Source organism: Onthophagus taurus, chromosome 7, assembly GCF_036711975.1.
Source record: "Onthophagus taurus isolate NC chromosome 7, IU_Otau_3.0, whole genome shotgun sequence".
Taxonomy (NCBI): Eukaryota; Metazoa; Arthropoda; class Insecta; order Coleoptera; family Scarabaeidae; genus Onthophagus; species Onthophagus taurus.
The window spans coordinates 35,883,818-36,135,952 of NC_091972.1; the positions used below are offsets into that span (position 1 = coordinate 35,883,818).

At 33.5% G+C, this 252,135-nt stretch overlaps 6 protein-coding genes, 2 long non-coding RNA genes and 1 pseudogene across 12 annotated transcripts; 3 read left to right on the forward strand and 6 right to left on the reverse strand.

The window, feature by feature from the left end:
- Nucleotides 1-637: 637 nt before the first annotated feature.
- On the reverse strand, nt 638-1,163 carry LOC111423365 (protein obstructor-E-like). The gene is made up of 3 exons (XM_023056608.2): nt 1,054-1,163; nt 958-1,005; nt 638-884 (listed from the first exon to the last, which is right to left on the reverse strand). Exons 1-3 carry the CDS (start codon nt 1,067-1,069, stop codon nt 703-705), a joined length of 246 nt encoding a protein of 81 aa, XP_022912376.2. The 5' UTR covers nt 1,070-1,163; the 3' UTR covers nt 638-702.
- A 3,690-nt stretch (nt 1,164-4,853) lies between these two features.
- LOC111423954 (Heterogeneous nuclear ribonucleoprotein K) lies at nt 4,854-112,255 on the reverse strand. 4 transcript variants are annotated; one of them, XM_071197873.1, is made up of 13 exons: nt 112,152-112,206; nt 83,038-83,096; nt 80,588-80,669; nt 48,082-48,178; nt 42,209-42,265; nt 41,603-41,646; nt 40,791-40,863; nt 28,644-28,754; nt 20,106-20,234; nt 16,108-16,349; nt 15,769-16,048; nt 12,230-12,399; nt 4,854-6,149 (listed from the first exon to the last, which is right to left on the reverse strand). In XM_071197873.1, exons 4-13 carry the CDS (start codon nt 48,169-48,171, stop codon nt 6,116-6,118), a joined length of 1,230 nt encoding a protein of 409 aa, XP_071053974.1. In that variant the 5' UTR covers nt 48,172-48,178; nt 80,588-80,669; nt 83,038-83,096; nt 112,152-112,206; the 3' UTR covers nt 4,854-6,115. The 4 variants fall into 4 exon arrangements, with proteins under 4 accessions (XP_071053974.1, XP_022913109.1, XP_022913123.1 ...); XM_023057341.2 differs by lacking the exon at nt 83,038-83,096 and having other exon boundaries at nt 112,152-112,255; XM_023057355.2 differs by lacking the exons at nt 80,588-80,669; nt 83,038-83,096; nt 112,152-112,206 and adding an exon at nt 72,013-72,298.
- Nucleotides 66,970-69,376, reverse strand: LOC139430492 (uncharacterized; annotated as a pseudogene).
- LOC111423998 (uncharacterized) lies at nt 80,665-81,163 on the forward strand. 2 transcript variants are annotated; one of them, XR_002707561.2, is made up of 2 exons: nt 80,665-80,783; nt 80,826-81,163. It is a non-coding gene; the product is annotated as an uncharacterized lncRNA (long non-coding RNA). The 2 variants fall into 2 exon arrangements; XR_002707562.2 differs by having other exon boundaries at nt 80,665-80,759.
- Nucleotides 94,966-95,491, forward strand: LOC111423985 (uncharacterized). Its single transcript, XR_002707558.2, has 2 exons — nt 94,966-95,286; nt 95,346-95,491. It is a non-coding gene; the product is annotated as an uncharacterized lncRNA (long non-coding RNA).
- A 4-nt stretch (nt 112,256-112,259) lies between the features above and the next one.
- Nucleotides 112,260-112,993, forward strand: LOC111423991 (uncharacterized). Its single transcript, XM_071197875.1, has 3 exons — nt 112,260-112,451; nt 112,504-112,625; nt 112,704-112,993. The coding sequence occupies exons 1-3, from the start codon at nt 112,382-112,384 to the stop codon at nt 112,947-112,949; spliced, it is 438 nt and encodes a 145-aa protein (XP_071053976.1). The 5' UTR covers nt 112,260-112,381; the 3' UTR covers nt 112,950-112,993.
- On the reverse strand, nt 112,927-133,264 carry LOC111423973 (uncharacterized). Its single transcript, XM_023057367.2, has 3 exons — nt 132,916-133,264; nt 132,433-132,630; nt 112,927-113,185 (listed from the first exon to the last, which is right to left on the reverse strand). Exons 1-3 carry the CDS (start codon nt 133,023-133,025, stop codon nt 112,996-112,998), a joined length of 498 nt encoding a protein of 165 aa, XP_022913135.2. The 5' UTR covers nt 133,026-133,264; the 3' UTR covers nt 112,927-112,995.
- A 9,970-nt stretch (nt 133,265-143,234) lies between these two features.
- Nucleotides 143,235-153,054, reverse strand: LOC111428633 (uncharacterized). The gene is made up of 6 exons (XM_023064265.2): nt 152,945-153,054; nt 152,830-152,893; nt 152,689-152,753; nt 152,371-152,634; nt 144,417-144,600; nt 143,235-144,363 (listed from the first exon to the last, which is right to left on the reverse strand). Exons 1-6 carry the CDS (start codon nt 152,986-152,988, stop codon nt 143,341-143,343), a joined length of 1,644 nt encoding a protein of 547 aa, XP_022920033.2. The 5' UTR covers nt 152,989-153,054; the 3' UTR covers nt 143,235-143,340.
- Nucleotides 153,055-204,993: 51,939 nt separating this feature from the next.
- On the reverse strand, nt 204,994-206,852 carry LOC111428476 (potassium/sodium hyperpolarization-activated cyclic nucleotide-gated channel 2-like). Its single transcript, XM_023064047.2, has one exon. The coding sequence runs from the start codon at nt 206,845-206,847 to the stop codon at nt 205,078-205,080; it is 1,770 nt and encodes a 589-aa protein (XP_022919815.2). The 5' UTR covers nt 206,848-206,852; the 3' UTR covers nt 204,994-205,077.
- Between the last annotated feature and the right edge of the window lie 45,283 nt (nt 206,853-252,135).

The following is a 252,135-nucleotide window of genomic DNA, read 5'->3' on the forward strand; positions in this document are numbered from 1 at the left end:
ATAAAATTATAACCGTTAATATTTCGCTTTATATTTTAATTTTATTTTCTTTTTTTTTCTATATTTTTATATTTTTGTATGTTGCTTCTTAAGTGAAATACACTGTATAAATAAAAACATAGAAATGTCAATTCTTCCAATGACGTCACAGCAAGGCCTTTGCGGGGGGATACGTTCATAACAGCAGCGTTCATATGGAGTTGAATAACTTTATACAGTATGTTTACTTAACGGACCATGAACACCACCAAGCAATTCTTTACAACCTCAAGGTTACACTTCATTTAATAATTTTACTTTTGTCTTTTCATATTCTCGTTACTATAAATAAAATAATAAACGTCTATTGACGTGTTAATATTATTTTATAGGTTAGCCATTTTTCATTTTTGACGTTTAAACGTCACTTTTAATTACTTTGTGTGGTCATTCTTTGTACTTTTAAATTAAAATTAATTTTTGTAATAATTAATATTATTTAATAATAATTTTGGTCGATTTATTATTATAATAGTACAATTTAATATTTTATTAGTATTTATTGAAATTTAATTCAAGCTTGCGCCATCTATCGACATTAATTTGTAAGAATAATTGGCGCTAAAAATTTAAAATTATTAATTAACTTTATAATTCATTTTCGAAGTAACACTTTTATTTGTTACAAATGTATTTTATTTTTTAGATAAAAATTACAAGCTTTTAGCATTTAACATTTTCAGCTAGGTCGCAATAACCGTAATCAGCGTGGAAAAGTAATCCATCAGGGCAATTAGTTAATTGCATTACACCTGCACTACAATTATAATACGTTGTGCAATCGTCGAAATTAGGATAAAATATGCTGGTGACATCTTTTCCACAATCATTAACTGGAGTTCCATCTAAAATTAAAAATAATTGATGATTAAATTGATTTTCAACCAACAATTTTGTATAAAATTATTTTTTACTTACTAATGATCACAATAATAAATGATATAGCGATTAATAAGATTGCCTTATCTGCAATTAATAAAATTAAGCGGTTATTATTTTTTTTATAACACTTACTTTTGTAGGAATTCATCTTTTAATATTAAATTATCAACCTTGACTTTCTAATAAACAACTTGTAATCTCTGCTAGTGTTTGAAGAGATGTGACAAAATTCTCAACTGTATACGATTTAAATTTACATGTATTTATTGCTTGCGCATGCGATTTTTCTAAGAAATGATTGTTTATTTAAAAGATAATCAGATAAATTATTTATTTATCTCCAGGAAAAGGTCACAACAAAATATTCGTATTACATTTTTATATTGGATTTGCGATATAAATAAATAATCATACATTTTCACTTTTTGGGATGCACGTTTTAATTATATACAGTAATATTGTCTATTGCATTTTTTATGTCTACATTTTATTTGCCCTTATAAAACATGTTTGAATTAGCTACGAAAATACAATCTACAATTGTTAAGAAAATGAAAGGAATATTATTAAGTAACTACGCCGTTTAAAGTTCCAAAGTAAAATCTATCAAAAATGTTTCAATGTCAAGCAGTGTGTCAATATGATACCAATTAGATCGCCTTAGTCGTAAGCTATTTGGACAAAATTATGTGAAATCGTCTTTCAACATTGCCTAGTTTCGATATAAAGCTACAAAGTTGATAGATGATTCACAAGAAGAACTACGATTTGCCAATCGCAACAGTCGTCATCAATCGATCAAGCGTCCCATTAACAGAGGAGGAAACTGAAGTACTCGCCAAAGGTTCAAATTATGCAGTCGCTCTGAAGAGGGATCCCAAAGAAGAAGTTATATGTGAAGTGGAAGCGGCTATTCGAATACCTGCAGTGAAAGCAGAAGAAATTCGTCAAGACATAATGAGAGTGCTAAAAACAGCAAAGCAAAGAAGATGAAAGAACTGGTAAAATCCACTGGAATTCCAGCAGAATAACAGAAAAGCTTATTCGTACAGGCCCTAGTATCCCCAAAGATATATGGAAACTAGCAAAACACCTAGCCAAGATTCTGCCTCCTTTTACAGGTAAAACAGAGTCATATGTCAGAGAGTCCACACATTTTGTAGAATTAATCAGGAATATGAAGCTAGACCCTCAGGATATCATAATAAGTTTCGACGTGGAATCTCTATTCATCAGAGTATCAGTCAAAGATGCCGTGGATGGTCTTCGCCAGAAATTCATCCCAGAGGGTTTTCCAAAGTATGTCCCAGGACTAGTGGAGTACTATCTATCGTCGACATATTGTAGCTGGAAGGGAGAGTTCTACGAAGCGTTAAAGAAAATTCCATGGCAACAGAAGCTGCAAAACAGTTGCAATTCCTGGATGTATTGGTCACTAGGAAGACAGATGGGGGCATGGAACTGGGATTATATCGATAAAAGACACATACGAATAGGTACCTGCAGGTTTCATCCCACCACCACCCACAACAGAAGAGGAAAGGAGAAAGATTCCTAGAAGTTGTACTGCAGAAGAACGGCTGTACGATGAGAGATATCCAACGAGCCACCAAACCAGGCAAATAAAAAGAAATAACCCAACCCAACCCCATTAATCGGCTATCGTGCAGTTGTAGGAAATATTACGTTGGCCAAATTGGACGTAACATCGAATGTCGCATCAAGGATCACGAAAGGGATGTCTGACTAAGAAAAGTCCAACAGTCTGCAGTCGCAGAGCATTGCCACGGAGGAGGACACACCATAGAGTTTGACAAAAGCAAAATGATAGCGAGAAACGGACATTACTTCCAAAGATTGACGAGAGAGGTGATAGAGATTCATCAACATGGGACTAACTTGAATAGAGAAGACGGTTAAGCGGGTTAGGAACTCGACCGCACATGGAAGATGCTACTGAACTCAACGAAACCTTCTCCACCCGGATTTGACAAAAACAACTTAGTTGAGAATTAAACACTAATTAGTTATTAATTATCTTTTCATGTATTCATGTACTTGTCCCTGAAAAAGGTTGCAAGATGGCATCCGAAAGTCCAAAAATTTTTTCAAAAAGATCCGAAAGTTTCTACGTCTGGTGTTAGTTTTAGTTTAATTAAAGTTCAATTCAGCCAAAGGTCAGAAGCGTCTAGCATGCTATTGACTAGTTTGAAAAAGAAGATCAAATCAGACACAACTTGACGTTTCCGCAAGAACAAAAAGTTAAAAACTTTACAGCGTTTCCAATCGCAATAGGGAAGATAATCGATAGACAGCGTACATTCCACACTATGGATCTATAGAGGAACATAATATTAACAAAAGCCATATAAAGGGATTTAATGCTGATAAAATTGGTAGTTTCTACTTATTTTGATAACCAACCACATGTTCTGCAGGGTCTTTTTAACATGAATTCGGTATGAAGGTGATATCTCAATTTGGCATCAATTATAATATGACAATAGGCGGTCAAGGTCCTCCTAAAGCCTTAGGAAGACAAGACTTGAGCCGATTCTTGTAAATATTTTATTATCATCCGCATAGAGCAGGAATTTGGAGAATTTAATACAAATAATACAAACAATAATGTTATTCTGTGTCCAAACGCGCGCTTACTTTGAGAAACCTTCAAGAGCTAAATTGGCAATTGTAGCCTCCAGGTTCATCATGGTGAGTATTAACAGGATAAAAAAGAATAAATCCACGATGATTTTTTTTATTATTTTTCTAATTTCGGTACAACAATGTTTCGCTTTTTCTAAAAGCGTCTTCAGGTACGATAATTATTACTAGTTGACGTGTTTTACAAAATCTTCTTTTTGTAACACGCCTTCAGCTTTTACAGTTTATTACGCCTGCCTTCAGCATTTCAAAAAACATTTGTTAACCTATCACCCGACGTTGGAGTTTTTAACCTGATATGGTAAACCCACACCGTTTTCAAAAATTTCACTTAATTCTTTAATCCATAATTTTATCTTTAATCATCGGTCCGTCGTAGTTTTCGTAAGAGAAATTTTTCCACATGATCATTTTTTCACGTGTTCACCATTCTTAGTTTTTAACGGTAAGATCTTTTTATAATTTTTAATTTTATATCACCAAAAAAACCCGTCAACTAGTAATAATTATCTTCCGTATTATTCTAGTCGTACCTGAAGACGCTTTCAGAAAAAACGAAACATTGTTGTACCGAAATTAGAAAAATAATAAAAAAATCATCGTGGATTTATTCTTTTTTATCCTTCAAGAGCTAGACGAATTGTTGTGTGAATGCGTTCTTATCTGCACAGACACTCTACGAAGATTTTAAAGTGGACAGCTTCACGCATTTATGTCAAAATTAAATCGATTTAAATTCCAATAATGTTTTCTATTTTTTTAATCTCTATCATGTTCAATAATGGCGCTGACCAACAACTAATTCTTTATCTCGAAATTTTTTCTAAATAAGGAAAGACTGTAAATACGTGTTGTTTTAATGAATATGGCATCTTTTAATATTTCTCTTCTAATTTTTAACCTATCTTTTTTCTTCTAAAGCACACTTTATCTCTCACATCCTAGTTAATGGAAAACAAACACTTTCCAACAACTTTTAAATTTAAAACTTGATAACAGTCAATGTTTTATGCTCTTCTCCACTCATGTTACTCTCAACTGTTCCATCACTTTTACCTTGGTAAGGATTATACTACTCCTAAGGAGTGGTAAGCGTTTTATTTTGTATAAAATGTATTGTATAGAAATAAGATATTAAAGTTGCAATATTTTGGAAATAGATTGAAACAATGTTTTGAGTTGATTGAGAAGAAAATATATAGAAAGGGATAATACTAAATTAAATTTTTTAGGAAAAGTAAGACCAACAGCAAAAATTAAAAAACAAATTCCGGACATTATTTATTGAAGGATTTCTAATTATGGTATAATTATACAATATTCGTACCAGTGTAGACACAATCAAAAACTAAAACTAGAAAAATATTTGGTTGGTTTTTTTTCTGTACGGTTACTACAATGAGCTTATAATAATAAGATGGGTTAGTTAATAACAATAATCATAATAATAATTGATACATTACATACAGGATGAGGCGCAACACAAGTTATTACTTTTTTGCATTCAATGGAACGAGAGAACTACATCATATCAGTAGTAATAGTAGTAGTAGTACATAAGTAGTAGACAATTTTCTTTTATGATTTTTTTAATCCGATAATATTCCGTGTTTTAGTTGTTTTTATTTCATTTTTTTTGTATTTGTTTTTAATAAAAAGAGAGATTTGTACTGCGTTGTTCCCTGACGATGTGTACAATTATAATAGAAATGTTAGAATATCAATATACAGAGGGGAGGGGTGTCTTGCCACGAGAGAAAAATATTGTACACTTTTCTTTTAAATTAAAACTTTTGAGTGTAATAGAAACTTAGAGATGTTAATTTTCCTGTCATTTTTTGATTAGTACTGTACAAATGGATTTTTTTAATCTTAAAAAGTTAAATGCTGTTAATTATTGCTAACGAAACGATTGGTCACTATAGGGATAATCTTAAGGAAACATTATGAAAAAAACGTAAAGAAAACAAAATGTTACTAAAAACTATTTAAAAATAATAAAAAAAAAAACTAAAATTATTCAGTACCATTTGTATAAGTATTGTAAAATAAGATGAATCGTAATTTTTTTTTTTTGTTGAATGAACTTATTGATTTATTGTCCTGATTTTCTTTTTCATTATTTTATAAGAAAAACACAAAGTAAATTTTATGATTACATGGTATTAAAAATTAAAACTTAAGAATATTCTTCCTTTTTTTAATCTTAATATGTCCCAAAAACACATTTCCTTCTTTTATTTTGGGGATTCATTTTGGATATTTTTTTTTCTCGTTTTTTTATTCTTTTGGAATGTATCATTACACATACTTATTATTATTAATAGTATATATTCATAAAATATTTTTGAAAACACCTATAAACTATACGTTATAAAATAATTCGATTTCTTCCACAAAATTTTTTTTTCCTTTTACAAATTTTTACAGGTTGTGATATATAATAAGATACTTGTTGTTGGTGTTAGTTTTTTTTTTTAATTTCTTTTAATCTTCAATTAAACTTTTGTTGTTAAAATATTACTGGTCCTTAATAACTGTTGCGTTCTGCATTATTATGAACACTGAAACACATAAAAAATAAAATTAGAAATTCAAAATCAATTTAAATCATATAAATTAATATAATTATTTATTACAAAATATATGTTTTACGTTTTATGTTAAGCATTAACCCATTTGCATCATTCAGATGGATAAATTATAATTCGCGGATGATCAGAGAAAAAAACAGACATTCTCTTTCTACTAGACAAAGGTAATGATAACGTGGTCATAGACAGGACAGAATACGACGATAAGATGACAAGCCTTTTGGAACCAGCCACTTACAAAAAAATCAAGAAGATAAAATCTACAGCAAAACAACAGAGCAGTTTGTTTGTACAGGCCTTAATACCACCAAGAACTTATGGATTACCTAAAACTAATAAACCAGATATTGTCAATGCCATAAATTCTCCAACCTACCAGTTGACGAGAGATATGTCAAAGATTCTACGCATTTTGTGGAATCAATCAAAACTATAAAATTGGATCCTCAGGATATCATGGTAATTTTCGGATTGAAACCTCCAATTATCAGAGAACTAGGGAGTCAAGGAAAGATAAAATTTACCAGCCCAAATGACAACCTCAAATACTCGTGATGCACCCTGCTAGACCGTGTGACTGCCGATATAAGCAGTAAGGATTATAAGAATGTAGAAGACAAAAGATAAGCACAACATTAAAGATCCTACTAGATAATCCTAGTTAAACTCATATGGCATTGCTCAGAACTAAATATATTTCCAGAGTAATTCTCTCAATCGCATCTCCAGAGAGGACACTTATGAGTGTCAAGACTATAAAAATATGTACCCTATCTACGAAATGAATAAATTGAACACTGATATAATGGGTATAAGCGAAAAGAGATGGCCTGAAGGAGGACGCATTGATAAAGAAGAGCACATCATGTTTTACTTAGGATCATCAGATAGAAAATTAGAATATGGAGTTGGAGTGATTATAACGACAAAGATTGTGTGACTAATTGCTTGCTTCCAAGTGCTTCTTTGAGAAGTCTGGACTGTAAAGTTCATGGTCAAGTATTTTCCAGTATTTTCATTTCCACCAATTTCTGCAGGGTTGCTGCTGCTGTGTGGGATCTGGCGTTATCGTGGAGCAACAACACCTCGCGGATGGAACAATCTTAGCTTTTGCGTCAATACTGAAGCTTAATTTGATCCAAGAGATCGCAGTAATAGGTTGCATTAAGTAAGTAAGAAATCTACCAGTAGGACACCTCTCCAGTCCCAAAAATTCGTAGCCATCACTTTCCCCGCAAACAATCGAGTTTTGGCTGTCACAGATTTTTTTTTATATTATGTATAGCACAATTATTGTATAACACCTAGTAAATACATACTAAATAGTTACTTATTTTTAACACCAAATTAAACTAAATGATGTTTTTCAGCTTTTCCCAGTGTTCCAATCTGTTTTAGCCACAATATGATAAATATTATATTTTTACCGTTTTAACACCAAAACACAACAACGCGCACATTGCGATACGCGGAACACACGTTTACGGGTATTATTGTTTTTGTTATAAATCCGCACTATTGCTCGCGTTTGAATCGACTAGGGCACTAGGTCACCAAGTTGAACTGCTTCATCCTCTGAAGGCGACGCAGGAAATCCTCGTTGTCAAGAAGCTGGATGGCCTCGATGTTGGGATGATCGTGCATTCTATTCTCATGTTTAGATGCGAATGATGCAATTTCTGATGACACCGATGCTACTTTCAAGTCGCGATGGAGGTCGGTGTTTCTTATATACCAGAGTGCATTCACTATGCACCTTAGTACTTTATTCTGGAATCTTTGAATCAGACTTGCATTTGACGTGCGCTTTCCATTTGAGTTTGGCATCCAGCGTCATATCAAGATATTTTGCGGTGTCGGCGTAAGAGACAGCATTAGTGATGTAACGGATATTCGCAGCCGCATCCGCAACTGCGGATGATCCGCATTGTTTTGAGAATCCGCATCCGCATATATTTTAACTGAGCTCCGTTACAATAAATAATTACTAATTACCAATTAATAATTTACTAATTACTATTAATTACAGTAGAAATATTATTTTCATGAAAATTTTAGTACGTAAATTTTTTCAAAAACTCCTCATCCGTTAAATCTGCATCCGCAAAATTAGAATTAGAAAATCCGATTCCGCATCCACATCCGCTAAACTCACATCCGTAACATCACTAAACAGCATTGTCATTTATGTGTACTGGGACAGAGATTACTTTCTTATAAGTAAAGTTTATGTATGTCGATTTATGTGTATTTAGTTTTATTAGCCATCGCTTTGTCCAGTTTTCTATTGAATTTAAGGCCAATTGTAACTTATTTGCTCAACTACTTCATTTTCTGTAACAGCCAAGATCGCTGTGTCATCTGCGAATGTAGCTGTTAAAGTTTATGGTACCTGAGGAAGGTCGAATGTCTAGAGTAAGTACAGGGTGTCCAAATTTCGATGGGTTTGCAGGGTATCTTAGTTGTTATGAAAGATAGAAAGTTGCGGCTTTCACGAACCTGAGCTACTTTTTTTATGAAACTTACAATGGCGCAAACCAAATTTGTATAGCCCTCTTCATTTTTGATATACAGGGAGTGTTTCAAAATTTACGATTTTCAGATACCTCCTGTATCTCGTCTACTCGGAATTTTTCACATAGAATCCAATGGTGCACGTAGAATATTTCTAGTTATCACGGTTTTTGAGTTATAAACAGTAAAGTATTTTAGAAGCTGAGTATTCAGTATTTGAGTTGTGTTTATAACTCAAAAACCGTAATGACCAGAAAAATTCTACGTGCACCATTGGATTCCACGTGAAAAAATCTATTAGAACCCGTTTTTACTTTTGTACTAAGTTTCCGGATAGCCGAGATACAGGAGGTGTCTGAAAATCGTAAATTTCAAACACCCCTATATGTCAAAAACGAAGAGGGCTATGGAAATTTGGTTTGCGCCATTGTAAGTTTCACAAAAAAGTAGCTAAAGTTCGCAAAACCCGCAACTTTCTATCTTTCATAATAACTGAGATATCCTGCAAACCCATCGAAATTTGGACACCTGTACAGTATTGGGCCAAGCACACTTCTTTGAGGAACTCCGGCTCGTATTTCATGTAGTGGTGAATAAGTGTTTTCGTATTTTACTCTAAAATATACATTGATGGTAGTATTTGGTCTAGTTTGTAATCTAAACCATCTAACCAGACTTTGTCGAAAGCTTGTGCAACCAGAAAATCCAGAAATAGGGCGGAGCAGACTTTATTTTCTTCCATTGCTATTTCGATAGTATTCGTCATTCTATGCACTTGGTCTATTGTTGCATGTTTATTCCGAAACCCAAATTGATGTGTTGGTATCAGGGCTTTTTCTTCTATGACATGTTTTAGTCTTTTTAATAGTAAATTTTCAGACAGTTTTGATAGTAAGGGTAATAATGAAATTGGCCTATATGATGTAACATCTGTAGGGGATTTACCAGGTTTTGGTATCATTATTATTGCAGCAACTTTCCATATGCTTGGGAAGTATTTCTGTTTAAAAGCAGCATTAATTATGTGTAATAGTTTTGTAATCGCCCGTTTTGGTAGATGTTTTGGCCTACGGTTTTCTTTTTATATTTAGATTTTGTATGTCATAACACAGTTCTTTCATTCTTGCACATGGTATATTACTCTGCTGATCACTTTAAATTACGCTAGAGACACTATTTAGCATAGTTGTTGGACTGTCTGATGTAAAAGTTTCTTTCAGATATTCAGCAAAAAAATTAACTTTTTCTTGATTGCTCTTAGCCCAATTTCCATTATTATTTCGAATTGAAAGTATGTGCGTTTTTGGAGCTTTCTTGTTGCCTTCCACAGAGAATAATCAGTACTGGCATCGTCAATAAGGCCTTTTAAATAATTTTGAATATTATTATCTTTGTGGCTATCTGTTAATGCTTTTAATTCGGCTGTTATTTTATTTAATTTAGTTTTATCACTAGGAATTCTATTGGTTTTCCATTTCATTCTTGCTTTTCGTTTTTCTGCAATTTTATCTCTAATGAATTTAGGATAAATTGTGATTTAGGTTTTGATGTTAAAATTGGTGTTGAGGCCCAGGCTGCGTTTTATATGTCTTTTAAGAACTTTTCGACTTCTTTGTTTATTTTCATAAGAGCATTAAGATGAATTTTATTATGTAACGTTTGTTGAAATAGATTCCAATTAGTGAGTTTATTAGTTAGTGATAAAAAGGATTCTTTGTTACATACTTTGTTATTTAGAGTAATTATTATTAGTGAGTGATCTGAGTCCAGCCCTAACTCTTCTTCTATGTTTACGAAGTTAAGCGATATATTTTTCGTAATAAAAAAATCAAGCCGGTCCGGAATTTTACTTCTATCTGTTGGCCAGTAAGTTGGCTTCCCAGTGGAGAGCACCTCACAATTTAGGGCTTCTATTGCATGGTTCAGTTCTCTTCGTTTTGTATTTGTCAAGCGAGAACCCCAAGACATATGTTTTGTATTAAAGTTTCCTCCAAGTATAAATTTGTTGTCAAGATGTAGTAGAATTTCCTGATAATCTTCTCTTTTGAGATTATGTCTCGATGGTATGCAGTTTGAACTTTTACTACTGTAGTTTGGTGTTGTCTCGTCACAGATGACAATTTTATACAAAGAAGCTTTCATTTCTTCTTCAAAACGAGTTCGAAGCAATTGAGAAATGCGAACTCGTGTGGCTTTTTGATCATCATTCAGCACCCTTGGCCCCAACAGGCTGAGATTTGATGTACTGCTTTCTAATAATTGATTGAACACTTCCATAAATACACCAAGCTCTTCCGAAATTTTAAGCGTCGATCGATCCAGGTCGATAAGAAAACAATAACTTCTTAATACCATTTTTCGATATTTTAATTTCTTACTGAAGAGTACGTTGAATACTACTCAATACGTCTCTTAGCTTATCGTTTTTATAGAAATATACAGAATGGTTCAGATTTTAAATGAGGAACCTTTACTAGGATATATAGTACTTGTTAAAATAACACAAGTTTTTTTATATAAACATAAGGTCACAACTCATTTGTTTTCGAGCTATGAGCGACCAAAGTTGAGCAAAAAATTTACATTTTATTTTTTATCCCAGCTATAAGTAAACCGTAGTATTTGAAAAATTGTATGTACAGTGTGCTAATTTAGTATCGTATCCGACGTCATCATTGCAAGTATGCAACCAATATCACAGTATTTATTTTTTAACACAAAATTTGCGTATTGCAATACCAATACTGTGATATTGGCTGCATACTTGCAATGATGACGTCGGGTACAATAATTAATTAACACACTGTACTCCTTTTTACTACTGGTTAATACCTTATTTTCAAGCATACTTGAAGCTTCCCTAGCGCTCTCTAAGAAGATGACATTCACAACCTCTTTGTGTGTTGTTGTTTTTTAATAGTTTTCGCGTAAAAAAATAAAATATGCTACAATGTGCGACAAAGCGCTGCTATTATTATTTTAGAATTAAGAAACTTAATTTTAGTTTTATACAGTTATTATTCTGCGTCAAGTTGTATATTTTGAACACTTCGACTTATTGAAAGCGTATGTATATGTTGTAGCTGCGCGGATATTGTACGCTTCGATGATAAAAGCTAGGAAAAATGCGCGCATATTTGAGCTTATGATGCAAATGGGTTAAAATAATGCTATAAAATTTTAAGTTACCCATAAAAAAAGGAAATATGAAGAATCAAATTCCAGTAATATGATGATTGTCGACCGTTCCATGGGATGATTAGTGATTTTTTGTTACCAAAATGCAGAACAACAAAATCACTAGTCTTCCACGTGGTTAAGTCGAAATTGTTAGTACGCCAATCCTCCCTCTTGCACGGGATTTATTTTTGTATACAAAAATAATATTTTTAATGTTTGTTAGCTAAAGAAAAAGCGGATGAAAAGCTCATGAAAATGTAATAAAAATGAATTTTGATAATAATATTGCAGTGAATAGCATAGCAGCAATAAATTGTGATAAACATGAAAAATGTTTTAATAAAATTTTATTTTACCTCTGTTGTAGGAGATATTGAGCCATTTGTATTTGATTGGGCATCCCGGTGATCGTTATTATACGCTCGTTTGAGCCCTGAAGAGGTTCATCAATGGTGATACCTGCACCGGAATCTTGTCTAATTTTGCGAATTCTTCCACCACCCTTACCAATTATTGCACCAGCAAGCTTAAATAAAAATGAATTGTAATTAATATATTTGTTAAACATTTCCTAAAGTATTAATAAAAAGGGGTTTTTGTGTTTACAAATTGATAAGGAAACTTAATCCTTTGATTTCCCAAGAATTATTTTGCCAGATGAAATTAAACACCGAATTCAATAATTTCAAGCCAGACATCTTCAATCGCGTTTCTTATAGCAATATTATTAATTGCTGAATGAAACGTGTTCTGAAACACTATCTACACCATTCTAAGATATTGAAGGTAATTACAACGGATTAATTCGGCCTCAATCTTTTTGACAGGTATGAGAAAGTTTTTGAATGGTACAATATTTATTATGGCTACGTTGTATGACAAACTGTTAACCTGTTTGTTACAAACCGCAACACGTGATGCTCGTGGCAGAAAACGAAAGTTACCCTGAAACATATTTCTCATAAACCAGGTCTCAATCTTCAAGTATTCGAGACCTTAAAATTAGCATATGAAGACCTAAGTAGCGATGATATTCTCACTTATTAATTTCCAAATCGAACATCCCGAGATCATCTCCATCGGCATTTACAACAAGGAAATTATATCAATTATGCAAATATTGAACGTTAGGGGGATGAATATCGCAAAAATGGCGAAAACAAGAGGATGAGAATCTGGAAAATGGTAAATACAAAGATCATCTTTTTATTTCACTTACAATATGGAATTATTCTAATATTATCAATTATCTTAACTAATGATGGTAATCGTCATCATTGGAAGATATAGATTCAAAAATATGGGTATACATTAAAATGCTTCCAGGTTATTCCGGTTATTTAGGAATTTTTAAGTGTTTTCAGAGATTTCCAAAATCTGCTCTAAAGATATAAGGATTTACAAAGATTGCCAGAAAATAACAAAGAATCACGAACAGTTCGATTTCCGCAAATCTCGCATGATCATAACTCCATGGTTATTATAGTTTAAAAATGCTTAAAAAAGAATGGTATCATAGATAATTAATCAATTAATCAAGAAATTTACGGAGATGGACTGAAAATCTTCTTGGAAATGTAGGATTCCAATAAATATTAAAGAACTTCCAGAGAATATCCCAGGATATTCGAGGATTTCAAAAGATTTATGAGATTTATTTGAGATATCGGAATGATCAAAGATTTTCAAAAGATTTCCAATAATTTCTAGAAAATTTTCAATAAATTATCATAAAATTTCAGAGGATTAAAAAAATTTTTAAAGATCTCTATAAATTGTATTTTGAAACAGACATTTCTATAAAAGGTTTCATGAATTTATTCGTGACATATTAAGATCTTCGAAGTATACCCAACAACTTTTTAGAAATTTGAAGTTTCAAAGAATTTTTAAGAATTTTGAAATATTTACAATTATGTCCGATATTCCTAAGAATGTTTCTGAGACATATTTAAGATGCAATAAGTTTTTCTGGGATTTCAGAGGATTTCCAAGAAAATGTTCAGTGCATCTCCGTAATTTTCTTGATGAGGTATTGTCAAAAATTTCTAGAATGTTGGGAGTAGCTTTCTAAGAACATCCAGGGAATACCTAAAAATTCTCAATGATTTTTTGAAGTTTCTAAAGATTTCTGAGACATGTCTAGGATTCAACAGATTTTTGAAGAATTTCGGATGATTTCCAAGTATCTTCAGATGATTTTGAGTCCATAAATTTCACAAAGATTTTGAAAAATTTCAAAATATTCTAAAAAGCTTCTAAGGATTTCTTAAATTTTACAAAGATTTCTGAAATTTATTTTGAATCCAGCAGAATCTTTAGAAGATTTCCAAGATACTAGAAGACTTCCAGCACATCTCCATAACTTTCCTGATGATTTAAAAAACTTTCAGGCATCTCTATACTAGCTAGGGTTGAATGATTTCTGACACATGTCTAGGATTCAATAGGTTTTTGAAGAATTTCGGATGATTTCCAAGAATCTTCAGATGATTTTGTGTACTAGTCCATAAATTTCACAAAGATTTTGAAAAATTTTTTAGATTTCTAAGATGATTTTGGGATTTATTTTGGATGCATCTAGAATTCCAAAGATTTCCGAAAAAACTTCTAAGGATTTCTTAAATTTTACAAAGATTTCTGAAATTTATTTTGAATCCAGCAGAATCTTTAGAAGATTTCCAAGATACTAGAAGATTTTCAGCACATCTCCATAACTTTACTGAAGATTTAAAAAACTTCTTCAGATGATTTTGAGTACTAGTCCATAAATTTCACAAAGATTTTGAAAAATTTTTTAGATTTCTAAGAGGATTTTGAGATTTATTTTGGATGCATCTAGAAATCCAAAGATTTCCGAAAAAATTTAAAAATATTCTATAAAACCTTCTAAGAATTTCTTAAATTTTACAAAGATTTCTGAGATTTATTTGGAATCCAGCAGAATCTTTAGAAAATTTCCAAGATACTAGAAGATTTTCAGCACATCTCCATAACTTTCCTGAAATTTAAAAAACTTCAGGTATCTCTATACTAGCTAGGGTTATAGGAATTTGTTATAGCGAGGGTTGAATGATTCAAAATTTTCAAAGTATAAACACTAATTTTTTGTAGACTCAAAGAAGACGATTTGAAAAATATTTAAGGATTATCGCGGATTGTGTCAGAAATATTCCTGGATACTCGAATATTCAATATTTTGAAAGATTATGGAGGTATCTTCAATTAATTTTAGAAGGTTCCCAGCAGTTTCCTGAAAATTTGACAATTATTGAAGAGCGTTTCTTGAATTTTCAAGTAATTCCAAAGATTACCTTGCTTGATAAATCGCATGTATATTTAAAAAAAATCAAATATGTCAAAGATTTCTAAAAGGATTTCTGGGATTCATTTATATGCATCAAGAGTATTTCCAAGAAAGATGAAAGACTTTCTATGAATTTCCAAGCAGTTCCTTTTCCTAGACTTTTTTGACTAGTTTCTCATAAATTTTTAATAATTTTTTGGCAGTTTTTAACAATTTTCAAGAATTTCGCAGATCTCTTGAGATTTCTAAGAGTACTTTTCATTTTAAAAAATTAAAATTAAATTTTTGTATATTAAATTAAAACGTAAGAGTGAATAATTCCAGGAAATTAAAAAAAATATTTTATTTTTTTTCAATAGTATTAGAAAAATAATTAAGTAAGAGCACATATTCTATGAAGTAAGAGATCTTTTGATGTTAGAATTCCTAAATATCAAAAGAGGGTTTCCTTTGAAATTTTACGGAATACACTTAAATTTATTAACTAATAGATAGAGATAAAATTAAACTTATATTAGTAAAACTTGGACTAATATAAAAATTTTAATAATTTCATTCAATTTGTTTAAATGATTTAAAATGACTTACATCTTTAGGTATCGTAACTTGAGTAGATGATCTTCCATTAGGAGACATTCCGTTACCAGAAGTATTAACTGGATGACTCATATTTCCCGACATTATATTCGGCGGGGCGCTATTCATCATTCCGTTACCCTGATTGCCTCCGCCATTTATCGGACTTCCCCAACCGTTATTCCTTTGGTGCGGAGGTGCATAACCGGAACCATTCATTCGCGGGGGCCCATTTCCATAGTTACCACTTCTTGATTGTGGTGGATCACCACTCATACTTCTATCATGATAACTATAACAAAAAAAAATAAAACATCAAAATATTAACAAAAAATTTCAGTATAATCTTACCTTCCTCCACCTCCTCCTCCTCCACCACCCATGGGACCACCACGACCTGAAGGAGGTCCTGAACGGCCGTTATTAAAGCGTCCGCCATCTCTATCATTTCTTGGACCTCTGTTACCACCAGGTCCACCACCTCCACCTCTTCTATCTTGGTTTGAACCACCACCATAACCACCATATTCATCAGCATAGAAATCATCGTAATGGTGAGGATCGTATGGAGATACAGGTCCCTTTATCGGATTCTAAAATAATTTTTTTTGTTAAATCAATGTTTAAAAATTGAATTTTTAATGTTAATATAACCAAGCTAAATTAAAGATTATAATATGAAACAACAAATTCCGAAATACAAACAACAACAGATATTCTAACCGCAAAACGCTTTGGAACTTTGTAATGAACATCGAAACAGTTGATTCAAACAGTCGAGATTACATCATTGTCGAGAGTTAATGGGATTAAGAGAGAAAGCATCAGGTAAATTACCAGTCGAATAACAAACAATCGGATAAATGCAATGCATCATTTAAGTGCTAATAGATGGTAATAAATACCCGTCGGTGTTCCATTAGAGACGAATGGAAAATTAATATGTGCAAAAGTAAATTAAAAGTTTTTTTTTTGGGGAAATCTCCAAAAGTAATTTTAGAACAGTTCTAATTATTTTTTAATGATTTTAAGGCGACGTGTATGGGTGCTGACAGAAATTCAACAATATGACTTAGAATATGTGTAAAAATGCACAATTAGATTTCAAATTGGCTCAAGTAGGGCTGATTTAGTGTAATCGTACGTGCGAAGCATTAAGAGTGACGGAGATGTTATCTTCTAGGAATGCATAGATACTAATACATAGTTCAACAAGAGTATGTGAAATATAGTATTGCAACAAATCATCAATAGGTGGAGTAGCAAGATAAATCTCAAGGGAAGGTAATGCAACAAGCTTCGGAACTACATTTGTCACAAAAAAACAAATATATGGAGAAAATGAAAAATGTAAATCGATAAAAGCAAGTAGGTTAAATAGAACTGTATATAAAGAGCCGAATGAGGATATATTAAGAAGGTTTGTATATATATATATTAATGAAGAAATAATATTCAAATAACCGAATTATTCTCAATTCATGCTATAGAGAAATGGCATATCGGAAGTTCTCTTACTTACTGAGGAATGGATGGATGAAGTGGTCACTCGAAAACTTGTTATAGGGGTAACATCTACATACTGCACAGCAATGCTGTAGTGTTGACGTCGCTCTTTGACATGCTAGTTAAATAAATTCAATACTCGAGAGAGGGGAGGAATACAAAAGAGTGCTAATTGCCAAGTGGAAAAAAAGATTGGAGAAATATACAAGATAGAAAAAGACGTTTATGCTAACTGGATAGGAAAAGATAACAAAATTATGGGGTGAACTGAGCCACTTTACACTACTCACTTCACAAAATACTCAAAGTAGGCTCTCATCAATGCTGGTTTCATGAAAGTGTTGCATCTCCAGAACATTCTATTCTTAATGTCAAAAATTCTAAAAAATAAGGGACATACCACAGAAAATGTGACAAGAACTAATTTTCTGCACCAAAAATATTTCAGAACTTTTAAAAAGCTTTTCTATCGAGATATAGAGGAATTTTGGCATTTAATAGCAGATCCGGAACCGATTATAGATGAGTTGGGAGTGGGGGTCTTTATCCTTTCCTCTATCTTAGTTGAAAATATGTAATAATCTTAGTGCAAAAACTTTTTCTCTTATGAACTATACACATGACAAGCAGTAGGGACAGGAATATATTTTTTCCTCTCCTGTGCCCAAAAGTAGCATGTCATAGATGCCATCCGCATTATTCCCTATACATATAATAAGAAAAAAAGGTTTTTAGGTTTTTGAGAGGTATAGAATACTCCAAGCTTTAATAGACGTAAAAGGTATCCCTAGGGATTTCTAAAGATATCCTAATAATTGTTAAAATTCCTTTGTTAAAAGGAATTTATAAGAATTTTAAGAGATAATCATAAAACTTAAATTGAATGGCAATTAGTGCTTAACCTGACGTTAATTGAGTTAATTGATTAACTGCTCTTCTATAAAGCTCTATTAATATCGCATTAACTGTAGACGAAATAGTGGTCTTTAATATAACATTACTGTCATCAAATCCTGATTGCTTGCTAATCCAAAGTAACGATGACTTCAATATGTCAAATAGTGACCTTACGATCCAGCATTTTTGTTAAATTAAATGGTTTGTATAAACTGTGTACATAAGTAAATGATAAATTTGTCCAGGGTATCACACTTTTTGTTGAATTCTGTGTATTTTTCATAGTGTGTGCCTATGTCGACATTCAACTGTCTGCGAAATATTATAGCATATTATAAAGTATAGCAATAGCCTAAAGTAATTCAACAACAAAATAACTCAACCCCAAAGTAATCCAACTCGAAAGTAACTCAAACACAAAGTAAACAAAGCTCAATGAAAGGCAATCAGATCCAAAACAACGCAATCCTAAATCAACTCAACCCAACTTTTATTATAATTCAAAGTTGATATGAGATTAGGTGCTTTAAACTACCAATCTAAGCACAAACAAAGCTAACCTAACTTCAATACAACCCAATCTAATAACAAAACATGTTATAACCCAGTCCTAAAACCAATACACCTTAATATAAGTTAGCTAATGTAAGTTAATCAAACCATAAAGTAATTCAACTGCTAAGCATGCTAATGCAATTCTAGAATCTTGTATCCGTAAATTAAACCAACCCAACAATAACATGACTCAATCCAGTGTGATTCAAATTTGACACAAATCTAATTCAACTCCTACCCAACATAACCTAACTCCAAAGCATATCAATCCAAGACATATGGGTTCTTATATTCTTAGTCTAACATTATTTGCGTTGTTCTATATAAGTTCTAAGTGTTTTTAAGAACACTAATGCATGTCTGGTATGATTTCAGTGGTGTCTGATAATGCATGTCTGGTTTATTAAATGTTTCAAATGGCTACTTGGATTTTTGCTGACTCATATTCGTTTCGCCCTTTTTTCTGTTCTCTCTCTTGTTATGTTATATGTGTTATATTACACATTTACTTATTAGTTACCACGGTAATGGTCTCTTTCAATAGAAATTTGCATCATCTATCTCCTAGTTACTTGTTTAGATAATTACATTCCGATATTTGTATTTTTTGAGCGACATTCCTCACACCTTTAATGTGACTACACTTTATTTTTTTCCAATTTCCACTATTATCCTTGTTCTTTAATGTTCTATTAAGCTGCCTGTTATTGATATGATCTTTCTGTTCGGATTCGTCGTCTAAGACTGGCATAGCTTGGTAATTATTAAGTTTGTACTTTAAATACGTTAATAATTTTCGTATATTTACCCATATTAATCGTATTAAGCGCACTAACCACTATAAGTTTATGAATTTATGGGAAAGGCATGAAGACTGCCAGCTGTTCAATTAATTTTTAAAATATGATTCAGTAGTAAGTTAACACAGCTAAGGTAAAGAAGCACCTCTACAAAATGAGATTTCTTAAAGGACTTAAGCTTTAAGTATTTCGGTGATGAGTACATCTCTGGAATATTGCTACAGTGGTTGATGTAATTTAATGCAGACACTTTCTGCATTAAAACTCTTTTTTTTTTCAATAAACTCATGTCACAAATGATTTGTATTCATAACCCAACCCGATTGATTTTCCTTCTAATGGAATTAAAAGATTCGAATAATTCTAATAATTCCAGAAAATCGTAATGATTAAAAAAAATTATTTATTTTAATCTTTCGAATTTTAAATTAAAAATCCTGATCCGCTCACACCACTTCACTAAATTGCTCTCATATAGAGAAAATGTCCAATAAATATAAAAAGTTAATGACGCCAAAAAAACAGTTATAAAAAAATAAAAACGTCAATAAAAAAATTGAATAAAAAAAAAAAGATTAAGTGATTACTTACGGTTTTAATCAAAGTGATAATTTCACGAATGGTTTCAACGCATTTCGTCGGTTCCCCGATGATTTGAATGATTCTATCGGTGCTTTGAGGTGCCCAATTGGAAAAGATTTTGATCCTGGCGCCGGTTTTCTAGAACGGAAACATTACAATGTAACACTTTGATTTTAACGACTCGCGAAGATAATAAAAAAATATATATAACGAGAAATAGGTCAGAGGTTATAAAGTTGATAGCGAAGTCGTTCCGTTGAAAATCGCCCAATAGATTTAGATTTATTAATAGATCGGAAATAAAATAAATTTTATTATTTCATAAATTTAATAAAAATTACTTCGAATTATTTCAATTTTTATAATTAAACTAACCTTTATAGATTAATTAAATTTCATTATTCAAATTGGAAAATAATTTGATAAATTGCAATTTTTTGGAAAATAAATAATATTTTTTAAGCACTAAACACATTGTCGCGTAACGGAACGTAACAAAACGTTGAGAATAGGAAACGTAGTGTGTATCGCGTCGAGGACAGTTTTGGAACAACTACGGTGGCGGTTCGTGGAAAAGCTACATATCGATTGGGGTGCTATTTGAGGAGCACGCGATATAGGGGGCGCTTGCGTCCAACACCTGTCCCATTGTAACCCGGGCCCCGCGTCACCTGCGTTGGTCGTTGCCCGAAGAATACAACAAACTGGAGCCGCCTTTTTCGACGTATGTGCGTGGTCACATGTTGTGGCCCTTTGCGTGCGTGTCTAAAGGGCTTCCTCTTGTTGCGTAATAACAACGTCCACCACGATCTCTCTCTTACTCGCACATAATTTCATTCTTTTCAGTTTTATTTCGATTTTTTTAATACTTTTTATTTTGATAATAAAGGGGTATAGTCGATTCATTCGTTACAACAGTTTTAACTCGGTTTATATGTATATTACGAGTGGTGTAACAACGTTTTCTTTTTCAGCTGGGGTGATATTTTTAAAATGTTAAATTAGTAAACGAGGTAACGAACTTTCCAGATGACTTTTTTTTTTAAGTCGAGTTGAACCCGTCACGGAATTGTACCGGTTTTCTGTACATTTTTGAATAAGATAAATTGGTTTGTGTACTCATGGCATATTTTACCTTATGATTGATTACGTTTAAAATTTTAATTGTTAGCGCATGCAGCTTTAATAATATCGTTATACGCTTAATAAGATTTAATGATAGAATTAATTAATGGATAATTAAAAAGCAGGAAAATTAATGGAACGATTTGAATTGGAGATGAGATTTCAAAACCGATTAGAATTAGAGGTTTATGATGTTGTTTTTGGTTAATTGGTGTCTAATAAACATAGAAATATTTATTATTATTTATGAAGTTGAATTTGGAAAGTGCCAAATTAGATTTTATAAAGGTGGGTTCGATAATATCAACGTCAAGGAATCTTTTAAAACAATTTTTTTGAGAACTAATTTTATATACTGAAAGATCTCATCGTATATTCTGTTACAAGCAATGTTTGGTTTTGTTTCATCTTTTTAGAAGTTATATACATTATATCAGACTGGTTTGGAATGTTAGTATTTTTGTGGATTATGTCTGACATTAATCTGCAGTCTCTAGATAGCTACAGGAAATGATCCCGTCATACTACAACTTATCTGTCTACTATATGTACTTTGCTATATACTGGAGTGATATTATTGCACGTCTAAAAGACTATTAGCAAAAATCATTCACATTGTTGCACACTATATCTGATAATATCCTTAATCCCTAGTATGTTTGCTACTAGATTATGTATTATTAGTATTGTTATGGACAATGTCTGACACTATCCTCTCATTTTGGATGTCTTTTGGTGGTAGCTGATTAGCTTGTATCATTGATATTATTCCATTATATATTTATTATCAAGTCTTTTGAAGTGGTAAGAAACAAAGAGATACAACAACCAACATTTTTGATGCATAAAACATTTTCTAGTGCATTTTTTAAGCGCCAAGAAGCATTTCGTTTTTTACCAATTAACTTTACAAAAAGTCCTAATTCTAATGATCCTAATGTAATAAACAACCACATTCTAGTACAACACCCATTACTTTTTGCAAGCAATTAGAAAAGATTCTTTCAATCTTTTCCTGTATGGAGATTTCATGTTAGACTTCAAGTACTACTTCCAAAGCTACAAATTTTATTTAAGGTTACAAAAAGTCTTCTTTCCTTCCATTTAAAACACTATTTTTTAACATCTAAGAACATTTTCCTTAATTTTCTCAAACTTATGAACCCATTTACATTAATTTAATAAATTTGTGAAGCGTAAACAGTTTTCTTTCACTTTAGAAATAAGTTTTGATATTAATAGTCGATTATTTAATTGTTTAAGACATTTTAAATGGGTTAAAAATCTTTTGATTGATATTTCATGTTCTTTATGGTTAATTTACTGTTATTGACTGAATTCGGAAGAAAGTATTGACTCTCTTTTAGTTGAAAAACAAGTTTTGAAATTTAAAATCAGTTTTTGTATTTATTTACAACACGTTCTTTATTGTTAATTTAATAATTTCTTTACTAAATTCGGAAGAAAGTATTGAGTTTAAAACAAAATGACATATGAGATTAGAAAAACAGTTCTCTGTCCATTTGGAAACAAGTTTTGATATTAAAAGGCAATTTTTATATATTTACAACATTTTAGATAATCTTAAAAAGATTTTATTTAAGAGTTTAAAGCAAAAATGAAATTTGATGTTAAAAAAGTCTCGTTTCCTGCCATTTTAAACACTTAATTTGCGACTCATATGACGGTTCTCGCACATAATATTCTCCTACTCTATGAAACTGCACCTTTGTTAACAATCGACAATGCGTTCTGACATGTGTTTGATAAAATACGACCTGTGTAATTAGTGGAAGTTATGAACATGAACAAGTGTGTTAAAATATATAAACGAGGTCTCTCCTTTCAGTCGGAGGATGAACTGTTCGAAAGCAGCTCTTCAAATCAATATATTCTGAAGGCTCAAAACGTTTTAAAATGCGCGAGCTACTTACTAACTAACACGTCGATTAAAGTCTAAATGTAGTAACATCTTCTGTTCAGGATGCTATAGAAACTGTAATCTAAAGATATCGTATTCCAGATGAAACTGAGAGTGAAAATTCAGAAGAAAATATATTTTGGTCACCAGTTATAGGAAGTTTTTGCTACAAATGCTGTTCGAAACATACTTTGAAAAAAGCTCCCAAGATTATTTTAAAATACTTTTTATTATTATTTTGTTGTAAGCGATGTTTTTTTTTTGAATAAGTTGATAACAACTCAATATTCTGTTTCTACATCAATGTAAATGAAACAAATCGATTTTCTCAAAAGAAAATGAGATAAACATCTTTGTCAAACTTTTGCTTCCATAGATGGAAAGAAGTGAGTTCAAACGAAATAAGCCATTTTTTGGCCTTTGATTACGGATCGGTTTAGCAAAATTTCCAAAAATAGCAGATTATTGGAATCGTTTTGAATTAATTGTAGGCATAATTAATTTTGCCAGTAATGAAGATGCCATTGTCGATGATCGTTTGGCTAAATTAGATTCTTTGCTGACATTTTTAACTGATAGTTTTAAAGAGGCATTTATTTTAGAACGTGACTTTGTATAGATAAAACCGTGGTTTCTTCTAGGATTTAAATTCGGACTAATATTATCCAATATTTGTTAGGTTATACACTTGATTTGAAATAGAACCTCTCTTACAATTAGATGAAAGTAAGATTTTATTGATGGTCGGGACGAAGAAATTGAGAAACCTAATCTTAATTGATACTTTAATGAAAGCAAATCATTCAAAAAAACACCATATTCTTCCAAATTGAAAATGGAATCAAATGGTATATAAAACACGTCTTCGAATTATTGTTAGCAACCGCAGTTGTCAATGCATATAATCTTTACAAGAAGGGTGCCAAGGATAAATTATCTATATCAGCATTTAAGAATCAGCTTTTGTGGTAGATTTACTAGTTGTACAGAAAATCCTACAATTAATGAAACGGACGAAATACAAGCAAAAGATTTTTGAAGTTGTGTCATTTGCTACGAACAAAGAAGCAAGAACTGAAGTAGGAAAACTGCACAGAGGAACACATCGAAAAAAATAAAGTGTAAGAATATAGAAGGTGGAGGAACATAGATATTAATGATTTTTTTTTAATATTTAAAAGTATATTTGTTTAAGAAGAATTTTTGCACACCTATGCATTTTTTTGTGATAGATAATTAAACTTTTAAGCGTAAATACAAATACAGAAAAAAATGATCCGATTTTTTTAGACGGCAATATGAATTTGAAAACATTGTAAAAAAGAACTATTATATTTTTTTTAACCTGAATGATTTCAGCATGCTTACAGAACAAGAATGTTGATGAATAGTTTCCAAATGAGTGAACTTGGACGTTGCGATAACGCAACATTGGGTTCTAGTAACTACCAGCAGGTATATATGAATTGCATCCCTAAATTTGTCTGAAAATGTTTTTGTGACTGCAAACAAATGGTTAGGTGGGTATTCAGAGTCGTTTATTAATTAAATAAAAATTACTAATATTAAAAAAAAATTACTAAATTACTAATATTTTTATGTTATGGTTGTTGTGACTCCTGTTGGCAGACTACGACAAGACATTGAAGACGCCAGGTAAGATCTTGGCGAAACGTCTGCCCCTTTCCAAAGGAAACCAACAGGAAGAACTGATGAAATCTCGGATCGACCACAAGAACAAATACTTCTCCATCCGTGAAGCACTACGCATTACCATTTTATCTTATTTTATATACATATTTTATTTTATTAGAAAGTATGTATGTACATTCGACGAACCGCGTTTCATTTCATTCATTCTCAAATTACGACAAAATTAGGAATATTATGGTGAGTAATAAATAAAGCATTTAAAAACATATTTTATTAATCAGGTAAAGAGAACAAAAAGATTGTTTACGCAAATTTAATTTCTGACACTTTTTTGTTGTTTTTAAAGTAATCCTTAAAAAGAGGTTCACTATGTACCTACAATATTATAATTTTTGCTTTACTCTGCAACTCTGAATGCCACCTATAATCTCAGTTCTTATTTACATTCTATGTGTTTGCATCACTCAGGAATATTTTATGACGGCATGTATAATTTTGTAATGCTGTAAATATATATGCGTGAGGATATATTTGCGATTTGAGAGTAAGGTCAAATATCAATATGATCCAAAACGACCTTTATGTCTGAAAGAATACACCAGACGTCGTGGTTCCACAATTTCTGTAACTCCGAACTGGATAATGTGAGACACATAATTCAAAGAAACAATGAAAACTAGAAACGACGCTGCAGGGTACATGTCAAAGCACGACAGTATTTATTTATATCAAATGTAAAATTCCTTTACATTCACAGTGTTTTAAAGATAGTTCCAATGTTGCGTTAACGCAACGTTCAAAACATCTACCAAAATGTAATATATAATTGAAAAAATTGTAAAAAATACAATTTCTTCAATTATGTCTGTCACCTAATGAGTTAAGAGACAAAGGGTAAAGTGGCTGAGGTACAATATATAGAAAGAAACGCAAAACACTGGTAACAGCAATAATTAAGTAGAAACCAGGGAGAAGAAATGCAAGAGAAAGATCTAAAATAGGATGACAGGAATAAGGGAGTGGAACAAAAGAGTGCAAGATAATAATAAAGATGAAGATAGTACTATCGTAAGAATGGACTTATCCATCCAAATAATTAAGATTAATTAATAAAGAAGAAACCCCAAGGGGTGTAATGCCAATATCATACATAAAATGTTTTTAACACATTCCGTAATTTCTTCTTTATTTTAAATCAATGTTTTAGAAGTATTCTGAAACAAAGTTTTTAGTTAAATACAAGATTTTCCTTGCATTTCTTGATATTTATCAGAAATTCAAGCAGTTTCTCTCCTTTTTTTCCCAAAAATATATCTAAATACATTTACAGTACTTGTGAAAGATTCTGTGAAAGTTAAAAACAAAACTTTCTTCGATTTTTTATCAAATGACATAAGAAAAAAATTTTGATCTATATATTTTTAAAAACATCGGTATCCGAAGCATGATACAGAAAAACTTTTACAACAAAAGTTGTAGCAAATGTAGAAATTTATTTGTATTCCTTCATTTTAAATCAATGTTTTAGAAGAATCCTGAAACAAAGTTTTTAGTTAAACACAAGATTTTCTTTGCATTTCTTGATATTTATCAAAAATTCAAGCAGTTTCTCTCCTTTTTTCCCAAAAATATTTGTAAATACATTTACAGTACTTGTGGAAGATTCTAAGTTAAAAACAAAACTTTCTTCGATTTTTTATCATATGACGTTAGAAAAAAATCTTGATCTATCTATTTTTAAAAAAATCGGTGTCCGGAGCATGATACAGAAAAACTTTTACTACAAAAGTTGTAGCAAATTGTACCCTTAACACAATGCCCTGTAACATTTTTGCTCCCAGATGCATCAATGTAGAGAATTTTTCAAAAATATGAATATTAGAAGAGTGTTAAAAAAAATCGGTATCCGGAGCATGATACAGAAAAACTTTTACTACAAAAGTTGTAGCAAATTGTACCCTTAATACAATGCCCTGTAACATTTTTGCTCCCAGATGCATCAATGTAGAGAATTTTTCAAAAATATGAAAATTAGAAGAGTGTTAAAAAAATCGATATCCGGAGCATGATACAGAAAAACTTTTACAACAAAAGTTGTAGCAAATTGTACCCTTAACACAATGCCATGTAACATTATTGCTCCCAGATGCATCAAAGTAGAGAATTTTTCAAAAATATGAAAATTGGAAGTGTGTTAAAAAAAATAGGTATCCGGAGCATGATACAGAAAAGCTTTTACTACAAAAGTTGTAGCAAATTGTACCCTTAATACAATGCCCTGTAACATTTTTGCTGCCAGATGCATCAATGTAGCGAATTTTTCAAAAATATGAAGATTGGAAGTGTGTTAAAAAAATCGGTATCCGGAGAATGATCCAGAAAAACTTTTACAACAAAAGTTGTAGCAAATTATACCCTTAACACAATGCTCTGTAACATTTTTGCTCTCAGATGCATAAATATAGAGCATCTTTCAAAAATATGAAAATTAGAAGAGTGTTAAACACTTACAATGTTTTTAACAACACGGTTCGTAATTACTCTGATTTTTTTGGGGTAGGTTTTGTTAATTTTACAAATTTTTATTAAAAAAAGCAGTTTTGTTAAGATTGGAAACAAGTTCTCATCGATTTTTCTTTCCTTTTCAATATTTAACATTGTTGTGAAAAAAAATTTTATACACTTTTGAATTCCTTTTATCTCGAAAAAAAACCTTTTTGTTTCGAATACGAACTTTGAGATTTAATACAAATTTTAGTGGTGTTCCTTTCAATTTAAGCTTACTATCATAACTTTCGTTGTTTTTTCTTTGCGTTGGTGATTTCACCAAAATGGAAAATTGACGACCATCGAACATTTCGCGTCTAGACTCAACCAACAGCATGCGTCACCCCCTTTGTGTCCGTTTTTGCCGTCAACCCGACTCCAATTTAAAACTAGCATGACAAACCGGCGTTTTATTTTCGTTTTAGTCCCCGTCGGTTTTTCATTGTTTCCCCCCATCTCTCGCTCCTTTCATTGTTTCCCCCCTTTCGACTCTCTCTATACCATAATCTAACTAAGGGGGAAAATCTTTTTTTCATTAAGCAAAAAAATCTCGACGAAGTATTAAAACAGTTCAGTCACGATCGCGATTCAACGACATTATAAAAAATGGAATAATGCATTACAATATTGTAATATGCTTACATGGACGTAGTGGTTATGTGGTGATGAAGCGGAGCTAAGTTTTAATTAATACGCGTGGGCTGTAAGTAAAGTTGGGATGTGCGGTTTATTCCAGAACAAATAATTCGGTATCCCCGTTTGTTTGTCGGGTTGGGGACCGTGGGGATATGAAATTTGAACTGTTCATCCCGTTGGCTTCGGCGAAGACACGTTCTTGGAAAAGCACAAATCTGTTTCGTTTCATTTTTCGGATCAAAAGGATATCGTCGAACGGATGTTTATGCGATTAATGAAAATACTTAAAAGGAATACATTAAAAACTGTTTGTAAATGTTTTAAAATTACCGAGAAAAAAATAACATGAAAGATATAAAAATTATCTTAAATATAAAGGGAATTTAGGGTTAGATTAAATACTAATTAAAACTGAGTTGGATCGACGAAACGGAAACAAAATAGGGTTCTATAAAAGAATAAGCTGTTCTTTAACAAGAGTTATACTTTTTAATTAACTTGACTTTACGCGACGACGACTGTCCATCTTTATTCTTCGCCCACCTGTCCCTCTTTATTAATACTTCACAAAGCACGTCTCTTGGAGACTTGGACGCAGACGTAATTAAATTTACCAAAAATGTTTTTCACGAAAAAAGAAACAATAAAAAATGAAACTTCCTTACATCTCTAATTTCCTTGATTTTATTTCCCCCTTTTCCAATGACGCAACCTGCTTGACTTTGATGGATCATCATTCGCAAGTCCAGTTCTCCACCAGACATCTTACTCCCGTTCTGCAAAAAAAAATAAGAGTATTAAATTCAAGGCCATAGCATCGAACAGAAAACAAATACTCTTCTAAAACTGAAATAAATGTCGGGATATAAAATAATAAAAAGAAGGGAGAAAAATAAAAGGAGAAAAATAGAAGGAAATAAGAAATTGTTTTGTTACCCCGCATCAAGATGTAACGTAAGATATGATAAAAAAAAGGAAGTTGTGGGGTTTGTGCGATTGTCGGCTTAGTTACGTCACAGTCTATTTATAAACTCCTTTTTCCTCGGTTATGTTCAGAGTTTCTGTCAGTCGCGAGCTTTCTTCCTCTGCTCTTCTGGGTACTGGCAAAATGCGCGATCGATCAAGAATTCGCTATTTGTGTAACCCGAATTCTAGGACGTTGGAACTTCCTCGGCGCGAGACCCTCATTTTCCCCATCTCTATGAACGTTGGGGGCTCCTGTTCGGCCCCCCTTAGTAACGAGGCGTATCCCTTACCGCCCCGTTTCGGGACGAAATATCGAATTAGGGTGTAATTTTGGAACGGGACCACCCATCGCCGTGAATTGACCCATAAAATAGGGTTGAAATGGAATATTTCGTAAATTATCGTTTTTTATTTCTCAAAATATCTACGGTTTATATCGTGGTAAATGATGTTTAAAAATAACTACGAAGCTGTAAAATTACCCCAAAAAGTTTGAAAGAGGCACCACGAAAATCGAATAAGTGAAATACGATATCAACCAAGTATTATATTGCATTTGAATTTCTAAGATTTCTATAATCATATTGTTTAGAATGGCTTCGGGTTGCCAAAATCTAAACACTCCAATGATTTTTATCTATAAACTCTAATAAAACTCTAATTACTCAAATGCTCAACGAGAAATAATCTGCTCTAGGATCACTCGCCATCTAATAACTACAATAACTAATGTTACAAAACCTTTACGAATGTAATACGAAAGTGGATGTTTTGAAAAATGACCTAAATATAAAACTTTTGACAGTAAAATCGAGATTAAGTTACATGTACATTAAGCGTACTTGCTCCATGCATCTTATAGATTGATAAATGCGTTTTAGAGAATTGTAGATTACGTTTTTAGACTTTGTATTACGATGTGGATAATGGATTGGAGTAGTTGAAACATTAAGATAAACATGCGAATGTTGGCACATGAAACTGTATTTCGATAGGAATATAAAGTTTTACTTTAAATTAACTACTAGCCACTACTTTATTATAGGTTAGTCGATGGATATTTTCAGTGTTATTACTAACAGATTTATCTTGAAATAATAGTTGTATTTTTTACATATTCTGCAGAAGTAAGAATTGATAATTTAATAACTTTTGAGTATTGTCGCTGAGCAATATAAAACAAAAAGGTGTAATTACGCTAATTACTTAATTTGCATATTGCTCAGAGTCTCGGAATAATAATTAAATCATCCTAGAAACCGTAATATAATCTACTGTCTCTGCCATCTCTTGATAGGTGGCGACATTGATTGCATTTCAATATTACACAAGATGGTGATTTGATCACAAAATTACAGCTTATATTCCCGGTGATTTACCAAGTTTTATACGGTTGCCGTATGTGGCGATATTTCTTTTAGTTAAGTTAGTTCATTATAGTTATACATTATAGTTGTGGAAAGAAAAAATCTGCCTTTTTGATAAACACTGGTTAAAAATCCTAGTTATAGGAACTGATAGAGTTTTTAAGTATTGTCACCGTAGTCATTGGATTTAACGGAAGTATCTTGGAAGCAATTAAAAAACTTATATCAAAATGAAGTAAAAAGTTCTTCATTCTTTCAATTCATTCTTTTACCCAATGAAAGTTCTGAATCGATTAAAAATAGTGTTTTAGATAATGTAACAACAGCAACGTAACATTGCCAAAGCAGCTGCATTCAGAGCTGATGACATATCCGCAGTGTTTAGCAAAAACTTACAGAAATAATACTTAAGAGAATTAAAGCTTACTGTAATTATTACGTAATTAACTTAGAGAGAAGCACTTTGAAGATAAACAGTTGGAACAAATCTTTACATCATCTTCTTTTGTTGTAAAGATAAAATTAAAAACAGAAATTATGATCCGGGTAAACGAAGTGGATCAATCAATTCATCGATTGAAATGTTCAAAGCGTTCGAATTCTCAAAGGAAGACTATATTGTACAATAAAATTGCAATTGTTATTGGTTCTGGCAAAAATTTTCAGACAACTGTTTACCCACAGCTGCGTGCGCGGTTACTACTCTCAATGCCCTTTATTCCATCACAATAAACCTATCAAAATGGAAAAGTATCAGATCGAGGAAACGAAAATACTAGTTTCTACCTTTCTCTGGGTAGAATAAACTATAGTGCGTTGAATCTGCAATAGGTTAAACAATAAAGTTGTTTGTGATACATTCTCCTATTCGCAAACTAATATATAGCTACATAAAAATAAGTTCCTCTATCAATTATTTACTGATTATTTATAATACATGCGGGATGCAAATAGGGAGAATATTCCCAATAAAGTTACTAAGAACGTTCCAGAAATGCTGTTAGGATGGGTTCCAGTGCAAAAGTTAATGTCTGTCAATAAAATGTTGAAAGATGTCTCTAAAATTAGTGTTTCTTCTCCAGAAAAGGTCGCATAATTATATAGAAGGGGAGAAATTATTATATAAGGGGTTGATTTGATGGACTAGATGATCGACCAGTGAAAACAAATTCTTCGACGTTTATCGAAGAAAGACAGGTCTCATCTTGAACAAGACAGCGATTCTAAAATATATATTTACATCTTCCAGTAGAAGATGCAACAAGAATAATTTGCAAAAAGCGTGCGGAAAATAAAATTCAAAACGTGCAATCAAAAATGTGGTTCTCTATGCTCTAACTTATCTTTGTAATGTATTATTCATTAAAATATTTTGTTTGATATATGTATAGAACGAAAATAATAAACTAAAAAAATCGTCGCTAAGAAAAAAATAACTGAAATCAGAAAACTGTAAACTGTAAATGGCTGTACGTTACTCAGTATATTGAAAGTTTTGGTAACCCAGCTAGATTCCTTAAACTTCAATAGAATGCAGAAACAGATGGCAACTGATTATGTCCCATGTTTAGACTTTAAACCTTCGGTATAGACTTTACCGAAGAGAAAGTTTACTTACATGTTGAAGAATGTCAAATCCATGGAAATGAAAAAAGAAGCAGAGAGGATCAAAAACAACAAATGATGCAAGATTTTAAGAATGAGAGAGATCCAATAAGCAAATTCGGCAAAAGTAATTGCAATCTATCTCTCAATATAGAGAGATATCATGGATCTTTCACGGTGCAGGCTATAAATCTTTGGAATAGTTTACCCATGGAAATACGCAACACTCGTAGTTTTCTGACATTTAAGGTCTGCTTAAGGGATTATCTATTATCATTACAATTATCGGAATCTAACTATTGATATCGCCTGCTTCTCTCCTCTTTTTCTTTCTCTTCTTCTCTATCAACTGTACTCGTTGTGTTGTTTTTCCTCTTTGCTCTTTTTCTTCTTTTTGCTTAAATGTTGAATTATTTATATAGCCATATTGTTTTTTTTTTACATACGTTGCTGGTTGGGTCTTTTGGAAGACATCGCCTTTGGCGATAAACTGACCTTTTGTCAACATGCATTACTTATTCATTTATGTATACATATATATTATTTTTCTCTTGTATTAACTATGTGGCAATAAACTTATTATTATTATTATCAATATAGCATAAAAGAGACTATCACACGAAGACCTACAAGTTTTTTGAACATCCTTTAATCTTGCGTTCTTCCCCCCAGAAGTGAATGTGGTTTTGCGTTTACCAGTACAAAGGAGAACAGCGGTGCGACTGAATGAACTCTAATGATAAGAGATCCTCTATTAACCCAAGTCTTATTATTGCAACAATGTACTTCAAATTTCTCAAAGCCAAGGAAATGTGAAAAGACTAGAAGAAACTGGATGTCTATAACCTTACTTATATTTTCATATGAAAGGAACAAAGAAGTTTCTTTATCTGTTCTAAAACTGAAAGAAAACTTATAGCAACAGAACTAAAAGTTCAGTCTCTGGCAATCCGAATTACTTGGAACTTCCATGTCTTTAATAGTAGCAATGATCTTAGGTAGCTCAGTTGTGACAAAAAGATGTTTCAGAAACAAAAACGAACTCTTAATCATGAATTACTAAACCTCGTGATGTTTAACTAAACTGCTTAATCAAGGTTGTGTTCTTCGTTATGGCTGCAGTCTGTTTTATATAATTAAAAAAAATTAGGATTATTTAAAACTCGCTATAAATAACTGCAAAGTGGTTATCATTATGAGAAAATTTTTAGAATTTTGTGTAGATTGTTAATTCACAATTCATTATCTAAAATCCGATAAATGGTGGTGTGTATTATCTTTTGACTGATCAATATTGGTTGACAATTAATCTAAGTTCATATTCTTCGTTTTTGATGACTCAATTTCTTCAGAAAAATTTAATGAAACAGCTTAAAACATTACGGTTTTAGTATATCTGAGTGAATATCTGTTTGTCTGAATGTGTCCGAGTGAGTCTGGATGTATAGCAGATGTATGGATGTATGGCATTGGATGTATCTTTTCCCTGATCAAAATGCGAAAATGCTAGGCTCTTTACAAAACAGTAATGAGTCTAAATTTGTTCTGACAGCTTACAAGATTGCACATCTTCGAAAGTTCGTCTTCATTTCGAACTTTTAGATTTAACACTATTATTGTATAATGTATGTAATTTATATTTGAAAAGCTGACTAGATTATATCAGGAAGCTTTGATTACATAAGCTTCAATATAAGTACGAAGGCTTTCATGGCCGGTGTTAATTAAACTAAAAGTAGAACTAATAGTAGTTGAGGTTTCGGATGCCATGTTGCAACCTTCTTCAGAAACAAGTTCGAAAAGGACTTCGAAGTACACTTCGAACTTGTTTCTGAAGAAGGCTGCAACATGGCAGCTGAAACGTTAAACACTTTTTCAAAAGACGCACAGCTTAACCCGAAAGTTTCTAGGTCTAGTGTTAGTGCTACTATTAACTCTAGTTTTAATTTAATACATACATCAATGTTACTAATATTAAGTTAGTTCAAATTTTGGTGACTTTAGGACGGTTTTTGATACCAACTTAAAAAATATAAACCAAGTAAACACCAAAGAGCATATAGTATGCAGATAGAAATGTAAATTATGCGTATTGCGTTGTACACCTACATATATTTGAAAAAATTATTCCGTCACAACAAAACTTCGTCTTCCTTTGTTTACTATATACATTTGTTTACACATATTTACTAACTTTGCAACTGTATGTGGTGAAATACGAAGTAATAATTAATAAAATTCCGAGAATGTCTTGTTATAATTAACAATACCCGCATACATTAGTATACAAAAAATAAAAGCAATAAAATTGGACTTGAAATTACTTATTAAATTGCCCATTTTGAATCAATTTTATTTTCATTGCCAAAAAGCGCACAAGACCTACATTTTGCAGCAAATAGTAAGAAAATAGCTGCACTTAGTATAATAAGCATATACAGTAGAGTGCGCCATAAATCATAATGTATTCTAGGATAATTACTAGTTTTAATAAATATATACAGAAGATAATTTAAGTGGAAGCTTATAATTTAATTTCAAGATAATTTTTGTAAGTAGCAGAACAAAACAATAATTCTTTACTTTTTTTAATATTTTCGGTATTATATTAAACTGTTTTTGTAATTAATTTTTGTGTGATGGGATTATTTTCACAAACAAGAAATGGATAAAAATAACGTTATTTTCGACGAACGCGCTTATTCGATTATTATTCAAAATTTTATTTAAATATTAATTTCATAGTCATTTGTATTTCTAAAATGGGGAAAATTTCAAAAGCATTTTGCTTTACAATAAAAGCATTATACCCATTATTTTAAATAAACAAATTTTCTACGTTTAAATTTGTATATCACATTTTGATGTTATTCTATATTCAGTTTCAGTAAACAACCTGCATTCGTTTCAAATTAAATAAAATTATTCGTAATACACGGCCAAAACATTATTAAACTTGATAAAAAAAGCATCCAATTCCGTAAAATACGTTTTGATTTATACAACTCTATTAGGTAATTTAAAAAGAGACCTTCCCCATGCAATCAACTTTAACTACTGACAGATACACGTACATTGCAAAATAGCGTTACCGCAAGAAACAACGGCTTCGCGAAAGAATAGAAGCTACACGAAAAAGTAAAGAAAAGAAAAGAAAGTCGACGTAGCGCTTCTGTTTTAAAAAGAAGTACGAATGCACATTTTGCGTCTATCACATCACCGTCGCCGTCGCACTTTCCGTTTGTCTCATTCGTTTTATCGTAGGAAACGTTTTCCCTATGCGGTGCAAGTTTGGGTAAGACTACTGGCGAACTGAATGCAAATCTCTATTCATCCATCTATCTTAAGCAGCACAGTGTGGTTGTCACACGACATACGTCTCTAAAGAATATAAAGACAAGAAGAACTGTCTAACGCGAAACTAAAAAAATAAGAAAATATTAGAATTGAAAAAAAAAAAAATTGTTGGTTCTTCTACTTTTAACTCTAAAGAATGCAAAGAAGACTTTTTTTGCTGATGGCAAAGGAACAGGAAACCGGTCGTCCGACGTCCGGTCTGGCGTCTTTCGACGGAAATTGCGCTGTCCGACTTTCGATGTGTTGTCGTGGTTTTGGGACGAAGAGGAACGCCGAGAGTGGAAGGAATTGGCCGGGTACCGTAGTAAGTAAACCTTCCGGTTTCCTGGGAACGTTGACTCTATTGGAAAATTGAAAATAAAATCGGAGGCGAGAAGGTCGACAAAACTCGTCCTCGTAATGGAATTCGTAAAGATGCAATAAAACCTAATGCATAAACAAAAAGCTTGAATCTATTGTTCGTTCGAATTTAAGTAAAAAAAAATCTTCAACACAAAAAAAAATAGAATTAATTTAAATTTAAAGTGTGAATTTAAAAAATACTTCGATAAAGATGTTTCGAGTAAATTGAATTTTATTTGTAAAACGACTAGTTTAGCGGATCTTGTTTGTGTGAACCGTTGATGGTTTAGTCAAGGAGTTTACATTGACGAGTAGAATTACCCGTTAAATAAATAACGCACAATACGCCAGGTTAAATAAAAATAACTTTCATCGCAGTTTACGGTTGGAAAATACAATGAAATAAATTTAATTAATTTGCAAATCGAGGTATCGTGCAATTATTGGTTATCATATTTTCATTAATCCATTAATATCATTAAATAAAGTATTCAATACGCCCAATATTTCATTACAAGATTATCAAAAAATTAACTAATTTAGTATCGTATTAAAATAATTTATAATTTATTTTCGAAACTATATAATCAAATAAAATAAAATGAATTACTAAACAAATTTGTATAAAAGTAAATTGTGTTTAAATAAACGAAAGAATATTCTAAAATTTACAAATGAATGGGCGTTTGTTTGAGAGTATATTGAACTAAAGTGTGATTTAAATGAAATTAAAACCGTTAGACAATAGAACTTGAGAACAACACAATAGAACTTTAGATGAAACCACAAAAACAGATTGTTGAAACTATTCTGAAGCTTTGTGGGGATTCCTATTAAAGATAAAGTTTTAATCAAGAACAGACTGATTGTTTTATACTGTAAGACAAATCCAGTAATTTTATTGTTTTGAGTATTTCAAAGCGATATAATGCCGATTTTGCCACACTCGAAATTTGATATCCTCTCCTGGTAATGGCACATTGCGTCAAAACCGGTAGAAATAAATTGCAGAACAATTTATTTGAGATTCGCTGCTGTTTCATAAGATTTTGAAGTGATTCTAGTAATATTTAAGTTTGTCGTTTATTTTTCGCCAAGCAAAAATGTTGTGGTTTCGACGAAATTTGTGGTACAGTGACCATATACAGGGTGTCTCAGCGAGACCGGTCATTAGACGTTTCTGGGGTTCTGGCGAAAATAAAAATTTGAGAATTCAGACTGAAGTATTATCAGTTACGATCTCTTCGTCTAAAATATTTAGATCACCATTATTGGTCAGTTTAACACATGATTAATTCGTAAATGCAAAAAATTTGCTTCTATTCCTCTAAATTTACCTTTTGTCATCGGAGATAAATGTGGATAATTTTCATTAAACATTCTGCAAGTTCTACTAAGAACTTTGTCGCACTTTTCGTGCACAAAAAATAAATTATGGATTTCTTCATTTGTATAAACATTATTTACGTTATTAATATCCATTTTAACTGGTTTTAGACTCACAAGCATCAAACAACCTAAATTAGACTTTGACGTTTATCAGTTAAGTCATTAAACATTTGTTTTCCATGGCACACTAGGTTAATATCCATATGATATGTGAGCATTTTTTAAAAAACCCTAATTATTTCTCAAACTATTAATGTTAGGCATAGGACATATGGAATATAAAAGATGTACAATGAGACGCCGAAGACGACTAAGTAATAAAATATGGGGGGTGCCATTTAAAAAAGTGAAGTTATGGTGTTTCCAAATTTCGAAAAGTTAACGTATGATAGTAAAGTGACCAAACGATCTAGACAGCCGTTCTCGGCACCAAAACATACTCCATTATGTTGTTTAAGCATGTTCTGAATCCTAAATTGATATCTGAAAAATTGAGTGTTCTATGATTTTTTGAACAAATGTCCGCTGGAGCAAATTTTTCTAGAAAAATTCGAATAACTCGAGAATTGCTGGTTCAAATTGCAAAAAGTAAAGTTATTTATAAACCTTCAAAACAGACAAATCCAAATATGTAAAAATATACAGGGTGTTCCATTTAAAAAAATAAAGTAGTATAACCGGAAGTGCTAGAAATCTGAAAATATTTTAGATGAAGAGAACGTAATTGATAATACTTAAGTCTGCATTCTCAAATTTTTTGTTTGGCTAGAACCCCAGAAACGTCTAATGACCGGTCTCGCTGAGACACCCTGCATATATAAACTTAATATGTTAGGTTGGTTCGGATAAATTAGAAAATTAATTGGGTTAATATCCAACTAGTTTTGAATAAGTAATAATGACAAAGCACATTAATAACATTACAACACTTTGCACAACTTATATCGATTCACTGTTAATAATTACAGCGGTTGGTTCGATTTGTGAAATGTTTTAGACATTGGCGGGAGTATCTGTCAGTATTCAAATACATGATCGGATATTTCTTTCTTCTGATGTTTGGTAAGATGCCTACTTTTGAAAAAATTAAAATTATCTTTACACGCAAAACCGAAGAATGTTGGAAATAATGAAATAGTAGAACTTGATTAATACCTATATCAGCAAATATGGAAATATAATTTGTTGCTTTGGAAAAGCAGATTTCCTCGATTAGGTTTTTCTGGAATTCTTGCAAACTTCAAATTGAATAGAATACCAGATCAGTTTGATTTTAAACTTGCTATTTCCCATACTAGTGAAAAACAGAACAAATTTCAAGTTGAGCAGAATTTCCGATTAATTTAGTTTAAGTTGCATCGTATTTCTCTACATCTATAGCAGCAAATTTGGAGATAACATGCTTTTGTCATTTCCTATTTCTATTACAAACCAGTTTTCCTTGATCAGGTTTTTCTGGAATTTTTATAATTTTCATGTTGAACTGAATTCCAGATCAATTTAAGAATACTTTCCAAAATCGAAGCGGGCAACGAAGAGATCTAATTGGAATGATGGATGTTCTGCCTTATGTAAATCTCTGAAAACAGGTTTTAGCTGGAGTTTTTGCAAATTCCGGCTTGAGCAGAAGTTCTGATTAATTTAGTTTGAGTTCATCATGTTCCTCTACATTTATACCACCAAATACGAATATAAAATGATGTTTGTCGTTTTCTATTTATATGGAAAATCTTTAAAAAAGTTGAAAACCTTGCCTTGTTCAGGCTTTTCTGGACTTTTGCAATGTTTAGATTGGGCAGAATGTATTAATTTGGATTTAAACTGCATCATAATACCTATCATATGTAAAACACCTTTGGTAATTTAATAATTAATAATTTCGTGTTTTTATATGAAGGGGAGAACCTGAAATACACGCGTCTGAAAAGAACAACCTTTTCTTCAAAGACTCTTTTCTTAAACAATTAAATGATTTTGAGATAGGCTGAGCGATTGGTTACATTTTGGGAACAACCTAAACGTTTTCTTAATCTCATAGAGCAGCGATCGAGATTAATGGAGGTTTGTGGTTCTTGCGGATTCAAAATGAGAAAAGCCGAAACGGATTATAATCCTATATAGCCCTATAAAATATAGTACCTATAATATAGTCGCTTTCAGTAGGGAGAAAAACTTTGTAATGATAGATCGAATTGACGTCAAAGCCATACGCTGTACAATAACTATTTTTGTGATAAACCAGTGTTGCCAAAAATTAAGCAGAACTAAACCTTTTTATATATTTACTATGAATAATAAATAGTGGTACGAAAAATAATTAATCTACCAGTACACGCGTGGATTACAATTGTAATTCATGAGTAATATTTAGTTTGCCGCTGGGCTATAGTTAATATCACCTAAACCCGAATCTAATTAACTTATTGCAGTATCCTGCAACTAGGATAGTGACATTGGCTAAGCCTAGAACAAAGGATCTATGACCTCGTTAAGCCGAGGTCACTTCCAGATGAAACGCAGGAATATGTTGACTAGTCCATATATTAATTGCAAAGCCTCTCCCGCAAACAACCTCGGCTAATACTAGAATAGAGAGTCTATGAGTTTACCGGATTAATGATTGGGGATCACAACTTATCTTATGTTAGTGCAAAAAATCTACACCTTTACTTTATTAAGCCGAGCTTGCGGCCGAGGTGTTACGAATAATCCCATATCCACCGAAAACTGATAAAACACTTTGCAATCTCAGGCGCAAGTGACCTTGGTTAAGCTTAGAAAAGAGTCTATGACTTCGTTTAATTAAGACAAGGCAGCTTGTAGTGGACGTACTACAATAATATCTTGATCAGTTTGGGGTTGATTTATTAATTCTAGAGCCTCGCCTACAAGCGACCTTAACTTCACCGAATTCATCTCAGATTACTTGCGGTTGAAGTGCTACACTAAGTTGATCAACTTGGGTTGCTACATTGGTTGTAGAGCCTCGGTCGCAAGCACCCTCGGTTTAAGTTAGACCAGAGTGTCTAAAGTTTGCCTCATTAAGCCGAGGTATGACGTCTGAATTGGGTAATATTGCTAATGTTGCAATATAATAGTTGAGATTTCGGCTTATTTTAGAGCAGAGACTTCATTAAGCCGAGCTTGCGGCCGAGGCGTTGCTATTAATCTCATATCAACCCAAAATTGATCAACACGTTGCACGATCGCAAGCGACATTAGCTTAATGAGGCGAAGTCACAGAACTTCTATTGTTTTATCTATTGTTATTCTAATTTGGAATAAATTTCCATTTATAAATTTAAATATCGTTTTAAATATTAATTTTTTTTGATGTCATCGTACAAATATCTAAGCCTAGAAAATTTTCAATTCCTTCCCTGAAAATCCATTACCCTACATCGAATGAGTGACGTGCGCTCTCGGTAGCTATTCAATTCCATCTTAGATGCGAATGGGGATTTGTCAAGGCCCCGGGGTAGCCTTAAAGGGGGATGACTACGTATAATAACCGGGGATATTCCCGGGATAACACAAAGTCGGCAGCCAACTGGCAAACAATTTGAGGAATGTTCTTGGATGGTAGCTTCGGCATCTGGACCTTATCCTTCTTGTTAGCTTCCGCAATAACCTTGGGAATAAATAACCCCTCGCAAAACGAATCGGTTTGATAAACGACAATTTTTTTATGGATAAAAGAGGTGTTTAAGAGGATCACGTAATAAATTAATGTAATAAATTAATGGGATAAAAATAAACAAAATCAATTCGTGTGATATAACTTACCTCTTCCAAATTCGGTACGACATCATGGACGATGCTACAAATGGTCTCTAAATCGGAAGAGAGCGTCAACATCCTGAAAATTATTCAAAAAGTAGATTAGGTAATGTTCGGAATTCATGAATTGAAAATAAGGAGAATTAGGCTGGGAGCGCCTCGCCTAGTCTACTGTTATTGGCCGGGGTGGACGGGGTCGGAGATTAATCGCCATCCTATATGCCGTTTATTTGGGCGATGAATCTGACAAAGCGAAGGTGTCATTTTCGCCAATGGAGTTATAGTATAGTCCTCAACCTATATAGAAAACTAGCGAGGCATGATTCGATCGTACTCACGCCTAATTCAAGGAGTTTTATTAATTACATGTTTTTATTATTATTTTTTGTGTATCGGCTTTAGGTTGCACCGCTTGTTACGTTTGCTTATTTGTGATGTTAGTGGCATTTCCGGTGTGAATTCGCAAATAGAAGTTGAAGATAACATCTTATGATTTAACAACAAATATTTACGTTAATAATTATTGAGATACAGCGGGAGTTAAGGGATGATCGGGTAAAATGCGGTTTGTTAAATTAGAGAGTGTTTTAAATTAAAATTGCTTTTGCAGTGCAACCAGGGCCGGGTTTACAAAAAAAGTAGTGTGGGTAGAAGATACAGGCAAATATAAAGAGTAGTAAAAACAAAAAAATTGTATTAAAAAAATATTTTTTGTTTTTCTTTTTAAAAAAATGTTTGGGTGTGATTTGGAAAATAAAGTACTTTTATAAAAAATTATTATTAATTAAAACGTATTATATAGATTTGTGTGTTTTTACCGTTCAGGGCCAGGGCAATCAGGGACAGTAATCGAGGCTTTGTACTGTTGGGCATTCCGGACAACAATTCGCCGATTGGTTGGTTGGCAGTTGGTAGATGTTGTGGGTGGGCCGGGCCAAGGGGTTGACATACCGAATCAAAACAAAAAGAAAAACAAAAACTCAGCTTGAGTCAGAACTTTTTCCTCTTCAATTTTATATTTTCGAACAATCTTCAATCTATATTCTCTAACACCGATCAAATTGTACACTGCTTTTATACAAACAAAAAGTTTAATTGAATTGTAAGGCAAAAAAATATAAAATTATTAACCATAAAAACGAAAACCTTTCAATGACGATTTAAATTTAAAATGTACACACTGTATTATGAGAAAAGCAGACTGTTATTACTTGGTTACTGTGTTACAAGGACCTGATGTGTGTCATAGCAAAAAAATAACGATTAAACGCGCACTAAATTGAATTAAAAAATAAACCATTTAAGATGAAGTGTCTCGTTCTAGAACTATAGATATTAGTTCGGGAAGTTGAGACCGATTTGTTTGATTTTTTTGTTGGCAACCCATACACCACGAATCAATTTCCTTGCCAATTAATACTGACCTGGCTTCTTAACTTCGTGATGTTTTGACCACCTTTTCCAATTATGGAACCTGCAACCTAAAACAAAATATCTATTAGTAAGATGTTTAATTTTATGTGGTTAACCGCTGTAACAATATCAATCCACGTAGGTGTAAATAAATGTATCGGAAGCTGAATATCAAGTAACAATTGAGTAATCAATACGTATGTAGGTGTAATTTAATAATTTCAAACCGTTTCCTAATTTAACACAAGATATTGTAAATAATTTCACTTCCAATTAAAATTAACTAACGTGACCTAGATTTAACATAAATACACGATTTTATATTCGTTTGGTAAAGAAATTTAATATTTTCTTTAATATATTCGTGTGAGTAGAAGTCATCAAAGCGCACACGCCACATATTCATTAATAATTCAATGACGTTAGTCGCATAAACATTTAGCAAAAATATTCTAAATGTTTACTGCTGCGCATATTAAAAATATTATTCATAACGGAATACTTTATTAAAAAAAAAACAATTTAATTAATCCAACTTTATCTTTTCCGTTTGGCATGTTATAGTGTCATAACATAAACTCGGGGTTGCATTAGCAAAAGATATTTTTGTAGATCCGGTGAGTGACGAGCGAAAGGTTCGTTTTGTTGCATAAAGTCACGCAAAGTGATCGGAAAAACCACAAAAACAGAAAAACAAATTCAAAAAAGAAAACTATAAAAAGGAAAATATTTTTACACATATTGATGTGTTAATATTAAAAGTTTTAGTACAAGATTAATTAATATTTGATTTAATCTCCGACCGGTTTCCCAATTAATACTTCATCATCAGGATGTGTGTATTTGACATGTTAACTATTAACTTTTCGCTAACACTCAGATGTGTTTGGCTTTATTATTAGAAATACTATCACAAAGTGAGAAGCAATGTAGAATACTATATTGTATTTCTTGGAATTCGAACACTAATTACTAAGAGGAAAGTGATATTAGTCATTACTATTTCAACGATACGACCTTAAATGAGGCGAAAGCATTTCAACGACTTGTTAGATGATTCTATGCGAAGATTCCAATTTGCGAGTATACAGTACAAGCTAAGCAACTTTTCAACGCTTCGGAAAGCAATTAACAGTAACTTGAAGCCACTGCACTCGTTTGAGTACACGATAAAGTCTTCAAAATTTTTCTGAAATTTTCAGTTATTCTCGCATCTTCTTCGCAGATCCTGATAAGAAGTTCGACGCAGTCATGTCTGGTTATCTCAGATGTCAAGATTTGATAGATATAATGTAGACTTTACGAGAGGACTTAATATAGGCATGTTAAAGATTTATATTACATTTGATATAGGCATAATGAATCTATCAAGTTATGAAGTGCACTCGCAATATTGTTAAAACTTGATGCAGTTTTAATAAGGATTTTCAAATTTGACTCCATACTGACTTGATTTGACAGAAACATAACGAGGATTTTAATAAACTTGACTTTTTACAGGGTTATCCTAACGCAGAGTTGATGTATGTATATTAGAGATTTAATGCAGGCTTCAAAACCTTTAATTAATGTTAATACGGATTATATAGAGATTTTCTGAAACCTTGAAGGAGTTTAAATGCTAGATGCAGAACCTATTGGGATATAATAGAGTCTTGATGTAAACTTGACTTTGTAGGGACTTATCCTGATTTAGAATTTACGACGATGTGATGCAGGCATAATAAAGATATAAAGTGAAGTGATGGGTGTTTATGATTTGATACAGATTTCAAAGACTATAAATTATAAGAAGATATTATGGAATTTTGAAGGAGTTTTTAAGAGTGCATCAGTTAGATGCAGCAATTCTATAGATATGATTATTAAGAGGGAATTACGAATCTGTGGACAGACTACTGGCGTCAGATCCTATACGCCAGGCAATGACGGGTTGGAGAAATTACCGATCACCCATCGCTGCTCTTATCTTCGGCCCAATAAATCCTTCCCCCTCCGCTCCAAAACCGTCCTTTAGGACATTTCTTCGGAGTAACCTATTTCTTTGCTGTGTATCTTGGACCATATCCAGGGTAACCCGAGGGGGACACTTCGTCCCAACGAGAATCACCTTTCCTGTTTTAGGCATAACTTCTGGTACTACATCGTCAAAGTGTATATATAAGTCAAAGTCTATATTGAAACGAGAATCGAAGGGGGTTGTTTATCCCAGTGAGAAACTTCCTCCATCTTCGCACATCAGAATATGAATGGAGATGTCTCAAAACGTGCAGAGTTGAGCAATGATGATCAGTGTTGTTAAATACCCGGGTATTTATTTCCAAGGGTAAATTTCCTGGATATATAACCGGGGGTATTTACCCAAGATGGGTATTTAGAGGTATTTATAAAATTTAATTTAAATTGAGTTGATGGCAGTTTTGCAAGCACTTCAAGAATGCTGAGTCGATTATCGATATATCAAACTTATTTATAATATCTACAACAAAGCTACAATGACTGTAAAATTGCATGAAAGTTCTGAAAAGAGTAGGAAGTAGTAAAGTACTGATTGTGAGTAAAACAAAGCGATACACTGTTGAACACAAATTGTTCATCACAGTCTTGGAGAGTGCATTTAAACAACTGGATTGGACCCAAAAAGGCATAAACATTGATGGCAAATGCTTTAGTAATTTGCGCTACGCGATCGATATGGTTCTTATTTCGGATAGCCTTGGAGAGATTAAACTAATGCTGAACGATTTAAAGGAGTTGTGTGCAAGAGTCGGGCTAAATATCAACGAGGAGAAATCAAAATTTATGACAAATCTTGTTCCCAGGTCTAACATCAACATTGGGGATAATGAGATTGAGAGGGTTGACAGCTATGTATATCTTGCAAAGATAGATGGAGAGGTGGATCCTCGGTGTAACTCTGAGGGACTACATACGAAATGAAGACCTATGAACAAGAACTGACGTAAATGATGTGGTCAACATTGTAGCAAAGCTAAAGTGGAACTTGGCGGGTCATGTCGCGCGAATGAACAAAGTTTTTTGGTCAAAAGAATGACCAACAATTGGATTCAGGCAGCACAGAATAGAATCGAATGGAACAGAATAGGGGAGGTCTAAGTCCAACAATGGATGCAGAGAGTTGCCTGATGATAATAATCATAATAACTTGATCTAATTTAAATTACGACAGATTCGTCTGATGATAATACGTCTTTGATTGTTGACAATTCCTCGTCTTCAACGTCCATTTCATCAACTACCTCTTCATTTTTTTTTTGAATCTGATATATTTTTACTGGTATCACTTTTATACGCCCTATTTGGGTATTTACCCTGCACCGGGGTACCCGTATAAATACCCATTTTAGAAATACCTACCCGCCGGGTATTTACCGAGCGCCCATCACTGATGATGATAGAGATGCAAAGTATAGGCTCTTGATTAATATGTGATGTCTTAATGAAATCTCAAGTAAATAGAAACACATTGAAGAACTTATTTAGATAGTCTATATAATGACTTGATACTGAATTGCTTCGATGAGGACTTGGTACAGATTTTGTGCAAGCATGATAGAGACTCAAAGTCAGAATGGAGATTTGAGACAGACTGTAAAAACTTGACAGATTTAAAAAATTTGATGCACTTTTAATAAAAACTTTATGTAGGTTTTACGAAATTTTGAATAATCTCAACCACCATCTTCAGCTCATATCGATCACATTAATTCTACACTGACCAAGCTTTTCAAATTAGTAATTAAATGAAGCTCGTGTGGAAAAATCATTATTATCACTAGATTTGTTGTAGAAAATGGATTCATCACTTTGTTTCTTAACGTCTCATTTTTTATTATCTGAACATTATCAAGAACATCTCTTAATATCAGTTATTACCAATTTCATTTTTGAGATTAACTAATTTTCCACCAATGTTACTCAGAGTAAACGAATAGATCACTCTCTGAAGACTCTGCACACTCGAATAACGATTATAAAAAGATGATAAAAGCAGTGCAAAGTTATGTTGAATCGAACAAGAAAAAAAAGGTGACTTAGCATTGATTCTGGAAGAAAAATGTGTCGTTGGCAAGTTCTTCCTGTAAGGATCTTTGTCTTTTTTCAAAATGAATGTCTCTGAATCTTGATACAACTGACTGAAAGTTGAAGATTTTGGGTCAAACCCAAATAGGTGGAAAACATGTAATAATAGCTAGTGCAACTATAAGTATTGTTAATTGTGCGCGGTTAGTTGGATTCATGCGCTGTTTCAATTGTGCTTTGGCTTTGTTTGCAGCACCTTTGAGACCTAAACAGAATCCTACATTTTTACTTTCGTCCTGAAGCTTAATCGTTGGATCTCTCTTAAATGTTCCTTTCATCACTTTAAAAAATTAAGAAACTTTCAGCGTATACCAGCAATATCTTGAAGTCTGCTTATTTAAGTGTATCTAAAATCTCATCAACACAGTCTAATGAGCAGTATGTTTTAAACTGTTACATGCTAAAATGGGATTCTTGTTATAAGTATAGATACGTTTCGTACTTGGGTCTTAGCAATTCCTATGGCATTAACACAAATCCTATAGATATATTAAGCAGTCTTGACAAAAGACTAGATTCTGCTTAACTTAATAGAAACAAGATGAAAACTTGATGTAGACTTTATACAGAGTTGTCTCGATACAGACTTAAGGCAGGCTTATGGCCATATTCGTATCGACATGCATGGTAATTATATCAACGGAAGTGGCAAATGGCATTAGATACAAGAGCCATACTATCGTTGGTATAAAGAACTACGATGTCAGGTTGTCCCATGCCTCTCTTTTCACGAGAAAAAATTTATACTCATAAAAGAATAGTTACTTAAGAATAAATAAGTAAATCCTAAGCTCCTCTTCGTTCTGCCAGATGACGTATATTGATATGACTTGTCAAAGATAATTGTTTAGCTTCCCAGTGTCTTATTTTTCTGCTGATTTATTATTTCTGGTATTTTGACTGCATTTTAGTAAGTATAACTGGACTAGTTCGTTATTTTTATAAATTACAATACTGCCAAACGCTGTCTATTTCTACAAATTTGTAGTGCATGATATCTATTTCCTACAAATTGCGGCGCTGCATGAGATCTCTTAATAAGATACCACAAGTAGCATAGTCAGTCTTAAGTTATTGCCCGGTCTCTGTCCGTTTTCTATTGAAGATATTTTGCCACGCCTCTAGCATGTACGTTGGTTTTAAATTTTATTATACTTATTTATGTGATACAATACTTAACACAATTAGATATAGTGTATGTAAAAGTTTTTGACATAAGTAGTGATCAAGCATTTCTTGAAATAACTTGAGCTAACGAAAAGTATACGCAACTTGTTGAAAAATTTTAATAATTTTTTACAATTAATAAACAAAAATTAATTTTTAAAAAAATACACAAAAACATTCCATTCTAAAATAAGAATTAGGTTTAAAATCGTTGATTCATAATTCTTAGGAGTTAAAACAATTTATCAAATAAAAAAAAAGAAATGTGATTTAAATGAAGCACAATTCAAGGACAAACGCTTAAAAGACTCTAAATATAATTTGAGTTCATAAAGTTCTCGTACTTGAGTGATTAATGGTCTTGGAGTTTACGAATCGTAACCGCCGCCCGCAGGTGAATCATCGTGTTTCTGTGCACGATAAAACATAATGCGAATATTCCTTGTGTGCATTCAAAGAGAGAAAACTCGGTTGAGCTTGTTTGTAAGATTGCGAAAAGTGAGTTTCACTTTTCTTTCCATTTTAAAGAAAAGCGGACGACGCACAAAGAGATTCTTTTGTATATTCTTGTACAAGATAAAAATAAGTTTAAAAGAAAAAGTTTAGTACTTACTTTACTTGGAATTAACAAACGCAACTCCTCATCTCCACGTCGTGTCCTTTTTTGTGGAGCCCCCATGTCAAGATCAGCTTCCCGTTTCATGTTTTATCTTTAAAAAAATAAATAGAAAAAATTAGTAATTGTATATATTCTTTATTAATTAATTGTATCCATGACACAAATTCTCAACCACAGATAAAAGAAAATATGTGATGATGACACCATCTTATGTTTGATTCAATAAATACATTCAAGGATGTTAATTACCGTTTCTAAATTGATAACTTTAATGTTGTTGGTGTGAAGTAAAAGGTAATTTTAAAAATGAGATACCAGTAAAATACATCGAATTTCATTCAACGATCTTCAGATCTGATCTAAATGTTTGAAAAGCGTTTATATCACGTAAATGGTTTCAATTGAGATTGTCTAGACAGATAATATCTTTTAAAGTTCTATTCAAAACAAGAAGTATAATTTAAAGGTGATTTCGTTAAACGAACGAAAACCTGTTTGTTTCATTCGCGGGTTATTGTAAATTGGTAGTGAGTTATTTGATATCGTAAAGTAAATATTTTTTCTTTAATGGTTGATATTTTCACTTAATATTGAACATTCTGGCGATTGGTTATTTTTAAAATTCATTTTGTTTGAAAAAGTTCGAACCTTTTTAGCATGAGAGATTCGTACAAACATAAACTAAACACAGATTTTTAGAGTACATTATTTTTTATACATTGCTTTTAATATTTTAAAATCAACATATGAAAACATAAAACCATTTTGCAGAAAAATATCCATTAGTTTCAGAGTCAATGCGATAGTATCAATGCATTTAATACTTGTTTGCTAAAGTTAAGTTGATGTCTAAAATATTACGAAAACCTCTATGACAGGAACCCATTAAGCGAAACCAGTGATAATGGATTTGTTTTCTTGCAAATTCTCCTAGATTTTAAATCAGGTTTCGACAAGATCTTACTAATGTCCCTACTATCTCACTCAATATAACTTGATAGAATCTGCTATAAACCTATGTGAAGGCTATAATATTAACTTGCCTATGGATAAATGAATATGGATTGATAAGTGTAAGCGGCATACCCTAAAGTTGCACTAATTCTTTGACTAGATAACTTCTGAATTGTACTGACTGGACTTTTAGGGGAGTGATAAATCCAGATCAATAAAGTTGAGTTGAGAAGTAAAATTTGTTTACCAAGGTTTGCCATAAAACTGCTGCTTGCCATGAAGTTGGGTAATTTCAGTAAGAAAGCTGGGTTGGGCAGTAGAACCTGGCAAACCATAATTTGCATCAATTGTTGGTGTAGGTAATTACACTGGAATGTTCGTGTCATTGATTGATTGAGAAATTCAGTTTAATGAATGAAACTCTTTAGATCCATGAGCAACCACTTCACAGACCTAAGGGCCTTTCTTTTTCGAAGACAACAATGATTTCTATAGACTAATCTGCAGCAGACAAAAGTAATTATTGGAAAATTGCACTACACGCAGCTTTTTTCGAAGGATTTCCCTCACATTCAGTTAGCCTCTAATTTCTCTGACGTTATTAACAGCCTTGCTAAATCAATACCTTTTATATCTTGCGTGTACTTTTCTAGTTTTTTATATAAAAAAAAAAATAAATCGATGTCTATTAGGATTAACTGACGTGACATGTTTGCCTGGTAAACATGCAAGATTGATTAATGAGTACAGTTCGTAACACCTCGAAACTACAAGTAAGTAGTAGTAATTTTAATAAACTACAATAACACTATGGATGCGAATAGACCCTGATGATATATTGGTGGGGTTCTCAATCTGGAACGCCTGACTGGTGATTATCTTGCTTATGACGTCAGACTTTGTGCAGTACATTGATTCATTATTTTTATATTACAGAAACTAATGAAGTTACATCATTGCTTGAAATATTCTAGTGTTTTTAAAGCAATTACATGCTTCAAATGCTTATACATTTCTTAGACCTGAGATATCTACTACACCCTTGTTTGTACAGATTTAAATAACAAATTTCAAGAGATAAATAACCAGCGCCAGCGGTCAAAAATGATGTTGTTAGAGATCTCAAAGAAAACGAGACTTCATTGTTGTGGAAGACTGATTTTATCAAGATATAGGTCCAAGCAGGTACAAGTACTTGTCAGAATTGGTTTGTAATAATACCCTTTTAGCACATGTGAGACGATTAGAATTTAAGATAAATAAGAATTTTATTCCAATGACAACGTGTTGACATAACACAAAAATGTAGTATTGCATGAGGCATAACGAAATTTGATGAATGGATTTTTTGTAACAGAAATTTGTCTTTTAAATCGTGCCATGATTTTTTTTGAAAAACTACTAACCAGTCAACATGGTCCAGGTCAAATAATAACGACTCTTTAATTCACCTTTTGCGTGAGAGGTATAATGGCAGGAAAAATGAAATGCTGAGACGGAAAAAGCATTAAACTTGGTTTCCGGAAGAGGCATTGCAAGACGATGCATTAAATTGCAACAGAAATATTTCTTCTTTTCGATACGTATTAAGTTTCAACATTTCTAATCAATTGAGAGTTCATTGCCTTTTGATGCATGCAAGCGCTATCCCAATCCAAATCATTTGTGGGTATATACTTATCTCATAAACCTTAATGTTTTGCGCTTATAAGCTGCAACTAGTTCTTTTAGTTGTTTGTTTAGTTCTTTAAGTTGTTGATCAACTTTTGTACTTCTCTATCCATAGATCATGAGGTGTGAATTTAATTTTCCCATCGATTCTCTTAACATAGTATTTACCATGTCAAGAGCAGCCAGTAAAATAAACTGTTCTTTTGGTGTAAGGTTGTTACTGTTTGGCATTTTGTACTCAACCTTAAAAGATGTTAGTGAGGCTTCATTACTAAATAATCTTTTGATTTTTGTGTATATTTTTCATCATCCTACTGAAGATTTATGAAATGTTTTAAGTGTTTTAGCTATGTTAGAGCGATCAGGTGTAAACTACCTCTTATTATATTTTAAATTAAATTAATTATACAAAAGATTGATCTGGTCACTTTAATGGTAATGTTTATGGCCCAAAACTTCTTTTTGCGTTCAGTTTAAGTTAAGTTAATAAACGTAATGTTGGTTGACTGGACAAAAAGCGTGATTCGGGTTGGATATTTTTCCAATAATCCTTAATATGTATATACTCCTCGAATGACATCGTTAAGATTAGCACTACAAACAGCAATTTCACCCTATTACTGTCCAACCTATGAAATTTGCCTAAAGATGTTTTAAGTTTCGTACGTTATCAAGCTGATAAAAAACAATATGGTTCGCATGTTATACAGTTCTAATAGATGAAACGTACTGATAAATCGTTCGAGTGCACATTATACAGTAATCGCCACAAAGTATTGATCCAATTATTGCTTGATCAATAACTCCAATCTCCATTGACATCTTTATTAACCTTTCATTGTCCTGTATATGGGATGTGTCGTAATTCCTGTGCTCCATAGATCGATTCTAATAAAATATACTCAGCTTTCGTTATGGGTTAATCCTTTAACGCATAAACTCTACTATGAAAGCACATTTCTAATCCATAGGTTTGACATGTTAGTTAGGATAATATTAGACTACTTGACAAACCGTATTAAAAATGTTTGAAAAGTGATTAAAATTATGTCAAGAGCCATAAAACTCCTTGTATTTTTCTTGTATCTTTTGCTCAGATTTTTACTCATCTTATTTGGATTCTTTCAGAATACCTGGATTTATTCAACAAAAAAGCTATTGATTAGATGAATTTCTGACGGTGCTAGTCCAAATATGCACAGAATATTCAGCACAACTGCCAAAAATTCTATATTATCAATGGTTTCATGCATAGTATTTAATATTTGAAGTGTTTGCCCTAAATCTTGATTGGCATTCATATAATAAATTACTATGTCTATCCAGAAGTGTTACTATTAATTACTCAAAAAGCGTAAGCTTTTCTTCATCCACGATATTCTGGAAACTTATTTGCCATTCCTTTTCATACTTTGGATTAAATTAGTCGTTAACCCCAAATTGCGATTGAAGGTATAGATAGAGATGATAAATGTGCGATTAATTGTATGCATATCCCTCAGTCAGGCTATATCCTTACGTTTGCTATCGTTGAATTCTTTTCATAAGCTTTTTTTCATCTTTTACATTCTTTAGAAATAAAGTTCAAAATTTCCAACATGTTTTCTGAGTGGGCACCAGTTTATTCAGACTTCAGTGTATAGCCGCCTCAGAGATGTATTTAGAAAACATATTTGGGACTCGTCAAAGTGTTAAGTCTTGCTCTCTGTCCAATGGGGCTACAGCCCAAATTGAGCGTTGTGCTCCTTTATCTTCTGCCTTCAACACTGCCCATCAAGAGCTATTCTCTTTCAGGTTAACTATCATTTTAATATTGTTTCTTGGGCATTTGTCATAAGACATAAAATTCCTCCTTCTTTTCTATCTCATGTTCTTCTAAAAATATTATCTCTCAATTACCAGTTCAAAATCTAAGATTTAACCCTTTCGCCTATCATTTGTACCCCCGCAAATTGACATTGCTCTCTGAAAATAGTAGTCTCTTTTATGTTTATGTCTTACGTTTCCATTCTAAATTATTTCATCTTCACTGTCTTGACGTAAACAGCTCGTAAATTAGTGTAAATAGCACATATCTTTTCATAAATTGCTGCTTACGTCACGACATCTTCTTCGTTAGCAGCTTTTAACTGTTGTAAATCATTTAGTGGTTGTTATAACCCGTATCAACTCTTTCTATGTTGGTACTTTCCAATTCAATGCTTCTTATGTACATAATGTTCAAATATCAGCAAATAAACTGCAAGCACAAATCTAAATAATTTTTATTTGAGCTAACCTCTTGAAGTAAAACACAAATTGGTGAGTTACCAATACATGTAGTGACGCAACATGTGTTGTAAACTTGTGATGTCGAGGACATTTTCTACATTATACATTGCTACAACCAAATTTTCATTCAATACGTAATGTTAAACCATTTGAGACTAAAAACTTTCGGCTTGCGACAATCTTTAGCAACTTTTTAGGTCACTCCCACTATTTAATCTCAACAGCTTTAATAAGCTAAATAAAAAATAGCCTGACATAACTTTACTGTAAAAAGAAAACTTTTGTTTTTTAAAAATTGGAAATTTCTGTTATTGTAAAATCATTGCACTATTTACTAACAATACATGTTTTTCGATTTAGTATTGCGATGTGGTTTCGAGATACTCCAAGGATATGAATCGTACTCGATTTATATTTATTTGAGTTTGGAGTTTTTGTTATCTATCCCATTCGGTCTAATCTACAAAATTTAAAAATACAAGGAATTTTATGGCTAACTCAACTTCAATAAAAGAAAATATAAAAACAAAAATTTGAATTTTAATTGAATCTATTAATTATTATTAAATTTAGCATGAAAAGTTATTTTAGTTCAAAAACGTTCGAATTTTAACGGAGAAGAGATATATCATTAATAAATTTTAGACTACATCATCCTTTATATACCAGTTTTCAAATTGAGCGAATCGTATAAATCATCACCTGAAAATATAAACGTTTATGAAAATTTATCACAAGTAAAAATAAAAAATTAAAATGTTCAAGCCATTCTTGTGCCAATAACAATTTGTGAAACGACGGTGACGAATTATTTCAAATGTCCTGTAATCATGTAAAGACGTAAAGTAACCATTTCTTTCTCTCACTTAATCACCTCACCTTGTTTTACGCCAAGTTTTATTTTATTTTAATGTTAATTTAAAACGATAACTCATATTCAAATCAACGTTTACGATTTAAAAGAGATTTATCTCAGATAATTCCGAAATTTAAATATAAACATGACTGCGGTCATAATTTTATAGCAACAAATTTTTAAATGTAAAGTTACGAGTTGCGATTACGAGTTTAAATCCGAAATAGAATGTTAAATAGCCAGCGAAAATAAACTATCTTTAAAGTTAATTGTCGAGCGGTATATGTATTCAGGTATTTTGTGTGACGACAGTTGTTGGCAAAATAATTTAAATTTTTTTTATAACGGTTCAAACATTTTTTGTTTGCCCAGGTGTTTTGTAAAAGGCTTTCAAACCGAAACTCGAGCGAAGTGATAATTTAAATATTCAAATTTTCACACCATAGACAACTACCGAAAACCTATTTCCCTTTAATTAGTCGAATTCTCGGCCAAATTCGTTGCTTATTTCCGCCTATGTGTGACGCAATATATTTTCGTCGGGACAGATGTAATTTATATCTTATTACACTGGGGATATATACTACGAGTTAGTTTCGGAAGAACCAGAATTACACGATGGTATCGTTTTTTTTCTTTTCGAGTGTTACACTCGGGAGATTTGTAGAATAGTTTGTAGAACTGTTTGAATTTATTGTTTGCCAACTTGTTTTTAATTATAAATAGAATCGAGATCATCGTAAAGTGGAATTATATGATTATAGAAGTAGTAAAGTTTCAAAATATCTTTTATTTTATTAATATTTCAATATTGTGTATTGAAATGACGTTAATGAGTATAAAGGTAATCCTTTACTTGCAATTAACTTTCGTATTTTTATATAAAATGAAAAATGGAAATCGCTTTTACATTTAAGCTATATTTGGATGATGAATCGCTAACTTTGCCGGAGTAATTTGCCTTCGTAAATGAGGAAAACCAGGGTGCCTTTAATATTCTCTTCTCCCTCGATATTAAGGCTTAATTGATGTTCGTATATGGGTCTGACGTAACATAAAATTGTTAGTTAATGAAGTTCTATCAAAATCTTTAAACGATTAATAAAAAATATATATTTAAATATATAGGAAAGTGTCCGCTAAAGAAGTCAGCAACACCTTGTTTTCTTTGGTTCAATTCCACCTGCATTTCTGAAATGTTGTTTATATGGGATCCCGATCTTTCGATTTAATCAAAAAAAAAAAGTAGATATGATATTAATCATTGAGCCTCGGATGCAAGCGACTTCGGAAACATAACAAATTTAACAACATTTCACAATAAAAATTCGTTGTGGCTTTCTTCAGATATAAAATTTTCTGGTAATATCGATATAAAAAAAAATCAGCATCAGCAGAGGAAGAATATTGTCACGAAAGGCCACTAGTTTCCTTCCTTAGTTCTAGCGAACGAACCAAAATAAGGAAAACGGAACAGCTTCGATCTGATTTTTCTGTTGAAGAATTTACTTATGCTGCACAAATGCAACTTCGGTCGGAAGGTAAATTAGATGCAGCAAATGTAATGAAGCAAATCGTTTTTTCTATCCCAACTCGCGCATCAAGATTTACGAAATCTTTGGGTAACATAAAAGTATGTCCTAGTGGACATCCTTTTTGGAGATCCTATCGCTGTTTGTAGAAGCTAAGTTAACAAAATTTCAGTACAATGTCATGAGAAATACAGCAAAAAGTCATAATTCAAATCTTTATCCAAATTATGAATCTATTACACTTGCAAAAAAAAGCAACCTCACAATTGAAGACAAAACAGTACCTCTCCAAAACTTATTGGAGCACACTAGTTTAAGATTGTTTGAATCTTTAAACTAGTTTTCAATGGACTGTTACCTGAAAACCGTAACAATCTTCATTTCGATAACAAAATGGGGGTTTGATGGCAGTTCTGAGATGAGCCGATATAAACAGAAATTTTCTGATGCCTATTCAGTTAATAAATGGAGATCCTTCCTCAAAACAAAGTAAAGTCATTTGGCAAAATCCGAGACCTTCCTCCGCCAGATTTCGAAGACAAGAAAGAAGAAAATCAAGTTAGTAATTTGCATCAATCGACACCTCGAAGGCTTTGATAACATTGATGAAGTGGTAAAGACAAAAGTTATAGATGAATCTAGATATTAGTTCGGTTTGTCGTCGTTATATGCTTGGATCCGCTTCTTTGAATGTTTACTTCACCTTTCATACAAATTAAATATTCAACAGTGGCAAGCAGGGGCAAAGAAAACCTAGAAAAAGTTGCAAGGAATAAGAAGCGAATCCAAGAATTATTTCATAAAGAACTGGGGCTTTTAGTGGACAGGCTAAAACCAGGATTTGGCCGCACAAACTCTTTTTTGAAACCTCTGCCACATCATCAAAAATTACTGGAATTGGCGGTTACCATTTAAAAATCGATTTGTTTCAAAACTACTGTATTGATATCGCTGAAAAATTTGTGAAGTTGTACTCTTGGTATTACATGCCAACTACTGTACATAAAATTTTAATTCATATAATATAATGAAACATTTCTTTGTACCTATTGGGCAACTTGGCGAAGAAGCCTAAGAATCGAGGAATAAGGACATCAAAAGGTATAAAGAATTTGATGCAAGAAAATATTACAGAAAAAAAAATATGGAAAATGTGTTCCACAATCTACTGATCTCATCTGATCTACTCATCACTAACAACATGAGAAAACTTAGTGCAAAAAAATTACAAAATCAAGTTTTACAGTTTTTCGATGAACCTTTAGTATACATACATCTGACAATGAGGAGGATGAACCTTTGTGTTTGGTTTCTATAATATTGTTTACAATGTTTATAATTAAATATTTGTTTATATTAATGTATATGTGTTCTTATTTAATGATTTGTTGTTTATTGTCTGCTAATTGTTCCTTAAAAGACAAAAAAGAATGGAATGCTCTAATAAACAGACACTACAATTTTGGAGTAATCAGACAAAAATATCATTTTTTCCAAGATTTTTAACTAATTCGCTCTGTGTGCCGCCTGGAAGAGGAATAACTCCGATCTTTGTTGTATTACTATTGACAACAAAGGCCAACCCCGGTTATAAGATCGTTTTCACGTCCCAGATGGAACTTCAGGAAAGCTAACTGGCCCGCTTTTTGTAATCATTTTGTCAAATGCTTAGGTTGGATCTTGCCAAAGAGCGTAAACTACGGGAGATTGACGGGGGCATATAGTGGCTACAGCAAAGGTAGAAATTCCTAGAGAGTGCAAAGAGAGTATGTTCCTGAATGGAAGCCCTGAATGATATGAAAAGGGGAAAAGCCTTTGGCTTGGATGGCATTCATGCTGAGTTTCTGAAGTACAGTGACAGATTTGCTAGACAGTGGCTTGCAAACTTTTTCTCGGACATCCTTCAGACGGGAAATGTTCCCCATCAACAAAAGAGAGCAAAAGTCGGCGCCATGTTTGAACCAAGGGAAAGCTAAGGATACACCAAAAAAACTAGCGCCCTTTTAAGCATGGTCTACAAACTGTGGAACAAGCAGGATTCCAACAAAATCGCAGGTATACAGACCAAGTACTCGCACTGACTCACTATGTGGAAAAAAGCTTTCAAAAGCAGCTAAAAACATCTACCGTTTTCATTCATGCGAGCTCTCGCATGCAAAAAGATGACTGATGTTATCAATTCCATGCTATCTAGCAAATGCTTCCAAGTCATCATGATTGACAAGACTAGTACCTAAATGAAACTGAACAATGGCCTTCCACAAGAGTCGGTGGTAGTTCCCCTGCTCTTCAGCACATAGCAGACAAGCCCGAAACCACATGAAAGAAGTTCGGATACGCAGACGACTGGACACTTGCAAGAAACCATAAAGATTTGGAGACTATTGAGCGAAAACGAATTACCTGGCCACCCTGTAGAAATATTTCCACTACTGGAGATTGCAGCCTAATGCTACCAAGACGCTAAGCTTTAAAGAACACATTCCACGTTCTAACTACAAAAGTTAGAACCTGAAATGACATCCTACAAAAGCTGAGCGGCACCATATGGACCTCCTCAGCGTGCACACTTAGATCGACAACATTGGATCTGGTGTGCCTCGTCGCGGAATACTGTGCCTGGCTTTGCAACATCAATAACCCGCACACTAATCGTGTTGATGTGCAACTCAGCAAAGCTAAGCGCTAAGCGTACTATACCAGCCACAATCAAGGCCTCGCCCACTTACTGGTTGCCTGCACTGAGCCGTATAACTAAGATTAACGCCTATCCTGTGCTTCAGTCCCAAGTTAGGATTGAAAGCAGAGACACTTAATAAGTAGGCATTTCACTCAAGATAAAAACTGACCTAAAAGCTATTAAATAAGACTTGACGCCATGCGATGTTTTTCTTTGGGGATTTCTTGAAAATGAGTTGTATAAGCACATACCATTTCAGATCTCGACCATCTGCAATGCTAAAAAAGAATCCAGGAAATGAATAACGAAAACATATATATTTTTGTATGAAGAATTTTAATATGTAAAAAAATCATCGCATTCTATTTAAAATAACTATTTTGTGATCTATTTCCTGTGGACCGAAATTGGCTGAAAATATCTTAGATCTTTTATGGAATAAATATCTCTTAGTTGCAATGGAACCAAAAAAAAACATGGTGTTGCTGACTTTTTGACGGATACTGTATATAGTAAAGTCTCGATTACCGTGAAAAATAAGTTTACTTTGTTAATTTCGCGGTAAGATAATCATCCATGAGTAATTCTAAATATAATTGCTTTATCGTTAAGGTTTTTTTTTCTTTGAATTCAAGGTAATCAGAGATTGTACTACTAAGTAATCGTGGTTGAATGCATCTTATTACTCATCGCGTATTAAATGCCTTTCTAAATTTAAATCCCATAAAAAGGGTAATAAAATAATTCTTTTTTTGAGAATGTTTTGTTAAAATCGAAAAAAGGAACTAAATAGAAAGTGTAGAAATTAACTTATAGTTTATTCTTTAACACGTTTTCTCTATTAACACGAATTAGAAAGAACCTCTTGTATAAACGAACATGTACGAGATAATAACAATTAATTTTCAACGGTTCTATACCAAAAACAACGTTACATGTATATAGAAAGTTTCGAATAAAATAATATGAACTTGCGTTACACAATTATCGGTTTCTAGGCCGAATACATCCACGTTTAATTGCAGTGTAACGATTTCGAAACCAGCACACAACACCAGCGGTTTTCGCGTTGCTTTTGGAATTCCCTGCTTTATTGGGAGTCAAGGTTAGTGACTTTTTACGATGTGCGTACGAATTGGATAACCTTGGCGTATACAGGTGCTTTTTATGATTTACAACAACTCGTCCTATTTTTTATTTTGTCCTTATAGGTGAATATAGTAAAATATATGCAATATCAAATCAATTATAGAATAGGATATTCGCTTAGGAAAAATATGCTTTTAAAAAGAGAACCTTTTAGTATTTATTGCTTTATCGATGGGCGTAGGAAGAGACGGTCACATTTCCGACATGCAATATCGACATTACCGATTAATAAAGTATTCAGGAACCTGGAAACCTATAAAGCACGGTTTGCCAATAGTCAACAAAACAAAAGGGGTTAGAGAGGACGACAAAACGAAGCGGATATTGATTTTCGATTAGTATTAATTTTTTATTGAAATGGTAATTTGTTACTATACGTTGAGCATATTACGTAAGCGAGCCAATTTCATTAATTTATTTGAAATGAATTCCACTAATCCTAATTTTGCGATCGTTAAAGTTGTTAAAAGTCTAATTTGAATATTCATTAATTCACCTCGATTCCAAATTCCAACTGGGATATAACAACAACGTAGAATTAAAAAGAAATGTATTTATGACAATTAAGATTTTTTTTTGAGTCAATTTTAAATAATTAAACGCAATTTATTGTTGAGTAAATTATAAATGTTCTTTTTGTTATGTGATGATTGACTAATTAGATTAACTTGAAAACAAGGCGAATAGATATAAAAATAGGTCCACTTTGCGATGCCAAATTGTTCTATTGTTGCATGTTCGATGAGTGTCTTAGAAAAATTGGATTAATTCATCATCAAAGACAAAGACAAAAGGTAAATATAAATATTTGCAAAGAAATGCTTATCTTTTAAACACTCAATAATTGAATGGATCAAAACATAAAGTTTCACTAATATAACTAATTCTTTGCCAAGGATTTAATCATCTTATGGAACCCGAGTCTTTGAACAATCTAAATGTTAATGCTGTCAAAAAATGTTGGTATTCATTTTGTTTTCTTTGCAGATGTTCAGGATCGTTTTGGATGTTTTTTGGTTGTTCTTTGTTATTCCAGAATCGTTTGATACCGCTGGAGTTGACTTTGTAAGACCTAACATAGGTTGTGCGAATGTCGTTTATCATATACGCAATACAACGACTTTCAGATATTTATAACTTTGCTGACAATATAAGCAAACAGAAAAAATGTCAGCTGCACACTCATTTATAATTTTTGTGCTTACGTAAATCTTAGTTTGAGCAGAAATAACATTACATATTTATGAACTTCTTCCACAATTTCATAAACCAGTTTATGTAGAAATTAAAAATGGAAATTCACATCGGTTATAATTAGGAGATTGGCCATGGTGTGAGGGGTAATAAAAATGGAAGCGTTACCAGCACGTAGAAAAGAAACAGTAGGAAGGCAGTAGATGGCAGAATTACTCCAAGAATTAGAGAAAATAGAAAGGGACTGTTTTGCTGTATGTGTTAATGAGGGTATGATGAACTTAAAACAACATTATCAGTAAAGAGGGAAATCGAAATTATTGGAAGACTAATGTTTCCAGTAATATTTTCGATACTTTATCATTAACTCCATAAAACAAAGTTGGTTTTCGTTTTTGTGTTCATTAACGTAGTGACTTTTGGAATTCAACGTTACCAAACATGTAGAGGGTATGAGAAAAGTCCTTGCAGTTACGATCAGATATTCACAACTTGCATCATTGAATTTTCTATCTAAATGACTTCCCCAAGAGATAAGGACCGATATTCCGATTCGCTACAACCAATGCATACACATATTGAGAAAATTGTTGTAGACTAGGTCATGTTGGCAAAAATCTTTTTTCCCGATTTTCTGTAGGTCACAATCACTGCATCCAATTTCAACTTTTCACCATTGTACAAGCTTTCAATAAGCAGAACTTTTAGATTCATATCATAGCGATTTATTGCTTTAGGTACGCATTTTAGGAAGGTTCTATGTTGTCAAAAGAAATTCTCTCAGGGAGTGTAAATCAATGCTTCTGTTCTACACTTTCAGCAATTCGGAAACATTAACTGAAAAAGTGTTGCATGGTACAATAATTGCTGACTAAATTTCCTTTTTGGAATGATCTCACTTAATCACCAATAATGCAATGGATTATTCTGATTAGACTATTTTCAAAAACAAAACCTGCGCTATTCGTTAAATATGTTTAAACACAGGCAACGAATTCAACCTAGACTACCTGCAGTCCACGATGACGGAGCAACTTTAATTGCAATTTAAATGAAACGCAATAAACATTCAAAATTTGTTTAATTAGTTTGTTTTGTCTTGAAAGATATTGGCGAAGCTGTGCATTCGAGCCAATTGAGCCTAACACCGCATTTGCCAACTTTTACTACAGCCAAGAGCTCGGAGAATTTCTTTACTGTGGGTGAAGTTTTAAGGTCGAGTCCTAACCTCTCTAACAATTAAGAGATGAAAAAACTAAATCCGCGTACAATTCCTTAATTAAGTCAATCTTAAACAGATCCATACAATCTATTAATTGTTTATTTCACAATTATAGTTTTTGTGGAAAAAGGTAAGAATGTACCTACATAGCAGCAAGAAATTAGAACATTGAAGAAGTGGCTGCCAAGTATAAACCATGAAAAAAATAAAAAGAATTTGCTTTAACAGTTAAGTATAATATGTTTTTAAAATGTAGCATAAACAGAATGAACCAAGTGCGCAACTTCAGGAGCTGAAATTCTAAGAGAAACAGACTGCAATATTAAGAAGTGCATAAGATTTCTAAAGCTGTCGATACGGATTTGATATAGATTTTGGGTCAATGTGTAAATAACGGTTTACATGACCAGATCCCCCTAGAACATAATCTTTATAATATTCAATATGAAATTGATAAAAATTCATGAGGAAATTCAAGGACTTAAGTGGAGTACCTTCATCTGCTGATAGTTCTTCGCCCAACATGGCCGCAGCCCAAAAGAAATGTAGGCAGCATAACATCGATTATTAGAAATTCGGTTACAATCCATTCCAGTTCGATTAAAGTACTTTAATATACTGTAAGAAAAACTTCAGAAAATCATAGTGGTAGGCAGTGTGATCGCTTCCATGTCAAAACGGATGCGATGGAATTGCTAACTTATTAGAATATATTACCGACTAGATAAGCTGACGTTATTCTATGATGATAAAATGTTTTTTTATTGATAACTGCTTGTTTCAGATACAACAAGGCATCAATGATCGAAGTTTTGCATGCTCAAAATTCACTCAAATATGAGTGTCAGGTTGTATAAATCAATATTAAACAATAGAAGATGCAATATATTTACTGTAGAATTACAACGGTGCACACATTTCACATGGAGAGATTGATGAGTGAGATTGCAAGAAAAACTGGTCGAAATCAGTTTTCAGTACGTCAGTACGTCAGGGTATCAGTACGTCTGTTTTCAAAGGGATATATTTGCTGTGGAAATGTATTGACAATAATGAATATTAGGCTTTTGTGTAGAAAACATCTCGCAAAAAACTGGTGGATAAAAAAAGGAATTTCTCCGAATCAATAAATGGTAAATGAAAGTGAAAACCAATACGAAGGACAAAAAAGGATTGTGTTAGAGGTGGGCGTGCAAAATACAACATGCAGGCTGAAAGGGAAATTGTAAAAAGATAAAAAGAAGTAGTCTCTCCCTCGTCAATTGGTAAATTAAATTTAAATACAAAAATTAATGAAATTTTATTATTGAACAGCATGGGAGAAAGAGCATATCACAAAATTTCATGATTATGGATACAGATGGGTTAATAAGAAAAAGAAATCTCAAATTTTCGTAATAATCAAAACATTTTAACATAATTTCAGGATGGCGCAATTTATATGTGTTTTCATGTTATTTTTTTTGTTATTCATCATGATTTTATAAAAAAAAACAAAGCTGTCATAAACTTTACAAAAAAAAACACATAAATGTTAAAGTATCTCGGGAAGTTTAATATAGCAATATTAGTGTTTGCCTCTTCGTCTTGTTTTATAAACAATTTAAAATATTTTTCAACTTAACACGACTTATAATCTCATGGATGATTCAAAAATCACAGCTAACTAGATGCTTAGAATCCACAAAAAAATCCTCTCACCATTATTTATTGAGTATCCTCGAGACCGATAAAAAAACTATGTAAAAGATATTATTGACTCAACACTCTAAAAAAACAACAAACAATGTTTTTAAAGCCATTCAAGGATATAAACGATGATTTAAGACCTAATTAAATATTCACTCATTTTCTAATTTGTAAAAGGAAGAGAACAAAGTGAACGTCCTTGAAGAATGCATTGGAATTTCATTTGGTAAAACTCGCGTAGGAATCAACAGCATACAATTAATACAATTCGCATACCGTCCTAACAAAACCCAATCGACAACACAACCGACGTCCTTGTCCTTGTAAACTAGATATTATGCGATTTGTTGCGTAACGAAAGAGCCTCACGTTTCCTAAGTGAGAAACCTGCCCCGTTTATTACGAACAAAGCGCAACACAACAGCACAACTAGTGGCTGTATTAATTAATTAAGTCAAGATGTTGAGTAGTAACAGTAAGCACGTTTATTCTAATGTAATGATACTCGACTACACGATTTGACTTAATTAAAATTTATAAATCTAGAACAACTAATAAATAGATTAATCCAGCGTCGTGTTTCTGCATGTATTTACTGGTTAACCTTGTTTTAGTTATTGCGAAATGTAGTGATGAACATGTAACTCTCTTCATTACGCTGTAAAGGAGAAGCTGTGGTGCAGCTGCGAGCAAAGAGAAATAAAGAGCCTATAATCGCGTGTGAGATTAACATATGGCTTGTGCACTCTGAAACGCACACAAAACATACCGAAAGCATGTCGTAACTTAATACCCCATTGTATTTTATCGCGTCGACGCATTCAATAATAATAAATTTATTGCGTGGGTATTGTCTAATAAAAAAAAATAAATATCGAAGGAAATCGATTGTATGCTAATTTTAAAATTAACCTTTTTTATTTATTTCCCTTATTTTGCCACGATCCTAAAATTAGAGAGATTTTTTTTGAAATCAACGACTCGAGATTTTTCTCGGTTGGGTAAACAGGAACTCACGGTGGAATACAAATCAAAATGCTGGATCGCGTCCAAATATTTAAACTACTTAATGCAAGCGATGCATCTTTTTCTATCTTCGACCAACTTCTAGGTATTTGTCACCGGTTGGCAAGTTTGCAATAAATCCGTTGGTTGACTTTGAAGGAATGTTAATTAATTAATTTGGTTTTAAGTAGTTTTCTAAGATAAAGATGAATCAGCACACGAAAAAGTTTTTGAACGAACGAAATAGTAATTGTTTGAGGATTCATAATTATTAGTAACTTCCTATAATAAGTTAATAAAACGATTAATTGGGAAAATAATCTTGTTTAATAAGATTTTCTATGTTAAAAACAAAGCTTTTGACAAACACGAGCTTTCTATAAACAGAATCATCAATTTAAGAGAGGCCCTCTCGTAACACGTGCTTGCTAATCTCAATAGAGATTTAGAAGGAATGTTTAGTCTGGAATCGTAGATAACACTTAGAAAGTGCGAGGGGGTTATTAGGCTACGTGCACTTGAATCAAGATTAGGAAAGTGGAATTCGATGGAGCTCGGTTACATTTTGTTAGCTCCATCAAGGAATTATTGATTGAAGTAAAATATGCGATTTACTGTATAAACTTGTATTTGCAATTCAAATTTGACTTGACATCACAAAATTGGCGTTGGAAACGTCGTTATGTCCAAGTGATATCCGGTGAGCAGCAATAAGAGCTTAAGTTTTATTTAAAATAAAAATATATTGATAATGTTGCTTTAATAATACATTTTATGTTGTTGGTTTAAGTAAATCTTTAAGGTATCAATTAAAGCCAGATGTTTAGGACCTCAAAACCTCATTAATATGGGATAATTATAATTAAATGGAATGAATTGAAAATTGTGTGTAATGTACGTTTTTTCTACGCATCATTATAATTTTTATCTAGTATATATGATTATTTAGTCATGGAAATTACAGTTAATTTAGATATGCATTAAAAATAACTTTCATTAATTTAATTTAAAAAAATGCGTGTTAATAAGCGTGAAGTAACTAAGAAAATGATTTTGTAATATGATGGATCATTAAACATCCTATTAATAAGAATTTTTTTATTACGTAATGTGATATTTAACTGCATAAGGTGCTCCTAGGTAAATGTCCTACTAGAACTTTAAATGCCGACTACACATAGGGAAATTAAAGTAACGTTCAATGCGTTAAGTATTTTGAATTTATTGCAGATCGAAATATTTCTCTTTAAAAACTCACTTTGCCCAAGGAAACATATTGCGACAACTATTACTTCTTCGGATTGGATTTCTACGAATAAATATTAAAATAAATTACATATATTAAAAATAAAGAAACCGTTAAGTAAATTCAAAGCGTTGACTCCGTTTTAGTAAAGTGGATTAAAGCTAAAAGAAATTTAAATATAACTGTGAGGGGCCCAAATTTAAAAGCTAAAGTGACACATCAAAGAAGTCGAAGAAGACAGCTTGTTATATCCGATCTTCACCTACTTATTTAGCTACTATGCAAAGTATTAATAACAATCATAATGTATATTAAATATTGGTAATAAGATTTTCATCAAAATCTATTCATAACCGGTATGATATTTTCCAGAATACTATATGTAAGGTGAACTCCCTTCGTTTTCCTTCGAAGTCTAATGAAAGGGTTGTTATTATACACAAGCCGTATACTTAATGCCTTGGATCAAGCCATGACATCACAAAACAGACACTAAATACATCTTTTGTCTCTAAACCATTATGAGCGGTATAGTAAGTCTTTTAAATAACATGGTCGCTTCATATGTGACGTCAAAAAGTTGTTAATATCTTTAAAAAATGTTAATATTGGAAATCATGTTATAAGTTGCAGATACAAATAACTTCTTACTCTACAATATAACATACAACATATACTCCTATAAGCTAACCTGAACAGGAAGTAGAATCTAGTAGCGAAAATAGGACGAAAAACTAGAAATCCGCAGTTAAGTGGTTAGCTAGTTCAGAAAATGAAGCCGAGGTCGCAAACGACCCATCTACAATCCATTAAGATCAGCAAAAATATAGCTCAGTTGCTTTAACATGCAATATGTCGGAAATGTCACGATCACCAAGGTTCCTTGCGGCCGCGGATCGACTACCATTATGTATTATAACAATTTATCTTTGAAAGAATGATTGAAAGAATGAATCTCTATTTCCATCCTGTATTATCTTTAAAGATACCATTAGCGTGCCTCAAATACGAGCGTGCTAGCCAGCTGTAATCTATTCTGATGAGCAAAGATACATACAAAATATACTGATGCAATGAGTATTATATACCAATACCAATACTGTGATATTGGTTGCATACTTACAATGATGACGTCAGGTACGATAATTATATAACACACTGTATATCTTGCTTGCTTAGCATACGATAGCAACTTTTATAACAAGGTTGAGAACTTTTGCATAACCAATTTTGAGATACTGAATGTCTCAGATACTGATGCTATCATTATCAGCAGAAGTATATTTCAGCATCCTTAGTATGCAGCAGCTATTTTTACGAAATAAAACAATGTTTTATCGGTTATTTTTAACCAGTTGAGGTTGCGTGCGGCTTTACTTCAAACGTGTATTATCTTTAAGGGTATTAATTGTAGTGCCTCGATCCTAAACGACCTTGGGACAGGCTATTACGATTAGCAAAAATATATATCAGATGCCTTCGCACAAATTAATTAATTTCAATATAATCGCCGTCAATGTTAAGGCACTTATCCCAGCGAGGCACAAACTTCTGTATACCTTCTTCGTAAAAGGTGCGATCCAAATTTTTCTTACTTCATCTTGAAGTTATTCGTCATCATCAAAAATTTTTACCTGACAAATGAACTTGTAACAGCCCAAACTAATGAAAATCAGGAAGAGCCAGGTCTGGGCTGATATACAAGAACTTTCTAAGTGTCATGCAACAAGCTGATTCCTTTCGTCAACCTTCCTCTTCGTTCCTATCGAATGAATTTGTGTAGTTTTTCGAGAGTTTGGCAATAATTATCGCTTTTGATTGTCGATTTCAAACTTGGAGTATGTTTCGATTAGAAGTTACATTGTGCAGCTGTCACTACACACGATGTACTGAACCTAAAGCAAGGACAATACTACTAATGTACTACGCAGTACATATGCACGTATAAAATGCGTGCAAGTTTCAACTTGATCGGAACGACGTAGGAGGTGTACCGCGCGAATTTACCTTTAGAACCGGATATCCCCCGTATAACAAGGTTGCAATGTTTTACCTTAGCCAATTAAGAGAATTATTTTATAGGGCTTTGGACAAAACAAGATAATTAGTAGAACCTAATAGAAACGATATAAGGAAAAAACAAATCGAACAAGCCTCCCTTATTTAAGAAATCAGGCCAAAGGGAAAACCATTATGAAAATAAAAATAGGTTTATTCATAAAACAATTGCTAATTGGTTGGAAACTCGTTTTATAGTCGCTCATGTCAAATAATGAGTGCATTTCAATTGATTTATTTGCATTATTTGATATATGCGAATGGAATTTCGAGTTTGAAATCAGTTGGTTTGAGAAGGTTGTGCGAACAAATCTGTAAAGAATTTTTATTTATATTTAATAAGTTGTAAAGACATCACACGCACGATAATAATTACGTCTGTAATAGAGCGTAAAACTATAGTTATTAACACACCTTCATCTTACATAAACACAATTCTCAATGTTTTTCATAAACAGGAATCCATCTTTAACCCCCCTATTCTCCTTGCTTAAATGGTATAAAAATTACCTTAAATATCACTGGTAGATTATATAAACTATTATCGTTATCTCTCAAGAATTTGATCACTTTAACAAAAGGTTTGCTTTTTTATGTATTATTATAAAATGAAAGGTTTACTAGCCGGCGTATTATCTAGATTATTTTGTGTTCAAATAGAAATTAAAGTGCTGTTTCAATAGTCCTTAATCCTATCCTGGAAGCTAACTTTTTTGAAAATCAATGTTCCTGAATCTGCTGTTTGATTAATATTAACAAATAGAACAAACTTAATCTCTCTGGAAATTCAAGAACATAACAAAAAACTAGAACATTCTCTCCATTGTAGATCTTTTACGTCGGCTCAATTTAAGCTAATTCACAACAACACCGCTGATTATCGTTTAGCGTTGCTGAGTCAGTATCGTACATTGAGTTGGACGTAAAGTTTTCCATTGAATAAGTTTATTTTTTCTGTTTAATATTGTTGCGTTTGTATAAATTTACATTCAATTAATATTAAAATATTAACATATACATATGTCTAGTAACTACCATCACGAAACAAGTGCAAATAAATAAACCTTAATAAATAAATATAAACCTTCTATATAACTGTAATTAGAAGTAAAATTTTTCGAAAAAAACATTTTTCCTTGGCTCAATATAATTAGGTATTAAATCCAAAGTACAGATGCTGCTGCGGGGTCTGCTTTTCAGAATTTCGCGGTTCTGAAGAACAAGGCAACTATTTTCCTCATTTAAACTTTATCGATGATAAGCCTGGGCTTTATTGAAACAAGTTAAACATTTATTTCTCGCAAGAAAACGTTTCGCTCCAAGTTTTAACGTTGTGAAAGATTACTCTTTTGTTTCGGGCCAATATTGAACCGATTATTAGTGTATTACACAAATACTATATACTACAAAAGGTTTAAATAAAAACATATTGCCTTTTTTGGAAATGGAACAAAAAAGCTTGAGCTGTTTGAAATAAATTACTATCTAAGGAATTTCTTCTCTTTTGGGCAATGCTCCAGGGCATCCTACAAATTTTGTTGAAATAAAAGCACCACTGGATGTCAAGGTTTTTTATAATTCTAAATACCAATTCTATAATTGTATTTTTATCACTATGCATAGATATAGGGTTCTTAAATGTTAATAGGTTTGTGGCATACCTGTTGATATGGCTGGTTACAATTTACTGTAAGGTAAACAAAATTGTCGATAACCTCCTGTACCGTTCTTGTGTTGGGAATAATACGACTATTAAACACATCTTGTGTATTTGTCCTAATTAGCACGATCGCAGAATGAATAGCCGAGCATGGGTGGAATCATGGGAACATTTCTAAAAGGTATCCATTTGATTATCTTAGTTTTAGGTAAGATTTTAGGCTGACTGATTTATGCAGATACTCATGAAGACATCCTTGCTATTTTGGAAGATGCATCGTTTAGTACAATAATTGCAACTTATTTCTTCGAAGAAGCAAATTCCCAGATAACATGAAAATGATAAAGGTGATAAAGAGAAACTTGTTTTCTTGATAAAGACACTGTTCAGAAATTTTCATTTAAAAGTGGTTTGCCATTATCGGAATTAAAAGAAAACCTTACTGGTTAATAGATTAACAGTCTAGTATCAAAGAATTAATGTGAAATGATGAAATATCACTTTCTTAAATGATGATGATTTGATAAAGTTAATTGTTTTTAAGATATATGTTTTGATGTAAAAAGTTTTATTACTTCTTTATGGCTTCATGAAAGTGTTATTAAAATAGATGCACGAAGAAAAACTGGATAGATTCAATCAGTTAGTTGTTAACTCCACGGATAAGCTCGAGTATGTAGTTATCTATGTAAGTTTTAAAGTTTAAAAATATTTTGGGATGAAGATACGACTCGACCAGATTTGGGTTGAACATGGAAGGTATTGATCAATAACGCATTTATTTATACTTATAACTTTCTATCGTTGCGGATAAGAGTTATTCGTAGAACCCAACAATCTTGAGATGTCAACGAACAATTAGGGTGGACGAATGAGGTAACCACCAGCGTTAAGAGACCGTGGAGGATACTGCAATGCGTTGAGAACTGCGTTTTTGATGTGGTTTTAACGACACTGATTTCACTCTTAAGGGGCTTTCACTAATTGGTTTAATTTAACCGTGATGATGTCGTCAAAGGTGTAGTAGAGGTTAAGAGCTTTCTCACCCCTCGTATCCTTTTCTGTTAAAGGTTAAGTAAGATTCTAAAGTTTACGTATTCAGCTGTGCTCAGATTCAGCTACATAGATTAATTTATCCGAGTATTTGCAAAAAGATAAGGTATCTAAACTTTTTAGCCTTATTTTCAGTCCTTAAAGGAAAGGACCGGAATTAAAAAAACAAAAAAAAAAAAGATCATTTGAACTAACGGATGTTATGTGGACGTAATGTACTTTTATATTCTCTCATTGCCTCCATTCGTAACAGATTACGTATTACATTATCACTTCGCATGGTGTATATACAGCGCTGTTTGAAAAGATCCAAGAGAAAACTGATAACTTATTTTATCAATGCAAAATTTAATTTTTCTACCGCCAACATTAACATTACATTTCAATGCCTACGAAATTCCATACGAGCTAAAAAACGTTAAAAACTGAAATAACCCATTATGTTGAAACCCCTCATCCCTTATTTCCCACGGTATCACAGCTGTCAGGTAATAATGGTCACAATTATATTTTATAGGAATGCTTTAATGCCTTGACACCTAAATAAGTATTTATTACAAAACTGATCAAAGATTTAAATTTTAATTCAGTTTTTGAACTGGTTTGTTAGTCATTTTAACCGAGATTTAACCAGAAATGATTGGAATTTTTATTGAATTCGCTGCAGTAGTGCAAGTGAAATTCAATAAAACCATTCGAATAGGAAAGCGTGTAGTGGTAATTACGTAGCAGCTAATAAAAAAGTGTATTTGATTAAAAATTCTCACTTTAAACCTGCTCGTAAAAGAAAATATTTCAATAAAACATATTCACGTCAGGTTTTCATATTTAATATTATCAATTTAGTAATTTTACATTAAAATTGATTAAATTGGCAAATTTGAGTTAAATCGAAATTTCAAGGATTTTAGATTGTTTTATTTAAATTCCTGGAACGAATTTATTCGTTTCTTTTTTTAACTAAAATAATATTCATGTTAACGGAATTGATTTAAATTCGATTTAACATGATATAATGAAATGTATGAAAATTGCATAAAAGAAGCACCAAATCAAACTACGTCGTATGTAATAGGAAATGAACGTCTCGTTTTTCTATTTACTTAAGACATTCACTTCTGGATGTTTACATAAAATGTTGTATCAAAAGTAGTTTGATTAAATATAAAATCGATTCAATTTCTGGATTAATCCAACCCGAAGTTTAATTACACCGAAACGTGCACCGTTAGTTGGGGTAAACATGTTAATATAACGTACGCATTTGAACCAGAATCGAATGACCAAAGCAATTACGGCCGTCGAGTACACTATTAGGTTGGCCGCAGAATGTATAATGAGCTGACCTCGGTCTCTAAACGCATTACGCTACACCACGACAAGCTCCAAGAAGGTTATTGAAGAGGTATGTGCAGGAGAAGAAAAGGTGGACGGGATAAACCTGCAAGTCTGGTTAGGTTTCTATCGAAACAGTGCCCACACGTACTTCTTGCAACCGCGGACATTGCCACTACGCCATTAGAACCAACATTTCATGTATTAAAAAAATATTGTTTACAACTATGTTTATACATAGTTACAAAACTTGTTTATACACCATTTACCAAAAAAGATAAGATTAGAGATAATAAATATTTATTTTTTTTTGTGAACCGATAACGATACGGTGTAATATTTATACTCACATTTTAGTGATGGTATACAACAAAATAGATAAAAAGCACCAAATAAAAACGAAAACGTTTAAAATAAACCCACTTTAAAAATCACCAGAAAAAAACTACGGCTTTAGGCGTTGACGAACAATGATCTCTTTTTTTTGTGCGTACAAGGACGACAAAAAGATGAAAAGGAGTACGAGACTGCGAAAACGATTTCGTTATAATAAACGAGCGCGTGTTACGAACAACGAACGTCTACACTACAAGACCAACGGAGCACGAATAACGTTAAGCTGCGTTGTTCGTTTGTGCTCTGCTGGTAGTCGTAGTCGTAGTGGTTGAGTGTAGTTCATTGCGTTGTGCGCGCTCTGTCTACTGCACACGATATCATCATATCGTCCCGTCGACAGAAAATTCTTACTTTGGTGTTAAAAAGAAAGAAATGAAAACTGAGAAGTGAGAAGGAATATTTTTATGGAAGAAGTATCGTAAACTTTAACGAACCTTAATAAGTTTATACTTTATGAGCACTCCAATTTAAAAATTGAAAAAAATAGGTCATTATGAAAGAAAGAAAAAAATTGTTTTACTTTTTTATTTCTAAAAATAGAAATATTAATAACAATAAGATTTAAAGTTAAATTAGCTAATTGGAAATCTTTTCATTCATAGATGGCAAATCAAAAGTTTTCTCGGAGTAACGATTCTGGGCGTTTGAGGGATGAAGAGCTAAACCACACAGGCGACTATAATGGTAATCAATTGTTGCAAATTTTTAAGGAATGGAACAATTCTGAAGAAAAATTTGTAGTAGATTCGTAATGTAATCAAATGGCTTAAATACTTCGGAGATGATCACTTCAATCGAGCTCTAATTCCGAAAAGACGCAATTGAATTCTGCAACCTCTGGAGCAACTAATAAAAGCTGTATAGTGAAAAAGTTGCTAGTGTTAGTAAAATAAATCCAACAGTAAACTGTACAATCGAAGAGTACAGAAACTTGAATTCTAGTTCTGGAACTATGTAGATAACAAGTTAAGGAAGCTGTGTTGAAGGAGTTTAATTGCTTCACCATCAAAACATTTGTGTGAACAAACAAAGCTTGATTCTTGCGATGAGTAGTCAATTTTGATCTTTGGACTCATCTTGAACCGTTAGCTTATGGATGAGGTCAGATAAACAGAAAAGTGGCAGCAAGCTCTGGCACGCTGCCGCAAAAAGCTTTGCTGAGAATTCTTTTATTGTGTAGGACGAAGTACAATAAATATATAAACTAGGTCAAAAGAAATTAGGAGCATTCGCCACATCAAAGGCTAGACTCTGACTCAGCTCTAAATGACTTTCCAAATTGCTATTTTTAAACTCTATCTGTATTATTATTATTATTCAGAGAATCAACATACACTACATAATTTCGTATATATTTGTAAATATTTGGAAAGAAACCTTTGGGTGTTATCTATCAATGTTTTATGTCGCAGCTACATTAAATCTTTTACGTTATGTATTTCTTTTACGTGGGGCTTTTCTTTTACGTTATGTATTACTTTATGTTATCTTACAATGTCTGCGGTTAGTATACATTAGTAATAATATACATTAGTATATCTGAAAAAGCTAGTGAGCACTGTTACTTTTCCTTGTATTTTTAAAAAGTATCAAATTAAAAAATTGTTACCACTACCACTCACTTTTAGAAATAATAGGATTCATTTAGTTCAGAAGTTTTATAATTATGAAATTCTCTGTGCATGTTTTCTACAATATTTCTGCGCGGAAAGGTTCAAAACTACCGAACATTTCAACCAAAACAGGCTTAATGATTAATTGTAAATATATCGTTTTAATAGTTTTAATAATACGTCAAGTCAAAATCGTATTTTGTACATGAATTAAATAAACCAATTGAAGAAAACATCCATTATAAACATGATAAAAACAGATCTGCTCGTGAGAATTTGGACTGTTAGAAGTCCGCTTTGGGTTGGGTAGTATTCAAATATAAAGAGAACTTTCGACAAGAAGGTTATTTTCAATGTTCACGAGGATTTATTAAAGCATAATGTGCCACCGACCATGTATAGTTGGATTAAAAGCACACTAAGCAAGATCGTTAAACTTATTATTAGTAATGCCATACTTAAAGAGAAGCTAACCATACACAAGCTCATTGAACGTCTTGTTGAAGCTAACTTTACAATGATTAGTTAAGCGGATCATTTGACCGTTCTTGTTAAACGTAACTCCACGTAAATCTTCATAACAGAAAATAAGAAGTACCAAAACTAATTGAGAAATAAATCGCGTAAACAATTACGTTTAACTGATTGCAAAACATTAACGAACAAAAATACTGTTATTTGCAAAAATTCCATCCGTCACTATGCAATGAAGTTAAATATCTACGCATAAAGTTGCATAATAAACTAAAATGATGATCTTAATACAATTATAAAGACGGGATAATTGTTAACTCGGGAAAACAAGGGTTTCTTGCAGTAACTCTTTTACCCAGCTTATTGACGTGCTTATTTCCCAAGCAAATTTCATTTCTCTTTATACACTAGAGTGTAACACAGCTATACATACGTTATGTATTGCTATTTAGAGTTGAAACTGCTTGCATACTGGTAAAGTCTTTTCTCTGAAGCTGACCTTGATAATATGATCAACATTTTCTGCAACCAATTTTGCCTGATTGATGGTGAGATCTTTGCGGAGCAAAGGGAGTTGAAACTTTTTTAATAGTGTTAGTTCATAGTTAATTATAACAATGTTATTTCCATCTAGGGCTAAGGAAGTCCTAGGTACTCTCAGAACTTCACCAGCGGACGCTGGTCCAACGGTGCTGTCGAGTGTTCTATTTTTATGTTTAATTTCCGTATTTCTGTTAATGTAACAATGGAGATCCAAAACATCTTGGTACATGATTGCACTCTGGAAGAATATGTAATAATTTTTTTAATAGGAATTTTGAGGTTGATCCATTTTCAGTTTCAGATGTTGAGGTATAAGCCTCAGTACTGTATAAAGAAGTAGACAAAGGAAAACCAACCTCAATTCTACTTTGAATATATGATAAGATTTATTTATATGACATTTGAGATCATATTAGTAGTATCATATAGGCATGTAAATACAGAAAGGTTCTCTAATTTATTATCTGGGTATTGTTTCCCATCGTCACACTATCATGGAGTATCTGGGCATTTGTTTCTACCTCAGTAACATACCTACAAGCCTTCAGAGTTCAACTACATCCCGAGATGTTTCGGAAACGTAGTCATGCGGCATTGTTTCGTTGTGTAATAGCGTGGATGCTAGGAAGTTAACCTTACAACTTCCATTGTTACAGTTAGTGGAATACAGAGACCCACCGCAGCCATTGAAAACATGTTAAATTACGCCCCTGTATATGTGTGAGTAGACATCCAGATTTTAGCTTTGAATACGGAAGTGATTGCATTAAGACTGCATATGTGTGAGGTGAGCCATACAAAAGTAGACATGGCAAATGATGCATTTAATACGTCGATGTATGGTTACGATGTATCATATAATATACTACAGTCCCGGAGTGCTGCTCTTTAGTGCGAGCTTCACGTTGAGTTGAGTAAGAGAACATAAAAATTCTATATTATAATCTTATTAAAGTACATAGATTTTCTCTTTAATTATTTTGGGAATTTATGTCATTAAAAAATCACATCATTAGCCAAAACTAAAACACATCTTCTCAGAATAAAGCAAAATTAATCAAGAAATTTTTTTTTAGAACTAGAAAATTGTGTCACATTGTCTGGACATTCCAAAGACACAACAATTTGTCCAATTACAAACGCTGGCAGTGGGAAACGGCGGCGTTGATCTCGCAACCAACCGGCAAACGAACTTTACCGCGTTTATTTTTAATTATAGTTCATAATTTTCAAGTTTGGCTTGGGGAGGGTTTCGTTTTTTCCGGGGAATTAACATTTGCGCTTGGCACTCAACATTAACATTTCGGCAACTGTCCTCAACGTGCCGCTGCGAACGTTTATTACTCAGCAGCACACGGAACGTTCGTAATAATTCATCGGGTTTCGCAGTTTCACTGATGTTTTACATACACCTTAAGTACGTAGCAAACAAATTACCCACATGCATCTTTCGGTCAAGTACAAACGGTTTATTTACCTGCTCTATGTACGTAAATACAGTCTTTCAAATTCGTATCATGTTTAGTACGTTTTGTATAAAACAAATTTATGTAATAATCAACAAATGGTTTTAAATGACGGAAAATATTGGTAACCTTAAACGTGACAAGATTATTACATATTATGTTGGCAAATATTCAATAAAACAGTTTTATTTTGTTTGAAATCGGTCCAGTGGTAATTTTATTATTCATATAACATATTATTTATAAATTATTATTTTGATATTTTTGGCACCTATCGAATGGTTATAATGATAAAACCGACTATATAATGTCGAGAATAAGATAACAATGAAACCGTTGTAATGTAAATGCAATCTTTTAAACAACTAAAACCTTCTTTTAGTACCTACTTGTTACATAGCGTAACAGTTGGCGTGCAATATGATGCCCATTATGCCTATTACCAGACTTCGTAATTATGCCCCTACATCTTGAGAACCGAAGATACAAAAGACTTTTTAAGGCAAAAAGAGAGCAACGCGAGGAAATTATTAGAAGAAAGGCAGTTTCGACTTGTAATAAAAATCTTTACACTCACAGATGATACAAAATTAGTTTAAAATAATAAGAGTGTGGGCCTAATAAATCATTACTTTTATTTTTGTCACATTGCCTGAACATTTCAAAGACAAAACAATTTGTGAAAATAAAACCGAATTTATATTAATCACGAAAAATTCATTCCAAATACAAAGCACATTGTGAATTATCAATACATCCTGCGATGACGTCAACACCTAAAAAGTTCGTGAAAAGATCATCTTTCCATGAACACCAGCCTCCTCTTGTCATAGGTTGAGTTGCTTTTACTCAACACATCAGCAACTTTAAAAAGCGAAAAAGCTTGATTGAACCAGAGTAAATCCGAAGAAGCCAAAGAGTCGATGTCCACTTTTGTACCAATCCTTGAAGTTCAAACTATCAAGATCGATGTCCAAATTGTATCTCCTGTTAAACCGGTAAAAAACTTTTGCGGTTGAACGCCAAAATTTGAGGCCTGAGTTAGGTGAGTTTCTGTTTCAGTTTCTAAAAATTTGGTAAAAGGATCAAATTACCTCATAGCATTCAGAACATTGAAAAGTTCAACAAATATCGTGTGATCTCTGAAAAAGCCTTCACCACCTTTCTGTGAAAGACGACCTAAGAGGTTTGTCTGAGGCTCTGTCAGTTACTGGAGAATACAGAAAGCTGAACAGAATATGTTGTCAAGGACATCAAGCATGAGCTAAGTTAATCATTACAAATTTATCACGCAAAGCTGAGGTAAACATTTGTCTGTATCTTCGTTCTGGTTACTGGTAGGTTCTGTGTATTGATGTGTGATGACTACCATAGCAACATTTAGAGCATTTCCACCAAATCTTCAAATGTTTGCAACTACATAAACAACATTTCTTCAACAAGAAATGTTTATTTTGAAATAACTTCTTCGATTATCCAAGTTACTAAAGAATAAAAAGACTTTGTTTTCGGCGATACCGATAAGATTATAAAACTTCCACTCGATGGTAGATGCAGATGAAGTCGTATCAACAATTAAAACTTCATCGCCTATAGTTGGAGGAGAGATTCCTCTTACAAACTGATGTCAGTAAAAAACGGATAATGATAAATGATAAAAAACTATCATTTGTTAGCGCTTGATTTACCAAAATACCATCTCTCTACTACCAATATCGTTCCATACATCTCTCAAAGTCTTATCATTACCACAATCATTCAACTTAGATGCCACTTTTAGTATAATCTTTGCTATCCCTCATGATCGACCTCATCTCAATCAACATCGCCCCGTATTATTTTCCTAATACATGCCCAGCTACTTGCAATCTTATCCTTCAGCACATCTTTCACCATTGTCTCTGATATCTTTTAATGTTGTTCTTAACATCTTTAGTCATAATTTTATTTACTCTGCATATCGTCTGCGCAGACTGTGAGACATCTGTCACTTCATCTTCTGCGTTTCCCAATATCGTCCCTGATATCTTTTTAATTGTAGCCCAACTACAAATTCAATGTACTTTCAACATCGTAACAAGCAACTGTCAATATCATCCTTAACTACTATCACATTCCTCGTATCTGTCAAAGCCATCTTTTGTCTTCCTTAACATCAACTTTGGTCTCCTAAACATCGCTCGTGTTATCTCTAAACATCATCCCTCAATATCAGTGTGACTATTGCCAATGTAATTCACATTGAATTTTGATATCAATTCAAGAATTATTATATTAGTTGTATAAGAGTTGTGGAATGTTGGTTCTGCTGAGAGATATAAAAATGACTCTTGAAAAGGTGGAGTTGTTGGTGCAGTTAAAGTGCGGGATAGTACTGGAGAAACAACGAGGTGGACAAGAGAAGTTGCGCCATTACATCTTCAGCTTTAAATATTCAAGGTGGGAGAGATGAATGTGGCCTGAGTGAGTAGAAAGTTGAGTAAAATAATGAGACCGATGATTTGACTTTAGGCCAAATTTGGAATCATTACTAAAACTCGTCTTATAAATACTCCAGCCTATCACTTTATTTAACTAATTTATTTAATTAATCTGCAACAGTTTTTTGCATCGATTACAGTAAATTCTGAGGGATACTTAATTGGTGGGATAGTCTTGATAATTAGTCTAGTATAGCTTAGTTTAAGTTTGGGCATATCGCCAAGTCCATAAAGATAAATTTAAATAGCAGGGAAAGGTATCTAACATATTAAAGCTACTTAGCTATGTCAGAAGAAATTCATGGAAGATGATGATTCCTAAATCACTGAGACGATGAGATTTTTTACATCTATATTGTGTAGTCATTATTGATCCAAAGTGATTTTGAAACTTATGATATATCATTAAAGTTTTATGATTTTAATATTTCAGGGATTAAGACTAAAAAGTTTCTTTTTGCAAAACCAACTACAAAATACGTAGAAAGGAATAACGGTTGTTGCAATGCAGGAACTGTAGAAAATTTTTGATAAATCGACCACTGCAAGGGAAATTAAAACAACGTTGTCTTTGCTTTTTTTTAACCAAGCTTTCAGAATTAACTTAATTGCTTCTTTAGGGTAAAAAATGGAAGCGTATTAAAACCAAGTATATATTAACAAACCTAAAGCCTGGAGACTAGATTAACATTTGGTTTTTCATACGCTTTCATTTTTTTACCCTGGAGAAGGAATAAATTAACTCGAAAGCTTGGTTAAAAACAACAAGGACAACATTGTTTTAATTCCCCTTGCAGTGATCGGTTCCAACTGCAAAATAATTAAAAACAAATACTTATTGTTCCTATTGAAATTAATCCAGAGTAAAATTGAAACGTTTCCAGTAGTTTCGATTAATTTCAATAGTTTGTTCCGCCAAAACTAAAACTGATTTCACAAAATAAAATTTATTTCAAGGATTAAGATTTTTTTTTGTAATTCGGAAAAGTGTACTAATAAATTTTGGATCGTCAAGCATAAATCTTGCGAGAACCTAGCACTTTACAACATTTTATTTAAAACATACAACTCTCGGAAACAATTTTGTAGCAAATTGTTGAATTTTTTTATATCTTTAAGTACGATGGCCAGCGAAGATTAATATCATCTCGTAACTAAATTTATGCGCATAATAAATTTTTGATACTTAGTTGTTTGCGTTAAACTTGATAAAATTGAAAATTTTATTTCACTTTTATTTTATTTTCGTGGACTTAAAAAACTTTCTTTATTACTTTAATTCATAAATCATTCATGAGGGTTCTAAGAAGTCTCGAGTTCAATGTAATAAGAACTAAGTAACTGTAAAACCACAGTTAACATTAATGTTTAACATTGTCTCAAATTTTAAAACCTTAAATAAAAATTAAACGAATATCGCTTCTAACACCGTTAAGATGTGTGTAAATAGAATTTGGGCTCTTTATATTTAACGTGGGTTGTCAATAAACATCATTAATCACATCCACTTAAGATGGAAAAAAAATATTAAAAATGATTAACCTCCTTTTAACTTTGGTGATATTTTAAACTCAACATTTATTATTATTTTACTAATTAATGCTTATATTTTGGTGTACCACGAAATTTATTTGAGTTAATCCACATAAAACTAGGTTTAACGATAAAGCTTCATATGCAAAAATAAATTCACGTTATTTTTGTCGGTATATTTATATTAATAGGACCGCCTATCAAACTAAATTTACTCTTAAACGATCTATTAACACGATCCACACATTAAAGAATTAACCTGGCGAAAAGGGTGAGAGTATTTTTAGGGCTGCTACGTCATCGAAAATCCCGACAAACCGACGAGACAAGATAAATGAGCAAATAAAAGACTTCATGACACGAGAAAAGAGTGGTAGCAGTATATAAACCAAGACTGACTAGAAACTAGAAAGCACTCACCTCAAATTAAATCAATGTCGAAGGATACCGCCAAGACTCTTCTCAGCGTAGTCCCTCGGAAGTAGTTGGAGTAGTTTACGGTCTGCAAGAGAAAACGTCAAAATGTTAAAGAAACATCGTCTCGTTGTACATCCATAAAGTAGCATACATCTCGATGGTTCTTAAATCTAAAGTGTGTTGCAACAACCATTGAGAGGTATGTAAATATGATGGTTTAAATGTATATATATGTATATAGATGATGGGTTTTCTCACTTGGAACATCTATGACGGAAGATGTGCTTTCACCGGAGGACGTGTACGAACTGACCAAAGTTCCTTGATACAATCATTTTATCAACGCGAAAAAGGAGTAGTAGTAGCGTTGGCCATATGCATTGGACCGCCTCTATGTATACGTGGTCACAATTGATTGTTGACATGTCACCATGGAAACTCGCCTAACGAATACAAACACAAAGGGCACACCGTTTGCCCCGGCTTTCTAGGAAGGACCATTATTACACTCAGACAGTCCTTGTTTAGTTCTTTAATTTTTAATGTACCGGGAAAATTTTCAATAAATTTAAAAATGTTCTTCCTGTTTAATTTTTCAACATACCCCTCAATTAGATTAAATCGATTTCGCCAACTAAATCCACTCAATTAGTTGGAATCGTGGGCGCCAGAAAGAATTTCAAAACTAAACATGAAACGCAAAAATAGCGAAAGTTTCTAGGGAAAAGAATCCGGTCGTAACGTTACGACACAGTAACACAGGATGTTGTTCCTTTTTATTTTTTTTTATCTTGATGGCTTAAACGACACGGGGACCGTGTTTATGTCGTTCTGACTACAAGTTAAAAAGTATCTATAGATTATATTCGTAAAAATACGGCTCATTTCGAAAATAACTTCTTACTACGATTTTAGTTTATAAATAAACCGGTGTTGAGTATTTTTGAAATCTAATTGATTGATGTGGTGATATTTCAGTAATAAAATAAAGGGGACCTTGCATTGTGTATTTATGGCGTAATTATTTTCATATTCGCGCAATGGTGTAAAAAGTGTGTAAAAAATTAATAGAATGCCAATTGGATGTGGAGGCGTAAATTTTTCAAACAGCAATTGGATCAAATAATTATTTTTTCATAAAAGCAATTTTCAATTTATTATTTTAATGCTATTAAATAGAACAAAGTTTAGAACAACTCATAACAAGGTAACCAAAACTCGTCTATAGATCAATGAAAAGTTGTATCAGGAGTTTATTGTATAACGAACTAGTTTTTCATAGATCACACCACTTTAGACTATGCATGTTAGGATTAAATAGTTCAACCTACGACAAACTACTTTGGCCTATTAATCAATTCATACTTCATACTAAACTAATACCGGCTAGGGTGGTCTGGGCTAAATTGCTTTTATCCCTTTTAACACAATGAAAGTTTCTTGCCCATTACAGTACAAGATGAGCCAAATTGGATTTTGCCTAGGCAAAACTAGTTTAGTTTGAAATCGAGCTTGACCGATAAAATGTACCTACAGTGGTGGTCATATAATTAAGGACAGCATTTTTCAGTTTAAAACGTTGTGCTCTTTTTACTAAAATGTTAGATCTGTTTTCTTAAAAAAAAAGAATTATGTCTAGTATCCTATAACTCGTGTTAATTGAAAAAGAAACGAAAATAATGTGCTCATAATAACTTAAAAAATAAATATTGATTATTTTAGCTTGGACGGCTAATTAAGGACACTTCAAAATTTTCAAATATACTTAAAAAGTTTACATTTTATACATAAATTTTCCTGGCTCGTATTATCACGCCAAGTAACTTTCATGGCGTGTAACGGAAATCCAGGCCCAAGAAAACTACTCCAGCAGAAGATCGCTTAATTTGCAGAACAAGCAGAGCCAATCCCTTTTTTGAGTTCTAAGCAAATTCACGGCGAAATAACGGCTCAATTAAGTATTGAAATATCAACGCGAACCATAAGACGTCGACTATTGGAAAGTCGACTCCGTGGATGCATTGCAAGGAAAAAGTCACATGTATCGAATAAGAATTTAAAGCGTCGAATTCAGTTTACAAAGGAACACATCGAAAAACCACTATGGAGTTATGAATCAAAGTTCAACTTGTTTGGATCAGATGGTAAAAATATGTACGACGCCCCCCAAACAAGGAATTAGACTCTCGGTATACTTTAAAGACCGTAAAGCATGGTGGAGGAAATATTATGGTTTGGGGTACATTTTTGTGGTTTGGTGTGGGTCCTGTTCGTCGGATAACTCAATGAATGGGCCAACATTTATGCAAAGACATCATGGCGAATAATGAAGCTATTTGCTGACGAATATATGCTTATCCCATTCGCTTTTATACAGGATAACGAGCCAAAGCATACTGATAGAAGCGTTAAAGCATGGGCTTCTGCCGAAAACGTTAATGTTTTGGATTGACCTGCCCAGAGTCCCGACTTAAATCCAATTGAAAACCTCTGGGCAGATATTGAAAGGGCCCTGGAAAAGAAAATAAACAAATATGCTGACGAATTGTTCAAAAATGTAAAGGAAATATGGCAGAATAGTCTTCCTCGACGGTACAAAAACTTAAATTAAGGGGTTATCCTACTAAATATTAGATTTAAATGAAAATTTACATTTAAAACGTTAATTAATTAATTTTTAATAAAATAGCCAATGTGTATTTATTTTATTTTTTAAGTTATCAATTATGTATTATTTTCGTTTTTGTTTCAATAATTACATGAATTATAAGATAATAAACATTATTTTTTTCGTTCAAGAAATTGAATAAAGCAATTTAATAAAAAAAACTCAACATTTTAAAATAAAAAATGCTGTCCCTATTTAAATGACCACCACTGTATATATTTCATGTTAAGTTTTTTCAGACCACAAAAGGTACATACTTTCTCCTTCAGAGATTGCGAGAATTCACCTTATTAATAATAATTTGTTGCAAAAACATAAGTTTGATTAAAAACATCGGTTTCAGAATCATCGTGCACTGGTTTAGCACAACGAAGACGTAAATCGAGCAGGCAACACATACTTCTACAAAGTGGAACAACAGTCTGGAAACGTCTAATTTATTCCTAAATGGATAACCAAAATCGTACCAAACTTGAGATATGCTTATTTTAAGATACGGTGATAATAGATTTATAGCTTTCCTAATATCATGAGTTACTTTGGATTTTTGAATACAACACCTTGTCATTATTGGAATTTATGTCTGCCTAATTCAAGCTGATTGATGCTGTTTCTTAGTTAGTAGCTCCTGACATGTTCCAGGCATTCTTTCGCACCTCATTCCATCGTGCTCTGGGTTTTTCAATTGATCTCTAACTCCCAGGCTGTCCTTGTTGTGTGTTATTTGGTACTCTTTCATCCGGCATCCTCTGAACATTTTTCATCCTCCGGCATTTGTGCTGATTGTTAGATACCTCGGTTTTTTTCTTTTTTTTTTCTGTTATGTTTGTTAAATTACTTATGCAATTTGAGATACTGATTTAAGTTTTTTTGTGTCCTCTTTTTTTTCTTTCTTATTGTATTTTTTTAGTGGCACAGCTTGAATTGGGTTTGTCCTGTGCTGTGTCCCGTGAGCGTAAATAAATAAATAAACATGCCCTGCTTATGTTAACCGATTGAGCTTTTTTTATAGTACTATACGAATCATGGTTTTATACACCCTAATTTTGGTTTTTCTGTGAATATCTCTGGATTACATTATGGACAGTGTGGCGTAATATCTCCTTTGCTTTGTTGTTGTTATATTACAAACTACGTATGTGAACTCTTGTACCACTTCAAAGTTGTATTCGTCTATTACGATGTTCCGTAATATCCGATTTTGTGGTTACCTGCTCTGTGCTAGGAGTTTGGTTTTTCTCATTGATTTCCAGACCGATTCCCTTAGCTTTCAAGTTCCCTGAAAGACTCATATCTGTTACCTTTCTTGCTAGTATGTTGATGTCGTCTACATACATGTCGAAGTCTAACAGTATTAATAGAAGCTTACTTCTATCTATGTTGTTGTAAGCTTTTTGGAGTCGATGTATAATTGGAATATGTCTATGTCGTATTTCCTGAATTTCTCATTTATTTGTCGGACGCTGAATCTGGTGAGGTATGTTAATATTTTCTCTGCCAAATGTTTAAACTTGTTTTTAACGATGGTTGTGACTATCTTTATAGTTTTCACATAGTAATTTGTCTCCCTTTTTATGTATTGGGTGTATCACTTGTTTTCCATTCCTCTGGTATCTGCTCGGTAACCCATATTTTATTTATTAGACTGTGTATAGCCTTTGAAATTGAGCTACCCCTTTTTTAATGAGTCCGGTTGGAACGTTGTCTATTCCTGGCGTTCTATATTCAGTTCAACTTGACTAACCATTGGGTTTAATAAGTCCATGGAAGCAGTTTTTCCACTTTTCTGGGATACTCTCGTTATTTGCTAAAACTTCTCCGGTTACGAGAAAATTAGACATTTCCAGTATTTGTTCCACTCTGTGGCGAAGGTTTTACGAACCTTAACGTATCTATTGCAATCATATGGTACTTACATAAAAACTTACCGTCACCAGATTACAATTAATGCCACACAAAATAATCTAAATATATTTAAGTTTTTACTGTGTTTTTTATTTAATTATAGTTAGGCTAAATTAAGAATCACCAGTGTATATGAAAAGTCTACAACTAAAGATAATTAAGTGATTATTATCCGAATATGTAGCTACTTCTTTACATCATCGATTAATCTTTTAAATCATTATGATGCACAAAGGTAATACTATTTTGTTTTATAGGGTATTGATAAGTTATTATTTATTTATTTATTATTTGGGATAGGAACAGGGAGACCCTACAATAGTATCCATTAATAAGACAAAAGAATAAAATATGAAAACACAAAGAAACTCCGAATTATAGTATTCACATGAGCATACGCAGTTTAATTAAATATAAAAAAATAATACTAGTCTACATAAAACTATACAATAATTAACTTAAAAGTAAACTTCCTTTGCAGATGTTAATAGACACCAAAGTTGAAGTCAAATTAAAACTGAATTGTCATTGACAAATTGTTAAGTTTGTTAAAACTTTACGGAACGACGCAAGCGATAAAGTAAAAATGTCACAGTTTGAGCAGTGACGATGGTAAGTTAGCATTATTCGAGGAATCGAGGAATTATAATGAGCGTTTGTTGACGAAGCGAGTAGTCGGAACAAACATTGATCTCGTGTGGGATAATTCGGAATAGCAAATGAAATTTGTCTCACAAGTTCAGGCGAGTCAACTGATTTGCTGATCAATTTATGCAGAAATAACACACCATTTACCGTATGTACAGTACGGTAAGCTGAACTTGTGAGCCAAGTAGCATACAAATCTTCTCTGCAAAGCCTCAATACGGTCAACATTCGTAGCATACACAGTGGAACCCTGTACTAACAACCGAAGCGTAATCAAGAACACTGTTAACAACTGTTTAATATGAATAAAGTTTTAATGCAATGTAGATTAGTAAAAGGTCTTGATATTCTAATGATGACCCATAGGTGCCTGTTTATTTTACAGCGTAATTCCTCAACATGATAATTGAAAAGTAATTTAGAATCCAGGACAACGCCAAGATCGTTCAGCTTTGATAATACATTCAAGGGTCCAAGCCTATAAGTGAAATTCACTGGGTATCGTTTTCTGCTGGATGCAATTTGATTGCATTTGTCGTAATTTAAGTAAAGAAATTTTTTTGGGCAATAAATTTGTAATCTGTCTAGAACACTTTGTAACCTTTGACAATCAGAAGTGGTGGAGTGAGCTTTCGAGCATTTTTATCCATTATAATTAGCACGAGTAGATACTAGCTTCGACAGAGGACCATCACGTAAAACGCGTGACCAAACTGACAGCGGCTGCATTACATATCAACATGACTATTAAATTAAACAAGGTTACAGCATGAAAACGTTAAGAGTAAGTCGTTAGAATGTGGAACGCCATGACAAGTTAGGTAAGTTAAAATCGCCAACAATTAAAAGACTAACATCAGGATTTTGGTCACAAAGGAACTGCAATTGGTGAAGAAATACTGATAAATGTAATTGATCAGTGGGGGCAAGATAAACATAACACAAAAACACACGCGCCGAGCAACTTTGCACGCACAGTCACAAATCTACAGTCGCTGTAGAGTATTCTGGTAAAATTATTACAGAAATATTCTTTCTTGCGGTTACAAGACTCTTCCTCCATCACACTTAAGAATGTCCGAGGAATTTGTATCTCTTCTATAGATAATATCAAGTGCATAATAATAGAAGGGCGTATGGAACGATTTACAATTTTCTGTGAGACAAATCAGATCATATGAAAAGTGCATCGAGTTGAGGTAGTCAGCTTGTTACAGCATTACCATTATTGAACCTTTCTTTGGTCAGTTTTTGATGTTAAACCTGTCATTTAGCATAATAGCAGCTATTTTCTTTTTTGAGATGTGTGTAAACCATGAACAGCAAAAAAAAACCTTCTAAGATTGCAACGACAAGAAAAACTCCTGGTTCTAGCTACTTTATTATCACTTTCCTTCCTTAAATTGATTTTGTATTCATCCATTTTTCTGGGTTGTATTAGGCCAGGTCGAGTTTGTCTTTCATTGATATGGTTAAAAATCAGATATAAATAATATTTTATTAAAAGGATGTGTGGCTGAAGAAAATAAGTATCTCTTTAGAGATGTATCCCATAACTACTCATCTTTTTAACTACAACTCTAGCACGAACTGTACCGGAAGAAAACGCACCACCGACAACAGAAGATTCACTCTTTTTCAAAGAGACTGTACGACGGACACAGTTTGGGAAGTGAGCAACCACTTCTAAAGAACGTACTCTAAAATATGCATTTAATTAAGGTTCAGTAAGTACCAATTATACTCAATATGATGCAAACGTCAGAATCATAATAATCATTTGATTAGCAATCAGTTAACTTAGTCGATAACGGACGTTAATCGAGCATTCTAAAACTATATCTTAATTAAGTTAATTCTGTTTGTCGATTAACGTTCCATTAAAGTTGTGTTAAACCTTTTTCTGTTCTATTGCGACTTTAACACCGAGTTAACGTCCCATTAATGCCAGGTTAAGATCTTTATTAAAAACTGAATGTCGTCATTGGTCGATTAATCATTTGATTAAAATCTTATTAAAGCCCGTTTTCTATGGAAGTATTTTGCACTAAGTTTGTGTTCTAGAAATGCCTAATTTGTAACTTTCATGCCTCATGTACTTGCCTACCTTAACCAAAAATGTTTATAAAAGAACTGTTATTATATAATTTTTAATCATTTTTACAACACTTGGTATGTCAATATACCAATATCTGCTAAATATGCTGTTCAGCTAGATTATAAAAAAAACTATCATATCAACACTGTTTATTAGCATTATCTTTTCGGAGAACAACGAACAAAACATTTTAAAAATACAGTGTCATATATTTTGTTTCTTTTTTATAATAATGTTTTTATAATATACAAATCTTAAATGAGGGCTAAGTTAAGAATTAATTCTTACCATAATCAAACACGAAATCTCATGGAACGCAAATTTTAAAACAACACTTCGTGGAATAATAAATTAACTTAAATGGGTTCTATTACGTCTAAAAACGAAAATCTATCTAAAACGGATGTGAAAAAAATTGTGTTACTATTAAGATAATAAACTCATCATAAAATTGGCATCCTTTCCATGTCGTAATTCGTTTATCTCTTCCTCAAATTTTCACATACATATTTATTTTAATTTTTTTTTTCTCATCGCCGAAAATAGCAACAACGGCAAACGACGCAATAACGTGTTCGAGGCTTGTTTACGAAATTGGGGACATTGAAAAATTTGCTTTTTGTACACATATTTCGAATATCAAGACCGTTGTTGTTCCCATTGAACAAACGTCAAAACTCGAATGCGAGTGCAGTTACATGGTGTGTATCGATGGTAGTAAAGAACGGAATTTCTAAACGTTTACCGTTTGCGATTGAAAATTTGTTTTGGGTAGCCGGTAAATGTACATGAAAAATGGAAGAAAAAAATTAAAAATGAGCCGACATCCATAAAGTTTTATTAACCTCGTTGATTTGTTTATACGAACTCTGTACAGGATGTTTTTGGCGGTTGCGAGAGGTTTATGCAGGAATTTTTAGATTTATGACTACTAAGTGAGAATATGTACACAACGTGGTTCCGCGGGAGCTTTGATTTCATTTACCACAGCTACCAGTTTTTATTAACTATCATTAATAAAAATCGTATAAATAGTTTGTTAATTTCTATTTGTAACTTTTCATTATCGACATCTGTAATAATTAACTTCCAATTTTCAATAGCGTATAATTACAAAAATCATAAGAAAAGGAACGGAGTTAATGAGGATAATAAGAAAGTACTAAATAGCGTGCTAAACCCCCAGAATGGAAGTATTCATAATCGAGAAGTCATTGAATTATTAACCTAAATAGGAAATCGATTGATAGAACGGCTGCACAAACGAATATTCTATACTATTAGTATGTCCCCCATATTCATTCGATCCATTTTTAGCCGATAAAACATGCGAGACATCGTTACCCATCGTAGAAATTCTACCTAGAGAAAAATACTTAGGGTTAAAGTGGTATTTTTCAGTAAAACCACATGGTTGGTTTACCACTGCAAAGTAGGGATTATAACAGTTGGTCGTTTCTCGCATTCATTTGTGGCCGGAGCAACTATCTAATAACAGGTTACGTCTTGTATCGTATGTCCAGGACGACAGACTGTGTCCTAATGGGTTGGCTCACATAATGAATATTAAACGGATCCCCACAGAAGTTTTAATAGTGAATTACTACGTGGACTAACACGAATGGGGGTTCTATATTTGAACGTGTGAGAAACCTCTCTTTCTAAAGACTATAATAAAATTGTCGATAAAATATGCATCTGGTGCATGTAGAATCTTTTGGTTATGAAACGAAGAAGAGGACGTCATCTTTGCCAAACTGCATTTTAAGTTTATTCTTTTGGCTAGGATAAGATCGGACGAACGTGTATTGCAGACGAAGACAGCTATCTACAAGCTGTTTTAGTGTAAATATCCCCGGGATACGGCTTGATGATGACGACATCGTAGCTTATTTATAAGAAACTACTTTCGCAAGAATCCATGTCAAAGGGTATCTATACATATAAAAGAACGTTTTGTAATCCACCATATAATCTAGCGTAGAATATAAAGATGAAGGTAACTAAATCGTAAATTCGGCAATTTTATCCCAGGTGTGGAGGTTAGTAACGTTTGTTCTCATCAAACTTGTAATAGATGTACAAAGTGAACAATTTGGCCATGATCCAGTCACGAGAGTTAAAACATTATCATAATGATATCATGACACAATACCTTTAAATAACAATTTGAGTGACACATTCTTTTATAATTTACGTTTTAAAATAGAGATTGATTTTAATTTTTATCATTAAGAATGTAGAATAGAAAATTTGTTTAAAAATTAGTTTTATAATTAATTCCTAGACTTTACACTTTCAACATTATATGAAGTGTTGACATGAATCAATATGAAATAATGGTGTATAACGTGACATGCTCGAAAAGTAGCGATTTTTTGATTTAACATTTAATTATAAGTTTTGATAGTTTACTTTTTAAGAAATACATTATTATTTCTAAAAATAATAATTGATTTAAGTTGGCAGCACGCAATGAATTAATACAACATAGAAAAACACACGAGTAAGCAGAATGATTAGGCGATTTGTAAATTACACATCGATCTAGAAAATCTCTGGCAAAGACCGAGAACTATTGAGAAAATTTTTGTGTGAAAGCTGAGGGTTGCTTCTTTATCTAAAAGAATATAAGTATATTGGTGGAGAATATTAACAGTTTCATTTAACCGTTAAAAATAAAGTACATCCAGGTCACTCATTTTTTTCTCATAAATGGGACTTTAGGATCAATAAAAAATAGGGAACAAAAGGTTTCTGAAAACAACTATTTCCAACAGGCCATAAAAGAAATTAAGTCGAAACGCATAAAAAAATTTCTAAGAAACTAGATAGCAAAAGATAATTATCGTAGTAACTATTCTTACCTGCTATTTCAGGTGAATTTTTGCTTTTATAAAGGCTTTCCATAGATTATATCATTCCTTTTGAATTCTGATAGGTTTATTAAAGTGATTGAGAATCAGAATGTAGATAGATTGCCAAATTTGCATAAGAAAACTGTGTCAAATGATGACATGTGGAAGAAACGTTTCATGTCGTATCCGCTGGGGTTTAAGAAATGGTTGCAGTGAGATTCCAAAACTTTTAAAGGAGTTCAACACGATGGCACATTAGAAGATATAGGATCGAGTAGCTCATTAGCAACCAATCACTGTAAAATCCAACAGATTCTCAAACTACTCACAAATTTCTCTGCGGTCCTTAATATGTTAATCAGGTTTCAGGCAAGAGATCTTGTGGAAACAAAACACGGCAAGAAAACAGTAGAAATGACTTAGAAATCTAAAATGCTACAAATGGGTTGTTGGAATATAATTTTGTGAGCCAACAGAGAACAGAAAGTCATTATTGAATAAAATAAGCACGAAGTTGACATGCACACAGTATCGGAATTAAAGAAAAATACAAGGAAAATATTAGATTCACGATGAATCCATTTTCTTCGGGACGGTAATATACAGGCTGTCTCACTTAAAACTCCCAGGCCAAGTATATCTGGAATGGGTTCAGATATTTTAGTTTTATAAGAAGTTTTTGTTAGAGGACCTAAATGCCTTTACTTCTTAAGTATTATTACTTTTCACAAACCTTTTATAAGGTTATGTAATAGAACATCAAAAACTGTGCAGCTTGATTAATTTCAAAAGTTAGTAAATTCGAAGATATTTAATTTAAAGAAGAAATAAAAAAGTAACCCCCGTGGTCACACCCAACATAGATATTAAGAAAGTTATCTCTTTCTGCCAAAATTGTAAATTCAACCAAGAACTGAAACTTACGGATATCGTCGTTTGTCGCATATGTTGAACAAAATTGCACCTATACAGCAAAAATTTATTTGTTTATAAAATTCGATGGCACGGCGTAATTTGTGTGTCTTCCCTTAATAGCCGCAATGATTTATATGGGTTGGCATTTATTATTTGCTAATTTTTCTCTCTGTCGTTTCTGTTTCTTTAACGTTCCTAAATTTGTAAGGTTATTATATTATACATAATATATATGAAAATTATTTTACCAATTTTTGGCAGCTGCCAATTAAAAGTCATTTTTGGTATAATGGCATTTCAAAATTTGTGTCATTTAAAAAAAAAGCCCAGAAAAATCCTTGGTTTCGTAAAACATCTGGCTAAAATTTGGAGCCAACTAACGGTTAATTACAGTTGACACCTTCACAGCGATCAGGGACCCATAAGACGGATAGTTCGGAAGAAAGTTTGTATCAAAGAAGAATCTTCATAACACCGACTATCACGAATGTTGGTAGATGCCTAATGTTTCCTTTATAGCATAGAAAAAAGTTTGTTGATATTTTAAAAAACTTGTAAGATCATTTGTAGGCCTAAATATGAAAAGATTAATATCGTTCGCTGCAAGACCTGAATATAGAAAAACAACGTGAAATTCTGAATCCAATCCAATTGAGAAAATATTTTGGAAGACAAAAGCTAAGAACAAGCCATAATACATAATTAGTTCCATGTACATATAACTTTTCTTCGTATTATATGATAATTACTAATTCATTTGTTACACGTAGAGTCGTAAAGCGATCTGTGTAGGAGCGCAGGTGTTCCGTGACATTGCACGGGAATGAGAATATCGCTATATTCGAATACCCACCTTTGTGTGCAACCCTCTCAGACTATGTTAAAGCTCCTATTACTGACGTCTACGTTATGTGTAATAGTTCAAAATGATCATCAGTCGATTAGTTAAATATTAGAACGAACTGGAAAGACGATAAATCAATGAGGATCATCACGTAAAAGAAAGAGGGCCGCTAATTTTTTAAAGGAATGTCTTTAAGCAGTTCGCCCGTAGAATACCATAACAAAAATACGTACATAAAAATTGTTTAATAGATTAGGGCCAGAATCAGGAAACAGCCTAAAAAGATTTTATTACTAATTGATAACTATCAAGCTCATCCATGGACCAACTAAAAACATTCAATTACAACGCAACCTAAACGATACGGTGGTTATCAAAAAATTAAAACAATGATTTAGAAGAGTTAGGTATCATATCGAGTGCTGAAGAAGTTAACTAGAAAGTGAACATGATATAAGCGATACAATTTTTAATGGACAGTTGGAGAAATTTTATTGGTAGTGAGTGTATACCGAATTGTTGTAGTCATCGTGGCTTCAAAGTTCAAAGTATACTCTTGGAAAAAATGATTACTCAAGTAATAATATAGATGAATCGCTTTAACGAATCATTTTTTGGAAACAGATGCTAATCTAATGAGATTTGAAATAATGACGGAGATTCCGATAGTGATCGGAATCGATTACGTGACGTGGGTAACATTACCGGGTATATAAATATGAAATCGCTTCCAATGCAATTAACTTCTAATCGGGCCATATCCATTTGTTGATATCTCACAAAAATTTCCAACCCACAATGTTGCTATAAGATTCATACGACAGCACTTTTAAGTGACAATTTATAACTGCGTTGAACATGTCGAATTTAATATCAGGAAGCTATGATTTGCAGACAGCATTGAGTTTTTGTTGCCATTTAAAAAAACTGCTGTTCTTGGTGAATTAGGAATGATTTCAAAAATTCAAAATTGAATCGAATTGTATGCAAGCATAGTTCGAGGGGGATGACGCTCAAAGGCAAAAAAACACGGGAATCGAGTAAATGTAAAACGAGAAGCAATTTCATTACGTTTGAAAGCCATGGGAGAGATACAGAAGATGCGAACAGCGTTTCCACACGGAGTGAGAATGAAAGACAGCGAAAAACGACCTGCGAAATGCGCAAGTTCGTTTTTCTTCTAAGCGTAAAAGATCATTGGTAACTTCAAGCAAACCATACATATCGACTGAAAGGCCAAATTGCTATGGACAGAATACAATGCTCTGTGTTTGGTAGAATGAACAAGGTTGTAATCTATAATGAGCTTCTAAAACCTAGCGAAACCGTTAATACTAAATGTTACCGACAACAAATGATCGATTTGAAGCAAGCTTTGAGTGAAAACCGACCAAAATATCAAAAAAAAAGGCAACACGAAGTGATTTTTTTCCATGATAATGAATCATCACACATAGCAAAACTGGCCAAGGAAACTATACAGACGTTTAGTTGGGAAATACAATCGCTGCTTACTCACCAGACTTAGCTCCGTCCGATAACCACTTATTTGTAGTATCTATAGGCTGATAGGTTTGCATCAATAGAGCAACAGTTTTTTTGGCGTAGCATTTACAAATTGTCAGACAAGTGGGAAAAATGTATAGCTTGCACTGGGCAATACTTCGAATATAATATTTTTTATCATTTTGGTGCAATCAACTTGTATTTTCTATACAAAAATTCCGATTTCATATTTACACACCTAAAATATATTCTTGAACGAAGATTATTACTCTTGGCTCAAGCTTATCATATTCTTGTATATCCACAAGAAGGTCATTTTGTTGAGTGAAGAATAACCAAATATTCTCAAAGCAAGTATATAAACATTCTTGATTGTCAAGAAAACAAATTCTTAGTGAAAGTAAATCAATAATCTTGAAAAAGAGTATCTTAGTGTTGCGTCAACCAAATCCCATTTTCGTATCGAGAATAGATTTCTTAAGTCAAGAATAACGTATCTTTCTTTTTAGAAAAACTTATTCCTATAACAAAAATCTTGTATAATTCTTCATTTGAGTATTATACAAATTATTGACGCAAGAATGAATTTTTTGATACAAAAGATTGGTGCTACTTCATTCGATAATATTTCTATTCTTAAAACAAACAAATATTTTTGTTTTAAGAGTATCTTATACTTGCTTCTAAGAAATACATTCAAGAACAAATTTTTCTTGAAAGTCAAGAATAATTTCCCACAGTGTAGCGATGAAGTCACGCCTGATACTAATCCTATATCTCCTTAGTAGGTTAAAAAAGAGGAGTTTTTATACAAACAACAAATGAAGCTAAAGAACGTTGAATAAATATGTTTTATCTAAGTAATGTTAGTTAAAATTGTTTCTTTTTACGTACAAACAAGTTTTCAATATTTAAAATATCCGGTTGTCCCGGATATTTTAAAATCCCCCAATTACTTCGCTTAATTGGGTCGCTGTTTAATGGCAACCCGCTTAATTGGGACATATGTGTCATATTGTATTATATATGTCAGAAACTCATCAAAAAATTTGACAAAATTATGATAAATATATCAAAATTATATGTTATATTAGAAAACGTACAAATTATGTGTTAAGAACAAATCAGAAGTATCGCATTCATCAGAAATTTGTCTAGATTAACAGACATAAGTCAGAAATATTTCAAAATTGTCTGTAATTATTGAATATAGCGTAATATAACGTTACATTTACATATGCAGGATTATATTTACTATGAGTATCACAGTACTTAATTTGTTAATTTGTAAATAATAAAATATGTGTTATAATTTTTAGGTTGGTGGTAGATATATTAGACCCGAAGAAACGTCGCTGTGGCATAAAATTCGAAACCTTACAAATGGTACCATTACACCTCAATTTATATAATTATGTAGATTGAGCAGTATATATAATTGTAATAAAGGAGAAGTTATAATTTATACATTGCAGTCAATAAGCTAACTATCAAAGCGAACCCCATAAAAAAAACATTATAAATTTGTCTGAAAAGAAAATAGGTCAGATGATTATAGTGGTGGTTGCACTCAACTTAATAAAATAATCCCCTTCCCATAGTCGCTTCATTAAACGTTAAAACCACGCCATAAAAAAATGTAGCTACCCTAATATTCAGACTATAACAGCATAAAAACAATTTCCTAAGTAAGCCAACACCGATCCTTGTTCCTTCTATACTAACTTCGACAGTTTCATCCCAAAGATAAATTCTAATATATCTTCATCCCCTCGAGTTCATCCCTTTTCCAAAAACAACAACAAATTTGAAGACGGAGCCGACGGGATTAACGTTACCCGATATTTCAACTCATTAAAATTTCTCGGCACAAAGTTTGCTCCCGGTTATCGAATGACACCGGCAATTACGACGACGCGAAAGCCAAAGAGGGGGGTTGATGGCGGTAGTGGTGGCGGCGCCTTTCGACGTAAGCGAAGTATCGCGTGCCGGAAATACTTAGGCCGGACCTGCGGTCGCAATCGAAAAGTCGGCTTTGGAAAAATGGCCGGCCAATCGTTATATCCGTCGTGTAAACCTCTTCTCCTCCCTCCTTTCACATCAACCCCCCTTGAACGTTGGTTCGTATACGCCACCGCGCCCGTCCGTCGATTCGTAAATAAGTGATGAGCGCGGTACATATTAAAAATGCACGTGCCCGTGTACCCCACCGATCCGGTCACCCACCCCCCCGGAAGGAGGAAAGGTGAGCAGAATGTCACCGGGAGTTGTAACGGAACGGTTGCCAAGTAACCGACGAATTGGCCACGCGATACAAGCGATGACGAACCTATAATCGGGGACTTCAAGCCACCCTCTTCCCTCCCGTAGAGGGCGCATTCTCTATCAAAAATGGATTTACCTTCGTTTTAACTGCCCTAAAGTGTTTACCTACTCGTAAAATGTACTTCTTTTTATAAAGATCCTCGTTAACCTACTTAGAGATAATGTATTAAATATATTATGTTGTCATAAATGCGACTAAATAGGTATATATCTACAGGTAGTTGGTATATACAGTTGCTCACAAAATGGAGTATACAGGTCAATGGAAGATAGATAATTGTGAATATGATAGGGGTGGTTTAGTAATGCTGTGGGGATCAATTGAAGGAGCTTATTGAGAGAAATATGACAAAACTTAGTTATTTGAATGTTTTAAAGCGTAATTTATGTCAAAGCTCTCAAAAACTCAACCTTCCAACTGTGTTCTGGTTCCAACAAAATAATGATCCCAAAGATACATCATACTTTGTGAACGAATTGTTATGATACAATATTTCAAAACAACTAAAAACACCACCGCAGTCTCCGGATATCAATCCTATTGAACATTTATGGGGAGAAGTTAAGTTTCAGTTAAAAAATGGCAAGTGCCGAACCAAAAGCGAATTGAAAAATGAAATTTGTTAAATTTGGGATAGAATCTCGCCAAACTACACCAAAAAGTTAGTGGAGCCAATGGACGGCAATGGAGGGCCTACAACGTATTAAAACATAATACCAACCTAAACTTAAATGTTATAAATTCAAATTTATTATTATTGTTAATATTGTTATTATTTTATTCATTTATTTATTTAAACTGGATTATTTTGCATTCAATTTAGTTAATAAGATTGTTGTTAATATACCGGGTGTTTCAGAATTGCAACGCACTATTTTAGGGATGTATTCTTCAGCACAAAATAAACATATGTCCCAAATTAATTTATTACCGAGATATTTAAAGTTGAAGTAAAATATCTGAAAGTATTGTGTTAATCAAGTAGCCATGGACAACAATCGCATATTGTTCTTTTGCTTGACAGATGTTTAAATATCTACTAATAATTGTTCACTTTTGCAGAACTGTCTGTTTGTTGTTAATTTATAGCGATGTACTTAAAAATGGAGCTACTGCTGTTCGAAGGTACCATGAAAAATTTACCAGTAGAAGGATACCAAATCGTAAAACGCTTGAAGCCATTGAAATACGTCTTAGGGAAACTGGCACCAGAAGATTGTCACTTTCGATGTTCGAGTACAAGCGTATGGCGAACATTGCGTGTGCAACAGTTGTATCTAATATCATGTTACACATGTCCCAGATTTATTACCAGAAGACTATAATAAGCGCAGAAATTTCTGCCAGTGGTTAATTCAACAATGTACACGAAATCCTAACTTCCTGAGTTGCCTAATAATTACTGACGAATCTTTTTTTACCAGAAACGGGATTATTAATTTTCGAAAAACCCATACTTGGCACGAAGAAAACCCTCATACGACTGCTTCTACTCATTACCAACATACTTTTTCCTTAAATGGCTGGTGTGGTCTTCTTGGTGACAATCTCATCGGCCCTTTCTTTTTAGCACCCAAGCTTACCGGAATATCTTACTTGAATTTTTTGCAAAATAATTTGTATGAGCTCCTAGAAGACATTCCGTTTGGCGATAGGCAGGGAATGTGGTTTATGTATGAAGGTGCCCCTTCAAACTTTTCTCATCTTGTCACTGATTATTTAAACAGACCATATGGTAACCGATGGATTGGTTAACGAAACGGACCTGTACACATCACGAACTTTAAAATAAATTAATAATTATTTGAAATATTCACAATTATCTATTTTCCATTCAACTGTATTATGTTCTTCATTCAAATGTGGACGAATTCAAAAAAAAATCTCTATATAAATAGTGTTTATAATATATTATTTTACATAGAGTATTCAAAAAAACATTAAGGGAAAACATAATACATTTGTGTCCATTAAGGGGTAATGTCATTAGGACATAGTTTTGTCGATTATTTTCTGTAATGGTTTTCCCATTATTTTGGAACTATTATATAAGAAGATGAATACATTAAAGGTTCGTTTTAAATAAATATCAGAAAATAGTACAATTTATTTATTTATAAAGCTAATAAAAAAGTTTATAGTGTGATGTAGGCTATCAGAAAACAAATAAATCACAATAAAATAACGTTAACAGTTGTTGTTAAGTTATAAATCATTAAAAATACATAAAAACTATAAATAGGGATATTTTCAAGGAGATATTTTCTTATTAAAATTCTTGCCATATTAAAGTGGAATATTTTTGTGCAATTTGCCTCACTAATTGCATGACTTGCTACTACATATACATACACAAATGGGTCGTTGTATACAAAAAAGTACACATTTTCAGGCGTAAACAAAACAATTAGAACGTTTTGAGTTCGAATCCCAGTACAATCTATATTTTCTAATTCAGTTTAAATGTTTCATTTTTAAAGCGTTGCATTATTTCAAGCTTTTTAGATAATGCATTCTACTTTCTTACTTAAGACTTATTGGGTATATGGGGGCTATTTGACTCCGAGAGGAATATAGTATATACCTATATATAATTATTGTTAAATTTATTTGAAAGTCTAATGAAAAAACTTTATGTGCCTACTAATATCCGTTGAAAATTCATGCAATGATCCCATGAGGTTATTTACGGAAGTAAAATTAAGAACATAATTTCATTTTTTAGTAAAATTTCGTAATTGGGGAAACCCTTTTCTTTTTAAAATACCAATTTTTGAAAAATAAATACCGACATGGTTGCCATATATTGAAGTTACCTCGTATACATGCGAAGTTGGCAGAGGAAACTCTGCGATGACGACGATTACGTAATAGATGATTTAGAAATCAATATGAATGCTGTAGGAATAGATGTCGTGCTGAATGAAGTTCTAGATGATTATCAGTATTAGAAACATGATTCATGCAATGAAATTGAATACGACCACGAGAACAATGAAAATATAAAACTTCAAAACCACGTTTAAAATTATTTCTTTGAAGTGGTATCATACAACTATTTACAAGAAAAGTACATAATAAAGTGTTAACATAACCGAAGAGATGATTTGGATGATTTAGATGTCTAAAAATTGTACTAAACTATGCAAAAGAACATAACGCGAGCACCACAACTGTTCAAGAAAGGGAAAATTTGCTTCGACTTAAGTACATTGCTGGTATCAAAGTTCATACATAAATTATATTAGTATTGTTTTGTTCAGAGATCAAATCCAGTAAATGATGTTTCTTCCAACAAGTCTACGTTCTGATGACACAACAAAATGTAGAGTAAAAATGTGAAATGTTTTATTGATAAATGACAATTGTATATCCAATTATGGAAGAGGTGAAAATGTGACCTTTGGTGAACAATTGACAAGATACAACACATACAAAAAATAGATACATCATAAAAGTTTTCGCAATGGTAAATAGAAGTTATTATCTATAAAAGAATGGACATTATATTTTCATCCCATGAATATTACAGCAATTAATGCTTACATCATTTACCATTCAATTGATAGACTAACTTTGAACTACTTGGAATGGGGTGTTCCGCAAGGAGTTGAGTCGAAATTTGGTCAACAAGTTCTAACAACATCAATCAATAATAGAGCAGCAAAAAGAAAGCGGTGCGATGTTTGTCCTTGGTGTGCTGATAATAAATTCATTAGTCAACACTTCATAGAGAATATCAAGGAACCCACGCAAAACAAAATGATAACGGGCGTTAGGAAGTCAGGACAGGAATTATAATAATTAATTTTGCTGGTGTATCACTTTTTCTTAATCTCAAAGATAAACTGAACATACGCGGTATTAATACATTTCGTGGTAATAGCCTTAATGATAAGCTTTCCATTATAAATGAAACCAATGTGCCGCATCAACAGCAGATAAAAATTCGAAAAGTTTTAAAATTAACAATACTAATTGTAAAGTTGAAATTTTGTGACAATCTACTTCCAATAGACCTTTAACAATAATCACAATATATTGGAGTGAAGACCTGATGTTTCGTAATAATTTTTTTAGTGCCTTAACACTACGTTACCTAGGTCACAGATAGATGACAGATTATATAAGCATCTTTTAAGCAACTATTGAGCAATTTTACGATAATGGATTGAACAGAACGCCAAGGATGATTGACGAGAGTTAAATAATTATAGTAATTATATAAATATTTCACCATTCCTGAAGATGGAGACCGAGATACGATAAAAAGTTTCTTACAACTTGTTTCTTACAAAATTTTCGACAATTTCTTAAGTTTTTAGTATGTTTATTTTGTTTTTAATGAATGGCTCTTGCTAAAATGTATGATCTAAAGTCTAATATTATTAACGCTATTAACTTATTGTGTTTGTCAGAAACTTGGATGTTTAGAACTTCTAATGATACGTGGTTACCAGGTATACAGGTACTTATATCCAGTACAACTCAGACCTCGACAATATCACGGAACTAAGTATGCTATTAGTTTATGTCTTCCTTAACATTAGATACTCATAATATCTAATGGCACGTATTTAATTATGATTTAATTAGGTAAAGACTTAATGTAAGCAAATAGTATTTCACACCCATCAAAGATTATTGGGCGCTTCATTCAAAGCTGTAAAACATTCTATCACAACAACTCACACATGTATTAACATTATATTTTGCAATAAATCTTGTTATTAATTGCGATATATATCCGACTCGATTCAATAAAATTGGGGTAGTGCTTCTTGTATACATTTTGGGATTCTTCAGAATATAATTTTGAGATATTACACGTTCGATATTAAAATCAAAACATGTTGGTATGTCGAATAATAGTTACATATTAAGAGCAGTTTTTCTGATTGTACTCTATCATAGATTCAAAGTTGTTAGGCTTCCAAGGGTTTCAGTGTACTTCAGATTTACTTAATTGATTTAATTTAATTTACAAGATTGATTTTTATTGCTTAACGTTAGAACGTCGTACTATTATCTTTTATTCCGATAGAAAACCTTTTTGTATTGATACATTGAATAATTTGTTTTTTTTATTTCGATTTTACTTCCCACATCATTACACCAATACAATGAACCATTATATTATCTGAAAATAAAAGACTTGGAGTGCCCTACCAGAAACTATCATGGTATTAGTATAAAAACAAACGTGCATTATATTACTTTATAATCTATAGAAATTAACTAGGTTTGCTGTGTTAAATATGTTTTAATTATACAGGGTGTCTCAGCGAGACCGGTCATTAGACGTTTCTGTGGTTCTGGCCAAAATAAAAAATTGAGAATTCAGACTTAAGTATTATCAATTACGTTCTCTTCGTCTAAAATATTTACAGATTTCTAGCACTTCCGGTTATACCGGAAGTCGCCACCTACTTAATTTTTTTAAATGGAACACCCTGTATATTTTTACATATTTGGATTTGTCTGTTTTGAAGGTTTATAAATAACTTTACTTTTTGCAATTTTATTCGGCCGTTCTCGAGTTATTCGAATTTTTCTAGAAAAATCTGCTCCAGCGGACATTTGTTCAAAAAATCATAGAACACTCGATTTTTGAGATATCAATTTAGGATTCAGAACATGCTTAAACAACATGATAGAGTATGTTTTGGTGCCGAGAACTGGTTGTCTAGATCGTTTGGTCACTTTACTATGGCACGTTAACTTTTCAAAATTTGGAACTACCATAACTTCATTTTTTTAAATGGCACCCCCCATATTTTATTACTTAGTCGTCTTCGGCGTCTCATTTTACATCTTTTATACTCTATATGTCCTATGCCTAACATTAATAGTTTGAGAAATAATTAGGGTTTTTTGAAAAATGCTCACATATCATATCGATATTAACCTAGTGTGCCATGGAAAACAAATGTTTAATGACTTATTGACAAACGTCAAAGTCTGATTTACGTTGTTTGATGCTTGTGAGTCTGAAACCAGATAAAATGGATATTAATAACGTAAATAATGTTTATACAAATAAATATTTTTTTGCACGAAAAGTGCGACAAAGTTCTTAGTAGAACTTGCAGAATGTTTAATAAAAATTATCCGCATTTACCTCCGATGACAAAAGATAAATTTAGAAGAATAGAAGCAAATTTTTTGCATTTTGGACGAATTAATCACGTGTTAAACTGACCAAAAAATGTAGTAGATAATGCAACGGAAGAGGTAAATGCCTTGGTTTATTTCGAGCCCAGTCCCAACACCTCAATTCGAGCTGCCAAAGAAGATCTAGGAATCATACTACGAACTTTGTCGCGCTTTTAATGCATAAAAATTAAATTAAGAATTTCTTGATTTGTGTAAATAGTACTTTCGTTATTGTTATCGATTTTAACTCTTTTCAGTACTAATATTAAGGGACATAACAGATAATTATTTGCTCACATGCATCAAGTGAGGTAAACTAGTGAGTCTTTGACAAGAACTCATTGAGAAGGCTTGTTTTTGATGGCACACTACGCTAAATATCCATATGATATGGTGCATTTTTCAAAAAACCCTAATTATCTCTTAAACTATTAATGTTAGGTATGGGACATATATATAAAAGATGTAGAATGAGACGCCGAAGACGACTAAGTAATAAAATATGGGGGGTGCCATTTAAAAAAATGAAGTTATGGTACTTCCAAATTTTGAAAAGTTAACGTGACATAGTAAAGTGACCAAACGTTCTAGACAGCCGTTCTCGGCACCAAAACATACTCCATCATGTTGTTTAAGCATATTCTGAATCCTAAATTGATATCCCAAAAATCGAGTGTTTTCTGATTTTTTGAACAAATGTCTGCTGGAGCAGATTTTTCTAGAAAAATTCGAATAACTCGAGAACGGCCGAATCAAATTGCAAAAAGTAAACTTATTTATAAACCCTGAAAACAGACAAATCCAAATATGTAAAAATATACAGGGTGTTCCATTTAGAAAAATAAAGTAGGTGGCGACTTCCGGTATAACCGGAAGTGCAAGAAATCTGAAAATATTTTGGTCGAAGAGATCGTAATTGATAATACTTAAGTCTGAATTCTCAAATTTTTATTTTCGCCAGAACCCCAGAAACGTCTAATGACCGGTTTCGCTGAGACACCCTGTATTTATTAAATATATTCATTCAGTTCTTCTTGAGTTATGTCCGATGAAGAAACTCTTGTCTTAGCAGAAACCAACTTAGTTGTTCCAGAGCCAAATATAGATGATGTAACATATATAAACCTCTAATAACATATTCAAAAAGTTAAAAGTTTTGTGAAATCAGGAGTATCAAGGTGAACGGCAATCCAAAATGTAATCACATATTATCATTTTACCATAACAGGTTGTATTAATTACTTTAATCAAAGGTAAAAACATTCTAAATTACATTGGAAAAAAATTAAATTCTTTTTTTCGCTTTAAATTATTGCAGTTTAAAGCTAAATATGTATAACAAAGGAACGCAAATATAACAAATATAACGTATATAACAAATACGCTAATTTTAAAAAAGTTCTACACTCTAAACATTTTTAAATTTGGAGATAAAATCTATCTTGTGCAACAAAACAGTGAACGAATAAAAACTCATTTGCTTCTTCTTTTAAAGAATATCATTCCTCTTTACTATTGTTAAGTATCTAGAAAAAGGATTCATAATTTTAAATAAGTTTTCTACTAATGTTTCTATGTTCTTGCTATAGGAATTGAACCTGGAGTGAAATAGTTACCCTAGATTATAACTTCCTATTTTAGTTTACTATTCTTTTAGTCTAGCTTCTCCTCTTTTAATTTACTATTCTTAGAATATAATGCTTAGAAACTTTACTATATTTATCTTGATATGGGTTGATAAATACAAATTTTTGAATCAAAATGTGATAAAACTCTAATAATTGGGCGTAATGATCCGACAAATGTAGGTTAAATGTAGATTAGTCTTTTTGCCAGAGTACAGGTCACTATTGTAATTAGAAAATGTATCATGAATGGAGAACTACACAAAAAAACGCCTGTTTTAAACACTACATACTTATTAGAATAATTTTTGAAGTGTGTGTTTCAATACCACATATTTCTAAATATTTCCCAACAAATAGCACTTTAATATGTTGTAGTTTCGTGAAATCATTTGTATTTCGTATTAGAATAAGAGAACTCCCTCGGAGTTATTGAAATTAAGTGCTTTGTTGCACCAAGTTATTCTAGCTCAAATTGTTGTTTCAAAAAGATGTATGTTTATATTGAGCAGTTCGAGAATTTAAGCATAATTTTTGGGACTTTATGTTAAATTTTATTGTTATAGCAGAGCGTGAACCCATTGTCTCAAATATTAGACGTAGGTTTTGAAATTTGAATCTGTTTTCCACTACTGATTTGTGTATATTCCAATAAGGTATCTTCTGATAATGATGTAAACTGAAACCAATGAAGACTAAAATAAAATAAATATTATTCCAATACACAAAAAAATAGAACTTCATTTATTCAGAATTTTAATATTTCAAGGCTATTCAGAACCAACCTATTTTTTGGCTTTTTTTTAATTTTATTGTAATATCTATTGTGATATCTGCGTTTTTTCTTATAAATTTAAATACAATAGAACTTTTTCTGCAACCGGTTATAAAAATAGCAGCTTTTTTGAATATTTCGAACCGCTTCCGAATGGATTGATGCAATATCGCTCGATTGTAGCCTCTTTGTTATTTATACGTCGGAAGTCCTTTGATTTTATTTTGTTTCTGCCAAAATGTGACATTTTATACATTGGTTTATTTTTACAGATCGCCCGGCTCTTCTTATACTTTGCAAGTCAGTTTACATAGAGTTTTTTTTGTAACTGCATGAATGTTGTTGTCTTTTGAACGTCTAATTCTCCGATTTCATAAAGAAAGAATTTCGATAATTTCGATCCTTGGTAATCTCTTGGTCTATATTTAAATAGATTGTTTTAGCTTTGAAACTTGTATTGGTAAAAGCGCTCATTTTGTAATACGCAAACATGTGGGAAATACATTTTTCGTATTATTAATAAACGTTCAAAATGCTCTATTAATTCTTCATTTTCATTCATTACTCTTAATCTGTGAGGCGTCTAAAAGACGGCATTGAAAACGAGCCTTTGGTGTTGATGTTTTATTTAATGACGACATTATGAGATCTTAAATACTGGACTAACACAAAACCTGATTTAAGAGGAAACTACAGCGATGATATTTTCAATGAGGCGAAACAAAACATTTTTATAAACTCACTCTGCATCGTATCTTAAAGTTTAAGGATGGAACCGTGTTTGTGTGCACAAATTTAAGTGACACTGAAAAACGTAAACTGCTTGTTATTGGAAAATACGAACATCTATCTAAAAAGGTCACATATGCGGCTAATAATGGTTCATGAATGACAGCAACCACTTTTCAAAAAAAATTTTTGTTGTAGGATGAAGAGCTGGGACAAAAGCATAGAAAAATCTTACTTTTAGCAGACAACTGTACGCTTCACCAAAAGTTGTTACATTTGAAAAATATCAAACTTGAATTTTTTATAGAACAACCTATTAATCAAAGTGTAATTCGATGTCTCAAAGCACATTACCGTAAAATTTATTACTAAATTGATTAAAGTGTTGGATGATGGGGAAAAAATTGTGTTGCCCTTATTGAATTCCGTTCGAATGGTGGCGTAAACTGGAAATACAATTAGATTACACGAATTTATTTATTAGATTAACCATACCTACTTAAAAATACTACCGATTACCTCACCGAAATGATAGAATGCATGTTAACGCTATTATTATAAAAGTTGTTTCCAAAATGACATTACACCACGTTTATTGTCATGGCTATAATCTAAGGTTAATATCAGTTTATTTAATATGATTCGAGCAATTCCTTGTAAGAAAATAGTAATCAATATAGTATTTTATTAAATGCTTTATAGGTAACTTTACTACTTAACAAATTAATAATCAAACTTAAACAAAAAAAGGTTGTATTTTAAAAAATCAGCACCGCTGTTTATGTTTACTCGGTACAGTTCCTGGAGAAGCCGACAAAAATTGACGAACTATAGGAATGAGCTCTTTGTACTTTAATCTATTGTTGTACCACCATAACAAAGGATTTTCTGAAAGCTGTAGTTTTGTCTGGTTATTATAATCGGTTAAAAAAGACTTCAACTTTGTAGCATTGGGACGTGTGTCATTCATAATCATTCCTCTTCATAGTCTTCTTCACTACTGGAGCCCAATACATTTTTCAAAACTTTCTTAATATGGGAATGATCTGATTCTGAACTGGAAGTTGAAGTATCGTCATTTTTAACTTTTTTCAGAGGCGGTTCATTCTCATTATTACATTCTAATAATCGTAAATACACGTACAGTAAAACCTCGATATAACGGATCTCGTTAGAACGGACTTCGGATAAACTTTTTAAGGAAAAAAATTTTACATTTTTTTTATTTACAGAATATTTATAGGTCGCAGTACATTATTATATTAATATATTAGGCCGGTATTTGACATATCAATGATTTTATAAAATATCTTTGTCAAAGAAGTTTTACAGTGTAATAAGGTGTATTTTATAAAAATCTTTTATGAAAGATATTTTATAAAATCTTTGATAATGTAATACCGGCCATAGAAGTGTACGTAAATATAAATATTAGCGTTCGTAGGTTGAGTGGAACACGGGGTATTCCCAGAGATATTCTGTGCGCTGTAATACATTAAATTTACAAATTTATTTAAACAGTTTAGAAAATAATGTTATTGAGTATTAAATTTTTCATACCAGCCTAAAAACTGTATTCAGGAACATATTTTTATATAACGGACTTTCGACTATACATAACGGTCACCCCCTCCCCCGTATTAGTCCGTTATATCGAGGTTTTACTGTAATTAGTTAAAATGGTAATAACTTCGGATTCAATTTGTTCCTGAACTATTACATTAAAAAAAATTATATTTGTAACGAGGATCTAACTAAATACATACATAAGTAGCAACTGAGAATAAGTTATTATTTTCTATATGCAAACTTTAGGTTTACTTCTGAAATAACCTTTCTGACGTTTTCCTTGATTTGAGTGTCTTTGTTCTTCCTCTTGTAGTGATGATTTAACTATGTATTAAAAGAATGACGGATGAAATGTTGGAATTGGCATTACTTAAATTCCTTAGTTAGTTCTTCAAATGATTTCAATATGTTTTTCCATAATGTCTCACTTTTCAGAAGATAGCAGTACTGATATTCTATTGTTAGTACTTAAAGTTTCTCAATATCAGGAAGGTTCTTTTGTGAAATCCACTACTGCAAAGCAGTAGCAATGGATATAACTTCCTTGCAAAAAATCCTAATACTGGATTACTAGTGTCCCTAAGTGTGCTCATAGCATCGTCTTTTTCTTCCATTGTCAATTTATATTTTGTTTTACATCTAAAATAAATACAATTAAACGGTAACGCGTAAATGCCTGTAATAATTCCATTTTTTCGTCAAATGAACTTCCTAATTTCTAACACACTTCTACAACATCATATAGAGAAGCACCTTTTTTGTAATTTGTCAAGTCTCCGGAATATTGGCTTTAAGATATTTAAGTAATATTCTGCAGATCGTTTGGGATCAATATTAGATACTTTTTGGTATATTGACATGTATTTGCAGACAAACCACATTCTGTTCCACCTCATATCGTTTAAAACTTTTCCATCGGTATACATATACAAGCCATATATGTACTTAGATCTAGCCAGGTTGGATCACATGCTCTTTGACTTTAGTTACTTCAAGACGTTACATTACAATTATATTTCGGTTTACAAGATAAAATTATTTCATAAATTATTTTTGTAAAGTAATCGCTTGTATGGGGGTTGCCAGGCCAGATCTATTGTTTCATATAAGAATTCGTTTCCATCTTTAATAGTTATTGTGGCACACAGTGTAAGGTCATTACGTACATACATTAGACCAACCATCAAGTGATATGTTTACGTTACGTCAAGAAAGACTTCAAAAACAATTTATTTTTTCTTCCTCATAAATCACCCAGAATAATGCGTTCGTATATACGAGAAAAGATCAAAACTAAGGTTAAAGAATAAAAGATACATACGAAAACTAAATTGAGAGATATTTAAAAAAAAAATCAATAAATGTTGTATAAGATTTTTCCATAAACCGTTTATAATGATTTTATCGCCTATATCCCCTACTTTACGGACATACTGTATATAAAGTAACATTTTCAAATGAAACATTAAAACTTTTTCCGCTTCACTTTTAAACACCAACAAATCTAAAACAGGTAAATTTTTAAGAAGGAAAGAAACCCAATATCATCCCTTTTTTACCTAACATCTTATCAAGAGGGGTGATACAATAGTATATTACAAAACCAGTTTCGTAAGACACGCTTGAAATGCATGAATTCAAGTTTAAAAACGAGTGGCGAAGCCACGAGTTTTTTTAAGGATGAGTGCTTTAAGTCTTATGAAACGTGTTTTTTATGCTATTTTTTGTAATTCGCGTTTTTATCCTTTTTTTGTTGCAAAAATAAAATAAATTTTGACAATGTAGGGAAATAGGTATGTAGTAGTTGGTAATATCGTAATACTTGAAAATCACAAAACACATGTCAAAACACAAAATGTATTCACCTGAAAAAAATGTTTCATGTACAGGATGGTTCAAATTCGATGTCCGAATAGGCTAACTCGAAAACTATAAGAGTTAGAATAAAAATAGCTGACATGTCATGATCTCGTTTTTCGAGAAACTGCTAATGCCGAAAACCTCATAGCGCTATCTTCTTTTGTTTTTCCGCTAGAGGGCAAAATTAAAAATATCGTAAAACCCGCAAATGTAATTATATTGGTTATTATTATAGGTGGAGTATTATAACTAAGACATTATATATTATTATTTATATATTATACATTTGATGACGTAGTCAAAAAAATTTTGAGATATTATCACAATTTTCGTTTTTTTAAATGGAAACAACCACTGATTATTCGCTTAATAAATTCGTTATTTTTTTCTGATTACAAAAATATAGGGTTTGACAGGTCTGTTTCTTATTGTTTTAGAATAAAACTAAAAATAAACTTTTCTTTTAGTGTTGTCCAAGAAATTAAATTTACAGTTTCCTGTAAATTACGGTTCTATAACTAAAAATTAAAAAAACATATTTTTGATATTTGAAAATCTCGCTCATATGTTTTTTTTTTAATTCAAATAAACATAGCTACATTTGTTTGTATTCAAAAATTTTCTGAAGTCTCACTTTAAAAATCCCATTTTTAAGATCAATTACGAAAATTTTAAAAAGTTTGACATGTTAGAATATGTCAAACTATATATATATTTATTTATTTTTTATTTATATATTTTTCTATATGTTATATCAAAAAATTATTTGTTTTTAAATATCAGAAGTTATCTTCGTATTTAATTATTGTTAACTTTTTAGATTTTACCTACCGCCCCGTAACTTACAGGAAACTGCAAATTTAATTTCCTCGACGATGATGCTAGATGGAAATTTTATAAAAAAAGTTTATTTTTAGTTTTATTCTAAAACAATAAGAAATAGACCTGTCGAACCCTATATTTTTGTAATCAGAACAAAATAACGAATTTAATAAGCGAATAATCAGTGGTTGTTTCCATTTAAAAAAACCAAAATTCTCATGATATCTCAAAATCTAAAACCGAAAAATTTTTTTTGACTATCTAATGAAACTCTCTGTAAAAAAGTGTCCATATAATGTCCTAGTTATAATACTCCACCTATAATAATAACCAAGATAATTGCACTTATTGGTTTTACGATATTTTCAATTTTGGCCTCTTGCGTAAAAACAAAAGACGATAGCGCTATGAGGTTTTCGGTATTAGCAGTTTCTCGAAAAACGAGATCATGACATGTAAGCTACTTTTTTTCTAACTCTTATAGTTTCCGAGTTAGCCTATTCGGACATCGAATTTGAACCACCCTGTACACCTCCCAAAATAAGAGAAATTGCTCAGAGTTCAATGTCCTCATCATTGTGGACCTTGTATTCGATGGTAAGAACTTGTTTAAACATCCACAGACAAAAATTGTCACATTCACAACTAGAAAAATTAATAACCCAACGTCACCAACTTGAACTGGTTCCATAAAATGTTAGTAAAATCTCATTACAGCATCAGATGCTGTAAGAAGTCTCATTACAGCACCCGTTTGAGTACTGTAATAGCTTTCATTGCCATCGCGAATTACAAAATAGTATATTAAAAAACAAGTTTCGTAAGACACGCTTGAAACGCACGAATTCAAGTTGAAAAACGAGTGGGGAAGCTCCGAGTTTTTTTAATGAATGAGTGCTTTAAGTCTTATGAAACGTGTTTTTTATGCTATTTTTTGTAATTCGCGTTTTTATCCTTTTTTTTTAACAAAGATAAAATAAATTTTGACAATGTAAGGAAATAGGTATGTAGCAGTTGGTAACACCGTAACACTTGAAAATAGAAATTCAAATTGACAATTAGAAATCGTCAAAACACAAAATGTATTCACCTGAAAAAAATGTTTCAAAACACTACTTTCAGAGAAGTCCCACGAAAGGTACGAACAACAGTACGCTAAATTTAAAAATTTATTTATTAGTTGTCACATTGACAACTAGAATCAATGTCACCAACTCCATAAAATGTTACTAAAATCTCATTACAGCATCGGATGCTGTAAAAGTCTATTACCGTCGCGAATTACAAAAAATGTATTATGATTGAGATCGTGTTTAAATTATAATATAAATCAATAGATGGCGATAACAAAAAAATGAATTTCCATGTTCGTTGTTCACTACCAAACATGCAATATTGGTTGCATACCAGCAAATTTGTTTGATAACAAAGACTCAAAGCAATTTCAATTATAATTCAATACAAAATAAATCCATTGAAAAGCCCCATACGAAATACACAAAGAAATGTCAATAACAAACTATGTACATTGAGTTGAAACAATAAATAATAAAAAAAGGTCAAATAGCAGCCGATTGAACTCTTCATACTCTCAAGGGGTGGTATAATTCGTGCACAAACAGAGCGACCACCACCTCTAATTGGCCAATTGTGAATAACCTCGCGTGCATTGCCCGTCTGAGAGAAGACGACGCGACGCCACAAACAAATTTAATACCATTTGCCTTTCTCAATAACGTTTTAAAGAGAACGCGAGAATAATTTCGAAATAAATCCCAAAACAACCGTCCCCAGACGAAAAGTGCACGAAACGGACCAATATTTACTCAGAAACATCCTGTTTAAACAACGGCCAACGGGTAATTGTACCGAAACGGCACATACAACGCCCTCTACACAACGATTTTAACCTCTCTTTTTCATTACATTTACTGTATGTACAACTTCAATTCCCGCCAAATCCGATTAAAGAAAATTACAATGTTTTCTCAAACTTTCTACGATAACAATTCTATTTTTGTTATCTTTACCGTTTCCGTTTATATATCAAAAGGAATGCGTCGAAAACAGTCAAGGTTTTTTTAATAATCAGTAGCTACCTTCATAGGGGAAAACGGTCATGGCCAACCGTGATAAAACAAGGGTGAACGATAAAGCCGGTTCGTCTTAAGATCTTTTAACACAATTTAACAATATTTGAACGAGAATTTTTACGAATCAACACGATATTAACATAAACTATCAATAGAATTTAATAACTCACCTTTATCTGTGTTGAAAGCACTTTAAAAACCGATAAAAACAAGCGAATTAACCGTCAACGAACCACAATGGCGGTAGCTTCGACGAATCTCTTGTAATCTTCGACTCATAACGCATGCGCATTAACAGAGCAAGCCGTTTTTAGTTACTAAGCGACATCTATTGATACATAGAAGTATTTGTTTTTGTGTCAAAAATCGCATTTAGAATTTGAATGAAGAATTCTTTGAGATGGAGGAAGATATTCAACTGAAAAAAGCTTTTAAGGAATTGGAAGATTTAAATGAGAAGTATCGCAAATGTAACTATCATTTATATCTATCTTTTATCTTTTAATAAATTGTTTTATTTAGCTGATCGAAATTTAAAAAAAGTAAAGGAAATTATTGATTCCTACAAAAGAGATCGTGAAGATTTCGAGAATAAAACAAAGCTAACTTTCGAAGAAATTGAGTTACTCCAAAAACGATTAACTGTATGAATATTAATATAATTAATAAATAAATCTTTTGGGTTTTCTCAAATTTATTTCAAATGTGTTGAAAAATTTTAGGATGGGAAAATACAAGAACTGGAAGATTTTAAACACGTTAAAAAGTTCGAAAACATTGTGAAAATAACTAACAGAAGAATAAAACAATTTGAGGAATTGTTAATAAAATTAAATGAAAAATCGTCTTTAAATAGCGATGTGGATACTAATAATTCTCTTTTTGATGATAACATGGAAAAGGAATTAATATTAAGAATTAAAAATTGTAAAGAAAGAATGGATGTTTTGGTTAAGGATTTCTATTAACGTTATAAGTTGTAAAAATAAATACAAAAATTATTATAATTAAATGTTAGTGTTGGCGTAAATATTTTAAATCGTCATCACGTTTTTCTAATAATTGTTTCTTTTCATTTATAACACAAAGAATTTTTTCGTTGTCTTCTTCTAAATTATTGATTGCTTCTAAAAGTTTTGCTTTCCTAGCTTCTAAAGCGTGTCCTTCAATTGATAAAACATCTATTTGTCCAGTTGTAGGTCTCCTATAAATAGAAAAATGAAATTTTAACTTTAGGTGTAGTTAACCCATTTAGTCCCACGCTGCTTTATGTTTAAAAAAATCGGTTTTTTTATAATTTTCCTTGGGATAAGATTGAATGAAAAGTATAAAAATATACACAGGCGTTTGAAAAAAGGAATGTTCTATGAAATATGAGATGGTGCAAAAATGCACCACTGGAAAAATAAATGAACAACAACACAAAAATATTTTGATTATCATTTACTAACTAATTGTAAGTAATAAGTTAGTCATAAATAAATAATAATAGTAATCAGGAGATCTGTGTTATGTGATCCCGTTAGCAGTACGAAAAATCCAATAAATTTCAGGAGTAGAATCTTGGAGTAAGATCCTACTCCTGAAAGTTTTTTAATAATAGTAATACAACATGATACTAACAAGTACCAACTTTAGTATGAAGTTTAATCTAAAAACTATTTATACTAAAATTGGTTGTTGTAATTTATTGTGATACTTTGCAAAGCACTCTTCATGTAAATGAACGCTAAACTTACTACACATGTATTGACTCACTATGTCCATAAACGACTATTACTAGGGAATTCATCGAATAAATGCGTCTAAACTGGTTTCTGATAATACGAAAGATGATGTAATCCTTATATCTCATCATACATCCCAATGGTGTGTTTTTGCACCATTAATGTTCCAAGTCGTATTTTCAGAATTAATATTTTTATTTCGCGCTTCAAGATATATATCAGGAAAGTATGCACTAAAAACTTGCAAATGTCAATATTTTAAAGAATTTTATGCACTAAAAATAGTTTTATTTCCATTGTATATTTTGAACAAAACTTTTCAGTAGAAAAAAATTGATGCAAATATGGTTTAAATAGCAAGAATTATGAAATATAACAGAAGCACCTTCAAATCTGGAAATATATGGCTGTAAAATAATTTTAAAAACGCTGGTGCGTTTTCACACCAGTGGGATTAAATGGGTTAAGAATAAAAATGTTTTTCTTAACATGTCTTAAAATGTTCTTAGAAAATCAAAAAGAAATGACTTCCGTCTGACACATCTTTGTAACAACGCGTGTAGAACCATGAGCAATCAGAAGATAAAATTTAATTTTGAATAAAGTAAAATTGAAAAAACTTATTTTTACTAACTAAGAAGTATAGTAGACCCTCGAGTTTCGAGAACATTTGAGGTGTGTAGTTGCAAAACTCATATTCTTTACTTTTGATCAAATGTCAGTTATGGATTCTGTGCAATAAAGAAACTTGTATTCCACGAGAATATAAAGTAAAGTTGTAGCAAAAGGCACTTGTTCCCACAAGAGTTATATTATAAATTCAGTGATTCGCCGCAAAAGTCACATTATCCGTAGGGGTAGTCGCTGTGTTTTGATTGATTTTGACGTTTAAGTTGGTTTTATAAGTTATCCGGCAACAATAGATTTATGGCACAATAGGTATTTGTAGTATCATGGCTACAAAATCCAAAATTAATCTCTTCCCCAGATTTTTTTACCCCCGTCAACCATTCGACCACTCATAAAATAGTTACTAATTTCCATCTTCTATTCAATCGTCCTCGAAGACTAGACAATGGTAGCATTAGGAATTTACCGTCCATCATCATCACCGATAGTTTCCCCACTCCACATGGTCCCCAAAAAAGATTCCGGTGATTGGAGACCTTGCGGAGATGACTGGCAACTAAATCTCATCACGATACCGAACTTTTATCCGCTACACTATATTCAAGATTTTAATCTACATTTAATAGGTTGCGCTTTTTTTCAAAAATAGATTTAGTTCGGGCTTATCACCAAATTCCCGTAGTACCAGACAATGTTTACAAAACTGCAATAACAACACCATTCGGTTTATTCGAATTCTAACCAATGCCTTTTGGATTGAAAAACACCGCTAACATTCCAACGGTTCAATAACGAAGTTCTTTCAGGTTTTCATTTTCTTTATAGATTCTATTCATATAGATGATATACTAGTGGTCAGTAAAACAGAATATGATCATATAGAACATTTAAAAATATTATTCAAAAAATTAAACGACCATAATATAAATATATAACCCAATAAATGTATTTTCGACGTTTCTTCATTAGATTTCCTACGGGCCAGCCTGTATACGAAATTTTAATTCCATTGCATGTAGTAGTAAATAAATTGCAACTTCAAAAAAATACAACTATCATTGATTGGACCGCACAAGCAGAACATTCTTTTATTAAAGCAAAAGAATCCTTAGGAAACGCTACCATTCTACCCTATCCAACCTCCACGGGTTTATTCCCTATGCACAGATGTGGATTTAGCAATAGATGCTGTCCTTTCCCAAACGAATAATGGAATGACACCATCAGTGGCTTTCTTCTCTAAAAAGATGTTTACTGCTAGCTATATGTATATCTAGCAGTAAAACATTTTCGACATTTTCTTCAAGGAAAGCAATTCAAAATTTATACAGACCATAAGCCACTAATCAACGCATTTTTTTGAACTTGGATCTTCTTCCACACTTTCGTTTACTGCGACTAGATTTTCTTCAGTACGCACATTCCTTCGACGTGTTGGTGTTATTGCATCATTTAGTATGTGGTATAAAATCTATCCACAGTTCGACGGCTTGCTCAGATGGACGATTATGTGCGCCATACAAATCATGAAGTCGTCTATAAGTTGTGCGAATTGATTACTGATTTTCAAAGGTAATAATTTGGTAGCGTTGTTCAAGCGTCAATCTATTCATGATGATTTGCCAGAGTATACTGATCATAAATATCAAAAAGTGAGCGCAGTATGACAGTTCGTTTAACAGTTAACCCTTTCGTAAGTTCTATCTGGCTTAAAAAAACACCCTCTAGTTGAATTTACCTCCGAGATATCATATATCAAAGGCAAATCCAACACAGTCCCAGATACATTATCGAGAGTTAACATCAATACCTTAACCTGTGACTATCCCTCAGAGACAACAGAGACACATCTAGGTTTCAAAACCACCTTAGATAATATCAAAAATTATTTGAGTCCACATTTAACCAAGCAAGTAAAATCACGGTGTAAAACTTGCGTACCTTGCCAGAAAACCAAAATCAAAAGATACACACAATCACCACCTCAGAAATTTAATCTACCTACTGGTAGATTTTAACATATACACATAACTATAGATCGCTTAAATAGATGGACATATACACTACGACATCTACTATAGCCGCAACACTACTAAACCAACATTTCTCAAGATTTGGTATATCACACATGATCAAGGAAGGCAATTCGAATCCCGATTATTTCGCCATTTCTATAGATTGCTAGCTAAAGTAAGGGCATATTAGAAAGGGTCCATAGAACCCTTAAAACTGTCATTGCTGCCAGAGGAAACGGCTATAGGTGGATCTAGGTTGTTCCCCCACAGAGTTGGAACTTCATAGGATGTATGATGGTATTCCTGTTACTCATTTAATGCTGGAATTGGGAATACCTGCGAAAACTCGACTTGCAAAGTGAGGATCCCGAACGACTTAATACCAAACTTCCAAGTGAGCTGAAGCAGGAAGATGGCCTTACACCTACATTTTTTAATCTGACTTTACGAAGATTTAGCTAAACTCGATCCAGCAGCACTAGAGATGAGGCTACGCATCAACGGCGACAAAACGAAGTCATGGTGTCATCACGCGCCATTCAGAGAGGATCTAATGTAATTGACTGCAAGACTATAATCAGACTCGTGCTCGGACTCCTTGGACCGATGACGGAAGAGGATGTATGGCAAATCCGATACAACAAGGAATTGTATAGTATCTTGCGGACCAGAGGTCGCCGCTCTCATTAAGCTTTGTAAGCTGCAATGGGCCGGCCACGTGCGGCGGATGACTTGTGCCATTGAGTGAAATAGAACTAGATCCGTTCATTTCATCCATTCAGAAGACGGTAGATGCATTTAACAATTAGTAAATTGGGTGCAGTATTTGGCTACATTTGGTATAAAATTTGAGTAATACGTGCCTGACTGTCGTGGTCGTACTTCGATTGATGTTAATGTTTCTATAGTCTTCTGAAGACTGGGTGAGCTGACTATGTGTCTTAAATGTCTTATGGAGGAAACAAGAAGGTTGAACATTTCTTCTTGTTTATATGCTGGTTGAGATCTCTGAATCGACTCAGCATGGACTACTATATCATCAAAGAAGGTTGTCACACCATCAAGACCTTGCAAGGTTCTGTTGATAAATGTTTTGAAGTCATTCGGGATTGTTTAAATTCTAAAAGCAAGGCGCTTCATGTTGTAAGAACCTCAATTAGTGGAAATGGTTTGTAATCGTTGGCCATCTGCATATACCATAAGATCTATGGTATGCTTTATGGATATGTAATAGAAAACTGTACTTCCTTTAACAACTAACTAAAGTTCCTCTAAAGGAAATTCAATACGTCGTCTATCATCGGATTTGGGTTGCATTTTACACCAACCTCATTCAGCTCTAGTACACGACATGTCCTCAATGGCCATTTTTACGCTTCTAGTTTCCTGAAAACGCTTTACAGTTTTATGCACCGTCGCCTTATTATAACAATATTCCTTGTTTGTGTTCTAAATTTTAATAAATCTACAAAATTTCTGGTTTTTCCTGATTGATATTCCTTCCCACCAACAGCGAGATCGTAAGTTCCACAAAATGCCATTGTTGAAATGATAGAAAGGAGTTTCTTTCAGTGGAAACGTTGAATAACATCCTTTTGTATCCCCCATTCATTACAGATTTAAAAGATGAAATTTTAGCAGCTTTTATGGTACCAGATGAAAATGGTCTGTGGTCGTGTTGTTTAACGAAAATTCGACAAATTGGATTTTCATCAATTGTTTGTAGCTTTGGCCTGATAAAGTAATTTATTATATCCATTACATCAATAACTCTAATACATTTCAATCATAATAATAAAGTACAATTTCGAAGATTTGAATCTCCCCAGATTCCCATCAGTTCCGATCTTTCGTATAACACATTTGCTATAAATATGGCGTTTCAGACATCTTCATTGGGTTAAGAATTATGATCCCAATCGGTCCTTTTGCTACCGTTGCTAATTCAAAACATCATCCCGTATCAATTGTAGGATCTTATGGTTGTAAGTATTGTACCAGTTTGTTCACGGGCTTTCAAAGCATAATAACCTCCAGTTTGAGAGAGCACCTGCATAGATTTACCATCTCTTCCCATAGATATTCTAGGTTTAGGCTTAGTTCAAAATTTGTTGCAACTTACTCAAAAAGTTATTCATAATTCTCATGCTACCAAAAAGATAAGCAGGAAGAGATTTCTATGCTGCTATAGCGCAACCGACGAGGTGATAATAAAGCTTGAACCTTAGGTGTGGCCACGGATGTATCTACACTATGGTCCTTATTTTGTTACTGAAATTTTTCCAAAACATTTCTGAAACTTCCTCCGGATTTTTTTAAGAGCTAATTTCCTCGAAAAGGACAGAAATCTTAATTTGAGACCGGGAATGTTATCATACAATATATTTTAAATAAGGTTCGCACATTCCTCAGGCCCAGAAGGAAATAAGCAAACAAATGTTAAAGGAAATAAGCAATGATATGTTTTAATCGGGTTGAAGCCGGGTTAGCCGGTTTGAAGAGGACAGCATTAAAAGGATGAAGATAAATAATTAAGGTAGCGCGTTAATTTTAATTGCAAAGTTTGTCCCGAAAATATCTCTTTTTAAGAGGGTTTCAGAATCTCCTCCTTAATATTCGAAATGTCTCTCTACTGGTAAGCTTCGTTGACGTGAATGAATAAAATAAATTTTAAAAAGAAAAGTGAAGGGATCTCTTTGCTTTACAAGTTGTGTAGTGTGTTTAATGTAGATGTCGTTAACGTGAAATCACCACGAAAAGAGGATTTTTGGATAAAGATAACAAAAGTTAGAAAAAGAACCCTTAATAATTTTTCTTTAACTGTTACTTTAATAAAAAAGTGATTTGTTGAACAATGTTTTAATCAATTATTCAAATCAATCAACACAATGCGTTTATCCATTATCTCGATTAATATTATTATTATCCTTCGAAAAAAAATCAACCGACCCCGAAGATTAGAATCAATTTTCATGTGGCCTTTTTAGGGAGTTACACGAAGGAAGAAATGAACCTAACACTTTTTACGATAGTTTTGTTAGAAAATGTGTGTCTAAAATACCTGTTCCAAAGAAATTATTTACAGAGAGATATTTTGGTAATAAATTACGATGGTGATTTTGGATTTAATTTGAAACCAATGTATCTAGCGAAATTCGACCAGAATTTACCGGTTTCTTATAAAAATGCAAAAATTCAAACTTATTTGATTGAAATACAAAACACTTTCGAATTAATTCACATAATAACAACGATTAAAACAATAACTTGGTATTGTAGAGCGACATTTTTGATTATAATGGATTTTAATTATGTCAAAGAAGATCTAATTTACAAAATAATCGAATATTTATGGATAAATAAAATCAAAAAAATTCTGATTTTATATAACAATAGAGTTTACACAATTGATTTTAAAAATTTTAATTGTGAAACGATAAGAATTAAATCGGTAAATTGTTTCGATTACAAACCGAATTTTGAAGTATTCAACTGCAAAATAAAAGCATCTTGGACATTTTCACCTCCATTCGCTATTAATCATAGGAATATAGAAAATCCAGGATTGGCTTTTAGTACAATTAATTATTTTTTGGAAAAACATAACGTTGAAATAATGTATAATCGGCGAAATAAAAACTATTCCATCGAATATGGAAATTCGGGAACCGCATACATGTTATTAAACGAGTTTAATAACAATATTAGCGATATTTATTTAGGATTATTTACAGTAATTCCAAGGAGTAGCACTCAAAATTGGTTTGAAGACTTTGACATAACAAATACAGTTTATTTCGACAGCGCACATTTAATAATTCCGGCACCGAAACGATTATCAACAACAAAATTAATATTAAATCTTTTTAATTCGGAAATATGGATTTTAATAATATTAACTAATATTATTTTTATATTAATCGTTTATTTAAAAGAAAAGATCTTAGATTCTTTTTTATTTATTTTAAAAATCAATTTAGGTTTACCTATTTTTGATAAGAAACGTCGAATAACAAAAACAATTTTTACTTTTTGTTTATTTTACTCAGTAATTTTTTCAGTTATAATTCATGCTAGGTTTCATAGTTTAACAACAGTTCCATTAACCGAACGCAATCCAAAAACTATCGACGATATCATCAATTCCGAATATCCAAAAGAATTTCAAAACACAACCGCTTCAATAATTCGCACGATAAATCCAAATTTCATTGAATACACCGCAACAAAAAATATGGTAACGGATATAGATAATTTTTTTAAACATTTCAACATCATCACATTTGCTCATGACGTACTTTTGCTGCCATACGAAGAATATTTGGATAAATACGTCAAATTAAGAATAATGGAAACGTTTGGAAGTCTATTAATGAAAAAGTGCACGCAAATTTATGATCAAATAAATGCTAGAATTGGGTTAGCATATGAATTAGGATTTATGAAAAAGTGGACAGAAGATTTGAAGACGTATTATCGTTTGGAGGGGACGAGGAATTTAAAAAATGGGAAAGTTAAAAATAAGTCTGTAAATTTTGAAAAAATCGAACCAGCATTGGTTATTTTAGCTCTGGGATTTTTCTCTTCTTTTATTGTATTTCTCTTTGAAATTTATGCAAAATATTTGTTCAGTTGTTCTAAATAAATGTGTGACATAAACATTTGCTTTTTTGTAGTATACATTTCAATTTTTAATAATTATATGAAAAAGGATGTAATAATAATAATATTAATGATAAAGAGAATAGGGGGAAGAAGTTGATGAAAATGATGACTTCGAGGATAACGAGGAAACAGAGTTAAAGTTACAAGATCATGCCGAATAACTGGCAAGAGCAACAGCTTGTGATGGTTTTGGAAGATATTAGATGTTAGAGGTGATGTTGAAAGATGTTAAGAATGGCGCTTAGAGATAACACTACGGGTGATGTTAACAAATATTAGAGAAAATGTTGGGGACAAGACAGTCTTGAGATATGACAGATGGTTTTGATGCCATAGACCAGAGTTTCTACATAGTTATAAAGGAACCATTTAATGACTGTTATGCATTTGACTTTTAGAATGACAGATTATTTTAATATCAAGTACATACTAATATCGTGCTTGAACTTGAGTTCTGATATCAGATGCAGCATCAAGACGGAAATACAAATTCACACAGGTACGTTGTCGCAAACGGAAGCCCAAATGCAGCTTGATTTATCAAACTCGAAACTCACTTGTCCATAATTCAATTAAAGATAGTAATTCAAGTTTTTGTTATAAATCTGATTCGCTTATTAAATCAATCAGTTTTTCATGATAAAGATATCGAATACAAGAGTTGTTTTGTTGACCTTTTGGAAAATATTTTAAATTGTAAAAGGTTTAACTGGAATTCTCCTAAATCATCTTCAGCATCACTGCAATGCGAAATATTTATTTATTACATTAGACTCTATCTCTAAATTGTAGTAGAAGAGCTTTCAGGATTTTTAAGAATACAATTTAACTAATCATTTACAAGAGTATAAATTTCTCCATTTCGTTTAAGCCTTAAACGATACTTTAAACTTTAAGGTTTTTTTGTAATGAGTTACAACGTGTGATTGATTGTAAAATACGATAGGCTATTTCTAATCTGTACTAAGAAAACTGCCGGGGAAGACCAGGTTTATCGAAATCAAGGATGTTATAAATGATGACTAAAGCGTGTTGATTCAAAATATATTTGGTTTGGTAATTTAGATGAATTTAGTTAAAAATATCTAGAGAAGTCAAGTATTACATTAGAAGATATCAGAGATAATGTGGAAAAATGAAAGACGTTAAACAATATACCGGCATATGGCAGGAACGATTTTGATGATGAGAAAGGTTGCGACCCTGTTGGGGGATAACAAATCAGAGAAATGAGAGGACTGGAGTTATCATGGAAAACATTGATAGATATTGAGGAAAGCTAAAAGTGTTGAAAAATGTTAGCGATTGTGTTGGGAAATATTGATGATGAGTTTGATAGATCAGTCAGGATATTAGATAATATCATGGACGATGTTAAATAATATCAGGACTGATGATTAGAGATTTCTTTTCTTTTATTAATCTGGATAAATTCACTCAAAGTGACAACAGATTTCAAAGTTTTCTTTGTCTTTTTAAATTTTAAATAATCATAAATAACCGAGCATCAACGTTACGATTCTTTTGGAACAGTTATCTGGGCCAACAAATGGGTTTTCTATGGCACTACCAGTCATAAAGCTTTCAGTTTATTTAGTCAATGCAAATGTGATATCGTTTCCCCCTCTCAGCTTCTAATTTGATTTAGGATATGAGTATCATTTTAGAAATGATTTCAAAAAATATTTCTATTAGCAATGAAAATGTTAGCCAATAAAAATGGATTTTTAGCTCTGCTTTTGTCATATTTCTGAATTTAGGATCTCATATTTGCTTCCAAAATCAATGGTTTCCAACAAAGAATAAAACTGAAATTTGACCTTGTTGAGAAATTTTCAAAAAGACGTGATGTGTAGACGTGATGAGATGGGTAGAAATTAAAAGACGATCAATGATAAAATTGAAAAAAGTTTTTGGTAAGAGTCATATTCTACATATTGTGCTTTAGGTGTAATAAATGTTCTCATTGTAAAATAATTGTAGTTACGTAAATCATTGAATTGTTGTTTCTTTAGATGACAAAAATTATTAAACCTGATGATGGGAATAGTCCCGAAACGTCGTTTGTAATGATTTAGAAATAAATAGTTAAAGGTGGCAATGGTGTAATTTTATAATATAATAAGTCATTACTTGTTTCTTGATGTTTTTTCCTGTACAGCCCTGTATTTCTTTATGTTCTTTTTCTTGTGGCTCAAGGCTCATCATTGTAAAATTTATCTTGAAATCTTTTTCATCCTCACTTACAGTGAGTAACTTTAATATTCGGTTTTTTTATTACAAACTCTTCTGTCCGAAATTTTTAGAAGAAAATAAGAAAAAAAATTTTTGTTTGTAAATTTTTGTTTTGTATGTTATGTCTTGTTCTTTGATACATATATCTATTTTAATTTAAAATATGTACATTTGTTGTTTCAATCTTATTTCAATAAACCTACAACAAACAATATACATAAAACAGTGAAAATTCGCGCAACATTAATATTCGGTTTTCTTTACTGTGAAAAATGGAAACACTTGTTAGCAGTTGAGTTGGCCAAAGAATAACACTATTTTTTCTAAATCGCAGTAGGCTACGTTACCTATGACGTTACCCGGCATGCAATTGTCATTTCACTTGATTAAAACGTATAAACGAAGCGATGAGGCGTAAAAGCAAAAATTCGTCAATTGAAATTAAAAAACTTGTCATTAAACATTATGTAACACGGAAAACATATAAAAAAATAGCGGAAATTTTAAATATGAAAGTGAGTACAGTTGGGGATATAGTACGGCGATACAGAGAGGAAGGCAGGATAGAATACCTCAAGCAAAAAGGGCGACCAAAAAAGTTGTCTGCACGAGAAGAAAAGTATATTGTGCGTAAAATTAAGTGTGAACCGCGTTTAAGTGCGCCAAAACTGGCTGCTGATGTATTTTCTACATACGGTAAAAACGTACACCCCCAAACCATTCGGCGTGTAATATAATCAGAGGGTTATAACGGACGAGTAGCTAGGAAAAAACCGTTCATTAACGAGCGTACAAGAAAAGCCCGATTGAATTTTGCTAAAGAGCACATAAAAAAACATGAAACTTGGTGGAATGATGTAATTTTTTTAGATGAAAGCAAATTCAACTTATTTGGTAGCGACGGAAAAGTTATGGTTTGGCGGAAACCCAATGAGGAGTTGAAACCAAAACATTTGAAACCTACAATAAAACACGGAGGTGGCCATGTGATGGTTTGGGGGTGTATTTCGTCCAAGGGGACGGAAAATCTGGTGTTTATAGACACCATCATGAACAAAGAAATATATCTAAATATTTTAAAAGAAAATTTGAAGAAGTCAGCTGAAAAAATGGGCATTCTACAGAATTTTAAGCTGTACCAAGATAATGACCCCAAGCATAAAGCACATATTGTAAGGGAATGGTTGCTTTATAATTGCCTGAAAGTGATCGCCACTCCTCCGCAATCACCTGACCTTAATCCCATAGAGAATTTGTGGGATGAATTGGAGCGGCGTGTTCGGCAGAAGCCGGCTTCTTCCCATATAGAACTGAAGAAAAGGTTACAGGACGAATGGGCAAAAATTGGACAAGACTATACCCAAAAAATAACTGGCAATATGCCAAAACGTCTAAATGATGTTATTAAAAACAATGGGTTCAGTACGAAATATTAATTTCTTTAAATTTGAACTATTTTTTATAATTATTTTGTAAGTGGGCAGAAAAACCGAATATTAATGTTGCGTAAATTTTTGATTATTTTGTGTTTTTTTGTTAATTGTAGGTTTAATAAAATATATTTAAACAACAAATGCGCATATTTTGAATTAAAATACATATATCGAAATACTAGTTGCAAGAAGAAAGGAATTTTTTCTTACTTTTTTTGTGAAAATTTCAGATAAAAGAGTTTGTAATAAAAAACCGAATATTAAAGTTAATCACTGTATGTTGGTAGGTAGCCTGTAGTTAGAGCCCTTGAAACACTCACTACCATAATATATTTAAGAATGAAGCACATTGAAATAGATGGTTGGGTAGAAAAAGGAGAGTTTATGAAATAAGTATTTTAAATAAAAAATGGTTTCGTTTAAAATAAAACTTTATATTCAAATATTATTGGAAATGAAGACATAACCTAACTTATATTGGCTTTTATTTGCTACATTGACTTGATCCATTATTAAGTATGTACACTCTTTTACCAATAATTTTTCATAATGTTCCATTACTTTTAATCTTCTTATCTTTTTATGTTAAAAAATATTTCATAAATAGTTCACTTTAACACACCAGAACACTTTAAACAGAACACTAGTTCGTGGAGATTTGTTTCTTTACTGTACTCTTAAATTGATATAGGTATATTTTGAAAACTAAAAATATTGGCTACAAACAATATTTAACTTATGATGTTTCACCATAAAAGCAAAATGTCGGGTTATGACTGTTTACCTATCTGATACAGATATAATAATTTTACATATTATACAGGGTATATCAGGTATGAATAGAAAAAATTGGAGAGGTTATAGGTCTCCTCTTTCTGACTAAAAAATTCTTATAACACAATGTCCCATTCTTTATCCTTCTTAAGATATGATATGAGCAAGTTAAGAGTTCACAAGTTTGAGTACTACATTACCATAATATATTTAAGAATGAAGCACATTGAAATAGATGGCTGGGCAGAAAAAGGAGAGTTCATGAAATAAGTATTTTAAACAAAAAATGGTTTTGTTTAAAATAAAACTTTATATTCAAATATTATTGGAAATATAGACGTAACCTAACTTATATTGGCTTTTATTTGCCACTTTCACTTGATCCATTATTGTTCGTCCCTTGCCCCAATCTCCGATAATTTTAAATTTAAAAAATTGTAAGACCACGCGCTTGCTCACCACGTCACCCCCGAAACGACCATGTCCAATTTGGAAATCAAAAATCTCTCTCTTCGACCGGGCGTGAGCGGAAGAAGATCGGTGGTGCGCGTCATTAATGAGACATAATTAAACTACCTAATTTAAATATTGTGAGAATCAGGGGACGGATTAAAAGTAAGACTAATTTGGAATATCTTTTATTTTATTTCTTTTTTCTTCTTTTATTAATCCACCAGCACCTTAAAAATATTTGTCCCGGCTTCTTGTCGCGCGATCATTAAATGGTCCTTCGAGCCGGATATAATTCCGTGATAGATAATTTTAATTTACTTTCGATTATTTTCTTTCATTTTATTATCCTTCATACGCCTTTATACGCATCGAGTGCATTGTCGTTGTCGTTCGACGGGTCCAGTTTATTTTTAGAATTTATTTTGAGTTTCCACAATTACCAAATTTTGTACTATTTTATTTTGGCTTAGTCCGTATATTTCCTTTCAGTTTATTATTATTTTCTTTTCTCGGCTCTGTCCGCAATTTTATTTTTATATAATTTTCTCTTTTTTTTTTGGCTTCGTCCATCATTATCTTTTTTAATTATCGATTATTTCGATATTTTTCTTCGATTTTTCGAATTTATTTTTATCGCATCCATTCATTATGGCATCTGCAGAACAAAAATTGGCTAAAGCCCGTACTGCAAGGCAGTTACCTTACCAACGCTTGCTGGAAACTCTGGAAATCGGCAAAGACCTGTCAAAGGAGGATAATTATCAAATGTTCCTCGTTCGTGCGGAACAACTTGACTCCCAATACAATCAGTTTCAAGAAGCGCACAATAAGATTATTGGTTTAATTCCTGATGACCAATATGAAACCGAAGACGCTACACGCAAAGAAGCTGACACCACCTATTTTACCATCAAAGCAATATTGCGTAAAAACGCCCGTCCTGCATCACCTGTTCCTTCTGTAGCATCTCCTAAACTCAATAAGCTAACTCTTCCTATTTTTGACGGCACCCATAAATTGTGGCCAACTTTCTACGATCTATTTCGTACTATGGTTCATGAAAACGAATCACTTTCGAACGTGGCCAAATTTCAATATTTATTAACATCGTTAAAGGATGAGGCTTTTAATTTAATTAAATCATTACCTGTTACTGAAGATAATTATTTAATCGCTTACAACACCTTGAAAGGTCGATATCAAAATAAGCGTTATTTGGCAACAATTTATTACAATGAGTTGCATCACATGAAACCACTTTCAGACAACTCCTCAAAATCCATTCGATTTTTAGTGGACACCTTTAAAGAAAATGTGGAGGGATTTAAAACGTTAGGATTCCCTGTTCTTCAGTGGGATTTTTTACTTTTCAATCTCTTGTTACAAAAGGTAGATACCCTGAATAAAACCAGATTTGAAACTGAACACAGTTCTCAAGAAATCCCTTCATATAACCAGTTATTACAGTTCCTAGAAAGGCAAGCCAAAGCATTAGATGCAGTGCAACTTACTTCCGGTGAAAACAATACTTGTCTTAATCGGGGGAAATCAACAAATTCTCCTCGATTCAAACCTTCCGTTAACTTAAACATCACGCAACAACCTGTACCAGACAAGTGTTTTTTGTGTCAAGAGAATCATGCAATATATAAATGTCCAGTTTTCCAATCAAAATCAGCTTCCGATAGATTGAATATATCTAGAGAACATAATTTGTGTAGAAACTGCTTGAGCTCTAAACATTTTACTCATAAATGTACCTCTAACCGCCGATGTTTACAGTGTAAAAGTAATCATCACACTTTATTACATTTAAAAAAATCTACTGAAGCTGCCGTTCACGTTGGCACAATTGGTTATCATAAAAAGGCTGAAAATAGTAATAAGAATCTAACATCGGTAATTTTACCGACTGTTATAATACGAATCCAGGATAGGTTTGGAAAATTCCATTTGACTCGTGCGCTGATTGATTCAGGAAGCATGTCAAACTTTATAACGGACAGATTATCAAAGCGTCTGCAACTTCCACGATCATACCATACCTCTTTGGAAATACGAGGGTTAAATTCAATGAGTTCGATTTGTAATAAAGGCACGGTTGATTGCTATATACAACCGTGTCACTCCAACACACCTTCTTTTGATTTGAAAGCGGTGATTACACCCACGATCTGTGCTGACCAGCCACCATCCTCTTTTTATATCAATACACATAAATTTTTACAAAACTTAACGTTCCATCGTGATCAATACTCTAACATCAAAGAAATAGATCTATTAATAGGAGCAGAATTAGTTCCACAATTACTCATCGGTGGACGTGTCATGGGAGGTCCTGATGATCCAGTAGCCATAGAATCCGTGTTCGGTTGGATTTTGATGGGACGTTCCACCTCTTCATCGACAAACTCTTTGATAACATGTCTTTCTATTGATGATGTTTCCTTTGAAAATACCATTCAGAAATTTTGGGAATTGGAATCTCTTCCTACCAAAACGATCACCTGCTCTGAAGATCAACAATGTGAAGATCATTTTCAGAAGTTTTGCTCTCGAACCGAAACCGGTCGTTTTATGGTCTCTTTACCCTTTAAACCACATGAACCTGTTCTTGGTGAATCCTACCAACAAGCTTTGAAACGTTTTTTGTCTCTAGAAAAGAGGTTATCAAGGGATCCGATTTTAAAAATGGATTATATCAAATTTATGGAGGATTATCTTGCCACGGGACACATGAGTTTACATTCAACATCTCCTTCAATCTCAACTGCTGTTTATTTTATCCCTCATCATTGTATTTTACGGCCTGATAGCGCCTCCACCAAATTGAGGGTTGTCTTTGATGCGTCGGCCACTTCGTCAAATGGGAAATCTTTGAACGATACGCTCCAAGTCGGTCCAAAGCTCCAACAGGACATAATTAAAATTTTGTTAACCTTCAGATGTTTTAAATTCGCGTTCATTTGTGATATAAAACAGATGTACCGCCAGATTCTTGTGTCGCCTAACCATAGAGATTATCAACGAATACTATGGAGATTTTCGGAAAATGAGCCAATTAAACAGTATATTTTAAATACGGTCACATATGGTGTCGTTTCCTCTCCTTTCCTAGCTCTCCGAACAATTCTCGAAATTGCAAATTTATATGCCTCAGAATTCCCTCAAGCCTGTAAATCTTTAAAAAACAATATATACGTGGATGATATCGTCACTGGTGCGTCATCATTGGAAGAAATACTCTCTTTACAACGAGATCTGATCACTGTTTTGAACAAATGCGGCTTCGAATTACGCAAATGGGCTAGCAACTGTTCTGAGATTCTATCTGCCGTGTCAACTTCCGACATACAATCAACTGTTTCTTTTGATTCAGAAGAAATAGCCTGCGTCAAGGTATTGGGGTTGCAGTGGGATCCGAAAATTGATCAATTTAAGTATTCTTATTGTTATCGTGACGTCCAATGTACCAAAAGATCAATTCTTTCCGACATAGCCCGAATTTACGATCCGTTGGGTTTTTTGGCACCATGTACCTTAAAGGCGAAACATGTTATGCAGCAACTTTGGCAATTGAAGACTTCTTGGGATGATTCACCTCCGATCAGTATTCAACAGAACTGGGAATTCTTTAAAAACCAACTTCCTGGTTTATCCAAATTTCATTTACCACGTTATATGCTCTCTAACAATTATAAATCGATTCAATTGCATTTGTTTTGCGATGCATCTCAGATCGGTTACTGCGCCGTTGCATATCTTCGAGTTGAAAACCAAACTAATCAAGTCAACACACATTTCATTTGTGCTAAGACCCGTGTAGCACCTTTGAAGGTAATTTCAATTCCCCGCCTTGAACTTTGTGCAGCAGTACTTCTTATTGATCTATTAGATACCCTTAAAGAAATCTTTTCGACCCTAGTTACTTTTGAATCAATCACAGCCTGGTCTGATTCCCAAATCACCTTATCTTGGATCTCAGCACCCCCACATAAATGGAAAATATTTGTCGCCAATCGTGTCAGTAGAATTCAGGAGGTCTTACCAAAAAATTCGTGGAAATATGTTCCTTCAGAGGAAAATCCTGCAGACGACGGGTCCCGAGGACTGTTTCCGGAAGAACTAATTTCATCTGAACGGTGGTGGAAAGGTCCTAAATGGTTAAATGACGATCCTTCAAATTGGCCTTCCACACAATCTTTTAACTGTATAAACAAAGAAACGATTAAGGAACAAAAAGCCATTATAATAAATGCTATTAACACTGAACCTCATCTGTTAGATTCTCTCATGAGTAAATTTTCTTTAATTAAAAAAATTAAGCGCATCCTCGCTTATGTTAATCGGTTTATTACCCATTGTCGAACCAAGAAAAAACGATTTTCTTCAATTATTTTATCTCCGATGGAAACTCAAAATGCCCTTTCTTGTTTGATCTCTCATGTTCAACATGAACACTTCCCTCAATTATTCACTGCTATTCTTGAAAATAAAATAATTCAGAAACCCTATCGACAACTTTCCCTCTTTCTTGACCGAGAGGGCCTGCTCAGGGTGGGTGGAACATTAAAAAACTCTAATTTACCGTTCGATCATAAACATCCTGTGCTGTTACCAAAAAACACGCGTTTAAGTGAACTAATTGTTGAACAAGTTCATCGCGAGTTTCTTCATCCGGGCCATCGTGCACTGTTATCTCTGGTTATGCAACAATTTTGGATACTTGGATCAAGAAGTGTAATCCATCGAATCATATCTCGGTGCCTAATCTGTTTTAAAGTGAAGCCAAGGTCCTATGCCCCATTAATGGCGGATCTCCCAAGATTCCGAATAGAAGCAGTCAAGGCTTTCTCAATTGCTGCGGTTGATTTTGCTGGACCCATCTTCACCACTCTAAATCGAAGACGAGGCTCTCGGTCGGTTAAATCCTATTTATGTATTTTTGTTTGTACAGCTACCAAAGCAATCCATCTGGAGTTAGTTTCAGACTTGTCCACAAATGCGTTCATTGCAGCACTAAGAAGATTTATTGCTCGACGTGGTAGATGTTCAATGCTCGTGTCAGATCAGGGAACTAACTTCGTCGGAGCCTACAATCGTATGCAGGAGATGGCGGAGGAGACTGGAATTCAATTGGGGCTCACATGGAATTTTAATCCGCCAGGGGCACCACATTTCAGTGGCCTAGCAGAAGCAGGAGTAAAATCTGTTAAAACCCATTTAATCAAGGTTATCGGGGACCAAATACTCACCTTCGAGGAGGTCTACACCGTTTTAACCCAAATCGAGGCGGTATTGAATTCTAGACCACTCACCCCCATATCCAATGATCCAAACGATCTCCAGCCTCTGACTCCTGCTCATTTTTTATTACTTGAATCCATACATTCTGATGTTCCAGATATAGATTTAATGCAATCCCGAATAAATAGATTGGATCGGTGGCAGCTATTGCAGCGAATGGTGCAAGATTTTTGGGCACGGTGGAAAAGGGATTACTTATACACGCTCCAACAACGATCCAAATGGAATAAGAAATCGCTGAATTTGGCTGCCGGAGATCTGGTCATAATCAAGAATGAGCAACAGCCCCCTTTAAAGTGGGACACCGGAAGAATAATTGAAGTTCACCCAGGAAAAGATGGAATCGTACGAGTCGCCACTGTGCGTACCAGCACGGGTGTACTAAAACGACCCGCGACCAAACTTTGTCCGCTACCAATAGAATCTGTCTCTAATTAAATTCACTCACTTTAATAATTTGTGCCTTTTGTAAAAAAAATATATTATTTTTTTGGTGGGTGTAAATGTTCGTCCCTTGCCCCAATCTCCGATAATTTTAAATTTAAAAAATTGTAAGACCACGCGCTTGCTCACCACGTCACCCCCGAAACGACCATGTCCAATTTGGAAATCAAAAATCTCTCTCTTCGACCGGGCGTGAGCGGAAGAAGATCGGTGGTGCGCGTCATTAATGAGACATAATTAAACTACCTAATTTAAATATTGTGAGAATCAGGGGACGGATTAAAAGTAAGACTAATTTGGAATATCTTTTATTTTATTTCTTTTTTCTTCTTTTATTAATCCACCAGCACCTTAAAAATATTTGTCCCGGCTTCTTGTCGCGCGATCAATTATTAAGTATGTACACTCTTTTACCAATAATTTTTCATAAAATTCCATTACTTCTAATCTTCTTATCTTTCTATGTTAACAAATATTTAATAAATAGTTCACATTAACACATCATAACACTTTAAACAGAACTCTAGTTCATGGAAATTTGTTTCTTTACCGCACTAATAAATTGATATAGGTATATTTTGAAAACTAAAAATATTGGCTACAAACAATATTTAACTTATGATGTTTCACCATAAAAACAAAATGTGGGGTTATGACTGTTTGTTATCTGATATAGATATAATAATTTTACATATTATACACATGATTCTATCCAATTAAGTTATTAGAATAAAGTTATTAAAAATCTTTAGATCAATATTAACTCACCAAGCTTCACCATCACAAACAATCAAATCTTCTTTTAATATTCCTTTTAATTTATCAATTTTTTCATCAATACTTCCTTTCTTTGATAAACTATCGATAACATTATGCATACTTTTCACAATTCCTTGTTGAAAACATTCGTAAGTTTCCCACGTATTAGATGTTAATGGTCGAAAAATGTCGTGAAATCTTTCATGACTGCAAAAAGAATCAAATTAATATAAACTATCAACCAAAGAGACCATATCGATGGATACAATAATACTTATGAATTGTGTTTGTGCTGAAGTTTTATAAGGAAGAAAATCAGGCCGGGACGGGTGCAATATGATAATAAAAATACATAAAGCAACCCGACGCGACCTGATTATTACCTCACATTAAGAAATCGTCGATGACGACGATGATGGTCCGGGTCGTGGCCGTTATGAAAGAATTTTTAACACAAAGAGGTAAGTGAGAGGGGCATTGACACTAGTTTACCTGACGCTGCTGGCGACTTTTTCTAGTGTTTCCTCCAGGAATCGTTTATAAACGTCGGGAGATCGTTTCTTCTTTGCCGTTGTCTCTTCGATTTCTGTTGTTGTACTCATCCCGAATGGATAATCAACCTGTTATTTAGTAAAATCGACCTTGTTTTGATGCAACGTTCGAGAAATAACCGTTGGGTTTCGAGCACGTTGCTTTTTTCAAAAAAACTTGTTTATTAACGCATGCGTAGTTGGTTTGTTTACGGTCGTTTTAGGTTAGGATTGGTTAGGATTGTAAGTTTTGCGCTTGGATTATAGATGGCGGTAATTAAATTGGTTTCATTAAATATTAAAAAAATATGATAATAAAATGAATAAAATATGTATTATAAATAAAAGAATTTCCATATTGATTTTATTTTTGATTTATAGCATCATGAAATAAACTGGAATTAGTGGTTAATGTCATTAGCTGACATGAATGGTTTTGAGAAGTTTTAAGTCATACTCATAGATGGAGCTATTTCTTAAATTTAATTTGAATATTGCTAATGAAATTATTTTAAACTTTTTACTTTTACTCTTAATTTGTTAATTCAAATTTTAAGGTTCAATTTTAAGTAATGTTTCCATTTTATTATAACAAATATTAAAATTTATAAAGCTAGCGATTAATAAGATTAATTTAACGTTAGGCACCATCTAATAAATAGATTTCCTTAGGATTTGGGAAATATAAGAGCAACATTTATGTGGTGCAAGCATAAATTTGCAAACCTTTGACCGTCGATTGTATTTATGAGGTAATGTAGTTGAATCTGGTATTGATTGGGTGCATGTTACAAAATTAGAGACAGTGGCCTTAATAAATAAAAATTGAGTAATTGCTTTTTCTTGTAAAATCAAAGCAAATACTTGAAAACTACTTGAAACTACTAAAGTAACTCTTGCTGCTAGCAATTGCTTGAAAGTGCAGAACTTGCTTCTAGTCGAATTATTTATTTAAAAAATAGATGCAATTGCTTACATATGCTTAAAATGTTATGAATAAACTAAGGAATTGCTTTTTCTAGTATGGCAATTGCTAGTATGGCAATTGCTCTGCATCATTTGCTTGTACAGTCAACTTTGAATCTCTACGGCATACACGTGAGTTCCTATTCATTTTCTATAATTGTAGACGTTCAAAATGATTTAATTTAGTAGATTAATAACTTTTATCGATAAAATATCGAAATAATTTTGATTAATGTAAGGAAATTATGGTTGAGAAAATCACCGATTTTGTGTTTATTATCTACTAAGATGGTTTTTCAATCTGCAACAAGTTGTTGAATTATCTACAAAAACTATTAGTTATATAATATAACTAATTATATAATAGTTGGCTTATCTCACAAATTGTTGGAATTTCTGTTATAAATATTACAACGAAGTATACATTACCAAATGAAATGGATATTTTAGCAACTCCTGATTTATCTAATTCAAATATATTGGAACATCAATTTACAGTAGATACATTAGTTGACAAAGTAGACAACTTATCTCTGAATTTTTTAACTAATTTGAAGTACCTAGTTATGTATTCAAACCATTTTTCTCAGTGTGAATCATTTGCTTGTACAGTCAACGTTGAATCTCTACGGCATACACGTGAGTTCCTATTCATTTAAACCTTTTTAATTATTCAGCCATAATTAAAAATGATTAATATGAATATGCGTAAACGAAAAATATATAGTATACGTAAAAATTACAGAGACGATGATGTCAGAAAGTTATATCGGTTTGCTCGCGAAAATGTTGAGTGGTTAGCAAATTACTTTTTGACTGATAGTGGTGAAAGGCGAGGTGCTGCATTGTCACCTATACAGCAGATGAAAATCTTTCTGCGACAATTATCCGATCCGGGGTTTCAAAATTCTGTAGCTGAAGAACTCGGTATTCATCAGAGTACTGTCTGTAAGACATTTACTTCCGTAAAGCATGCAGTTTTGGAAAAAGCTAATATTTTCATTAGATTTCCTAGAAGTGCTGAAGATTTTGTAGAAACTAAAATGTTATGGTCAGAGAGATATCGTTTTCCAACTGCCATGGGTGCGATAGACTGCACAAATGTTAGAATTCCAAAGTTTCATGAGTTCGGAGATGAATATACAGGTTGTCCCGAAACTCAACGTCAAGCGGGCACCGGGTGAGAGGCCAACCCATACCTGTTCTGGTAAAAATAAGAAAAAAATTCCATGTCTCTTAGTTAAGTGGTTATAGACATATTTTTGAAAACTTTAAAAATCGGTCCTGTACATCATATGCTTAGGTACTACGGTCAGAAATGTTCACAATTTAATAGTGATTTTTTTAATAATGTATTCCTTATGAACAATTCTACTGTAGAAGTCACAAATCAAACACATGAATCATGTTTGACACATGATTTCTAAAAAAAGGAGTAATACAACACCCTTGGCAAGTAATTTTAAAAGATGGCCTGTTTAGTCAAGTTTTCAAACTGGTACAACACTTGCCATTTTTCTTGTCATAAAAAATATTATTGCCTGTTTTTCTGCAAAAAACACGTTATTTAAAAAATTCATACTTTCGTATATTATTTGTATTTACTTTTTATTTCTTCTTAACTTTAGAAAATGTGCCAGTCAATATCTACGAACTACAAAATGTGGTTTCAACAAGATGGTTGCCGTTATGTCTTGCAAAAAGTCTCTTTCAAATAAGGTTAACTTAAAGACAAAATTAAACAAACCAGTTTGTTTAGTATTAATTTTATAGCATTATTTTTATTATTTGCCGTCGGCACTAATACAAACTCTGCATCGTCACAGAAAAGACCTTTTTACTAGTTGTGCAAATCTGTGCATTTATTTCTTCTGCTGCTGTATAAATATTGTGGCGCAGTTCGGCAAGATTTTCAATCGGTTTTTAATACACTGTTTCTTTTATGCAATCCTAATAAGAAAATCAAGGGCATTTACACCCAAAGAATGAAGAGGCCACGTAATCGAACCACGATGCCCAATCCATCTTTCTGGGTATTCTCTATGCAATCCCGTACAGGACAAGCATAATGAGCTGGGCAACCATCTTGTTGAAACCACATTTCTCTGTAGATATTGCGTAGCACATCTTCTAACAAAGTTGTTAAATCATTTTGGAGGAAATACAAGTAACATACGAAAGTAAGAATTTTTTAAATAACGCGTTTTTGGCAGAAAAACAGGCAATAATATTTTTTAGGAAAAGAAAAATGGTAAGTGTTATACCATTTTGGAATCTTGACTAAACAGGCCATCTTTTAAAATAACTTGCCAAGGGTGTTGCACTAGTCCTTTGTTTAGAAATCGTGTGTCAAACTTAATAGACATAAATTCTTTCAAACTTAACTCAATCAAACTGATACTTTTTCTTGCAAAACTAACGACTTTTGTTGTTCGATTTGTGACTGCTATAGTAGCATGGTTCATGAGAAATACATTATTAAAAAAATCACTATTAAATTGCGAACATTTCTGACCGTAGTACCTAATGATATGATGTACGGGAACGATTTTTAACATTTTCAAAAATATGTCTATTACTACTTAACTAAGAGACAAAGAATTTTTTTCTTATTTTTACCAGAACAGGTATGGATTGGCCTCACACCCGGTGCCCGCTTGACGTTGAGTTTCGGGACAGCCTGTATAAACCGAAAAGGATACCTCTGTATTAACGTACAGGAAACATATAATGCAAAAGTAATTTTTACTAGCGTAGACTGTCAATGGTCATTGTCTGTACACGATAGCAGAATTTTCAAAAATTCTAACATATAACATTCTCAAAAACAGTACAGAAGAATCTGTATTGTTAGGAGATGATGGTTACTCTATATCGCCTTGGATTATGACTCCCTGGAGAAATCCTACAACCCAACAGTAGCAAAATTATAATAACATTTTCTGTCGAGAACGTGTCATTATTGAACGTTGTTTCGGGCAATTAAAAGCGAGGTTTCCTGTCATTCAATATAAAATTAGGGGTCGATTAGAAAGAATACCATCGACGATCCAAACCCTAAACTATAAAATTTCGCAATAAAAAGAAATCGATTTTTTTCTGCATGAAAAAGGGATGCTCTTTTCAAAATTTATATTTCATATCTACAGTGTGTCCTCGGATACGTGAAACGACTCTTATAAAATGTAAATTTTTTTCGATATTAATTGTCATCTTTTGGGGTTCAGCCCTGCTTGGTTAAAGACATATTATCAACTTTTAAAAAACAAGTGAGCCTTGCCAGTGAAGCGAAAACTTCTTGTGTGTCATGTAAAGTACCTTTTCTGTTTACAGTATGGTAAAATGTTACTAAGAAATATTATTCACAATGAAAAGTTATGAGCATATGCAAATTTTCGGAATCATCGGCCTACTTTGATAAAACACATTGTTTATTATTTTCGTCAATAGTACTTTATTACGATTTTTTGTTTTGAGATTCAGATTATTTGGGAGAAATAAACAAACCTCTGAAAATTCTTCTTCTGAAAATGTTCACAAAAAATTAAGTGTGTGTTCGCCCACAAAAGAAAACAGTTAGTCATAGTTAATCAGTTTCATCATAATTTTTTTTTCTTAGAGTGAATACTTCCTGCTGTAAGAAATCTTTTGATTAAACGCCAACAGGTACTTCTTTTAAATTAATAATAACCATATTTATCGGTTTTTCCCCGGTTCCATAACACTGAATCACGTAAACTTTTTCCTCTAATGTTAACATTGTATTTAAAATCAATTTTGAAAGCAATTTTGTTTTTCCATGGCAGTCTGTTAGAATTAAAATTGTTTGATATGGATTTTTTCAAAGTAGCCCAATCAATCTGAAAATTTGCGTATGGCCATAGTTTTTCATTCTGAACAAAACTTCTTAGTACCACTTTCACGTACTGTAAACAGAAAAGGTACTTTACCAACCACAAAAGTTGATAATATGTTCAAAATTAGTCGTTAATCAAGCAGGGCTAAACCCCAAAAGATGACAATTAATATCGAAAAAATTTTACCTTTCATAAGAGTCGTTTCACCTATCCGGCGACACACTGTATATCAAATATACAGAGTTGGATTTAAAAAATCATAACGACGACGTTTACGAAAGATAAGACATGATTTATGGTACATTAAATCTTCATAAAATTTTCTGTTTTTTATTATGATATCTCAATTCGTTTTTGAGATACGATTTTTTTAAATTCATATTTCATGTCACAAAGAATAAGGGATCATGCATATCCATAATCCAACGTCTTGCGTGCTTTGTTTTAATTATTTGTTGGGCACCTGATTCTTTTGGAGGAAGTGTTAACCATTAAAATTCGATAGTGCGTTTTTTATTGAAAGGTTGAGTTTTAAAACCAAAAAGCGGTTTAAAACCGCTTGACCCCGTCGTCTTTACATTTTTTGTTGATTCACCTCCAGTATTCCTTCTTCACACAATAAATTAAGGAGGGGATGTTTGGAAGTTGATTCGCTAATAACGCATTTTAGTTGACATGCGGGCATTTAAGGGTGATAAAGTAGTTTAGAAAAATAAAACTTATTACTTGAATTAAGTGATAAAGAAGTGTTATATTTATGCTAAGTGTTAGATGATATTAGTGATGTTGAGATCATCGGATTGCTATTTTATGGATGTTAAAAGGTATCGTATTAATTCATTTTTTATGTCACAATAAATTAATTTATCTTTTCTTTCCAGCTGAGGTTCGAAGTAAAATCCAAGGGAAGCAACATCCATTCGGTGAGTCGGTTTCAATTTTATTAATTTACTAAAAAAACATATCGCGATAATTCGCGATTTGAACGGTGTAATGTTGCCAGATAAAAACCGTTTGAACGCTAATCATTGGGTTTATGCTTGAAAAACGGTACCATTCAATAAATTTTTACATTTTGTGTTTGAAAAATTATAAAGCTTTAATTATTAACATTGTCAAAACATGAAATAATTTGAAATTGAGTGTAAAGCACTCCAAATAATACTAGTATAATCTAATTCAAGCTTTTTAAGGGGGGAGTCTCTTTTTTTGTATCAAATAAAATGATTTCTTTGGGAATTTTTGGCTGCCAAATTATGTGGTATTTCAATTTAATTTTTTCCATATGATATATTTACTTGTTTAAAAAGAATTGTTTATAGAAAATAATCTTTACATTGTCCCTCAACCAAGTTGGTGCGTGCATTGTCTAAGTTGCTGGTTGACACAATATTCTCCTTGAAATGATCTGAAACTCAAAAATCAAATGGTGTTCTTTTCTATATACTTGTGATTATCGTTTGAACTACAACTAAGCAAAAAAACATTATTAGCAAAAAGGCGCCTAGTCAAATTAAGATAATCGTTCATGAAATCGATAAATTTATTGCAAAAAAAAAACATATGTTTATATCGTATCAGTTTCTCTGTAGGTCACACGATAAAAAGATTCTATTTGAAAGTGCAGTTCAAATTTCAAGTCAATCGAATGAGTAGTTTTTTAGGTATCGTGTTTGAGCGGCTGTATCATAACAACGATGTTTATAGAAAATATAAATTATATATAGCGCATTAAATTTGCTTTAAAATGTTCTTTATTTCATTATGATATCTCAATTCGTTCTTGAGATACGATTTTTTTAAATTTATATTTCATGACACAAAGAATAAGGGATGATGCATAATCCAACGTCTTGGGTGCTTTGTTTTAATGGTGCAGGAAGTGTTAACCATTAAAATTCGATAGTGCGTTTTATTATAATAAAATGACGTAAGTTTTATTTGAAATGTTTCGAGAAAACGGGTAATTTTTTTATTGAAAGGTTGAGTTTTAAAACTAAAAAACGATTTAAAACCGCTTCGCCCCGTCGTCTTTACATTTTTTGTTTATTCACCTCCAGTATTCTTTCTTCACACAATAAATTAAGGAGGGGATGTTTGGAAGTTGATTCGCTAATAACGCATTTTAGTTGATATGCGGGCATTTAAGGGTGATAACGTAGTTTTGAAAAATAAAACTTATTACCTCAATTAAGTGATAAATACGTGCAATATTTATGCTAAGTGTTAGGTGATATTAGTGATGTTGAGATCATCGGATTGCTATTCTATGGATGGTTATAAGGTATCGTATTAATTAATTTTTTTGTCACAATAAATTATTTATCTTTGCTTTTCAGCTGAGCTTCGAAATAAAATCCAAAGGAAACAACATCCAATCGGTGAGTCGTTTTCAATTCTATTATTAGGAGATAATTGACTTATTTGACTAAGTAGTTTTTGTGTTTTAATCAAAATTCTTAAATATTTCGAACGGGCATTTCGACATAATTATTCAGGCAGAGGCAAGCTTTCGTTTGAGATATAAAACATTAAAATCCGTCTAACCGTTCTTTAGTTATAGCGAATTTAATAAAAATTATTTTTTTCTTACTGGGGGCTAAACTTCTATTCGCTAGATACGGGCTTTTCCGCCTTCGCATTCATTGTGGATCATACTTTCGATCGAGCCGTTGATAACTAAAATTGATTAGTTAATTAAGGAGATATTTGATGTGTTTGAGGTGTCAAAATTTCGATGTGTTTGCAGGGTATCTTAGTTATTATGAAAGATAGAAAGTTGCGGCTTTCACGAACCTGCGCTACTTTTTTGTGAAATTTACAATGGCGCAAACTAAATTTTCATATATTATACAACAAGACGATCGAAAATACTCGATAATACGAGACGTATTGCCTGAAACACCACGAGACCGAAGGTCGAGTGGTGTTTTTTAAGGCAATACGTCGAGATTCGTGTATTTTCGATTGTCGTGTTGTATATGGCTAGACTATTTCATGAATAAAAAATAGACATATTTTTAGAATATTTATATTTTTTTAATAAATTACATTGATTGTTATGGAAACATGCATGGATGTCTCGAAATTAATTAAATGTCAAACAAGCGATAATACAAAGGTTCGTATTACAGCGATAATACAAAGGTTCGTATTATCGTTCTCCATGGTTACGGCCAAATAACCACTGAAATACTCGCAATTGACGGAAAACCGCGAATTCTTATTGGCTCTTAACGATATGAATGAAATAGTCATTGATATACAGGGGTGTTTGAAATTTACGATTTTCAGACACCTCCTGTATCTCGGCTATCCGGAAACTTAGTAAAAAACGGGTTCTAATAGATTTTTTCACGTGGAATCCAATGGTGCACGTAGAATTTTTCTAGTCATCACGGTTTTTCAAAATGGCAATCTTGAAGTTGTCTTCAGTTTTGCTGGGGGAATTGTAAGTCCTTGCATAGGTACTGAAACATTATTATTAGTAAAAGTTTTCAATAGGTGTGTCTTGTCTGTTGTTAGTGGAAGAGATGTAATGATTACAACTCTTCCAACTCGCTGTCATCGTCGCTATCATCTGCTCTCTGATGAAAGGATGTTACTCGATCTTTGGCATCTTGCATAACAGGAGGTAAAAATAGAAGTGCGTATTCGTATTTTCATTATAGAGTATTTATGGCAGCTTTGGTCGGATTTGTTTTCCGATAAGAGAACTTCAAGAACCTTCAATCACGGTGATTCCCTTCTTTGTTTACAACTCTTTGTATCTGTAAAGGAATAACATAAAAATATGTAGGTAAAGTAGTACATTTTTATCGTTGTTATCGTTATGTTATACTTTTACAGTTCTACAGAGTTGTAAACAAAGAAGGGAATCACTGTGGTTGCAGTATCAGCAGAATGAAAATACGAAGACGCACTTCCATTTTTACCTGCTTTTAAGCAAGATGTCAAAAACTGAGTAATCGGTTCTTTCATCAGAGAGTAGATTATGAGCAGATAAGAGCACGTGTCTCTATCATTGCAGTTTAGCTCCTTTTCCACTCACAACACACCTCTACCAGGAAACTTCTACTAATAATAATGTTTCAGTACCTACAAAGACTTATAATTTTCTCAGCAAAACTAAAGAAAACTTCAAGACTGCTAATTTTCATGTTCCCGAGTTGAATTTTTCTTTTATTACATTTCTATCACATTTTCTTTTATTTCCATCCTAGAAATGTATTTTTACATCAGTCCATATCATTTCATAAAACGTCAAATTCCACCAATAGCACAAAAGGCAACCATCATTTAGCATACACTGCTTCTAATTTTGTAACTTGCACACCCAATCAATACCAGGTTCTAACATTTTGGTATTTCCAAATTTCTGCAGAAGATCAAATTGGTAATTTTAAACATATTTTATGATCTTTCAGATTTTTTAGGAAACTCGTTTGTTTTCTATTTACTTTAAAAATTGTTTATTATTATTCCTTTTTTGTTGAAATACTACAAAATCTTACACTTTGGTTACCACAAGGAGATAATTAGAACCAATTCAATTTAAACTCAATTCATCGGTAATTTTCAATATCTTCCATACAAATAAGTATAGAGATAACCGTGGGGTTACGAAAAAATTCAGAAGTCTAAAATATACGACTAGGATGAAAGATAGAGCTATTCAGAAGCAAGCATAGAACGACCCTAGGAACACAGTGACGAAAAGATGTAGAGATTAAAGTATCACCTCTTCCGGTGCGATGGAATGTGTTAAATAAGAACCCTCAAAGGACTTAGATACGTTGGGTACTTCTATACATTCCTAATATCAAACACAATGCAGAACACAGCTCTTGAATTAGAATAGAGAGACATTTTCGTGGATACCATGAGGCCCCACTCAAATTTTTTGGGTTCTTCATCAAAACAATGGCTATAAACATCGTGTTCATCGAATCCAAGAGTGGTTCAGAAATCACCTTGTGAACATTAGAGGTATTCATTAAAAATCTTTTTACAAGTCTAGTCTCCTTTTATTACGTTTTAAGTACTGCATTTCTGCTAAATATGTGGTAAATATTATCAAGAAATGCAACAAAGAAATATTAAATAATGATAAATTATTCTTAAGTTATCTTCAAAAATTTCAATAATTTTAAAATAATTAGATTAATAAGATAAAATGTTTCTTGTTATAGCTTAAAACGAGCTTTCGTAGTACCAAAGATTTAAACTCATTCTTAAATACAAATTGCGGTGTGCCAATCTTCCTAAAGTATATCAGAAGCGATTTGCGCATATCTTACGACCTCGTCATCTTACTAAGGAGATGAACCGTTCAAAATTGGCCTTTCAAAATATATTGGAAAGCATCCTATTTCATCAAAACGTGACAAGAATTTTTTTAAACCACATAAAATGTGTAATTTACATTTAAAAATGTGACGTAAAAAAAACAAATTAGTGCAAAGATCAACTATTTATTTAGAAAAAAAACTTTAAAATATATAAGTAAATGTATAAAAAATTGATTCATTGATAAACTTATTAATATTAATAAGATAAGGTATTTAAAACGTAGTAGATTTTTTAGATGTCATCTTTTTATATTTAATATTACTTATTTCCTCTAAACTATTAGATGTTTTAAGTTTGTTTTTTCTAGGGGTAAATTTCTTCAAAAAATCTAATTTGCTTTTAATCGAAGCGACACTGAAATTACTACGTTTTCTTTTCACAGAATGGCCATTTTCTTCTTCATTTAGATTATTATTTTTTGGCGAAACAGTTTCTTTTATATCCACATCTAATAGCTCTTTAGATCCATAACAAAGCGTATAATTGTTTAAATTTTCTTCATTATCTTTATTTAATTCGATTAAAGTGTTACTTTTTGGTGGGGTGTAAGTCCATCCGATTTTCGAAATTTTTTTCATTATTTCTTTATTGTTATCATTAATTTCCGGTAATTTAGGCGATATTAAATTTAACATGGACGTATCGTAACTATCATAAATATATTCACCTTCCGGTGTAATACAATTTTTTGGTGTACTCCAACCATAATTGATCAAATTTTCTGTGTTAACACCCCGATCAATTTTAGAAGTTTCATTCAATTTTAAAATAATCGGAAGAGTATACTCAGTATTACACCCAATTTCTCTTGGTGATGAACCCCGTTCGTTGACATTCTTAAAAACTTCATCAAAACTAATCAATGACAAAGAACTTTGCGTTCCGCATAGTTTCGTTAAGCTTAAATCTTCAGAAAACATACTTGATCGTTCAAAATCGAGGTTTTCTGGTTCGCGAAAATGACAAGTTTGAACACCTACATCTTTTAAAAAATCGCAAGTTTCAAAACTAACTTCAGAAATTCGGTCTAACAAACACAATTTGATATCGGTTTGAGTAGAAACATCGACGTAACGTTTCGTTATTAAAGAATAGATTTTTTTCGTGTTAATTAACTCTTCGGGTATTTCAAATTGCGGTGATGTTATAAGTTTTGATTTTTGTTTGAACAATGCTTGGATTTCTGGCCATCTTAAAACGATGTATAATAATAACGGAAAATATTGTTTATCCAACTGAAAAATAATAGCATTAAATAATTAAATAATTGATTAATTAATTATTTTACCTTTGTTAATTTTCCTGGTGTGTATGGACGTAAAAATAGTGTTGAACAAAAATATCTTACCATGTAATAAGCAGTTAAATGATTCAATCGCTTTTTTGCGTACTTATTTGATGCAATTAAACGAATAAATTGCACAAGAATAGCAAATAACAGAAGATTTGATGATGGTAGTCTTAATAAATCTCTAAAATATAATGAATATTATTAATAATTTAGTGAAATTTGGCACTTTTTATAAAATTTAATACATTAGCAATATATTTTTATTGGTTATTTTTCGATTTAATTTTCGAGGTTTATTCATAGATAATTTTCCAAACTCTTTGTGTAAGGCATCGTCTCACCGGATCAGGCATAAAATATTATTGATTGCATACACAAAGACAACCTAGAGATAAATCAACACACGACAATCTATGGTAAGAGTTAGAGGACCAACCAGGTGTTAACAGCATAAAGATAACTTGCTAATCGATGAGTACAAATGATTTGGAAGGAACGCCAAACTTTCTAGAACGTGAAGCCTGATTGCAGCAATTGTTTGAATTCTATCACAAATGAACCTAAATTTGCATGGACCACTTCCTAAATGATGAATGAGTTCCAACATTATTCTTGTGCTAAGCCCGTAGTGTATAAAACTTGAAACCTGACTGAGACAATTTTTTGAATTCTCTCATAAATGAATTCTACATTTACATGGACAACTTGCTAAATGTTCGATAAATCCTCTTATTTTCTAGCTAAACCAGTAATAAAGCAATTCTTTGAGTTCTATCACAAATTAATCATAGATTTGTATCGATAACTTGCTAAATGACCGTTGATTACCTCAATTTAGGAAGTAAACCTGTAATTTCAAAACCCTGATATTGATTGTTTGAGTTCTATTATAAATAGTACAGACTTGTATGGACAATTTATTAAACAATTGACGAGTACCCTTATTTTAGAGCTAAACTCGAAATTTGTAGAACGTGACACCTGGATAGAGCCAGAATTTTCAACTGGGTCAGATCAGTTTTCATGGTGAGCTTAAAACACGTCGTAAAGGTTGGTTTTAAGATTGAGTTTTCTTTCACGAGTTTTTGTAGGCGATCAAAAGCAAATTTTGTTGTCTTCGGGTAGCATAGCGACAAATGAAATGTTTAACGAACCTCAGATCTTTTATCACTGCCTGTCTGATGATTTTCTTGGAGAGTGCCTTAAACGTTGAGATTAATGACTTAAAATCTCAAATTGTTAGTAAATTTACAACTGCATGATTAAGAAAAGCTTAAAATTAATCTCACATTTCGAAAAGTGATTAAATATTATAAACAAAAATTTTTAATTTTATACTTATCAAGATCCAAGAAATGAAACTTATTCTCAAGCATCCTTTAAAATGTGACATTACTATCTGAGTATAAAATTAAATTATAGCTTAAAAACTACAATTTATCAGTTACTAAGATGACAAGACTTACTAACAAGGAAAAATGTCCAATTCACTTGTATAAATTCTAACATTATTAACAGTAAGGAAATTTGTAAGGCTTTAATAACCGTTGAACTTCTTTTTTAAATCAGAAACTCAACAAGGTAAGTCTTACGAACTTACCTAACAAAGAGGCTAATTTTACAAATTGACAAATGTATGCCATATAATTTTTAATTTGTGTTTATAAATTGGCTATTTCCTAGCGGTTTGGGAAACTGTACAAATATTAATGTTTAAAAAGCTTAGAAAGAAGAAGAGTATTGTGTTTAATTACAGTTCTATTATAAGTACGAAGACTTCACGGCCCATGTTAATTAAACTAAAACTAGAACTAATAGTAGGACTATCACTGGAACTAATTTTTTTTTTTGTTTGACGTTTCGGATGGCATGTTGCAACAAGTTCGAAATGACACAGTTCTATTACTCTCCTCTCCATCCATCTAATGCTGTTACAATGCAACTCTAACTTTGGTCTCTTCAATTCTCGTCTTTTGATGTTCTTTTCCAGTTGGCTAACATTTTCCTGATATATTTCCGCATCTCATTTCCCCATCGTAGTCTGGTTTATGCGAGCTCCTCATCCTTGATTAATCCCAGTATTTTTCTTAACCCTTTCAGGGCCGAACCGGATTTAGTAGCCATTTGAATTTGAATTTCTAAATCCGCGTGTAGTATATGATCAATGATCAGATAATAGATTAATTCCTAAAAAATTATTAAAAACGTGTCGCAGTTCAATATACCTTCTCATCTGGTAGCAATGATAAATATCTCTCAGGAAGGTTTCCTGTAAAGTTTTTAACGATGATGTCGGAAAAGTGGACTTTAGGGCAAAAAGACCACGAGACACTAACGAGACTCGAGAGGAACGTATTTAGAAGAATATATGGCGCTGTTAATGATAACGGTGTCTGGTGTTGGCGTTATAACTTCGAGTTATATCTTCTAGATTGTTAACAAGAGTTAGGCAAATTTATCAAAGTGCAAAGGTTGAAGCACAACGAGTTGTAGAGCAAGCATGATGATGTAGATAAGTCTTGTATTGGCTCATTTCACGTATAATGTCGTCAAAAAAGTGTTTGTGGTAAAGTGTTCAAAAGTTTAGAAGGGATCCATTTGCGATAAATTGACCTTACATCCTGAGTTAGCGCTGTCATAATTATGAACAATGGTGGCGCCACATAATGAAAATAATCGAGTTTGTTATGCAAACAGCTTCAGAAACTGTGTATCTATAAAATCATTTAAACGCAGTTGTAAAACAAAAGAGCTGTGACCCTATCTTCATATAAAAAACATGTGTTATTTTGGCAAGTACTACGTCGTAGTAAAGTTTCCCGATTAAAAGTTGAACCACCCTGTATACCATCTTAATCTTTAAAGAGTTAAGCTTTTCCTGTCTAGTGTATCCAGTCTCTATGCATTTCTTTGTCTAAGTGACCACGTTTCTCCTCCATACGTTAATATGGATAAGTTTCTGGAACTTACAATGGGTAGTGTGACGTAACATGCCTCATATGCTACATTTTTTCTCTTAATTACATTGTTTGCTTCGTCGTTGGTATGTGACATGTTAGATCCTAGATACGTGGACTCTTGTGCAACATTAAAGTTGTTCGTGTCTGCTCTCCACTTTTGAGTTTGTTTTTTTTTCATTGCTTTCCTATTCAGGTCTATTTTCTTATCAGTCGCTTTCAAGGACTCATCTATATATGATTTGTTTTCAGCAGTTTAACGTTGATCCTGTGTTCGGGCTGATCTTCCTTATTACGCTTTCCAGGGCCAGTATAAGACATTATTACACATAGGAAAAAGGGAATTTTTCAGTATCTTCGATTTTCTCACCAATCTTGACTCTACTTGTTATATTACATATTGTTATGCTTATAATACTAATCAGCTTTAATAGAATGTCAAAGTAGTCAAAAGTAATCAAACAGTATTGATAGGAGTTTACTTCTGTATGTGCACTCTCCTCTCAACACTCCCTAAATGTAATATTACAAAGACTTCAAGATCTTCAAGAAGCTAATAGAATATAATTCTCGACATCCAACTTGGATTTCGAGAAGGTCAATGGATCATTAGCTAAAACGAGTTAGTGAGTTTATCGAAAGAGGATTTGAAAATAAACAATTTGATTCCGTGTGGTTAGAGCGGTTAAATTTAAACTATTATACCTAGGATTGGATGAGTATTTAAGTGCAATTCTTCTCACATATCTTCAAGAACGTATCTTTTGTGTAAAAATTATTGAGTCAGTTTCAAATACCGACGTTGTTTAATGTTTTCATACACGAGATACAATAAGAATTCAATGAAGAAGTCTTATTTATAGACGATAGGTAATAATGACTGCAAGTAGTGATTTAGAAGATGCTATCGAAAAACTTCAACAATTCCGCAATATAGGCAATTATTATCAACTTATACGCAAAAACATGGGGATTTATTCCTCATGACGAATAATGATTAATAGGTGAAAAAAATTGTAGTAAAAGATATTCTGTTTCATAGATATCCGTGATATTTACTTTACGGCCTAAACCAGGGTGTTGGCGGATTATCTCGGCAGCAGCATGTATCCGATTTTGCAATATTTGCTTAGTATTAACTTCCGTGCGTACATTATGCTTTTTAAGCGACGCGAGTCGTAAAAATGAAAAGTATTGAGGTCGGACAATCATGGTTGCCAGGCCATTGCACCACCTCGGCCTATACATCATTCAGGAAACACATTACCTAGATGTCGCCGATTATATCGGATATCTAGGAAACTAAAAAACTTACTACAGAAATGTGCACAGAAATATTTTTCTTAATAACGGAACAGCATAATAACGAAAATACTTGGTGAAGGAGGGGAGTGAGGAAAGCAAAAGGTTGGTGCCCAGATTTCGTAATGAGGAGAAAGCGAACAGGTACTGGGCGGATGATGTGGAGATTTGATGTCAGCTGTGCGGAGAGGATTGGGAGCGCTAGAACATATATTGAGGGGATGTAGTGAGCTGAGAAAAGAAGAAAGGAACCGTAGGTAGATTCTGGAAGAGGGGGGAGAGGGCAGGGGATGGATGAGGGAGGTGCTTGGGACGAGGGAACAGAGGAAGGGGGGGGGAGTGATAGGGGAAGTTAAGTTAATGAATGGTCCTGTTGTTGTTGTTGTTGAAAATCACGTCCTATGATTCTTGAGCCGTAGATTTCTTTGTCAGCCGAGACCACGTTTCCCAGGAATCGTCCATTGCAATATGTTTTGTAGTAAACCATATACAGGGTGAGGCAGGGGAAACAAGCGGTTTTGGAAGGGCTATTATTCCCTCGTTATAGAAGAGAGGGCTGTGCGCCAGGTGTTGTTGCATTTGTTGGCCTATAGCATTTTACTGTTAGTTACTATCATGGAATCGTGGACGCTAGAACATCGAATCATTGCGTACGATTGTTTTGTTAAAAATAACGAGTCGGTGACCGCAGTTCTATGTGCGTTACGTCGTAGATTTAATATTCATCAAAATGATGGTGTTCCCTCGCATGACACAATCTTGCGCTGGGTTAATAATCTTCGAACTACGGCCTCCATTATTAAAAAAGAACCCCCCGGTCCTCAACGTACTGCGCGGACCCCAGAGAACGTTGAAAGTTCTGTTGCACTTGGAATCAGTAATCGCACTGTAAGACGGATTTTGCATACAGACTTACAATTTCACCCTTAGAAAATAGCGATTGTGCAGAAGCCAAATGTAACGAATTACCTCCAACGAGCGCATTTTGCGCAGGAAATGCTTATGAACATATTATATTATGAACAAAATGAAAACATTATAGTGGCAATGAGTGGTAAGGCCCATTTCCACCTTAATGGGGCCGTCAATAAACAAAATTGTCGGTATTGGGCTAATCCTCGACATCTCCATGAGAAACCACTGCATAGCTCTAAGGTTACAGTTTGGTCCGTGTTAGGAAAATCATAGGTATCATCAGGTCCCTATTTTTTCGAAGAAAATGTTAACATGGTGAACACATTTTTCATCCCCGAGCTACAAAGACGGAATATTGATAGTCAGCATTTGTGGTTTCAGCAAGATGGAGCCACGGCACACACTGCCAAAGCAACAATAGTTATTCTTCGACTCCTGTTTCATAATCACAAGTACATTGGTTGAGTTGAAAGAGGCGATCCGTCAAATCAATAGAGACCTGTTGGAAAGATTGGAGAACAATTTTCTTCAACGTCTTCAACAATGTATCGACGAAAATGGTCATCATATGCTAGATTTAATTTCCCAAAAGTGAATAATATTGAAATCCTATGTACTTATAAAGATTTTTTTACAAATAAATTTCGTCAACAGCAAAATCTAAAAAATTTATAATTATTCTAAAACCACTTGGTTCCCGTGCCTCACCCTTTATTCTCGTTCCTCATTATGGTCTAGGTATTCGATTTTGCGAGCTTTTATAGTAGTTATTAATTATAATGTCTCTCTTCATTTTGACAGACTTCTTCATTAGATACATCTTCTAGCCATGAAGTTATTAAAATTCTGCGAAAAGCCACTTTTCAAAAGCTATCAAGTTTTTGGTAGTTGTTTTCGTCAAGGTCTCTGATTGTTCTTCATACACCAAGACAGAGAAGACGTAACAACGGAGGTGTGTAATTGTTATAGTTGCCGTAAGTAATCCGTTTCTAAAAACTGACTCCAATTTCACACTCTATCCCACAGCGAATCTCTTGTGAGTGGTTTCATTGGTCGTTGAGTAGGACAGATAGATTTGTGTATTTGTTGATAATACGCATCCTTGCCTTACTCTTCACAAGATATTTATGGGACTTGACTGTTTCTCTTCAATGGTTCTGTATGCTACCTGATCCCAGTACATACATTCGCGATATAATTTTTAGATCTTTTCCATCGATCCCAAAATAGCTTAGTATTTTCTATAGTTTATAGTGATGGACTCTGATGTCAACATAGGTGACATGAGTGTGACAATTTCAGATTTACAGTGATACAATAAAGTCTACATACACCCCAGAAAATGATATCTCAGCTCCTGAAATGTAATTCAATGAATTTTTTAAACGAAGGATATTAGAAGTCTATATCATTTTAATACGAAGTCGAAACAGTTCGACTTGTGCTACGAAGTGTAGGCTACAGCAGTAGCTTTAGTCGCACGTCTCGCAATACGGCTAAAGCCGAATTATTCTAGTTCTAGGTCTTGTGTTAGTTCTAGTGACAGTGTAAAACTAGAACTAACACTAGATCTAGAACTAGAAACATTCGGATTTAGCTGCACGTTTCTCAAGACGGCTAAACCCGATACTTACTAGTTCTAGGTCTAGTGTTAGTTTTAATTTTAGTTAAATAAAAATATACAACATAGTGATATCTTATGCTAACTAGCGCTACTTACCACTGTCTCTAAAACTAACATTAGACCTAGAACTAGAAACATTCGGGCTTAGCCGCACGTCTCTCAAGACTGCTAAACCCGAATTATTCTAGTTCTAGGTCTTGTATTAGTTCTAGTTTTAGTTCAATAAAAATATGCAACATAATGATATCTTATGCTAACTACGCTACTTACCACTGTCTCTAGAACTAACATTACACCTAAAAGTAGAAACATTCAAGTTTTCATACAAGATTTAGTTCTAGGTCTAGTGATAGCCTTTTTTTTAGAATTTTATGTAGACTTTTTTGAGTTAAAGATATATTATGATTATGTTTTGTGTTCTTTATTGTATCACTGTATTATAATCGAAATGAAGCAATGAATTTGCACTTAAAATAATTAATATTAAATAGACGTCGTATTTTAAAACCAAAAATATTACACGCTTCAAATATTTCGTATTAAACGCATCTTTATCAACGATGTTTTTAATTTATTGAAGCTTGTGTTTACGCGTTGGTTGTTTATCGTAACGATTATGAATATATTCGGAGAACACTCAATACAATTGCTTGTGAATGTATATTTGGTTGTTATGTTAGTTGATTAAATGGATTACCAATAACATTGTGAGTTGATTTATGAAGCCGAGCGGCAATTACCTACGTCATATTGTACCTACCATTTTTGTTTAATAAATTTAGTGTTAAAATATATTATTTTTTTGTGACGGTTATAATAAGATTAAATTTAAATAATGTTGGTTTTACAAATCCCAACATATTTGATTAAACAAGTTACGTCGAGTATTATACATCAAAAAACGAAAAAGGATTTCAATTTTAACGCATAGTCGACATGAAATGGTAAAAAAATTCCAAATTATTCGGTTACAATAATTTTAGTTTGTGAAAGAGATTAAACCACGTTTGTTAAAATTCGAAACGCATCATTTTTGTGGCTCTTTTTATGGGCGTATAAAATAGTAAACTTTCTGTATGAACGAATAAAAAATTAAATAAATTGGATTTATTAACGTGAGCTAAAAATGTGTACGTATCCTGAAAATACATACTTAGCAATTTTTGCTGTTAACAATCCATTGTTAACATCAACTATTCTGTGTTGTAAAAACGTCTGTTTGCAAACCCTAGCTAACTGATACCAATTAAAATATTTCTCGTCTGAATAACTTGGAAGTAAAGGGATGGGTAATAATCCCATAAAATGCCTTATCACCCATAATATAACACCAGGAGGGGTTACGTTCGGCATTTGCCTGCATTCTGACACGGCTTTTTTCACTTCCAATCGTTGGTCGACTGTGCCTTGATACTTGCTACCAACATAAAACAAAATTAAAAAACAATCCATTTTAAATAACAAAAGTTACCCCAAAATATCTAATATAGGTAATCTTGATGATGTTATATCTTGATATGCTCTTATAAACGTAGCCTATAATACAAAATAAAAATCGGATTTAAACATAACCTCAAAATAGGAATCAATTGTTATCTTCAATATGTCTAACTTTTAAATGAGGATGGATGTCATCAGATGGAAATATATCATTGATTGGAACCCCGAATGGTAACCTAAAAATTAAAAATTAAATAAATCTGATAATAACAAAAACGTTATATTACCTGGAACGACAAGGTACGTTTTTATTATTGTAATTTATGGTCATTTTTTTGGTAAACACATCACGGTACGTTAAATGTCATTTGAACGCCATGTTTCACGTCAAATTTACTTCAGCTGCCGATAGGCGGCGACACAAGCGGCAACGCGCGGGAGTTACGAAAATTTATCGACGCTATTTCGACGACCAAAATTGGATTGGTCGTTAATTATTGAGAATTTCAATCGTAAACGTTGATTTATTGGAATTTTTCGGGTAATATTATTAATTATGTCGCGACCCAGAAACAGATTTCCAGCTGAAATTCAAAACCGAATGCAAATGAACGGATTCGTTTTTTTTTGTATAGACGAATTTGATGGAAAATCGATACGATAATGTAGTAAGCGTATAACGGGCTTTCGTTTGTGAATATTTTAAACAATTGGTTTAAATGAAATCCAAATAATAATCCGGACGGGAAAATTTTAAATCGTTTATGTTTATTGGTATGATATGTGTTATCCATTTTGAAAGTGTTTTATTTAGTTTTATTAAAATAGATTTTTATTTTTATGTGGGTTGTTTAAATTTTCGAGAGTACTTCAATGGTTATTTATATAACTTTATTATAGGTGGAATATAATATATTCTACAAATTGCACCCTTACTAAATATTACCTCAAAACTTACACAGAAAAGTAAAATTTCTAGTTATATATCACCTTAATATGTATTTCGTCAGAGTCTCTGCGGTGATATAATGTTTCCGTAGATTGTCTTAAGTTAACAGTCATATATTTCAATTCAAAAAGGATTTTTGCAGTTTTGCTTTCTTAACAAATTTAGCAAACTCCAAGTAGCAAATGCCAAATTTCGTAAATTGTATTAACAAGGAAATTGTGCAAGCTCGAGTCTCACTTGTGACACTTGTAATTCTGTTATGACAAATTTCAAATATAACTAAATTGTTACGCATAATTGTAAAGTAAGATAGTTGTATTTTTCCGATTTCTAGTCTCCATTTTATTTCCCTTTTGTTAAGTTCTTTATCTATTTCCTTTCTCTAACTTATATCTATCTCCACTTATGTCTCGTGGATTGCGCCATTAATAATCCTATCCATTTTCGATTTGCCTGCTGCTCTTTGCCAGCAATTCATTTCTATAGCCTTCAATTCGCTACTTGTTATCGCTTGTTATTATGCTTTTTACTATAGTGTTATAGATTTAATAGCTATTCTTTTCTGCTTTGTATGTTTCTATACTTTATTGTACATTCTAGTGTTCCGTCGCTGCTTATTTGTGCTCTCAAGTAAATTTGTACTTTCTGGTATATTTTATGCACTTTTTATAGTTTAGGTCAAGGTTCTGCTGCTATCCTCCCATCTACATATAGGACATTTTTTGTATATTAAGTTTTAGGTCTCATTTACTCACACTTCTATCAGCTTCCTGATTATGTATTCCATATCATATTGGTCGTGTGCTATTAGTATTTGGTCATCGACGAAATATAGTGTGTATAGATGATGCTATCATTTCACGGAATACTTTTACTTTTTCTTTTGCACCTCTTCTTTTGCGTCACGGATAGGCAACTCACCAGGCTTGAGTCCTTTAGTGATCTGGAAACCATTCGACACTCTCTGTTCCATCTTGATTTTAGGTTGTTGATATAAGTTTCTTACTGCCTTTATTATGGCACTGATGCTCGTTTCTTCGATCTTTTAGGTTTATATACACTAGGCTGGTTTCCTGATTATTCGCTGTTTTTCTTATTAACTGGGAGACACAAAAGAGGTGGTCTATTGTGTTGATCTTCCAGCTCGGATTCCTGCTGGCTCTTTCGCTTCCACATCCCTGTTCTCTAGGTATATTTTGTTGACCAGGATCTTACCATATACTTTATATAGAAGTGCCTGTTATTGCTATACTTTTGTAATTGTCGCAGTTTTGTCTATCGCCCTCTTTATGTATGGTAGATATAAGGGTAGTGTTCCATTCTTCTGAAATTAGTTTACCGTTAAGGCACTTCTGAAATTGTGTCTCAAACTTGCTTATAATATAAGCTTTGTTTGTAATATTTAACATACTTTAGTCGTTGCCAAGCATACCATTGTTACAGTTCATGCCCTTGTGTAGCTTACGTGTTTTGACCGTGCCCGAAATTTTTATTTCTGATTTACTTGATAAGTTATTGGTTCTAATCGATTTTAACAGTCATAGATAATGAGTAAGCCATTATCTTTGTCAACTTTCTCACTGATACCGAAAAATTTCTTGCTACAGAAAGCATCGTAACTCCTAATAGTTTATAAGGTGAACCCAAACTAAGGGCAAAACATAAATGTCACACTATTAGATTGTACAAACAATATTAAATGCGGCATCTGGGAAAAAAGAAAATGCTCTTATAGGAATAAAACATCGGGCATTTTTGTAGTAGGTATATCAACACCCTTTACGCTAGTCGTGCTAGTCATAGTGTGTGGACACGTGTGGTTTATGAGATTTATTTTATTAATAAGTTTTTAAAGTTGCTGACGTTTCAGAAACACTTTCTTTTATGTGCAATTTTTTTTAATGGAAAAAATATGCTTTTGTTAACAGCCCCTCCTCTAAAACTTCTTCTAAAGCTCCCAACCCAACCATGCAGTTTTTAGCAAGTTTTAGTATATTTTTTCTTGGTTGTAGTGAAATAGGTTCTGCGAGATTCAACCGCCTTTGTTTCATTAATTCCTATATCTAATCGATATTGGAGAACACACCATCGTCGGATATCGTCCCTTGGCAACCTCCCTTAAATAAATATTGAAGACTAGAATAAGAATCACCAGAAGTCAAAAATCGTGAAGTTAGAGCAAGTCGTTTTTAAGCAAGTATTCTCAATGGATAGCAATAAAAATTCAAAACCAGTGGGGTGCATCCTAATAAGTTTTTTATACTATCCAATTACAGATTGAAAATTTAAATCGGATAGTAAATTTAATATCAGCTAATATTGCTCCCTACTTGCTTATAACATTGTCAATCCACCAAAGTTCTAGATTTCGCTTCTTTTTGAGAAATGTAAGAGGCTGCTCTTTGCGTACTCATTATGTTATGTACAGAGCGATACTGGAATATTTTGAAACGCTCTTGGCTCGTACCGCATGCCGGTTGTACTTACATCTAATATAGATAATCAGTTGTGATCCTGTACATCTACATTCATGAGTCTGCATAAGGAGATAGGTCCATGTACATCACAAGAAGATTGTATGTTGGATATGGAGTATAACCAGAACGTTGTAAGTTAGGTACTCAAAGAGTGGAAAGAAAAGACGACTTTCTTTGGACATAGTACGCAATAATTATAGAAAGATGAAATCTTTACAACTCTATAGTTAAGAACAATACTAGGAAAATGAAGGAATATATTGGGAAAAATTAATAGCAATTTCGGAACATGCGTTTAAACGATTTTTGGAATTACTAGTACCAATCTGACGGAAATGGGAGTTAGAAATAAAAGCAAATCTGAATCTGCGCAATTATAACCCTTCCCGAAAATAATCAGAAAATTTTAAAACTACGCACAGAATTGATTCTCGTAAAATTACCTCGTTGAAATTTATTTGCAATTACTAACTTTGCTACTTCAAAACAAGATTCGCCATATCTTGATCGTTATTCAGAATGACATCTTGGTACCAGTAGTTTTTGTATTTTAATTACATTTTTGGCTATTTCTACTACTATCAATAAATGTATCCAAAATTTATCTCAGCTTCTACGCTTACAACCAAATAAGAAAATATTACACTACAAACTAGACAGAAAACATGAAATTTCGATAGAGAAACAAGACGAAAGTTTTCCGAGGTTTTTAAACGTCGCTTTACTGCACTATGCACTGAATGTACCTTTTGAATGTATCACCGCTCAAAAACAGAAAATATTATAGTTTTTGATAAACTGTCAATTACATAAACTATGTACCATGGAGATTCTTTAAAGAACACGCAGAATCTCTTTAATCCAAACGGAATTGAATGCATTATATAAATCTGGCACCACTACCATCGGGTTATCTACTATTTATCTTACACTTCCCCATCGATCCCAATAACCCATTCAAAGCCTGTAAAGTTCTTTTTCTCTTCCTACTCCTAAACTTTTATTCATTTAATTTCCTCTTTTTTCCATAAATTTATAACAACTACGCTTAGTCCAGCACCTTACAAATTGCCAAATAACTTCTAGGAGGTATTCTGCTGGATTAAATAATGCTCTATCAATATATGAAATCTTGGTCTAACTGGTTATCTGTTATGTCAAAAAAAAATCTTTAACTATAATAAAGTGAAGCTAAATCAATTAATATAAAATTACACCAATACAATGTTTTTCTACCTTAAAAATAATTGCTATACTTCATTTCATTAGAGAAGTACAAATACAACAAATCTTTTAGATTGATAGCGATAGTTTTCTTACTGAAATGGAGTATTAAGCAATTTTCCAAGCTTAGATTTTTAACGACATCCGTCGTTTGACATAAAAAAACAAAAACAGAACCAAATTTCCGGTCCCCGTCCGACACTAGAGAAACACCCATTACCCGGCTATTTATAGGCCCTAAGAACGTCGTCCGGGAGAATTTAAAGACACCGGAAGTAAGAGGGCAATTCTCGAGGTTGCCATTTTCCGGAGACGGCTGTATTATAAACCAACCCCCTTTCCAACTCTGTTTTCGGTCACAGTCCGGATTGCCTTATAAATTAAGAAATGTATCGAGATTTAAAAAAAAATACTTGTTTTTTATTACTTATTAGAAGCAATAAATACTTTTTAGGTATAAACAAAACGTTTAACAAAATTGGATTTCCCTTTCCTTTGAGGGGCGTTAATAGCTAATGTTCTGGTAAATGAGTACGTAATCGTGACGTTGTGTACCAGGGGCGAAGTGACAGCACCACATGCTGAGAAATTCGATGTCAGGTTTCCCCATTCCACCTCTGACAGTGACGTAGATGAGTCTCGAGGAAAACAGTAATTACCACGTCATTATTTTAACTGTTCTATATCGGTCCCACAATGGCCACTATTTATCGTCACTTTCCTTTTTGGATTTACGATGTGGTAAGCCTTCAATTACACACAAACCTTCGAAACGATATATTACATTTTAAGATTAATCCCTAGATTGCAGGAAAATTAGGAATTACCCAAGAAAGTAATCTACGAGATTACTTGAAATTATAAAAACGAATTGTTTTGATATTTTCAGCTATATGAAAGAATATTTTTGCATAATTTGTCATCACGTTACGGTTTCCTGTTAACATTAATTACCCTTTCGAACACCGATCATGGTTTTGCATGCGCGTGCATAATTTACAAGCAGCGCTCAGTTGGTCATTGTCACCAGTACCGGTTATTATATTGACAGTGGAGACACTACCCGAATAATTTTCCCTGTATCAATGCCTCCAGTAATGAGTTTGTAGACATCTAACGAGAGGACAACGTGGTCTACTAATTAACTATACCACCAGTCTACACGTACTGATATCGTGTTCTCTTGTCTGAACTATATCCTTTCTACTTTATGTGGCTAAAAATATTATTTCTGCGTTAAGAAAATTATATTTCGGAGGAGAGGTGGGTCGCTTATAAATATAACGGCAAACCAGGTGAGTTCGGAAAGTTAAATAGAGAAAATTGGTGCTCTGATACTTAATTAGAACGGGGAAGTTCGAGAAACGTCGAGTTGGAAGAGAGTCACTTCGCCGCGAAGAAGGCGGTTGACTTCGGCACCGCTTTCGGTGGTTATACTATAGGGGGTGCCGTTGGATCAATTTTCGTTAATGATTCAACGAGTTTTCGGAAGTTTCAAACCTAACGACATTTTAGTAGGATCGTATACATAGAAATCTACAAATTTAATTTAGTTGTCTTAGCTTTTTAATTCATCTTTAAAACTAATTTGTAATTATATGAATAAAATTATATCACTAGAAAGACAACTGTATCAAAAATCAGTCAAAAAAGAAATTTATTTTTAACTGCTTGTAATGTGCATAACTTCGATACAACGAACTCCAGTGTTTTTATACTGCATAGATCATAAACTTCAGAATTCAAAACAAAAACATATAAATTTTATATAAAATTTTGGAACGATTTTGTTATCATGACAATGTTGAGCAGGGTTAGGGACGATATTCGAAGATATCAGGGACGATGTTAAGAAATATCACGGCTGTTGTTGCGATATCCCACGGATAATGTTTAATGATATCAATGATGATGTTAATGAATAATAGGCAAGATGTTAAGAGATGCCAGGGTAGTATAGAGGGGTGTCAGGGGTTTTGTAAGTAAATTTTAGAGACGGTTTGGAATGATGTCATAGCAGACATTGCGAAATGTCAACGACCGTGTTAAAGAATATTAGGAAATATGTTGAGTGGTCATAGGGATTATATTGAGATATGTCCACAACGATTTTGATGTCATAGTCGATGCTGAAGAAGTTCGAGTTTCGAGTATATCAGAGACAACATTGAGGAACTAATAATAATCACTAGTTCCATAATGTTGTTTCTTTTTGTTTCCGAAATATCTACAACCTGGGTTAGCTATTGTTCCAGTTGACAGCTTATTATAACAGTTTATTGCTCGGAAACCAATCCGAAACAAAAACCCTGATGTACATAGAAATGGACAAGTCGAAAGTTACATGAGAACAATTAGAAATTTGCTTAGAATGGAAAGTCAAAACAAATCCGAGTGGACTAATGGGTTGTGGAAAATTCAGCTGGTCTTAAATAGCGCCGTTATTTTTATTGCTCGGGATCCGGAATTCTATGCCTTTGATTTAAGCAATATTAACAATATTATCTGAGACCAGACCAGATATAACCAGACCAGAGTGGCAGAAAAGTTATATTTTTCTTCTAATACCATGAAGTCTAATCAAACACGAACATCTGAATGATGAAACATAATACATTTTTGTGCTTATATGAAATAGTTGGCTGTCTGGATGATGGTCATTATGAATTGTACAAAGTTGGTGCCAATATTCGTATCAAAGCAGCTAAAGAACAGCGAGCAGTTGGGATTTGACTTTTACAGTAGTCATTTATATTTAAGATCCTCTAAATTCCTTTGACATAAAAGAAATATTAGGATTCTTAGAGGTTGTTAACGAAGAATGCGAATTGATTGGCGTTGAATGACTGATTGTTTGGAGACTTCAAATAATCAAACAATCAAATAAGCGCTGTTAGTGAAAGTTAAGGTATGTGATAGATATGTGGCAAAGAAAAACTTCTTGGTTTTTGTCTCGTTAATGGTAGTACTAAGGTAATGGCTATGGTCTCACCATGTCTTACTTACAGTTTTGAAAGAATTGAATGATACGGTTAATGTGATTCGTATGAAAGATAAAATAAAATTAGGTTGAGTTACTACCACGCAGAAACATTGGCAGTTACAGGTAGCTTTCTGGTTTTTCGACAATGTAGTGTTCGTCAGGATGACCGTATTAATAAAGAAATTCAACTTTATTAGTTTCTGGTCTTTTTTCAGCTTCCTTGTTTGTATCTTATTTCTTTCTCGTCTTTTCCTGCGATAAGTTTCTTTCTATCGGTTTTTTTTTGACTTGTTTTCCTCACTTTTGCTTGGATTCATCTTAGCTTCTAGGTTATATATGTATTCTTTGCTTGTCTTTTTCTGACATTGTTCTTTTACTTTATTCTGGATTCATCTTAGTGTCTGAGTTATATATGGTGTCTCAAAAAGAAAGCTTATATTGGGTTAGTTGACTGTGCAAACTAAGACTAAATTTAGTGGGTATGAAACATTTCTCAGGAGTGGATCGCGGTTTATTCGTGAGAGAATTTTTCAAAAGCTATTCGGCGACTGTAGCGCGGCGAATGGTTTTTAGGGCATTAAGAACGGAAGAAAATGTGAAGAGTGTGAATCAGTCTGTTCGTGACGATCCGAATTTTTCATTTTGGAAGCGCGCCAGTTATTGAAATATGCTTAGATCATCGCTTACAAAAAATCGAATTGCTGCAAGAATTAAAGCCCCAGGATACCCGTCAGAAGTTAGACTTTGTTAACCACACAATTGAGAACTGTTGCTATTGGAGTGCAACAAGTGCATACATGACATATCATAACATAAATTCGTCAAATTATCTTTGGCAAATTGATTTCCAAGTTTCTTGTGGGGTTATTTCAAATCTCAACTTCACGAATAGCAATCATCACAGAGTTTGGGTTTTTCGGAGTGTACCTGCCGAGCCGTCGAGAACGAGAAATTTTCCTGTTTGATTAAATGAGCGCCGCGAATGAGAGAGTTTACATTTAGACGATATTATTTTGAATATACAGGTGTCCGGAAATTGCGTCTATATATTGAAAGAGGTGATTCTACATCAAAAATCATGACGAAAGCTCGATATAAAGTTCGGTCCGAAAATGCTTCCTAAGTACGCTAGAGCCCTTTAAAGATAGCACTCATAGCACTAATAGTATATTAAAAAACAAGTTTCGTAAGACACGTTTGAAATGCGCGAATTCAAGTTGAAAAACGAGTGGCGAAGCCACGAGTTTTTTAATGAATGAGTGCTTTAAGTCTTATGAAACGTGTTTTTTATGCTATTTTTTGTAATTCGCGTTTTTATCCTTTTTTTTTAATAAAAATAAAATAAATTTTGGCAATGTAGGGAAATAGGTATGCAGCAGTTGGTAACACCGTAACACTTGAAAATAGAAATTTGATTTGACAATTAGAAACTGTCAAAACACAAAATGTATTCACCTGAAAAAAATGTTTCCTGTACACCTCCCAAAATAAGAGAAATTGCTCAGTGTTCAATGTCCTCATCATTGTGGACTTTGTATTCGATGCTAAGATCGTGTTTAAACATCCATAGACAAAAATTGTCACATTGACAACTAGAAAAATTAATGACCCAATGTCACCAACTTGAACTGCTTCCATAAAATGTTACTAAAATCTCATTACAGCATCGGATGCTGTAAGGAGTTTCATTACAGCACTCGTTTGAGTACTGTTAGAGCTTTCGTTACCGTCGCGAATTACAAAAAAGTATTTTTTGAGTGCTATCTTTAAAGGGCTCTAGCGCTTTTAGGCAGCATTTTCGGACCAGACTTTATATAAACTTTTCTTCATTATTTTTGATGTAGGATCATCTCTTTAAATATATAGACGCAATTTTCGGATACCCTGTATAAATTCAGACTCCTTCCTTTAACTTCTCTTTTATAGTCTAAACATTATTGGCTTTTCCACTCTTTTCATTTTCGCTGATTCTGTCTCATTTTATTCTCATTATTTCTGGATTCTCCAGCTATTGTTGGTTATTTCTGACTTAATCCTTGGTGTTGTCTAGCTTCCTTGTTTCTAAACTCACTGCCTTGTGTCCAGCTTCTTTCATTTTTTACTTTATCCTCCTTCTTTCCTGTAGTTTATCAATGTTTATGCTGTTGCATAGATGCATATCTAATTCTGCTTGTTCAATTTCTCCTTTAGTTAGTCTTTTCTGTTTAAGCTTCTATCACTGAACATTTCTGTTTTAAACAGTTATGATGTCTATGTATTTTTTTAATTAAAAGTCTATTCTTAGTAAAATAGCAATAAGAAAAATTTATTTTATTCACCTCCCATTATTATCACTCATCATTTATGAACATCATCCGTGATATAGCTGAATAGGGTTGATATTCCTCAAATTATCAATATGTATCGATATCGTTCATAGTTTCCTCCAATGTTCTTATTGCTTTGTCTTATTCCAATGTTCTTAACTTTGTCCTCATCATCCATCAACTTCCTGCTTGATATTCCTAATTATTGTCCCTAATATTTCTAATCATTAACTTTAATATTGAATAAATTTCAACATTTTCATCATTCCTGGCATTTTACAACTATACTCGCCATTACATGAAGCCTGTTTTTGTCAATAATATTCTATATAATTATAAAGACATGGAAAATATTTTTTAAATCAATAAACTGTTGAAAATATAAATTAGGTAATTATATGTATAATAAATGAAATATTAATTTTAAATCAAAACGTTGAAATAAGCATACATATTATTTAATTTGTATGATAATAGGAATTGGCCCTTGTTATTCATTAGCAGTAATACATTATCCTACTTGAATTAAAATATAACGAAATTAAATAATTTCCATTCTGTAGTACAAAACAAAGGAAAACTGTTTTTGTTGCATAACAAAATTAAATTTTGCGATTATGTCTGTTTGAAAATTAGTTTCGGGACAAGCAAATTATTATAATTACATCCATTCGCAGATTATATACCAAGCTGAAACTGGTCTTATCGCTTTCTCTGAAAGCCTACTTAAGAACTTCCTCTATGACAATCTCTACTCTCACTCCAGTTGCGGTTCTCTTATCTACGTTAAATATTCACTTGGAAATTATAATAAATGTGCCTTATCGTTTATTGCAACGAAGAATATCTACTTAAATACCGAATAAGGTGATGTCGAATACAAATCAATAAAAGTAAAAACAACAAGAAAAGAACTAAGTTTCTTTAGTCCGCAGAACTTAATTCCAAGTTCGTCCACGGAATCTCGTTTTTCTTTTTGTCTTTTTGATTAAGGACAACTCCTCGGTTTGCGGGCTTTAGCAATTTCCACACACATCCCCCTGGCCGTTCTAAGGCCAAGGATTGCCGAGTTGTGGAAGTTTGTTTTCATGGAATGAGAAGAGAAAAGGATGTTTCGATGAATACAGATGGGACTTTTATGCTTATTTTACAGGTACTTTAATAATACATTTCAAAATCTAACTGTTTTAATTGCTAAGATTCTACTTCTAAACAGTAAAAGTATCTCTTAATCTCCGGAATAGAGTAAACTAAGATACGGTAATCCGTAGGGATAATGCCAGTACCGTATTTAATTCTGGGCAAGTCCCGGTCCGAAACACGCCCGTTCCCGAATAATTCGGATTCCGTGGAATCCCGGTTTAATTTTTAACCTGTAATTAAACGGCAACTATTAACGTTGATGTTAATCCGTTCCCTTGCCTATAAACTGCGCCAATGCTGGTCTTGGCAGGACGAATTTTCATCCTGTTCCCGATTACACTCTCTTAGAGGCGGGGAAACATCCCAGTCCAGCAGACCGACTTCGGGGAATCCCCCGAGACTTTTAATGTAATTTAAATCGCTGAAAGTTTTTAATTGCTAGAGAAGAATCTGCTTGAAAACTGACTTCACTAAGTTCTTGCAAAAATGAACATTTTTTAATGTTGGATCTAAGTAGATTATAGTTTTTATAATTAGGGCTCTTTTTAAGCTTTTCATATATATGTACTAATTATATTGCTTTGGCTAATTTGTAACAAGGTGGATCACTATCAGCAATTATCTATGTTGACATAAACCTAATCCATGCCATTTACAGCCTAACTATTCAATCGTATCCATCTGTTTGCTTTAGTTCTAATTAGAATTAATACCACAACTAAGTTTACATGAAGTTATCAATTAAATAATTTAATTAAGCTACGATAATGAATTGATAAAATCAACACACAAAAAGTAGAACAACACTTCCTAAACAAAATCAGATTTCCGTTTAGGTAATTACGAGACACACGATTGTACGCCGAGATTTGCTCGTAAAAACTATGCAGCTAAAGCTAAAGCTTCGGCGGTAGTCTTTCCCTCGGTGCATTCGAGCCAACCCATAAACTAAATTATTGCAATTACGAAAGTTTGTCGCGGCACGCAAACTTTTTCAATTCCGCGCTCGAAAGTGGTGTTCATAAACATGCAACTCCAACCTCGGTGTCGATCCTTCCCTCTACCGTGTGCACATGCATTACTCGCTTCGTAGTGCACATTTTATCAAACCTCGGAAACCGGTTACGTATGCGAAATCCTATAGGCATTGTTAACCGTAATGCGCTTTTGGGTGGTTGGGTGGAGGTTGCGACGAAATCAAAATGGCTAACGCCAATAACCTGCTGACAACATAGTACAAGTGAACGGATTGGCGTGTTACAAAAGGTTCGCACGATAGCGGTTCTATAACACCAATTAGAGGTTATTATGTTACAAATTGTGTTAACATAAGCAAGTTTGTTTTTCATTTCGGCATACAACTAAGTGAATCAGTTGAAATTTTAATTCACTTTAGTACTAATAAGAATTTATATTATAAAACATAATACACGTCGAAGTACTTTTTTAGTTTTCTAGTCGTAAAATTTACAAGTGATTAGTATTATGGCAAACTTTTTAAACAATGTAGTGATACCTATTTGGTAGGTATACTCTTCTTTTTATAAGTTGATAGACGATATTTCTTTGCAAATGGAATTTAGTGTCTTGAAAAAATATGCAATTGTAGAGGTGACCCAGATTTCGACGATTAACTGTATAATCTGTAAAGTGATGGTTGTTCATCCATTTTATTTCTGGAAGTAAAGGTGGGAAGTAAAGAGTATGAATACCTAAAATCATGGATAAAGCAGCAACGATAGAGGCACTTGGTAACCAAGAAAAAGAAAGAAGAGGAAAAAGCCATATTGGTAAGATGACCAGATCGAATTCGAAATAGAAAAAAAAACGAAAATTATACAACACTATGTTATGTTCCAAAGGCTAAACGATAATGTTGCATATATGCAAGTTCAAGCAAGTGTACCAAAATGATTGCTATAAAAAAGAACCTAAGAGGTAGAAAAAGCACAGAATACTCAACAACATGAGATGGGAACGACTAAAAGACCTAATTTCATTAATTATCGTAAAAGATCTCTTATGCATTGCTATAATTGGTGTGATATGATGAGATTTTATGTACTTCAAATGTTGAGGCCGATTTTGTCGTTGGTGATGTGCTGGGTGAGAGTTGATGTAGTCGAAAATATCGACATGGGTGTGGATGGTTCAATGAGTGGCTAAAGTTGTTGTTGCTGTGGCTAACAAATAATGTGGCATATTAATTAGTAGTCTCAGAGTTCGGGCTTATGACTCAAGTTTACGAATTTCGCCATTTGATACATGTGTCTGGTCGAGTTTTGGAAGTCCTTTAGTAGTTACAGGATTTGCTCATGTTCAGAAAAAAACAAGTGTGGTTCATCCATATCCTGCTGTTTGAAATGTTACTTTTGGAGTCCCAAATCGTGCGAAGATTTAATTAAATCTGGCATTTGGGAGTAACACCACAGTGTGGTGTTACTGGGCAGCTTTCTGATAGAGTAGCTTGTGAGTAAGATTATGGTAACTTTGGAGGCGACATAATATTTGTTACTGTAGGCCTTGATTCTATTATGACCGTAAAAGACTCATTTGTTTTCCATATTGCCATGGCACTAAAAGTGCAACAACTTACTCTATTTTTTTATTTTTACGGCGTTTTAATACATTGACGTAGGAGGTTCGTAATTTATTCTAGTCTTCTTTACATATTTTTAGCAACTAGAAACTCAAAAAAAATCATAGTAGAAGAAGTGATGAAGAATGTGACGCAATATGAAAAAATTAAGCACGACTTTTTCTGTTTTTTACTAAGTTTTTTAATTGACGACTTACTTATTGAAAAAGTATTATGTACAAGTGCTTCAATGGTCGAGACAGCTATTAAGTACTGCAAATTTTGGACTGAAAAAGTCTTTCCAAGTGATTGTCTAAATATATTTCTATAGTATTCCTCGCTACAAATGACTCTCTATCGGTATTAGAAAGTTGGAGTTATATTGAGGAACATATTTACATAGAACACGCCATCTGAATGGACAAAGAAAATCACACACCTGAGACAAAGCGCAGAATACAACTGACATAGACAGCCTTTAATAAATTAATGCATGCTGAGAAACGGAAACATACCAATAAACCTTGAGCGTAAAATATGCAATTGATGTAAAATATGGAAACATGAAATAGGGTTTCGTCCAGGACTGACGGCTAATGAAAGCGAGCGAAACTACCAATAACAGTTGATTTAGCAACGGTAAGGCTGTAAGTGTGTAGTAAGTGCAGGGTAGGGTCAAGTACACTTCCTTACGGGACTCAGATCCAATTGGGCGTAGGGTAGCGTACTCATGATCCTATCACACTAAAAAGAATCTATACATATGTTAGGAATGAGTCCAAAATAATAGACGTGTTATGTAGTAGCTAAATTTACATTTTTGTGATCAGACCGTAACGTCACACTTTATCAAAGGATTGAGAATCACCTATAATGGCATCAGTGTAATAGTTTTTATTCTTTAAGGTACCTCGCACAGTTCTTACGACCCTATGGATCTGTTCCATAATGCCATGTTGAGCTCTAAACCCGAACTGGTAATCTGATATTAACTTCTTCCTGGATAGAGTATCTTACAGTTTACCCTCTCCAATAGATCCGACAGAACTAACAGAAGGCTAACGAGCCGATTGTTTATTTGGCTTGTCGATCATAATTATTTGTAATACCTTCCAGTACAATGGGGAAATAACCTACTATTATCATAGATGTAAAGATTGAAGATGTTGTAGGCCTTTATCTGGAATTTGATTCAAAATTGTGCTGATGATTAAGTCTGGTATCATTGATTTCCGGCATATTCACTGTTTTTATTGGTAGGTCTATTATATAGGGCAGCAAGAAGTATCTTCGACCGATAAACGTGGGAGGCAAATTTAAAACGATCTATTCGGGGTGAACGGTCAAATAAAGTACAGGAATAACTTTTTACAATTTGCTAATATATTTCGGTTGTCGAATTACAACCTTCATCAGAGCGAATTTACATTTGCCGTTAAAGAGAAAAAATTTCTTAAAATGATAGAAATTTTACAAAATAGGTTTAAAAACTTACTTGTTTATGAAGTTGGTAAACTAAAAACGTTATTGAATACATTGCTATTGAAATTATTGAGTTTAATTAAGTTAAAATATGGAATCAAATGTTAATACGAACACGTTACAACGTTAAAATTTTTCTTTTCTTGTTTTGATTCTGAAATTCTAGATTAATTTGAAACGAATTGGATATTTATTGGGTTTGAAATTAATCTTTGAAACCTCAATTTTTACTTTTAATGGAACAATCTATCGTCAAATTGAAGGAACCCCTATGGGCTCCAAAATCTCTCCGATACTGGCTCTGATGGTGATGGACCACGTCATTGATAACATTTTAAGGAAAAATAACACTAACTTCAGAATTAATTTCATCAAAAAATATGTAGACGATCTAATTTTGGGTGTCCACAAAGACGATGCAGGGGTAATTTTGAATCAATTTAACAGTTTTCACCCCAGCATATAATTCACACTTGATCACGAAGTCGACGTGGGGTTACCCTTTCTTGACACTAAAGTCATCAGAAACGTGGATAACTCGATCGTTTTTGATTGGTATATTAAGCCTACTTATTCTGGTAGATATTTAAACTTTCATTCAAACCACACTTTTGGCCACAAGATAGCAACAGTATTGACAATGAAACACAGAATAATGCACATTAGTGATCGGAAGTTCCTTGATGAAAATTTGAGGTTTTTAAGTAATGCTTTTGTTAATAATGGGTACCCCCCAAAACGTATTAATAAATTGTTATTCTCTACCAACATCTTAAATACAACAACAAACACAACTGAACAGATTGTTAAGTATCGTAAAATTCCTTATGTGAATGAACTTACGGGAAAAATTAAAAAAATCTTCAAGAATATTGACAACATCAAAGTGGTGGATTGCTACGATAACAAATTGCAGAAATATTTCACTAGAGTCAAGGACAGCACTGATCCACTATTAAAATCAGGGGTCATCTATTGCATTTCGTGTGGCGAATGCAATGGAAAATACATTGGACAAACCAACCAGTGGCTAAAAAGTAGGATTTCAAAACACAAGAGCGATTGTAGGTTATTAAAATCCTCCTGTGCTCTATCACAACATACCACAGACACAGGACATAAATTTGATTTTGATAATGTCAAAGTTTTAGACATTGAAAAGAACTATCATAACAGAAACCTTTTAGAAGTTTTAGAATAAACCTTTTAGAACTTCAAAACGGATATACAATCCTTAAGCAACATTTATGCTTACATCATTTCTAACGATAAGAACAAGAACAGACCCTAGACAGTTTGTTTTTCTGTTTTTATATGAGACTTTTCCTATATTGATAATTAACATTTCATCAATGTTTAAAGTTTTATAAATTTGTTATTATTAATTTAAACAACTAAAATTAGTTCTAGGTTGTGAATTTGTATCGCTGGGGTTACTCGAAATATATTAGCAAATTGTAAAAAGTTGTTCCTGTACTTTATTTGACCGTTCACCCCGAATAGATCGTTTTATATTATATAGGGAGCTGCCAGTGCTTCCTGAATAAGCTAGTCATGAGCAATTGCTGTTGTAGAATTTGGAGCCAATATATTTTGTAAATATTTACAAAGACATTTACTTTTTCTAGTTAATTTCTTTCTTTTTTATAGTCATAGTTAAGAATTGTAGCTGTTTCAAAATGTTTTCGTTACTTTCCAAATAGAGAAATTTTTGTCATCAGTGTGGGCTAGGAACCTTAAGAAGGTTCAAAGTTTGAAGAAGTGTATTTGTAATATTTCTTGCAGTTGTCATTCAATTTAATTTTATTCCTGGTGTTTCCTTGTCATTTCCTTTCGGCGTTTTTCCTTAGTTTCCTTTTCCCTTTAATCATATCAAGTCTTATGTGTGTACAATACGCAGGTACTGAAGTTCGGATATAACGGACCAAATATTTTTAAGTCGAATACTAATACTATTAATATTACTTATTTAATACACTCATAGATATAATCCAACTAGGGTTATTCCCCAAATGATCTATTCGAAAATCTCGTAAACTCCGAGTTTTAAAAGACATAATGAACAGTCTCCCCATTTCATATTACAATTCTCAAAAATTGTTTTTTTTAAGAATTTATACAAGCAGTGAGGAAATTTCAGGAGGAGAAGCTTGAAATACCACCAGATGATGTGAAACGTTTATCGCTTTTAGCCCATCTGTCTGAAATCATTTTACTTTCAGAAGATTTGATACACTAGAAACATCTTGGGTCCCTATTGCAAGATGTCTTCGTATGATCAAATGTCTGGCATCGTTGACACTGCGGTAATTCCCGTTTAGGGTACGATGGTTCAATAATAACGATCGTATTCGAAAGTCTTATAAATGTCTTTGTTTTTTGACTTTTATTAGTTCAACGTTGAATAACGGTAAATATTTCTTTGTAACCATTTTTGATGTTGGTAATGTTTGAAACTGGATGATCGAGTGATTCCAATACAGATTTAATTCATTCAGCTCTGCTGATGCATGTAATTTTTGGCTAAAAATACGAAAACCACGGCCTTATTTTAACTGATTTGTATGATATGTAGTTTTCTATCCAGTTCGTAGTTGTTATGATTGAAAAGATTGACTGAAATCAGATATGACTGATTTTGACGGTAAACAAGTTTCATGAAGAAATTTTCTTATATGCGCTATTAGCTCGGGCATATAAAAGAGTAAAAGGCTACTAATTAACTTTACAAGACAAATACTTAGAAAATACTTCAAAAATGGGTGTGGAGGGTATGACGAACTTGAGTTACCAGCTTGTAGCAAAAACGACGGAAATCATAAAAACATGAAATTAATAAAATTTAAAAATCTAATTTTAAAGATAGTGCTAGAACGAATTTCTTAGAACAGTTTCTTATAACTGTTCAGAAAGAAAACGAATTTTTGTCTCCAACAAGAAACATGATTTTATCTCAAAAAGAGTACTGAAATCCAACCTCGGACAAAATAAAATCCTGTATAGAGAGAGGAATCGATGTCCGTCTGTTTTCTTTGGCAAATATACCTTGCAAATATAAAATACATATCCCCCGAAGACGTATACGATGACGTATGGTCGGAATAAATCACGTCCCCATTCGACGTTTAAATGGACACCACCACCCCCGTTTAATATTAGTAGGGTATTGGTATAATCGTCTGAATGCGGCGCTGCGTGGTGGCGTTTCTCCGAAATTAATCACGTTTGGCAAATTCGGACTAAGGGGTGTGGCGCATAGACTGCCAAGTTTGCTGGTAACCCCTTGACATCCCCTCAGCCCGGTTTCGGTGCTACATAATAACCAAACTAATGCAATATCGTGTTTCTTAATTAATGTATACGGTACCAACGTCAACTTTAACGCGGTTCTTACCCTTACACCAGGAACATTAGCTATATCACACACTCTATATACATACATGTTCTAACTTAACGATTTCACCCTGTTTTGAAAATTGCTTTGAAACATATTCAACCGAAAAGTTTTATTGAGTAGAAAAATGTGTGTATTTATTATTGAAACGTCAATAAAAATAATATTTCATTTCAAACGGTTCATAGTGCATAAAACAAAATTGCAAGCAGAAATGAATTTTGGACGTTTTAAACCTCTCGAAATGCAACGCAACACACACAATAAGCAGCCCTCCAATTCCATAATACGATCATAAATAAACGACCTTATAAGATTTGTCTGTGCCGATGCATCGAGAACAACTACTACGATCGAGGACCACTTCGGCATTATTGACGCCTGAGCCATAACTTAGAGAGGGCTAGAAAGGGCCGTCGTGCGTAAAATGGCGCAGTCCGGATCTGGATCGGCTTAAAATTCGATTTGGGCGCTTCGACTCGCGAACGATTCAGAGACGTGCGCCGAAAAGCTACCGTCGCGTCGAAGTGGTACGATTTAATACCGAAGATTCGTCTTCTGTATCAACCCGCAGCTTATTCGAGATGCTTTAATATTTCATAGGGTTTTCATAGGAATGGTAATATTAAATCTTTATAACCAACATTGCATTTAAAATTTTTCCGTCAATGAAAAAGTCACACTCAACCTGTCCGGTTTAAATAAACATTTTTAGTATGTATTTGGAAATTGAAATTTTCAATCTCTAGAGATCTAGAAACGGGCTTCGGCTGCATAATCAAGGTAATTGATTTTCGTTGTTATTCTTTTAAATGTATTTTTCCTAAAAGTTTGTGTAATTAATGATTTCGAATATGAACATTTATTTGCTCTGTATTATTTCCAATTTCATAATTACATTGAACAATTAATTTAACCAATTAACAACATATAATTTTGGATATTTACACTACTTTATTTGAAACATTAATAAAAAATACTCGGAGGCCGCGAGAAACAAATGTTAAAAAAGTGCATTTAAATTTAAATTCAAAGAATATTTTTCCCAATGTGTAGTATCTACGTTGATCAACTTTTATTGTTCATTAAAACTGACATTGATAAGAACTGTTTCGGCTACAAAAAAAGCATTTTAGAAGATGAATGATTAGCTGTTTGTTTAATCTAAGAAACTACATTTTTCTATCTGTAATTTCTGTTATTGACAGAGTAGATTATTCTAAATCATGACTACTAATAAAGGTTAATGGGTACAACGACTCATAGTATATGTACCAGGACATGTGTAGGTAAACTCACGGGTTTAGATCGTGTAGGATGGAAAAATTAACCATAAAAGAAAGTTCTTCCTTGCAATCGTTCCATTTATACTTTTCTTGGCTTTCTTTTTCTTCCCACTTATATACAGAGCTTCATTACACGCTTCATTACCACTGATATGACAACACTCTTCCGTTCCAGATCTGGCTGCTATATTTGATAATATTGAGAGATTTTATGTCCTCTTCCGCTTGGTCCATATATCTTGTCTTGAGCCGTCTTCTAAACCTTTTTATTAAAGCTACATGTTTAGTAATTCTGTTGAGGTTTCCTCATTTTCCATTCTCTCCATACTACCAATATTTATGAATTTCACAATGTTTGGGTCCCCATAACCTGAATATAATTCAAAAGTTATAGCGTCTTCGCTATTGGCGATGTTCCGTACTCCTCCAAATATATATCGCATGATCTTTCTTTCGAACGTTGCTAGCAATTTTCGTCATTCTTGGACAGTATCCACGTTTCGGATCCATACCAAGTCGCAATTGTCGTCTTTTCATCAGTTCGGCTTATTGCTACAATATTCTCGTAAAATATTATGGAGTTCGCGACGTCTATAAGTAACTTCCATTTAGATGTGCCTACATTTGCCATGTTGTGACTAATCACTCTACTGCTTCTTCAGAAACAAGTTCGAACTTGCTTCTGAAGAAGATCGCAACATGGCATCCGAAACGTTATACACCTTTTCAAAAGACGCAAGGCTTAGCCCGAAAGTTTATAGTTCTAGGTCTAGTGTTAGTTCTACTTATAGTGCTACTGTTAGTTCTAGTTTTAACTTAAATAGAAAACATTGTTCCGCCGTTTGAACTCCGCCAGTGTCAAAACCTCATCAAGCCCCTTTATGATCACATCTGTTTTCAGAGGTTCTGTTTCATTTCTTTTGCATTTTCTTACTCTGAGCATAGAAGATTAGTAGTTCATGTTTAGTACTAGGGTAATTTGTATCACTTAGGATATTACTATTGCTATTGCTGTCGGGCTGACGGGAGCGGCCCTCTCGTCACAGCGACCTATAAGATCTATTGTAACTTTAACCCTCCAAAAGCTTAGGGCAAATGTAGGTCCGTAATGAACCTTAGTATTGCTCCAAGGTCTTGTTCCTTTATGTCGATAGGTGTCAAAAGAGCTTTAACGAAAATTTTGTGTCTTAGACGGCCACTCCCGAGGCAATTACCCAGTATATGTTCAGCTGTTTCTGACTCGTTGTTGCAAAGTCGCTAAGTTTGATCCTCAGCTTGTCCAATGCGGAAGAGGTGGTATTTTAGGGGCGCATGGCCGGTTAGAAAACCTGAGAGCGTCCTTAAATCCCCGTTGCTGAGGCAGAAATCCTCTTTGGTTTTGTTTTGCGACGGAGTTATTATACTCTTCGCTTGTCTATGACCTGTAACTTCTTTCCAGCATAAGGCTACCTTTGAGGCCTCCCAGCTGTTGATTATTTGTTTTAGGTGGCCGTTTTGTAGTCCACAACTGGGTTGGGGTCCAACGAAGGGCGTTTTCGCTGCCTCTCTAGCCAGCATGTCCTCCTTCTCATAGCTCTCAATGTTTCTGTGAACCTGGAACCCACCATACAGTAACATCATTGCCCCCAGCCAGTTCTCTCAGGTTGCTGGTACACTCTATGATCAGTGCGGTGTCGCACGTGTAGGCCTGAATTGTCTTTAGGGCGGTCCGACTGTCTGTGAAAATGTTCATGGAAGCATCTTTCTGTCCCTTTTGTAGGTTCAAAGCGGTGCAGAAGTTTATAGCAAGAAGTTCTGCTTGAAAAGTGGTTATGTGTGAGCTGAGGGACAATTTAATGTGGCTATTTGGTCCACTGCCATCGTTCGTCTATTACGAAATAAACATATTTATGATCGCTTCTAAAATAGTTTTCAAATTTTCGATATCCTCGGGGCCGTCCTTAAAGCAGAAGTAAGATCAGGGATTGGCTTCAGATACCATTCTCACAAAAATTTGAAGATATTCCAGAGTTATAAGTCCAGTTCTAAACTACGACAATCCCTGCCATTGATTTCTCGGATCGTACTATAAAGTAATCCAGTTTACATTAAATTTACAATATCAGCGGTTAGATATAAGATCGTAGCAAACATACACTACACTATTCATAAATAGCCACACCTAACCTCTTATCATTCCGTATTTATGAATTGGTTCATATCGTATTTTGAGTTTAGACTGCTCAGTTGGGCAGTTCTAATACCTCTTGTCTCATTTTCGGTAGCAGCGGTTTAACTGTCATTTTATATTGCTATTTACCCAGCCGATTTTTCATTGGTTTGCGGTTGTTAAAACGTTATTTTCACATTTGTTCAGGTTAATGACATCTTTTCAAAGCTTCTGGGCTTTTTCTGTTGTTTTTCTATCTTTTATGTGCAAAGTAGGAAATGTTTAGTTGATTACCGCCTAAATTTCGTTCGCCGTCGTCATAGAGCCAAGGACTAAATACCAGTGTTTTGCCAGTGTAGGAACCGTCGTCTGCTTGCCAAGTACTTTGTAGACTATCTTGACCAGATTATTTTTGGCGACCCTTCCAAACTTCAAGAAGACGATGCCAACATTTCTGTGGCATACCTACTTAATAATCGTGTCTGCATTTTCTGGTCTCGCGTCCTATTTTATTTTGAGAAGCATCATCGTACACAAGATTCTTCGATTAATCCAGTCGTATAGTTAGTTTGGTTTTCCACTTCTCTTTATTTCTAATAACGCTTACACATCTGGTGATCGTACGCCATTCGGAATGGAGAACTACGCGCTATGTAGTCGCTGCTGTCCGAATGGACTTTTCTCGTTTTTTACGAATATTTGGCAATGATTTTCCAATTACTTCAATAAACTCTATTTTCATCTTGTCCTTGTTACTTCTAGATCTTCCTCCTGCTCGAGGAGGGATCGGGTTTTAATTTGCTTGGAGATATTTTGGTATGTAAATAGGTGAAATATGTTATAATTAAAGAAATTATACATAAAAGGGCATGTATTGACTAATCTAACATCAGCTTATAATAATGCATGAACCGAACGAAGAAATTTGAAATATTACTGGTAAGATAAGGTTCTCGATTTCAGCTGCAATAAATATCATTTCAAACTTTGGTAAGAGCAACTGCATTGGTTTAAGTACTTAACTACAATGGTTTGCTGAATAATATCTATCTGAATATGGTGAGTGTAAGGAGCGTTTTGCTTGTAAAACCTATTATCATAATCTATTAGTACTTACTGCTCAAGGTCACTTGCGAAGTCTATGATTAAATGTTTTCAAAATTAGGAGCAATATCGGTTGTGCAATCAGGAAGAGAATAAGAAAATTCAAGATTCAAATTTATGCTTGCAATATTTCATAAACCAGATTAAGTTTTAACGCTCAAAGTAGTTTGCGAACCTGAGTATATGGTTGACTGATTCACGAATTTGGAGGAATCACTGTTGAATAATTAAAGCTATGTCGTTATAGAAGAGATTCATCAGAGTAATAATCAACTATTACTGTGAACATTGATCACAGACTTTTAGATTTTTTAGATTTTTAGACAAGGCAAGATCCAAATATTTAGATTACAGTAACAATTATAAGTTCTACGGCGTACTCATGGTCGTTAGTAAACCTGAGTCTATGATGAATGACTTCACAACTTGCAGCAATATTTTTGGAGCAATAAAACCCATACCGTTATAGAAGAGATGAACCAGATTAATATTTAGCTAAGAAATAAGGTTTAACTATTCAAACTTCTTCTTGCAATATTTCTTAAGTTAAATGGAAGTTTTTTGTGAGTGCTTAAAGGCGCTTGTTAACCCAAGCCATACGATTGAATGATTCCACAATATGGAACAGTATCAGTTTATAAAGTAACTTAAGATTCTTAATATCTTCTTTTAAGTATTAAAATTTTCGCTTACATAGTTTGTTGGAATATGTGATAAGCAATTAGTTTTATACTACTAATACGACTTTAAGAAAACTTAAATATTCCAAACTCTGCTTTAAATATTCCATACGTTCTCATGTGTGCTCAAGGTCGTTATAGATTCATCTCGCTATGAAGGATTTGCATCAAATTAATAATTGATGCATCAGGATCGGCGTTAATGGTTGAATGAATTCAGAATTCGGAGCAGTATCCGTATGGGAATTGATCCTATACAGTAATTAATGAGATGCATGAGTTAACAAACAGCTATTACTACGAATTTTGGAAGTCGATAGAAGTTATTGGAAACATGTTATCGTCCAGCAAGTCTCTCAATAGCGAAAGGGGTAAAATAGTAAAGCTTAATTACATCAAATCAATAAAAGTGATGAATTGTACTATGAGGAAGAAGCAAGTAAGAAATACATAACGATTTTCATATAGTGTTAATATTTGATAGTGTTAAAATATACTTTTCTTTTTCTATTTTATCCATTCCTATTTCATATATCTAATACCGATGCAGCACGTCCACTAGGTCCCAATATATCGGTGAATTTTATTAGGCCAACGTTGATCTGCTAGCAAATATTGACCTGCACCGGATAAAAGCCTTACGCCGCTGCCACCACCACCACCACCCCCGATATCATCGGCATTCGAACTCAACCTCCGCGCCGGTAATAAAATATTATTATCTGGGCGGCGGCGGAGGCGAACGCATTCTGGGATGGAGATAAAGGCCTCTTCGATCGGAAGGAAGCACCGAATGTTTCCCCGGTTCTAATGGCGCGTTTCCGCCCCCTTTGTCCTTCTATCGAAACCGAACAAAAACTCTCCAGTCTTTGTCCCCCCTATTCATTTACATGTCGATGCAATCGATCAACGGGGTTCAGCACGGTTTAATCCCAAAACGCTGTCATGTTGTCGCGTCATTAAATATTAAAGGGCCATACATGGCCCTGCCATTATGGAAGAGCTATATCGGCACTTAATATTGCATCAACATTCAATACCACCTGTTGAATATCCGCCATAGGTGGTTGCACGTAATCATAATTTCATTCATTATCGACAAAGTGTATTGTTGAGATACAGGTTTTTAGAGTTAATTATTCAAATGGGGACGGTTCTTTAAATACTTCTTTCTTTTGTGAAATTTATTTAGGGACACATATATGGAAAATTTAAGAGATTCGGTATTTGCGTTTGGGGTTCGTTTTTTAATGTTTTTTTTTTAAACTAGAAAAACGTTGAGAATGCCGCAAGAATTCGAATATAACGCAGGAGTCGCTGAAGCGTTCTTCGGAGAAGGATCCCGACGGGACGATGCAGGACAGTCGTGGGAATTTAATATGCGGCCCCTGGCGACAAAAGTGGCGCACGCAGTGTACGAGAATGACATCTATTTGCATTCCCAAGAAGTCCACTGACGTTATTGAAGTCGTGTTATAATGAGAAACGATTTACTGTACGAATCGATAATTCAATTTTTCCCTATTAATCAGGGAAAAGTCGTTTTTGATACAAAAAGTTTGTTTTTCAAAGTTGCGAGCTTCAAGTTACATCTTATTTATACAAACTATATTTTTCCGAGACGAAGGAGATAAACAGGTAAATGGAGATGAGTTACTACGGGGCAATTTTATGACGTAAGTTGTTATTAAATTCGATATGTTTGAATATAGATTAATTTGGTTTTCTACTCATAATAATTTAACAGTTTGTAAGACGATTAGTTAGAATAATTATTTAGTACGACAATAACCGACCACACGTCCCAGCAAACAACGGAAACCGGAGGGTCCCGGATTAGAGAAGGCGACCCGGAATCAATAGTGTTCCCACCGGATTAACGCGGGACATAACACACATAGGACGCCCTGTATAATCAGCAATTTAAATTGTTCCCAGTACTCGATGATTATCCGTCTACTAACTAACTAGTTAACGACCTTAAAACCGTTCGTCTATCCGCTGCGCCGCGCAGCATTCGACATTTACATAACTTGCGGGATTTGCATTTCGGCTCATGTTGTTGTTCCGGGGCACCGTGCATTTCCTGGAGAAACAATAACACAGCAGGAGATCTCGGGGAAAATATTTGTTTATCCGATATTTTCGTTAAAGAGATTTGCATAACTCTCTGTGGTACGCGGTACGTTTCCATTCTAACTAATGAATTTCATCGTCTCGATATCTCTCGGTAGTCAGTAGCGAATTTCAACTGGTTTTAGCACAAATAGGATTCGGACAAAATTTCTCCATGCAAATCCCGATCGCAATTTGCATTTCGCCTACATTGCCCTGTATGTTATAGAAACTAATTAGCAAATTGAGTTCTAATTACTATGATTCAAAACTATCATCATAGAACCGTGTGACGAGTCTATGTAGCTAATTATTATGTATTAGCATAGTAAAGTTTTTATCGAGGTAACCAAGTGCTAACAAGTTGTTTCGTGGATTTGGTAATTTAGTTAATTAAAAATATAATAAATTCAAAAAATCTAATTTTTAAATATTGGGAAATGATGAAGTGTCAATTTCGAAACTATTGAAGATTATTTTTATAGCTTTTCAAATAATTTTTAATCTAAGGTATGACTTTATCGAAAATTATAAAGTTTCTATCAACTGGCAAATCTTTCTATTGTAATCCTGAGAGTGCACCACTTACATTTGCAGCTCCGTCATAGCATTGACCTCGTAGAGATGTTATGTTTAAGCCATGTCTTATAAAAACGTCTTTTACAATATTATATAATGTTTGCGAATCAGTAAAAGGCGTTTCATAAAGTCCAAAAAAATATTCAGATATTTCTAGGTTGTCGTTTACAGTTCTAAAACAAGTAGAGTTGTTCTTTTTTTTTAAATATCTGTGGTTTCATCTGCAATTATATCAAATATTTGTTGTTTAATCCTAGCTACTATTTTATCCACCGTTCTTGAGAACGTTTATTTATGTAGAACTAGATACACGTGATATCGAAATGACTGCAATATGGAATATAGCTATATGCAAACTATATGCAGAATATATTTTTTGGGAAGGTGCTAGAAAGCAAAATATTAAGTTAGTGTTTATAATAAACACTATTTCCCGAACAGTGTTGGCAGGTAGTACTTTTTCTTATGTTATAAGGTTTAATATCATGAATACGTATGTTTCTGAACATACCTGTTTACCATGTTCACATTCACCTACTGGGATTAAGAGCAGCAAGGCACAATGGCCTCCCGGAAACAACAACCGAATTCCTGTACAGGGTGTCCCAATTTCGATGTCCACATAGGCTATCTCCGAAACTAAAAGAGATAGAAAAAAAGTAGCTTACATGTCATGATCTCGTTTTTCGAGAAAATGCTAATGCCGAAAACTCCGAACAGCTATCGTCTTTTGTTTTCGCCCTATCGGCAAAAACTGAAAATTTTGCGAAAACGACAATCGCGAATATCTCACTTATTATCAAAGATGGAGTATTATAAATAAAACATTATATGGGCAACTTTTTACGAAGAATTCAGTGGCGTAGGTAGAATTTTTTTCCCATCTTTTATTTTCGAGATTTGAGACATAACTTTATTTTTTTAAATGGAAACCATAGTTGGCTATGACCTAAAATAATTTGTTATTTTCTTCTGATAACAAATATATATAGTTTCTGGGGCATTATTTCTTATAGTTATTGAATAATTAACAAAAATTCATTTTGTTCTATCTAAACATAATGTATGTATTTAAAAGTTAATGTTGCTATGGTGATAACTATACATACTATGATGGAACATAATGTATCAATTTTTTTTGTTCTTTCTAAAACTATTGTATGTATTTAAAACTTAATGTTGTTATGGTGATAACAATGCCACGATGGAAAACATTGGGTACGTTCAGCAGGTGTCAACAGTTGAATTAAATCAGTCAGCTAGTTGTATGAGCTTTAATACAGCGGAACGAAATCGGCTGAACAAGCAATTGAGAATTAGCAGTTCAGCATAACCTTAAACTATGGCCAACAATAATATTTTTGAAAATTTTGTGTTATTACAAGAGATAATGGATGATGATGTTGATTTTAAGGCTCATTTCATTTTATACAGTTCTGCCAGTTTTCAAAATTAAAGGGGAGAAACAAAAAATATTAATCCTAACCTAGAATTTCACAACCGCTGACAAACTAAGCGCAGATTACTTACGCTGAGATATTTACTAAACTGCTGCGTAACAGCGCTGACTTAGCATATCGTTCAGCCGCGACTGCTAATATAGCAACTTAACAGTTGACACTGGCTGAACGTGCCCATTGTTTCCAATTATTGCCAAAGTTTGTAGTAGTATTTAAAAATTCACTGACAACTCTGGCATTATGTGCTGGTGCTCCGTCATATTGAAAATATATCATTTGAGACTTATTTAATGGCAAATTGTCGACCAAAGGCACAATGTGCTGCCTTGATATATTGAGGTATTACCTGAGTTTAAGTTTTTATGGTAGATACTATATGCCAACATTCTATTATCTAAAAGGGCACACCATACATTGAACCTCAATCTTCTTTGAACACTCAGAGACTTCATTGGTCCAGATGACATTTTGAACAAACAGCAGATTATTTAATTTTTCTAAATATCATCTACAAAATTCTAATCTTAGATTGACATCTCCTGCACGTAAATAATGAGTTAGGCCCGCTTTGTATGGTTTATACATATTTTTCTTTCATATTCGGAAGCAGCGGTTTTTGGGTCAGACGTCTTGTTCAATTTCTCTGCAAGATGTTGATGGATTTATCGCAAGTGAAGCCAACACATTGACTTCATCCTCTTGCAGGCCATTTTGGTATGTTTTTGCACGTGGTTTGGGGATGGACCAAAAATCTATTAAATTTTCTGCTAACCGGCTGAAGGTTCTTACGTGCGGTTGTCTTCTTTCTGAATACCTTGTGAAATATAATTCCGCGGCTAACGTCGCATTCTTATCTGATAACATATAGCATTCCATCATGTTACATTTTCATAATTTTCGAAGTTCATTGTAAAGTTTTATTTAGTTTTGTTATACTTTGACACCTAACATGCTGGTGCATCATACCAGCTCATAATGCCAGAGTTGTTATCAAATTTTTAAATACAAACTTTGGCAATTATTTGATACATTATGTTCCATCATAGTATGTATGGTTATCACCATAGCAACATTAACTTTTAAATACATACATTATGTTTAGATAGAACAAAATGAATTTTTGTTAATTATTCAATAACTATAAGAAATATGCCCCACAAACTATATATATTTGTTATCAGAAGAAAATAACAAATTATTTTAGGTCATAGCCAACTATGGTTTCCATTTAAAAAAATAAAGTTACGTCAAACATCTCGAAAATAAAAAATGGGATAAAAATTCTACCTACGCCACTGAATTCTTCGTAAAAAGTTGCCCATATAATGTTTTATTTATAATACTCCATCTTTGATAATAAGTGAGATATTCGCGATTGTCGTTTTCGCATAATTTTCAGTTTTTGCCGATAGGACGAAAACAAAAGACGATAGCTGTTTGGAGTTTTCGGCATTAGCATTTTCTCGAAAAACGAGATCATGACATGTAAGCTACTTTTTTTCTATCTCTTTTAGTTTCGGAGATAGCCTATGCGGACATCGAAATTGGGACACCCTGTACACATGCAGACTAGACTAATCTACTAATCTAGACTTCCTGATGAGTTCCTAACGACCCAAGAGGGGAACAGAAATAAGAGGGAATCGACGAACTAAGATAATACTTTCAACAAATGCTACCAGTCCTGTGTGGCTACCTGTTCAAACGTGTGGATACACTTGGGCGATGAATATCACGCATCTTTGGAAAGATAGTCACACAGCTATTTCTTTCTATTTTGCTGTCTTCTTAACAAAGATTCGTGAAAACGTTACTTATTTGAGGTTCGTTAAACATTAGTTAATTAATATTAATAATTATAAAGCCCTCTTGTTGTTTTCGAAAAACTTAAACCTTTGTTGGGCTGCATATTTCTCTATTTAACAGTTGCAACTTTAGAGACATTTTATGCCCCCATCAAAGAGCTATATACAATTACTTTTTTCTGTTCATTTTCTGAGTATCTTGATACTTGACGAACAGATCACTAAATAGTTGGAAGCGTGTGAACATCGCTTATCATGTACCGTGCACCATACTATTATCATATCATTTTATAATAACGACTTTAACAGAAATCGAAAGCACCACGAATTTTTTTTATTTCAGTTTTCTGTAAAATTGTACATGTAGGAATCGCCCGTTTCTGGGAATGTGGATCAGTTGCTAACAAGAAGAAAATCAGGAGACCAGCCATTTTGACTGACCAGAAACTGAATGAAATTCGAAATGTGATGCTTCGTTCGCTTTCAAAAAGCTTGAGGTGATTCTCAGCATACACTCAGATTTCATACCGTAGTGCTCAGAAAGCGATGAAGAAATTAAAATTTCCCGGATAAACAAAAGCGTCTAGAGTATTGTAGATTGTTTCGGACGTTCTTTGACAAGCATGGAATTCAAGAACTTGATCGTGTTCTCTTCACCGACGAGGCATGGTTTCACCTTAGTGGATATGTGAATAACCAAAACACAAGAATTTGGGCAACCAAACATTCTCACGTCTTTCATGAAAACCCTTTGCACTCCCAGAAGATAGGAGTGTGGTGTGCCATATCTCGTTGTCGAAAAGTAGGCCCTTTATTTTTTGAAACAAAAGTGAACAGTATTTTATACCAAGACACCATTACGCAATTTATTGCTTTGCTTGAAAACAATGAACGATGAACACATCTAATGCAACGATGCACTTCTTATGCCAGTTTTTTGGCAAGCGTATCATCCCCCACGTTTATGGCCCCCACGTTCTCCCGACGTAACGTCTCCGGATTATTTTCTTTGGGGATAAAGGAACCTTTCCTTGAAGGAAAGGTTTACAAAAACAGCTGAGCACTAGCTGAGTTGAAGAGAAATATAAGAACGGAGATTAATAACATCAGTGTAAACGTGCTGCATAAAGTGGCCTCAAACATGATAAAATGAATTCATGCGCGGATTACTGCTTAAGGCAGCCATTTTAAGCATATGATGTAAAAGAAAATAAGTTATAAGAGGTTAAAGTAGGATATAATGTTATAATAGGTTGTTAAATTATAAAAAGTTATAAGATACATGCGAACTGCTCTTGGGAAAACAACTAATTTACAAAAAAGTCCGCATATTTATAGACGTCTAGTGACAAGTTTCCATTTCCCTGGCTTCTAGGGTTCCAATGGCGTCTTTTTGTAATATTCCTTCCTCTCTTCTTTACCATATGTAATCTTGCCCTCTCTAACTTCCTTCCAACATTCCCCAACGATCCCGCAGTATGGTGTTCTATCTATCATTTCTTCATATTTAACTGCTCTTCTGCCCGCCTCCACCCTCATTTCATCCACCTTCACTTCCTCCCTCACACTATGCACCGGTGTTTCTCTCGCCAGACCCAGAATTCACCTCCCGTATCGATTCTGTCCTCCAGAATATCCTGCCTCTTCCATCCCCAAACTTCTGCCCCGTACATCATTGCACTCATCACCAACCCATGAAACATAATCTTTCTCTTTCTGATGTCACAACACAAAACATTCCACAAGCGGCTTCAATCACAAAGGCTATCACCTATATTCATGATGACGTCTCAGAGTTATAGAAGACGGAAAATTGAAAATGTTTTACAGTATTTAATTAACTTTGTAAGTTGTCCTAATTTATATGTGAACGTCGGCTTCTTTTGCAGGGACAATGACTACAACGGTGTACTTTTCGTGCGTAATCATCGGATGATCCACAATGTTTTGTTCGTAGCCATGGCAGCTCGAGTGTGCCCCATTTTAGGTTGCTGAAACATTATCACATTGTTACGGCTAAAAATGTGGAAAAGCTAGTTGCAGCAATTACAAATGCTAAAGTGTTATACTACATTTTTGTTGCACATTTATTTGATGTGTTATATGAACTTCACGAATCAATAGGCCATGGAGAAAGTGACCAAATGAAGAAGGAAATTCAACGTTTTTCTCTTCTATTATTTATGATGTCATTCTTTTAATTAGGGCAGAGCGCTATGGAAATATTATATGTCCACCGCAGCACTTATTCTGGAGCGAAAAAAGTTTATCAATACTTTCTTAATAGCAATAAAACATAAAATTTTAAAACTTCCAAGAGTAGGATCACGTGATAAAACGATTATTTATCATGCCAATATTTCGCATTGTCTGTAATGCATTCTCAGGGCCTGACGGCTCTACAACGAAATCAAACAACAAGAATCTAATTCTGTTATGTTAAATTGTGATCCTACTCCTGGGAGTCTTAAAATTTTATCTTATTCTGGAGATCGAATATTCGATGATTTTGTGCATAAATTTGGCTTAATTTGCTGGATGGCTTCCGTTATGTTGACTGTGGGCATCAATTATTTGCGGTTTAATCGCATAGACCTGCGATTTATGATAGCCTCAAGGGAAGAAGTCTAAATGCGTTTAATCGCACGATCTCGGTGGCCAGTTCACGTCACCCTTGCGCGAGATAACTTTGCCATCAAATCGTTCATGCAGAATGACCATCGTGGCATGCGCAATGTGGCATTTAGCGCTGTCCTGTTGGAACTACACGTCCTCGGTATCAAAAAATAATTTCTTATAACATTATAATTTTAATATACCCATCTCAATTCCCACTTTTTGGTTACACTTGAGTTTAAGGTGTCTATGTTGTATGAGAAGAATTTAAAATAAAATTTTTGTGCTAACTTCTGGTAAGTACGGGCTATTTTTATATCTTTGAAGATAATCGTTTCGACCTAAACGTTCCCGCAGTATGTGGGTTAACACCCTATTACTTCCCGGAACTATTTCTGCAAGACAAACCTGAGCCTATTTTTCCCATGGTCGATTTGCAGAGGCACGTCTAAGGGTTTCCGGCGCTAGGAAGGTAATTAAACCACGTACGCGGTTCGAGACCGGAAAGCTAATTAACCTTCATCCCAAGAAAATAAAATCTCATGCAAATTGCTTTCGAGAGCAAATTAAGAGCGTAAAATGCTCAAGGTTTTTCAATGGGAGATGCGAAATGGCGCTAGATGTGCTCGTAAAACCACCTTAATTTGATGAAACTTAAGCTAAAAATATGTTTTATTTTACCCTTTCACCAGTAAATATTAAAAAAATTAATTAAGTGAAAAATAAAGAATGTTATCTATTCTTTTTGAGTAATCTAAATAGAAAATGATGAATTAGGAAATCTCTCCCCGTTACATCGTTCATAACAATAAAACCAAGCGGCATATTTCCCATTGTCATTGGACTGAACAAAAAAATGCTTTTGAAGTGAAATCACAGAGAGGCACATTGATCATCGATTGTGTGTACGTCGCGTTGGTCGCGCTGCTCGTTTGATTACTAGTACTAAACCGTAAAAGGGGATGTGGGGTTACTACGTTGTTGGAATACCAAACGACACCAAAATTCGGTCATGTTTTAATTAAAATCTAATAAACGTACGTATCTAATGAAAAACGTCATATATTACCTTTGATGCAGATATTCAACCCAATTCAAATCAGTCCAAATCGAAATAAATGAACGAAACAATGTCGATTATCGATTTCAAATTTCGAATATACCACATCAATACTTTTGGAAATTACCCCAAATTTTACACAAGTAACTAATTTATTATTTATTTTACCGACCTAATTGTGAAAAGAAAAAACCGTAATGAGGCACTTAGAAAACATTCCAAGATATAAAAGCACAAAAGCGGAAAAGAACAAGTATGACGGATTAAATTCGAATCGGAGAACTCGGTTTCCTTTTGTTGGAGGAAGTCGAGTTCAATAAACATAATTGCTTCACGATTTCTAGAATGGGAAATGTATTACATGAATTCCAAATTCCTGGAAGGGGAGAAGACGTTGCGAATCGAAAATCACCTGAGGGCGTGTAAATCGTGCAACGCGTTCGAACCCGTAACATTCGATAAAGGTGGCGATACGGTTTAACGGCCGTTGAAAGCTAACAAGCCACTTGATGACAATGAAACGGGCGAAGGAAAATTAACACCTAACCATGTTCTAATTTCACGGTTCATATTCTTAAAGTAGGTAGTTTCGAATCGATATCTGTTATATCTATACATTCCGTTATTTCTGATATATGAAACTACTCTTTATAATCAGTTTTTGTAAATTATCTAACCAGACTGCATTTTCTGGTTTATATTATTTATTACAATTAAATCCTGTAAAAAATACTTTCGCTGATGAATTTTGGTAACCAGATCTATTCCCAGATTTTCAATGTTATAACTAAAATTTTTATCTACTGGTTGAAATTGATTCAAAAATTAATCATAAATATTTTTCCACCGCTGCACAGAAGCGAATTAGTTAAGAATTTTGGCCAAAAAGATATTTTTGTCAATTTTTTACTTCAAAATTGGTGGAAATTAAAAAATATCTATACAATTAACAAGGATAAAGTATTTTATGATATACTGCTATTTTACTTAATTGTATCTACCTATATTTTTATATACAGGGTGGTCCGTTACTAATGAAACACAGAGGAACAGGGAATTCCTTACATTAAATTGTCACGATTTAACCCAATTTATGCTAGTAAAATACAGATGATTAAAGTTAATACGTTATCTTCGCTTTTCTTTAATAATTTTGTTTTCTTTTACATTATGGCCATGAAAATTGGTATATTACCATTTTTTAAGACGATAAATAATAATTTGATATTAGTTTTGATTTATCGTTCAGATGGCGCTGCCTGCCTTAAAAAACCCCTTTCAAGTAGACATATCTTTTTCATCGTTAAAATTTTTGCAACTCACACAACTTAAAACAGTTTTTCAGACATTTTTACATAAGTTTGGTATACCTACCAATCTTCTCTAAAGTTCTCCGTTTCCAAGATAATCACTGTTTAAGGGCACTTTGCAAAATTTAATTATGCTCAGTAAACATTAGTTATCGTTAAAAATGATTTTATTTGGTCAATCTGGGAAGTTACGTTATATGTTTTACAAGTTCCTCTTTTTGAACAGTTTTCCAATTTTGGCCAAAATTTTTAAAAAATTCGCCTGTGTGCGCTATCTCAATGGTAAGATTGGAAAATGTATGCGAGAACTTAATAAAGTACTTTATTTGAGCTCTTTATCGCATATTGACATAGAAAGATATCGTATAGTGTGTAAACGAAATATCCATAGTAAAGTAAGTATTCGTACTAATGTAACCCTTAATCTAAGTATCTTATCTATATATATCAACTCAGTTCCAGAATTGCTAATCATCCATGTTGTTGGGGCATTTACAATGTCTTATCTTATTATACAATGTCTTATCTGTTGAAAAAAAAATGTGTCGTTGATAATTTACTCTTACAGATAACTTTACCAAGATGGATCATGGATCATCTTGGTAAAGTCCTTCCTTGTCATGTAAGAAGTACAACTTTGAAATTTTATAGTCTAGCAATGTTGGAAAGGTTAAAAATGGAAAACTTATACTTTTAAAGTAACCATGGAAACAGATTAAAAGTAGAATCGATTTTATATTAAGGAATTCAGTTGGGATTTATTTCTTCCTTTCCGAGATGATGTTGAGATGACTCCTCACAAACTATGAGGAGTAATTTTGAAGAACATAACAAAAATGATAAAGAAATAGAGCATAGGAAGAGATGTTTCTTTTTTATAACACGGAAAAGGTCATAACTCACCGAGGTCCTTGCTGATGCTCTTAACATTTTGGGTAACGTTGCGCTCACGTTCTTCTGAGTATATAGGACAGTTGTCGAAGGAAAAAGCACTAAATCTAGAAGAGACAGAAAGTTGTCGATTGTATATGCTCGATACAACCAACAAACTTTTTGAAAAGTTCTTAAGGCACAGATCCAGGAGTGCATTTAAAGCGTTTGTAGATTTGAGTTTCTTTATATTTTCTAATCGTTTCTGTAGATGTTTCAGTGTTAGAAACGCTTAGTGTAACTTAACGCCAACATCAGATATATCAACATCAACGCATCTCAAAAAAAGTGGGAAGATATCGTGCGACTTCTGTTACAATGGCATCTTACAAATTCAAATGCCGGAGATATCATACCTGACCAGACACGCCTACAACTTTGCCTTCCTTGTTCTGGACGAAGATTCAACTGCTTATAAATACTTAGACAACTGACCGCACATTGTCGCTTGCAGTGCTGAAAATTTGGCCTTATTTAGTATCACCTATAATGGGATTGGACAAAATCATATTTAGGGTTCGTCACTGACAAGAAAGTTGCGTTAGCGAAGCATTAGTAGACGGTGTGCGACCAGTTTGTTACTAGAGGAAGATATTATTCTATAATTTTGTTGTATTTCAGCGATCTATAAGATATATAACGATGCATAGATACGGAATTGGGATGCTACAGGCATATATAACATCCCAACTGGGCAGAGATATGCGACATAGATATGTGAAAGATTCTTTACTTTGAGGACATTCTCAGGGATCAATGCGGGATTAAGAACATTGTGTGATGGGAAGGACAGCGCAAGATTTTCAGGTACAAGCACTTTGTATTTTCAAATGGCCCGCTATGAACAAGACTACCAAGCAGAACACAAAGGATATGGAAAGACAGCTGGCAGTCAACTTCTCAGAAGATATATCAGAGGATAACCTTATCAGGAACAACACACGCAACGGTTTAGATAGAGGAAGAAAAAGAAGACGTAAGCTTATTATGGTGTACCATGACTCTAAGAAAGCTGTAATCATTTGTCTAAATCTGGACATTTTCTCTGTGATTCAGAATTATCAAAACGTGAAAATTGAGAAAATGTAATGAACCTACTTCTGGTCATAGTCCTATTGAAGATAAAGTATTATTCTACATTCCATAAATTTGCAATTCACCAACCAGCTTTTGCCATAATGCACCATTCTTTAAGTAACCTTCCGTATTAGTGCACTGAACGACATGTTTGACAATCTAAAATAACACGTGAAAACTACTAGAAATTGTGACCAATTAGCTTAGCGTATCTTGTACTGCATGCATGATATTTCACTATAGCTTTTATGTTATTGTGGCTTCTTATACCAAGTTTCAAATTTATTTTTATCTACAATTCATTGGTACATCTGTAGTATCACTGCTTTCAGATTCTACGCCAAACGAATATTGGGAAATTAAAGTTAAGGAACATCTCGCCCAAACGATGATCCACCACTATTGTAGTATCAAATTTCTGGTTATATTTTTTTTTATCAAAAATAAAGTGTGGTGATTCAAACAAAAACACTATTAATTCGACGAACAGCTTTTTATCAATAGATGTTATCATTTCTAAGAGCTACTTAGTAATAAGTTTTTTTAGTCACTCTGAAGGAATTTTGGTAAATAAAGAAACCACGTCTAGTGAAATCAATACAAAACCTTGCGGTAATCTAAAATCTTTTATTTTATCTACAAATGTAAACGTGACTTTGATGTTATAAGCGGTTATTTCATTAACGGCCTGAGTTAATTCTAGTCAAGAAATTGATATGTACGATGTAAGGGGCAGTCGTGTTTGTGAATTTTTGGCAGACCATAATATCCAGTTTGATAAAAATACTTACGCCATTGTACTCCCTTTCAAGTAGTAATTTTAAAATGAATTATTTCTATTCTGTATGCTGAAGGTGAACAGTCTATATAGATCCTATAGACTGATCAGCAAGTAAATTAATTTATTTTTGTATGTACTCTGATTTATTTATACAAACTGTAAGATTTTTGCTTTTCTTGTTTAATTTTTTTTAAAATAACGTAATTGGGGTCACTAGTGATGATCGTTTTAATATGCAAAATTAAAAACCATGCAGTTCTAAGAAGGTATCAGACTTCAACAAGCCACCACTCTGGTTAGCTATTAAAAGAGTAAACGAGCTTTGATGTATCCTGAAACATTAAAGTTAAGATTCGTTTTTGAAAATAATAACTGACAGTGTTATAGGAGAGTATGTAAAATTTGATTGTGCAGGGGATAGACTTAAAAAATCAGCTTCAAGATATATTTTTAAGGTTTTTGGCAAGACAGTAAACTGTTACTCGAAAAGGCAAGACCTATAAGTTATTGCATATGCAAAATATGTTGTCTTCGACACTTAATGACTGACTAAAGTTTGCAAAAACTCTTAGTTTCATAACGACTTGGAGATTTAATGTAAGCAGTGATATCTAAAAATGGCAAATAATATTTCTTTTCAAGCTAAAGGTAGTAAATAAAAAATGTGACAGTAAAAGAGGTAAGTAACAAAACGTGTTAGGAAAGATTTGTAAAAAGAATGGTTTAAAAGGCAACTGCTTCAACGCCTAAAAGATTTTCTGATGTAAAATGACTTCTGTAATAGTGTCAGAATAATACAAGAGACACCCAACGAAATTTAAGTGGTTATTAAGTAGGTAGTAATAAAATAATAAAGTAATTTTAGTGGAAAAGCTGGATTAAAACTAATTCTTAATGAGAATTGTAAATTTAATATTTACATTTTCTTTACAAAAATTTACATGTAACGTTCATATTACTGTAAAAACTTACAAATAAGGTTATAAGGTATTCATGGAGTTGTAAACTTTCGGCATCTACTTAACAAACTTAATTTATCGATCTAAAAGTTTCTTTTTCGATTAATAATATGTAAAGTCCCGGATAATTTTTGTTTTTTCGAATAAACGTCTACCTAGAACATTTTTTATCTAGAGATGATTATTGATGGCTACAGGAAACGACTCTTTCGACCTCTTTCCTTACCCCCTTTTATTTCCTCCGCCAGAAAAGAATTACCGGTTTCCGAGTCAGATGTCAACGCATTTTTTTCTTCGCCTCCCCGAGGGTGAATATTAACGATCGAGAACAGTTCGATTCATTAATAACTTTTTGGGAAAGGAGCATTATTTAGATTGGATTCGCTTGTTTTTTCTTCGTTTCTTTCGTTTACCTTCGGTTTTCCGGATCCAAAGTATTTGATTTTTAGTTAGTAATAGAAAAGGGGGGAACCGAATTTATTTCTGAAGGCTATAATAATATTGATAATAGTCGGTAAAATCACTCGGATTAGATTATCCTTGTAAGAAAAGGGAGACGGCTTTTAGGTTAATTGAACTCGACGAAAGCAAAAACTCGAACGAAATCTTGAGATGGTCCGTGAAGTGCGCCAGGTCTTTGAAAAGCTCGGAAACTTTTTGCGACGAAACCGAACGGGGAAATTAATTAAAGAACTTACCTTAAGGGAGTTTTCATTCTAAAAGGTTGTCGTTTAAATAGGAAAACGTTGTTTCTTTTTTAACTCGATTAACATGGATCCAATATCGTTCCAAATTTGTGTATTGTGTGGAACTATTTCATACACATAACGCCTTGTGTATGCAAACGCTTCGGTGTAATTGCATGTTTAGGACAGCTGTAGAGGGTTATCTGAGCATGGGGACAACAACGACAGTTCGACGATATCCCACCGGAAACGACAAACCCCTGAGGGTTGTTCAGCTCTCTCTATGTTCGTATTCGATACGCTCTAGAACGCCCACGGATAGCACGAAATTGATAAACGGTTAATGAGATGTTTATCTATCTGAAAGTGGCCAACCTATAGTATGTGTCAATTTCAAGTTATACGTACATTAAGATTGTCTCATAATACTGAATTCGTTTTATCTTTAAAACAGATTATTTTTAATGAATCCTAGCTGCTATGCTATCTAGAACGGTAAAGAACACTTTAAAAGATTCTCATCCCAAAGGTCTTCGAGTCGGCTTACACACTAATCAAATTTCAAAGAAGTGGAAAATCCGGAAAATCGCACGCCTTCTCCCCAATGAAAATCCGTGCGCCAGTTCTTACGATATTAACCGGGACATTTAAATTTCTAATATTCGGAATGCCGTGGGCGATTCGGGATCGGTACGAAAAAGGAAAATGCTAGCGCGGGGAAGAAGTAGGTCTTTTCGTATAGAGTAGCTGGGAATCTCGCCTGTTAAAATTTCATTTGCCCCCGAGCCTCTGTGAACGTCGAATGTTATCGCAGTTTGCATACATATTGGAAATGAATAGTCCCCGCGTTTGCGTCTTAGTCGCTCGTTCTCTTCCCGGAAGTAGAAATAATTTATCACCGGAAACGAGGAAAAAATCGGATATTACTCAAGAGGCTATTAGAGTCATCTGGGGAGGAAATTTCAATTGGAATCGGCAGGAACTTCTTTTAAAAGTCCTTTTGCATTTAGTCTTCTTAAATTATCTTTTAAAAAGAAATATTATTTTGTAGGAAATTGTTTAGATTCAACTACAATGACCTTTTAGATCTTTTAAGTCCTTCTAGATTACAATGGAGCAATGAGTAACATGTGATATTAAGTGAAGCTCGTTTAGGACAAACAACTCCCGCTACCTCTGTTTCTTGTAAGAGAAAAGGATGGAAGTGAGCGTAGTGTAGGTCAGATGAGACGGAAAATCGAGCACCGAATTAAGTAGCTCCAACGAGGGTTGCGGTTTTGAACCAAAGCTTACCAACAACGCCACAACTTGGTGTCAGTAAAGGATGCAGTTGGCAACTAATTATGTTAACCATTTAAGTTAAAAAATACCGGTCTTAATTTTTAATAAAAATGTAATAATCTTATAATCTTTTAATTTTACACCTTCTACATGTTTAGCTTACCTACTTGGTTCATTAGCATAATTTTAAGTGGTCTTTGTTGTTAGAGACAAAAGTCTTCACGGGGCGTTTTTCCCTCGCGTCTAATCACCTTTTACGCTACGGACAACGTGGTGACGCCACAGGGTGTGGCACGTTTAATTAAATCATAAAGTTAGCTGTCTGCCGGATGTGTTCTGTACGTAATTAATCTTCCACTTGAGAGCTTCCAGGAATGCTAGAAATTTTCATCATCACTCTTCGGGGATTACCTATGAAACGGAACCTTTACTTCCCTTTCGGTATCTTTAATTAACCAATTTCTGGAGTTGTGGCCGAGATTGGTAACCGAATATTAAAGTGGATTCCAAAAAATGTTAGAGATTAACCTAGATTAATTTTGTTTTGTTATTTCCAATTTAATAATCTCGTATTTGCAATTAATTTATTTCTTAAATATAATAAAAAATTAAGCATTGGTTAATTAACAAAGTTTCGTAATAACAAAAAGAAAATAAGGTTCAGTTTTCAGTTGGATGCGTTATATGGTATACGTCATTCCTTATTTCACTCTAATATTTCATCTTCCCTTTGGTGTGCTACAACGTGGAGTTGCTATTAAAGTTTTTATAACTGGTCTGTGTTTGAAATTACCTCACAACCTGATGGATTGTACAATTTAGTACGAAATTGGGAAACGTCAAATTATGTTTTGTAATTATGTTACGGTTACGTAATCGAAATTTGAACTAAATGAATTTATTTTATTTTTGTCCCAGGTTAGTACTTTTAAACGGCATAGAAGGGCAACGTTTCTCAATACAATAGCAACGATACAAGTGTTGAGAGATGTGAGATGAGAAAAATGGATGATGGTTAACTCATGAGGGCGATTGAAGATTAACTGAAACAAGTAAATCTATGATCTTGAATGATCCAAATGGTGAAGAACTTATTCAAAAACATGCTAACTTTCTTACGAATGTCTTAAGAATGCGTTGTAATTCAGATTTCCAGAGTAAAATGGCTGAAATCTTCTTCTTATTCTTCTTGGAGATCTATCGATCTCTTAATTCTGAAGTTGTTTCCGTTGATCCAATTCTTTGGAGATCTCTCAGGTGGTCTTAAGCCGAGAGGTGTTTTAAAAGCACGATTTTCGGAAGTCTCTGTTGCTCATACGTCCCACGATGGTTATGCCATTGTCCCTTCCGGTGTCTTCCCCATCTCACTATATCTTTGATCTTTAATATTCGTGTTTCTCATTCTGGCCATTCTTCTTTTTCCCACTATTGATCTCAATGTCTTGATCTCAACCACTCGTAACATGCTCTTGGTTTTGTTTGTTTCTACTCACACTTCTATTTCGTATGTCGTCTTATACACGTCTTATATAATCAAACTTTACTGTCTATTCCCATATTCGCATTTGACCGAACTGTATCTCTTAACCACCCAGATACCGTGTATGCTTTGTGAATTTGGTTCCTTAAGTCTTTCACTGGATCATGGGCGCAAGCATATGTGTACGCCTAAACAATTAAATTGTATGACTTGTTTAATTGACTTATCATCGATTGCGAGTTTACATCTTTTATATCTTATATTTTGTAAGTCGTCTTCTGTTCCTGCGATAATTGCTGTATCATCTGCATAACGCCCCTGTCTAATTCCTCCAAGGGTGACAATATTATCATATTTGATTTCCTACTCGCACTTTAGTTGTGTTATTCGTATTCAACTCATATGTCATCTTTATTATGTTAGCAGGCACCTTCAATCTCGCATTCTTTGATATCAGCTAGTTCCTCGGATAAATAGAGTTCTTTAAAATACTTTTGCCAAGTTTCTTTGCCCGGGTTGAACAAACTCGTTTACTTGTTTTCTCTGTTTTTTTCAACATTTTCCACACCTTCCTCTGCGCTCCATACAAATCCTAGGTCATCTAACACGTAAATTTTATCCAAAATTCCCGTTTTACAGCTTTTATTCTTACATTTAATTCATTTCTGACACTCGTATACTCAGTGCCCGTTTCGGGTGTTCGCACAATTTTGTATTTTAGATAACTTTTCCGTTTTAGCTCGGCAAAATCTTGTACTTTCTAACAGAACCATGTTTTGGTGCGGTGTGTTCCGTTTGCGTTGATTATCCTTTTTAGGTTTGCTTGCCGCCTCACGAATACACTTTTTAATTTCTTGCCTGCTATCTTCTGCTTCGGAGTCGGAATTTATTTCAATATTACATAACATAGATCCAATTCTACTCTCATAAATATTCTCCATAAAGAGGCTGAAAGTGCAAATAATCCTAACTCTAATGTCAATGCCGCCTAAACTGCGCAGCGAACTTTCTGTGAAGAACCAGAACAAGCTAATGTTGCTTCAATAGGTCACCGTGAAATATAGAGTTTTGTTAAAATGGAATATTAGGTATTCAGGAGAGGATTTAGGTTAAAGTGTAATTCTTTCTTGAAACACCTTGAAGAGTCATGTCTTAGTAAAGCGTTGGAAAGTCTTTATCACGGTTTGAAGGACAAATTCTTGTTACGACTTTAAACAAAGAAATTTAAGAACAAATTAAATGTCAAACACAAGCTGGTGATGATCCTAGGGAATTTATTTGAGATATATGAATATCTCCTGTGTCTCATGACACTGGTCAACCGGATTTATTTTCTTACACTCTACTACGTGTATGTTTTGTACTTTTCAGTGTAATGGTGAAAGTATTTCGAAAATTGGCAATCACGTCAGTGTTACATTGTTACTTTGAGAAGCTGCTAAAAGATAAGAGCGTTACTATGCCATTTGCTAGGTATATGATGTGGTAAAAAGAGTTACTTTTGCTGTGCGAAGACTTTCGAGTTTTCCAGAAAAAAATAAGGATAAAGTTACTTATTCTAACTTACCTTCTGCCACTCATTGTAATTGTTGATACTTACAGCTTAGGTAGTGCCTCTCACCACTAGAATGGCTGTGTCATCTAGGAAGGTGACAATGTCTTGTTCTATCTCTGCAATGTCCCACGTAGAGAAAAGGTGCAGGACTGGGCCTATACCAGTGACTACCTGCTACATACTACCTGCTTTAGTCTGAAGTATGTATCAGAAATATATAACTATCTTGATGACTTCTGCTACCCCCCAAAGTATGGGAACATATGTCAGTCTGAATATAACATTCATTAGGTTTGTCAGCTTAGCAATGGATTTTCTTTGTAGATTTTTTAATAGCTCCGTCATGACATTATGTTCTGAACCTTTCTTAGGATTTATGCCTTCTTTTGTAACTGGTTTTTCTTTGTTGACAATGGTCTTAATCTATATTGACAACGATCAAAGTTCATGTCTCAGCCATCATTAATATCCAAATAAATAGATAAAATAGTTTTGTAAATAAAAAAATCGATAAGATCTGGGATTTTGTTTCTATTGGTAGGCCAGTACGTTAATTTACCAACAGATATCATTTCATTATTTTCTATTCTTTATCAGTTAATAATACATCGTTCCCTTTTGTTATGGTTATTCTAAAGCCCCAGTGAGTGTACTTTACATTAAAATCGCAACCGATCATACCTGTATCTTTCTTTCTATCTATTGAGGTTACCCCTTTTTATGTATTTTCAACTTCACGCATACTGTTGTAGCTTGTCTATGCTTGGTTACGTACTTTAATTCTTCATGATATTGAATATTATCTTTCATTATAATCGTGCTACTTCCTTTAGCTGTATTGTCTGGATGTACGGTGTGATATACTTTATAACCTATACAATTACTTCCATTAATTTGAGTCATTATTTTATCATCAAGTATCGTTATTTTTGTTTTTATTACAATTGTTTTCATAGAACATTTGCGTTTTCATTTTTTGTGTCCATTAGATCTTTGGAGGGGATTTGGTACATTACCTTTATTTCTCCTGAGATTCATCAATTTTTGAATTGTTATAGTTACATAACATTTGAAATAGATTGGTTTCTCTTCTGGTGGTTTTTGACAATCTTTCGTAAAGTGTTTACTTCTGCATTTGACACATATTGGCATCTCTTTACTATATTTCCGGGATTTTCTTGTACTACTGTACCAGTTCAGAACTCGTTAATGATTGAATTTCTACCCTCGTGCAATATGTCGATTATGTCATATATGCTGTTTATGTCTTCATTCATTCTGAACGTTAGCATGTTCTTTCCCATTCAAATTTCTTATCAGTTTAAGTGGCTATAGGCTTTGTTTCTTAGCAATGATTCCTGTGGTAAACATAGATATGATGTAGTTTCTTGACAATCACTCTGATTGGCCTTTCTTGTTTATTTTTGTATCTTGTTATGTGCGATACGAAAGTTTACTTCTATTTATTTAGTATCTCTATTAGAGCTCTGTATTGATTACTATCGGCTGTAGTAATATTAACTATTTATAATTTTCATAGTGAAGTAAGTTAATATCAACCTCGGCTAAGAGATAAAATAATCTAGTTCATTTACTTGTTGATTTTTCGAGTTATACTATTCTTCACGTTTGTTTTTTATATCAAGCTTTTTAACTTTGTTGTCTGAACAACTCCATACATTGTACAGTTGCTGTTCATTGTGCGATCGTTGTGCATTCTCTGAAAGTAGCACACTGTTCTCTTGAGTTAATGTCGCCACTGTTTGTGTTTGACATTTTCCTCACGATAACGAACGACCTAGGTCGCTGATATCCTTCGCGAACTAGATAATAAAGTTATTTGTAGGTACAATACGAGTTATTTGTAAGTACAATTTTCAGCAGTGTGTTATCTGACATAGGATTTCTTAATTCTGTCCCATCATCTCTTTTCTTCTTTTCCGAGGTTGTGGTCAGGATCTTCACTTCTACTATTCTTAACCTGCTCCTCTCCAGCGAAGCATATTACGCAGATTTTCATTTGGCCCGCTTTGTATCCTAGAAAAAGAAAATGCTTTGTTAGATACTTTAGTCATGTTGTTAGTGTTTAATTTGTATGTTATGTTTATGTCAGGTGGTGCACCTCTTTCTGTCAGTAATCATCTCCCAATAACACTCTATCAAGTGCTTTGGATAAATCGACAAAGTATATACATCCATTGAGTTCAACACTCAATGGATTTTTCTTTCAGTTCTTTCATATACATATGCATTGATGAACTTCATTGATGTGTTTAGAGTTAAAGGAATTATATCTGTGTAATTTTCAAGGCTAGTTTTACTCCTTGTTTGAATGTAGAGATTTTTGTACTATTATGATAACTGAAACGCCTTTTCTGTTAGTTCTGTTCTTCCATATTTGAGCAATGTATTAGATATGTTGTCGGTTCCGGGTCCTGTATTTCAGTTTTCTAAGTTTTTTTATAACTTCTCCTATTTAGATAATAGTACTTGTGCAAATTCCTAACCTCTTAGCAGAAATAGGCTTTGATAATTTTGATGTCTTACTCTGTTATCTTATGGATACATTTTTTAATTCATTTAGTTCGGCCGTTCCTCCTCAGGTTTGGTGAGGTTTAGTTTAGGGTTTATCCTGTTTTCGTATAGATCTACTCAATCCACTCAATTAGCATTCCAAGCAGAGTTTCTAGAAATTTCCTGCAATTTGAAATGGAAATTTACATTAAAAAACATTACATATAAATTTTATTGATAAATTTAATAAAAAGTAGATTCACTACATGGTAAATTATTTTCTTTTCCATTTAGAATATCTTAAATGTTTTGTAATTACAGTTAGACCTTAGTTAATGACATCCCCTTATTGCGATGTCTTCGGTTAACGACAAGCGGGGTGTCAATAATAAAACCTAAAATAACGACAGTTTCGATTAACGATTGTAATCGCTAACCACCGTATTTTATTACAGTTATACGTATTTTGTGAAAATAAATATTTAAATAAATTTTGTATAACAAGATTTTTTAAAATAATATGCTTAGATATACAATTTTCATCGTGGGGGCAAATATCAAACCCCATCTCAACCGAAATATGTAGGTGAGCCTGAACTAGCTGAAGTTAGCATCTTTTCGGGGTACGCCGCATCCGGGAGTATCACGCTCCTCTGAGGCTATCTCATTATGAAACTTCAAAGTTCAGTAATTTTTGTCAAGACGGTAGGAATTTTACGATAAGCCCCCATGGCAGTTGCTCCAAACGAGGTCACGTGGCCTACGCCTTCTGTTCGGGACTCTGCGCCACTATTTTCCTACTTTCCACCGCCTCATCCTGCATATAGTACCGTGGTCCATCACCCCCAGGTGTCGCCTTTAGCCCACGGATTTAGCGTTTATTGTTTGGAAGGGTTTAAATGAAATTCCATGTACATTATTGCAGTAAATACTTTTGTTTATGTCCACTTTATTAACACCCTTGAAACACGTTCATCACTCAACGTTTTGAAAAGTTGCGCTCACACACTGCAGGTAATTGCGCAGTTGAATGGGTTCGCTAGTTTCGCGAGGGGTATAAACTGGTTGTGGGAATAACTTTTTAATTTTAAACCTGGCTTAACGGCGTGATTACACCGGATATAACCGATTCTCTCTGAGCAGAACTTGAAAGTCACTTAATTCTAAGGGGGTCATAAAATTTTATTTTATCTCCCTAGCTACATTACCAACAAACTCGTTACAATCTGGCTCTATTACGGTTTAGCACGAACGCACGATCGTCGAGTAGGACGACGACGACGACGTCGGTGTATTCTAATATCATTACAGGACGAGATTTACAACCGTTTTCAACCTGCCACCATTCCGTTTTCAGAGAGGCTGAAAACGAGACGCGAGGATCCGCATTAAGTAAATGACACTTTTCTTCCTGCGTCACGGATTAAATCGATATGCAACCTACCTCCTCCCAAACCTACCAGAACCTTCGGGGTACCTGTTTGATATAGAACTACCGGGATCTACTACAAAGGCGTCCTACATTCGGTTGTGCAAAAGGGATTTTTAGACTGGTTGGATTCAATTACATTTTCCCTGATGTAATTCGCGATTGCTGTGAGCGAAATCCGAACGATGCCGAGCAGGATTGGGAGACCATGACAAAGAGAACTCTTTGATTTATTAGCGATACCAACTTTGGATAACTAGCGGTTTATTCGCTTTTTTTGGTTCTCATTTAACATCGACGAACCGATACCGCTCTAATAAAGAAGTTGATTACGCTGCAGATCTTTAACTTACCCATCAGTTAATACTAAACCGTTTCTAGCGAACAATGGTTCGAAATTGCAAATCAATAAATTGAGCTGATTTCAATCTCATTTTGTATTCTCGCTGAAAAGATAAAATAACTTGGTAATATATTTAGGTGATCTCTATAAATCTAAATTAATTTTGTACCTTTAAAAAGTTTCTCGTCCAATAAACAATATTGAATGTCCTTTAAAACTTGAACTGGTAACACAATATACAGGGAGCTATACTTCTTAGAAGCCATAGAGAAGAATTCCAGCGCCTGGGAACTTTTCTGGTTAAAACTTGCGCCATTCCGTATGCCCAGCGACCGATCCGTCGCGCGACGGCGGATTTAATGACTTTGTTTCTTATCGGGTAAGATTAACGAGCCCCAGACAACAGATTAACGACAGCGGCGGATATTAATCTCTTCGCAGCGTTTCCGTTTCCGGATGACGCATTAGGGACGTTGTGTTGAAGAGCCCGACGACGCCCTTTGTCATCTGGGACTCCGCAATCCCCGTCAAGTTACGCAGATTTTGCGGCAACATGGGATTTCCTAGCGGGTACGTATCTAAAGCCGGATTATAATGCACGAACTATCTTACGGAGTTTATTCGCGACTACGCCCAATTTCACTATTTTATCGGGAGAAGATGTGAAGGGCGTTATCGGTCACAGCGAATAATGGAAGATAAATGCCGCCCTTAAATGACAAAAACGGACGGCATTAATTCAATAGAGATCAAAATCAGGGGGGACCAGTCGAGGATCTTACCGTAACAAGCAAACCTCTTAGAACGTTCGAGGTCGTGGAAGGGAATTGGATTGTTTTCGAATCGCCCAAGGGTGCGATTTTAAAGCGCAATTTCACGTGTAACTTAGAACATATATTTTAAAATGATTACTGTTTCTTGGACTTATAAAATAAAAATTGCATTAAAGATTTAATATAGTATTAACACTACGATTATCGAGGTTAACAAATAGTAAAACCGTGTTAGTGTGACGATGACGTGGTTGGTATTATTTCCGCATCAAATAATTAGCAGGTCGTGGGTCATAACGTTGAAACGGCGACGGTGCCGGCTTCCCAGACGTAAATATACGTGTTCGTTGGACCAAGCCCGATGCAGTCCGGTTCTGCACAATGCGATGCTTCAATCACAGTCTGCGGTGCGGGTTTATTTGCAATCCACCAGCAGGGGCTGTAATTGAGTAAACGAAAAACCGTGGTCGGTTGGCGTACGGATACGAACCTTTCTGACCGAATGCACTAATGACCACTGGAGTCAGTTTGTTACTTCATTTTTTTCTAAATAAATGTTTCATTATTCAAACCCGAGTTACACAAAAACCGGGGTTGTCTCATATTTTTACATTTCAAATTTTATTTTCATAAAAGTAATAAAGTAATTATAGACACCTTAATTGGGGCATCATTTTTCCCAAAATTTGACGACAAAATAGGTGTATTTTTTAAAAGTATTAACAATGGATGGATGGAGCTTTCTCGTGATGTCCACCGATTATTCACCGAATCCTTGGTAATGAAGGGAATAGTGCTGGACAGGACTAAGTTTGCTTGCTGTCTGGGACGAAGCCAGCCCAACCCCATATTACACTGATCTGTGCAAGATCACACATTGCTAACTGAGTTTAAAGGCAACTTGTTGCCTGCTTACTCTATATCACGAAATCCATTGAAATATCAAAATAATCACGCCAGTTATGGTTAGAATAATTTTAGTCCACCCTCTGTAAGAGATATGATTTTGATATCATAACCGTAATCGCCTTATTTTGGGCACCGTTTTATACAAGCTTATGGTCTGGAGTAGCAGGCTGTTAACAATCACCATAGTATGGAAAGGGATACCTAAAGTTAAAATATTAGACTATTTGTTTTTAAGTCATTTCTTTTTATTATGATTACTTAAACCATTTCAAATACTTTTTAATAATTATCATATGGATACCTATACAGGGTGATTTACATAAGAACCGACACAGAGCAGGGACATGTAGAGGACAATAAATTAAGATGATTTAACGCAACTTACTTCTATACTAAGTTTGGTCTTAAATTTTTAAAACATTGAATATCTCCGTAATACATTAAGCTAGAAAAACCAAATTCGGTATACGTTACGAAGCTGCCGAGGGGATTAATTGGTAGCAAGTTGAGACCAATAGAGGCATTTCAAAGGGTTGATTAAGGGTGTAGGTCCCTTAAATTTTTTTAACCTTTTGGTAGATTTAATACATTATTACCTCATTTCATGTAGAATTTAATTCTAAAACTTTTTTTACTCTTATTATTGTTTAAAAAACATTGTCGTACTCATAAAAAACTCAAATAACTAAAGACACGTATTTCGTTAAAGCTATTTAAAATCATCGAAAATTCAGTAGTCGGCTGTGAAACTATACGTCAAACTTGACAAATAGGTTATAAAACCTTGTCGTCAAATAACTTTATAACCTATTTGTCAAGTTTGACGTACAATTTCATAGCCGACTACTGAATTTTCGCTTATTTTAAGTAACATTACGAAATACGTATCTTTAGTTATTGAAGTTTTTTATGAACACGACAAAGTTTTTTAAAAAATAATAAGAGTAAGAAAAGTTTTAGAATTAAATTCCTCATGAAATGAAGTAGTAATGTATTAAATCCGCCAGATGATTAAAAAATCTGTCAAAATTTAGGGTACCATCACCCTTAATCAACCCTTTGAAATAAGCCGCTTCTAGACAGGAAGTTACATCTCCGCACCTACGTGACGTCATCCGCTCAATGTAAAAGTATAGGGAGGGGTGTCAATCAAAGACTTGGGGGAAAAAATAGGTTGGTATTGGAAAAGTAACTAGATCTGGTGACTTTAAAAAAAAGTAACATTCTATCTGGTTGGTAGTGGAACTTAACCACTACTAACCGCTAGGTGGCGCGAATTTTTCTAGTTACTTTTTTAAAATGTCACTAGATCTAGTTACTTTTCCAATACCAACTTATTTGTTTCCGCCCAGCCTTTGGTTGGCACCCCTTTGGTCTTGTGGTACTCACCGAACCCTTATATACAATATTATTCTGTGAGCGTATTTTGTGAGCACTTGACAGATTTTCTTATCGATTCCGCAAAACTGAATATCATATTAGATTGATTCACGCCATCCATATCGTTATTACAGTCTATCACGGCTAATAGCTTCAATACATTTTCATTTCTGATGGACTTTGATTACTCTATAGTACGGTATTACTGCGCATTGCTGTAACAGTCTGAACATTTCTTTTATAACGCCATTTTATTGCAAGAAAAGTGTTAGCAGAGAAAGCTAATAGCTTTCTTTTTGAAGCTATGCAAATATTTATATAACAATGCGCTTGAGTGCACCGTCATCACTATATTTTTACATTTGCTTCATCAAGTTATTTTACTTCTGTTAATACTCCGGTAATAATTAGGAAGTTCAAAATGGATTTCGCAGTCCTCAGTTACAACAAATTTTATACCAAAGCGATTTGAATGTATTTTTGTTTGAATGTATTTTTGATACGATCCGTAACAAGTCGGTATAGCTTATCATTCATATTGGGGTTAACATTTAATACATATAAATCTATTACTGGGTTACATTGTTGAAAAATCGGCATTTTAAGAATAATGAAGTAGGCATAATTCCAAAAATAAATACATTTCTGATTCTGTTGGAAGTATAAATTTTTCAGTAGAGCAGACACTTTTTATTTTGCGTCTGCTTTTTGGTCTTAAGCGTCTGGTACAGAAGTTTCGTGTTTCCTTTGGCCGGTGTCTCTATTCTGAATCCAAAACTCTGTCACATCTGTTTGTTTTTTTATACTTTCTAGATAGTCTGTTTTACCTCTGCTCTTTTTTGTTTATACGTTTCCTTTCGTCACTCTTGAACGTTTCCAGTTATATTTTCGATAGCAACATTTTCCTTTTGTTAACAACTTTACTTCGGTACTTCATTATGGTGTGTGTTTTTTGTTACCTCTGTACCTGGTCGCCCCACATGCTTTACTGGTGAAGTTAATTAACGTTTCCTTAAAAAACCTTCATTTGCCTTCCAAGTTTTCGTTTTTGTATTTATTTCAACGAGAATCTGCTTTCACTTTAATTTCATTTTGATATTTTTGCCTGATTGTATTTTAATTTGTTGTAATTTGTGACTATTTATGTTGTTTCTTCAATTTATTATCCATTTCTTTTAATTTTAATTCTACTAGGAAATGAAGGGCAAATTCATGGTTTTTCGTTGTATGTAATTTCGTTATCAGCCTTCTTTCCATTATCCTTTCCATAGCCCTCGTCACTTCCTGTTGTATAGTTTCCTTTACTTGCTGCTTTTAGTTTTCGTCTTTCGATCTACAGCTATGTATGTATCTTAAATAAAGTGTGAACGATTTTTAATGATTTAATGATGTAAAATCTTGCCCATAAATTATATGAAATTTTTCTTAAATATCTTTGGTTATTCCCTGAGTTTGTTAATTTTTTTCGCATTGATTGAGACAAGATTAACTCTTACTATTATAGTTCCCTTCAGTTGCCACTGAATAATGTACTAAAAGAAAATTTAAAAATTTATTTTAAAAATTACAAACAACTAATTAATAAATATAAGATAGTACTTGATAAGAACTTCAGTTCACTAATCAGCGGTCAAGTAATTTTAATGTTATAGAATCCATCGATAAATGTGGGGAATTAGTAGCTGAGAACGAAATAGTGTGATGGTGTCTATCTTTTCCACCTTCTCCTTTTGTACTCATTCTATCATCAGCAGCGTCCGTTTCTTCTTTTCTTGTAGCAGCAATATGTTGAATTTTTGTTAAGAGGTCCGGATAAGGTAGCAAAGCACGCATAAAATCCTTACGATTCAATCGATACATTTCTGAGCATTCCGTGGCAACTACAGAAGCAATTCTTTTTTCCGTTTTCACAACCAAAGCGACTTCCCCAAAGTGATTTCCATCTGTAAGGTGACATATTTCTTTTCCTGATTTAGTATAAATGGCAACCGTTCCGGTGGCGATAAAGTACATAGAATCTCCGTACGTATTCGCTTTTAGGATTACATCGTTAGTCATAAAGATTTCGTGATGGAGGATCGTTACGATTTTCATTAGAAAACTCATGGGAAGGTCGCGAAAGAAATCCACGTTTTCCACCAACTTCTTGCAACTATGCATTTGAATTTCCTGACGTAAAGTACTCGAAACGGCACCCAAAATTTTATCCTCTCTAAAATAACTTTTTTGAAATTGAAATTCAAAGTACGTCCAAATTCTCGATTGTAGATAAACCGGAAGTTGTTTATGCTTCATGTATTCGGATAATTGCGTGGTTAGTTCATCATATTTTTGTTTCGCCATGGCTCTGCATTCTATTATTTTGAGAATGACGGCAATAAGAAAGAAATAGAAAAATTTTGATGTTATCCAAATCGTAATGGATGTTACATAATACTTTCCGTTATTTGCTAACAAATAATCCGAATTGTTTATTACACCAGCTATTTGATAGAAAGTGTAAATGTAAGTTAATTTTGCGTGTAATTGTAAGTTATATGGCATGTAAGTCCTCGATTTGTTATAAATGGTGTATTCATAACGATGGGGAACCGTATCCATGCTAATAAGAAGAATAACCATGCATGTAACAAAATGAAAATAAAACATATATAATGATATAAGTATCATAATCTTGATTGTTGTGCGTCGTATATTAAAGTGTTTAGATGTGTTGTCGCAATAAATCACGAAATTTCTTACACGCAACAATTTAGAAACGGACATATGCATTATAAAATCATTCATATCGTCGTATACCCTGCCTGTTTTTCCAAAGCTAGATACTTCAATATCACTGGGAAAAGCCGAAATAACGTCTAAAATGAAATAACTAAAAAGATATTTCGTAATTATTTTTTTAGGGTCCATCATAACGATATTTCTCTTCTTATCGTAATATGCAGTGTTAAAAGCAACGATAACGTCGAGTAAACAAATAATATCCGTCACGAATCTTACCATCCTCCAACTTGCGGTTTCGGTAAAATTCTCAACCAAATTAATTTTATAAAAAGCAAGATCAAACGGAAACATGATCAGCATCGTCATATGTACAATAACCATAAACAATTCCCAATACAATCTCAAGTCACTAAACGGATGGATTATAAACAAATGATTTAGATGATTTCTTCTTTCGATTTCAATACATTTTTGACTTTGCAAATAGTATCGGGCCCGATTACTAATCTCGGAACACATTCGAAGACGAGTCCATGTATTTCTAATTTGTGCAATAATGCCAGTGCTTTGTTGGAACATTGGGAGATCGCTAATCAATGTTGGAATACTGCAATCGTGGCCATATTTCACAAATAAACGGTTTTTTAAGACTTGATTTTTTGACATCATGATGAGTTTTTGTAAATTCAATATTAAAAACGGTTACTATAGCAAATTGATTTTTGTAAAATTAATGATTTTTAACTAAATTTATCAAAGGTTCATTTCTTAAACGAACCCTTTGAATCTTTAAAGAAGTATCTCGTTATATGCACGGTAAATTGAAAATGTACGTTCCAAGTTTTAGAGAAGAAAATCCAATTACATCAATGGGTATGGTCTAGTTTCACGATGTTTAGAAAATATATAAAGCCTTCTATTCGATAATCTATTGAATAACTTTAATCAAAATTAAAATAGATTTCATCAAAAGAGAACGTGTGGTTAAAATAAAATTGATTACTTCGTTATTAAGAAGTGTGTACTCTATTTTGCTAACCAGAGAGGCTTCCAAAGTTACATGTAACACAAAGTCATTTATAAATAACAATAATTAACACACAAGGCGATATTCAGCATGTTAGAACAATTAATCTACATTTTGGTCGATAATTTAGGACAATTATTGAGCGTCGATTCGGAAAATATCTTCAACCAAAGTAGTCTTCAAAGGTAAAGATTAATGTGTAGAGAAAACAAATTAAAATTTGAAAATAAAGTAAGGGATAATGATTGGATCTCTGCCTTTGAGGGGTTGCCGTCCGAATTTAACAAATTTCAATACCGCTTGTTGGAAATTTTTGTACAATGTATTCCAATTGTAATAAGAAGGTGGAAAAATGTTGCTAAAGGGCCAATCAAATGATGGTACATACTATATTAATTAGTGTTGAAATAGGGTTTTTGTAAGAGACGAAGTTGGCAATCGTGAACCTTGAGTAAGTGACCGCGTGTGGATTTGTATAAGCAAAAATAATATAAATCGTTTTTTGTTACATCTTAAGTTTCTCCTGGCCTTTTTTATTCTAATTAACCTAAAGCGCATTCCGCAACAATTAGTTTAAGAAAGATCAACCATCATTAGACACAGTCATATACAAACGATACAAGGAAGAATACCTAAGAAAAGTAAAAGATACCAAAAGATCGCATAGAAGAATACTTTCATAACGGCAGCATGTGGAACAAAAATCACCACGGCTTCCGCAGACAACGAGCGACGATCACTGCAGGGATAAGCATTATCGAATCTATATTAGAGGCTTTTGATAAAAACTTGAAGATAGAAACAGTGCTTTGTGATCTCAGTAAGGTGTTCGATACAGTTGACTACAAGATACTGTTGAGAAAGTTAAGCTACTATGGCATAAGAGGCGTTGCTAATAAAATAATGGAATCCTATGTAATAGATCGTACACAATATACTGAGTGGAACAATGAAAGATCCAGTGAAAGCGTGGTACATGTGGGTGTTCCACAGGATTCAGTGCTTGGTCCTTTGCTATACATTATATTGTTAGCTTCCTGGGACCCGATGACGTCGATGGGGAGCGTCGATGACGAAATCCAAGAAGAGAGAGAGAGAGAGAGACGTTAGTTAGTCAGTTAAGAATCGGCCACAGAACGGAATAGATTTTGGGTGTGGTTCGAGACAATTATTGAAATAGTTATTGTTATTTTTCGTTAATAAAGTCGTTTATTGTGAACAAAGTTGTGATTGACTGATTACTGAACGCTCGGCCTTAAGCCTACAGTTATCAGAAGTGGGATTTTACCGAAATAAAGATAAAGAAATAGATTGGAAAAGACGCTTTCGCTGGACCCAGTTGGTTATCGCGTGTTCGTTGAGTGGTGCCGGTTGGACGATTGTGTTTTTAACCGATTTACGTGGAAAATGGCGGAACCGAAAGAGCGACCTAGAAGAAAAATTGAAAAAACAGGGGATAAAACAAATGCCGATGTAGAGGCGAGTGGAAATGTAGAAATGACAAATAACCCGAAGTCAGGGCCGGATGTAGCTGAACTTTCTAGCCAGTTGAGTTCGATTTTGATGTTGGTACAAGAAAAGGACAAGGAAATTCAAGCACTTAAGAAAAGTATGGATACAAATCGGTATGTTTCACAACCAAGTATTCCATTTTCCGAAATTTCGTCACAGATACCGGAATTTTCTGGTGAAAAAGATTGTTTAAACATTGAGGAGTGGACTGAGAGGATCGATAACTTGATTCTGATATATGAGATACCTGATCGTGTTGTTAAAATATTAGCTACGAACAAATTAAAAGGAAACGCACGTAAGTTTTATGATTCAAGTGACCTGATTTCTAGTACATGGGACCAAGTGAAAACTGCTTTAGTAGAGATGTTCGAGGTGTACGAGGATGTTGCGTCATTGGTCGATAAGGTTAGAGCGAAGAGATGGAAACATGGGGAAAAATTTGAAGATTATTATCATGAAAAATGTAAATTGGCTAAACGTGCTGGTATGTCGGAAACAGAGACAATCAGTCACATTATCCGAGGTATCGATAACTTTTCATTGCGAACTCAATTTTAATGGCTCGACATGGTTCGTTGAAAGACTTGTTGGACACTATGAAACTTGTACAAAACGAAGTGGGTTATATTGGTCCGAGAAAGATGGAATCTACTGAGATACGTCAACCGAAGGAAGCAGAGAATAGCGGAAGTAACAATGCTGGAAGTAGTAGCACGACCAACATTACAGGAGCTGCACAACGAAATCAAGAAACGCGAGACGTGCGAGACATTATTTGTTTCAATTGTCGCAAACCAGGACACATAGCCCGTAAGTGTAGGGAACGTCGCGTCGAGAATCGCGAAACGGTTCAGGTGGTTACTGGTAAACTGATGACAAAGTACCATAAAACAATTTTGGTTGGTGATAAACAATTCGTGGGACTAGTAGACACGGGGTCTAACGCGAACTTAATTAAAAATAATTCGGCGAAACGAATTGGATGCGAATTTCAATACCAGCGAAACGTATTGACAGGACTGGGTGCGGTGCGCGTGGATAGTGAATGGGTAATAAATACCATAATTAAAATAGACAATTGCGAGTACGAGATCTGTTTTATTGTTGTTCCGGACTTCGCGATAGACACTGACGCGATAATCGGGCGCAAATTTCTCGATTCGGTGATGTGGACAGTTACTAGAGACAATGTTGAATTTCGAGCACCAAAATCTCAGTTAGAGGAGCATAATCCAATAGATATTTTTCAGATTGAGCTAGATGATTACAACATGGAAGAAGAATTATCCATTAATCAACAACTTCCAATGGAAAAGAAGAAAGAAATTGAAGAGATCGTGCGAAAATCCGACTTTTATGATTCCGAAACGAACTGGGATACGATTACAAAGACAAAGATGAAGATCAAAATGAATACTAATGAACCAATTTCATCAAAACCACGAAGAATGGGTTTCCATGAAAACAAAATAGTTAATGAAATAGTCGACAAATGGCTGAGGGACGGTGTGGTGCGTCCAAGCGTTTCAGAATATTCTAGTCCAGTTGTATTGGTTAAAAAGAAGAATGGAGAAAATCGGCTATGCATCGATTTTAGAAATATCAACAAGTATACCCTGAAAAGTCAATTTCCAATGCCTGTGATTGAAACTTTAATTGACAATTTAAGTGGATCCAAGTATTTTTCATTATTGGATCTGAAAAATGGTTATCACCATGTAGAAATGGACGACGAATCTGTTAAGTATACATCATTTCTTACATCTACGGGGCAGTACGAATTTTTGAAGATGCCGTTTGGGTTGTCAGGGGCACCAGCAGTGTTTTCGAAGTTTGTGGCAGAAATATTTAAGGACATTGTAAAGGATGGAGGACTTGAAATATACATGGATGATATACTGGTTCATACATCGACAATAGAAGATCATGTCTCGTTGTTTAAAAGAGTGATTGAAAGGATTAGAAAGACTAAATTGCGACTTCGTTTAGATAAATGTTATTTTGCCATGAAAGAGATTAATTTTTTAGGCTACCAAGTAAGAACAGGTGAGATAATGCCTGGAAAAGAAAAACCAAAGCCATCGACAATTTTCCAATACCCGGAACGTTAAAGGAGATTCAAAGATTTCTTGGATTAACCGGTTATTTTCGAAAGTTTATACAGGGTTATTCACGAATAGCAAGACCGTTATCAGATTTGTTAAGAAGTGACAAGAAATTTATGATGGGCGAAAATCAAAGAAATGCATTTGAGAAATTGAAAACTTGTTTAACAGATAAACCAATGTTAAAGATATTTGACCAATCACTAGATACCGAACTCCATACAGATGCAAGTGTGGCGGGACTTGGTGCATGCTTATTACAGCGTCATAACGGAAAATTGCATCCTGTTTATTTTGCAAGCTGGAAAACATCACCTGCCGAAGAGAAATACCATAGTTTTGAGTTGGAAGCCCTGGCTATTGTCAAATCGTTAGAAAAATTTAGAATTTATTTACTAGGAAAGAAATTTCGTATAATAACTGATTGTAATGCATTGCAGCAAACGTTAAAGAAAAGAGAGGTAAATAGACGAATATTAGGATGGAGTTTAATAATGCAAGAATATGAGTATGAAGTGGAACATCGAAATGCTGATAGAATGAAACATGTTGATTGTTTAAGTAGAGTATATAAGACTAATGTAATAAACGTCACAGAAGAAGTAATAGCAAATTTAGTGGCTAGTCAAGAGAGCGACAAAGATATCAAGGAATTAAAACGAAAAATTCTAGATGAAGAAGAACTCATTATGGAACAAGGGTATTCTATGTTAAATGATAAAGTGGTGAGAAAAATTGATGATAGAGTAGTATATGTTGTACCTAGAGCAATGAGAAAATCATTAGTAATGGAGACTCATGAACGACTTGCACACATGGGATTAGATAAAACATATCAAGAATTAAGACAAAATTACTATTTTAAAAATATGAAGAAATACATTAAGAAAGCTTTGCAAAATTGTATTAGTTGCATTGAGCACAATCGAAAGCAAAATGTGAAGGAGGGTTATTTATACAATATTGATAAAGGAGAAATTCCTTGGCAGACTTTACATTTAGACCATCTGGGACCTCTAGAAAAAACAACTGCAGGAAACCAATATATTTTGGCAATGATTGATTCATTCCCAAAGTTTATATTTTTGGAAGCAGTGAAAACAACAAAAACAGAAGAAGCATTAAAAATATTGCAAAGATTATTCAAAATTTTTGGATATCCTAAGCGAATAATTACAGATAGAGGAACATGTTTTACGAGCGAGAAATTTAGACAATTTTGTGATAAAAATGATATAAAATTAGTACAAGTGGCAGTAAGAGCACCGAGGGGAAATGGGCAGATTGAGAGATATAACAGAACATTTTTACCATCATTATTAAAATTAGTAGAAGATAAACCTGAAACATGGGACGAGCAAGCATTGACAGATGTACAAATAGCTATTAACTCGACTTGGCAGAAAAGTACCGGTAAGATACCATCGGAAATCATGATGGGCTACAAACTCAGAACAAGAGAATCGTCTACTATACCAGAACAAATAAAAGATGAAAATGTCATAAAAGATTATATCCAGGTTAGAGAAAAGGTACGAGAAGAGACAGCAACAAAATTACGACAAAATCAAGAAAAATCGAAACAATATTATGATTCCCGACGAAAACCGCATATGAGATATAAAGAAGGAGATTTGGTTATGGTCGAAAGGGTGGCAGCACCTACTGATCGAGTGGCTAAGATGGGAAGTAAATTTATTGGACCGTATCGTATTAATAAAGTATTGGACAAAGACCGATACATTGTGAAAAGTATTCCTGGGTGTGAAGTAACTCAAAAAGCTTATGAAGGCGTTATTCCGCCGGAACGATTAAAACTGTGGATTAGACATGAGGATAGCGAAAGTGAAGATGAAGAGGAAGACGAGAAGACGGAGAGGAGGAAAATGTTGAAGACGGAGAAAAAGATGTGAACGGGGACGTCACAGGATCAGGAGAGGCCGAGCTGTTAGCTTCCTGGGACCCGATGATGTCGATGGGGAGCGTCGATGACGAAATCCAAGAAGAGAGAGAGAGAGAGAGACGTTAGTTAGTCAGTTAAGAATCGGCCACAGAACGGAATAGATTTTGGGTGTGGTTCGAGACAATTATCGAAATAGTTATTGTTATTTTTCGTTAATAAAGTCGTTTATTGTGAACAAAGTTGTGATTGACTGATTACTGAACGCTCGGCCTTAAGCCTACAATATATTATGTACGGAGCCAATTGTTGGGATTGTCAACCAGGAGGTGAATAAAAAACCTCCTTCTAATACCTTAGCTTTCGAATTTTATTTAATTCTTCATCAGAGGAACGCTATTATTAAAAAAAACAAAAAGAAACAATCAAAAATTGTACAGATTAAAACGTAACCTAACTTACAGATAGAGGTTATAGTTGTTAAAAGTTGTAAAAATACAATAACTCATAATTCAAACAATGAACCAAGTTAGCAAACGGCCCAAAGACCGCCGTAAAACCAAAATCCAACACACGATGGCACAGGATCAATCAAATTCGAGAATCAATCACAACAACAAAGAAACAGGTGAGGTCCATGACAGGTACGGATCGAGAGCAATACCAACCCACGAGGAAGAGAAAAAGATTGTTATCTGTGGTTCCCCAGCCACAAGGCGGGAACCTTGAAAACCAAAACAAAGGTCAAAACCAGACAGCCCCGAAAGACGAATCGTCGAGAGATGAGGGACGAGCAACATGCAACTTAACCAAATGGCAATAGATGTCACTAACATTCTGCACATCAGTGCGAAAATTAACAGAATTGGGCTCATTCAAGATGTGGAACATTTCCAAATAACGGCGTTTGTAATAGGAAGGTTCACAACATAGTATAGAAGAATTGTCGAAATCAAAAGTATGCCCTGTGGTTAGATGGTGTTCCACAAGGGCCGTGGCATTCGCCTTTTTTAGTCTGCAGTCCCTACGGTGTTGGTCGATTCTTCTTCTAAGATATTGGCTGGTCATACCCACGTAAGAGCCGGAGCAACCCTGACAGTTGATCTTATAGATCAGGTTAGACTTTAGGCCATCAGAGGAACGATCTTTCAAACTGGAAAAAATACCGCCTAAAGGTTCGGAGGTATATTTCGCGAACTGTAGAGTTCCGTTGTTGAACACCTTCACGAGATTGTCGGTGAGACCAGGGATAAACGGCAGCTTAACGAATCGTCTAACAAATGGTTCATCCACATCAGGCGGGTGAGTCAGGGAGACATCAGTAGGAGGAAGACCACGATCAGGAGTTACCCGAGGAAAGGCATGAGGTGTGTCACAGGAGAAAAGTATCCTGTTTACTAGTGGAGCAGGGTAACCATTGTTCTCAAAGATGTCCGCCAATAACCTTAGGTTCTTCATCCTCAGGGCCTCATCACAAATGCGGACAACTCGGTTCTTCATACCCCTCAACGTGTTAATTTTCATATTTAGGGGATGGCAGTAGAAAAAATTGATGAATCTCCCCGAATAAGTGTGTTTACGATACCAGTCAAGTGCAATAGATTGATCAGGATTGCGTACCACCAAGGAGTCCAGGAAGGGGACAGACCTATTCTTCTCTTTCTCCAGGGTAAACTGTATATGGTTGTTATGTCCGTTAAAGGTAGTCAAGGTGACATATTGGCAGTCAGATGGCAGAGCACAAATGATGTCGACATATTTGAAGAGGAAGGGCAACTTGAATGACAATTAATATATTAATATATAACATTATATATTATACACCAATGATTTACCAACAAACGTCAGACAGCAATTATTACACTACAATATGCTGTTGACACATCATTGTTAAATTATAATACTACAGAAGAACGTCTACATAGAAAAACTGTAATCTCAGGACACAGACATTTGGTTTAATAGCAATAAAGTCATGCTAAATAGACTATGCATAATAGATTATGAGGTTTTGTACGCAATTTGAAAGGGAAAGAGAAACCATAAAAATTTTGGGAAATGTATTAGAATTATTATTTTTCACTGTTTCAACATACGGAATCCTTGTGTAAGGTGCATTTCCTCATACACGAAAAATATTTATAAAGCAAAAAGTAGCAGTAAGAGCTCTTTACAAATTAAATTCTAAGAAAAGCTGTAGGAATATATTCAAAAGTAATATACTTACTGTCGCAGCAGAATATATATTTTTATGTATTATGTACTTACGTACACGAGAGAAAGGAGCAACTACTCAGTTCATTACTATGAAACTTGAAACGCAGAAGAGTTTTGACAATCGTTTACGGAAAACTGAACATGGTATCAACTATATTGGAGTTCACCTGTATAATAAATTACCAGGGAATATCAAACTAATGACACAGAAGACATTAAAAAAAAGTGAACTGTTTGCTACTGAATAGTGGGTTTTATTCGGTAGAAGAATATTTGGACGCAAAATTGTACTAAATTGTATTATATGTATAGAATATGACAAGCCGTATATTTATTGTATTAATTAATTAGGCAATAAACATTTATGTATTTATTTAACACTTATATAAGGAGTTGGTGCGAATGAAAACACGGCATGGAGAATTTCTATTCTACAAATAATAAGTGACACTGGGAACGTGGAGATTTTCGCTTACAAACACTTCAATAATCGACACTGATAAGGACCCGAAGCATACTACAATCAAAACTTTCGGTATTAAGTTTGCAATACGAAATTTCTCCTTAAATGGTTTCCCCTAATATTGATATATGACATTATTATACAATTTGTTTCATACATTCACAACGAACGAGTACTTCGTTGCCTGAGATATACTGGGAGATTATCACATTGGAAAATCATGTACATTTTCAGTCATCTCCTATCAATTTTTACAGGAATGTTGTCACTTTATGTACCTATTACAGCTTATTTGAAGAGAAATAATAAAAGCCGTTGCGGCAACTGATTGTAATGCCGCCAATGAAGCTATGGAATGATTTTGATTCCGAAACTCGATCACATTATAAAGACATTGAAATCTACTAGGCTGGAATTCGGCGGAAGACAATATTAAATATCCAAGCGCAATAAGCGAAGGAATGGAAAATATTGTCGAGAAAAAAGTATTAATAAACAAATTTGACACATTACTTACAAGACCGTAACTTGTAAAACTTTCAAGTGCTACAGCTCTATATCAAGTCAAAAATTTGGTGGCAATATATATTTTGATTTTTTAGTCTTTGCTTTTCTGTTGAAGCGAAACATTGAATTGTGTGCATTATTGTATGCCCTGGAATGGGATAAAAAATTTGGGTTGGGTTGGGACACAATTTTATTCTGATTTTTTGAAAAAAATAATTTGCTGAACATCCAGTACAGGGCATTCAACTAGCAACAAGCTTGAGTTTGTTGTTACTTTGATAATAATATATTATTACTTCCTTAATAGTACAGAATACTTTTGCAAACATTTTCTGACAGGCTCTATCAGAAAGTCTCCCATGGCAAACGATTAGGACGATTTTCATGTCGACTTCTAAGATCAGTAGCTAAGATGATACTGCACTTTGCTTCATAGTTTTGCTCATTTTATACCATGAATAAACCATCCACCAAGACAGAATTTCGGAATATCCACATCATTCTTTTATGTTACTTCCGATTCCGTTTACTTGCAATATTTTTATCACATAAACATCCTGGTAGCTATACATTCTGTTCTGTAGTTGTTTTCTAATTAAAATATTGGGACAAAACCTTTTTGCTATTTTCCATGAAGCAGCAAAAGATAGCCCTTTTGGTAGGCTCGGGAGTTTCTTGCAATATACCTGTGATGATACAATTAGTTAGGTGGAACTATCAGAATCCATTTCATTAATGATCCACTATTTAGAAAGTGTCCCATAAATCAGAAGCAGTTTCACTCTCTTCTGTTGACAGAATTTTATTTATGCAATACTGTAGAAATCTATATACATATTACTAACAAAAAAGGTTATTATTTTAATAACAACATAATGGCTCACAGCAAAGAAACGGAATCACAAAGGTTGTAATATCATATAACATACTGTTTAGTCAAAGTAGTAGCAGTTCTCGAATTAAATTGATTTTAAATAATTCATGATCGTTGAAAATCTCTAATCCATAAACATTAATAATGTATAAATAAAAAGGAATGCTTGTGGTATCCAAAATTCGTTGTTCAATAAAACAGATACTGTGCCACAGATAGGCTCGTAGTGAGAGGTACAAAGAGGGGACATACTCATGAAATTTAAGCTTAGTATGCAAATAGAGTAGGCGAGCGAGGATACGGCGAAGTGTAAAAACAACAAAAGCGACGGTGTGGCGGAGGCGCATTTTCTGAATTACGCCCTAATGCTGCGGGATTTCGGTATCGGCCACATTGTTTCCAGTCCGAACGTCCCCCCGAAAATCCTGTGTCACATGCAAACTGCCCTGGTCCCCGTTCAACCGGTTAAAAGCTCCCCGTTGTTATCCTGTTTTGCGACACGTTCCAGTGAAGGTTTTTTTTGCGAATTCCTGCCGGAAACCATTGTTTTCACTGATGGGTAGGTGGAAATTATTCCATCCTCACCCACACAAATCACTTAAAAGTATTACAATGCACCACGTATTTTTGGGTTAAATAACGTTCAATAATCAAAATGGAAAAAACATTTTATCGAGTACTTTTTATAAAGAATAATCAAAACATATCTTTGAAATACAAGGATTTCGTAGTTTCATTTAATAAAGACATCCTCAGTGCTTGACTTCGTTATTTGGATTGCCTTCCAAAGATTTCTTTTGTACGCTTATTTTCGGAGGGTTATCATTGTACACATCCGCGTATCTTTATTATTTAGATGCAAAACACGAATTGTTCCTGTATATGGAATAAAAGCAACGTCCACAGAAGTTTAATCAAGATTGCTCTTGGCTTTCAGTTCGGTTTCTATTTACCATCCCCATATGTATTTATGCAAATGCTCGAATAAGTTTTTCGGGTCGCGGTTCTTTCGTGGTAGCGTGGTAAGGGTAGGATATAAGCAGCTTTTCAAAATGGGTCAACTTGTGTCTGTCGCGCCCCCCTACAGAGACAAAGGGGCTTAATGCTGAAAGTGTATGCAAATTTTTACTCTAATAAACCCGACATTGACGTGATTTATGTGGCAGGGTTGCGCGGGGTATTCGCCCTTGGTGCTCGTCCCTTACCAGCCTCTCTGAATTGTCTGCGAGTTTGTGCGATATATTTGGTTGTCTTTTTCGGAAGCCAGTGACAGGATATATTTGCAGGAAAATATGGTGTGCTCGTACATGTCTAACAGATGCTAGTGGATGAATTGTGACTTGGACCTCTCACGGTAAACGCTGCGTTTTGGAGGGAACGACCCCTTCTGCGGAAATCCAAGAAGTTGTTAACTGCCTGCAGTTAATATATTTTATGGACTTTAAAGGTATATATAGTTTCCAAAGTTTGGACACAAGGGATTCATTCTCAATTAAACAAGATTCACGTGATTAATTGCCTGTATATAAAAAAAATGATTAAAGAAGTTAATTGGAAAAGAACGCGTTCTTTTACATATGAACATTTTTTTTAAAAGAAGTATATTCTATTTTATAACTACATTTCTTAAAATTAAAGTGATAATATAAATTATAACGATCACATCAAATTCACTTCTATTCATTCAGAGATGAGGTGTATACATCGACGATAATATGACTGATTTTGCTATGAAAAACATATTATTCAGGTACAACACGTATGCCACAGTTATCTTCTATCATTTTAGCAAGTACAGGTACGCTACTTCGCGAATTTTCATTAATTACCTCAAAGTAATTAGTATGATAATAGTGCGTTTATGAATAGCACTCAATTTGTTAAGTCTACCTAAACAAAACCTATTTTCGATACTATATAATTCTTGATGTCGCTGTATTATCTTGTGTATTTTATCCCTTCAAGTATTCATCGTAATGCTAGAAAATACGTTTTGGCAATGGGCAACCACGAGATGGAAAAGAGCATTTGGCGAATTCAGTATGAATTATAATTTGCGTCCTTCAAAGCGGAGCACAACTTTTCCGGGATTTTTCCAATAGTCTTTTCAATGGTTGAAGGTATTTCTAGAATAATAAAGGTTGTTTTGATTTGGTAAAATGATTCCAGTGTGCGATTTACTTGATGAATACCAGTCACATGAAGATGATTTAGTTTTGCAGCCAATGAGTCATTAACTTTGTGCTACAGGGGATTCTGACGAACCCGAAATAATAAATTTCATATTCGTCACACGCCCCAACAAGGTGTAACGAAGAATACTTTACACCGTCACATCAATACTTCCGTTTGGAATATGGATGCTTACAATCGCGGCTTACAACCCAAGTGATCATACTTCATGACACAATTGATGCGTTCCGAAAGCTGTAAGCTTGACACTTTTTTGGCAGTGGTGAAACTAAAATAGAAAACAGATGGAACTGGGCCAGCTGCAGTATTTTACAGAATATCATTAATGAGTTGCAAATAGACAAGAATAGTAGGTACCATTCTGTACAAAGAGACACAATTAACAGCATACGCGGATGACGTCGTCATAATGGGAAGATCCAAACATGGGATGAAGGAGTATTATAAAGAACTGAAGGAGAATGCACACAGTGTGGGGTTACATACATATAAATATAGAAAAAACCAAAGTAATGGGCTTGAAAGTGATCAAAGAAGCGTTTCTAAAACAGTAATGACAGGTCAACTAGCCACAAACCGACCAAGAAGAAGACCTCGAACGCGGTGGCAATATAACATAAAAACATCCCCCGTTTCGGTGTTACTTGGACTAAGGAATTAGCAGGCTGTAACGCCACTGAAAGAAGAAGAAGAAGATACAACGCTCTATTGGAATGTTGTATATAAATGCGTATGTTTTATATTCGTTTCCACAAACAAATGTACCAAACTACCGTAGAAATTAAAAAAAAAATCTATCGTTTAGTTTGATGAAACCTCATTTAGATTATAGAACAACCAATAAGACACTACCAGCGGATATAGTACCATTTTTAATGCAATTACTCTCAATCGATAACAAAAAAGGAAAATACGTACAATAACGTCAATGAAGTGTTCAAAATGTCTATCATTTACTTGCAAGAAATATTCTGTAGGAAATGTAATTCAAATTAAAATATAAAATATTTACAAAATATTACAATTTCCTTACCTAGTCAAAACTGCAACAACCTTGAACTGTTGCAAAATGAAAAATATAACCTGTCTCATCCAATTCAAATTGGATGTGGATTGATATGTTATACGTTTGTTTTTTAATAATTGTATATGTACACTGTGTTAATTAATTATCGTACCCGACGCACACTGGGGCAAATAGGTTTTAAAGTTGGCATTAAATCAAAAAATCAAATCAAAAATTCGTACTGTTTAATGTAATGTTTAAATAAAGTACTGTCCAATGCACAATATAATGATATTTATTAACCGCGGACACCTCGCTGAATCTCGTTAGAGCCAGTCGCGCTCAGCGAAGAAATAGACGAATTTAGACATGTTATTTATTGTGCTTAGACAGTAGTTTTTGCGTAGAGTTTGTGTTACTGTTGACTTGAAGATATTGTTTTATTGTTATCGAACCTTCAAACTCGGATATGTACTACTTATTAATATGAAGCTTTCAAACAATACAGTCCGTTTATTTTAAATAAAATTATTCTCAAAAATGATGAGTCATTAATAATGTTCCGAGCTAGTCCGAACCTTTATTTTTGCATTTTTATAATTGACGTTAATTGTATATTAAAGATTAATTGCTTCTGAGTGCTCATATTTGCTCTTTTCTCGCATACTTGTATTTTAGCACAATATACAAGTAATTTGAAAATAGATGGCTAAAATGAAACCCATGTAGAACAGCCAATTTTAAATAAAATGAAAACACAAATGAATGTGTGAAGATTAATTTTTATTTGTCTTCTGTACTACCGGTTTCGAAATTCTAAAGGAATCGTCTTCAGGTGCGACTGAGAGATAACGTATCACCCATTACATAAAAATCAGATAATAATAATATATAATGAATGTAATTCCGTGTATAATCCGTGTAATTCCACCAGATTGACAATAAAAACATATCACTATTACACAATTATAAAAAATCATTAAAACTAAATCTCCTAGAAGAATTTGAAGTCAAAAAACATGAAAACAACCCAAAATTTACACTTTTAAACGAATATTTAGAATTTTCAAAAATACGCTTATTTTTAAATTTCATAAAAAAACATTTTGAAGATTTTAGTTCCGGTTTCGGTACGTGCGCTATAACCTAATCAAGTACATATAATAGTAAGTAATTACTGTAATTAGCCATTCCTGTTATTTAAAATACTAAGTATTTTAATGTCATGTCAGTTTAAATTTAAATTTTTTGATATTATTGAGTTCAATCCTAATTTAATATTATTTAACAGTAAATATTTTTATGTATTTTTATATATTGTATCTGATTTATTATTATGTAATGGTTGATACGTTTTCTGTCAGTCGCACATGAAGATGATTCGTTTAGTGCGTTTTTCAATAATTATTACTTCTTTATTCACAGGTATGAGTTTAAACATAAAAAGATTAGATCTTATCGATATTATGTGAAGTTCCATAAGTCGTGATCTTGACGAACAGTTTAATTTGTTGACTGAAGAGATTAAGAACCGTACAAATTGTGATGATAAAGATTTGAAGAAGTTAAAAAAAAAATTGTCATATTTCAAGTCAGAATATAAATCTCGGTGGATGCAAGCGTGTAGAATAGAAGAAAGATTTTTAGAATCCAACAAAGATTGGTTGGATGCTTCTATTTCATTTCCTGTATATAAAAACCAGTTGAAACGAGGTCGACCAGAAAAGTCGTTTGAATCCAGTTCGGAGCGCTCAAAGCGACAGAAAACGAAGAAACTGAGAGATTCAACATCCGCATCCGTGTTAACTTACGCCACGCAAATGGCTTTAAGGTCCGAAGGGCAGCCACAGGCCTCAAAAGTATTACAAAGTATCACTACCACAAGTTCAAAACGTGCGAGCAAATATATAAAAGCTTATAAAAGGTCGCTTGAACCACAACAGCGTATGTCAGGCGCAGATGCTTTATCTATTTTAGTAGAAGCTAAGTTATCACGGTATCAATATGGCATCATAAGATCATCCGCTCCAGAAAAATTCCCTTCGTACAAAACGGTTCAAGCAGCGAAAAAGTTTTGTTACCCTGAAAATATTGTGGTATCTGAAACTACTGCGTTAGTTGCCTTACAAAGTATGCTTAACCACACTGCTAAGCGTTTACTTTTAACAATAGATTCTGTTATACAGACTCTTGAACAAGATCATGTAACATTGTACACAAAATGGGGATTTGATGGTTCATCGGGCCACAGCTCATACAAACAGGCTTATTATGATTCTGAATGTAGTGATTCATCTGTTTTTATCACCTGCATTGTGCCGCTTCGCCTCGTTTGTGGAGACAAAATACTTTGGCAAAATCCACGTCCTGCCTCAACCAGGTATTGTAGGCCTTTAAAAATTGAATTTGTAAAGGAATCCACACAGACTTCAGTTGCAGAGAAAAGCAGAGTAGACAACGAAATTAAACAATTACAGAACAGTAGTTGTTTAATTGAAGGAAAGCTGATAGATGTTTCACATAACTTAATATTTTCTATGGTGGACGGTAAAGTATGCAACGCCCTTACTAACACGACTTCTACCCAAAAATGTTATGTATGCGGTGCAACAAGTAAGCAATTTAATAACATCGAAGAAATGATTATTAGGGATATTAACAAAGATAATTTAAAATTTGGTTTATCTATTTTACATGGCTGGATACGGATGTTTGAGTGTCTTCTACATTTGTCTTATAAGTTACCAATTCTAAAGTGGCAAGCTAGAGGAAGCGACAAAGAAATTGTTGCTCAAAACAAAGTCCGCATACAAGCTGAATTTAAAAAACGTTGTGGTTTAATAGTTGACAAACCTAAACCCGGCTTTGGTAACACCAATGACGGAAATACCGCAAGACGTTTTTTTGAACATGCAGAGGTGTCAGCGGACATTACACAGATTGACATAGAATTAATAAAAAGACTACATGTCATTATGATAGTGGTATCAAGTGGACATGAAATAGACGTACAAAAATTTAGAATATTCACGCACAACACTGCTAAATGTTTTGTTGAAAAGTATCCGTGGTACAACATGCCACCCACATTACATAAATATTTAATACATGGACCAGAAATAATATCTCACGCGTTGCTTCCTATTGGGCAACTAACCGAAGAGGCACAAGAAGCGCGTAATAAAGACTTTAAGAGGTATCGAGAGTATTCGTCCAGGAAATGTAGTCGTGAAAAAACTAACGAGGATATTCTAAACTTTTTTTTAATATGTTCGGATCCAGTAATTTCCAGTAAGCGAAAATTACCTAAAATGAATTTAAAAATTATGCCTTCGGAAGCCTTAGAATTATTAAAGCCCACAACTGTGCAAACCTTTAGTGATGATAGTGGTGAAAGGGATGGTGATGATACTTCAAGCAGTGATGATACTCGAAGCACTGATAATGATGATGATGATACTGCAAGCGGTGATGATAATGACATGTTTTCTCATTCTGGCGATGAATATAATTTTTGAACAATTTTTTTTTGTTAAAAATGGTCATTATTTCGTTCAAATATACTAAATACCATATATACAGTTTATATATAAAACGTTTCCATACCTAATTCTACTAAAAAACTTATATTTGATTTAATGCCAACTTTTAAAGCTCTTTGCCCCAGTGTGCGACGTCATCATTGCAAGTATGCAACCAATATCGCAAATCGCATATTGCAATACGCATACTGTAATATTGGTTGCATACTTGCAATCATGATTCCAAATCGTATATTGCAATACGCATACTGTAATATTGGTTGCATACTTGCAATGATGACGTCGGGTACGGTAATTAATTAACACACTGTATATAGTTTGTTAATGTTATAAGATATCAAAAATGAATTCATTTCATTGTTTTAATTTTATGTTTTTAACAATTATTTAGTACATATTAAATATTTTTACTCTAGCAAAATGCGTGTTTTATTAAAAATAACGTAATATTTATTGCAGCTAACACATTCGTGCCAAAGTATCTGCTGTAAAAGACGCCACGCGTGGCCTTTATTATAAATAGCGACGCGACAGCACGAAAGTGAAAAAAAGTTAATGCGAACCTGTTGTCATAAAATTTATGACACGCGCCCGCTTATGTTGTAGCTTTGCTGCATACATTCCCAATTCACCTTCGAAAAATTACAAAATTTGTAGTAGCCATGTTTAAATTTGTTTTGTGTTACCTTGAGAAATTAAAAAAACAGAACATTGTTATTTTTAGTTGTACTCCACGATAATTAGATGTACATTAAAATCATCTTTCAAAAAATAAAATTATTTTTAAATTTAATCAAGAATATAGCGAGTAATAGTTAATAAAAATTAGCTATACACGTTATAAAATCGACCGTGCTCGCTCAAAGGTTAAAGAGCATGCTGAAATTTTCCAAATCAAATTAAAATCAAGATAACTCGAAAACGAAAAACGGTTGGTACCAATAACTTTTATCAAAGTCAACATATTTCTATAGATAATATAAACTATACAGGGTCGCTGATATGTATGGATATGTGTGTCCTAAAGTAAGATAGCTAGCAAAAAATGTTAAGATACAATAGTATTGGTGGTTTTTTTCTATCACAAAGTCTATCACAAAGTGAAGACAAATTAAGCATACAGGGTTAGTCAAAAAGTTATGACGAAACAAAGTTACGTTTTTTTAATGGAACACCTGTGTATTATTCCATATTTCGGTTGATCTCGAAATTCTAAACAAAATTCATGTAGCACATCATAGACCTAAACTTATCCATTTTCCAGATATCGAACTTTTAAAAATTTATGAATTTATCTAATTAGTTACGTATTTATCTTTGGGCGCAAATTATTCAAACTATTTTTGTATTTTTGACATGTGTTATGTCACTGCGTTGCTATGGCTATAAACTATTCCATTTAAAAATAAAGTTGTGGTCTAGGAAGTAGTTCCGGTAGACCAGAAGTGATGGCCAACTTGAAAGTATTTTAGATGGGAGGTTTAGGATGATAAACCCTTTTACTACCAAAATTTCAAAACTGTACGAATAATGGAACCTAACAAAGTTCTAACGAACCAGTTACATGAGACACCTGTATATATATTATTGCAACTTGTATATTTAGATTTATTTATATCGTCATCACGCGGAAAATACTCACCTAATTATTCTCGCATTCTCTTACTTAACCTCCTAATTCTAGTTTCCTTTTGATCTTTCATACGTACTATCGCCAATACATGATGCACTTTGATAGACTCCAACACAGCATATATCTACCAGTGATTTTGCGAGACCTAAACACATTAAATTGCCAGCACGTCCTTTTGTGCTGGCTGTCATAAAGAAACTGTTCTACTGTAAATTCCTTTTAGCCGTGATAAGCTTTTATCACTCAGCGTTGCATTCGTAGACAATAAGATCAATTCATTAGTCTCAATTCATCCCTTTATAACCATACATTGAATCAGTAATCCATATCCACTCCACCTACCAATTCAAAAATCATTTCACGACATCGTGTCGTTTATAGATCCATTACGTACACAAATGAAGAAAAATAAATAAGGTCGACAGAAGTTACAAGACAAATAATAGTGGTAATTGGATTTAGTTTTCTTTCTATGCTACTAGATTGTTAAATATTATTGTTCAATTTATAATTTCTTCTTCAGACGTCTCTTCATTACTTTCCACTTCTTCTTGATCATCGCAAATAACTTGTCCTCATAACTTATTCTACGAGTAGATATTATAACAAAAGGATAGAGGGCACATGGAGTCACTGTCGTCAATCTAACACGGTTATACACGATTATGCATATGTTTTATTGCGCGTGGTGCATAATGTACACTTGCACGTGTAGTTAAGTGCACGTGTAAAGGGGTCTCATCCTGCTCAATATCTGAAAACTTTCCCTTAACCACCATTAATATTCCTTAACTATTTGTTTATAACTTTTCCTTTTTAATCTGTCAACCTACATACTATTCTATTCCGTCTCTAGTTTATCCGAATGGTAAGATTAAGCACAATTAAATGACAAGTTAAGTTAAATTGATGGATCGCCTTGTTAAATTGTTACCATATTCTCGTAACTTTATGGGCGCTTGCTCCAATTTTTGATCATAATTTAATCAGCAAATTAAATTATCTTCAGCGATGAAGCTCGTTTTGGGTTTAACTGCTTCCACCTGCCTCCAAAAGAAAGATATCCATAAAATCACCTGCATAATAGCTGATGGTCAAACATAAAATCAAATTGAACGAAGGAAGACTGTAACACAAAAAGCGTCAAATTTACGATGGGCTCACGAAAGGCAGTGGTGTGATTGACCGGATAGGCGAAGGCTCTAGTTTTGAAAGGCGACCTTGATATAGACTGTCATCAATGCGCTTCTTGGCATACAGTTGCTGCTCAACGAAAAGTTTTCTGTATTGCAAAGCCCAAACTTTGCCGAGCATTTCTGCCTCATCACTTACTGTGTCTAAATGTTTAACAGCCTGTTTTAGAAATTGATTTCTTTCATTCTAAAATTGTTATTGTTTGTTTGGGCGTGATGGAACTACTAGTGGTGATTCGGCTTCCAATGAATCTTCTGGTGCCTAAAAATGCCATTTTTCTAAAAATACCACATTCAAAAATACTTTGTATTTTTCGAGTAAAATATGCCAAAGGATACAATTTTAAAAGTAAATTTACTTTATAATTTCTAGATGCCAAGGAAAGGAGGGGCCTGGAAAGAAATCGCATCAAATTTTAATAGCCGATGGAATTTCCCAAATTGCTTAGGTGCAACAAATGGAAAGCATGTAGCGATTAAAAAACCATCAAATTCAGATAGCAACTATTTATAGATGTAATAAAATGTAGAAAAATGGTAATTCAATTTTTGACCAGTCTGGATAAGATATTCTGATACGGCAAAAACTTTGATAGCAATTGAAGAATCGTGCTAATTTAGAGCTTTTTTGAACGAAAGTTAGCTGAGAAATGGTGTTTTAACTTGAACACCATCACTAATCGTATCAAACCTAAATTGTTGAAAACGTCAAAATTTCGAAAAAGTTTTCCTTCCTTTCTTCTTCTTCTTTCATTCTTTTTGTATGAGTATTTACAATAAGAATTAAACATTTCCCAGATTAAACTAGAAAATACAAAACAAATAAAAAGAAGTAAAATTTTTTTTTATCTGCTCAATTAATTTTATTTCATTTTATTGAAACAGCACGTTCCGACATTTAAATACTTTTCGAATGTCGACGATTTAGGAAACGATCCTTCCGTGCACATCTACCTAATTTACTATCGGGTGCCTAGAAAGCACATCGTCCCTCAAATTTATCTAACAGGCGTGTCCTATAAGGACCAGAGGCGGTCACGTCGCCGATACAACGACGGAACATTTTCGCACAGGACGGTTAATATCGACGTTCTTTTACCTCTTCCAGACCATTACGGCACATGGAATGGAAGTTATCTACATGGGAACATGCTTCTGACCGAATACTGTTCGCTCTTCCTCGCGTTCATTCTTCCCATTTTTCCTGTCCACTTTTTAATTTTCCCGGGAAAACGGTTGTTTAGTTTTATAGTTCGCCGACGTTTCTCTCTCCAACGTAGAAAATTTAAGACAACAAATACGGACAGGCAATGACACTAGTGCGAAAGGGAACAAGGCGACAAAGCAGATGACGGCACATTTTCACTCACTTTTCATTTAAAATTAAATATAACCCGTTGACGGGATCCTGTAATATCCCAAAGTAGCGCTTGGCGAAAATTTTAGTAACTTTCGGTAATTCCACAGCGACGTTACTCAACGTCCCGCTAGACCTTAACTCTTTTTCGGTATTTATGTTTTAAACTTTTAATAGTGTAATAAGTTCCAAATTCCACTTTATTTGACTGGGGTGCGCCATTCGCGCGACCCGACTAACTTAATTTCGTGAGTACATTCACCTACTTTACAAAGTCTGGCCACTATCTCGTCTAACGTTCGATGTGTCGAGCGCACAAACTACTCCTACAAGAATTTATTTTTATTGAAATTTTAAGACCGTAGATTTTGGGAATATCTTTCAGATCTAAAAGGTATTACTGGAATCTTCGTGACACAGAAAGAATGTGGATCACTCTGTAATTGCTCATTTCTAGGCAAAACGCTTTTGCAATTGTAGTTTACAAAGACGTTATCTATAATTATTTAGGGGACGTTTAGCTATGGGTGTAACAGGTAACTGCAATATGGTACACGAGATTTATAGATTCACGCAACGGTTTTCCAATTTAGATGCAGTGTGTTTAGGGTTGATTTATGTAATGTTATCTGAGTCGTAATATTTCGGGTTGAGCGGCAATAACATTGGGTAATTTCAGGGATGCATTAGAGAACAATTAGATTATGGTTTGCATTGAAATTTAATACGAAAACAAACTTTGAATTACTAATAATTAGAGTAATTGTCTAAACAAACTGACAATGATATGTGCATGTTATGTTACATCATTGTTAATTTCTTAAAAATACTAAAATTTGATTGAAATCTGAAATAGCAAAGAACACTTGACGATTACTTAAGTGGATTTTCTTAAGAAACAAAAACGATTGACAGTTGGAGTAACAAAGAGATAAATCCCCAGGGGTTGGACAAATAAGGTGGTTGCGGAGAGTTCGTTGTGTTTATTTTCGTTTGAAGTGAGAAAGTTTGCGGTAGTGTTGGTGGCAACTGTGGCGGTAACTATGATGGTGGAGACTTGCTCCGCTCTCGGTCATCGACTTTAACGAGCTTCCTCGTTATGAACTGAAGAGGCAAAGTTCTTCAAGAATCCGCCTAGTCCGATCGACCGAAAGACACAATTGCCAACCATCGAATGAACGATTATCCGCACGGAAGGGAAGGGCTAAACAAAAAATAGTTAATAAAATCTCTCGGATATCGAGGAACAATACGACGCGGATCATAAAATCACGGCGTTCGTAAAACAAACGCAATAAAGTCAAGATTGGAGGACCGGGTCCTTGTACTAGGACGGAAAACATATTTCGCAAACTTTAAATGGCAAAAATCTACCCCGCATACCCTCGGGGGGTGCTTATAAAGAATTTAAATGCATACATTACAAACCGGGAACTTTTCTAATATACCAATAAGAGAAGTTCGAGCACCGAACGGATACGGTCGATACGGACGTTATCTAGTTTTTATAGCACACGAAACTCCACGGCGAATACGTTAAAATCCGGTATTTATTACGTAGTTATCCACCCGTTACGAGCTGTGGAGCAATTTTACATGGAATGTAACGATTTTTATCCAATTTTCTTGTCTACCTGTTATTATCCATTTCGTTTCCTCATATACAGATACGACTTTTTTAAATTTAAGAATTTGAAATCAATAGTTGCAAAATTACACAAAGTGGGACACTAACTTTACTTTGTTGTCCATTTATTTAGCAAGAAGTTTATCGTGAAGATCTTGTAGAGTTTTATTAAATTATCATATTCAAATTAGTTTAAGTTACTCTACATTATTGATTTTCAAGCAAAATTAATATACAGGCTATGCATATATTGGCACAAAAGGTACGTGCAGCGTCGAATTGGATTTATTGTGGATTTTGAGGTTTTCATTAAAGTCGTATAAATATATTAAATAATCGGCACCTATGTTAACAACGACTGTCAACTTCAAAGATTTATATCTCCAAATCTCAGACGTATCTTTCAAAATGGATACTTTGATTAAAAAATAGACATTTTTTATTAAAAACCATAAAAAATACGTTCAACTTAAAAAATTTGTTACTCATAAATTAAACCTTATTTTTCAAACAAGATACATTTATCGAAAAAAGGGTATTTTTATTGATAATTTCATAAAGGATTAATTATGCTTATAGAATCTTTATAGCACACAATTTGAAAATTCCTTTTGTGGTATTACTTCGGCCGGCTACTTTGACTCAATAATCTAAATAAGTCGCCAGACTTCGAAAATGATGAATAAAACAATAGGTCCATTACCACTTTTAGTAATTTTGTACAATCAGTTTATGCTTGTAAAGCTTTCAAACTTTCTTCCGTTGAGAATGTCTGTAAAATAAGCTAATACAACAAAACAAAATTTACTCTGACCTTACAATATTATTTGATTACTTTATTCATGAGCTCCATTGGAGTTAGTTATCTTAGGGCTTGAATTACTGATGGTTATGATTACTTGGGATTGGATTAACTTGATTTAGAATTGGATTACTGTGCTTAAGTTGCTTTAGGGTTAAATTCGGTCACTTTAGCGTTATGTTGGCATGCATCTACTTTGGTTTGAAATAAGCTTGACTAGGTTTGTGGTTAAGTTGACTTAGGTAGATTTGTACCTAACCGAACCACTAATGTTGTCAACTTGCAATGAGTTGAGATGGATTACGTTAGTGTTCGTTTAGCATGGTTTGGGTAGCTTTTTATGGACCAGCTTTACAATTGGGTAGCTTTATTATGAGTTGATTTGAAGTAGCTATACCGATAGTTTGAATCTGTTCCGTTGGGATTTGGTTAGTATGATTTGAAATTGCCTTAGTTTGTAGTTGAGTTTGAGCTTTGTGTACGGTTGGCGTGCTTTGCAGTTGCATTACTTTGGGGTTGATTAGCTATTTTAGGATTTGGGCTGACATGATTTAACGTTAGAATGCTTTGTGGTTAAGTTTCTCTAGGGTTATATTTGATCACTTTGGGGTTGTGTTGGCATACATTGGGTTTGATTTTAGAGTTGCAAGGGATTGCTCAATTGGATTAGAATCATGTTAGTTTGAAGTTAACTTGACTTCGTTTGTGGTTAGGTTGAGTTGAATTACGATTGGTTTAATTATTGTACTTTGGGTTTGGATTTGCATGACGTTGATGATTTGAAAATGTGGTTTAAGAGATCGTGCTTTTTGAACAATTTGAAACGAAACAACTTTTCATTTTTCTCCTAATGTTTTTGCCACCAAGGTCTCCCTATGAAGAAAGCAGTGAGTTGCAATAATATTTTGATTTTGTTTTTTTCACAAAATATATAGAGGTTACCCTATATATTTTGTCCATCAATGGAACACTAAAATTTCAAACCTATCTCTGTTGTTCCTAAAGTTATGAGTCTAATTTTTTGCACCAAGATAGACAATTTAACTAGAAATCGTATAGTATTTCAAGTTTTGTCATTACTTTTAAACTTGAAGCATAGAAAAGATTTAAAAAAAATGAGCTTTGTTTCATTGTGTCCATATATGTGTACTCCATGAAACACCTGATATTTGACAATAAAACGGACTAGTCAACATTGACACAGTGTTAATGGTACTTAACATTTATATATTTTTTAATCAATTAAATAGGTAAGTAATAAATAAAAGTTAATTTCAGTAAAAATATGTTTTATTTAGATTAATGAAAAAATAACTTTGTTCTTCTATAATTAGCTTGAAGTAACGAAGGTTTTCCAAATTTTAACGCAAATTTAGTTTTGGTGACACACAAAGAGAGACAACATAGGTCGACTTTCGATCTTTGGTGTCATTAATCTTTGGCTGAGGCAGAATCATTTTTATGTCTGTTAGTCTTATTTCTGAAAGATATGGCTCTATAGGCATATAAAATTTCATCTCAGTCTTGTTTTTTAGTCTAATGAAGGAAGCCCCATATGTATTATTATTTATTGCTTCAGTAATTAATGCAATGTAGTTTATTTTTAGTTTTTTGGTTTCAAAACAGACCAAAACGTAGTCGCCTTCTAGGGGTTTGCGATTAATTCGTTTGAAATTTTCGGTTCCCAAGGGTAAGTTTTCGTCATTGATATCATCTTGTTCATCTATGCTCCTTAAATCAGTTTCACTTATTGTTAGACGAACCACCGTATCTTCCTCTTCTTCGCTTGTTTCTGCATCTGCTTGATCTACATGAACATTATCCTTGTTTTATTTATTGTTTACTTTTTTGGTGCACAGAAATGAGCGCTTTACTTTCGCGGCAGCGGATTTTCTTTGTTTAGCTTTCCTTCTTTCTTCAGTAATTTGCTTGTTTTTCAGGCGTGTTCAAGAGCTTTCTTGGCTTACGACTGCCAGTTCGTGGGCCAACCTTTAAAGGTGGCATAAATTCTTTGGGTGATTTGAATTTATTTTGAGTATCAAAAGAAGAGCTTGCTTCCTGCAAAGGTTTTTCAAAACTTCTGCTGGCATGATTGCTGATTTCAGCAGAAATGTCTTCAAATATAGGCTCATCCATTTCCGGTACCGGTAGATTTTCAGCTTCTCGTTGAATAGGGCCTTCAGCGTATGTTGCCTCTAATGAAGGACTGCTAAAATTGGTTGGCTCATATCGTAGGTGGTCTGAAGAAGTAGAAACGGGCAATTCTGTAGATGGTCCTGGTTGTTCTCTGTCGGTGACTGCTGAAAAATTCGTCATTTTTTGAAGGCTGCTGCAATATTTATTGGCGTCATTGCTTTTTGATATACTCGGCAACGTTGTAGATTGTCATCTGTTTGCCTGGATTTCTTCGCAACCAGGAATCTACAGCTCTATTATAATAAGTTTTAAATGGTCCGTTTAATTCCACATCAAGTGGTTGCATTTTAGCTATTGTGTGTGGGTGTAGAGTAAGACCACAGACTCCAGATTCGTGATTACCCATTATTAACAATGCGGGTTTTCTGGGGATGCACAAGTATGTTTTATAAAGTCCAGCATGACTTGGACGAACAGCTCCGTATTCATCCACCTACTCGGGTTAGCAAGTCCAAGGGATCCTGGAGGTGCACCAGTTAACATAAAATCCTTATAATATTTTCTCGGGAAAACAAGAACTGGAGGTAAAGCTTGCCCTGAAGCGCATACAATCGCACAAGTAGTCACCAAAGTCCCCTTTTCACCACTAGTAATCTTATCTAGATTTTGACGTCCTTTGGGAGCCATGACTTTTTGTGGTTCTTGTACAGTGCTTGTAGCTGTTTCGTCCAAATTGTATACCCTACAAGCATTGCCGAAAGATGGGTGACGATCCATAACATTTTTCAATAAAATTTCAACAAAAAGTGAACGATTTTCATTGAGATATAGCGCTAAAGATACTTTGAAGTATACAGAATGCAACGTAATATTGAACAATACGAAATTATTTTCTATAAATTGCTAAAAACTCGCCAAAGATGATTAAAAATTCTTCCTTTTTTGTATAAAAATCCAAAAAATGCCCACAAACACGTCTTCTTCCACGCGGCGTGCTCGCAAACTGGGCAGGTGTGCGGTGTGTCTGAACAGGTTCGTACACGATATACTACACTATTTGGCAACGTCATGTTGTAGAAATATCATAGTGTTTCATTTTACACGTTTTTCTAAATATGCTCTCAAGAAGGGCCGTCCATAGTGTAATTGACACTAATAATAATAATAATAATAAAGATAACAAAATAAGAGCGATCGTTGAACGAGGATGTCCACAGGGTGGGGTTTTATCACCCCTGCTATGGAATTTCACCCTGGACAGCTTTGTAAGACAACTTTCATCTGAAAAATTCAATGTCTGCGCCTATGCAGACGATCAAGCCGTTTTGGTTCATGGGAAGTTCGAAAACGTCCTATGCGACCGAATGCAGGCTGGATTGAGAATAATCGAACGCTGGTGTCGAGACAATTCTCTGTCGGTAAACCCGCATAAAATAGAGATGGTCCTCTTCACAAGGAAAAGAAGGCTGGGTACCCTTAGAGCGCCCTGGCTTTGCAAAGTTCCCTTGTGCTTTGCCAATGAAGTGAAGTATCTTGGGTTAACTTTGGATAAAACGCTGACTTGGAGACCGCATATCGAAGGTAAGATAAATAAGGCACGCATTGCGTTCGCTCAGTGCAGAAGGGTCGTTGGGACCTCCTGTGGTTTAACGCCCAAAATATCCCTGTGGATATACACTACGTCCAATGATGACTTACGGCGCCGTAAACTGGTGACCAAGAGTTAGAAATAAAATGATTGTTTTGCAACTACAAAAATTGCAACGTTTTTACGTTACAGGCTCGATGATAACCACGATGATAATTGTGGTTGATGATAACCACAACAACGGTAGCAATGGAGAATGTACTGTGCCTTCCTCCTCTCAATTATCACGTTGAGGAGATGGTGATAGCAACAATGATCCGGCTGCGAGCGGCTAATGATAAATGGCTATATAAATGTGGAATATCGACTAGCCAGCTATGGGAGAAGGCATGTAACAAACAGCCGCTCCTGAATGGCAGGGTAAATACGATTCCAACGCGTTTTATCTTCGAACGACCGTATGAAATAAAGGTAGGAGAACAATCCAGGTCTGCCGAAACTGTCCTCCAAGTATGAGTGGACGGATATCGTAGGGAAACTGGCTCTGGTGCTTTGGTTTATTCCGTCGAACCAACAATAAAAATTTCTAAACCGCTGGGAATTTGGCCCACCGCGCTCCAAGCTCGTTGCTTGAGGACTGCCATAACAATCTTTGTGAGACCGCCGCTAGCAATGAGATTACGATCTGCTGGATAAAGTCATTCGGGAAATAAGCTTCATGACATGGTGGACAAACTGGCAAGCAAAACCTGCAGGCGAACCTCCGGGATCGCCGGAACCATTCATTGCCCCAACAATAAGGTCTTTAATAGAGCTTCAAAAAGAGGAAACAAGTAAGAAGTTTCTAAACTGCTGGGACAGGACACCAGGATGTCGCCAAGCAAAGGAGGTTCTGATGTACCCTGATCCTAAACGAACAGATTTATTTATGAGGCTGTCCAGGAAGAACCTACGTTTGGTCATAGGGCTAATCACTGGACACTGGCATCTACAGAAGCATTTACTGAACATGGGAATAAGTGACACCGACATCTGCAGAGGGTGCGGTGAGGAGGAGGAACCAGCGGAACACATTTTATGCGACTGCGTGGCCCTCCAAACATTAAGGTTATCCATTTTTGGAGATATCCAGATTAGCATGAGTGGAATCAGGGCAGCACAACCAGGAGAAATTCTAGCTTTTGCCTCCAAGGTAATATGGCTGGAAGAACCCTAATGCTGATCAAATGAGGGAAGTAAGTACAAGGGATCTGCTGAGGTCAAAGTGCTGCGGGCGGTTCAGCCTGCCCTCCCGCAGCATGTTGCACAGGTGACCCTAAGGCTCTTAACACAATTATAGAATGACTAGTTATTCAAAACGTTAAAAACATCTTCGCTTTTGAAGACACACTGCATTCTTTGCATAAAAAGCACTGATTTACTATTTAATTAATAAAACAGACGAACGCTATATGTTGACCTATTATGGAATACAAAATTTGAATCCTGAAATTTATTTCAACACACTTTAATTAAACACACACAATGCATCCCGACGCACATTTTGACAAGCACTGCTTTACATCATTGTAGCTTTTAAGTAATTCTATAGATGAATAATACAATAAATAATATAATATAGAATTTCTGCGAATCTTTTCCCTTATTTTTTTTCTATAAAACTTGTCATCGTTCTCTCCGTTAAAACCGAAGCATGATGACAGGTGATCAGTCTCGACCGTTCGTATATAGGACCACGTACAAAACGAATATAGGATATATAGATAAGTGTCCGTCGTCGTTCATTATTCTTTGTCGGTCGAACGACGTCGTGTGGAGAGCAGTAGATGATATTGACGTGTGCGGTAACCACGTAAAATTGATGGTACCCCGGTTCTTCTTGTTAAAAGAGAGAAGGACTTGCTCAGGTGACGGAACAATAAGATCCGTGACGTGCATAAGGTCGACAATGCCCCAGGGTCGCACGTTTACGAAGCCGACTCTACGGAAGTAATCCTCTTTCGTGTGGTAATTGCGCGATCAAGACTGCACGTGAATTGTAAGTCTTTGCTAGATCGAAATTAATTAAGACGTTATGCAAATAACAAAATCAGATTACGAACCCGGCTCTGGTGCAAAAACGGTCACGACGTTGCCGCTTATTACGCTAATGGCACGAAATTGCTTCTTCGGATTTCCTCGTCTTACGTTCTGGCTAATCAACTTTATCCTTTATATACTACAGCAAGATAGGTTCCGTTACTTCGGCTTTAACTTAAGACTTGAAAGATGGTGTTGTGCAAAACGTTGAAATCGTTTGATTCTAACAACATACACGATTAATAAAATAATTTAGTTAAATTATAATTTACGACTAAACACACAATATCCACAAGTAACTTTCCTATTAGATTAAACCCACTGGCAATCAAACAAAATCATTTACCGGAAGTAAGTTAGCTGATGCCTAAGGGACGGGAGGAAAAGCAAACAGTTGACAGGGAGGGATCCTATCTAACCGATTTGAGTTAGTTATTCGAAGTGGGTATCGATGTAGAACCCGGGAACTCAAATTAATGACGTAGCCTGCAGGTGTCGGAAGAGAAGTCTAAAATTGATTTGATTTATTGGATGGTTTTAATGAGGAGTCCGCGATGTTTGCGATTAGCTAAACTCAGCGGAATCACATCCGCACCGTAAAATGGATTGAGAAAGAAGGTTTGAAATGCGTTATCCCCTCGGGGACTCGTAAAAATGACTTCGAACGTCGAGATGTCCCGTTCGAAGTATTCGGTTGCAATTTGACCATTTTCTGGTTACACTTTCTCTTGGGAAAATAAGTAATGTTAGTGTCACTTTATATTTCATTTAAATAATATTATTAAAAAAAAAGCTTTAACATGTTTCTGGATGATTTGGAAATTGGAATATGGAAAATTTACTTTGTGAATCTGAATAGATATTCGGCATGTAAACGAAGCATCTCCCTCCTGAGCAATGAAATTCGCTTAACCTGACATTTGGTTACACACACACGTGCGGGATACACGCGTCCGCTACCGACGGCATCTGTGATCGATTCATATTTGAAATTCTAATGTTCTACCTATGTAAATTCGAGAGAATATTTCGGACCGAACTTCAGCCACTAACGGCAAACACCCACGGCTGCGGCGTACGCCTAGAATTACGTGATTAAATTATCTGCGAAAAGTGCCCGAATTAACCCTTGGGAGGAGTTCGCGCCGTTTCCCCGTGGGCGTAAATACAATTTTAAAGGGGTCGTTTTGGGTCCTTTGATCTCTCGAATTTGCGTGTAGAGAAACGCGATGAATTGCTCTGAATAGCACCACGTCTAAAGATAGGATATAAAATATTTTCATTGCATATGTCGAGTGGAATAAAATCTGGTTTATATTGCTCAGTTCTGCCCCAAATCCGATCTTGTATACGTTAATAACCGAGTATTTTATATTCCAGTTTGCTGCCAAAACCTTATTAACGATATAAATGGTCTGCTCTCAACTGTTAAATCATACAACTTTTACAAAAAATTATACTCCATTATTCTCGTTGATATACAACAAATATTGTATGTATTATTACCCATCTAATAATAAATCAGAGTTTTGAACATAAAGATTTCAAAAGCTTTAATTTTGAAGTAAACTTGATGAAAGGAGATAGTTAATATTAACTATGAATAATAAATTGATCTTTGTAGAGATCTGATCTTGGATCCTCAAGAACGAAAAGATATTTTAGATTACACAAATTCATCTCTAATGTTACACAACAAAAAGATTACAACATATTTAGTTCTGTAAAGTTAGGATAAAGATTTTCTTATTTCCTGGTTATCCTTTCTTCAACACATTGCACAACATCTTGTAGGCACAAGTTTCTTTTCAGCGGGTGGAATAAATTTCGGTCAGAGATCAAAGGTCCTGGCTTTTTTGGTGTTCCGTGCGTGATAGTCCTTGTTTGTACGTGATGGTGTTGAACTAATTTTTTCCACAAGATTTATTATATCATTGTGACAATTGATATTATTGTAAATATGATATGCCTTCCACCATTTAGTTTATAAAGTATAAATGAGTTATGAACAGAGATGTCTAGTAAATGAAAAAAGATTTTTTGCAATATTTCATTCATCATGATTTAGGTTTTGCAATTACATTTCCAGCTTTGTGTATTTTCTCTGTATTTACTTTTTTAATGTTATGAATGGTCGATAATAGACATATCTCTTTTTTATTACGTCATTTCATAACCATAACACTCCCTCGTTCAAAAGCAATGGTTTCTCCTTTCATTACTTTCGTTTTCTGAAGTTCGGATGGAAGATCTTTTCTGTCCTTTCGCATTGTTCCGTATATATTTATTTTATGTAAAGTAACCTTTATCGAGCGAAGAATCTAGTAAGGTCAGAACTACTTGAAAAGTTAAGGGCTTATCTTTGTATTTGTCACCTATTATTGTTTCTTTACCAGTATAAATTATTGCTGAATACAAATATCCTCCTTTTGATTCGCACAAACAATAAAATTTTATACTGAAATAATTATGATTTATTGTTTTCAGCAAGAATAAGCATTGTATAAATCAAACTTTTATCAACAATGACACATCTATGAGGTCTACATAATGACAAACATTTTTTTACTCGAGCATACCGTTTTTGCAACTGTCTGGGAAAAAGTGGAGTTGCAATCAATTGGTTTGAATAATATTGAACAATATTTTTTCCTCAGGTTTATTTACAAAAATGTTTACTGTAAAAAATATGTAGATGACACATTTAGAAAGAGGTATCCATGCCTTTAAAGATGTTCTTTTCTGTTGGTATGTCGTTACTGAGCAGGTCTTGCATATCTACACTTTACTGTCCATACGCATGAACTTGTTCGATCGAACAGTATCTCGTGGCCTTATGCAGATTTCCTTTGACCCATTTTATATTCTAGATCTAAATTTATTACTTCCATGAATATTTTGTCCATTAAGTGGACCGAAAATGGGCTTAGACTATCATCTCGTCGGATATCACCTGGTGTGGCGATGTCTTTCGTTAGTTCTTTTCTGGCCTGTACTTTAATCGTGTTGTTAGTGTTTAATTTGTGTTTTAGGTTTATTATGTCAGCTGTTGCACTTCTTTGTGTTAGCAAGCTCAGTATGTCTCAAAATCTCATCACTCAAATCACTCATTAATTAGAAAAGCTACTTCAGTGTCAAATATCTGTTTTTAAGTCGATCTCAAACTGTTTTAAATGATACTGCTGATCAACTGAACATTATTTCAATACACTGAACCACAAAAATTAACTTCAAATTTGTCACGTGTACTTTTTTGGCATTTTTACTTTATTTTAACTTCCTAATGTGCAAAGCAGGTGTAGACAAAATTATGCACCATAATAGTTCATACTGCTTTTTTGATAATTTTAAGTTGCGAACCAGATCGTTAAGATCAGCTTGAGTTAGTAAATGAGGTTCCTTACTATCAGGAATATAGGTTGGATCATGAATTTCATCTACAATAGCTATATGAGGGTAAATCGATAGCATCATTTGCAGCGTCATTTGTCTGTATTGGCAGAACACAGTATGTTTTGACGCCATATTTATCCCATTTGTATTATGCAGGTAAAAGTAGCAATCAGATATGTGTCTACGTGGTTTTCTGAAAGCCATATATTGCGATCCTTTTGCCCAACCTATAAGATTCTTTACTCATGTCTAAGGGTATTAACTAATTTCAGTATAGTGTAGCATTTGCCTTGGTTGTCATTCAATAATATGATTGAATTTTCAATACCATACACTAAGCCACAGTATTCTTCAGAATATCTATCCAGAGAGTTTGTAGTTTGAGACCTTATTGACATCAAAAATTCAGAATGAATAAATTCCTCGATCTCTTAGATAAACCGTTGAAGTCAACGATGTGTTGAATCTGAGCTGTGTCATACTCAGCTGGACGACGAAAAGTGACACAATAATCTTAAAACCTATAAAACTTAGAATTAATTAATATTTTTGCTGAGTATTTTGATATTAAACAAATTCGAATTCTGTATCTATTTCTTTTAATGACTAATATTTCAGTTAACTTTGTGGTTATGAAATAAGACAGAGATAGTAATTTTGCACATTTAAATAGTTCCATTTTGTTTTACAGCTTTTTAGTTACAATTAAACTGAAATATCATAGCTTACAGTTAGTGAGATATTTAAAATTGTTGATTATTCCATTCTTTTAATTTTTTGTACAGAAAATCATTCATTTCACAAATAAATTATTTGGAAAATTTGCGCAAAGGATTTTGAAAATACTTGGAACTTTCTTACCACTCTCCCACACAGTTAAGATCTCAGCATATAACGCAATTTTAAACCCTCAAAGTATCTAGATCTTATATTTATATTACTGTATAACACATTTAAATTGTTTTGGTAGATTCAAATCATAAAGTTATTAGCGCTCTTGAGTAATAAGATTATAAAGATCTTACGGGGGAAATATAATTTAGTACCATTTTTACTTTCGCCGCAATGAGAATACGTTGAACTAACTGTACGTTTAGATTGCCAAGCTGCGTCTAAGCTTGTAGTGAAAACTCCGGAGCTTTACCCTCGCGTTATAGTTGAAGATGAAACGGTTCCTTTAAAGCCATATATGATACATTCCCATTCAGAACGAATCTAGTCAGAAGGTATTTAATTATAAGATTTCAGCAGAAAATTTATTATTAAATTTGCTTTAAACTGTTAATTCATCATTATACGTCAACTCACTTGTGAGATACGTTTTTTTAAATTTCTATTCATAAAATGTAACAATTCACCATACAGAGGTGAATTTAAATAATCATAATAACGATGATTATGGAAGATAAGAAATTATTTATGCTACATTAAATCCTTAGTATCCTTTATCTCAGAAGTCATGGTGAGATGGTGGAAGCTTATAATAAATTTAAGGCAAAAACTACGATAAGTTCACCAGATGGTATCCCCGCATATCAAAGACTGTGCTCCTGAATTTTAAATAGAATTTTCAATTTAATAATCAAAAATGCTGAGTTCCCGCAGATCTGGAAGTTGAGCAGAGTTCGCCCTGTTTTTAAAAAAGGTTATAAATGCTGCGTAACAAATTATCGGCCTATAGTCATTATTAATAATTTTTCCACACTTTTTGAGCAAATTTTACACTAAGACCCGAATACCTGACCAGCAACATGGGTTTTACAAAGGCAAATCCACAACCACCAACTTATTAGGGCTTTTTATTGTTTGGACCATGATTTGTTGGTTGAAAAGTTGGACAGGTTTGGATGTGATCACTTTCTCACACAACTTCTGGTATCTTATGTATCCGATCGCAGACAATACGTCGAGTTAGCTGGTATAAAATCAAGGCAAATACACATTACTAGTGGCGTGCCCCAGGAATTTTCAATACAAATTCACTCTTATGCACACACGACCTGAAACTGTTTGAAATTATGAATCACACATTGTTAGATTTAGACAGACTTTATTTGTGATGTTCTGAGAACAAATTAACCTTAAATATTTCCAAATGCCAGGTAATGACATACAGTCAGAAACGTAACTTTATACGGATTGGTTTTTTCTAATTGTGCAGGTTAATTCGGATCATGCTTTGCGAGCTTTCTATACAAAGTTGTATGAGATTTCGGATTTATTTTTTCATAAGAGATTGTGCCGTAGATCCTCATATCCTATTTGGTACACCCCAGAAATTAAGCGGCTATTAAAGTTGAAAGAGTATTATAGGAAGAAGTGGAGGTGAAGTAATACTGTTTTCTATTCAGCGGAATATAAAAGACTAAGGTATTTAACTAAACAGAAAATCTCTGATGCGTATACTTCATTTATTATTAGTGCTGAACAATCGCTTAGTTCTGATCCCCGTAACTTTTGGAGTTATATAAGACAGAAGACAAGACCTCTCGACTTCCTGGCAAAATGATGTGTGATAAGTCCACCTACCATGATCCTGAAAAAATAGTTAATGCTTTTGCAAATCAATTCTCTAGAGTATATACTGATGTCTCTGCTTACAACATGGTTGATGTACACTCTGCGTATCCTCCAGTATTTGTTGCCGATGTCACTGAAGAACAGCTTCTTCATTTCCTAAAAAGGTTAATTTACTGCTGGTGATGATGATCTTCCTGCGTTTTTCGTGATTTGTCGTCATTCGTGATTGCTGCGCAGTTTTTGCAGTTTCGCTTCATTTAATTAACCCATCCTTAGCACTTGCTCGTTTCCTTAACTTTGGAAGTGCTCACGCATTGTTCCTGTCTTCAACATGGCGAACGCGCCAACATTACTGATTATCGACCGATATCTCTATTGTCTAATTTCGTTAAAGTATTTGAACAGATTATTTACATTATGATTTATCCGCAGGTTCAGTCATTTGTGTCACCGTATCAACATGGGTGTATCAAGAGTCGTTCAACGATTACCAATCTCGTGGTGATTACTGAGGTGATTTGTGAATCTTTGGATAGGTGGACTTGTATATTGGATTGTTGGATAGGTGGACACTTGTATAAATTTAGTGCTTTTGGCTTATCTCCTAAGCTTATGAAACTATTTACCTGTTACCTATATGGTCGTATAAATTATGTGTACTACAACGCAACGGTTATGCGTCTATGGAGTTTACGAGAGATTAGGAGAGTATGGAGTTCTAGGTATGGTGTTCCTCAGGGCTCAAATGTAGGCCCCGTACTATTTGTTATCTTCTTGAATGACCTTCTAGACAAATTCTCATCTAGCGTTACTAGCTTATGTGGATGATCTGGAACTATTCCGACCTATTTTTTCGGACCGTGATGTTGTCAGTCTTCAGTCGGACTTAGACGTCTTGGTGGAATGTGTGTAACCGTTATCAGCTAAAGATTAATAAGTGCGGTGCCGTTAGTTTTACACGCACGTTGTCTCCTCTTCCATCTTCTTATTATATAGAAGGTGTTTTTCTTGAAAAACTATCTACAATCAAGGATCTGGGAGTTACTTTTGCAGCGAGGACGCTTGGTTTCGTTTTGCGCACCTCGAGTACCTTTTCTGACATCAGGGTGTACAAGTCCTTGTTTTTGACCTTTATATTGTATAAATTGGAATACGGCTCTGTAATTTGGTCACCACAAAATGTGTGTCATAGACTTATATTGGAAAGATTTCAGAGGAGATTTCTCAAATATTTATCTCTACGCTTGGACGGATCATACCCGGATCATGGACGGATCATCCAATATTTTAGCCAGGTGCAGGGTGCAGAGGTGCAGAGGATGTGTAAACTAACTAACAATAATAGTGTAGGAGCGTTTATGTGAGTTATATTTGTTTTATAGCATGTACTATTTCTTTTTTCTTGTAATATTGTCCTGTAATCGATCTTTGTTGGGCTATAAAGTGAATTATTATTTTTTATTTTTAATTTCAAGATTTTTTTATAGAATTATTTCATCAAAAATCTATTTTTTGAAATATAATCACGCTTTTAGAGATATTTAGATTATAGATCTATTTCATCAAGGTGAAATCCCATTCTGAAAATATTATTTAGTTTCGGAGATAAAAATTTTTAAACACAATCTTAATTTTAAATATAAACAAATATTAAACAAAATTACCTTTTCACCATAATATCTTAATACCTATATATAAATGAAGAAATAAAATGATCCTATAAAAACTTTAATTTTATCTAAATTTTTAGTACAACACAAATTGCAATTTTATTTTTAACACTTTTAATTCGTTCCAATGCAAAATATCAGATATTCTAACAATGCATCTGTTAACTGCGTTAAACCTATTCAAATCTTTTGTTTGTTAGGACAATTGAAGAAATCCAGTATAACTGTCTTTTTATGATATTCGTTCCAATACAAAAAGTCAGATATTCCAACAATACATCTATTACCCACGGTAAACCTATTCAAATCTTTTGTTTGTTAGAACAATTAATAAAATCCAGTATAATCCTGTTTTTTTTGTGATATGCAGATTACGTATTGTTGGGTTTTACAAAAACACATCATGCATTATCGCCAATTATATTTTGACAACGCGCCGGTAGGTAAAAACCAACGGGAAAATAATTGATGTATTGGAGGTAAACTTTTATCGGCAGTTTTGAGTTCAATTAGTTGTGTCAACTTTGCGCCGTGAAGTATTGATTTTTTCAAAAAAATGTATTTGTACTTTTTTTTGTGGTCGCGGTGGTCTCTATTCATTCGTAACATAATATTTGAAATAAATTTGAGCGGAAAGCATTGGGATTCTTCTTGAAATATATGGAACGATAACTCTGATGATAAAAATCTGAATTCAAGGGAGGCAAAATGCTGAATTTTACGTTCGCAAAAATTCAGCATGACCCATTTAACCACAATAACATTGTCTGAGTTAGACGTAACGTCGTAGTAGGTGGAATTTGATGGCTCCACGGTTATCCCATGGCGCGGTGGTGGCCTTTCGACGTCCGCATTAAGCCGAATATTGTTTTTGCCAGTACGGCGACGTCATTTACATGTACAAATACACCGGAGGCTTCGTTTGCATATTCAACTAATAAATAAGCGCATGCAGATTCCTTCGTTGTCCCGAAAATATATGCAAAGTCCGGTCGGATATAATTTCGTTGCTAATAAATGGTTACTTGGCGATTGCAAGTAGCGACACACAGGTGACCCTCGTCCTCGTTTATATGTAAATCTATTTCTACTGGTTACATGTACAATTTTCTCTCTTGCATACATATTAAACACTATTACATTAATATTTGTCAATTTCTGTCACTATTTGATTACATAATCTAATCAAATCCAATTCGTTCTTGAAATCTTGACGTACATTAAACTTGGTGGAGAACTAAGACTCGATGTAATATAACGACGAAATATTCAATTACTCCAAAACCTTCGACGGGCACGTCTATCTCGTAAACAGCTCGAAAGCAGTTAATAAGTAATGCGAGAAATGCTTTCGAGCTTCGTAGACGCTAATGGCGGCAGTCGTTAGAGAAAAGTCATCGTCTGGGTGGGTCGGTCCTTGCCATTTCTGCCGGCTCCGCTTCGCTCGGCAGCCGAATACTTTAGCGGAGAAATGCGCGCCGAAATTAGATCATTTGTTAGAGTCCACAGTGTGAGTGCCTGAGGTGGCTGCACACATGGTCACGTGGGCTCATTCTGATGAGCTTGATGACTGCATCGGGGAGAAATTGTGTCGCATGCTTCACCAGATTACCTGTCACCGCGTAAATAACTCTGCTAGAACGTGACTCTAATTAATTATTTGGACGCCAAACCTGCAAACATCTCTATGTCGCGTTTACAATTGTATCTAGCATACTAACGAGGATACATTAAAAACATAACGTATTCTCTTTGCAAATTTATACATAACATATCATGAATAACTATAACAGAAGATATTAGAGAACAATCGGAATATAATTTCAAAGCACAGATTTTAATTTTTATACAATTACACATTGGAACATACAGTGCTCGAAACCGACGCAATTCGTTGTTGTCGCTGGATGGCGACTGGAAAAAAAAACCAATATCAACCCTACGCAGCCGTATTTTTCAACTGTCACCCTCTCTTTACTGCGGCTTGACGTTTGACAAGTTTCCAGGGCTGTATATACTCGCAGCGGACGACGAATACACGTTCGCTGGAACGGATCTCAGCAAGACTACGCACGTGATCCGGTTGTCGATTCCTACATGACCGACAATCCACCAGAAGGAACTTTAGCACGCGATGTCGATCTTTTCCAGAAGCCGCAAGGGACACGTACGGAGGTTATTTTTTTAAATTTCGTCGCTTCAAATTTACTTTATCAACCGATTTCTTTCACCACAAGAAGAAATTACAACAACTCTACGAATAGGGCCGTTAAGGTCAATCGATTAGAAAGACCGTCTTTCAAAAAATCGATAATCTAAATTAAATTAAACGGATTAGTAACATTTTCACGTTCGAAAATTGTTTAATTGTTGCAATAATTAATGTAAAAGTTTAAAATTCCCCACTCCCTACTCCAGATGACGTTTTAAGTAAGAAGAAAGAAATCACAGACGTTACGTTCTCTCCCGTTTTCTTCTTCCGCATAAGATTCGTAGCATTGTCTTTCTCCAGGAATTTTATTGATTTTTATACGCTCTAATCGTACGCTTAAATGTGAGTGACGTACTTTGGAGTTCGCGCTCTGTAGTTTCAAACTTTATTATTTTTTTTTGGAAAAACTAAGCCTCAGAATCAAAGATTAAAAAATAGTTATCGCATATTCATCTTCATCTCCTTTTACAGCTTTGTTTGATTGTAAATCTTCTTCAGTCAGTACATTTATTTAATGCTTAATAAAGCACCGACGACGTTTGAATTTTTAAAACCTTTTTGTATATCACTTCATAACGAAATTCTTAATGATCTATCTTAATGGTACAGGAGGAGAAAAGCGTATTCAGCAAATTTTTTTACTAAAAAGTCACAACAAATTTTTGCTTTCAATAATTGTAATTAGTCAGTACCAAATCAATTTACACTTCAAAATTCTTATGCAAGTTTACCCACTGACAGCCAAGATTATACACGCTGATACAAGGAGTTAATCCACGTACCGTACTCTTCTTGTTCATACTTAATACACTAATTCGAAGAAGTTTCTCGCTTTAAGACAATAGTAAAAGTCAGTGCTAAGCAGCTGATGAATTTGTGAGTTGGGGTGTTGACGAAGGCGATCTTCGTGCTTACCCATTTAATAATAGTTTTTGGATGGGTATCTCTCCAATTGAATACCATATACCCAGATCGGTTTAAGAGACTTATCTCCACAGTCATGCCTAAATATTTTACGGTGTTAGCGTATGGCACTACGACACCATTTGTGTGCACTGGAGGTATTTCGTCCATTTTGCAAAACGTGAAATTAACATGGGATGACTTTAACTCATTGGGCTTTCTATAGCCTAGTATTTGCTTCCCGTACTGTTATATTTAGTAGCAAGTATTGCCCTATTGTCAATAAATGTTACTATGGTGACGTCATCGTGTTTCGCTGATTTTTTTCAAATTTACGTAGTGCCCTTCCTGTCACACTCTAAAAAATCGTCCAGTTAGGATTTTCGTCATAGTGTTAGTTATATTGAGCTAGTACCATTTCATTTAACTTATGAAACAATTTTTGGTACCAAATCTTATCAAAATCGCAGAGCAGTGTCGCTTGCTTCTTAGAGTCCTCTCGATTTGATTTGTACTTGTGTGAACCTTATCAACAATGGATTAATGTTTAAATTTCTTTAAAGGAAGTTTTCTGAAATGCTTCGACATGATAGTAAGCAATGATATTGGCCTGTTTGACTCTATATCTGCGACTTTCCAACGAGCTGGCACATATCTGATATTAATTGCGGTGATACATAGGTACGTTAGCATCGCTTTTGTAAGGGAGTTATTTAAGTATTTCGCCTCTAATGAGATCATATCCAGCAGCCTTCTAAGAATTCAAGATGGTGTTTTAAGTTGATGCTTGCTGAAAGATCAATGCTCACTTCATCATGTGGTCAGAAGATATTTACAAGATGGTTTCCAAATATATCTGCTTTTAATATAGGTTCTCTGATCCATGCCCTATCAAAAATTTTAATTGATGTGATTTCTGAGATTCCTCTTTAAGTTTTACGTATCGTAAATTGCTATTGATTCTGCTTTCAATTTTCTGTTTTCTCCCGTAAGTTGTTACTATTTGTCGTTAAAGGTTGATCTAGGTTTTCTTTCCTAGATCACACAACTGTTATCATCATATCAAGCGATGTTTTCCTTCGCGAGGTCTTTCAATTCGATTGGATAATTAGTTCCAATGGATTTTCTTGACACCACCCGAGTAGTGTTCCACGCTGCACTTCTGGATGTTTGTGGTGAATCGTTCCGCTTCTAAACAGATTAATTTCAGAAACTAATTCGGTTTTAAAACTTGTTTGGTCTATAGCTTTGTTTACTATTACTGGCTTTACTGCCTTGAGAATCGGGATCACAATTCGGGAATATTTTTGAAATTCGTGTGGGCTCTTCGGTGGAATATAATACGCAGTCCAGTTGTTCAATTGCCACTTTCAGTTCACGATCTTTTATTGTAGTTAAGGTATAATCCTAGTCGATTGGAACAAAGCGGGGATTATGGGACTGATAAGGGATAATGCAAACGAGAAGAAGGATGGCTTAGGTTTGCAGAGGTTGGTTATGATTTTTTGTTCTGAGGAGAAAGATGTGAATTGAAGATGTTAGATGGGGAAGACGTGAATTTGATAGAAACAGAGATCCCAAAATTCGGATCAGTTTAGAAGACACTCGGAAAATGCATGCCACAGACGCGGGTAAAAAATCCCATCTTATTGTTAGTACAGACCGCATCTTAAAAATATTAGTGCGATTAAATGTACTCAACCGACCATACAAAAATATAAATTCGCAATTTATTAAAATTTCAACGTCGCTTTGAACTTAAAATAAAAACATACTGCAATTAAATAACTCTATTAGGAAAACAATTTTAAATTTTCATCAAAGTGAAACTCGTGTTTTATTTAATTTATTCGCCTATTTGAATATCGATCGTTATTAAACGTAATAAAATGAATCAAATCAGTTAACCTTCCATTAGTGTGTTTAATGTGATATTAAATTTTGGAAAAATTTTTGTATATCGTTAATTAATGTTAAATAAATTAACAATGTGTAGTAAGGTTTCTTTTTAGAGAAAATTGTTTGTTATAGATTTTCCTTAAATTTAAATATCCATGGAGGTAACATATCTATTGAAAGTAATACTCGTAACTCAACTACTTACGCAATGCTCTTTATTAAAATTTAATTTAAATCTAATACTACTATACTATTAAATAATCGGGAATACACTGTTGTGTCGTTGATATTGTTGTTTGCTAGCTTTCAATTTACTGAAGCATTACTTTTTGATTTGTTTATACAATATTAATAATAATAATAATTTATTTCAATCAGTTAGCAGTCCAGAGCATTGGTTATCATCTTAGAAAACAACAATTTTCATATTTAGTTAATGATAATTCCCGAATGATTCTTTTCTGGGCAATAAACATCGTCATCCACCCAGCTCTGTCCCAACTCAGAGTGTTATATGCCAAAGATGAGTGCGCAAGGGCATAATATGCATTCAAGATACCATCAACATTCAGTGAGTTTTATAAGTTTAGAAGTGTAAAATAAGCAGAATTCAATTTATTCGAAACGTAGTCAATATGGTCGTTAAAGACTAGATTATTATCAATTGTTGTACCCAAACAATATATTATCAGTGGTTTCCAATTTAACGTTCTCTAAATTTAAATCAAAAGCTCTAAGTTGCTGAAATCGAACACAGTAGGTAATATCTGAAGTGATTCCGGAGTATCCGCGGTTAACGCAATGCTGGTATCATCAGCATACATTACATATACACATCATTCAACAAAAAAGGCGAATTATTAATGAAAAGTAGAAAAATTAATGGTCCTAATATGCACCACGATATAACCTTGGAGAAGATCCAACTCAACAGAGTCCCAGTTTGAAGCGGTATTTAACAACACCACGTCCGTTAATCTACTCGTCTAAAGCCATGCTGGTTATTAACAATTAAATTAAATTTATTCAAATAAATTAAAACGCGATCCTTAATAACTAGTTCAAAATTTTTAGAAATGACATTATTTATAGATATAGGCCGATAGTTGCTAATATTAGCAAGCGACCCCTTCTTATGCACTGCAATGACTTTACTATATTTGAGACAAGTACTTTTAAAGACAGCTTATCATGACAAGCGCTATAAGTATTTTTCAGTCTCATAATAGCAAGCAGCACCTCAGACTCCGAAATTGGGCAAAAAAAGAGATGATAGAACTCGGTGTCCTACAGTCGGTTCCCCCATCTCAGAACCGAATCTTGTTTGAACTATACGCTTGGGTTCATTCGCAAAGAAACCACAAAAGGCATTTACAACTTGATTAGTGTCGTTTACCACAATATCCCCGTGAATAAGAACAACATTGTCACCCACACTAGCCGTGCGTCCCAGGCGAGTATTGACAAATTTCCACAATTCTTTAGAACTATTTTTCGAGTTAACTACCCTATATTTTACATAGGGCCGGTTGTACAATATACCGAACAACTCCCCGACAGCGTTATCTGGCAATAAGTTAGTTTGTACTGTATTACAAAGTACGGCTATTTTTATCGGAAGGATAACTTATCGGTTACTCAGCGGTGCTGTTAAGACAGTTATCCGCCAGATATATATAGTTACCAGAGTTTTTATATAAAAACTCTGTATGGTTACTGCATAGGTTAACCTATAACACCGTATACGTAAGTTGTGTGTCGAGAAAAAAATTTTTAAACAATTGTTTTTGTTGTCAAAATCATAGTTCAAATTTCAAAGAAAGACGTTAGCATAACCAACCTCAAGACTCTTATTTCGCCGATAGCAATCCTACCGACAAAAACAGTTTGTAGAACAGCGAATATATTTATCCTCCCGATAAGTTTATCGGCAAGATAGTTATCAGGTAAATTTATCAGTAAATTTACCGACCGATACTCTTATTTAGCTTTCTTAACAAGCTGTTCGTAGTTTTTCTTTTCATCCACATACTTTTCCATTATTATTGGAAATTGAGTTACGTGAACAAGCCAAAAAGTACCTATTATTTAATTCATTTCTGCTCTGCCTAATTTTTGGCATGACAAAGCCTTTACAGGTCATATTACATACTGTAGCCCTGACATCCTTATATGGATATTACAAATTATAATACAGTAAAAATTTATTAATAAACATTTGGAAATTATCGTCTACACATACATAATGAGTATGTGAGTATTGAACTAGTTTATCCCACCAAGATCAGCTTTCAAATCATTCAAAGCACGATATGAAAGGATACGACGTTGAAGTAACATAATTGATTTGTTTGATTTGATTACAACATTATTCTTTACTTATTTGCTTTAAATATTCTGATTATATTGGAGACGGGATGTTCAACAATATTTACTAACCCTTTAATATAATGTATAGTAAAATACATTTCTTCCAGAGCGAATCTAAATTTAATTCATCTACTCAACTGGTGGTTTTTTATTTCAAATAAGTACACCAATGTTAAACTTGTGCCAAAACAAATATAGTCTATATAGCTACTAGTTCTTTTTTATCGAACAATAGTTTTTTTCAGCTTTGTTCACAACTCTGCTCGCAAATGCAACAGGGTTATCTCGACAACACTGCCCCAATAGCTACACCAGTCGAGTTTGTTTTTTTCACTTTTAGTTTCTAAATATTTCGAATACATCAATACAGTTGGGTTAATAATAATTTGTTTTAATAAATAAAAATAGTGTTAGATGCATTATTTTATTGAAATACTGAGGATCTTTTCCTTATCAAATTATTCTAGTCTCTTCGTCGTCTTAATCACAAATTTCGTTACACAAGAAATTAATGGTAGTTTCATCATCCGTTATAAATTAGGGACTTGCCTCATTCTCATCATAATTTACATAGTCTTTTGTAAGATTTGTTTTCGTTCAAATATTGAAAAAATTGTGAATTTAATTAAGTCATAAAAATTCTGATTAAGTTAAAAAAAGAATATCTCAAGGACGAATAGAGACACGGTTTTGACCATGAAAAAGTAAATACCTTTTTTATAGATAGCGAACGTTTCATCTAGATACTTAAAAAAATCGATTTTTTACTATTTTTTAAAAATGACAGTGGAAATTTGTTATCTTAATAAAAATAATACAATTGGGTTGTAATAATTCAATAATTATTATTTTAAAAACGAACGGATATTTTAAGTACGGTTTTGTTTATGAAAGATTGCATTCTTTTCTCTATATGTTGCCAATATTTCATCAAGATATTCCAAGAATTCAATTTTTTTCGATTTTTTAACGGTGATGGTGGAAAATTATTAATGATAGGGAAAATACCATATATTCGTTTCTAAAATCTACAGAAATGGTTATAGAACCCCCAGAAAATATTTTCTCCGCAATTCCATTTGTTTATTATTTATTTTTTATTACTGATATAAAAGCTCTAAAATCTATAATAAGATTTACTTTACGACATCCATAATTAACTTCAATAAAATTGACGTTGTTAATTTGGAAAATATGATGTAGGTCTTGAAGAAACACCTCCTTGT

Excerpts from the sequence above, each read along its gene's own strand:
- LOC111423365 (XM_023056608.2), bottom strand. Across the intron at positions 885-957 it reads ATTTATTATTGTGATCATTA|ATGGAACTCCAGTTAATGAT; the intron begins GTAAGTAAAAAA and ends TTTTAATTTTAG.
- LOC111423954 (XM_023057341.2), bottom strand. The coding sequence starts at position 48,171 with ATGAAACGGGAAGCTGATCTTGACATGGGGGCTCCACAAAAAAGGACA. Across the intron at positions 41,647-42,208 it reads TCACGAAGTTAAGAAGCCAG|TACAAAGCCTCGATTACTGT; the intron begins GTCAGTATTAAT and ends AATGCCCAACAG. Across the intron at positions 28,755-40,790 it reads TCGTACCGAATTTGGAAGAG|AACGGGAGTAAGATGTCTGG; the intron begins GTAAGTTATATC and ends TTTTTTTTGCAG.
- LOC111423991 (XM_071197875.1), top strand. The coding sequence starts at position 112,382 with ATGGAGGAAGATATTCAACTGAAAAAAGCTTTTAAGGAATTGGAAGAT. Across the intron at positions 112,452-112,503 it reads AAATGAGAAGTATCGCAAAT|CTGATCGAAATTTAAAAAAA; the intron begins GTAACTATCATT and ends TGTTTTATTTAG. Across the intron at positions 112,626-112,703 it reads TACTCCAAAAACGATTAACT|GATGGGAAAATACAAGAACT; the intron begins GTATGAATATTA and ends GAAAAATTTTAG.
- LOC111423973 (XM_023057367.2), bottom strand. The coding sequence starts at position 133,025 with ATGAGTACAACAACAGAAATCGAAGAGACAACGGCAAAGAAGAAACGA. Across the intron at positions 132,631-132,915 it reads AAAGTCGCCAGCAGCGTCAG|TCATGAAAGATTTCACGACA; the intron begins GTAAACTAGTGT and ends TTCTTTTTGCAG. Across the intron at positions 113,186-132,432 it reads GTTTGTGATGGTGAAGCTTG|GAGACCTACAACTGGACAAA; the intron begins GTGAGTTAATAT and ends TTCTATTTATAG.
- LOC111428633 (XM_023064265.2), bottom strand. The coding sequence starts at position 152,988 with ATGACCATAAATTACAATAATAAAAACGTACCTTGTCGTTCCAG. Across the intron at positions 152,635-152,688 it reads CCTATATTAGATATTTTGGG|CAAGTATCAAGGCACAGTCG; the intron begins GTAACTTTTGTT and ends TTATGTTGGTAG. Across the intron at positions 144,601-152,370 it reads TTAACAGCAAAAATTGCTAA|AGATTTATTAAGACTACCAT; the intron begins GTATGTATTTTC and ends ATTATATTTTAG.
- LOC111428476 (XM_023064047.2), bottom strand. The coding sequence starts at position 206,847 with ATGATGTCAAAAAATCAAGTCTTAAAAAACCGTTTATTTGTGAAATAT.